Raw genomic sequence first — 288,358 nt, 5'->3', positions numbered from 1 at the left:
CGAGCTCATGGGCTACTAAAACCCTCAGCCATGCCTTTGTAACGTCTTTGGTCTTTGATCTCCTCTCCGGCCTCTCCACAAACTTAAGCTAATCCAAAACTCTGCTGTCCGTGTCCTATCCCGCACAATGTCCGTCACCAATCACCCAAGTCCTTATTGGATGAAATGGTTTCCTGTCTCCTGAGCCTGCAGTTTAATTTTTCTTTCGTCTATGGGAGCAGAAGAAATAGGAGCAGGAAGAGGCCATTCATCCTCTCGAGCCTGCTTCCGTATTCAATAATATCATGGCTTATCTTCGACCTTAAATACATAAGAGCCTCACGCCTCCCAATCTCTATAATCTCCTCCAGCTCTACAGCCCCTCCAACTGCTCTTCAAACTTTGGCCGCTTGTGCATCTGCAGTTCATTTGCCCTAATTTTGGCAGACGCGGCTTAAGCCATATCCACGCTCCAAAATACCCGCCCTAAGCCCCGCTACCTTTCAGACCTTGCAATAAACCAATTTCATGCTCCAAGCTTTTGACACGCCTCCTAATATCTCCTCCTTTGGCTGGGGGTCTATTTTTGCCTGATATATACTCCTGTGAAGCACCTAGTGATCTTTATCAATGTTAAAGGCGCTACAAGTTATTCTTGTAACATTTAACCGACTTCCACTCTCTCCGTCCCACCATTGGTGGCCATGCCTTCAGGCAGCTAAGTCTCCCACTCTTCCTTTTACATCCTCCTTAAACCTACTCTTTGACCAAGCTTTTCATTACTCCTCTCGGTATCTTCTTATTTCTGTTGTGACCGTGTTTTCTCATTTGTTGTTCACTATATGAGCAAATGTAGTTTCTGGGCGAAAATTCTTGTACCAGACAGAGATTTATACAACAGATGGGCTTGTTGAGATAAATTAACATTGTAAACTATTCGTCGACACAGCTTTGTTAGAACAACATAAATTGGTTTAAGTGCAGACATTGCATTGAAATAGATTTGTACAACTCTAAGGAAGCTTTTACTGATCTCTTGAACTGATGACTAGCATGACGCTTTATTAGGAACATAGGAACATCGGAACAGGAGTCGGCCATTCAGCCCCTCGTGCCTGCTCCGCCATTTGATAAGATCATGGCTGATCTGTGATCTCGCTCCATCTCCCTGCCTTTGGCCCATATCCCTAAATACATTTGGTTGCCAAAAACCTATCTATCTCACATTTGAATTCATCAATTGAGCTAGTATCAATTGCCGTTTGCGGAAGAGAGTTCCAAACTTCTACCACACTTTGTGTGTCGAAATTTTTTCTAATCTCGCTCCTGAAAGGTCTGGCTCTATTTTTTAGACTGTGCCCCCTACTCCGAGAATCCCCAACCAGCGGAAATAATTTGTCTATATCCATCCTATCCGTTCCCCTTAATATCTTATAAACATCGATCAGATCACCCCATAACCTTCGAAACTCTGGAGAATACAACCCCAATTTGTGTAATCTCTCCTCGTAACTTAACCCTTGAGGTCCGGGTATCATTCTAGTAAAACGACGCTGCATTCCCTCCAAGGCCAATATGTCCTTCCGAAGGTGCGGTGCCCAGAACTGCTCATCGTACGCCAGGTGCTGTGCAACAAGGGTTTTGTATACCTGCAGCATAACTTGTGCCTCATTGTACTCTAGTCCTCTAGATATAAAGGCCAGCATTCCATTCGCCTTCTTGATTATTTTCTGCACCCTTCAATGATCTATATACCTGAACCACTAAGTCCCTTTGGATATCCACATTTTTCAACTTTTTACCATTTAGAAAGTACCCTGTTCTATCCTTTTTTGACCAAAGTGGATGACATCACATTTGTCTACATTGAATTCCATTTACCACAGTTTTGCCCATTCACCTAATCTATCAATATCCCTTTGTCGTTTTATGTTTTCATCCACACTGCTTACAATGCCACCAATCTTTGTGTCATTGCAAACTCAGATACGAGACTTTCTATTCCTCATCTAAGTCTTCAATAAATATTGTGAATAATTGAGGCCCCAAGACAGATCCCTGCTGGACTCCACTAGTCACATCCTGCTAATGTGAGTACCTTCCCATTATCCCTACTCTCTGTCGCCTTTCGCTCAGTCAATTTCCGAACCAAGTCCGTACTTTTCCTTCGATTCCATGGGCTTCTAACTTAGTTAACAATCTCTTTCGTGGAACTTATCAAATGCCTTCTGGAAGTCCATATAAATAACATCCATTGACATTCCCATGTCCATTACTTTAGTCACCTCTTCAAAAAATTCAATCAGGTCAATCAGTGCGACAGGACGGTGTGCGGATAACACAGTGAACTGCTGAGAGTTTGGTAAGTGTGGGAGTTTTCGGGTTAATCTCGTTCAAATCTAGTGCATAATGCTTCCAACTGTTTAAGTTCAATTGCTATCAACTGTTTAAGTTCAATTTTGAAGTTAAATTTTTCTACTTTCTTTCAGGCTTCAGCAGAGAGAGCTGCTGTAGGAAGTTAATTGGTTAGCTAGATTAAACTGGTACCTGAAGGTGGGGCAGGCCTGACATCTGAGTCACAAACTGTAGAAATACAGGGGCCTGTCAGTGCGACAGGACGGTGTGCGGACAACATAGTGAACTGCTGAGAGTTTGGTATGTGTGGGAGTTTAACGGTTAATCTCTTTAAAATCTAGTGCATATTGCTTTCAACTTTTTAAGTTCAATTTTAAAGTTTACATTTTTAAGTTTTTGCCAGGCTTCAGCAGAGAGAGCTGCTGTCGGAAGGTAATTGGTTAGCTGGATTCAACTGGTACCTGAAGGTGGGGCAGGCCTGACTCATCTGAGTCACAAACTGTCGAAATACAGGGGCCAGTCAGTGCGACAGAACGGCATGCGGACAACACAGTGAACTGCTGAGAGTTTGGTAAGTGTGGGAGTTCGGTGAAGTGGGGGAAGGAGGTGCTGCTTTGCCTTGCTTTTCCTAACTTTTTCCACAGAGCGGCAGTGGACATCTGCGTTGAAGACTGAGATTGGGGAATAAAAGCAGCAGCAGACCTGCAATAAGAGAAAACTACCGTGCGACTTCACAGGTGAGGCAGGAGAGTCCGAGAGGTGAGCACAGTATAACAGGAGAGACCTACAGCGGGAGGAGAGTCTGAGAGTCTAAGGCAATCATGGCAGGACAGCTCACACACGTGATATGCTCCTCCTGTGGGAAGTCATGGACACTACCAGTGTCCCTGGCGACGATGTGTGCAGGAAGTGTGTCCAGCTGCAGCTACTGGCTAACCGTATTTCGGAGCTCGAGCTGCGGGTGGATTCACTATGGAGCATTCGCGATGCTGAGACAATCGAGGATAGCACGTTCAGTGAGGTGGTCACACCGCAGGTAACGATTACGCAGGCAGAAAGGAAATGGGTGACCGCCAGGCAGAGGACAAGGACCAGGCAGGTAGAGCAGGAGCCCTCTCGGGCCATCTCCCTCTCAAATAGATATTCTGCTTTGGATACTGTTGGGGGAGATGGCTTATCAGGGGAAAGCAGCAAGAGCCAGGTTCGGGCACCACGGGTGGCTCCGCTGCACAGGAGGGGAGGAAGAAGAGTGGCAGGGCTATCGTGATAGGGGATTCAATTGTAAGGGGAACAGATAGGCGATTCTGCGGCAGCAAACGTGACTCCAGAATGGTATGTTGCCTCCCTGGTGCTAGGGTCAAGGATGTCACGGAGCGGATGCAGGGCATTCTGGAGGGGGAGGGTGAACAGCCAGAAGTCGTGCTCCATATTGGTACCAACGACATAGGTAAAAAAGGGATGAGGTCCTGCAAGGTGAATTGAATGAGTTAGGAGATAAATTAAAAAGCAGGACTTCAAAGGTACTGATCTCAGGATTACTACCAGTGCCACGTGCTAGTGAGTATAGGAACAGGAGAATAGACAGGATGAATGCGTGACTGCAGGGATGGTGTAGGAAGGAGGGATTTAGATTCCTGGGGCATTGGGACCTGTTCTGGGGAAGGTGGGACCTGTACAAACTGGACGGGTTACACCCGAGCAGGACCAGGACAAATGTCCCCGCGTGGGTGTTTGCTAGTGCTGTTGGGAAAGGTTTAAATTAGAATGGCAGGGGGATGGGACCCTGAGCTGGGAGTCAGAAGGGTATAAAATTGAGAGCAGCAAGAGAGGGGAAGACCCAAGGGAAATTTACAATACAAATAGTAGAAAAGTTGTTCAAGAACAAGTGAAAGGGAAAAGCGTAGAGCAGCGGAAGGAAAGTGTAATTTCGGCACGACAGATAAAATAAAAAATAGAAGGCGTAAGGCGATTAACCCAGCATCAAAGCTGAAGGTCAGGCTTGGGTGTGTGGCCCAACTAAGATTTCTATATACAAATGCACGGAGTATAAGGAATAAATTAAATGAACTGCAGGTTCAAATTCAAATTGGAGGAGATGACATGATAGATATTACTGAGACTTGGCTGCAGGATGGCCAGGATTGGGAACTAATTATACCAGGTTATATAAGGTCTACAGGAGAGATAGGGTAAATGGAAGAGGGGGAGGAGTAGCCTTAATGATTAGAGATGAAATCACTTCAATGATAAAGGGGGATATAACGAGAGGTAAGTAGCCAACAGAGACCTTATGCGTTGAATTGAGAAATAGGAAAGGATCTAAGACTTTCGTGGCAGCTCTGAAGTGCGAGATTGTATAAATGCAGAGATTCGACAAGCTTGTAAGAAAGGCATTGTGGTCTTAATGGGGGACTTCAACCTTCACATAGATTGGGAAAAGCAGACTAGCAACTGTCAGAAAGGTAGTGAATTTCTTGAGTGTGTCCGGGATAGTTTTCTACAGCAGTATGTCCTAGAAGCAACAAGGGGGCAAGCCATACTAGATTTGGTAATGAGTAATGAACCAGATTTAGTTAACGGCTTAACAGTGCGTGAACATCTATCCAATAGTGATCATAACATGATCGAGTTCAATGCAGTGTTTGAAACGGAAAAAAGCGAATCAGCTGCTAAGATTCCAGACTCGGGCAAGGCCGACTTCAATGGGATGAGACAGAGACCGTCCACAGTAAACTGAGCAAATCTGTTAATGGGTAAAACGACTGATGATCAGTGGGAAATGTTTAAAGAAACATTTAACGTGATACAGAATCGGTTTATACCCCTGAGGGGCAAGAACTCTACATGGCAAAAAAAAACAACCATGGACAACTAAAGAGGTAAGGGACAGTAAAAGAAAAAAGGGAAGGGCATACAAAAAGACAAAAAATGGCACAGATCCTGGCGAATGAGAAAGATACAAAGATCAAGAAAGGGAACAATTCAAGGGAAAAATACAAGGCGATGGCGAAAGAGCAGGGGAATGGGACTAATTGGATAGTTCTTTCACAGAGCTGGCACTGGAACGAAACAGCTCTAACCTCTGCAACAATGTGCAACATCGGCCTGGAAATTTTCTAATATATTCAACAATCGGTAACATAGGGCTGAAACATCTCTGATGTAAGCAGAAATGTGTAACATAGGCCTGAAAAATTTCTAATGTAAACAATGTCTAACATAGGCCTGAATTATCACTAATATATACAACAATGGGTTACATAGGTCTGAAACATCTCGAATGTATACAACAATGTTATAACACAGGCCTGAAACTTCTCTAATGTAAACAAAAATGGGTAACGTAGGCCTGAAACATCTCTAATGTACACAACAATGTGTAACAGAGGCATGAATCATCTCTAATGTATACACCAATGTGTAACACAGGCCTGAATCATCCATAATATATCCGAAAATGTGTAACATACGCCTGAAACATCTCTAATGTATAAAACAATGTGTAATATCCGCCTAAATCATCTCTATTGGAAACAATAATGTGTAAATTGGGCCTGAAACATCTCTAATGTCTACAACATTGTGTAACATAGGCCTGAAGCAGCTCTAATTTAAACAACAATGTGTAACATAGGCCTGAATCATCTCTAATGTACACAACAACGTGTAAAATGGGCCTGAATCCTCTCTATTATATACAACAATGTGTAACATAGGCCTGAATCATCTCTAATGTATACAACAATGTGTAACACGGGCCTGAAACATCTCTCATGTATACAACAATGTGTAACATAGGCCTGAATCATCTCTAATGTATACAACAATGTGTAACACAGGCCTGAAACATCTCTAATGTATGAAACAATGTGTAACATCGAACTGAAACATTTCTAATAAATCCAAAAATGTGTAACATAGACCGGGAATATCTCTAATCTTTACATCAATGTATAAAAAAGGCCTAAAGCATCTCTATTCTCAATAACAATGTGTTGCGTAAGCCAGAAAAGTCTTTATTCCGTGCAACAACGCCAATCTCAACAATAATGTACAACATTGGCTGGAAACTTCTCTAATATCTGCACAATATATAAAATAGCCCTTAAACATTTCTTACCTGCAACAATTTGTAACATAAGCCTGAAAAATCTGTAATTGTTGCGAAAATGTGCAGCATAGATAGCTTTTTGCAACCAAAGATATTAAGGGATATGGGCCAAAGGCAGGTATATGGAGTTAGATCACAGATCAGTCATGATCTTATCAAATGGCGGAGCATGCACGAGGGGCTGAATGTCCTACACCTGTTCCTATGTTCCTATGAAACATCAATAATCTTTACGACAATGTTCAACATAGGCGTGAAACATCTGTAAGGACTACATAAATGTTTAACAGGGGACGGAAACATCTGCAGTTGCTCCAACGATGTCTAACATAGGACTGAAACATCTATAATCTCTAAAAAAAACGTGTAACATAGGCCTAAAACATTGCTCATCTCTGCAACAATTTATAACCTTGGGATGAAACATCACCAATCTGGACAACAAACTGTAACATTTGCCTGAAGTATCGGCAATCTTTGCAATAATGTATAACATGGACCTGAAACACCGGTAATCTAGACAACAATGTGTACGAATTGGCCTGTGATATCTGCAATCACCATAACAACGTGCAACATTGTCCTGAAACACCAATAAATACTGCAACAATGTATAAAATAGACCCGAAACACCTCTAATCTCGTCAACATTTCATAACATAGGGCTGGAACATCTCTAATCTCTGCAACAATGTGTAACATCAATCTGAAACATCGCTAATCTCTGCAACAATGTACAACTTCGGCTCGAAACATCTTTGATCTCCACAACAATCTGTAACATCGGCCTGAATCATCTGTAATCTTTGCAGCAATATGTAACACAGGTATTAAACCTCTCTAATCTTTGAATCAATGTGCAAGGTAGGTCTGAAACATTTGTAATCTTTGCATCAATATGTAACATAGGTTTGAAACATCTGTAAGCTTTGAATCAATGTGTAACGCAGGTCTGAAACCTCTAAAATCTTTGAATCAATGTGTAATGCAGGTCTGAAACATCTATAATCTTTGAATCAATGTGTAACATAGGCCTGAAATATTGCTATCAATTGCAAAAATTTGCACCACTGTCGGAAGAACGAGGAGAGGCAATATTATCGAAAGGTTACAATTGTAAATGGGGTGCAGCAATAGAGAGACCTGGGGGATTATGCGCACAGGTCGTTGAAGGTGGCAGGTCAGGCTGAGAAGGCGGTTAAAAAACGAAAGGGATCCTCAGTATTATAAATATGGGCATGGAGTACAAAAGCAAGGAGATTATGACCAACCTTTATGAAACACTGGTTCAGCCTCTACTGCTGTATTGTGTCCCGTTCTCGGCACTGCACATTCGGAAGGATGTGAAGGTCTTGGAGAGGATGTGGAAACTATTTACTGGAATTGTTCCAGGGATGAGGGACTTCAGTTGTGTGGATTGACTGAAGAAACTGGGATTGTTCTCCTTCGAGCACAGAAGATTGAGAGGAGATTTGATAGAGGTGTACAAAATCATGAGGGGGCGAGGCAGAGTGGATATCGAGAAACTCTTCCCAATGGCGAAAGGGTCGTGAACCAATGGACACAGATTTTCGGTGATTGGCAAAAGAACTATAGGCGAAATGAGGACATTTTTTTAGCGAGCGGTTATGATCTGAAATGCAATGCCTGAAAGGTTGGTGGAGGCAGATTCAATCTTGGCTTTGCAAAGGGTATTGGACAAGTGCTTGAAAGGAAACATCTGCAGGGCTACGCGGAAAGGGCGGGTAGTGGGGTTAACTGGATTGTGCTTCCAGAGAGCCGACACATGCTCAATGGCCTCCTTCTGAGCTGTAACCATTCTGTGAATATACGATTCTACGTGGGCCTGAAACATCTGTCATCGTTGCAACCATGTATAAAACAAGCTTGAAAAGAATGCAATCTTTACAACAACATGTAACACAGGCCTGGAACATCGCTTATCTCTACAAAAATATTTAACATACGTCTGAAACATCTGTAATCTCTACAACAACCTGGAGCATAGGCCTGAAACATCTGTGATCTTTTTAACAGTGTACAACTTGTCTATGTTGTAGGGCTTTGTTGTTGAGAATCGAGATGTTTCAGACCTGTGTTACACATTATTTTAATGATTAAAGTGGTTTCAGGACATTGTTACAAGTTGTACAGATTGCAAATGTTTAAGGCCTATGTCACACATTGTTGTAGAGATTAGAGATGCACCAGCCCCACGTTACACATTATTGTAGAGATTAAAGAAGCTCCAGGGCTAGGTTAAACATTGTGGTAGAGATTAGAGAAGCTCCAGCCCTATGTTACACATTGTTTTAGAGATTAGGGATGCTTCAGACCGATGTTAAACATTTTTTTAGCGATTTCAGAAGCTCCAGGCCTTTGTTACACATTGTTGTAGAGATTAGAGATGCTCCAGGTCTATGTTACACATTGTTTTAGAGATTAGGAATGCTTCAGGCCTATGTTAAACATTGTTTTAGCGATTTGAGAAGCTCCAGGCCTATGTTACACATTGTTGTGGAGATCAGAGATGCTCCAGGTCTATGTTGTACAATCTTTTAGAGATTAGAAATGTTTCAAGCCTATGTTACACGTTGTTGTAGAGATTAGAGATGCTCCGGGTCTATGATATGTATTATTATAGAGATTGGAACTGTTTCAAGCCTAGGTTGAAACAGTTTTTAATATAACGGGTCATTGACTGTCTTCCTTCTCTCTCTCTCTCTTTTTTTTTTTTGGGGGGTGGGGTTTGTATATTCGCTGGCCTTTTAGGTGACACCTCTCTGTATGCACACCGTGATTGCCTTGGCAACGGGCAGTAATCACCAGGCATTGTTCTGTGATTTTCAAATGCGAAGGATTCGAAAATTTCATTTCCACACGACTCACCTGAGGAAGGAGGAAGCCTCCGAAAGCTTGTGGAATTTAAAATAAATTTGTTGGACTGTAAATTGGTGTTGTAAAATTGTTTACAATTGTCAACTCCAGTCCATCACCGGCATCTCCACATCATGGCTACCATCGACACCACAAGCTGCCGGCTCACAGTGGAAAGGATATCCAAGAAGATCGCGCGTTTAGACACAGACATCAAGTTTTTACAGAGCTGCAAGAAAGCAGACAAGATCCCGAAAGGGCGACAGATCACGAACCCAATCAATTCCACATGCAGCTCGGATTACGCTGAGAGACTCTGCCGTCGTACCTCTCGCACACTCCGCAACCGTCTCGTACACCAACTCCACAGCAGACGCCGCAACCTCGAAACTAAGATGGAGTCCATACACTCAAACTGTACTCAGGACATAGCAGACCAGCTACGATATACCGCCAAACAGACGAGGCAACGGAACTACGCTGCCTACATGAAAACCAAGAGCAGGAAGCTTGAGAAACTCAGCATCACCACCAGCATCGACCAAGCTTCCCCTGGTACCACGGTTGCAACCACAGGGAAGTCCATCGTCAATTTGTCCGACCACACCCTTCAACCAGACGAAATTGAAGTTCTCAGCCGAGCGCTCAATTTCTACCCCACTACCAAAATGGACCCCACGAGTCTCGCGGCAGACACAGAGGAATTCATCAGGAGAATGAGGCTCCGGGAATTCTAACACAAACCCCAAGATTTCAGCAGCGAACCCAATGAGACAATCAACGATCCGGAACAGCAGACAGAGGGCTCCGCGGTACAGCAACCGAAGAGGAAAGAGTCACACTGGACTCCTCCAGAGGGTCGCTGCCCTCAGCTTGACATGTATGCTCAAGCTGTCAGGAAATGCGTCTATGCCAGATTCATCAGCCGCAGTCGGAAGACAGTCCAGAATGTCACCCGAGCACAACTCAACGCCATCAAACCTCTCAAGATCAACTGCAACATCGTCATCAAACCAGCGGACAAAGGAGGAGCCATCGTCATACAGAACAGAACGGACTATTGCAAAGAAGCATACCGACAACTGGACAACCAGGAACACTGCAGACGGTTAACCACAGACCCGACCAAAGAACACACCCATCAGCTGAACAAACTGATCAAGACCTTGGATCCAGACCTTCAAAACATCCTACGCACTCTCAACCCACGTACTCCCCGCGTGGGAGACTTCGACTGCCTCCCAAAGATGCACAAAGCCAACACACCCGGACGTCCTATCGTATCAGGCATCGGAACCCTGTGTGAGAACCCTTCTGGATACATCGAGGGCATCCTGAAACCCATCGTGCAGGGAACCCCCAGCTTCTGTCGCGACACTACAGACTTTCTACAAAAACTCAATACCCACGGACCTGTTGAACCAGGAACACTTCTCACCACGATGGACGTCTCGGCACTCTACACCAGTATCCCCCACGATGACGGCATCGCTGCGACAGCATCAATACACAACACCAACAACAGCAAATCTCCAGACGCCATCCTACAACTCATCCACTTCATCGTGGATCACACTGTCTTCACCTTCAATAACCAGTTCTTTCCCCAAACACACGGAACAGCCATGGGGACCAAATTCGCACCCCAATACGCCAACATTTTCATGCACAAGTTCGAGCACGACTTCTTCACTGCACACGACCTCCAACCAACACTGTACATCAGATACATCGACGACATTTTCTTTCTATGGACCCACGGTGAGGAATCACTAAAGAGACTACACGATAACATCAACAAGTTACATCACACCATCAAGCTCACCATGGACTACTCCTCAGAATCAGTTTCTTTCTTGGACACACGAATCTCCATCAAAGACGGGCACCTCAGCACCTCACTCGACCGCAAGCCCACGGACAACCTCACAATGCTCCACTTTTCCAGATTCAACCCTAACCACGTCAAAGAGGCCATCCCCTATGGACAGGCCCTGCGAACACACAGGGTCTGCTCAGACGTGGAGGAACGCGATGGACACCAACAGACGCTGAAAGACGCCCTAGTAAGAACAAGATATGATGCTCGACTCATCGATCGACAGTTCCGACGGGCCACAGCGAAAAATCGCGTAGACCTCCTCAGAAGACTAACACGGGACGCAACCAACAGAGTACCCTTCGTCGTCCAGTACTTCACCGGAGCGGAGAAACTACGCCATGTTCTCCGCAGCCTTCAACATGTCATCAATGAGGACAAACACCTCGCGATGGCCATCCCCACACCTCCACCACTCGCCTTTAAACAGCCACCCAACCTCAAACAAACCATCGTTCGCAGCAAATTACCCAGCTTTCAGGAGAACAGCGTCCACGACACCACACAACCCTGCCACGGTAACCTCTGCAAGACATGCCAGATCATCGACACAGATACCACCATCACACGAGAGGACACCACCCACCAGGTGCATGGTTCATACTCCTGTGACTCGGCCAACATTGTCTACCTCATACGTTGCAGGAAAGGATGCCCCAGAGCAGGTACATTGGCGAGACCATGCAGACACTGCGACAACGGATGAACGGACACCGCGCAACAATCGCCAAACTGGAGGGTTCTCTCCCTGTCGGGGAACACTTCAGCAGTCATGGACATTCAGCCACCGACCTTCGGGTAAGCGTTCTCCAAGGCGGCCTTCAAGACACACGACAACGCCAAATCGTCGAGCAGAAATTGATAGCCAAGTTCCGCACCCATGAGGACGGCCTCAACCGGGAACTTGGGTTCATGTCACACTACACGTAACCCCACCAGCGAACAAATGTTATCTGTTTTTAATATAACGGGTCATTGACTGTCTTCCTTCTCTCTCTCTCTCTTTTTTTTTTGAGGGGGTTTGTATATTCAGTGGGCTTTCAGATGACACCTTTCTGTCTGCTCACTGTGATTGCCATGGCAACGGGCAGTACTCACCAGGCATTGTTCTATGTTTTTCAAATGCGAAGGATTCGAACATATCATTTCCACCATCCACCCGACGAAGGAGGAAGCCTCCGAAAGCTTGTGGAATTTAATTTAAAATAAATTTGTTGGAATATAACTTGGTGTTGTAAAAATGTTTACAATTGTCAACCCCAGTCCATCACCGGCATCTCCATATCAAACTTTCCATAGACACGGAGGGATTGGAGGCTGCTATTACATAAATATCACAGTCAAATAAACACACTCACACTTTGGATGTACACACTTGAGGTTGTTAAATAGTGGGGGCGCACTTGTTAAGGTTCTTTAAATGAGGCGGCACTAGTTGCGGTTGTATCATTGAGTGGGGCAAGAGTTACCGTTGTGTTTTAGTGAGGTGGGAAATTTAACAAAGACTGCGCCAGATTCCTGGTGTCATAAGCACGGAACATTTTTAACCCAGTCCTAAAATGCCGTTTGTAAAATGAGCACGGAAGACAATTCAACACAGGCAAAACACAAAAACGTATTAAAGTTTTGACTGTCTCGGTAACCATGTTAGGATTTCCTTCAGTCTGAAACAGAAAGTCATCGGTTGATTGATGGTGATTGGAACAATTATTCATCTTTTTTTTACAGATTTTAACGTGTTTTGCGTAATTAACATGGTAAAATGTTTCGTAAAGATTAATTCCCTGATTGGGAATCGAATGCATTTCCCGCACTACAAGCATTTATAGACCCCAATTCTCTTCTTTGAGTTGTTCCTATAACAGTTCATAGAGCTGAGTTTCCGTAGCGGTTATAACATTTCGCCTCATATAAAGAAAGCTCCCGTTTCAATGTCGGGTGGAATCATTTTGAAGACATTCTTCATTAAAAATGAATAATTACAAACAATACAATATTTCATGTTGAGGGTAAAATAAAAATAATGCAATATCTCTCATCCCCGGTGTATTCTTTCTTTCTCTGTAGTTCTACACATGGTCAAACAGCACACAGATAACGGCAGTGTCTCTCCCTCACTCACGTTTCCTGCTCTGACGATGCAGAAAGCCCCTCTCAAAGCTGCACATTCCGAATGGTTTCAGTTGATTTGTGAGAGATCATTGAAGGATCCTGCAGCGCTGCCACCATTAATAACAATAGGTCGTAAACGCATTGCAGCCGTGGCAACAAAGCCATCAGTTTTTCGCTGCACCCCAGCTCCCGGAGTAAGTGAGGCCGCGACAAGCAGCAAAATTGAGGCCGCCTGTCTGGCCCCGCTTTTTCCATTCACCTGCTGCCGGTGGAAAGCAGTGAATACAGCCTCAGACATCGCATTACTGCTCCTCCCTGGGGAAAAAAGAGACCATGACCCGATCAAAGCTCCCCATACACCGAGCACATGGGTAGGAAATAGTGGGGAGATTGTATCCCAGTCACTCAGACCTCCTGAAACATTTAACGAAGTCCAGAATGAGTAAAAATGTCTTTGGCATTTAATCTGGAAATGAGAGAATGTACCACTGCACCCACGAGTCGGAAGTCTCGGGCACTGCGTTCAGCTCGCGTGGAGACGTGGGTTTGAATCTCAGTCCTGACATTCAGTCTTTTACAAAGACGGAACAATTTTTGGTGCCTTCGGCTGGAGGTGTTTTTTCGGCCTAGTTGATTTGCTTCTTCCAGAAAACCAACCTGACCTGCATTCGAATCCTAACCACCAGGGAACCAGCTGCAATTTTCCTGCAAGCAAGCCGACCAACGCTGCTTTTCCGACTTGTCCCCTTGAAATTCAGGTCACTTTGGCCCCAGACAAGCTGCTCGTACAAAATGAAATTTACTGGAAGAACACGAAAGACTTGTTCAGAGAATGAAAGCACCAAGTGCGGGTAGGCATGAACATGAAATGGACAGTGAGGGGAAATACTATCACAAGCTGCTGGTGTAACTGTTTCCATTTCCAAAACACACCTACCTGATCAACGCATCTCCTCGGAAAGGTGCAAGGCAACGCCGGCCTCTCAGGCCTCATTTGAAGCAAGTGACGCTCACATTTTCTGCCAGTTTCACCCGCCATCTCCGTCTGCTTCTGTCTGTTACTTTCCTCCAGCATCCTCTGCTCCACCAAATGTCGGGGGAATTAGATGTTGGAAGCAAATGAAACGACTGAAAAAAACACATTACCAGGAAAGCAAGGAGAGGGTAAGAAAGATGTTGGTCACTGAGAGACGATGGATTTTGCAGATGCCAGGATAACTGACATAAATATCTCATCTACCTGTCTCTTTCAGATATTGAATATCTTAATGCTCAAGAGGTGTTCTCACTGCCCCAGGCCAATTATCCCGAGTCGCACTGTCCCTCCGATCCTGCACACGGTGCTCAGCTTTCAAACTGGCCATCACCCCTGTGCTCGCTCACCGACTTTGGCTCCCGTTCCGCCAATGCCTCGATTTAAAAAATCTCATCCATGTGTTCCGATTCCTCCTTTGCCTCGCCTCTCCCTATCGCTGTAACCTCCCCCAGCCTCACAACCCCCCGAGATAACTGCGTTCCTCAAATTATGATCTCTTGTGCACTCTTGATTTTAATCGATCCACCATTGGCGGTCTTGGCTTCAGCTACCTGGGCCCAAATCTCTGGAATGCCCGACTTAAACCCCTCCTCCTCTTTCTCCTCCTGTATGACGCTCATTAAAACCGCCCTTTTTTCACTAAGTTTTCGTTCACCTGTCCGAATATCTCCTTTTGTGGATCTGTGTGAAATTTTATCTAATTGCGCTCCTGTGCAGTGTCTTGCGACATTTTAGTATGTTAAATGCGCTATGTAAATGTAAGTTGTTGTTAATTATAAAGTCTCCCACCATTTAAAGAAGTAAGGATATGACAGTAAGCTTAGTCACTCCGAAGCGTCTATTGCTGTACCTGAATCACCGTTTCCATCACCAGCCAGGTGCACCCTCTCGAGAGGATATATATCGTGAGACTGAGGGAATATCACAGGGTGAAGGACCGAGCGCCAGTGAGCAGGAGGAGCTGGAAATAATTATGATAATTACTATTACACAAACTTTGAAGAGCCGATACCTTAAACAATGACCCAATATAAAACTAATCGCCAGTCCCCGAGTCGATGTACCCGGGTCTGGATTTGCACACGTTTCTGACGCGCTCCAGTCAACAGTAAAGAGTTGGAGCCGGATCCAGAAGAGAGAAGAGTACCCAGAGTGTGGGAGCAGGAGCAGCCAGAGCGGTTTCTGAACCAGCCATTGATGCAGGAGTGAATCGAGTCCCATTCCGAGCTGGGTCTGCCAGCCGCCTGCCGGGCCGCTTCACACTGAAGGGGACCGATTCAGACCTAACTCCCACACGCAGATTTCAGTCAGGAAGGTGGTCTCCAGTGTCGGCTCTTGTGATCAGGCTGGTGAAGTGTTTAGTGTTACGATCGCTTCTGTAGACCGGGGTTCACTAACGGAGTTATTTCTGTGCATTCGGTTGAAGGTCCCTTTTCCTGCCAAGTGAGATTTGCCCCTTCCATAAAATCAACCCGTCCTCCATCCACGGGAGGTTTTGACGTCCATCGGTTCATCGTAAAACCGAGCTTTAAACAAACAACATAAATTACAAAAACTCACGGCGGGCCATTCAATATAAGCGGAGAGAAGAGATAATCGTAATTTAGGCTTGTAAATAGCAAAGGAAGTGGCAGAACTGGGGAAAAGTGACCTTGCTAACTGACCCTCCTACCTTCAAAATCTACTCAATAACTACTTCTTCGCCCATTTCATCAGTAACTCCCCTTCCTTTCGTCAGTCTGAGGCTGTGATGGACTTGGGGAACAAACAGGTCCCCTCGGCCATTTGGCCCTTTGCTCCCCGCACAAGCACAGTCTATCCAATAAACCTGGATGTACCAATGCGCTCCTCCCTCCAGCAGGATGTGATCAATAAATAAAAAGGGTTGAAAGTCTGTGTGAAAGTCCATTATCAAATGTATGTTAGAATGCGCACTATTAATGAATGTAGGGAAATCTTCAGCACATTTCTAAACATCTCCCGCTCTCTCGCAAAGAATCACAAGCTGACGGATTTATTCAGATGCAGCCCGGAGATGGAGATTGAAATGCGAGAATCTCCAATGACAGATGAGCATTTGGTTCAAATACCAGACGAGCGCCCTCTGTGTCACTATTTTCGTCCATTATCACCAGTTGGTTTCTCACATCGTTTCAGCGTTGAGGATGGCAGAATTGATTTTTAATGAGAGCATGTTTGAGAACCAAAAGACAGAATGCAAAGGGTTTGTCGACACAACATACGGGCAGAACAAAAAATGTCTCAGAATGGTGTGTAGAGAATCTGAATGTGAATTGATCCGAATTCAGGAAATCTCATGGGTGCACAATGCAAAAAGTTTCTGTAATGGCCGGGAATCGAATGCAACTAACTTGCAAAAGAAGCGAGATTTCTCCTGCTTAACCACCAATGCCATGAACGGCAACAAATTACATATTTCGCTTTGGACACCTGTCTGAAAGAATTTACAGTTTGCCAGATCGCCTGTGATAACCGTACGCATTCTAATGTACACTTGTACAGCAATGGCTGAATGGTTAAGCCGTGGGACTTGTTATCTAATCGGGTTTTCCTCGGGATTATCGCATTTTTCTTGCATCGCACCTGCTTGAGTTCAAACTAAATGATCAATTTTCCAACTCGAGGAGAGATACTCGGCGACATGGACAATTTGGATTGAGCGCCCGATGGTCTCTTGCAAGATTTCAAAATACATGAAGGAATTGTTCCCAGCTCCATCTTAAATTCTGCAAATTCACACAAGTTGACATTTATACTCTTTGTTCCTGTACTTTAATCTCTCTATCTCTCCCTGTCTCAGTCTCTTGACTGATGGACGTCACAGGCTGCCTTGAACGGCCAAGTTTGATCGAACCTGCAAAACCAACAGAAAAGGGCAAAGAAAGAAAGACTGAGACGGTTGGAAAAGCAAAGTTTCAACCCAGCTGATGAATTCGGAGCTAATGTCTCCAAACGTATCGCTCTTCGCCCTCACAGTGAAAAAATAGCATTTTTATTATACTTATGGTACAGTGTATAACCTGCGGATGGCGAGACAGATGACAATGTAGCTTTGGAGCAATAAATTCTGCAAAGGTTTACTTGATAATGCAAGTGGTAAATTCAAAACGAATGTGGTAAAGAGAGCTGGATATTGGTGACTTGAAATAGTTAGTGCGCAACTTGAACATTGCTGTACATCGCAATAGAAAACGCGATTGGTTGGTCAGAAGTCGTCTGCAAGGCTGGGTGGTCGGCTGTGGGTGGTTGCGAATTGTGCACTGGCTGCACAGCCCTATTCATGGCGGTTGGTATGTCGAGGGGAATAATTCTCACTGCAGTCGGTTTTGCTGATGATATATGCGACACGTCCCAGGTTCAAATCCCAACCGAGCAGTGTTCTGTCTCGACTTTTGCTGAAAATTCACTCATTTGTTTCTCACATCGTTTCAGCGATGCAGAAGGCAGGATTGACTTAATTCTCGACCTGTTTCAACTCTGGAGGACCGAATGCCGAGGTTTCGTCAACGCGACACAAATGGAGAAATGAACATATCTCAAGATGTTGTGCAGATTGAAGCTGGATATGAATTTATCCCAATTCACTCGGTGTCATGAAAGCAGAATGAAAATGCTCCTGCATTTGGCGGTAATCGAACCCCCGCTTCCTGTGTGGCAGGCAAGAATTTGACGACGAAAATATCAATGGCCGAACGGCAGTTGGCTGCATGTGTCCACTTGGAAAGAAACTGGAAGAACAGACAGTCTCACCGTCCGCAAATGCGGTTGTTGGCTGTGCGCTTTAAACACGTGCGGCTCTAGTGGCGCAATCGGTTAGCGCGCGGTACTTATATAACAGTATTCGGCTTGAGGAAATGCCGAGGTTGTGAGTTCGAGCCTCACCTGGAGCAGTTTAACCTTTTGCTTCTGAACATTTCCACCCGAGTTCAAGGTGCAGCGAGAATGTTCCATGAAGCATCTCCTTCTTCGTGTTTTCATGTGGGCATTTGAGGTCCTCTGGCCAGCATTATTGCAATAGCAGGTGTGAGTTTATTTGTTAATAGGCGGGAGAGGGGGCGATTGGCTACAGCATGAAATGGGAAAGCAGGCGGTACGAGATCTTTTAATCGAATGAACTGAACACACAATTTTTCTTTTCGTGAAACAGACATTCTTCGGTTTGAAATGTCGTGTAGGAAAATTCGGAAGGTAAATGTGTTTGCCGGAGTTACTGAGTAACGGATGGAATTATTCCGCTTTCAGTTGTTGATCCGCTGACAGGTCGAGAGACCTTTTCCAGCTCACGTGTGGTACAAGTCTGGATTTGAGCCACTGGGTAAAGTGATTGTTTTTAATTGCTGCTAACGAATAACAGGACATTTGGCACAAACAAGAAGAATTGTAAACTCACGAATTTCCTCTCCATGTTTCTTACATCAGATTCTCCTCAAAACGGTACTGAGAATTTTATAAATCGGATCCTCACCCGAGGTCGACGGCCACAAGGGATAATTCAGAGACCGATCATGAATTTAGCTGTATGTATTATAAGTTGATTATGTGCTTGCAGCTTCATTTATTATAAGGTTTAACATATTTCTTTGTGCAATAAATATCATAATTTGCACTAAATCTGATTTTGATTTTATATCATGTTCTTCAGTGCCAAGAAACAGATATATAATTGATATTATCAGATTAATAACAATTTTTTAAAAAATTAGTACATAAAGCAGATAAATTGAAAATATTTAGATCTTAGTAGACAGAACTTTTATCTTTATCTAAAAGTATAATAGAAATGAATTCTAAAATCTGAAGTTCTAGTGGACATATTCTATATCTCTTAGGTTGGAAATTCTTCATCCTTTTTTCAGAAGTGTATCTTTTGAATCAGATACATTCAATCTATAAACCAATGCAAACATATCTCAAAGCTGACCAAACTGTAAAAACATTACACATTAGAAGTCAAGAATGAATTTAAAGAGGGATGTTAATATAGGATGAAGCTCTTTAACTGTAATGTGCTTGCCCTCCCCAAAGTGTCCCATTGTGTTAATTGTGAGCAGCCTTTTTCTGTTGGAGAATAATCAATGGTTGAAGAGCTCCTTTGAAGAGCACTGCAGGTTGAATTTCATTGAAGTATATGAATTCTGCCATCAGCAGGCAATGGCCATCCTCAAGAATCACATTCTGTAGCTGGCATCGAGTCCCACGAAACCGATTGGAAACTCTTGCAGTCACTGACAAGTTTTATCTTGTTCTCTGCTGAATGAAAAATTTGGCCGGGAACTGCTTTAGGTGGCTTCTGATCCGTTTACAAAACAGACCAACTGTACAGTACATGGTCGTAGCCGGTGGACATGATCTATGTGAATTTCTTGGCACTGAAGAACATGATATAAAATCATGAGGGTCAATGAGGGTAGCGCGTTTGATGTAGTCGACATGGATTTTAGCAAGGCTTTTGACAACGTCCCACATGACAGACTGGTCAGAAAAGTAAGAGTCCATTGGATTCAAGGGCAAGTGGCAAGTTTTCTTTGAAGCAGAGGAGGCTGAGGGGAGATTTAAATGAGGTGTATAAAATAATAAGGGGCCAAGATAGATTGTATAGGAAGGACTTATTTCCCTTCGCAGAGAAGTCAATAACCAGGGGGCATAGATTTATGTAATTGGTAGGAGGATTCGAGGGGAGTTGAGGAGAATTTTTTTCACCCAGAGGGTGGTGGGGATTTGGAACTCACTGCCTGAAAGGGTGGTAGAGGCAGAAACTCTCATCACATTTAAAAAGCACTTTGATATGCACTTGAAGTGCCGTAACCTAAAAGGTTACGGACCAAGAGTTGGAAAGTGGGAACAGGTTGGATAGCTCTTTTTCGGCCGGCACAGACACGATGGGCCGAATAGCCTACTTATGTGCCGTAAATTTCGATGATTCTATTTCTATGAATCTGAATGATGGAAACAGCTATAACCACGAGCCTGGATAGCTCAGTCGGTAGAGCATCAGACCTTTAGGTGTTAGAAGTGATTTGAGTGTCCAGCGTTCAAAGTCCCTATTCATGCGAGCAATTTTAGAACAGCTGTCAAGTTTTCCCAGTCCACTGGAGCAACAACTGCTGAAGAGACGATGCCTGCGATGTGTTGTCAATATGTTTACCTTTGGTGAGCATTCTCAGAAAAGGGCTTTGATCTTCTCTGATCACCATTTTTAACAGAAACATTTGGACAGTTCTGTTAGAAAGACCACTGATTGCACGTTCCCACCACCTGTCCCTTGTTTGGACAGAGATTGCTTTGTGTCCAAACTGCTTCAAACTGAGTCTTTTCCATAGTTACGTGGAAATGTTTGGATTAGTGCAGTTATCTGCAGCTTGTCAATTGGATGGTTAACACGGAGTTTAGTTGGGCTAATCTGATTTCTTTGTTCGAATAAATTAGATAATTTTAACCTCCACCCGCTCCTTGCAGACACTTCCAGCATCATCCACGTGGGCGGTAGAATGTAAAGACATTCAGCGTCACAAATCAATCCGTGCTTCCTCTTACCGAAACTCGGGAACAATGTTAATCATTTCAGCTTCTCAGATGCCGATGTCGCCAATTTCAGCCTGTGCAGCCAGAACCCCTGGTGATTTTACAGTCATCGAAGTTCGCTGCACTTTCCCCAAAGTTCACTCTAAGAGAGAACAACGAAAAATAAAGGAAAAGTGCGCGTTTCTTCATTGGTGGCGAAGCAAAATCGCTGCTTTCATTCGTTCCACCGTTGATCTTCCTGCGGGCTCTGAACCTTCTGCACTCCGCTATTTTGATCACATGACTAGGAAGTGAAACAAGTTGAATGTGAAAGTTGGAGCAACAATTTGGATCAAGCGGATAGGCGGGTCGGGATATTGCAAAACAAACACCCAAGCAACGAGGAGCGGGTCAGCTTTTCCATCAGAAGATAAGAAATAGAAGCAGGAGTCGGCCTTACGGCCCCTCGAGCCTACTCCGCTGTTCAATAAGATCTTGGCTGATTTTCGACCTCGAATCTATTTCCCGCCCGATCCCCATATTCCTATACGACACTTCAAACAGAAGAATGCCTGTTTCACGAAAAGAAGAATTGTGTGTTCGGTTGTTTGGACTGAAAGATCTCGTGGCGCCTCCTTTCCCATTTCATGCTGTCGCCAATCGCCCACTCTCCCGCCGATAAACAACTAAACTCACAGCTGCTGTTGCAATACGGCCGGCCAGAGCACCTTAAGTTCCCACATAAGAACACTAAGAAGGAGATGGTTCATGGAACAGACCAGCTGCACCTTGAACTCCGGTGGAAATATTCAGATGCAAAAGGTTTAACTGTTCGATGTAAGGATCGAGCTCAGAACCTCGATATTGCTTGAGCCTGATATTGTTATATAAATACCGCGCGCTAACCGATTGCGCCACGAGAGCCACCAGATAGCAGCGCGTCATCAAACAGCTGCTTGGGCTTTTGTGTAAAATTCGTCGAGACACACGACAACGCAAAATCGTCGAGCAGAATCATCGTTCATCCATTGTCGCAGCTTCCTGCCACACAGGAAGTTGGAGTTCGATTACGGCACAATGCAGAAGCATTCTCATTCTGCATTCATGACATTGCGTGAATTGGGATAAATTCATATTCAGCTTCAATCTGCAAAACATCTTGAGACATTTTCTTTTCTCCAGGTGTGTTGCATCCACAAAACCTCGGCTTCTGCACGGAAAGTTTGGTTGACGTTTGGAACGCTCTTCTGCAGTCGGCAGTTGATGCGAGCTCACTTGTGAATGTTAAATCTGAGATTGACAGATTTCTGTGAACAAAGGTTATTTCTGGATATTTATGATGTGGAGATGCCGGTGATGGGCTGGGGTTGACAATTGTAAACAATTTCACAACACCAAGTTATCGTCCAGCAATTTTATTTTAATTTCACAAGCTTTCGGAGGCTTCCTCCATCCTCAGGTGAATTTTGTGGAAATGACATCCTCGAAATGAAATCGCATTTATAAATCATAGAACAATGCTTGGTGATTACAGACTGTCTTTTCAACTGCCCGTTGCCAAGTCAATCAGTGTGCAGACAGACAGGTGTTACCTACAAGGTCTCCGAATATACAAAAAAACATAGAGATAGAGAGGTAGAAACATAGAAAAGACAGCAACTGACCCTTTATATTAAAAACAGATAACATTTGTTCGCTGGTGGGGTAACGTGTAGGGTGACATGAACCCAAGATCCCGGTTGAGGCCGTCCTCATGGGTGCGGAGCTTGGCTATCAATTACTGCTCGACGAATTTGCGTTGTCGTGTGTCTCGAAGGCCGCCTTGGAGTATGCTTACCCGAAGGTCGGTGGCTGAATGTCCTTGACTGCTGAAGTGATCCCCGACTGGGAGGGAACCCTCCTATTTTGCGATTGTTGCGCGGTGTCCGTTCATCCATTGTCGCAGCTTCTGCATGGTCTCGCCAATGTACCATGCTCTGGGGCATCCTTTCCTGCAACGTATGAGGTAGACAACGTTGGCCGAGTCACAGGAGTATGAACCATGCACCTGGTGGGTGGTGTCCTCTCGTGTGATGGTGGTATCTGTGTCGATGATCTGGCATGTCTTGCAGCAGTTACCGTGGCAGGGTTGTGTGGTGTCGTGTACGCTATTCTCCTGAAAGCGAGGTAATTTGCTGAGAACGATGGTCTGTTTAAGGTTGGGTGGCTGTTTAAAGGCGGTAGTGGAGGTGTGGGGATGGCCATAGCGAGGTGTTCGTCGTCATTGATGACATGTTGAAGGCTGCGGAGAACATGGCGTAGTTTTTCCGCTCCGGGGAAGTACTGGACGAAAAAGGGTACTCTGTTGGTTGCGTCCCGTGTTAGTCTCCTGAGGAGATCGATGAGTCGAGCGTCATATCCCGTTCTTACAAGGGCGTCTTTCAGCATCTGCAGGTGTCCATCGCGTTCCTCCTCGTCTGAGCAGACCCTGTGCATTCGGAGGGCCTGTCCATAGGGGATGGCATCGTTGACGTGGTTAGGGTGGAAGCTGGAAAAGTGGAGCATCGTGAGGTTGTCCGTGGGCTTGTGGTAGAGTGAGGTGCTGAGGTGCCCGTCTTTGATGGAGATTCGTGTGTCCAAGAAAGAAACTGTTTCTGAGGAGTAATCCATGGTGAGCTTGATGGTGTGATGGAACTTGTTGAAGTTATCGTGTCGTCTCTTTAGTGATTCCTCGCCGTGGGTCCATAGGAAGAAAATGTCGTCGATGTATCTGGTGTATAGTGTTGGTTGGAGGTCCTGTGCAGTGAAGAAGTCCTGCTCGAACTTGTGCATGAAAATGTTGGCGTATTGGGGTGCGAATTTGGTCCCCATGTCTGTTCCGTGTGTTTGGGAAAATAATTGATTATCGAAGGTGAAGACATTGTGATCCAGGATGAAGCGGAGGAGTTGTAGGATGGCGTCTGGAGATTGGCTGTTGTTGGTGTTGAGTATTGATGCTGTCGCAGCGATGCCGTCATCGTGGGGGATACTGGTGTAGAGTGCCGAGACGTCCATCGTGGTGAGAAGTGTTCCTGGTTCAACAGGTCCGTGGGTACTGAGTTTTTGTAGAAAGTCTGTAGTGTCGCGACAGAAGCTGGGGGTTCCCTGTACGATGGGTTTCAGGATGCCCTCGATGTATCCAGAGAGGTTCTCACACAGGGTTCCGTTGCCTGATACGATAGGACGCCCGGGTGTGTTGGCTTTGTGTATCTTTGGGAGGCAGTTGAAGTCTCCCACGCGGGGAGTACGTGGGATGAGAGCGTGTAGGATGTTTTGAAGGTCTGGATCGAAGGTCTTGATCAGTTTATTGAGCTGATGGGTGTGTTCTTTGGTCGGATCTGTGGGTAACTGTCTGTAGTGTTCCTGGTTGTCCAGTTGTCGGTATGCTTCTTTGCAATAGTCCGTTCTGTTCTGTATGACGATGGCTCCTCCTTTGTCCGCTGGTTTGATGATGATGTTTCGGTTGGTCTTGAGAGCGTTGATGGCGTTGCGTTGTGCTCGGGTGACATTCTGGACTGTCTTCCGAGTGCGGCTGATGAATCTGGCATAGACGCATTTCCTGACAGCTTGAGCATACATGTCAAGCTGATGGCAGCGACCCTCTGGAGGAGTCCAGTGTGACTCTTTCCTCTTCGGTTGCTGTACCGCGGAGCCCTCTGTCTGCTGTTCCAGATCGTTGATTGTCTCATTGGGTTCGCTGCTGAAATCTTGGGATTTGTGTTAGAATTCCCGGAGCCTCATTCTCCTGATGAATTCCTCTGTGTCTGCCGCGAGACTAGTGGGGTCCATTTTGGTAGTGGGGCAGAAATTGAGCCCTCAGCTGAGAACTTCGATTTCGTCTGGTTGAAGGGTGTGTTCGGACAAATTGACTATAGACTTCCCTGTGGTTGCAACCGTTGTACCAGGGGAAGCTTGGTCGATGCTGGTGGTGATGCCGAGTTTCTCAAGCTTCCTGCTCTTGGTTTTCATGCAGGCAGCGTAGTTCCGTTGCCTCGTCTGTTTGGCGGTATATCGTAGCTGGTCTGCTGTGTCCTGAGTACAGGTTGAGAGTATGGACTCCATCTTAGTTTCGAGGTTGCGGCGTCTGCTGTGGAGTTGGTGTACGAGATGGTTGCAGAGTGTGCGAGAGGTACGACGGCAGAGTCTCTCAGCGTAATCCGAGTTGCATGTGGACTTGAGTGGGTTCGTGATCTGTAGCCCTTTCGGGATCTTGTCTGCTTTCTTGCAGCTCTGTAAAAACTTGATGTCTGTGTCTCAATGCGCGATCTTCTTGGATAACCTTTCCACTGTGAGCCGGCAGTTTGTCGTGTCGATGATAGCCATGATGTGGAGATGCCGGTGATGGACTGGAGTTGACAATTGTAAAGAATTTTACAACACCAATTTATAGTCCAACAAATTTATTTTAAATTCCACAAGCTTTCGGAGGCTTCCTCCTTCCTCAGGTGAGTGGTGTGGAAATGAAATTTTCGAATCCTTCGCATTTGAAAATCACAGAACAATGCCTGGTGATTACTGCCCGTTGCCAAGGCAATCACAGTGAGCAGACAGAGAGGTGTCACCTAAAAGGCCACCGAATATACAAACCCCGCCCAAAAAAAAAAGAGAGAGAGAGAGAAGGAAGACAGTCAATGACCCGTGAAATTAAAAACTTTTTCAACCTAGGCTTGAAACAGTTACAATCTCTATAATAATACATATCATAGAACTGGAGTATTTCTAATCTCTACAACAACGTGTAACATAGTCTTGAAACATTTCAATCTCTAAAAGATTGTACAACATAGACCTGGAGCATCTCTAATCTCTACAACAATGTGTAACATAGGCCTGGAGCTTCTCAAATCGCTAAAACAATGTTTAACATAGGCCTGAAGCATCCCTAATCTCTAAAACAATGTGTAACATAGACCTGGAGCATCTCTAATCTCTACAACAATGTGTAACATAGGCCTGGAGCTTCTCAAATCGCTAAAACAACGTTTAACATAGGCCTGAAGCATCCCTAATCTCTCAAACAATGTGTAACATAGGCCTGGAGCTTCTCTAATCTATACCACAATGTTTAACCCAGCACTGGAGCTTCTTTAATCTCTACAATAATGTGTAACGTGGGGCTGGTGCATCTCTAATCTCTACAACAATGTGTCGCATGGACCTGTGGCATCTCTAATCTCTACAACAATGTGTGACATAGGCCTTAAGCATTTGCAATCTGTAGAACTTGTAACAATGTCCTGAAACCACTTTAATCATTAAAATAATGTGTAACACAGGCCTGAAACATCTCTATTCCCAACAACAAAGCCCTACAACATAAAGAAGTTATAATCCCACGTTATACACTGTTAAAAAGATCACAGATGTTTCAGGCCTATGCTCCAGGTTGTTGTAGAGATTACAGATATTTCAGACATATGTTAAATATTTTTGTAGAGATAAGCGATGTTCCAGGCCTGTGTTACATGTTGTTGTAAAGATGGCATTCTTTTCAAGCTTGTTTTATACATGGTTGCAACGATGACAGATGTTTCAGGCCCACGGAGAATCGTATATTCACAGAATGGTTACAGCTCAGAAGGAGGCCATTGAGCATGTGTCGGCTCTCTGGAAGCACAATCCCGTTAACCCCACGTCCCACCCTTTCCGCGTAGCCCTGCAGATGTTTCCCTTCAAGCACTTGTCCAATACCCTTTGCAAAGCCAAGATTGAATCTGCCTCCACCAACCTTTCAGGCATTGCATTTCAGATCATAACCGCTCGCTAAAAAAATGTCCTCATTTCGCCTTTAGTTCTTTTGCCAATCACCAAAAATCTGTGTCCATTGGTTCTCGACCCTTTCGCCATTGGGAAGAGTTTCTCTATATCCACTCTGCCTAGCCCCCTCATGATTTTGTACACCTCTATCAAATCTCCTCTCAATCTTCTGTGCTCTATGGAGAACAATCCCAGTTTCTTCAGTCAATCCACATAACTGAAGTCCCTCATCCCTGGACCAATTCCAGTAAATATTTTCCACATCCTCTCCAAGACCTTCACATCTTCCTAATGTGCAGTGCCGAGAACGGGACACAATGCACCAGTAGTGGCTGAACCAGTGTTTCATAAAGGTTGGTCATAACCTCCTTGCTTTTGTACTCCATGCCCATATTTATAATACTGAGGATCCCTTTCGTTTTTTAACCGTCTTCTCAGCCTGACCTGCCAATTTCAACGACCTGTGCACATAATCCCCCAGGTCTCTCTATTGCTGCACCCCATTTACAAATGTAACCTTTCGATAATATTGCCTCTCCTCGTTCTTCCGACAGTGGTGCAAATTTTTCAATTGATATCAATATTTCAGGCCTATGTTACACATTGATTCAAAGATTATAGATGTTTCAGACCTGCATTACACATTGATTCAAAGATTATTGAGGTTTCAGACCTGCGTTACACATTGATTCAAAGATTACAGATGTTTCAAACCTATGTTACATATTGATCCAAAGATTACAGATGTTTCAGACCAACCTTACACATTGATTCAAAGATTAGAGAGGTTTAATACCTGTGTTACATATTGTTGCAAAGATTACAGATGATTCAGGCCTATGTTACAGATCGTTGTGGAGATCAAAGATGTTTCGAACCGAAGTTACACATTGTTGTGGAGATTAGCGATGTTTCAGATTGATGTTACACATTGTTGCAGAGATCAGAGACTTTCTAGGTCCCTGTGTCATACTTTTGTAGAGATTTGAGATGTTCCAGCCCTATGTGATGAACTGTTGACGAGATTAGAGGTGTTTCGGGTCTATTTTATACATTGTTGCAGTATTTATTGGTGTTTCAGGACAATGTTGCACGTTGTTATGGTGATTGCAGATATCACAGGCCTATTCGTACACATTGTTGTCGAGATGACAGGTGTTTCAGGTCCATGTTATACATTATTGCAAAGATTGCCGATACTTCAGGCAAATGTTACAGTTTGTTGTACAGATTGGTGATGTTTCATCCCTAGGTTATAAATTGTTGCAGAGATGAGCAATGTTTTAGGCCGATGTTACACGTTGTTTTAGAGATTAGAGATGTTTCAGTCCTATGTTAGACATCGTTGGAGCAACTGCAGATGTTTCCGTCCCTTGTTAAACATTTATGTAGTCCTTACAGATGTTTCACGCCTATGTTGAACATTGTCGTAAAGATTATTGATGTTTCATTGGAACATAGGAACAGGTGTAGGCCATTCAGCCCCTCGTGCATGCTCCGCCATTTGATAAGATCATGACTGATCTGTGATCTAACTCCATATACCTGCCTTTGGCCCATATCCCTTAATATCTTTGGTTGCAAAAAGCTATCTATGCTGCACATTTTCCCAACAATTACAGATTTTTCAGGCTTATGTTACAAATTGTTGCAGGTAAGAGATCTTTAAGGGCTATTTTATATATTGTGCAGATACTAGAGAAGATTCCAGCCAATGTTGTACATTATTGTTGAGATTGGCGTTGTTGCACGGAATAAAGACTTTTCTGGCTTACGCAACACATTGTTATTGAGAATAGAGATGCTTTAGGCCTTTTTTATACATTGATGTGAAGATTAGGGATGTTCCCGGTCTATGTTACACATTTTTGTATTTATTAGAAATGTTTCAGTTCGATGTTACACATTGTTTTATACATTAGAGATGATTCAGGCCTATGTTAAACATTGTTGTATACATTAGAGATGATTCAGGCCTGTGTTACACATTGTTGTATACATTAGAGATGAATCAGGCCTATGTTACACATTGTTGTATATAATAGAGAGGATTCAGGCCCATGTTACACATTGTTGTGTGCACCAGAGATGATTCAGGCCGAAGTTACACATTTTTGTATACATTAGAGATGATTCAGGCCGATGTTACACATTTTTGTTTACATTAGAGCTGATTCAGACCTATGTTACACATTGTTGTATACATTAGAGATGTTTCAGGACCAATTTACACATTATTGTTTACAATAGGGATGTTTTAGGCGGATATTACACATTGTTTTATATATTAGAGATGTTACAGGCGTATGTTACATATTGTTGTATATATTATAGATGATTCAGGCCTGTGTTACACATTGTTTTATACATTAGAGATGATTCAGGCCTCTGTGACACATTGTGGTGCACATTAGAGATGTTTCAGGCCTCAGTTACACGTTGTTGTATACATTAGAGATGATTCAGTCCTATGTTACACATCGTTGTATACATTAGAGATGATTCAGGCCTATGTTGCACATTGTTGTATACATTAGAGATGATTCAGGCCTATGTTACATATTGTTGTTAAAATAAGTGATGTTTCAGGCCGACGTTACCCATTTTAGTTCACATTAGAGATGTTTCAGGCCTGTGTTATAACATTGTTGTATACATTAGAGATGTTTCAGAACTATGTAACACATTGTTGTATATATTAGTGATAATTCAGGCCTATGTTACACATTGTTGTTTACATTAGAAATGTTTCAGGCCTATGTTACACATTGCTGCTTACATTAGAGATGTTTCAGCCCTATGTTACCGATTGTTGTATATATTAGAAAATTTCCAGGCCGATGTTGCACATTTTTGCAGAGGTTCGAGCTGTTTCGTTCCAGTGCCAGCTCTGTGAAAGACCTATCCAATTCGTCCCATTCCCCTGCTATTTCGCCATAGCCTTGTACTTTTCCCTTGAAGTGTTCCCTTTGTTGATCTTTGTATCTTTCTCATTCGCCAGGATCTGTGCCATTTTTTGTCTTTTTGTATGCCCTTTCCTTATGTCTTATACTGTCCCTTACCTCTTTCGTTTTCCATGGCTGTTTTTTTTTGCCAAGTCGAGTTCTTGCCCCTCAGGGGTATAAACCGATTCTGTATCACGTTAAATGTTTCTTTAAACATTTCCCACTGATCATCAGTCGTTTAACCGATTAACAGATTTGCTCAGTTTACTGTGGACAGTCTCTGTCTCATCCCATTGAAGTCGGCCTTGCCCGAGTCTAGAATCTGAGCAGCTGATTCGCTTTTTTCCGTTTCAAACACTGCATTGAACTCGATCATGTTATGATCACTATTGGATAGATGTTCACGCACAGTTAAGCTGTTAACTAAATCTGGTTCATTACTCATTACCAAATCTAGTATGGCTTGCCCCCTTGTTGCCTCTAGGACATACTGCTGTAGAAAACTATCCCGGACACACTCAAGAAATTCACTACGTTTCTGACAGTTGCTAGTCTGCTTTTCCCAATCTACGTGAAGGTTGAAGTCCCCCATTAAGACCACAATGCCTTTCTTACAAGCTTGTCGAATCTCTAAATTTATACAATCTATCACTTCAGAGCTGCTGCCAGGGCTCCTATATGCAACACCCACTATAGTCTTAGATCCTTTCCTATTTCTCAATTCAACCCATAAGGTCTCTGCTTACCTCTCGTTATATCCCCCTTTATCATTGAAGTGATTTCATCTCTAATCATTAATGCTACTCCTCCCCCTCTTCCATTTACCCGATCTCTCCTGTAGACCTTATAACCTGGTATAATTAGTTCCCAATCCTGGCCATCCTGCAGCCAAGTCTTAGTAATATCTATCATTTCATACCCTCCAATTTGAATTTGAACCTGTCGTTCATTTAATTTATTCCTTATACTCCGTGCATTTGTATATAGAAATCTTAGTTGGGCCACACACCCTAGCCTGACCTTCAGCTTTGATGCTGTGTTAATCGCCTTACGCCTTCTAGTTTTTATTTTATCTGTCGTGCCTAAAGTACACTTTCTTTCCGCTGCTCTACGCTTTTCCCTTTCACTTGTTCTTGAACAACTGTTTGTACTATTTGTATTGTAAATTACCCCTGGGTCTTCCCCTCTCTTGCTGCTCTCAACTTTATACCCTTCTGACTCCCCGTTCAGGTTCCCATCCCCCTGCCACTCTAATTTAAACATTTCCCAACAGCACTAGCAAACACCCACGCGGGGACATTGTTCCCGGTCCTGCTCGGGTGTAACCCGTCCAGTTTGTACAGGTCCCACCTTCCCCAGAACCGGTCCCAATGCCCCAGGAATCTAAATCCCTCCTTCCTACACCATCCCTGCAGCCACGCATTCATTCATCCTGTCTATTCTCCTGTTCCTATACTCACTAGCACGTGGCACCGGTAGTAATCCTGAGATCAGTACCTTTGAAGTCCTGCTTTTTAATTTATCTCCTAACTCATTAAATTCACCTTGCAGGACCTCATCCCTTTTTTACCTATGTCGTTGGTACCAATATGGAGCACGACTACTGGCTGTTCACCCTCCCCCTCCAGAATGCCCTGCATCCGCTCCGTGACATCCTTGAGCCTAGCACCAGGGAGGCAACATACCATTCGGGAGTCACGTTTGCGGCAGCAGAATCGTCTGTCTGTTCCCCTTACAATTGAATCCCCTATCACTATAGCCCTGCCACTCTTCTTCCTCCCCTCCTGTGCAGCGGAGCTACCCGTGGTGCCCCGAACTTGGCTCTTGCTGCTTTCCCCTGATAAGCCATCTCCCCCAACAGTATCCAAAGCAAAATATCTATTTGAGAGGGAGATGGCCCGAGAGGACTCCTGCTCTACCTGCCTAGTCCTTTTACTCTGCCTGGCGGTCACCCGTTTCATTTCTGCCTGCATCATCTTTACCTGCGGTGTGACCACCTCACTGAACGTGCTATCCTCGATAGACTCAGCATCGCGGATGCTCCACAGTGAATCCACCCGCAGCTCAAGCTCCGAAATACGGTTAGCCAGTAGCTGCAGCTGGACACACTTCCTGCACACATAGTCGCCAGGGACACTGGGAGTGTTCATGACTTCCCACACAGTGCAGGAGGAGCATATCACGTGTGTGAGCTGTCCTGCCATGATTGCCTTAGACTCTCAGACTCTCGTCCCGCTGTAGGTCTCTCCTGTTATACTGTGCTCACCTTTCGGACTCTCCTGCCTCATCTGTGACGTCGCACAGTAGTTTTCTCTTATTGCAGGTCTGCTGCTGCTTTTATTCCCCAATCTCAGTCTTCAACGCTGAGGTCCACTGCCGCTCTGTGGAAAAAGTTAGGAAAAGCAAGGCAAAGCAGCACCTCCTTCCCCCACTGCACCGAACTCCCACACTTACCAAACTCTCAGCAGTTCACTGTGTTGTCCGCATACCGTTCTGTCGCACTGACAGGCCCCTGTATTTCTACAGTTTGTGACTCAGATGAGTCAGGCCTGCCCCACCTTCAGTTACTAGTTTAATCCAGCTAACCAATTAACTTCCGACAGCAGCTCTCTCTGCTGAAGCCTGGCAAAAACTTAAAAATGTAAACTTTAAAATTGAACTTAAACAGTTTAAAGCAATGTACATTAGATTTTAAAGAGATTAACCCTTAAACTCCCACACATACCAAACTCTCAGCAGTTCACTATGTTGTCCGCACACCGTCCTGTCGCACTAATAGGCCCCAGTATTTCTACAGTTTGTGACTCAGATGAGTCAGGCCTGCCCCACCTTCAGGTACCAGTTTAATCTAGCTTACCAATTAACTTCCTACTGCAGCTCTCTCTGCTGAAGCCTGAAACAAAGGAGAAAATATTAACTTCAAAATTGAACTTAAACAGTTGATAGCAATTGAACTTGATCAGTTGAAAGCATTATGCACTAGATTTTAACGAGATTAACCCGAAAACTCCCACACTTACCAAACTCTCAGCAGTTCACTGTGTTGTCCGCACACCGTCCTGTCGCACTGATTGACCTGATTGAATTTTTTGAAGAGGTGACTCAAGTAATGGACATGGGAATGTCACTGGATGTTATTTATATGGACTTCCAGAAGGCATTTGATAAGTTCCACGAAAGAGATTGTTAGCTAAGTTAGAAGCCCATGGAATCGAAGGAAAAGTACGGACTTGGTTAGGAAATTGGCTGAGCGAAAGGCGACAGAGAGTTGGGATAATGGGAAGGTACTCATATTAGCAGGATGTGACTAGTGGAGTCCAGCAGGGATCTGTCTTGGGGCCTCAATTATTCACAATATTTATTAACGACTTAGATGAAGGCATAGAAAGTCTCGTATCTCAGTTTGTAATGACACATAGATTGGTGGCATTGTAAGCAGTGTAGATGAAAACATAAAATTACAAAGGGATATTGATAGATTAGGTGAATGGGCAAAACTGTGGCAAATGGAATTCAATGTAGACAAATGTGAGGTCATCCACTTTGCTCAAAAAAGTATAGAACAGGGTACTTTCTAAATGGTAAAAAGTTGAAAAATGTGGATATCCAAAGGGACTTATTGGTTCAGCTATATAGATCATTGAAGTGTCATGAACGGGTGCAGAAAATAATCAAGAAGGCGAATGGAATGCTGGCCTTTATATCTAGAGGACTAGAGTACAAAGAGGCACAAGTTATGCTGCAGGTATACAAAACCCTTGTTAGACCGCACCTGGCGTACTATGAGCAGTTCTGGGCACCGCACCTTCGGAAGGACATATTGGCCTTGGAGGTAATGCATCGTAGGTTTACTAGAATGATACCCGGACTTCAAGGGTGAAGTTACGATGAGAGATTACACAAATTGGGGTTGTATTCTCCAGAGTTTCGAAGGTTAAGGGGTGATCTGATCGAAGTTTATAAGATATTAAGGGGAACGGATAGGGTGGATAGAGACAAATTATTTCCGCTTGTTGGGGATTCTAGGAGCAGGGGGCACAGTCTAAAAAATAGAGCCAGACCATTCAGGAGCGAGATTAGAAAAAATTTCTACACACAAAGTGTGGTAGAAGTTTGGAACTCTCTTCCGCAAACGGTAATTGATACTAGCTCAATTGCTGAATTTAAATGTGAGATCGATAGGTTTTTGGCAACCAAAGGTATGAAGGGATATGGGCCAAAGGCAGGTATATGGAGCTAGATCACAGATCAGCCATGATCTTATCAAATGGCGGAGCAGGCATGAGGGGCTGAATGGCCTCCTCCTGTTCCTATGTTCCTATGTTCCAAATAAAGCGTCATGCTCGTCATCAGTTCAAGAGATCAGTAAAAGCTTCCTTAGAGTTGTACAAATCTATTTCAATGCAATGTCTGCACATAAACCAATTTATGTTGTTCTAACAAAGCTGTGTCGACGAATAGTTTTCAATGTTAATTTATCTCAACAAGCCCATCTGTTGTATAAATCTCTGTCTGGTACAAGAATTTTAGCCCAGAAACTACATTTGCTCATATAGTGAACAACAAATGAGAAAACACGGTCACAACAGAAATAAGAAGATACCGAGAGGAGTAATGAAAAGCTTGGTCAAAGAGTAGGTTTAAGGAGGATGTAAAAGGAAGAGTGGGAGACTTAGCTGACTGAAGGCATGGCCACCAATGGTGGGACGGAGAGAGTGGAGGTCGGTTAAATGTTACAAGAATAACTTGTAGCGCCTTTAACATTGATAAAGATCACTAGGTGCTTCACAGGAGTATGTATCAGACAAAAATAGATCCCCAGCCAAATGAGGAGATATTAGGAGGCGTGTCAAAAGCTTGGAGCATGAGATTGGTTTCTTGCAAGGTCTGAAAGGGGGAGGCGGAGATGAAAGGTAGCGGGGCTTAGGGCGGGTATTTTGGAGCGTGGATATGGCTTAAGCCGCGTCTGCCAAAATTAGGGCAAATGAACTGCAGATGCACAAGCGGCCAAAGTTTGAAGAGCAGTGGGAGGGGCTGTCGAGCTGGTGGAGATTATAGAGATTGGGAGGCGTGAGGCTCTTACGTATTTAAGGTCGAAGATAAGCCATGATATTATTGAATACGGAAGCAGGCTCGAGACGATGAATGGCATCTTCCTGCTCCTATTTCTTCTGTTCCCATAGACGAAAGAAAACTTAAACTGCATCCAATAAGGACTTGGGTGATTGGTGACGGACATTGTGCGGGATAGGACACGGACAGCAGAGTTTTGGATGAGCTTAAGTTTGTGGAGAGGCCGGAGAGGAGATCAAAGACCAAAGACGTTACAAAGGAATGGCTGAGGGTTTTAGTAGCACATGAGCTCGACGGGTGGGATGTTATTACGGATGTAGAAGTAGGCTGTCTTTGGGATGGAGAGGATATGGAGTCAGAAGTTTCGCTTGTGGTCGAATAGGACGCTACAGTTATGAACAGTCAAGATCAGCCTCAGACTAAGGCCAGGCATGGGGTTGGAATCAATGACAACGATGTGGAGGTTGTGGGACCAAAGAGCATGATTCTCCAATTGTAACAGGAGGAAATCGTGGCTCATCTAAAACACGATGTCGGTCTGAAAAACACAAAGACATTGGAAGCGTCCAGAGAAGCCGATGTTTTATAAGCGTACATCTGAAAACCAGTTTGTGACTGCGGACTATGTCACCAAATGGCAGCCTGTAGATGAGGAAAAGAAGGGAGCCATGGATTCAACCTTTTGAAACATCAGAGATAATCCGTGATTGGTTGTGAAGAGGAGCTTCTCCTGGCTGTGATCAGATAGATGAGTGGAACCAAGCGAGGGTAGTCCCAACAAAGGAGGACAGTGTCCATTCAATAAGGGGGTCAGGGGTAGGTTTGTTGTTGGTGTATGGGGAAATTTACAAGGCTCTGCGCTAAGTGTAGACAGCTCTTTCAAAGAGCCGGCATGAGGGATCGAATGGCCTTCTTCTCTGCTGTGGGCTATATGCTTCTATGATATTATGTGTGGAGGAGGGGAGGGGGATAGGGAGTGGTGTGCCATGGAGGGATTTAACCCAACAATGAGAATTTTAAATTTAAGGCGATGGGGATCTCGGAGCCAAGGAAGATAATGTGAGAACAAGCAGGTCCTGGTGCGCGTCGGAAGCTTGAGTTATGGTGTCTACAGGAGGGCATTGGAGGAATGGAGTCTGGATGGTACAGTGGCATGGATGGGGGTTTCTATGGCAATGGGTAGAAGAAGGAATGGAGGCTGGTGAGGGCATCACGGGGCCTTTGTGATGGAGGTCAAATCTGGTCATGAGCTCAGCTCGGTATTACACGGGGCCAATTTTCTTGCAGTGGTTAACCAATGATGCATAAACAGGTAAATCTGCACTAAAATAGCGGAGAGAGGGATGCCAATGGGGTACGTTCAGTGTCTGTCCCCTAATATCACCCAAAGTCATTTCGAGGCTGCAGTCCTCAACCTACCCTTTAATGACCTTGTGTCTGACATTCAAAGTTCATATTTTAACTGGCAAACTGCAGGAACAGGGTGAAACCGGTATTCTTGTGTCCCTGGATTCAGTTTACACTGCAGAGAAATCGGTAACATTTATAAACGAATCGCCAGGAGTGAACATGATCAATAAAATTTCAACTATTGAAAAACTGTAAATGAAGCCGCTCATTATTCTTGGATCAGTCCTGTATGAGTACAGTTTTTAACTTTATTCCTGAGAGAGGTCTGATTGAGATAATATCCTGGACTTTAAGATGTTTGTGTTTTATCCATCACATTATTCTTTTTTTTTATTCGTTCATCGGATTTGGGCGTCGCTGGCGAGGCCGGCATTTATTGCCCATCCCTAATTGCCCTTGAGAAGGTGCTGCTGATCTAATGTGTTTGATCAATTGACTGTATCTAATGGAAATGATCAGGAGTATAACCATGTCACTGGAGACTTATCCCCTGTATAAATCAGGGCTTTTTGGAACGGACCAGCTCAGAGTGCCTACCGGAGCGAAGGTTTCCAGGCCAACATAAGTCAGTGCTTCTCGCAGAAATGCATTATCCAGTAATATATCAGGTACAGGACATTTACTATCCTGTTCTTGCAGCCATTGGTGTTCCAGGTAAGCCGTTGTTGGTGTTAACTCTGCTGCTATACTTGGCAAATTATTTTTTCTCCCTGCATGTTTTACACAGTGGCCTGTTCTGCTCCACTGGCTGAATGATGGAATGTGTTAAGTCTCTGCTCTTTCTATCCTGTAGCAAATGCATTATAGCTGTAATTAAGTTTTTATGTCCAACCCTGGCCTTGCTTACGGGATTATTCCCTGTACTTACTCTATGTTGAGTAATGGAATGTCCTTAAATTCTAAACGTTCTCAATTGTCAAGTTACATTATATCCGTGATTATATTTTTATATCCAGCCTCGGCATTGTTATTGGATTGTTCTCAGTACTTCATATATTGTCGAATGATGGTATGTCCTTAACACCGATATGTTCGATCATATAATAATTACCTGATATCTTTAATGACCTTCTTTATGTCCTTGGTGCATCACTGGATTAGTCTATGTACTTAATGTATTGTTGGATAATGGGATGCCCTTAGCTTCTAACCGTTCGGTCTTGTAGCAGTTACATCTATTGTGTATCGAAACCTAGCATTGTTACTGGATTATTCTCTGTACTGAATGTTCTAGAACCAGGTGTCTTTGTTATGAGCTGATATCAGACCACCAGGAGCTGTTAACCGTTTCATGACGGGTAACTACCCTGTCCTGGAATATTTTTTCATCAATCTGTTTTCGGTGATTGATAATGAGACAGCCCAGGGTCTCAGTGTTACAAGGAGGCAGCGCAAAGTCCTCCTGCCCCTAAAATATGCTTCGGTTTAACTAGCATTTCAATGTATTTAGAATCACTGTTATGTAATATTATTTCATCATGTGTGTATCTGACGCCACTTTGGATGCCTGGCAACTGAACTGAGTTTGCTTCTGATTCTTTCACCTCTCCTTCTCTGCTGCACTGTGGATGAATTTACTGACAGTCATTGTAAAATGCAATGTTTGTAGTTATGTTGTGTCAGTTTGCATTGTTGGAATCAGGAGGCCATTTATCTGTGGATTATTAGTATAATGTTGCCGTTTTGTTAATTGAACAATCGCGCCATCTATCGCTTTTCTTCATAATTGCAGGAGAAGGAATCTCAATTATTTTGAGACCTGCCTGGAAGAGGTGTTCGATTTTGCTTATTCTATGATTTGCAGATGAAGTTAACTGTTTAGGTGAAATAAGCAGACGTTCCTGAAAGTATGAGCAGATCAGACAGCATCTGTCGAGAAAGAGACAGAGTTAACCCTTCGGGTTGATGATCGTTCCTCGGAAAGGGAAGTTTAAAATGTAACAGTTTTTAAGCAAGTACAGAGCCCGACAAAGTTGGGATGAAGGCGGGTGGGGGTTGGTTAGGTTGTGGGGGGGGGGGGGGGCGGGAGAACAAAGGGGAAGATCTGTGATAAGGTGGAAGGTGGGAGTGATTAAATGACAAAATGATGCAAGATAAGTAGGGTGGCAATGGGACAAATAAATAAATAAATAAAAGATTGGTCTATGGGAACTGTAAATGGCAAAATCAGAACCATTACCAGCACCTACAGTCCGAAAAAATGAGAGCAGTGTTTATGATCTGAAGTAATTGAAATCACTGTTGAGTCCGGAAGTTTGTAAAGTAACTGATGGAAAGATGAGCTGCTTTTAATGGAGCTTCCGCTGAGTTTCGTTGGAACAGTGTAAGGGTCCGAGGGCACAGTGGAGAGAGTGGCAGTGGGATAGAGAATTAAAATGGCAAGCGACCAGAAGGTTACAGTCAGTCAAAGCGGTTACCCAATCTGTGTTTAGTCTCCCCAATGTCGAGGTGCGAAGACTTGGCAGTGTATGTGAACAGGTGGAGAGGTGAATGATCTGTCGATACAGTGAACTGTGCCTTGGCAGCTTTAGCATTTAACAAACTGACACTGAGAATAGGATCGGTGGAACACGTGGATGATGAAAAGAATGATGGTGTACGATGATAGGATTTAATCGGGAACGAAAATGCACTTGAGAAAGAGATGAGATCGAATGTTAGAGAAGGTGACTGAGAGAGAAAGCGATAGGCTGTGTTGTGAATAATTCATCAGAATGAACTGCTGAAACTTCCAGAACAATTAATCATAGAAAAGCACGGCTGAATTCAATAAAGAACGAGGCTGGTTTAATTAAAATTTTGAGTTTAACTTCAATTGAATGTACAAAGTAAATTTGATGATCACATTTTATCCCCTGACACCAATGACCACAGAAAAGAACTGTTGAATTTATGAGTTGGATTGTGTTTGTGAGACATATAGATTAGATTTCCTCTAACACTCTGCTCCAGTCTCTTTCCCTATGAATCCCAGCCTCTCCTCCCAATGCATTGAATCATCTGTCTCCTCATTGATTGCTTCAGTTGATCCGCTTTCTCAAACTATCTGTTCAGGACTCCCCTTCAGCTCCTCATGTCCATTTCCTTATCTCCCTCCCAATGTCACTCACTGGCTCCGTCTCCACCTGATTTTCCCGTTTCGTGCCAGCCCCTGTCGACTCTCTTAACCCTGGGCAACAAATCAACAGCATCGCCCCCTGTCCCCTCGCCTTCCCGACCCTTCGCTCCCTTTCCCCGTCCGTTCGGAGCCCAAATCCGGCTTTCATCCGCTGGATTCCAGATCGGTGACGCCACGTCTCCTTTCCAAACCGGAACTGTGCCCTCACTCAGCCATTCCAATGGATCAGATGCTCATTTTACTCACTTTCTTTATCGATCTCCCAATTCATTATTGATCATTGTTTTTAAAAACAATTCTCTGCCCGAAAGCGCTGACCAGGTCAATGAATCACTTTCCACCGTTAGATGCAGCAACAAAGCTGGAAATTTCACCCCAGATCCTCTCAAACTGCTGGTTTGGCTCCAGATCTGATCAGTAATTTGTCTGCTTCCTTTTCTACCTTTTGCAGTTACCTCGGTAGCGATTGTGATCCTGTCCCGAGGAAAGTGCGGTCTCTCCAAATGTATCAGTCGCTGCCTGGTGGGAATGGCAGTGGCCGATCTCCTGGTCGTTATCACTGATCCGATATTGAGATGGATTGGTCAGATTTATCTCCCACGGTCATTCCTGGACATTACTCCCGTGTGTAGTTTCATTATCTTCTTGAGTTATGCAACCGCTGTGGTTTCAGTCTGGCTCACAGTCGCTTTCACCTTTGATCGATTTGTGGCCATTTGTTGCGAGAAGCTGAAAACAAAATATTGCACCGAGAAAACAGCGGCTGTGTTTCTGGGAACAGTGAGTGCGTTGGGCTGTTGAGAGAGTCTCCCCTGGTACTTTACACTTAAACCTGACTATATAATTGATAATGTTCCCTGGTTTTGTGTGATAACACGGAGCTTCTGTACATCCCCCGCATGGTCCGCATTTGACTTGTTTCACCTCATTTTAACCCCTTGTGTCCCGTTCTGTCTGATTTTGCTGCTCAATGTTCTGACGGTCAGACGTATTTTGGTGGCCAGTCGAGCCCGCAGTGGACTCCGGGGCCACAGCAATGGAGAGAATCACAAGGATCCAGAGATGGAGAACCGAAAGAAATCCATCATTATACTCTTCAGCGTATCGGGCAGTTTTATATTGTTATGGGTAACACAGGTTATATTTTAAATTTTTGCGCGAATTATAAACATTCAGTCTTATAACTCTGCCACTGACCCTGTTTATATCGCAGAACACACAGCAAAGATGCTGCAGCTTTTCAGTTCCTGCACAAACACGTGTATTTGTGTCCTGACCCAAACTAAATTCAGAGAGGAGCTGAAGAACGCGGTGAAATACCCATTCCATCTAATTGTCAAATTAGTGAGATCATAGAAGGAGCTGATGGGTTTCAAGCATTGGAACCAATTCCCATTTTATAATCCACCCCCTACACTTCTCAGGGGACGAAAAGTGCATTTTATATCAGCAGCACAGAGCCATGACATGATCTTAAATCGGATTCTGATATTATATTTCATTGATAATCTGATTTATTGAGGCGGGGCTTGCTTTACAGACAACACTTGAATGGTTGGTCAAAATGGCCGGACTAAAGATCTCAGCTGGACTTCAACTAAATGGCTGCCCCGCAAAATGGGCAAACCTGGCAATCAAAATAGCTCCCTTAGGCCTGATCAGAATGGGTGCAGTCCACATAAATGGAGAGAGAGAGAGACAGACAGACAGACAGGCAGAAGAAAAGACAGGTATAGAGAGAGACGGACGCACAGACCAAGGGAGAGAGAGGTCGAGATTGATGGTCAGACAGAGGGAGAGAGAGAGAAAGAGACAGCGAGAGAGACACAGGCAGAGGGCGAGATGGAGAGAGACAGAAAGATAGTTGGAGATAGAGATCAAGACAAAGAGAGACCACATCAATGAAGTCCCTCCTCCCTTATTCCATTTTAGTAAATATCCTCTGCACCATCTCCAGGGCTTTGACATCCTTCCTGGAGTGTCGGGCCCAGAATTAGACGCAATACTCCAGCTGACACGTCATCACTGATTTACAACGGTTTAGCTTAAATTCCTTGCTTTTATGCATTATGACTCCATTTGTCAAGCCAATGAACCGGTATGCTTTTTGTGACACTTATCAATCTGTCCTGCCACGTTCAAAGATTTGTGCACTTAAACCCGCAGTCCTTTCTGTTCCTGCATACCATTTAAAATTGTACCATTTAGTTTATGTTGCACCTCCTCACCCTTTCATCCAATCTGCATCACTTCACAATTCCCTGCGTTAAATTTCTCTGCCATGTGCCTGCCCATTACACCAGTCTGTCTATGTCTTGCTGAAATCTGCTACTATACTGTAACTACATTGTTTGGAACTATCCCTGTAAGATATTCAATGCTGCTTCCGGAGAGCGAGTGTGTGTCTGGTGTGTGTGCGTATGTGTGTGTTTGTGTTTGTGTGTTTGTGTGTGAGAGAGAGATAGAATATGGAAAGAGAGGGAGGTGTGGAAAGGATGAGGCACAGTTGCACAGGAAGATAAACATACTAATGAAGGCAGACAGAAATGGAGATTGAGAGAATGGCAGACTCAAACTCAGAAACAGATATAGAGTTCAGGACAGAAAGAGATCAGGGGAGAGAAAGATAGAAAGGAAACGGTAGGAAAGGGGAAATATGAGGAGGAGAAAAGAAAAGATAAAGAAAAAAACACATGAGAGGCGATTGGAAAGACATGAAGACGGATAGAGATATAGTCGGAGAAATAAACAGAGATCGTCAAACAAAAGACAGAAAGGGAAAAGAAAGTAGGAAAGAGACAGGGAGAAGGCAAGAAATGGGCCAAAGGAAAGAAGTGATAAGGACAGGGACAAAAATAAAAATCGGAACTAGGACACGGATAGAGAATACAAGGACAAAAAAAAGTAATGATAAAAAAACAACGACAAAAATGAAGACAGGTTCACATAAAGGGGTGGGAGTGTGTGTGAGGGAGATATATAGAAATAAAGAGGGGCAGAGACACGGTTGGGCAGAGATGGAGATAAATAAATAGAGAGTTATTCAGACAGAAGGGAAAAATAAAGGGAGAAAGAAAGCAGGTAAATATATATATGTAGAAAGAGAGAGAGAGAATGCAAACATGGATGGAACGAGAGAGAGAGACACTGATAAAGAATTATAAAGTGATAGCAGCAGGGTGGTTAATAGACAGAAGAAGTCAAACCAAATCAATTAAAGACTGAGGGATAGACAGAGTACGAGAGTTTCAGACATAATAAGACGGTAAGAGGAAGAGAAAAAGAGGAATTGAAAACAAGAAGAATAGAAAACAGGAGAGAGGAGGAGAAATACAGAGATTAAAGCCGAGATAGAAAGAAATGGAAGAAAATACAGAAACAAATGCAAAGGAAAGAGTGAGAAACAAACAGATTGAAACAAAGACATGCGAAAATGGGAGCGGGAAGAAACAAATAGAGAGAAAGAAACAGTCAAAGTAGATACACAGAGAGAAATAAAGAGTGAGATAGACAGGGGCAAACAAAAAGGGACAGGAGGAAGCGGAGACAGAGGTGAAAGAGTAAATGACAGATGAAGTCAGAGAGAGAGAGACAAAGAGCGAGAGGGACAGGGAGGCGGTCGTAAAAAAAAGACATAGGAGGCAGAGAGAGAAGACAGACAGCGTCGTACAGACACAGAGAGAGGCAAATAGCAAAAAAAAAAAGCCAAGAGCATAGATAGGAAAAGATAGAGAAAAAAACAGCGGCAGAGAATTAGAAATTAAAGTAGAAATAACAAGATAGGAAAACACACAGAAAATAAATGGAGATGAACGATATGCACAGAAAACAGACACAATGAAAGACAGACCAGTATATGAAATACAGGAGGTTCGAGTCAGGAGTGAGAATAAAACATAGAAAGCATTAAATATACAAACAAACTGTGTAATCAGCCTGGAGTGTGAGTGCTGACTCGCAGGACAGCAGCAGATGAAGCCAGTGAGACAATTAATGTTTCCTTTTTTCTGGGTTAAACTCTTTTCGATTTAATTTTGACAGTTCTAAAGATGATGCCTGGAGGCTGCACAATAACGTCACTCAGCCTTGTGTAACTTACCCGGCCCATTATTTATTGCGGGAGTTTCCCAGATGCGCTGTGCAGTAAAAAAAAAATCATCTGTTAAACGAAATCCTGATACTAAATCGGCTTCAGCATGTCTGGAGGAAAGGGTCTCTTAAAAGGTGGACGGGCTTTTAAAATGATTGTTAATGGCCCATTGTAAAATACACACAGCAAAGGATAACAACAAGAAGAACAATCCCAGGAGGGTTGGAGGTAGTTTGAACACCTGCCGACTGAACTTGGTTACATTGTGGACCCTCAGAGAAAACAAGTGAAGTGCCAATCAATCGTGGCTCTATTAGTACGAACCTATTGTTGACAAATCACCGCCCCAGTGGTTTGAATCTGTGTTAAAAAGGTCTTTAAAATCTGACCAGAAAGTGAGTGCGGAGAGGCACAGATCCACCAAGACTGCCCCGACTTCACCTTTCGCTTCCTGCCCGCACCACCACAGTTGTACTATTCATGACTGTTCGCTACCACACAGCTTGGTGCCTCGATGCAGGTTCACAGATTGTCTGTGAAGCAGATGACCTGGCGACAAGAGAAAGACATGCGACTCTACAACGGTATCCCTCAAAATACCCAGAATCTTCCCGGCAAGCTTGAGCCAACCATCAGGATATAACTTTCGTCCTGGGATTAATCTAAGATCGACATTTGATTTCCAAACGGTTATGCATTTTGGGAATTCAGAATGTATCGTTTTATTTTTGTTGAAGCGATTCTCAATCAGGCATAAACCCCATGCAACATGTTGTTAACATTCGAATATCAATTTTCCCAATGTATTAATAATAAATTATTGTTTTTTTTGAAAGCCTTTGTTTGTGCCTGAAGCTCTTTCGGGGAAAAAGCCCATTAAATTCAAAATAAAAATAAACCACGTGGAGATAAAAAATCATTGCCCCAAATTAAAGTGTAAAATCACATTGCAGCTTTTTGCTCCTCCCTAGTTTTGGTGGAGAATGCGGTCATCCTAATTTTTCACATCATAATGTTTTTGATTCTTAACTAGAAATCTTAATTTTGATATCCTGAGATATCTTATTTTGTAATTAAGGATCAGGAGATGTAGAATACAATTTTCAGGCATTCTGTGATTTTTAGAAAAGCAATCGAACTGATTTGACTTCAAGTGGCAGCTAAGACACTGCTAATTGAAGCTGAAATTAAAGCTTTAATGTACAGATATGGCGACTTTAAAGAGGAATTTGAGACTTGGAAAGACTCTTCCCACAAATTGACAACAGAAGCGAAACATGGGCCCAACTCCAACGTAGAAAATGTTGAGGTTCCAGTCGAAATTTTGACTAACAAAAAAAAGGCTCTGGTCGAATGAATTGCTAAATCGGTAGCGCTTTGAGATTTTATGAAGCGGTTATTAATATACCAGACAATAGACCACGAATCGTTACCAGATGAAAAGGAGAAATTGGAAAAGGGAAATTGCTGGTTTAACAGTAGAAGTGTTTTCTCCCCTACCATAGCAACACCTGCTGATCAGAGTAATAATGAATCTTTAACGTTCATTGTATTAAGAGTATTGGGACCTGTCTAGGAGATATAGACAAATCAAGAACATATTAGGTTCCAAATGAAAAGTTATATGAATCCAGGACAAAGGGCGAGAAACATTTGTCCGAGTGCTGCAAGTTGAATAATTAAATACAATAGTTCGAAATACGGTTATACTCTGAATCATTTATGGGGCAAACAGTCCGTATTTCAGAAGCAGAGAATAGTGACTCAGAGGAAAAAAGCGTTTGTTCTTCTGGAAGCTCCAGTGATAGATCTCTGCCCATATCTTCTTCTCGTTTCCGGGATCAGAAAATAAATGAGCGCACAGAATCAGTTGTGGTAATCCATGGGGTTAAGCATAGGAAGAGTGTAAGCACATTAACAGTAATGAATAACATAATGGCACTAATGAGTGACAAGTCCCAGAGGACCAGGAGGTTCCCATCCCCGGGACTTAAAGGAAGTAATTGAGAATATTGCAGATGCCTTAAATATAATCTTGCAAAGTTCTCTCGATTCAGGAACCGTTTCTTCAGATTGGAAAATTGCACATTGCACTCCGCTGTTTAAGAAAGGTGAGCGAGGGAAACCTGGGAATGATAGACCAGTTAGCCTAACATCTGTTGTCAGGAAATGACTAGATACTCTAATTAAGGATGGAGCTACTAAATATCTTTAAAATTTCCAGCTGATCCGAGAGAGACTGCAGAGAATTGTAAAGGATATGTCATGCCTGACGAACCTGATTGAATTTTTGAAAATGTGACTAAAGTGTTGAACAGGGGAATGTCGATGGATGGTGTTTATATAGTCTTCGAGAAGGCATTCGATAAAGTCCCTCATAAGAGATTGTTGGCTAAAGTTAAAGCCCATGGAATTGAGGGCAAATTATTGACCTTGTTAGGGAATTGGCTGAGCGGCAGGAGACAGCGAGTAGGGATAACGGATAGTTTATCAAACTGGCAGGATGTGAGGAGTGGTTTCCCGCGGGGACCTTTGTTGGGACCTCAACTGCTCACTGTATTTATTAACGAATTAGATGACGGGATAGAGAGCCACATATCCAAGTTTGCTGATGACACAAAGCATTGTAAGCAACGTAAATGGAAGTATCAAGTAATAAAGATATTAGTAGATTAAATGAATGTGCAAAACTGTTGCAAATTGGTTTCAATGTAAGCAAACGTCAGGTCATCCACTTTGGAACAAAACAGGATAGATCAGAATATTTTATAAATGATAAAAAGCTCGAAACAGTGGAGGTCCAAATATACTTCGGGATCCATGTACATCGATCATTAAAATGTCATGGTCAGGTACAGAAAATAATCGATTAGGCGAATGAAATGCTGGCCTTTATATCTAGAGGACCAGAATACAAGGGGGTAGAAGTTATACTGCAGCTATACAAAGGCTTGGTTAGACCACACCTGGAGTTCTGTCTTCAGTCCTGGACACTGCACCTTAGGATGGATATATTGACGTTGGAGGAAGTGCAGTGTAGATTTAAAAAATGATAGCTGGACTACAAGGGTTAAATTTCGAGGAGAGATTACACAAACTGGAGTTGTATTCCCTGGAATTTAAAAGATTAAGTGGTGATTTGATCGTAGATTTCAAGACATCATGGGGAACTGATAGGTTAGATAGAGAGAACCTATTTCTGATGGTTGTTGAGTCTGGGAAGAGGGGACACAGCCTAAAAATAGAGAAAGAACTTTCAGGAGTGAAGTTCAGAAGCATTTCTACTCGCAAAGGGTGATCGAAGTTTGGAACTCTCTTCCACAAACTGCAGTTGATGCGAGCTCTGTTGTTCATTTTAAATCTGAGATTGGTAGATTTTTGTGAACCAAAGGTATTAAGGGATATTGGGCTGAGGGGGCTATTTGGATTTAGGTCACAGATCAGCCACGATCTCATTGAATGGCCATGATGTGGAGATGCCTGTGATGGACTGGGGTTGACAATTGTAAACAATTTTACAACAACAAGTTATAGTCCAACAATTTTATTTGAAATTCACAAGCTTTCGGAGGCTTCCTCCTTCCTCAGGTGAATGTTGTGGAAATGAAATCCTCGAACCCTTCGCATTTATAAATCACAGAACAATACCTGGTGATTACAGACAGTCTTTCCAACTGCCCGTTGCAAAGGCAATCACAGTGTGCAGACAGAGAGGTGTTATCTACAAGGCCACCGAATATACAAACAATCAAAAAAAAACAGAGAGAGAGATGCAGAAACATAGAGACTTCCGGAAGGAAGAGAAAGACAGCAAATGTCCCGTTACATTTAAAACAGATAACATTTGTTCCCTGATGGGGGTCCGTGTAGCGTGACATGAACCCAAGATCCCGGTTGAGGCCGTCCTCATGGGTGCGGAACTTGGCGATCAATTTCTGCTCGAAGATTTTGCGTTGTCGTGTGTCTCGAAGGCCGCCTTTGAGGTTACCCGAAGGTCGGTGGCTGAATGTCCTTGACTGCTGAAGTGTTCCCCGACTTTGAATGGCGGAAGAGGCTCGAAGGTCTAATTGGCCCACTTCTGTCCCGATGTTTCTATTGGCACTTTAACCAACTGCACCACGCAGCGAAATGACGCTTTCAATCTCGTTGAGCTGCAGTCTGTGATTCTCCACCTGTTGTTTCTGAATGAATGAATTCGTCAGTTTGTATTTCTTTGTTTGTGAGCGGGAGAATTTTCGAAATGTTTTGAAGATTTCCCAGTAAATCATTCACACAGAGTTCTCCCGAACTTTGTACGAGTGCATTAATGTGAGGATCACATACATCGTTCCCCAAACTCGTCCGCTAAAGTTTTAAACGCGACTGTGTTTATTGTGAGGCGGTTCGATTTATCCAGACACACATCTGGTATAAAGGTAACTGTGACCCCGACGTGATTTTAACTTGCAGCCTCCAGATCTGAATGTGCTACCTTATTGCCTCGAGGTCGTTGATGGTCAGTTCGCCCTTCTTGGCTATGGAGATATTTGAGGCACCGTTTCATAAATACTAGCTTTGTGATATATAAAGACTTTCAAATCTCCACCAGCTCCTGCAGGGTGTGATCCAGCCTTGGGAAGTAGAATTCCTTCTCAGCGCCCATATCGTGCTCGTTTCAGCCGCCTTCTGTAGTGAATAGGAGTAAAAGAATGCAATGGAGAAAATAACGAGACGAAAGACACAAAAATCTCCATCTGGTTTCCAACCCAGGGTATTAAAAAAAACAGACGAGGGCATTGCAGATGCTTTAATCATGAACTTCTACATCTCTCTTGATTCAGGAAGTTTCGTCTTGGATTGGAAAATTGCCAATGTCACTCCATTATTTCGGAATGGTGAGAGAGATAAACTAGGAAATTATATTCTATTTGTCTACCACCTGATTTGGGGAAGTTAATTTAATCTGTTAATAGAGACAGAGTGACTGAACATTTGGACGAACATGAACTGATCAGAGACAGCAAGCATGACTTTTTAAAGGGTATTTCATGTTTAACGAATCGAGTTGAATCGTTTGAGTATGTAACCAACGTGGTAAATAAGGGAGTGTCTGTTGATGTTATTTATATGGCATTCCAGAAGGCATTCGTTAGAGTTCCTCAAAAGAGACTGTTAACAAAAATGAGAGTGCATGTAATTGGAAGGAAACTATTGACAGGGATAGCGAATTGGTTAAGATGTAGATGATATAGAGTAAGGATAATGAGTGTGCTTCAATTGGCAGGATGTGACTAGAGGTGGCACCCACAGATTTGAGAGGGGGCCGCAGCTTTTCACTATATTTATAAATAACTTGGATGAAGGAATGGAGAGCTGGACATCCAAGTTTGCTGACGATGCCAAGTCAGGAGGTACAGTAAATAGTGTAGATACGAGCAGAAATGTGCAAAAGGATATTGGTCGATAATTACGTGGAAAAAAACTGTTTTGGATGGAGTTCAACGTGGAGAAGTATGAGGTCATCCACTTCGGAACTAAGATTGATAGATCGGAATATTTTCTAAATGGCGAGAAGCTAGGAACTGTGGATGAGCAGAGGGAATTGGGGGTCCGAGTACAGAAATCATTAAAACCTGGTAGACAGGTACAAAAGATAATAAAAAAGACTAATGGAATGTTGGCCTCTTTCTCAAGGGGTTAAAAGATAAAGGGGTGTAAGTGATGTTAAAGTTATATAAAACTCTGGATAGACCAGATCTCGAGTACTGTGTTCAGTTCTGGACACCGCAAATCAGGAAGGACATATTGACCTTCGAAGGGGTGCAGAGCAGTTTCACCAAAATATTACTGGGGCCAATAGGGTTAAATTTTGAGGACAGAATCCACATACGATGCTTGCATTCCCTTAAATATTGTGGTGTTTAAGATGATTAAAGGAGTTGATCGTGTAGATAGAGAGAAAATATTTCCTCTGGTGGGAGAGTCAAGAACAAGGGGGCATAACCTTTAAATTCGAGCCAGGCAGTTCAGGGTTCATGTCAAGAAATAGTTCTTCACACAGAGAGGACTAGAAATCTGAAACACTCTGCCCCAAAAAGCTGTTGAGGCTGGGCCAATTGAAAATTTCACGACTGAGATTGAGAGATTTTTGTTTGGCAAGCCTACGACGGGTTCGGGAACCAAGGTTGTAGATTGAGTTAAGACACAGGCCAGCCATGATCCAATAAAATGATGGAACAGGCTCGAGGGGCTGAATCACCTACTTCTGCTCCTACATTGCTATAAACCTTAAAGTTAGGGTTTGCGTTAGGGTGACCCTAACCCATTCACACACACCCATTCTTCAATATAAATCTCACACTCATTCATACCCATACTTCATTTTTAAACGTCATACTCAAATGTATACTCCGATATTTTATAAAGCAAAAGCGCAGTCATATCCACATACCCAGTTTAAAACTTCCGCTGGTCCTGTTTGGAGCTCTCACGAAAGTCTGCACACTGAACGGTTGACTGTTTTCCAGACGCTGTCCGCATTGCTTTGTTTTGGATTTGCTGCCTTCTGCTGACGGCAGGCGATTAATTCGAGCGCGATATCGCCCCGAGCGGCGAAAGCTGCTTCTGACGGATGTCTCCGTCTCCAGGAGCTGGACGGGATTGGAAAGCTCTTGTGTCACACGAAGTGCCTGAAGAGCCCATATAAACTTGAAGGTCATCAGTGCGCTGACTACAGCCTGAGGTTCAATAATAGCGTGTCTGGCATCAACTTAAAGGCGCTGTGTTGGAAATAGGTTGGGGGTCACAGTTTGTTTTTGGAGGAAACTGAACAGAAATCATTCAAGATGGCAGATTTTCTTTGCTGCATCATAATAAACAATATCTTGCTATAAATTTGTCTCATTAGTTCCCCAGTGTCAGAAGGAGAATTCTCTGATCTCCTCATTTATTTCGTATAAGAAACAAACACAAGCAGGCGTCTTAAATTAGAATCAACTCACACATTGACACAGATAAACAGAGCGAGAGACACTGGCAGTATCGGGAAACCTGCGGGAAATAGGCAAGAGAAGCGATGAGGATACTCCTCAAACCAACCTTCTCTGCTGTGCGGTAGCTGATCGATCTCGGTGATTTGGCGCCGTGGTTTAGCTGGTCAAAGCACTTGTTTAATAAATAGGACATCCTGGGTTCGCTTTATCGCGGGGCCTTTCTATTACCTCAGTGATATTTATTCATTGTGAGTTTAAGGAAAAAATATCCGAGGGCGCGATTTGTAATAGTTCGGGAGCCAACAAGGTAAGGATTCTGGAATTACTGTGTGTAAGCGCCCCTTCATTGTTCAACAGGCATCTCATAGAATGTGTCCAGAACACATTTCACCGATACTGCTCTGAAGGGCTGATTTTACAAACTTCCTTCCTTACAACCAGCAACCCATCTCCTACTCAAGGGTGCGAAGCGAAACTGGTTTCAAAGTCGTTTTCGATGTTCAGCTTTTATCCGCAACGTGCAATTGGTAGAAACTCTTTCACAACACATCTTAGTATCAATGAGAATGTCAGGCACAGGACGTTAGGGATGGAACCGCCTCTTACAATAAATACAAAGTATAATCGATTACAAAGTGAAAAAGCCAATCCAATCTCTCAGTCTCTCTCTATGAGTGGACATAAACCAGCAGAAGATGACAGAACAGTTTAGTTTGTTTCATTTTCCTTCTGGTGAGTACAGTTGAAGAGAATGATCGCTGTGTTCTGCTGGACAAATAACAGGAATGAGCAGTGTATCTGGTTCCGACGGTACCCAGTGAACCATCCACGTGCATATCTGATATTTACACTGATAGCTTCCTCCCGCACTAATTACAGGAAACTTTTGTCTCACGGTTCAACCACACTTCAGAAGTCCAGAAACACAAAGAATGGTAAACGCCTCCTGATGATGTCAAATAGAGATGAAAGAAGTTTGCAGGTTTAGAGAATCATAGAATGATACTTTCTGACAGAACAGAACGAGGCCCTTCGTCCCGTCGGGCCCGTGCCGGTTCTTTGAAAGAACTGTCCAATTCAATCCCACTTCCCAGCTTTTTCCACATTGTCCTGCAAATTTGTCCTGTTCAAGTACATGTCCAATTGCCTTTTGAAAGGTCCTATCGAGCCTGATAGGCACTTTCAGGTAATGCGTTCCAGATCTTCATAACCCTCCGTGTGAAAAAATCTCTTCATTTCCCCTCTCGTTCGTTGGCCAATTATTTTAAATCTATTACCTCTGGTTACCGACCCACTTGCCAAAGTGAACACTTTCTCCCTACTTGCTCTATCAAAACCCCTCATTATTTTGAATACCTCCATAGGTATCCCATAACCTTCTCTGCTCTAATGAGAACAATCCTAGCTTCTCCAATCTCTCCACATAACTGAAGTCCAACTTCGCTGGTATCATCCTGGAAAACCTCGACTGTGCCCTCTCCAAGACCTTGACATCCTTCCTAATGAGTGGTGTCCAGAATTGTACGCAATACTCCAGCTGAGGCCTAACCGGTGTATAATAAATGTTTCGCAAAACTTTATTGCATTCATACTCTATGCCTCCATTCATAAAGCCCAGGATCCCATATGTTTTTTACAGCCTTCTCAACTTGTCTTGCCACCTTCAAAGATGTGTGCACATGTCCCCCCAGATCTTTCTGTTCCTGCTCGCCCTTTAAAATTGTACGATTTCATTTATATTGCCTCTCCTCATTCTTCCAGCAAATGTATCACTGCACTTCTCTGCGTTAAATTACATCTGCCATGGGTCTACCCATTTTACTAGTCTCTCTGTGTCCTCCTGAAGACTGTTACTATTCGCCACATTGTTTACCACGTTTCTGAGTTTCGTGTCTGCTGAAAACTTTAAATTATATACTGTTTACCTAAGTTCAGGTCATTTATATGCACCAGTCCTAGATCATACTGTGTCACTGTCTGTTTAATCGTGGTGTCCTGTCGTTCCGGATCATTCTGTATCTGTTGAGAATGGGTCTGCCGTCAGTGCCGGATCATTCTGTGTCTATGTCTGTTTAAAATGGGTCTGCCGTCAGTGCCGGATCATTCTGTGTCTATGTCTGTTTAAATGGGATGTGCACTCAATCCCGCATCATTCTGTGTCGATGTCTATTTAAAAGGAGTGTGCAGTCAATACCGGATCATTTTGTGTCGATGTCTTTTACAAAGGTGCGTTCTCAGTCCCAGATCATTTTATGTTTGTATCCATTTGAAAGGGATGTGCAGTCAGTCCCGAATCATTCTGTGCCTGTTTAACGGTGGAAGAGCGATCAGGCTGGAAAATACTCTAGGGCACAGGGAGCAAGCAGGAGCGAGGGGTTAGATACAGGCTTCATGTGGGGAGAATACTTTAGTTGGAGTTGATGGGTTAAATGCTCTGCTCGTCTACCTGGCACATCCTGTCAGCGGAACTCACATGTTAAGCCTTTAAGTTGGGTCCAATTTCACAATCTTGTGATCTGAAAGATCAAGAACTGACAGCTTAGTCCACCTGTCAACTGATCAGCAGTCATACAGGACGGAAGCAACTTTTCCCAGGATATTTTCAGAGACCGGTCAGTCCCCGTGTGTGTGATGATAAAATGCAGCAAACTCTTTGCCAAAACTGATGAAATCGCTGCTCTCGGTCCTTGGAGTCCTGGTGTTGAATTAGTCCATCACTGCTTGAAGTGGGCTCGGTGGAAGAGAGATCAATTTAAGTGTTATATTAAAGGGCACGAGGAGGGAACAGAGCTCCTGTGGAAGCAATAGTGGGGGTGGAGTTAACCATTAAATGTCCAGCTTTTGCACCTGGCACAATCTGTCAGATGAGCTCATGTTTCAAACCCTGAAGTTGGGCCAAAAACACAACCTTGTGATCTGAAAGATAGAGAACTGCCAACTGAGGCAAGCTGCCAACTGATCCAACGTCACACGGAAGGGAAAGTCCTGTTCCCAGGATATTTTCAGAAAGTCACTCCCCTTTTATGTGATTATAAATACAGCAAACTCTCTAAGTCCAGATACAAAATTTGTGATCTCCAGCCGTCTGATCCTGACTCTGAGGTACTCAGCGGAAGATGGCGAAAGTTCTAATTTTGGTATTTGTATTCCTGGTGCTGACTCAGTCCATCACTGCTCGAATGCGGTTCGGTGGAGGTGTTGGAGGTGGCGGAATATCATTCTTTGCAAGAAGTAAGTTTCTTTGATCTCTCAACACCAATTTTTGTTTAAACTATTTTATTCTCAGACTGAAGCTCACGGTTCGATTGCTTAAATGAACATTATTGTAATATTGTAAGAATGAATGAAGAATATTAATCTGAACCAGTTCCACAGGAAAATCGTCCGATTGTTTATCGGTACCTGAGCGGGGAGTGGGAATGGTGGGTGTTGTGTGAGGATCCAAACAGACCAAGAATTAAAGCACAAATTACTGGCCAGTGCCGAGTTACCGGATCTCAGCCGGAGAATTGACCTGTTTGGGAAAGTCTGAAATTGGCTTCAGTACCCAGGTACTGTGGAGGGGGAAACTCACAGTTCCTGCTCCCGATCGGTGTTACCTGCTGTAAAATGTGAGTGTGCGGACGGTAGCTCCTTCAGTCCCTTTCCCCCACACTCGCTGCTCAGACCCACAGACAAAGAATAGTGAATTGGGATCGATACTGGAGGCGTCTGAGGAACCGATCCCCAGAGATGAGTCAGATTTTCATAACATAAGGGGAGGGGATTGGATCAAAAGGGTTTCAAAATAGGTTTCTGAATTCGAATAATTCTGCAGCCTTCATAGAGATCAGGATATGAGGACACTAAATAAGTGGAGGAGTCAAGCGGTGAAACTATCAATTTTCAGGAGCCGGGTGTCAGTTTACCTCAGTTGGGAGTTGAGTGAACAAGTTAAGGGTTGATGTCCCACTCCGGTACATACAGCCCAGCACTGGGGGAGTGCAGCAATGTTGGAGGTGTCATCTTTTGAATGAATCGTTAAACGGAGACCTTGTCTACCTGTTCATGGGGCAGGAAACACTTGGTCGCATTATTTGAAGAGCTGGGAGTTCTCCTGGTATCTTGGACCAACATCACTCTCTCAACTAACATCACCAGAAACTCCCCACACTGTCAAATCTCATTTGCTGTTTGTGGGACTTTGCTTTGAGCAATTTGGTTACAAAACAGTGTCGGTACTTCAGAAATAATCCTTTGTCTGTGAAACTCTTCGGGCCCTTCTGTTAACGGGAAAGGCTCCATATAAATGTGAGATCATTCTTTTCTTTGTCTCTAGTCTCAGAAAGCGCGAACGGTGGGCTCCATTCTGTGCAAAAACTATTGGGCTGCCCTTGAGAACAAAGAGTCAGTCTCTACCGGTTGGGGAGGGGTCAGGGTGAGGTTTAATGAAGTACAAATGAGCTGAGGTTCATGTGTGGTCCAGAGTCAGTCCCAGTAACACGGACAGACTCAGCTTCATGTTTTCTCATTGTTCTCCCTCCCTCTATGTCCAGAACGGTCAATTAATTAAACTCTTCATTTTGGATTTTAGATGGCAACGATATATGCCGCCCTCTTGTAGGAATGTGTCGTTTCGGATCCTGTCACACAAACGAGGAGACTCTGCCGAAATTCTGCGGCGATGGGTTACAATGTTGTAGACCGAAAGAGTGAAAGATCCAGTGATGGATTCTCACAAGCCCGAGCTCTCCAAGTTCTCACTGATTGAAACCTTCGTTCACGGGGAGCAGGCTCTGTTTGATTGTGTAAATCCCACAACCCCTGACCCTGTATTACTGCTGTCTGAATAATGGGCTGTACTCAGAAATAAATCTCACTGCATTGATCACAGCTTCATATCCGTGTCTTGTTTCTCTTTTGGATCATTGTGTCCGAGGTGTTCAGGGGTCTTATGAGGCTGCGGGAAGATGTGGGAATTGTAGGTAATGGGAAGAGGAGACCACAGCAGGGAATCTCTGAAAGTGCCTAATCACACATTCAGAAAGTTACTGAGATAAGACAGGTGTCCCAGAGTGTCAGCTCTCTGACCGTTCAAGGTTCAAGATTGGAAGGAGACGCGCATTGCATCAGGCCCATCAGATTGTTTGATCGGACATTGAAGCGGGAGCTTTACTCTGAATCTAACCCGTGCTGTACCTGCCCTGGGAATGTTTGATGGGACAGTGTAGAGGGAGCTTTATTCTGTATCTAATCCGTGCTGTTCCTGCCCTGGGAGTATTTGATTGCGGCAGTGTAAATGGAGCTTTACTCTCCTTCTCACCCTTGCTGTACCTGCCCTGGGAGAGTTTGATGTGTCAACGCAGAGGGCGATTGACCAGAGACCCATGTGTCGCTGGCAGTATAACTCGATGCTGCTGGATGAACCTGCTCTGACATCAGTAACTGTCTCAAAATTAATACTTATTGAGCAAAATTTTATGGGTTCAAAATCTGTGACATTAATCCAACAGCGCTCTTATCATAGAAGAATAAAACATATAAGAAATATTTAACTGTGCACGGAAGCAGGGACAAAATCTGTTCCACCTTCTGTCTCTCTCTCCCTGCCTTACCAAATCCCTCGGTCTCGTTTTATCTCACTCTTTCCCTCTTTGACTTATTTTATTTCTCTCTATGCTTTTCTTTCTCTGCCTCTGATTTCTCTGCCTCTGTTTATTTATCTCTCGCCCTGTCACTCCCTGCCTCGTTCTCCCTCTTTCATTCACCTTTACGGGGATTCTTTTTTCTTTCTCTCAATTCCTCTCTCTCTACCTCTCGCTTATTTCACTCTGCCTCGTCTCTCTTACACTTCCTGCCTTCCTCTCTTCTCTATCTCACGTTCCCTCTTCTTGCCTCGCACTAATTCCCCCTCACTGCATCTGTATCGTCCCTCTTTCTTCTCTCTGCCTCGTTGTTTCTCGCCACTTCTGTCGATTTCCTGTCTCTCTCTCCTCTTTCTATCTCTGCCTCATTCTCTTCCTTTCCATCTCTGCTGCTGTATCTTCCCTCCCTCCTTTCTATCTCTCTGCCTCATTCTCTCTCTCATACCCTCTCTTCTCTCTCTCGCTCTCTCTAAGTCTCTCTCTCTCTTATTTCCACCTGACACTGTTTCCTAGCTGCCTTTCACTTACTCACTTTCTCTCTCTGTCCTTGTCTTCTTTCTAAGTTAAGAAGTTGCCTGAAAGGAGGTAAAACGAAGGTTCACAAGGTTAATTCCGGCTCCCTAGATTCATCTTTGTTTGTGGAAATACGCTTGGCAGAATAGCAGGTATTGCTTGCCAGCTATTCAAACATTTCAGATCAAATTAGAAAATGAACAAACAGATTCAGTTACAGAGACGTACTGTCAAAAATGATGAAAAACAAGGTCCAGAAGATTTACAGAGAGAAGCAAATCAGAGGCATGTATAATTCCTGGATAAAGAAGAGGGTGTATATGTCACTTGAAGATGGAAGGTAATAAAATTTGTTCAGGAATCGAGGTTGGATGAGAAGTGGGGGCAGAGGTGCGGCACAACTTAGAACCAAAAGCAGGCTTCCCTCTCGAGCAATGGCAAAGTCTTCCAGGACCACAGGCCACTGGTGGGCCTTGCACATCCTCAGCAGCTCATTTGCGAACTAGGGGTGCAACAGGAATATCCAAACACAAACAATTTCACACTGATGCAACAGGACTATCCAAACACAAACAATGTCACACTGACCCCAGCCTGTACTCTGAACACATTGAATGAGCTGATCACAGCTTCTGCACCCCTAGTTCGCAAATGAGAGAGAGAAGGTGAGCACAAGAAGAGAAACAGAGACAGAGGGGAAGACAGAGAAAGACATTGGGGAGAGGGAGAGAAACTGACAGAGGGCCAGACAGAGAGAGAAACAGAGAGAGAGAGAAACATGGGAGACAAACAGAGAGAGGGTGAGACGGCGACAAAACGAATGATAAAAACATGACAGAGAGAGAGAGTGGAATGAGAGAGAGAGAGAGTCCGAGAGAGAATAAGAATCAGAGCATCACAGGGAGGGGAAATCACCACATTACCGGAAAGGTGTGATTGCACAAGAGGGGAGGCAGGTGAAATTGACGAGGATATCGCCAGTGCTGGATAATTTTAGCTGTGGGACAGAATTGGTTTTCTTCGGAACAAAGGAGGCTGAGACGAGATTTAATTGAGGTGCATGAAATTATGACGGGAGCAGATAGAGTGGATTGAGGTGACTGGATGATTGACAGCTGCAGACTGCAGACTGCAGTCAGTCTCCCTGGGGAAGACAGGGGATTGATTGACAGCTGCAGACTGTCGACTGCAGGCAGTCTCCCTGGGCAAGACAGGGGATTGATTGACAGCTGCAGACTGCAGACTGCAGGCAGTCTCCCTCGCGAAATGTGGGTTGATTGACAGCTGCAGACTGCTTGTGGTTGGTTGCATGCAGGAAGTTCCCTCCAACGGTTTGTTTGATTGGCAGCTGCAGAGGATTTGTTTCCCGGGAACGCCATCAATGCAAAGTAAAATGAAAGCACAACAACCACCGTTCGGCCATGGTCGATTAGCTCCGTTATTTAAAGCGTGCTATTGATATTACAAAGATGGCGGGTTCGATACCTGTTAAGGTAGTGAACCTTCCTATTATTAAGAGCGCAGTTTCTGCTCTTTGTTTTTGAGCGAATTATAAATGCAAAGTTTGGAAGGAAATTCACTCAGAACAGAGCATCGGAGAAGCATTTTCACGTTGGTGCTGTCAGTCCCGGATCATTCTGTCCCTGTTTAAAAGGGGTGCGCTGTCAGTCCCGGATCAATCCGCCCCAGTTTAAAAGGGGTGTTCTGTCAGTCCCGGGTCATTCTTCGCCTGTTTAAAAAGAGTGTCCTGTCAGTCCTGGGTCGAAGACTCAATTTACTGTTCAGAGCCTAAACCCGTAGACGGCTCGTTCACACTGGAGATCACAACCCACTGAGGGGAACTGGGGCATGAAAAGCTTTCAATTAATGAAACAAATACTTCAAACAGGAAGTATTGACCCTACACAGAAATACGGAGATCAGAGGAGAGAACAAGCTGGATGTCTTTTCTCTGGAAATGAGAAGACTGAGGAGTGACGTCATAGAAGTCTTTAAGTTTAATGAAGGGTTTGATAGGGTAGACGGAGAGAAGATGATTCCACCCGCGGAAGGGAGCAGAACTAGGGGTTATAAATCTAAGATAGTCACTAATATATCCAATATTAATTCAGGAGACATTCCTTTCCCCAGGGAGTGGAGAGAGTGAGCAACTGGCTACCACAAACGAGTTGAGGCGACGAGCAAAGATGCTTTTAAGGGGAAGCTAGATAAATACACGAGGGAAAAGGGAATCGAAGGATATGTTGATTGGGTTCGATGAACAAGGGTGAAAGGAGGATCATGTGCAGCATAAACAACGGCATGGACTCTTTGGGACGAGTGGCTTGTTTCTGTGCTGTACAGTCTATGTAGTAGTAAGAGAAAGAGAGAGAGTAAAGGGAGAAACAGAGAGTAGAGGGAGAGAGAGAGAGCACGAGAGAGACAGACAGAGAAAGAGATTGAGTTTTAGGAACAGAATATCGAGAAAGAGAGGAGGGATAAGTAAATAGAGGCAGAAGGAGATGTTTTGGAAATGCCTGTGGGCTGTTGGCAGCTGGACAATAGCCACTTGTTGCTGCTTCAATGGATTTGTTCCAGGAAGAATGTCGACCATAACAGCAAATTGTATCTTAACATCAATCGGACTGAAAGACTGGAGCAGAGCATCGATGGAAGGGAGAATGAGCGAGAATGGGGGAAGGCATTGATCTCAGGGAAAGGCACAGGCTCCATCCCGGTCTCCGTCAGTAGATATCACCCGGTGTGGGATTGAGACCCACACACAGAGCATGGGAGAGTGCAGAGGGAGTTTTACCCTGTATCTCACCTATGTTGTAACAGCCCTGGGAGTGTTTGATGGGACAGTGTGAAGGGAGCTTAACTCTGTATCTAACCTGTGTTGTACCTGCTCTTGGATTGTTTGATGGAACAGCGTAGAGGGTGCTTTACTCTATATATAACCCCTACTTCACCTGCGCTAGGAGTGTTTGATGGGAGAGTGTAGAGGGAGCTTTACTCTGTTTCTAACCCTGTTACTGCCCTGGGAGTGTTTGACGGGACAGTGTAGAGGGAGCTTTACTCTATATCTAACCCCTACTTCACCTGCGCTGGGAGTGTTTGATGTGACAGTGATCCATTTATATCTGACCCATTTTATACCTGTCCTGGGAACAGTTTAAACGAAGGTGGTTGATATTTGCCATGCCTCATATTCCAAAGCATTAAGTTCGTGACAGTGTTTATGTTGGTGAGCGCTGTTATTACAAAAATCTTTCTGTTCACAACGGAAGGTTCTGTCTCTCACTGGTGTTCAGTTACTCGAGCAGTTCCTTCACATGTCAGTGCTCAGTGTGGCAATTGTATCATTGGGGGCATCAATCCCAGTGCCCACCATCGTGCAGACACAGAGAGAGTAGATCGTAGTCCAGACAATGAGAGATGAAAACACAGTCCAGACACTGAGAGAAAAGATCAGACCGGGCATTGAGAGAGGAGATCACAGTCCATACACTGAGAGAGGAGAATAGAGTCCAGACGCTGAGAGAGGAGATTACAGTCCAGACACTGGGAGTGGTGATCACAGTCCAGAATCTGAGAGAGGTGATCACAGTCCAAATACGAAAACGATATCACAGTCTAGTCACTGAGAGAGGAGGTCACGGTCTAGACACTGAGAGAGAGGATCACAGTCCAGACACTGAGAGAGGAGATCACAGACCAGACACTGAGAGAGGAGATCACAGTCCAGACACTGAGAGAGGAGATCACAGCCCGCACACAGAGAGAGGTGATCACAGCCCAGAATCTGAGAGAGGTGATCACAGTCCAAACACTAAAAGGATATCACATTCCAGTCACTGAGCGAGGAGGTCACGGTCTAGACACTGAGAGAGAGGATCACAGTCCAGACAGTGAGAGAGGAGATCACAGCCCGGACACAGAGAGTGGTGATCACAGCCCAGAATCTGAGAGAGGTGATCACAGACCAAACACTAAAAGGATATCACATTCCAGTCACTGAGAGAGGAGGTCACGGTCTAGACACTGAGAGAGAGGATCACAGTCCAGACAGTGAGAGAGGAGATCACAGCCCGGACACAGAGAGTGGTGATCACAGCCCAGAATCTGAGAGAGGTGATCACAGTCCAAACACTAAAAGGATATCACATTCCAGTCACTGAGAGAGGAGGTCACGGTCTAGACACTGAGAGAGAGCATCACAGTCCATACACTGAAAAAGGAGATCACAGTCCAGAAACTGATAGAGGAGATCACAGACCAGGCATTGAATGAGGAGATCGCAGTCCATACACTGAGAGATGAGATCACAGTCCAGACACTGATAGAGGAAATCACAGACCAGGCATTGAATGAGGAGATCACAGTCCAGACACTGAGAGAGGACATCACAGACCAGACAGTGAGAGTGGTGATTACAGTCCAGAATCTGAGCGAGATGATCACAGTTCTAACACTAAAAGGATATCACAGTCCAGTCACTGAGAGAGGAGGTTACGGTCTAGACACTGAGAGAGAGGATCACAGTCCAGACACTGAGAGAGGAGGTTACGGTCTAGACACTGAGAAAGGAGAGCACAGTCCAGACACTGAGAGAGGTGATCACAGTCCAGACACTGAGAGTATCAGGAGCAATTTTTTTTTAAAAACAGGCACTCAAGGGTTATAATCTCTGGATTATTACCTGAGCCACGTGCAAATAGTCGTTGGGATTAGCAGATTAGAGAGGTGAACACATTGATGAAGGAGTGGTGTGGGAAGGAGAGGTTCCATTTCGTGGGACACTTGCACCTGTACTGGGACAGGAAGGAATTGTACCGTTGGGACCGGCTCCACCTGATCTCGGTGGGAACAGGGTCACAGCGCCATGGATAAATAAGGCCATAAACTAGTAAATGGGGGTAGGGCTCATTGGAAAAGTAATATAAATAAAAAATCCAGAATATAAAGGAAGAGAGTAGAGTGATAGTCAGAAATTATGCTTTAGGTACTACAGGTAAATGAAAAACTGAAAGATGTAAAGTAATTAAATCTGGAGATAGAAATAAGGAAAGTGTGAGAAATACAACATTACAATATGGGTAGGGTGTGTGGCCCAAATAAGCGTTCTTTATACAAACGCATGGAGTATAAGTAACAAATTGAATGAAATTCGGGCACAATTTCAACCGACAGGGCACGACATGTTGGCCATTACTGAGGCATGGCTGCTCAACAGTCAGGAATGGGAACTGAATATATCAGGTTATAAGGTCATAGGAATGATAGAAAAAATGGGTAAAGGGGGAGGACTATCCTAAGTGATTAAGGATGTAATTACTTCATGATAAGAGAGGACATAACGAGAGGGAGGCAGGCAGTGGAAACTTTATGGGTCGAATTAGGAAATAGAAAAGGATTTAAGACCAAAGTGGGGGTTGTGTATCGACCCCCTTGTAGTAGCTGTGAAGCGGCACAATGTATAAATGCGGAGAATAGACACGCATGTAGCAAATGCAGTGTGGTTTTAATGGGGATAGATTTTAACCTTCATATGGAATGGGATGAACAGACGAGCTCATATCAGAAAGGTAACGAATTTCTTGAGTAGGTTCAGGAAAGCTTTCTGCAACAAGATGTCCTGGGACCAACAAGGGTGCAGGCTTTACTCGAATTAATAATGAGTAATGAGGCAGATTTAATTAACAGCCTAACGGTGCATGAACATTTATCTAAATTGGAAAACTGCACATGTCACTCCACTATTTAAGAAAGGTGCCAGTAGCAAACCTGGGAATTATAGACCAGTTCGCCAAACATCCGTTTTCGAGAAATTACTCGAGTCTCTCATTAAGGATAGTGACTGAACACCTTGAACATTTTCAGCTGATCAGTAAGAGCCAGCATGGATTTTGTTTTGAAGAGGTGACTAAAGTAGTGGACAGCGGAATGTCTATAGATGTTGTTCATATGGACTTCCAAAAGGCATTCGATAAAGTCCCTCAGAAGAGACTGTTCGCTAAAGTTGAAGCTGATGGAATTGAGGGGAAATGATTGACCTGGTTAGGAAATTGGCAGAGCGGCAGGAGACATTGGGCCAGAAATCGCTGCGAGCGGCGAGGCAACACTCACTGCAGCTCTTGCGAATTAAATTAACAAAAATACTGACTGTAGGCTCTGTGGCGATGAATTCCTTGATTTCGAACTTCACAAAAATTTTGCATCATCAACCCAGCCTCTGAGCAGCGTGATTTGCTGCGCAGCTGGAAATGTGTGTGAGGAGAAGACACGCCCACAAAATTCGTGAGGACGAGAAGTCCCGCCCACAGAATCAGGCTGCATTGCTCAAACAATCAAGCAGAATTCATTCCTTTCAAGTTGGCATTCTGTATGGCATTGTAAATTTAAAAAATCAAAAACCAATGAAATAATTGAATTAAGTTAAAGAGACAGAAGGGAAAAGTTTAAAAAATAATATTGTAATTTTAATTCTTCTTCAATAACCAAAAACTAATAAAATAAGTAGTGATATGAGAGCCCTCGTTTTTAAAAGATAATCTTTACTTGTTTGGCAGTCATTAAAACTTACCGAGCTGTTAAAACTCTGTTTGTCTTTATTTACTAGAATGCTACCTGGACATCAAGGGTTAAATTTTGAAGAGAGATTACACAAACTAGGGATGCATTCTCTGGAATTTAGAAGATTAAGGGGTGATTTGTTTTAATTTTTCAAGATATTAAGGGGAACTGATAGGGTAGATAGAGAGAAACTATATCCGCTGGTTGGGGAATCGAGGACCAGGAGACATCGCCTAAAAATTAGAGCCAGAACTTCGAGGAGTGAAGTTATGAAACATTTCTACCCGCAAAGGCATTCGACAAGGTGCCACATAAAAGATTATTACTTAAGATAAAGAATCACGGGATTGGGGGTAATATTCTGGCATGGGTGGAGGATTGGTTATCGAACAGGAAGCAGAGAGTTGGGATAAATGGTTCATTTTCGGACTGGCAACCAGTAACCAGTGGTGTTCCACAGGGGTCGGTGCTGGGTCCCCAACTCTTTACAATCTATATTAACGATTTGGAGGAGGGGACCGAGTGCAACATATCAAAATTTGCAGATGATACAAAGATGGGAGGGAAAGTAGAGAGTGAGGAGGACATAAAAAACCTGCAAGTGGATATAGACAGGCTGGTTGAGTGGGCGGAGATTTGGCAGATGCAATATAATATTGGAAAATGTGAGGTTATGCACTTTGGCAGGAAAAATCAGAGAGCAAGTTATTTTCTTAATGGCGAGAGACTGGAAAGTACTGCAGTACAAAGGGATCTGGGGGTCCTAGTGCAAGAAAATCAAAAAGTTGGTATGCAGGTGCAGCAGGTGATCAAGAAAGCCAACGGAATGTTGGCTTTTATTGCTAGGGGGATAGAATATAAAAACAAGGAGGTATTGCTGCAGTTATATAAGGTATTGGTGAGACCGCACCTGGAATACTGCATACAGTTTTGGTCTCCATACTTAAGAAAAGACATACTTGCTCTCGAGGCAGTACAAAGAAGGTTCACTCGGTTAATCCCGGGGATGAGGGGGCGGACATATGAGGAGAGGTTGAGTAGATTGGGACTCTACTCATTGGAGTTCAGAAGAATGAGAGGCGATCTTATTGAAACATATAAGATTGTGAAGGGTCTTGATCGGGTGGATGCAGTAAGGATGTTCCCAAAGATGGGTGAAACTAGAACTAGGGGGCATAATCTTAGAATAAGGGGCTGCTCTTTCAAAACTGAGATGAGGAGCAACTTCTTCACTCAGAGGGTGGTAGGTCTGTGGAATTTGCTGCCCCAGGAAGCTGTGGAAGCTACATCATTAGATAAATTTAAAACAGAAATAGACAGTTTCCTAGAAGTAAAGGGAATTAGGGGTTATGGGGAGCGGGCAGGAAATTGGACATGAAGCTGAGTTCGGATCGGTCAATGCCCTGTGGGTGGCGGAGAGGGCCCAGGGGCTATGTGGCCGGGTCCTGCTCCGACTTCTTGTGCTCTTTAGATTTGTGGTTGGGATCAGATCAGCCATGATCTTATTGAATGGCGGAGCAGGCTCGAGGGGCCGATTGGCCTACTCCTGCTCCAATTTCTTATGTTCTTATGTTCTTAAAGGGTGGTAGATGTTTGAACTCTCTTCTGCAAACGGAAGTTGATGTTAGCTCAGTTGTTAATTTTATAGATAGATTTTTGTTAACCATGTGTTCAGGGACTATGGGATTAAGGCGGGTAAATGAAGTTCGGTCAGAGATCCGCCATGATCCCATTGAATGGCGTAACAGTCTAAAAGGGCGAAATGGCCAACTCCTGTTCCGACGTTCCTGGTCAATGTCACCACAGACCACAACCTCAAGCAGGCGGCGCTGCTGATCAGCCGTGACGGAGCAGAGAGACAGAGAAATGGGCAAGAGAAAGAGAGACATACGCAAAACGAGTGAGAAATGGGGAGTGGGAGGGAGAGAGAAAAATAAAGACATAGACAGATAGTTGGGGAGAGTGAACAAGAGAAACAGACAGCGGACAAAGAGAAAGAGAAACAGAGAGGAGAGAGCAAGAGAATGAGAGAAACTGGGGAGACAGAAACAGAGACAGACGGAGAGGGAGAGACGCGGGTAAAGGGGGAGATTGATGAGGGGAAGAGAGAGAGACAGAGAGAGAGACGCAGAGGGGGGGGGGTGGGGAGAGAGCGATGGAGTGGGTGACAGAGAGATAGCATAGAGAGGCAGAGAATCAGAAGAGAGAGAGAGACAGAGAGAGAGACATAATTATAGAGACAGAGAGATGGTGGGGGAGCAAGAATGAAAGACAGAAACAGAGGAACAAACAGACAGACAGAGAGGGCGGAGGGAGGAAGAGAGAAAGGGAGAGACGGGCATAGGTTGGAGAAGAAGAGTGGAGACGGAGAGTGGAGATGGAGAGTTGAGACGGAGAGTGGAGAATGAGAGACAGATTGGAGGGAGAGAGACCGGGAGACAGAAACAGAGAGAGGGAGAATGACGACATTGAGAGTGGCAGAGAGACAGGCAGATTGTAAGGGTAAGCATAATCGAGACAGAGAAATAGGACGGGTGAGGGAGAAGAAAGGGACAGACAGAGGGAGAAACAGACAGACAGAGAGAGAGAAACAGGGGAGGCAGAGAAAAAAGGAAGACAGAGAGTGAGAGACGGGGATGGATCAGAGAGTGTAGATTGAGGGAGACAGAGAGAGAGACAGCGATTAGAGACAGAGATAGAAGTGTAGACGCAGAGAGACTCGGACAGAAAGAGAGAGAGAAAGAGAGTGGAGGGTAAGTACCGGGAAAGAAAGAGAATCAGAGGGAAATAGTTAGAGGGAGAGAGAAAGAGACAGAGTTAAAGAGTATAGGGAGAGTGACAGAGGGAGGGACAGATAGAGAGAGGATGAGACGGGGATGGTCAGAGGGTGAGAGATAGGGAGAAAGAGAGACAGAGAGATGGGGCTGGGTCAGAGAGTGTATTCGCACAGAGTGTAGTCGCACAGAGTAAAGTGGCAGAGGCAACGAGAAAGAGTAAAGGGGAAGCGTGAAATTGAAGGTGAGATATAGAGAAAGGGAGAGAGTTCGTGATTGAGAGAGGTGGAGAGGGAGAGAGTTGGAGAGTAGATGGTGAGAGTGAGGGGAAAGAGTGAAGAACGAAAGATGGAGTCACAGTGGAGAGGCAGAGAGACACCGAGAGGGAATATGAGGATATGCGTGTGGGTGAGGGGGGGCGGACAGACTGTGAGAGTCTGAATAATACAGACAGAGAGATGGTGGTGGTGAGGGAGAAAGAAAGAGACAGACAGATAAAGAAACAGAGAGAAACAGGGGAGACAGAGAAACGGAAGACAAAGAGTAATGGATGGGGATGTGTCAAAGAGTGAACAGAGAGAGAGAGAGGAAGGAAGTGGGAGAGACATGGAGTAGAGGGTGAGAGCGAGTAGAGAGTGAGGAGAGTGTGACAGACAGAGAGAGAGAGGCCGAGAGAGAGAGAGGGTCGGGAGAGCGAGTAGAGAGAGAACACGAGTAGAAAGCGAGAAGAGTGAGACACACAAATGGAGAGAGGGGTAGAGGGAGGGGGACAGGGAAAGTGGTAGAGACTCCCAGCTACCGATCTTCTCCTCATATCAGTCAACACAACAACCGAAACCTTCTCAAAATATCCCTCAACAAAACTTACCACCTTCTCACCATATCCAGCAACCCCACCGACCGAATTTCTCCCCATATCACTCAACCCCACCGACACACATTCAAACAATATCCATCAATCCCCACTTAAACACATTCTCCACATTTCACTCAAACTCCACATAATCACTTTCTCCACATATCCCCCACAAACGGCTACCAAAGTTCACTTCCATACCTCTCACTACCTTCGCCTCACCTTCTACCAAGATCAGTCAACCCCACCTAACCACCTTCTCACAATATCTCTCAATCACAACCTACCCACCTTATTAACATTTCCCACAATCACACTTACACAACTCCTCACCATATCCGTCGACCCCACCTACCCACCATCTCCCCATTTCACTCAATTACACCTACCCATCTTCATACAAAATCCCTCAATTCCAAACTACCCATCATCCCCCGTATCCCTCAATCGCAACCGACCGATCTTACCCCCAAATACCTCAATCCCCACCTACCAACATTATCACCTTATTCCTCAATCCCACAGACACAACTTCCCACCATATCTCTCAATACCACCTAAACACCTCGCATATCCCTCAAACCAGAGCTACACACCTTCTCCCCATAACACTCAACCCGACCTACTCACATTCTCATTAGACCCCTCAATCCCAACCAACACACATTCCCACCATATCCCTCAAACCCAAACTAACCAGCTTCTCCTCATATCCCTCACTCACACCTACCTATCTTCTCCCCATATTCCTCAATCCACACCTACCATCTTCAGACCAGATTCCTCCGACACTCCTATCCACATCCCCAAAGACCACAATCCTCACCCACCCAACCTCTCGCCATATCCCTCAATCGCACCTACCCACCTACACACCTTCTCTCCACATGCCTCAACCCCACCTACCCACCTTCTCACAATATCCCACAATCCCCACCACCCACCATCCCATCATTTCACTAAATCCCTACTTAAGCACCTCCTACACATATCCCTCAACACCACCTACTCACATTCTCATCTCATCCGTCAATCCACACCGACCCACCTTCCCCACTTATCCCTCAATCCCCAACTACCGAACTTCACAACAATTCCTTCAATCCCCACCAACCCATATTAGCTCCTTATACCTCAATCCCACTAATCAACTTCTCACCATATCCCTCAATCCACAACCACCCAACTTCTCACCATATCCCTCAATCGGGCCGACACAGCTACCCATATCCCTCAATTCACAGCTGCACGCCTTCTCCCCATAACACTCAACCCCACCTACCCACATTCTCAAAACATCTCTCAATCACCACCGAAACTTCTGTGCACCATAACGCTCAATCCCCACCGAACCGCCTTCTCAATAATGTCCCTCACTCATGCTTACCCATCTTCTCCAAATATTCCTCAATCTACACATATCCATCGACTCACCAAATGACGAAACTCACCTACGCACCTTTTCAACAAATCTCTAAACCCCACCTTCCAAGCTTCGACCCATAACCCTCCTAACTACCTTCACGCCATATCATTCAATCCCCAACTACTCACGTTGTCCCAATCCCTCAAAACCATCTACCCAACTTCTCATCATGTCAGTCAATCCCAACTAACCACATCACAATATACCTCAATCAACACCTCCGCACCTTCGCCTCATATCTCTCAATCCCACCTCCGCAACTTCTCAGCATTGCCCACAATCCCCAGGTAACTACCTTCCCTCAGTATCCCACAAACTCATCGACGCACCATCTCCACAGATCACTCAAACACACCAAACCGCCTTCTCACGATATCCATTATTACCACTTACCCACCCTCTCAACATATCCGTCAACACCACCTACCCACATTATCCTCATATCCCTCAATCCCGACCTGTAAAACTTCTCCCCGTATCACACAACCCCAACTACCAACATTAAAAAATAACCTCTATCCACAACTACCTCCCACATCCCTCAATCACCTGTACACATCTTTCCGCCATATCCCTCAATCCCCACTTAATCATGGGTGACTTTCATCTGCATATATACTGGCCAAACCAAATTAGCAATAATACTGTGGAGCATTATTTCCTGGAGTGTGCACGAGATGGTTTTTCAAACCAATATGTTGAGAAGCCAATTCGGGAACAGGCTATTCTAGATTGGGTATGGTGCATTGAGAAGGGGTTAATTAATTAAATTGTTGTGCGGGGTCCTTTAGAGGAGAGTGACCGTAACATGATACAATTCTTCATTAAGATCGAAAGTGAAGGAGTGCAATCCGAAACTAGGGTACTAAATCGAAGGTATGAGGAGTGAGTTGGCTATGATAGATTTGAGACCTTCATTAAAAGACATGACGGTGAATAGGCAATGTCTAACATTTGAGGAACGAATGCATGAATTGCAACAGTTATATGTTCCATTCTGGCACAAAAAGACAAAAGGACAAGAGGCCCAACCATGGCTAACAGAAGAAGTAAAGGCTAGGATGCGATGCAAAGTGGAATCATAACATTTTGCCAGAAAATGCAGCAAGCAAGAGGATTGGGAACAGTTTAGAACGGAGCAAAAAAGGGTCAAGAGATTGATTAAGAGGGAAAATAGAGAATGAGAGTGAACTTGCAAGGAACATAAAAGCGGACTGTTAAATCTTCGACAAACGGGAATATTGTATTGAGATACACGATCAGCCATGATCATATTGAATGGTGGAGCAGGCTCGAAGGGCCGAATGGCTCACTCCTGCTCATCTTTTCTATGTTTCTATGACTCGGTGGACTAGATTTCCACCTTCAGCAGGTGGTGTCAGATCGACCGTCCATTCCACACCCTGTCACATTTTCACTTCCATTTACTTCGATACCATTAAAAGTAATTGACAGAATATTATGGGCTGATTGCATGCAATTTCCTAAAGTGCTCTGCCGGGGAGTGACGCTCCACCGCAAGTTCCACTGCCCGGATTGTGAGTCCGCTGAAGGTCGAATTAACCCCCGGTGATGAATGGGGGAGAACAAAACCAGGCACGGCCTCGGTTTCGCACTCTCCACTATTTGTTTGATTAGTTTCCGTGTTCGGTCTTAGAAATTTTAACCGTTTTAATATTTTTGTTCTTGAAATGTCTCTCATTTACTCCGCAGACATTTTTGTCATCTCTCAATTCCTCAATATCCTGAAATAGATTCCAGGTCAGTCAACGCATGAAATTTCCTCTAACTCCTGTTTGTCGCATCCGTTCTGTCCTTTTCCCAGTTCCACTAAAACTGTTTCACTTTGTTTTCAGTCCACACTAGAGTTATTCCTGAACCGTTACCCTGTCCTTTGTCCAGATACTGACCGATCCGCTGGGTATTTTCACCTCTTCCTTTCATTGTTTCAGATTCACTATAATTGCAGTTTGACCCATTTTTTTCCAGTTTGGTCTGTTTCTCTTCTGTTACATTCTCTGATTCTAAGATCTGATTTCTTGTTGGTTTTGTGATGTTTAAATAATCCAAACTCATCCTGTTCCCCTCCCACTTACCCGATGTTCTTGTCCACAGAAATGCTTCTCGTATGTTGTCAACGAACTGACTCCGTCCACCCCTTCTTCAACTGCCGGTTCTAGTCTGTCCCGGTAGAATTTCGTCAACTGGATAAGTTGGTAACCGGCAGACTTTGTCCAGAACTCAGTGATCGCAGTGTTCGGTCTGTGAACAACAATGGAGAAAAATACACATTATCGACATTCCATCCGGGTGGCTATATTTGCTCTTACACCAAACGGCTGACGCCTCCTGTGAGCCACGTTTTCAAATTCCTTCTGAAAACCCATATATGCCGCATGTGTTACAATACATTGACCTATATAGTCACGTCTCAACAAGGCTGTCTCAAATTTGTCAAATACAATGTCAAATGTCTGCAGTTAATCCGTTCTCACCTTCGCCGAATTTGATATGCTCACTAATTACGTGTCTGTTTAAAAGGGATGTGCTTTCTGTCCCTGATCATTCTGTGTCTGTTTATAAGGGCTGTGCTGTCAGTCCCGGATCATTCTGTGCCTGTTTGAAATGGGTGTGCTGTCAGTCCCGGATCATTCTGTGCTTGATTAAAATGGGTGTGCTGTCAGTCCCAGATCAGATAATCAAGTTGCTGTGCAGAGCCTGAACCCATAGACGGCTCGATCACACTGGAGGTCACAGCCAACTGAGATAAACTGGGGCATAAAAAGCTTTCAATTAATGAAAAAAGTACTTCAAACAGGAAGTATTGACCCAATACAGAAATACGGAGATCAGAGGAGCCCGTAGGTAAGGCAAAGCAGTTATGAACGGAGATTTTACTTTTCACATAGACTGGGACACGTTGGCAATACATTTCTAGAATGCATCTTGGACAGTTCTCTGAAACAATATCATGGAACTGAGAGGTTACACATGTCAGGAAATAGAGAACAAGCTGGGGCTCTTTTCTCTCAAAAAGAGAAGACTGAGGAGTGACGTGACAGAGGTTTTTAAGATTAATGATGTGTTTGTTCAGGTGGATCTGGAGAAGATGTTTCCACTTGAAGGGGAGACCAGCCCAAGGGTCATTATTATAAGATAGTCACTGATTAATCGAATTGAATCGAAAAATGAATTCAGTGAAAACGTCTTTACCCAGAGACTGGTGAGAATGTGAAACTCGCTACCACAAAGGGTAGTTGAGAAGAATCGCACAGATGCATTTAAGGGGAATATGGATAAACACATGAGAGAGAAAGAACATATGAACATAAAATATGGGAGCACGAGTAGGCCATCCGGTCCCTCGATCCTTCTCCACCATTCAATCAGATCATGCTTGATCTTCTACCTCAACTCCACTTTCCCGCCCGACCCACAAATCGCTTGATTCACCGAGAGCCCAAAATTCTATCAATTCCAGCCTTGAATATCCTCAACGACTGAGCATCCCCAGACCTCTGGGTGGAGAATTCCAAAGATTCACATCCCTCTGAGTGAATAAATTCCTCCTCATCTCAGTCTTACATGGCCCACCCCTTATCTGAAGACTATTTCTTCTTTTTCTAGACTCGACAGCCAGGGGAACAATCTCTCCGGATCCATCCTGTCAAGTCCCCTCAGAATCTTATATTCTATTTTAGATGTTTCAAAGAGATGTCAGAGGAATAGATGGACATGTTGATGGTGTTAGATGAAGATGGATAGGCGTGGGGTGTTTTATAGAATAAGCACCGGCATGGACCTTGTGGGGTGAATGGCCTGTTTCTGAGCTGTGCAGTCCACATAATTCTGGAACCTTAGCCTATATTCGGCCCGTCATGCCCGCGCTAGCTTTTTGAAAGAACTGCCCAATTTAGTCTTACATCCCAGCGATTTCCCCATCACCCTGCAAATTATTCCTCTTCAATGAGATGTCCAATTGCCTTTTGAAAGTGCATATGGAATGTGGTTTCACCGTTCTTTTAGGTATTGCACTCCATCTCATAACAAACCTCGGTGAAAAAATGTTTCTTCATTTCCCATCGAGATGTATTGCCAATTATTTTTTATCTCACAGAGGAGCGGTGGGGAGAGAGAGAGAGAGAGAGAGAGAGAGAGTAGAGGGCGTGAGAAAGACAGAGTAGAAGGAGATAGAGAGGGTACAGACAGAGAGAGTAGGAGAAAGAGGAGAGTAAGGTGAGGAAGAGAGATCGAGAGAGGTTGGAAGGAGACAGAGAGAGTACAGAGAGATCACGAGAGACAGAGATAGAGAGAGAGTAGGGTGAGAAAGAGAGAAACAGAGAGAATAGAAGAAGACAGAGAGGGTAGAAGGGTATAGAAGAAGAGAGGATGAGACAGAGACAAGCGGAAGATAAGGAGAACACAAAATGAGAAATAGAGTCAAAGGGGACGACAGTGAAAGACCACGGAGAGAGTGACAGAGAACGACAGAGGGACAGAGAGAGGGAGAGAAACAGACAGAAAGAGAAACAGGGAGAGACGGACGGAGAGAGGGAGAGACAGGGACAGAGCGAGTGATTGAGACTGGTCAGAGAGAGAGGGAGTCGAGTGTGAGAGCGAGAGAGAGAGACAACAAGGATCACAGCATCACAGGGCGTTGGAATCACTGAGAATGGGGGAAAGCAGTGATCTCTGGAGAAGGCCCAGGCTTCATCCCAGTCTCTGTTGGCAGATCTCACCCGGTGTGCGACTGACACCCACACAGAGAGAATGGGAGAGAGAAGAGGGAGCTTTACTCTGTATCTAAACTCTGTTGTTCCTGCCCTGAGAGTGTTTGATGGGATAGTGTAGAGGGAGCTTAACTCTCCATCTCACGCGTGCGGTACCTGTCTTGGGAGTGTTTAACGGGACACTCTGGAGGGGCTTTCACTCCATATCTAATCCGTGCTGTACCTGTCCTGCGAATTTTTGATGGGACAGTGTCTTGGGGCCTTTACTCTGTATCTAACCGGTGCTGCACCTGCACTGGGAGTACTTGACGGGACACTCTGGAAGGGCTTTCACTCCGTATCTAATCCGTGCTGTACCTATCCTGGCTGTGTTTAATGGGACAGTGTAGAGGGGGGGTTTCTCTGTATCTAACCTGTGCTGTACCTGCCCTGGGAGTGTTTGATGGGACAGTGTGGAGGGGGTTATACTGTGTATCTAACTCGTGTTGTACCTGACCTGGGAGTGTTTGATGAGACAGTGCAGTGGGGGATTTACTCTGTATCTAAACTGTGTTGAGCCTGCCATGGGAGTGTATGATTGGACAGTGTCGAGGGGGCTGCACTCGGTATCTAACCCGTTCTCTTTCTCACGTGTGAACAGTTCAGACTGAAGTGGTTGATATTCCTCATGCCTCACATTCCGAAGCATTAAACACTGTGACAGTGTTTTATTTTGCTCCGCCCTGTTATTATAAAACTCTCTCTGTTCACCTCAGAATGTTTTGCCTCACGCATGGATCCGTGTTCCACCGGCAGATGCCCCACGGGTCAGTGCTGAGTCTGGTTATTGTACCATGGGGTCTATCACTGCCAGTCAACATCATGTGCTCGCGAAAAAGGCCCAAACCACCGACTCCATCCCTCTCCCTGGCGAACGTCTGGTGCAGGAACAGACCATTCACAACCCTCGACGTCTGATTTGAACCTGAGCTGAAACTCGGACCACATATTCTTTCCATCACCAAGTCCGCCTACTTCCATCTATGTATCTCGACCGTCTCCGCTCCCGCCTCTTCTCACCGATTGCTGACACCCTTGTCCGTGCCTTTGTTACCTCGAGACTGGACTATTCCTATGCTCTTCTGGCCAAACTCCCATCTTCCACCCTTCATTAACTTCAGCTCATCCAAAATTCAGCTGCCCGTAACCTAATTCGCACAAATTCCTGTTCAATCATCACCCCCTGTGTTCGCATTGGCTCCCGGTCCGGCAAAGCCTCGATTTTAAAATTCTCATCGTTGTGTTCAAATCCATCCACGGCCATCTCTGCAACCTCCCCCAAGACGACGACCCCATCCTCCCCCACTGAGGTCTCTACGCTCCTCCCATTCTGGCCTCTCGCGCATGCCCGAATTCCTGCACTGCACCATTGGTGGCCGTGCCTTCAGCTGAATGGTCCCTAAACTCTGGAATTTCCTGCCTCTGATTCACTCTCCTCCTTTATGACGCTACTTAAAATGCACCTTCTCACGATATCCCTCAATCCACAACTGCCCACCTTCTCCCCATATCACTAAGCCCCACCTACCCGCCTCCCCCCCTTATCCCTTAATCCCCAACTGCAAGCCTTCTCTCCCAATCGCTAATCCCGACCGACCACCGTCTCAACATATCCTTCAATCCCTATCTACCCACCTTCCCACCTTCCAACCATATCCCTCAATCCCCAACTAGCAAACCTTCTCCCCACATCCCTAAATCCAACCTACCCACTTTCGACACATATTCCTTAATCTCACCAATCCATCTTCTCCCCATATTGCTCACTCTCAACTACCAACCTTCGCCTCTTATCCCTCATTCCCACCTACCCACCTTCTCAAGAGTTCAGAATATACTCCTTTCATTAAGGTGAGTTTGGAGATTGAGAATCACTCCTAGGAGTATTCCAGTTTCTGAAGGGGTATAAAGAGCTATTTTGTTCCTGATACTCAAACTTTCCTTCAAACTCTGAATCAACTCCCAGACTAACCTGGTTGACTTAACTGCCCTCTGAAATATGGCCTCGGTATCAGACAGGCGCACCGAGCCCAGACGGGCCTGCAAAGTCCTTCTCACTAACGACTGTGAACATGTGCCAAAGTTGGGAGATCTGTCCCACAGACTCGTCAAGCAATAACCTGACATCGTCATTATGAGCCGGGGCTCAGGAGGTAGCGTCTGTCCTCAGAGTCAGAAGGTCGTTCTCTCGGACCCCACACACACCAGAGACTTGAGCATCTTAATCCAGGCCGACAATTTCCTGTGCCAGTACTGTGGGAGCGCTGCACGCTCAGAGGGTCAGTACTGAGTTAATGCTGCATTGTCAGAGGAGCAGTACTGAGGAAGCGCCGCACGGTCGGAGGCTCAGTACTGAGGGAGTGCTGCACTGTCGGATGGTCAGTACTGAGGGAGTGCTGCACTGTCGGAAGGTCACTACTGAGAGAGCGCTGCAGTTTTGGAAGGTCAGTACTGAGGGAGGGCTGAACTGTTTGAAGTGTCGTCATTTGGATGAGATGTTAAACCGAGTGCGCTCATCTCGGTCTGAAATGGCCGACCCCTTATCTGGGGAATGGGGAATGACTATTCCCCATTGTTCCAGATTCGCCAGTCAGTGCATCTATCCTGTCAAGTCCATCAATCCTGTCAAGTCCCCTCAGAATACTATGTGTTTCTATGAGATGAGAAAGGAATAGGATATGTTGATGGGGTTAGATGAAGTAGGGTGGTGGGAGGCTCGTGTGGAACATAAACCCCGACATGTATCTATTGTACCGAATGGCCTGTTTCTCAACTGTACAGTCCAAGTATTTCTGGAATCTTAGCATACATTGGGCCCATCATGACTGTGCTGGTTCTTTGAAAGAACTCCCCAATTTAGTCCTGCACCCCAGATTTTGCCCCATAACCCTGCAAACTAGTCCTCTTCAATGATATGCCCACTTGCCTTTTGAAAGAGCCTGGGGAATGTGGTTCCACCGCTCTTTCAGGAAATGCATTCCAAATCATAACACACGTCAGTGAAAAAATGTGTTCAAATTTCCCCGAGGTCTTTTGACAATTATTTTATTATCACAGAGAGGAGAAATAGAGAGTGAGACAATATTGGGCTGAAGAAAGAGAGAGAGTGTAGACAGAGACAGAACGAGTATAGTGAGAGAGAGAGCAGGAGAGAGAGAAAGACATAGAGAGAATTAGGTGAGAAAGAGAGAGAGAGAGTAGAGGCAGAGGCAGAGGACAGGATGAGACAGGGTAAGAGAGAGAGAAGGTGAGCACAAGAAGAGAAACAGAGACAGAGGGGAAGACAGAGAAAGATAAGGGTGATAAGGAGAGAGAACGACACAGGGCCAGAGAGAGAAAATAAAAGTCAGGGAGACATGAAATTCACAGGGGAGACAAACAGAGAGAGTGACATTTAGCTCAGGTGGTTCGAGCGTGATATTAATGCCACAAAGGGCGCAGGTTTCATCCCTGCAAGGACCACGAACGTTCTTTTTATTGAGGGCGCAGTTTGCTCTCTTTATTTTAGACTGTGAGCGAATTATAAATGCAAAGTTTGGAAGGAAATTCACTCAGAACAGAGCATCGGAGAAGCATTTTCATGTTGGTGCTGTCAGTCCCGGATCATTCTGTGTCTGTTTAAAAGGGGTGTGCTGTAAGTCCTGGATCATTCCGTGCCTGTTTAAAAGGGGTGTGCTGTCAATCCAGGATCATCCTGTGCCTGTTTTAAAGGGGTGTGCTGTCAGTCCCGGATCATTCTGCGTCTGTTTATAAGTGGTGTGCTGCCAGTCCAGGATTATCCTGTGTCTGTTTTAAAGGGGTGTGCTGTCAGTCCAGGATCATACTGTGTCTGTTTTAAAGGGGTGTGCTGCCAGTCCTGGATCACAGACTCAAGTTGCTGTTCTGAGCCTGAAACCGTAGACGGCTCGATCACACTGGAGATCACAACCCACTGAGGGGAAATGGGGCATGAAAAGCTTTCAATTAATGAAACAAATACTTAAAACAGGAAGATTTGAGACCCCATAGAAATACGGAGATCACAGGAGCCTGTCGCTAAGGCAAAGCAGTTATGAACGGAGATTTCAATTTTCCCATTGTCTGCGTTATAGTGCACCTCGGACAGTTTACTGAAACAATATCACAGAACGCGGAGGATATAACTATCACGAAAGAGAGAACAAGCTTGAAAAGAAAAGACTGAGGAGTGACCTGATAGAAGTCTTAAAGTTTAATGACAGGTTTGATAGTGTAGACGGAGAGAAGATGACTTCACCCGCGAGTGAGAGCAGACCTCGGGGTTATAAATCGAAGCTGGTCACTGATAAATCCAATATTAATTCAGGAGAAACTCCTTTATCCAGGGAGTGGTTAGTGTGAGCAACTCGCTACCACAAGTGAGTTGAGGCGACGAGCAAAGATGCTGTTAAGATTAAGCTAGACAAACACACGAAGGAAAAGGGAATAGAAGGATATGTTGATTGGGTTCGATGAACAAGCGTGAAAGGAGGATCATCTGCAGCATAAGCAAAGGCATGGACTCTTCGGGACGAATGGCTTGTTTCTGTGCTGTACAGTGTATGCAGGGGGTAAGAGAAAGAGAGAGAGTAAAGGGAGAAAGAGAGAGTAGAGGGAGAGAGAGAGAACACGAGAGAGACAGGCAGAGACAGACAGAGAAAGAGATAAAGTTAGAGGAACAGTATATCGAGAAAGAGAGGAGCGATAAGTAAATAGAGACAGAAGAAGATGTTTTGGAAATGCCTGTGAGCTGTTGGCAGCTGAACAATAGCCACTTGTTGCTGCTTCAATGGATTTGAGACGGAAAGTGGAGAAGGAGAGACAGATTAGAGGGAGAGAGACCGGGAGACAGAAACAGAGAGAGGGAGAATGACGACTTTGAGAGTGGCAGAGAGACAGGCAGATTGTAAGGGTAAGCATAATCGAGACAGATAAATTGTACGGGTGAGATGAAGAAAGGGACAGACAGGGGGAGAAACAGACAGACAGAGAGAGAGAAACAGGGGAGGCAGAGAAACAAGATAGACATAGAGTGAGAGACGGGGATGGATCAGAGAGTGTAGATTGAGGGAGACAGAGAGAGAGAGAGCGATGAGAGACAGAGATAGAAGTGTAGGTGCAGATATACTCGGACAGAAAGGGAGAGATAAAGGGAGTGGTGGGTAAGTGACGGAAAAGAGAGAGAACCAAAGGGAAAGAGTCAGAGGGAGAGAGAAAGGGACAGAGTTAGAGAGTATAGGGAGAGAGACAGAGGGAGGGACAGATAGAGAGAGGATTAGACGGGGATGGTCAGAGGGCGAGAGATAGGGAGAAAGAGAGACAGAGAGATGGGGCTGGGTCAGAGTTTGTAGTCGCACAGAGTGCAGTCGCACAGAGTAAAGTGGCAGAGGCAAAGAGGAAGAGTAAAGGGGAAGCTTGAAATTGAAGGTGAGATATAGAGAAAGGGAGAGAGTTCGTGATTGAGAGAGGTGGAGAGTAGACGTGGAGAGGGAGAGAGTTGGAGAGTAGGGGGAGAGAGTGAGGGGAAAGAGTGAAGAACGAATGATGGAGGCACAGTGGAGAGGCAGAGAGACACCGAGAGGGATTATGAGGATGTGGGGGGGTGATTGACAGAGAGAGAGGCGGACAGACTGTGAGAGTCTGAATAATACAGAGAGAGAGAGATGGTGGTGGTGAGGGAGAAAGAAAGAGACAGACAGATAAAGAAAGAGAGAGAAACAGGGGAGACAGAGAAGCGGAAGACAAAGAGTAATAGATGGGGATGAGACAAGGAGCGTACAGAGAGAGGCAGAGAGAGAGAGAGAGAGGAAGTGGGAGAGACATGGAGTCGAGCGTGAGAGCGTGCAGAGAGTGAGGAGAGTGTGACAGACAGAGAGAGAGGCCGAGAGAGAGAGGGGGGAGAGAGAGAGGGTCTGGAGAGCGAGTAGAGGGAGAGCACGAGTAGAGAGCGAGAAGAGTGAGACACAGAGATGGAGAGAGGGGTAGAGGGAGGGGGACAGGGAAAGTGGGAGGGACTCCCACCTACCGATCTGCTCCTCATATCACTCAACACAACCACCCAAACCTTCTCACAATATCCCTCAACTAAACTTACCACCTTCTCACCATATCCATCAACCCCACCGACCGAATTACTCCCCATATCACTCAACCCCACCTACACACATTCACACAATATCCATCAATCCCCACTTAAACACATTCTCCACATGTACCTCACAAACGGATAACCAACTTCTCCTCCATATCTCTCACTACCTCCGACCCACCTTCTACCAAGATCACTCAACCCCACATAACCACCATCTCACAATATCTCTCAATCATAACCTACCCGCCTTATTAACATTTCCCACAATCACACTTACCCAACTCCTCACCATATCGGTCGACCGCACCGACACACCTTCTGTCCATTTCACTCAACTACACCTACCCATCTTCATACAAAATCCCTCAACTCCAAACTACCCATCATCCCCCGTGTCCCTCAATCCCCACCTACCTATCTTACCCCCAAATACCTCAATCCCCACCTACCAACATTATGACCTTATTCCTCAATCCCACGGACACAACATCCCACCTTATCTCTCAATACCACGTAAACACCTCCCATATCCCTCAAACCAGAACTACACACCTTCTCCCCATAACACTCAACCCCAGCTACCCACATTCTCATAAGACCCCTCAATCCCGACCAACACACATTCCCACCATATCCTTCAATCCCAAACTAACCACCTTCTCCTCATATCCCTCACTCACACCTACCTATCTTCTCCCCATATTCCTCAATCCACACCTGCCATCTTCAGACCAGATTCCTCCGACACTCCTATCCACATCCCCAAAGACCACAATCCTCACCCACCCAACCTCTCGCCATATCCCTCAATCGCACCTACAAACCTACACACCTTCTCTCCACATGCCTCAACCCCACCCACCCAACCTCTCGCCATATCCCTCAATCGCACCTACCCACCTACACACCTTCTCTCCACATGCCTCAACCCCACCTACCCACCTTCTCACAATATCCCACAACCCCCACTTACCCACCATCCCTTCATTTCACTAAATCCCCACTGAAGCACCTTCTACACATATCCCTCAACCCCACCTACTCACATTCTCATCTCATCCGTCAATGCCCACATACCCACCTTCCCCACTTATCCCTCAATCCCCACCTACCGACCTTCACAACAATTCCTTCAATCCCCACCAACCCATATTAGCTCCTTATACCTCAATTCCACCTAATCAACTTCTCACCATATCCCTCAATCCACAACCACCCAACTTCTCACCATATCCCTCAATCGGGCCAACACACCTACCCATATCCCTCAATTCACATCTACACACCTTCTCCCAATAACACTCAAACCCACCTACCCGCATTCTCAAAACATCTCTCAATCACCACCTACACTTCTTCGCACCATATCCCTCAATCCCCACCGAACCGCTTTCTCTTCATGTCCCTCACTCATACTTACCCATCTTCTCCAAATATTCCTCAATCTGCACATATCCATCGACTCACCAAATGCCTAAACTCACCTACGCAGTTTTTCAACAAATCTCTCAACCCCACCTTCCAACCTTCGACCATATCCCTCATAACCACCTTCACGCCATATCATTCAATCCCCAACTACTCACGTTGTCCCAATCCCTCAAACCCATCTACCCAACTTCTCACCATGTCAGTCAATCCCATCTAACCACATCCCCATATACCTCAATCAACACATATGCACCTTAGCCTCCTATCCCTCAATCCCACCTCCGCAAACTTCTCAGCAATGCCCTCAATCCCCACCAAACTACCTTCCCTCCGTATCCCACAAATTCACCGACGCACCATCTCCACAGATCACTCAAACACACCCAACCACCTTCTCACTCTATCCAGTATTACCACTTACCCACCCTCTCACCATATCCGTCAACACCACCTACCCACATTATCTTCATATCCCTCAATCCCGACCGAGACACCTTTTCCCCGTATCACTCAACCCCAACTTCCCACATTAAAAAAAAAATTCTCTATCCACAACTACCTCCCATATCCCTCAATCACCTGAAGACATCTTTCCGCCATATCCCTCAATCCCCACTTCATCATGGGTGACTTTCATCTGCATATATACTGGCCAAACCAAATTAGCAATAATACTGTGGAGCATTTTTTCCTGGAGTGTGCAGGAGATGGTTTTTCAAACCAATATGTTGAGCAGCCAATTCGGGAACAGGCTATCCTAGATTGGGTATGGTGCATCGAGAAGCGCTTAATTCATTAAATTGTTCTGCAGGGTCCTTTAGAGGAGAGTGACCGGAACATGATATAATTCTTCATTAAGATAGAAAGTGAAGGAGTGCAATCCGAAACCAGGGTACTAAATCGAAGGTATGAGGAGTGAGTTGGCTGTGATAGATTTGAGACCTTCATTAAAAGGCATGACGGTGGATAGGCAATGTCTAACATTTGAGGAACGAATGCATGAATTGCAACAGTTATACGTTCCATACTGGCACTAAAAGACAAAAGGACAAAAGGCCCAACCATGGCTAACAGAAGAAGTTAAGGCTAGGATGCGATGCAAAGTGGAATCATAACATTTTGCCAGAAAATGCAGCAAGCCAGAGGATTGGGAACAGTTTAGAACGGAGAAAAAAATGGTCAAGAGATTGATTAAGAGGGAAAATAGAGAATGAGAGTGAACTAGCTGGGAACATAAAAGCGGACTGTAAAAACTTCGACAAACGGGAATATTGTATTGAGATAGACGATCAGCCATGATCATATTGAATGGTGGAGCAGGCTCGAAGGGCCGAATGGCTTACTCCTGCTCATCTTTTCTATGTTTCTATGACTCGGAGGCCGAGATTTCCACCTTCAGCAGGTGGTGTCAGATCGACCGTCCATTACACACCCTGTCACATTTTCACTTCCATTTACTTCGATACCATTGAAAGTAATTGACAGAATATTATGGGCTGATTGCATGCAATTTCCAAAAGGGCTCTCCCGGGGAGTGACGCTCCACCGCAAGCTCCACTGCCCGGATTGTGAGTCCGCTGAAGGCAGAATTAACCCCCGGTGATGAATGGGGGAGAACAAAACCAGGCACGGCCTCGGTTTCGCGCTCCCCACTTTGTTTGATTCGTTTCCATGTTCGGTCTGAGGCATTTTAACCATTTTAACATTTTTGTTCTTGAAATGTCTCTCATTTACTCCGCAGAAATTTTTGTCATCTCTCAATTCCTCAATATCCTGAAATAGATTCCAGGTCAGTGAAAGCATGAAATTCCCTCAAACTCCTGTTTGTCGCCTCCGTTCTGTCCTTTTCCCAGTTCCACTAAAACTGTTTCACTTTGTTTTCAGTCCACACTAGAGTTATACCTGAACCGTCACCCTGTCCTTTGTCCAGATACTGACCGATCCGCTGGGTGTTTCACCTCTTCCTTTCATTGTTTCAGATTCACAATAACTGCAGTTTGACCCATTTCCTTCCAGTTTGGTCTGTTTCTCTTCTGTTCCCTTCTCTGATTCTAAGATCTGATATCTTGTTAGTTTTGTGATGTTTAAATAATCCAAACTCATCCTATCCCCTCCCACTTACCCGATGTTCTTGTCCACTGAAATGCCTGTCGTATGTTGTCAACGAACTGACTCCGTCCACCCCTTCGTCAACTTCCTGTTCTAGTGTGTCCCGGTAGAATTTCTTAAACTGGATCAGTTGGTAACCGGCAGACTTTCTCCAGAACTCAGTGATCGCAGTGTTCGGTCTGTGAACAACAATGGAGAAAAATACACATTATCGACCTTCCATCCGCGCGGCTACATTTGCCCTTAAACGAAACGACTGACGCCTCCTGTGAGCCACGTTATCAAATACCTTCTGAAAAACCATATATGCCGCATGTGTTACAATACATTGACCTATATAGTCACGTCTCAACAAGGCTGTCTCAAATTTGTCAAATACAATGTCAAATGTCTACAGTTAATCCGTTCTCACCTTCTCCGAATTTGAAATGCTCACTAATTACGTGTCTGTTTCAAAGGGATGTGCTTTCATTCCCTGATCATTCTGTGTTTGTTTGAAAGGGGTCTGCTGTCAGTCCCGGATCTTTCTGTGTCTGTTTAAAAGGGCTGTGCTGTCAGTCTCGGATCACTCTGTGCCTGTTTGAAATGGGTGTGCTGTCAGTCCCGGATCATTCTGTGCCTGATTAAAATGGGTGTGCTGTGAGTCCCAGATCAGAGAATCAAGTTGTTGTGCAGAGCCTGAACCCATAGACGTCTCGATCACACTGGAGATCACAACCAACTGAGATGAACTGGGGCATAAAAAGGTTTCAATTAATGAAAAAAAATACTTCAAACAGGAAGTATTGACCCTACACAGAAATACGGAGATCAGAGGAGCCTGTAGCTAAGGCAAAACAGTTATGAAGGGAGATTTTAATTTTCATATAGACTGGGACACGGAGGCAATACATTTCTAGAATGCATCTTGGACAGTTTTCTGAAACAATGTCATGGAACTGAGAGGTTACACATGTCAGGAAAGAGAGAACAAGCTGAGGCTCTTTTCTCTCGAAAAGGGAAGACTGAGGAGTGACGTGATAGAGGTTTTTAAGATTAATGATGTGTTTGTTAGGGTAGATCTGGAGAAGATGTTTCCACTTTAAGGGGAGACCAGAACCACGGGTCATTATTATAAGATAGTCACTGATAAATCGAATTGAATCGAATAATGAATTCAGTGAAAACGTCTTTACCCAGAGACTGGTGAGAATGTGAAACTCGCTACCACAAAGGGTAGTTGAGAAGAATCGCACAGATGCATTTAAGGGGAATCTGGATAAACACATGAGAGAGAAAGAACATCAGAACATAAAAAATGGGAGCAGGAGGAGGCCATCCGGCCCCTCGATCCGGCTCCAGCATTCAATCAGATCTTGGCTGACCTTCGACCTCAACTCCACATTCCCGCCCGACCCACAAATCCCTTGATTCCCCTAAGCCCAAAAATCTATCAATTCCAGCCTTGAATATGCTCAACGACTGAGCATCCACAGACCTCTGGATGGAGAATTCCAAAGATTCACATCCATCTGAGTGAATATATTCCTCCTCATCTCAGTCTTACATGGCCCACCCCTTATCTGAAGACTATTTCCTCTTGTTCTAGACTCGACAGCCAGGGGAAACAATCTCTCCGGATCTATCCTGTCAAGCCCCCTCAGAATCTTATATTCTGTTTTATATGTTTCAATGAGATGGCAGAGGAATAGAAGGACATGTTGATGGTGTTGGAGGAAGATGGATAGGCGAGGGGTGTTTTATAGAATAAGCACCGGCATGGACCTTGTGGTGTGAATGGCCTGTTTCTGAGCTGTGCAGTCCACGGAATTCTGGAACCTTAGCCTACATTCGGCCCGTCATGTCTGTGCTAGCTTTTTGAAAGAACTGCCCAATTTAGTCCTACATCCCAGCGATTTCCTCATCACCCTGCAAATTATTCCTCTTCAATGACATGTCCAATTGCCTTTTGAAAGTTCATATGGAATGTGGTTTCACCGTTCTTTTAGGTATTGCACTCAATCTCATAATAAACCTCGGTGAAAAAATGTTTCTTCATTTCCCATCGAGATATGTTGCCAATTATTTTTTATCTCACAGAGGAGCGGTAGGGAGAGAGAGAGAGAGAGAGAGTAGAGGGCGTGAGAAAGACAGGGTAGAAGGAGACAGAGAGGGTACAGACAGAGAAAGTAGGAGAAAGAGGAGAGTAACTTGAGGAAGAGAGATAGAGCGAGAGTGGAAGGAGACAGAGAGAGTACAGAGAGAGCACGAGAGATAGAGATAGAGAGAGAGGAGAGTAGGGTGAGAAAGAGAGAAACAGAGAGAATAGAAGAAGACAGAGAGGGTAGAGGGGTAGAGAGGAAGAGAGGATGAGACAGAGACAAGAGGAAGATAAGGAGAACACAAAAAGAGAAATAGAGTCAAAGGGGAAGACAGTGAATGACCACGGAGAGAGTGAGAGAGAACGACAGAGGGACAGAGAGAGGGAGAGAAACATACAGAAAGAGAAACAGGGTAGAGACGGACGGAGAGAGGGAGAGACAGGGACAGAGCGAGTGATAGAGACTGGTCAGAGAGAGAGAGAGTCGAGTGTGTGTGTGTGTGTGAGAGAGAGAGAGAGAGAGAACAAGGATCACAGCATCACAGGGCGTTGGAATCACTGAGAATGGGGGAAGGCAGTGATCTCTGGAGAAGGCACAGGCTTCATCCCAGTCTCTGTTGGTAGATCTCACCCGGTGTGCGACTGACACCCACTCACAGAGAATGGGAGAGAGAAGAGGGAGCTTTACTCTGTATCTAAACTCTGTTGTTCCTGCCCTGAGAGTGTTTGATGGGATAGTGTAGAGGGAGCTTAACTCTCCATCTCACGCGTGCGGTACCTGCCTTGGGAGTGTTTAACGGGACACTCTGGAGGGGCTTTCACTCCATATCTAATCCGTGCTGTACCTGTCCTGCGAGTTTTTGATGGGACAGTGTCTTGGGGCCTTGACTCTGTATCTAACCTTTGCTGCACCTCCACTGGGAGTAGTTGATGGGACACTCTGGAAGGGTTTTCACTCCGTATCTAATCCGTGCTGTACCTGTGCTGGGCGTGTTTAATGGGACAGTGTAGAGAGGGAATTTCTCTGTATCTAAACTGTGCTGTGCCTGCCATGGGAGTGTTTGATGGGTCAGTGCAGAGGGTATTATACTCTGTATCTAACTCGAGCTGTACCTGCCCTGGGAGTGTTTGATGGGACAGTGGAGAGGGGATTATACTCCGTATCTAACTCGAGCTGTACCTGCCCTGGGAGTGTTTGATGGGACAGTGTGGTGGGGGATTTACTCTGTATCTAACCTGTGCTGTGCCTGCCAGGGGAGTGTTTGATGGGAGAATGTAGAGCGGGTTGCACTCTGTATCTAACCCGTGCTCTTTCTAACTTGTGAACAGTTCAGACTGAAGTGGTTGATATTCCTCATGCCTCACATTCCGAAGCATTAAACACTGTGACAGTGTTTTATTTTGCTCCGCCCTGTTATTATAAAACTCTCTCTGTTCACCTCAGAAGGTTCTGCCTCTCGCATGGATCCGTGTTCCACCGGCAGATGCCCCACGGGTCAGCGCTGAGTGTGGTTATTGTACCATGGGGTGTATCACTGCCAGTCCACATCATGTGCTCATAATGTGGACTGGCAGTGATACACCCAACGACTCCATCCCTCTCCCTGGCGAACGTCTGGTGCAGAAACAGACCATTCACAACCCTCGACTTCCGATTTGACCCTGAGCTGAAATTCCGACCACATATTCTATCCATCACCAAGTCCGCCTACTTCCATCTCTGTATCTCGACCGTCTCGCTCACGTCTCTTCTCACCTATTGCTGAAACCCTTGTCCGTGCCTTTGTTACCTCGAGACTGGACTATTCCAATGCTCTTCTGGCCAAACTCCCATCTTCCACCCTTCAGTAACATCAGCTCATCCAAAATTCAGCTGCCCGTATCCAAATTCGCACAAAGTCCTGTTCAATCATCACCCCCTGTGTTCGCATTGGCTCCCGGTCCGGCAACGCCTCGATTTTAAAATTCTCATCGTTGTGTTCAAATCCTTCCACGGCCACCGATCCGCCTATCTCTGTAATCTCCCCCAAGACTGCAACCCCATCCTCCCCCACTGAGGTTTCTGCACTCCTCCCATTCTGGCCTCTCGCGCATTCCCGAATTCCTGCACTGCACCATTGGTGGCTGTTACTTCAGCTGCCTGGTCCATAAGCTCTGGAATTTCCTGCCTCTGATTCACTCTCCTCCTTTGTGACGCTATTTAAATGCAGCTTCTCACGATATCCCTCAATCCACAACTGCCAACCTTCTCCCCATATCACTCAACCCCAGCTACTCGCATTCTCCCCATTACATTAATCCCCAACTGCGAACCTTCTCTCCCAATCGCTGAACCCGACCTACCCACCGTCTCAACATATCCCTCAATCCCTACCGACCCAGCTTCCCACCTTCCAACCATATCCCTCAATCCCCAACTAGCAACCTTCTCCCTACATTTCCTAATTCCAACCTACCCACTTTCTGCCCATATTCCTTAATCTCACCGATCCATCTTCTCCCCATATTGCTCACTCTCACCTACCAACCTTCTCCCCTTATCCCTCATTCCCACCTACACACCTTCTCAAGTGTTCAGAACATACTCCTTTCATTAAGGTGAGTTTGGAGACTGAGAATCACTCCCAGGAGTATTCCAGTTTCTGAAGGGGTACAAAGAGCTGATTTGTTCATGATACTCAAACTTTCATTCAAACTTTGAATCAACTCCCACACTCACCTGGTTGACTGAAATGCGCTCTGAAATATGGCCTCGGTATCAGACAGGCGCACCCAGCCCAGACGGGCCTGCAAAGTACTTCTCACTAACGTCTGTGAACTGGTGCCAAAGTTGGGAGATCTGCCCCACAGACTCGTCAAGCAGTAACCTGACATAATCATTATGAGCCGAGGCTCAGTCGGTAGCATCTCTCCTCAGAGTCAGAAGGTCGTGCGCTCGGACCCCACACACACCAGAGACTTGTGCATCTTAATCCAGGCCGACAATTTCCTGTGCCAGTACTGTGGGAGCGCTGCACGCTCAGAGGGTCAGTGCTGAGGGAATGATGCACTGTCAGTGGAGCAGTACTGAAGAAGCGCCGCAAGGTCGGTGGGTCAGTATTGAGGGAGTGTTGCACTTTCGGAAGGTCACTACTGAGAGAGCGCTGCAGTTTTGGAAGGTCAGTACTGAGGGAGGGCTGAACTCTTTGAAGTTTCGTCATTTGGATGAGATGTTAAACCGAGTGCGCTCATCTCAGTCTTAAATGGCCGACCCCTTATCTGGGGAATGGGGAATGCCTATTCCCCATTGGACGAGATTCGCCAGTCAGTGGTGTCACCATCTATCCTGTCAAGTCCCCTCAGAATACTATATGTTTCTATGAGATGAGAAAGAAATAGGATATGTTGATGGGGTTAGATGAAGAAGGGTGGTGGGTGGCTCGTGTGGAACATAAACCCCGCCATGTATCTATTGTGCCGAATGGCCCGTTTCTCAGCTGTACAGTCTAAGTATTTCTGGAATCTTAGCATACATTGGGCCCGTCTTTCCCTTGCTGGTTCTTTGAAAGAACTCCCCAATTTAGTCCTACACCCCAGATTTTGCCCCATAACCCTGCAAATTAGTCCTCTTCAATGATATGCCCACTTGCCTTTTGAAAGTGCCTGTGGAATGTGGTTCCACCGCTCTTTCAGGAAATGCATTCCAAATCATAACAAACCTCAGTGAAAAAAATGTGTCCAAATTTCCCCGAGATCTTTTGCCAATTATTTTATTATCACAGAGGAGAAATAGAGAGAGAGAATATTGGGCTGAAGAAAGAGAGAATGCAGAGATAGACAGAACGAGTATAAGTGAGAGAGAAAGCAGGAGAGAGAGAGAGAGAGAGAGATCGTGAAAATAAGGTGAGAAAGAGAGAGAGAGAGTAGAGAGGCAGAGGCAGAGGACAGGATGAGACAGGGTAAGAGAGAGAGAAGGTGAGCACAAGAAGAGAAACTGAGATAGAGGGGAAGACAGAGAACGATAAGGGGGATAAGGAGAGAGACCGACACTGGGCCAGAGAAATAAACAAAAGTCAGAGTGAGTGAAAAAAAACAGGGGAGACAAACAGAGAGAGTGAAAATTAGCTCAGTTGGTTTGAGCGTGATATTAATACCACAAAGGGCGCAGGTTTGATCCATGTAAGGGCCACGAACGTTTTTATATTGAGGCGCAGTATCTTCTCTTTATTTTAGACTGTGAGCGAATTTTAAATGCAAAGTTCGGAAGGAAATTCACTCAGAACAGAGCATCGGAGAAGCATTTTAATGTTGGTGCTGTCAGTCCTGGATCATTCCGTGCCTGTTTAAAATGAGTATGCTGTCAATCCAGGATCATCCTGTGTCTGTTTTAAAGGGGTGTGCTGTCAGTCCTGGATCATTCTGTGCCTGTTTAAAAGGGATGTGCTGTCAGTCCAGCATCATCCTGTGCCAGTTTTAAAGGGGTGTTCTGTCTGTCCTGGATCATAGACTCAAGTTACTGTTCAGAGAATGAAACCGTAGACGGCTCGATCACACTGGAGATCACAACCCACTGAGGGGAACTGGGGCATGAAAAGCTTTCAATTAATGAAACAAATACTTCAAACAGGAAGAATTGAGCCCCCACAGCAATACGGAGATCAGAGGAGCCTGTAGCTAAGGCAAAGCAGTCATAATCGGAGATTTGAATTTTCCCATTGTCTGCGTTATAGTGCATCTCGGACAGTTTACTGAAACAATATCATAGAACGGGGAGCATATAACTATCACGAAAGAGAGAACAAGCTTGAAAAGAAAAGACTGAGGAGTGACCTGATAGAAGTCTTTAAGTGTAATGACAGGTTTGATAGGGCAAACGGAGAGAAGATGATTTCACCAGCGAGTGAGAGCAGACCTCGGGGTTATAAATCGAAGCTGGTCACTGATAAATCCAATATTAATTCAGGAGAAACTTCTTTACCCAGGGAGTGGTGAGAGTGAGAAACTGGCTAACACAAGTGAGCTGAGGCGACGAGCAAAGATGCTGTTAAGATTAAGCGAGATAAACACACGAGGGAAAAAGGGAATAGAAGGATATGTTGATTGGGTTCGATGAAGAAGGATGAAAGGAGGATCATCTGCAGCATAAGCAACGGCATGGACTCTTTGGGACGAATGGCTTGTTTCAGTGCTCTACAGTGTATGTAGGGGGTAAGAGAAAGAGAGAGAGTAAAGGGAGAAAGAGAGAGTAGAGGGAGAGAGAGAGAACACGAGAGAGACAGGCAGAGACAGACAGAGAAAGAGATAGAGTTTGAGGAACAGAATATCGAGAAAGAGAGGAGGGATAAGTAAATAGAGACAGAAGAAGATGTTTTGGAAATGCCTGTGAGCTCTTGGCAGCTGAACAATAGCCACTTGTTGCTGCTTCAATGGATTTGCTCCAAGAAGAATTTCGACAAAAACAGCAATTTGTATCTTAACATCAATCGGACTGAGAGACTGGAACAGACATCGAAGGAATGGAGAATGAGCGAGAATGGGTGAAGACATTGATCTCTGGGAAAGGCCCAGCCTCCATCCCGGTCTCCTTTCGTTGATAACACCCGGTGTGGGATTGAGACCCACACACAGAGCATGGGAGAGTGCAGTGGGACTTTAACTCTGTATCTAACCTGTGTTGTAACTGCCCCGGGAGTGTTTGATGGCACAGTGTAAAGGGAGCTTTACTCTGTATCTCACCGTTGTTGGACCTGCCCTGGGACGGTTTGATGGAAAAGTGCAGAGGGAGATTGAATCTGTTACTAACCCCAACTTCACCTGCCCTTGGGGTGCTTGATGTGACATTGTAGATGGAGCTTTACTCAATATCTGACCCATTTTATACCTGTCCTGGGAACACTTTAAACTAAGGTGGTTGGCATTTCCCATGCCTCATTTTCCAAAGCATTAATTCCGTGACAGTGTCTCTGTTGGTGAGCCCTGTTATTACAAAAATCCTTCTGATCACACCGGAAGGTTCTGTCTCTCACTGGTGTTCGGTTACTTGAGCAGTTCCTTCACAGGTCAGTGCTGAATGTGGCAATTGGATCATGGTGGGGGGACGGGGGCATCATTCCCATGGCCCACTATTGTGCAGACACAGAGAAAGTAGATCATAGTCCAGACACTGAGAATGCAGATCAGAACAGATATTGAAAGAGGCGATCAGAGTCTAGACACTGAGAGAGGTGATCACAGTCCAAATACTGCGAGGGTATTACAGTCCAGACACTGAGAGAGATCAAAGTCCCGACACTGAGAGAGTGGATCACAGTCCAGCCATGAGAGAGGAGATCACAGTACAGACACTGAGAATATCAGGAGCAATTTTTTTAAAAAAATGCACTCAAGGGTTATAATCTCTGGATTATTACCTGAGCCAGGTGCAAATAGTCGGAGGGATAAGCAGATTTGGGAGGAGAACACATGGATGAAGGAGTGGTTCCATTTCGTGGGACACATTCACCTGTACGAGGACAGGATGGAACTGTACTGTTGGGAGCGGCACCACCTGACCCGGGCGGGGGCCAGGATCCCAGCGCCAAGGATAACTCGGGCTTTAAACGAGTAAATGGGGGTTAGGGCTCAGTTGGAAAGTAATAGAAATAACAATTCTAGAAAAAAAGGGAAGAGACTATCGTCAGAAATTATGCTTTAGGCACTGCAGGTAAAGGAAAAATTGAAATATGTAAAGTAATTAAATCGGGAGGGAGAAACAAGGAAAGTGCGAGAAATAAAATATTACAATATGGGTTCGGGTGTGTGGCCCAAATAAGCGTTCATTATAGAAACGCTTGGAGTATAAGCAACAAATTGAATGAAATGCGGGCACAAATTCAACCGACAGGGTACGAAATGGTCGCCATTGCTGAGGCATGGCTGCACAACAGTCAGGAATGGGAACTGAATATACCAGGTTTTAATGTCTAGAGGAAGGATAGGAGAACTGGTAGAGGGGGAGGAGTATCCTGAGTGATTAAGTATGAATTTACTTCATTGATAAGAGAGGATGTAACGAGAGGTAAGCAGGCAGTGGAGCTTTATTGGATGAATTAGGAAATAGAAAAGGAATTAAGACCAAAGTGGGAGTTGTGTATGGACCCTCCTGTAGCAGCTGTGAAGCGGCAGAATGTATAAATGCGGAGATTAGACAAGCAGTGTGTTTGCAAAGGGGACAGATTTTAACTTTCTTATTGATTGGGATAAACAGACGAGCTCATGTCAGAAAGGTAACGAATTTCTTGAGTCGGTTCAGGAAAGATTTCTGCAACAATATATCCGAGGACCAACAAGGGGGCGGGCCATACTGGAATTATCAATGAGTAATGGGGCAGATTAGTTAATAGCCTAAAGGTGCATGAACATTTATCTAAATTGGAAAACTGCACATGTCACTCCACTGTTTAAGAAAGGTGACAGAAGGAAACCAGGGAATTATGGACCAGTTCGCCAAACATCTGTTTCGAGAAATTACTCGAGTATCTAATTAAGGATAGTGACTGAACACCTTGAACATTTTCAGCTGATCGAAAGAGCCAGCATGGATTTTGTTTTGAAGAGGTGACTAAAGTAGTGGACAGGGGAATGCCTATGGAGTTAGTTTCAATGGACTTCCAAAAGTCATTCGATCAAATGCCTCAGAAGAGACTGTTGGCTAAAGTTGAAGCTGGTCGAATTGAGGTGAAATGATTGACCTGGATAGGAAATTGGCAGAGCGGCAGGAGACATTGGGACAGAAATCGCAACGAGCGGCGAGGCAACGCTCAGTGCAGCTGCTGCGAATTAAATTAACAAAACTACTGACTGTAGGCTCTGTGGCGATCAATTGCTAGAATTCGAACTTCACAAAAATTGTGCACGATCAACCCAGCCTCTGAGCAGCGTGATTTGCTGCGCAGCTGGAATGGTGTGTGAGGAGAAGACACGCCCACAAAATCGGTAAGGACGAGCAGTCCCGCCAACAGAATCAGGCTGCATTGCTGAAACAATCAAGCAGACTTCATTCCTTCAAAGTTAGCATTCTGTGTGGCATTGTAAATTTTAAAGGAATCAAAAAACAAAGAAATAATCGAATTAAATTAAAGAGACAGAAGGGAAAAGTTTTAAAAAATAATATTGTAGTTTTAATTGTTATTCAATAACCAAAAACTAATAAAATAAAGAGTAACATGAGAGTCCACGTTTTTAAAAGTTAATCTTCACTTGTTTCGCAGTCATTAAAACTTACCGAGCTGTTAAAACTCAGTTTGGACATTGTATTTACCAGAATGATACCTGGACATCAAGGGTTAGACAATGAAGTGAGATTACACAAACTAGGTTTGCATTCTCTGGAATTTAGAAGATTAAGGGGAGATTTGTTCGAAGTTTTCAAGACATTAAGGGGAACTGATAGGGTAGATAGAGATAAACTATGTCCGCTGGTTGGGGAGTCCAGCACTCGTGGTCTCAGCCTGAAAATTAGAGCCAGAACTTTCAGGAGTGAAGTTATGAAACACTTCTACACGCAAAGGGTGGGAGATGTTTGGAACTCTCTTCTGCAAACGGAAGTCGATGTTCGCTCAGTTGTTAATTTTAAATCTGAGGTTGTTAGATTTTTGTTAACTCTGTTAATATTGTGTTTAAGGCGGGCGAATGACGTTCAGTCAGACATCCGCCATGATGCCAATGAATGGCGTAACAGGTTCGCGGGATCAAATGACCGACTCCTGTTCCGACGTACCTGGTCAATGTCATCACCCACCACAATCTTCAACAGTCGGCGCTGCTGACCAGCAGTGACAGAGCAATGAGAGACAGAGAAAGCGGCAAGAGAAAGAGAGACATTAGCAAAACGGTTGATAAATGGGGAGAGGGAGGGAGAGAAAAAATGACGACATCGACATATAGTTCGGGAGAGTGAACGAGAGATACAGACAGGTGACAAAGAGAGATAGAAACAGAGAGCAGAGAGCAAGAGATAGAGAGAAATAGGAGAGCCCGAAAGAGAGACAGACAGAGAGGTAGCGACGAGGATAGAGGGAGAGACGAGGACAAAGGGAGAGATAGCTGAGGGAAAGAGAGAGAGAGACGCAGAGGGAGACGGAGAGAGAGAGAGAGACGAATGGCGGGGGGAGAGCGATGGAGAGGGAGACAGAGAGATAGTGATAGAAAGGCAGAGAATCAGCAGAGAGAGAGAGAGACATAGAGAGAGAGACAGAATTATAGAGACAGAGAGATGGTGGGGGAGAAAGAATGAAAGATACAGACAGAGGGAGAAACGGTCAGAGAGAGAGGGCGGAGGGAGGAAGAAAGAGAGGGAGAGACGGAGATGGATCAATGAGTGTAAATGGAGGGAGACAGAGAGAGAGAGAGAGTAGAGACAGAGAGAGGACGGTGCTTGTAGAGAGACGGGGAATGAAAGAAAGTGGAGGCTGAGTGACTGGGAAAGAGAGAACCTGAGGGAAAGAGTCAGAGGGATGGGGATGGGATAGAGGGTGCAGTGGCAGAAAGTGTAGTGGCACAGACTGTAGTGCACAGAGTGTAGTGGCACAGAGTGTCGTGGCAGAGACAAAGAGAACGAGTAAAAGAGAAGCTTGAAATTGAAGTTGAGATATATAGAAAGGGAGAGAGTTAGTGACTGAGAGAGGTGGAGACTAGAGGTGGAGAGGGAGAGAGATGGAGAGTAGAGGCAGAGAGTGGGGGGAGAGTGAATAACGAAAGAGGATGACACAGTGCAGAGGCAGAGAGACACCGAGAGAGACAATGAGGAGGTGGCGGAGTCACAGAGAGACAGGCAGACAGACTGTGAGAATCTGAATAAGACAGACATAGAGATAGTGGGGGCGAGGGAGAAAGAAAGAGACAGGCAGATGGAGAAACAGACAGGAAGAGAAAGAAAAAGTGGAGACAGAGAAACGGAAGAGAAATAGTGAGAGATGGGGATGAGTCAGAGACAGAGAGAGTGAGTGAGAGAGACAGAGAGAGAGAGAGAGGAATGGGGAGAGACATGGAGTAGAGGGTGAGAGCGAGTACAGAGCGAGGAGAGTGCGACATACAGAGAGAGAGAGGCCGTGAGAGAGAGAGGGAGAGAGGAAGGGGTGAGATAGCGAGCAGAGGGAGAGTACGAGCAGAGAGCGAGGAGGGTGAGACACAGAGAGAGAGTGAGGTGTCTAGGGAGAGGGACAGGGAAAGAGAGAGAGACTCCCACCGACCGATCTTCTCCCCATTTCACTCAACACAACCACCCAAACCTTCTCACAATATTCCTCAACAAAACGTATCACCTTCTCACCATATCCATCAACCCCACCTACCGAATTTCTGCCCACATCACTCAACCCGACCAACACACATTCACACAATATCCATCAATACCCACCAACTCACATTCTCCACATTTCCCTCAAACTCCACCTAATCACCTTCTCCACATACACCTGACACACGGCTACCCAAATTCTCTCCATATCCCGCATTCTTTCCTACATCCTTCTCCCAAGATCACTCTAAACCACCTAACCAGTTTCTCACAATATCTCTCAATCATAACCTACCCCCTTTATTCATATTTCCCACAATCACACTTAACCATCTCCTCACCATATCCGTCCACCACACCGACCACTTTCTCCCCATATTTCTCAATCCCCACCTACACACCTTCTCCACATATCACTCAACCACACCGACCCACCGTCATACAAAATCTCACAATTCCCAACGACCAATCTTCCCCCCATATCCCTCATTTCCCACCGACCTATCTTACTCCCATATCCCTAAATCCCAACCTACCCACATTCTCTCCTTATTCCTCAATCCCACCTACACACCTTCACACCCTATCCCTCAAACCCCAGATACCCAAATACTCACCATATCCCTCAGGACAACCTAACCAACTCCCAATAACACTCAAATCACAGCTACACAACTCTCCCCGTAACACTCAACCGCAACTGCCCACATTCTCACAACATCACTCAATCCCCACCAACACACCATCCCAACATATCCCTCAATCCCATCTACACAACTTCTCACCATGTCATTCAATCCCAACTAACCACATTCCGAGATGCCTCAATCAACATCCATGCACCTTAACCCCATAACCCTCAATCCCACCAATCCAACTTCTCAGCTGAGTCCTCAATCCCCACCTAACCACGTTCCTTCCGTATCCCACAAACGCACCATCTCAGCAGATCACTCAAACACACCCAACCACCTTCTCACCATATCCATTAATTACCACTTAACCACCTTCTCACCATATCCGTCAATCGCACCGACAAACATTCTACCCATATCCCTCAATCCCCACCGACACATCTTCTCCCCATATCACTGAATCCCACCGACCCGCATTCACAAAAATCCCTCAATCCACAACTACCTCTCTTATCCATGAACACCCCATTGACGTATTTCCGCCATATCCTTCAATTCCCACTTCATCATGGGTGACTTTAATTTAAAGATATACTGGCCAAACCAAATTAGCAATATTACTTTGGAGCATTAAATTATGGAGTGTGTACGAGATGATATTTTAGACCAGTATGTTGACGAGCTAATTTGGGAACAGGCTATCCAAGATTGGGTGTTGTGCATTGAGAAGCGATTAATTAATAACCTTGTCGTGCGGGATGCTTACGGGAAGAGTGACCGTAACATGATAAAATTATTCATTAAGATCGAAAGTGAAGTCGTGCAATCCGAAACTAGGGTACTAAATCTAAACAAAGGAAACTAGGAAGTTATGAGGAGTGAGTTGGCTATGATAGATTGGGAACCTTCATTAAAAGGTATGACGGTGAATAGGCAATGGCTGACATTTAAAGAACGAATGCATGAATTGCAACAGTTATACATTCCAATCTGGCACAAAAAGACAAAAGGAAACGAGGTCCAAACACGGCAAACAAAAGAAATTATGGATAGGATGAAACCCAAAGAGGAGTCATAAAAATTTGCAAGAAAATGTAGCAAGCCTGAGGATTGGGAGCTGTTTAGAATTGAGCAAAAACGAGCCAAGAGATTGATTAAGAGGGAAAAAATAGAGTATGAGTGTGAACTTGGAAGGAACATAAAAGCGGGTTGTAAGAACTTCACAAGAGGGAACATGATATTGAGATAGAGGATCAGCCATGATCATATTGAATGGTGGAGCAGGCTCGAAGGGCCGAATGGCCTACTCCTGCTCCGATTATCTATGATTCGGTGACTCGGTTGCCTCGATTTCCACCTTCAGCAGGTGGTGTCAGATCGACCGTCCATTGCACACCCTGCCACATTTTCACTTCGATTCCATTAAAAATAATTGACAGAATATTATGGGCTGATTGCCTGCAATTTCCTAAAGTGCTCTCCCGGGGAGTGACGCTCCACCGCAAGTTCCACTGCCGGATTGTGAGTCCGCTGAAGGTCGAATAAACCCCCGGTGTTTCATGGGGGAGAACAAAACCCTGCACGGCCTCGGTTTCGCGCTCTCCACAGTTTGTTTGATTAGTTTCCCTGTTCGGGTCTTACACATTTTGACCATTTTAAAATTTTTGTTCTTGAAATGTCTTTCATTTACTCCGCAGATATTTTTGTCATCTCTCAATTTCTTAATATCCTGAAGTAGATTCCAGGTCAGTCAACTCATGAAATTCCATCTAACTCCCGTTTGTCGCCTCCGTTCTGTCCTTTTCCCAATTCCACTAAAACTGTTACACTTTGTTTTCAGTCCACACTCGAGTTAAACCTGAACCGTTACCCTGTCCTTTGTCCAGACACTGACCGATCCGCTGGGTATTGTCACCTCTTCCTTTCATTGTTTCAGATTCACAATAATTGCAGTTTGAAACATTTCTTTCCAGTTTGGTCTGCTTCTCTTCTGTTACCTTCTCTGATCCTAAGATCTGATACCCTGTTAGTTTTGTGATGTTTAAATAATCCAAACTCATCCTGTTCCCCTCCCACTTACCTGATGTTCTTGTCCACTGAAATGCCTCTCGTATGTTGACAACAAGCTGACTCCGTCCACCACTTCTTCAACTTCCTGTTCCAATCTGTCCCGGTAGAATTTCGTGAACTGGACCAGTTGGTTACCGTCAGACTTGATCAAGAACTCAGTGATCGCGGTGTTCGGTCTGTGAACAACAATGGAGAAAACTAAACACATTATCGACCTTCCATCCAGGCGGCTGCAATTCCTCTGACACCAAACGGCTGAAGCCTCCTGTGAGCCACGTTATCAAATAACTTCTGAAAACCCATATATGCCGCATGTGTCAAAATCCATTGACCGATATAGTCACGTCTCAACAAAAGCTGAGTCAAATTTGTCAAATACAATGTCAAATGTCTACAGTTAATCCGTTCTCACCTTCCCCGAATCTGAAATGCGAACGAATTACGTGTCTTTTTAAAAGGGGTGTGCTGTCAGTCCCGGATCATTAAGTGTCTGTTTAAAAGGGGTGTACTGTCAGTCCCGGATCATTCTGTGTCTGTTTGAAAGGCGTGTGCTGTCAGTCCCGGATCAGAGAATCAAGTTGCTGTTCAGAGCTGAACCCAGAGACGGCTCGATCACACTGGAGATCACAACCAACTGAAACGAACTGGGGCATGAAAAGCTTTCAATTAATGAAAAATTTCTTCAAACAGGAAGTATTGACCGGACACATAAATACGGAGATCAGAGGAGCATGTTGCTAAGGCAAAGCAGTTATGATGGGAGATTTCAATTTTCACATGGACTGAGACACAAAGGCAATACATTTCTAGAATGCATCCAGGAAAGTTTTCTGAAACAATATCATAGAACTGAGAGGTTACACATATCAGGAAAGAGAGAAAAAGCTGGGCCTCTTTTCTCTGGAAAAGAGAAGACTGAGGAGTTACGTGATAGAGGTTTTAAGATTAATGATCTGTTTGATAGTTTAGACCTGGAGAAGATGTTTCCACTTGAAGGGGAGACCAGAACCAAGGGCCATTATTATAAGTTAATCACTAATAAATCGAATTGAATCGAATAATGAATTCAGTAAAAACTTCTTAACCCAGTGACTGGTGAGAATGTAAAACTCGCTTCCACGAAGTGCAGTTGAGAAGGATCGCAAAGATGCGTTTAAGGGGAATCTGGATAAACAAATGAGAGAGAAAGAACATAAGAACATAAAAAGTGGGAGCAGGTGTACGCCATCCAGCCCCTCGATCCTGCTCCACCATTCAATCAGATCATGCTTGATCTTCTACCTCAACTCCAATTTCCCGCCCGATCCCCAAATCCCTTGAATCCCCTGGAGCCCAAAATTCTATCAATTCCAGCCTTGAATATATTCAATGACTCAGAATCCTCTGTCCTCTGGGTAGAGAATTCCAATGATTCACATCCCTCTGAGTGAATAAATTCCTCCTCATCTCAGTCTGACATGGCCGACCCCTAATCTGAAGTCTATTTCCCCTTGTTCTCGACTCGACAGCCAAGGGAAACAATCTCTCCGGATCTATCCTGTCAAGCCCCCTCAGAATCTTATGTTCTATTTTCGATTTTTCAATGAGATGGCAGAGGAACAGATGGACATATTGATGGGGTTAGATGGAGAAGGATAGGCCTGGGGTCGTTGAGAACTTCAGCACCGGCATGGACCTATTGGGCTGTATGGCCTGTTTCTGAGCTGTGCAGTCCACTTAATTCTGGAATCTTAGCCTACATTCGGCCCGTCGTGCCTGTGCTAGCTTTTTGAAAGAACTGCCCAATTTAGTCCTATACCCCAGCGATTTCCCCATCACCCTGCAAATTATTCCTCTTCAATGACATGTTCAATTGCCTTTTGAAAGTGCCCATGGAATGTGGTTCCACCGCTCTTTTAGGTATTGCATTCCATATCATATCTAATCACGCTGAAAAAATGTTTCTTCATTTCCCATCGAGATATATTGCCAATTAATTTTATCTCACAGAGGCGCGGGAGAGAGAGAGAGAGAGAGAGAGAGTAGATTGCGTGAGAAAGACAGAGTAGAAGGAGACAGAGAGGGTACAGACAGAGAGAGTGGGAGATACAGGAGAGTAAGGTGTGGAAGAGAGATCGAGAGAGAGAGAGTAGAAGGAGACAGAGACAGTACAGACAGAGAGTGTACGAGAGACAGAGATAGAGAGAGGAGAGTGGGGTGAGAAAGAGAGAAAAAGAGAGAATAGAAGAAGACAGAGAGGGTAGAGGGATAGAGGGGAAGAGAGGATGAGTCAGAGACAAGAAGAAGATCAGGAGAACATAAGCAGATAAAAGAGACAATGGGGAAGGCAGAGAACGACCACAGGAGAGTGAGAGAGACCGATAGAGGGACAGAGAGAGGGTGAGAAACAGACAGAGAGTGAAACAGGGGAGAGACGGACGGAGAGTGTGAGAGACAAGGACAGAGCGAGTGACAGAGACTGGTCAGGGAGAGAGAGAGCAGAGAGAGAGAGATCGAGAGAGAGAGAGAAACAATCAGGATCACAGCATCACAGGGCGTTGGAATCACCGAAAATGGGGGAAGACAATGATCTGTGGGGAAGGCCCAGGCTTCATCCCAGTCTCTGTTGGTAGATCTCACCCAGTGTGCGTCTCACACCCACACACAGAGAATGGGAGAGTGCAGAGGGAGCTTTACTCTGTATCCAAACTCTGTTATTCATGCCCTGAGAGTGTTTGAAGGGATAGTGTGGATGGAGCGTAAATCTCTGTCCAACTTGTGCTCTACCTGCCCTGGGAGTATTTGACGGGACACTCTGGAGGGGTTTTCACTCCTTATCTAATCCGTTCTGTACCTGTCTTGTGAGTTTTTGATGGGACAGTTTCGAGGGGGAGTTAATCTGTATCGAACCGGTGCTGCACCTATCCTGGAAGTAGTTGACGGGACACTCTGGAGGGGTTTTCACTCTGTATCTAACCCGTGCTGTACATGCCCTGGGAGTGTTTGATCGGACAGTGTAGAGGGAGTTTTACTCTGTATCTAACTCGTGCTGGACCTGCCCTGGGAGTGTTTGATGGGACATTGTAGTGGGGGTTTTACTCTGTATCTAACCTATGCTGTACCTGCCAGAAGGGTGTTTGATGGGACAGTGTAGAGGGAGCTTAACTCTGTATCTAAGCCGTGCTGTTTCCAACGTTTGAACAGTTTAGACTGAGGTGGTTGATATTCCTCATGCCTCACATTCCTAAGCATTAAACACCGTGACAGTGTTTTATTTTGCTCCGCCCTGTTATTGTAAAACTCTCTCTGATCACCTCAGAATGTTCTGCCTCCCGCATGGATCCGTGTTCCACCGGCAGATGCCCCACAGGTCAGTGCTGTGTCTGGTTATTGTACCATGGGGTTTATCACTGCCAGTCCACGTCCTGTCCTCCCGAAACAGGCCGAACCCACCGACTCCATCCCTCTCCCTGATGCTGAAACAGACCATTCACAATCCTTGACGTCCGATTTGACCCTGAGCTGAGATTCCGACCACATATTCTCTCCATCACCAAGTCAGCTGACTTCCATCTCTGTAATCCGCCCGTCTCCGCTCCTGCCTCTTCTCATCTATTGCTGAAACCCTTATCCGTGCCTTCGTTACTTCGAGACTGGACTATTCCAATGCTCTTCTGCCAACCTCCATCATCCACCCTTCATTAACTTCAGCTCATCCAAAACTCAGCTGCCCGTATCCTAATTCGCACAAAGTTTGGTTCAATCATCACCCCCTGTGTTCGCATTGGCTCACGGTCCGGCAACGCCTCGATTTGAAAATTCTCATCGTTGTGTTCAAAACCTTCCACGGCCATCGCTCCCCCTATCTCTGTGACCTCCAACAAGACTACAACCCCATCGTCCCCCACTGAGGTCTCGGCGCTCCTCCCATTCTGGTCCACCGCGCATCCCCGATTTCCTGCACTGCACCATTGGCAGCCGTGTCTTCAGCTGCCTGGTCCCTTAGCTCTGGAATTTCCTTCCTCTGATTCACTCTCCTCCTTTATGACGCTACTTAAAATTCACCTTCTCACGATATTCCTCAATCCACAACTGCCCACCTTCTCCTCATATCACTAAACACCACCGACCTGCCTTCTCCTCATATCCCTTAATCGCCAACTGCAAACCTTCTCTCCCAATCGCTAAACACGACCTACCCACCGTCTCAAAATAACCCTCAATCCCACCATCCAACCATATCCCTCAATCCCCAACTAGCAACCTTATCCCCATATCACTAATTCCAACCTACCCACTTTCTACCCATTTTCCTTAATCTCACCGATCCATCGTCTGCCCATATTCCTCCCTCTCACGTACCAACCTTCTCCCCTTATCCCTCAGTCCCACCTACCCACCTTCTCAAGAGTTCAGAATGTACTCCCCGAATTAAGGTGAGTTTGGAGACTCAGAATCACTCCCAGGAGTATTCCAGTTTCTGAATGGGTAAAAAGAGCTATTTTGTTCCTGATACTCAAACTTTCCCTCAAACTCTGAATCAGCTCCCACACTAACCTGGTTGACGTAACTGCCCTCTGAAATATGGCCTCGGTCTCAGACAGGTGCACCGAGCCCAGACGGGCCTGCAAAGTCCTTCTCACTCACGACTGAGAACTGGTGCCAAAGTTGGGAGATCTGTCCAACAGACTCGTCAAGCAATAACCTGACATAGTCATTATGAGCCGAGGCTCAGTAGGCAGCATCTGGCCTCATAGTAAGAAGGCCCTGCGCTCGGGCCCAACACACACCAGAGACTTAGTTATAGTCCAGCAATTTTATTTTAAATTCACAAGCTTTCGGAGGCTTCCTCCTTCGTCAGGTGAACGAAGTTCACATCGTTCACCTGACGAAGGAGGAAGCCTCCGAAAGCTTGTGAATTTAAAATAAAATTGCTGGACTATAACTTGGTGTTGTAAAATTGTTTACAATTGTCAACCCCAGTCCATCACCGGCATCTCCACACCAGAGACTTAAGCATCTTAATCCAGGTCGACAATTTCCTATGCCAGTACTGTGGGAGCGCCGCACGCTCAGAGGGTCAGTACTGAGGGAATGCTGCACTGTCAGAGGAGCAATACTGAGGAAGCGCCGCACGGTCGGAGAATCAGTAATGAGGGAGTGTTGCACTTTCGGAGGGTCAGTAAAGTGGGAGTGCTGCACTGTCGGAGGGTCAGTACTGAGGGAGTGCTGCACTTTCGGAAGGTCAGTAATGAGGGAGTGTTGCACTGTCGGAAGGTCAGTCCTGAGAGAGCGCTGCAGTGTTGGAAGGTCAGTACCGAGGGAGGGCTGTACTCTTTGAAGTTTCGTCATTTGGATGAGATGTTAAACCGAGTGCGCTCATCTCAGTCTTAAATGGCCGACCCCTTATCTGGGGAATGGGGAATGAATATTCCCCAATGTTCTAGATTCGCCAGTCAGTGGAGTCACCATCTATCCTGTCAAGTCCCCTCAGAATACTATATGTTTCTATGAGATGAGAAAGGAATAGGATATGTTGATGGGGTGAGATGAAGAAGGGTGGTGGGAGGCTCGAGTGGAACATAAACCCCGGCATGTATCTATTGTGCCGAATGGCCTGTTTCTCAGCTGTACAGTCTAAGTATTTCTGGAAACTTAGCATATATTGGGCCCGTCATGCCTGTGCTGGTTCTTTGAAAGAACTCCCCAATTTAGTCCAACACACCAGATTTTGCCCCATAACCCTGCAAACTAGTCCTCTTCAATGATATGCCCACTTGCCTTCAAAAAGAGCCTGTGGAATGTGGTTCCACCGCTCTTTCAGGAAATGCATTCCAAATCATAATGAACCTCAGTGAAAAAATGTTTTCAAATTTACCCGAGATCTTTGGCCAATTATTTTGTTATCACAGAGAGGAGAGCTGAAGAAAGAATATAGAGCTGAAGAAAGAGGGAGAGTGTATAGAGAGACAGAACGAGTATAGTCAGAGAGAGAGCAGGAGAGAGAGAGACACATCTGTAGATTAAGGTGAGAAGGAGAGACAGAGTGAGAGGGGATGAGACAGGGTAAGAGAGAGAGAAGGTGAGCACAATAAGAGAAACAGAGACAGCGGGGAAGACAGAGAAAGATAAGGGGGAGAAGGAGAGAGACCGACACAGGGCCAGAGAGAGAAAAAAATAAATCAGAGAGAGAAAAAAATACAGGGAAGACAAACAGAGAGAGTGACGATTAGCTCAGGTGGTGAGCGCGTGATATTAATGCCACAATGGGCTCAGGTTTGATCCCTGTAAGGACCATGAACGTTCTTTTTATGAAGAGCGCAGTTTCCACTCTTAATTTTAGACTGCGAGCGAATTATAAATGCAAAGTTTGGAAGGAAATTCACTCAGAACAGAACATCGGAGAAGCATTTTCATGTTGGTGCTGTCAGTCCCGTATTATTCTGTGTCCGTTTAAAAGGGGTGAGCTGTCAGTCCAGGATCATCCTGTGTCTGTTTTGAAGGGGTGTGCTGTCACTCCCGGATCATTCTGCGTCTGTTTTAAAGGGATGTGCTGTCAGTCCCGCATCATTATGTGACTGTTTATGAGGGGTGTGCTGTCAGTCCAGGATCATCCGGTGTCTGTTTTAAAGGGGTGTGCTGTCTGTCCTGGATCACAGACTCAAGTTACTGTTCAGAGCCTGAAACCGTCGACGGCTCGATCATACTGGAGATCACAACCCACTGAGCGGAACTGGAGCATGAAAAGCTTTCAATTAATGAAACAAATACTTCAAACAGGAAGAATTGAGCCCCCACAGAAATACGGAGATCAGAGGAGCCTGTCGCTAAGGCAAAGCAGTTATGAACGGAGATTTCAATTTTCCCATTGTCTGCGTTATAGTGCATTTCGGACAGTTTACTGAAACAATATCATAGAACGGGGAGGATATAACTATCACGAAACGGAGAACAAGCTTGAAAAGAAAAGACTGAGGAGTGACGTGATAGAAATCTTTAAGTTTAATGACAGGTTCGAAAGGGTCGACGGAGAGAAAATGATGTCATCCGCGAGTGAGAGCAGACCAAGGGGTTACAAATTGAAGCTGATCACTGATAAATCCAATATTAATTCAGGAGAAACTCCTTTACCCAGGGAGTGGTGAGAGTGAGCAACTCGCGACTACAAGTGAGTTGAGGCGACGAGCAAAGATGCTGCTAAGATTAAGCGAGATAAACACACGAGGGAAAAGGGAATAGAAGGATATGTTGATTGGGTTCGATGAAGAAGGATGAAAGGAGGATCATCTGCAGCATAAGCAACGGCATGGACTCGTTGGGACGAATGGCTTGTTTCTGTGCTGTACAGTGTATGTAGGGGGTAAGAGAAAGAGGGAGAGTGAAGGGAGAAAGAGAGAGTAGAGGGAGAGAGAGAGAACACGAGAGAGACAGGCAGAGACAGACAGAGAAAGAGATGGAGTTTGAGGAACAGAATATCGAGAACGAGAGGAGGGATAAGTAAATAGAGACAGAAGAAGATGTTTTGGAAATGCCTGTGAGCTGTTGACAGCTGAACAATAGCCACTTGTTGCTGCTTCAATGGATTTGTTCCAGGAAGAATTTCGACAAAAACAGCAATTTGTATCTTAACATCAATCGGACTGAGAGAGTGGAGCAGACAGAGAAGGAAGGGAGAATGACCGAGAATGGGGGAACGCATTGATCTCTGGGAAAGTCCCAGGCTCCATCCCGTTCTCCGTTCGAAGATATCACCCGGTGTGGGATTGAGACCCACACACAGAGTATGGGAGAGTGCAGAGGGACTTTTACTCTGTATCTAACCTGTGTTGTAACTGCCCCTGGAGTGTTTGATGGGACAGTGTAAAGGGAGCTTTACTCTGTATCTGACCGTTGTTGGACCTGCCCTGGGACGGTTTGATGGAAGAGAGCATTAAATTATAGAGTGTGTACGAGATGATAATTTAGACCAGTATGTTGAGGAGCTAATTTGGGAACAGGCTATCCAAGATTGGGTGTTGTGCATTGAGAAGCGGTTAATTAATAACCTTGTTGTGCTGGGTGCTTTCGAGAAGAGTGACCGCAACATGATAAAATTATTCATTCAGATACAAAGTGAAGTCGTGCAATCCGAAACTAGGGTACTAAATCTCAACAAAGGAAACTAGGAAGTTATGAGGAGTGAGTTGGCTATGATAGATTGGGAACCTTCATTAAAGGGTATGACGGTGAATAGGCAATGGCTGACATTTAAAGAACGAATGCATGAATTGCAACAGTTATACATTCCAATCTGGCACAAAAAGACAAAAGGAAACGAGGTCCAAACACGGCAAACAAAAGAAATTATGGATAGGATGAGACCCAAAGAGGAGTCATATAAATTTGCCAGAAAATGTAGCAAGCCTGAGGATTGGGAGCTGTTTAGAATTGAGCAAAAACGAGCCAAGAGATTGATTAAGAGGGAAAAATAGAGTATGAGTGTGAACTTGCAAGGAACATTAAAGCGGGTTGTCAGAACTTCACAAGACGGAATATGATATTGAGATAGAGGATCATCCATGATCATATTGAATGGTGGAGCAGGCTCGAAAAGCCGAATGGCCTACTCCTGCTCCGATTATCTATGATTCGATGACTCGGTTGCCGAGATTTCCACCTTCAGCAGGTGGTGTCAGATCGACCGTCCATTATACACCCTGCCACATTTTCACTTCAATTCCATTGAAAATAATTGACAGAATATTATGGGCTGATTGCCTGCAATTTCCTAAAGTGCTCTCCCGGGGAGTGACGCTCCACCGCAAGTTCCACTGCCCGGATTGTGAGTCCGCTGAAGGTCGAATTAACCCCCGGTGATGAATGGGGGAGAACAAAACCCTGCACGGCCTCGGTTTCGCGCTCTCCACAGTTTGTTTGATTAGCTTCCCTGTTCGGGTCTTACACATTTTGACCATTTTAAAATTTTTGTTCTTGAAATGTCTCTCATTTACTCCGCAGATATTTTTTGTCATCTCTCAATTTCTTAATATCCTGAAGTAGATTCCAGGTCAGTCAACTCATGAAATTCCCACTAACTCCTGTTTGTCGCCTCCGTTCTGTCCTTTTCCCAGTTCCACTAAAACTGTTTCACTTTTTTTTCAGTCCACACTAGAGTTAGACCTGAACCGTTACCCTGTCCTTTGTCCAGATACTGACCGATCCGTTGGGTATTTACACCTCTTCCTTTCATTGTTTCAGATTCACAATAAATGCAGTTTGAACCATTTCTTTCCAGTTTGGTCTGCTTCTCTTCTGTTACCTTCTATGATCCTAAGATCTGATATCCTGTTAGTTTTGTGATGTTTAAATAATCCAAACTCATCCTGTTCCCCTCCCACTTACCCGATGTTCTTGTCCACTGAAATGCCTCTCGTATGTTGACAACAAGCTGACTCCGTCCACCCCTTCTTCAACTTCCTGTTCCAGTCTGTCCCGGTAGAATTTCGTTTACTGACTGGATCAGTTGGTAACCGTCAGACTTGATCAAGAACTCAGTGATCGCGATGTTCGGTCTGTGAACAACAATGGAGAAAACGAAACACATTATCGACCTTCCATCCAGGCGGCTACAATTCCTCTGACACCAAACGGCTGAAGCCTCCTGTGAGCCACGTTATCAAATAACTTCTGAAAACCCATATATGCCGCATGTGTTAAAATTCATTGACCGATATAGTCACGTCTCAACAAAAGCTGTGTCAAATTTGTCAAATATAAAGTCAAATGTCCACAGTTAATCCGTTCTAAACTTCCCCGAATCTGAAATGCTCACTAATTACGTGTCTGTTCAAAAGGGGTGTGCTGTCAGTCCCTGATCATTCTGTGTCTGTTTGAAAGGCGTGTACTGTCAGTCCCGGATCATTCTGTGTCGTTTTTAAAGGGTTGTGCTATCAGTCCCGGATCATTCTGTGCCGGTTTGAAATGGGTGTGCTGTCCGTCCCGGATCAGAGAATCAAGTTGCTGTTCAGAGCTGAACCCAGAGACGGCTCGATCACACTGGAGATCACAACCAACTGAAACGAACTGGGGCATGAAAATCTTTCACTTAATGAAAAAATTCTTCAAACAGGAAGTATTGACCCGACACAGAAATACGGAGAACAGAGGAGCCTGTAGCTAAGGCAAAGCAGTTATGATGGGAGATTTTAATTTTCACATAGACTGAAACACAAAGGCAATACATTTCTAGAATGCATCCAGGCCAGTTTTCTGAAGCAATATCATAGAACTGAGAGGTTACACATGTCAGGAAAGAGAGAAAAAGCTGGGGCTCTTTTCTCTGGAAAAGAGAAGACTGAGGAGTTACGTGATAGAGTTTTTTAAGATTAATGATCTGTTTGATAGTTTAGACCTGGAGAAGATGTTTCCACTTGAAGGGGAGACCAGAACCACGGGTCATTATTATAAGATAGTCACTAATAAATCGAATTGAATCGAATAATGAATTCAGTAAAAACTTCTTAACCCAGTGACTGGTGAGAATGTAAAACTCGCTCCCACGAAGTGCAGTTGAGAAGGATCGCAAAGATGCATTCAAGGGGAATCTGGATAAACAGATGAGAGAGAAAGAACATAAGAACATAAAAAGTGGGAGCAGGAGTACGCCATCCAGCCCCTCGATCCTGCTCCACCATTCAATCAGATCATGCTTCATCTTCTACCTCAACTCCACTTTCCCGCCCGATCCCCAAATCCCTTGAATCCCCTCGAGCCCAAAATTCTATCAATTCCAGCCTTGAATATACTCAACGACTCAGTATCCACAGTCCTCTGGGTAGAGAATTCCAATGATTCACATCCCTCTGAGTGAATAAATTCCTCCTCATCTCAGTCTTACATGGCCGACCCCTTATTTGAAGACAATTTCCCCTTGTCCTAGACTCGACAGCCAAGGGAAACAATCTCTCCGGATCTATCCTGTCAAGCCCCCTCAGAATCTTATGTTCTATTTTATGTTTCAATGAGATGGCAGAGGAATAGATGGACATATTGATGGGGTTAGATGGAGAAGGATAGGCCTGGGGTCGTTGAGAGCTTCAGCACCGGCATGGACCTATTGGGCTGTATGGCCTTTTTCTGAGCTGTGCAGTCCACGTAATTCTGGAATCTTAGCCTACATTCGGCCCGTCATGCCTGTGCTAGCTTTTTGAAAGTACTGCCCAATTTAGTCTTACACCCCAGCGATTCCCCCATCACCCTGCAAATTATTCCTCTTCAATGACATGTTCAATTGCCTTTTGAAAGTGCCTATGGAATGTGGTTCCACCGCTCTTTTAGGTATTGCATTCCATATCATATCAAATCACGCTGAAAAAAATGTTTCTTCATTTCCCATCGAGATATATTGCCAATTAATTTTATCTCACAGAGGCGCGGGAGAGAGAGAGAGAGAGAGTCGAGTGCGTGAGAAAGACAGAGTAGAAGGAGACAGAGAGGGTACAGACAGAGAGAGTGGGAGATACAGGAGAGTAAGGTGTGGAAGAGAGATAGAGAGAGAGAGAGTGGAAGGAGACAGAGAGAGTACAGACAGAGAGTGTACGAGAGACAGAGATAGAGAGAGGAGAGTGGGGTGAGAAAGTGATAAAGAGAGAGAGTAGAAGAAGACAGAGAGGGTAGAGGGATAGAGGGGAAGAGAGGATGAGACAGAGACAAGAGGAAGATCAGGAGAACACAAGAAGATAAAGGAGACAATGGGGAAGGCAGAGAACGATCACACGAGAGTGAGAGAGACCGACAGAGGGACAGAGAGAGGGAGAGAAACAGACAGAGAGTGAAACAGGGGAGAGACGGACGGAGAGTGTGAGAGACAGGGACAGAGCGAGTGACAGAGACTGGTCACGGAGAGAGAGAGTAGAGAGAGAGAGATCGAGAGAGAGAGAGAAACAATCAGGATCACAGCATCACAGGGCGTTGGAATCACCGAGAATGGGGGAAGACAATGATCTGTGGGGAAGGCCCAGGCTTCATCCCAGTCTCTGTTGGTAGATCTCACCCGGTGTGTGACTGACACACACACACACAGAATGGGAGAGTGTAGAGGGAGCTTTACTCTGTATCCAAACTCTGTTATTCATGTCCTGAGAGTGTTTGAAGGGATAGTGTAGATGGAGCGTAACTCTCTATCTAACTTGTGCTCTACCTGCCCTGGGAGTATTTGACGGGACACTCTGGAGGGGTTTTCACTCCTTATCTAATCCGTGCTGTACATGTCTTGTGAGTTTTTGATGGGACAGTGTCTAGGGGGATTTACTCTGTATCTAACCGGTGCTGCACCTATCCTGGAAGTAGTTGACGGGACACTCTGGGGGGTTTTTCGCTCTGTATCTAACCCGTGCTGTACCTGCCCTGGGAGTGTTTGATGGGACAGTGTAGAGGGAGCTTTACTCTGTATGTAACTCGTGCTGGACCTGCCCTGGGAGTGTTTGATGGGACAGTGCAGTGGGGGCTTTACTCTGTATCTAACCTGTGCTGTACCTGCCAGGGGAGTGTTTGATGGGACAGTGTAGAGGGGCTGTACTCTGTATCTAACCCGTGCTGTTTCCAACGTTTGAACAGTTTAGACTGAGGTGGTTCATATTCCTCATGCCTCACATTCCTAAGCATTAAACACTGTGACAGTGTTTTAATTTGCTCCGCCCTGTTACTGTAAAATTCTCTCTGATCACCTCAGAATGTTCTGCCTCTCGCATGGATCCGTGTTCCACCTGCAGATGCCCCACAGGTCAGTGCTGAGTCTGGTTATTGTACCATGGGGTTTATCACTGCCAGTCCACGTCATGTCCTCCCGTCACAGGCCGAACCCACCGACTCCATCCCTCTCCCTGGACACCGTCTGATGCTGAAACAGACCATTATCAATCTTTGACGTCCGATTTGAACCTGAGCTGAGATTCCGACCACATATTCTCTCAATCACCAAGTCCGCTGAATTCCATCTCTGTAATTCGCCCGTCTCCGCTCCTGCCTCTTCTCATCTATTGCTGAAACCCTTATCCGTGCCTCAGTTACCTCGAGACTGGACTATACCAATGCTCTTCTGCCAACCTCCATCATACACCCTTCATTAACTTCAGCTCATCCAAAACTCAGCTGCCCGTATCCTAATTCGCACAAAGTTTGGTTCAATCATCACCCCCTGTGTTCGCATTGGCTCACGGTCCGGCAACGCCTCGATTTGAAAATTCTCATCGTTGTGTTCAAAACCTTCCACGGCCATCGCTCCCCCTATTTCTGTAACCTCCAACAAGACAACAACCCCATCGTCCCCCACTGAGGTCTCTGCGCTCCTCGCATTCAGGTCCATCGCGCATCCCCGATTTCCTGCACTGCACCATTTGCGGCCGTGTTTTCAGTTGCCTGGTCCATAAGCTCTGCTATTTCCTGCCTCTGATTCACTCTCCTCCTTTATGACGCTACTTAAAATGCACCTTCTCACGATATCCCTCAATCCACAACTGCCCACCTTCTCCTCATATCACTAAACACCACATACATGCCTTCTCCTCATATCCCTTAATCGCTAATTGCAAACCTTCTCTCCCAATCCCTAAACCCGACCTATCCACCGTCTCAAAATATCCCTCAATCCCTAACTACCCACCTTCCTACCTTCCAACCATATCCTTCAATCCCCAACGAGCAACCTTATCCCCATATCACTAATTCCAACCTACCCAATTTCTACCCATTTTCTTAAATCTCATCGATCCATCGTCTGACCATATTCCTCCCTCTCACCTACCAACCTTCTCCCCTTATCCCTCAGTCCCACCGACCCACCTTCTCAAGAGTTCAGAACGTTCTCCCCTGATAAAGGTGAGTTTGGAGACTCAGAATCACTCCCAGGAGTATTCCAGTTTCTGAATGGGTAAAAAGAGCTATTTTGTTCCTGATACTCAAACTTTCCCTCCAACTCTGAATCAGCTCCCACACGAACCTGGTTTCCGTAACTGCCCTCTGAACTATGGCCTCGGTATCAGACAGGCGCACCGAGCCCAGACGGGCCTGCAAAGTCCTTCTCACTGACGACTGGGAACTGGTGCCAAAGTTGGGAGATCTGTCCAACAGACTCGTCAAGCAATAAGCTGACATCGTCATTATGAGCCGAGGCTCAGTAGGCAGCATTTGGCCTCATAGTAAGAAGGCCCTGGGCTCGGACCCCACATACACTAGAGACTTGAGCATCTTAATCCAGGTCGACAATTTCCAATGCCAGTACTGTGGGAGCGCCGCATGCTCAGAGGGTCAGTACTGAGGGAATGCTGCACTGTCAGAGGAGCAATACTGAGGAAGCGCCGCACGGTCGGAGAATCAGTAATGAGGGAGTGTTGCACTTTCGGAGGGACAGTAAAGTGGGAGTGCTGCACTGTCGGATGGTCAGGACTGAGGGAGTGCTGCACTGTCGGAAGGTCAGTACTGAGGGAGTGTTGCACTGTCGGAAGGTCAGTACTGAGAGAGCGCTGCAGTGTTGGAAGGTCAGTACTGAGGGAGGGCTGTACTCTTTGAAGTGTCGTCATTTGGATGAGATGTTAAACCGAGTGCGCTCATCTCAGTCTTAAATGGCCGACCCCTTATCTGGGGAATGGGGAATGAATATTCCCCAATGTTCTAGATTCGCCAGTCAGTGGTGTCACCATCTATCCTGTCAAGTCCCCTCAGAATACTATATGTTTCTATGAGATGAGAAAGGAATATGATATATTGATGGGGTTAGATGAAGAAGGGTGGTGGGAGGCTCGTGTGGAACATAAACCCCGGCATGTATCTATTGTGCCGAATGGCCTGTTTCTCAGCTGTACAGTCTAAGTTTTTTCTGGAAACTTAGCATATATTGGGCCCATCATGCCTGTGCTCGTTCTTTGAAAGAACTCCCCAATTTAGTCCCAACACACCTGATTTTGCCCCATAACCCTGCAAACTAGTCCTCTTCAATGATATGCCCACTTGCCTTTAAAAAGAGCCTGTGGAATGTGATTCGACCGCTCTTTCAGGAAATGCATTCTAAATCATAATAAACCTCAGTGAAAAAATGTTTTCAAATTTACCCGAGCTCTTTGGCTAATTATTTTGTTATCACAGAGAGGAGAGCTGAAGAAAGAATATAGAGCTGAAGAAAGATGGAGAGTTTATCGAGAGACAGAACTAGTATAGTGAGAGAGAGAGCAGGAGAGAGAAAGAAACATCGGGAGAATCAGGTGAGAAAGAGAGAGAGAGTGAGAGGGGATGAGATGGGGTAAGAGAGAGAGAAGGTGAGCACAAGAAGAGAAACAGAGACAGAGGGGAAGACAGAGAAAGATTAGGGGGATAAGGAGAGAGACCGACACAGGGCCAGAGAGAGAAAAAATAAATCAGAGAGAAAAAAAATCAGGGAAGACAAACAGAGAGAGTGACGATGAGCTCAGGTGGTGAGAGCGTGATATTAATGCCACAATTGGCTGAGGTTTGATCCCTGTAAGGACCATGAACGTTCTTTTTATGAAGAGCGCAGTTTCCTCTCTTTATTTTAGACTGCGAGCGAATTATAAATGCAAAGTTTGGAAGGAAATTCACTCAGAACAGAGCATCGGAGAAGCATTTTCATGTTGGTGCTGTGAGTCCCGTATCATTCTGCGTCTGTTTAAAAGGGGTGAGCTGTCAGTCCAGGATCATTCTGTGTCTGTTTTACTGGGATGTGCTGTCAGTCCCGGATCATTCTGCGTCTGTTTTAAAGGGGTGAGCTGTCAGTCCAGGATCATCCTGTGTCTGTTTTAAAGTGGTGCGCTGTCAGTCCCGCATCATTATGTGACTGTTTATGAGGGGTGTGCTGTCAGTCCAGGATCATACTGTGTCTGTTTTAAAGGGGTGTGCTGTCAGTCCTGGATCACAGACTCAAGTTACTGTTGAGAGCCTGAAACCGTCGACGGCTCGATCACACTGGAGATCACAACTCACTGAGCGGAACTGGGGCATGAAAAGGTTTAATGAATGAAACAAATACTTCAAACAGGAAGAATTGAGCCCCCACAGAAATACGGAGATCAGAGGAGCCTGTCGCTAAGGCAAAGCAGTTATGAACGGAGATTTCAATTTTCCCATTGTTTGCGTTATCGTGCATTTCGGACAGTTTACCGAAACAATATCATAGAACGGGGAGGATATAACTATCACGAAACGGAGAACAAGCTTGAAAAGAAAAGACTGAGGAGTGACCTGATAGAAATCTTTAAGTTTAATGACAGGTTCGACAGGGTGGACGGAGAGAAAATTGTTTCATCCGCGAGTGAGAGCAGACCAAGGGGTTACAAATCGAAGCTGGTCACTGATAAATCTAACATTAATTCAGGAGACACTCCTTTACCCAAGGAGTGGTGAGAGTGAGCAACTCGCGACTACAAGTGAGTTGAGGCGACGAGCAAAGATGCTGCTAAGATTAAGCGAGATTAACACACGAGGGAAAAAGGGAATAGAAGGATATGTTGATTGGGTTCGATGAAGAAGGATGAAAGGAGGATCATCTGCAGCATGAGCAACGGCATGGACTCTTTGGGACGAATGGCTTGTTTCTGTGCCGTACAGTGTATGTAGGGGGTAAGAGAAAGAGGGAGAGTGAAGGGAGAAAGAGAGAGTAGAGGGAGAGAGAGAGAGAACACGAGAGAGACAGACAGAGACAGACAGAGAAAGAGATGGAGTTTGAGGAACAGAATATCGAGAAAGAGAGGAGGGATAAGTAAATTGATACGGAAGGAAATGTTTTGGAAATGCCTGTGGGCTATTGGCAGCTAAACAAAAGCCACTTGTTGCTGCTTCAATGGATTTGTTCCAGGAAGAATTTCGACAAAAACAGCAATTTGTATCTTAACATCAATCGGACTGAGAGAGTGGAGCAGACATAGAATGAAGGGAGAATGACCGAGAATGGGGGAAGGCATTGATCTCTGGGAAAGGCCCAGGCTCCATCCCGGTCTCCGTTCGTAGATATCGCCTGGTGTGGGATTGAGACCCACACACAGAGCATGGGAGAGTGCAGAGGGACTTTTACTCTGTATCTAACCTGTGTTGTAACTCCCCCGGGAGTGTTTGATGGGACAGTGTTAAAGGAGCTTTACTCTGTATCTATCCGTTGTTGGACCTGCCCTGGGACGGTTTGATGGAAGACTGCAGTCATCTGTTACGAACCCCAACTTCACCTGCCCTAGGAGTGCTTGATGTGACATTCTAGAGGGTGCTTTACTCTATATCTGACCCATTTTATACCTGTCCTGGGCACAGTTTAAACTAAGGTGGTTGGTATTTCCCATGCCTCATATTCCAAAGCATTAATTCATTGACAGTGTCTCGGTTGGTGAGCCCTGTTATTACAAGCATCTTTCTGTTCACACCGGAAGGTTCTGTCTCTCACTTGTGTTCTGTTACTCGAGCAGTTCATTCACAGGTCAGTGCTGAGTGTGGCAATTGTATCATGGTGGGGGGGCATCATTCCCAGGCCCACCATCGTGCAGACACAGAGAAAGTAGATCGTAGTCCAGACACTGAGAATTGAGATCAACCAGACATTCAGAGAGGAGATCACAGTCCAGACACTGAGGGAGGCGATCACTGACCAGACATTGAGAGAGGAGATCACAGTCCAGACAGTGAGAGAGGCGATCACAGTCCAGACAGTGAGAGAGGCGATCACAGTCCAGACACTGAGAGAGGAGATCAGAGTCCCGACACTGAGAGAGTGGATCACAGTCCAGCCATGAGAGAGGAGTTCACAGTACAGACACTGAGAATATCAGGAGCAAAATTTTAAAAAAATGCACTCAAGGGTTATAATCTCTGGATTATTACCTGAGCCAGGTGCAAATAGTCGGAGGGATAAGCAGATTTGGGAGGAGAACACATGGATGAAAGAGTGGTTCCATTTCGTGGGACACTGGCACCTATAATAAGACAGGATGGAACTGTACCGTTGGGAGCGGCTCCACCTGACCCGGGCGGGGGCCAGGATCCCAGCGCGAAGGATAAATCGGGCTTTAAACGAGTAAATGGGGTGTGGGGCTCAGTTGGAAAGTAATATAAATAACAATTGTAGAACAAAAGGGAAGAGACTATCGTCAGAAATTTTGCTTTGAGCACTGAAGGTAAAGGAAAAATTGAAAGATGTAAAGTAATTAAATCGGGAGGGAGAAACAAGGAAAGTGTGAGAAATACAATATTACAATATGGGTAGGGTGTGTGGCCCAAATAAGAGTTCTTTATACAAACGCATGGAGTATAAGCAACGAATTGAATGAAACGCGGGCACAAATTCAACCTGCAGGGTACGAAATGGTAGCCATGACTGAGGCATGGCTGCACAACAGTCAGGATTGGGAACTGAATATACCAGGTTATAATGTCTTTTGGAAGGATAGGAGAACTGGTGGAGGGGGAGGAGTATCCTGAGTGATTATGGATGAAAATTCTTCATTGATAAGAGAGGATACAACGATCGGTAAGCAGGCAGTGGAAAATTTATTGGAAGAATTAGGAAATAGAAAAGGAATTAAGAACAAAGTGGTGTTGTGTATATACCCTCTTGTAGCAGCTGTGAAGCGGCAGAATGTATAAATGCGGAGATTAGACAAGCAGTGTGTTTGTAAAGGGTATAGATTTTAACTTTCTTATAGATTGCGATAAACAGACGAGCTCATGTCAGAAAGGTAACGAATTTCTTGAGTAAGTTCAGGAAAGATTTCTGCAACAATATATCCGAGGACCAACAAGGGGGCGGGCCATACTGGAATTAATAATGAGTAATGGGGCAGATTAGTTAATAGCCTAACGGTGCCTGAACATTTATTAAATTTGAAAACTGCACATGTCACTCCACTAATTAAGAAAGGTGACAGAAGGAAAGCAGGGAATTATAGACCAGTTCGCCAAACACCTGTTTTCGAGAAATCACTCGAGTCTCTAATGAAGGATAGTGACTGAACACCTTGAACATTTTCAGCTGATCAGTAAGAACCTTTATGGATTTTGTTTTGAAGAGGTGACTAAAGTAGTGGACAGGGGATTGTCAATGGAGTTTGTTTAAATGGACTTCCAAAAGGCATTCGATAAAGTCCCTCAGAAGAGACTGTTCGCTAAAGTTGAAGCTGATGGAATTTAGGGGAAATGATTGACCTGGATAGGAAATTGGCAGAGCGGCAGGAGACATTGGGCCAGAAATCGCTACGAGCGGCGAGGCAACGCTCACTGCAGCTACTGCGAATTAAATTAACAAAAATACTGACTGTAGGCTCTGTGGCGATCAATTGCTTGAATTTGAACTTTACAAAAATTGTGCTCTATCAACCCAGCCTCTGAGCAGCGTGATTTGCTGCGCAGCTGGAAAGGTGTGTGAGGAGAAGACACGACCACAAAAATCGGTAAGGATGAGAATACCTGCCCACAGAATCAGGCTGCATTGCTCAAACAATCAAGCAGACTTAATTCCTTTAAAGTTAGCATGCTGTATGGCATTCTAAATTATTTTAAAAATCAAAAAACAAAGAAATAATTGAATTAAATTAAAGAGACAGAAGGGAAATGTTTAAAAAATAATGTTGTAATTTTCATTCTTCTTCAATAACCAAAAACTAATAAACTAAAGTGTAACATGAGAGTCCTCGTTTATAAAAGTTAATCTTTACTTGTTTGGCAGTCATTAAAACTTACCGAGCTGTTAAAATTCATTTTGGACTTTGTATTAACTAGAATGAGACGTGGACTTCAAGGGTTAAATAATGAAGTGAGATTTCACAAACTAGGGTTGCATTCTCTGGAATTTAGAAGATTAAGGGGTAATTTGTTCGAAGTTTTCAAGATATTTAGGTGAAATGATAGGGTGGATAGAGAGAAATTAGATCCGCTGGTTGGGGAGTCCAGCACTCGGGGTCTGAGAACAAAAATTGGAGCCAGAACTTTCAGGAGTGAAGTTATGAAACACTTCTCCACGCAAAGGGTGGGAGATGTTTGGAACTCTCTTCTGCAAACGGAAGTTGATGTTAGCTCAATTGATAATTTTAAATCTGAGGTTGTTAGATTTTTGTTAACTCTGTTAATATTGGGTTTAAGGCGGGTGAATGAAGTTCAGTCAGAGATCCGCCATGATTCCAGTGAATGGCGTAACAGGCTCGAGGGATCAAATGGCATACCCCTGTTCCGACGTTCCTGGTCAATGTCATCACCCACCCCAATCTTCAGCAGGCGGCGCTGGTGACCAGCAGTGACAGATCAAAGAGAGACAGAGAAAGCGGCAAGAGGAACAGAGACATAAGCAAAAAGGTTGAGAAATTGGGAGAGGGAGTGAGAGCGAAAAATGAAGACATCGACATATAGTTCGGGAGAGTGAACGAGAGAGACAGAGAGGTGACAAAGAGAGATTGAAAAAGAGAGGAGAGAGCAAGAAATAGAGAGAAGTCTGAGAGGCCGAAAGAGAGACAGACAGAGAGTGAGAGACGAGGATAGAGGGAGAGACGAGGATAGGGGGAGAGATAGCTGAGGGAAAGAGAGAGAGACGCAGAAGGAGACGGAGAAAGAGAGAGAGAGAGAGACGAATGGAGGTGGCGGGGGGAGAGTTATAACGATGGAGAGGGAGACAGAGAGATCGTGATAGAAAGGCAGAGAATCAGCAGAGAGAGAGAGACATAGAGAGACAGAATTATAGAGACAGAGAGATGGTGGGGGAGAAAGAATGAAAGACACAAACAGAGGGAGAAACAGACAGAGAGAGAGGGCGGAGGGAGGAAGAAAGAGAGGGAGAGACTGAGATGGATCAATGAGTGTAGATGGAGGGAGACAGAGAGAGAGAGTGCGAGTAGAGACAGAGAGAGGAGGGTAGATATAGAGAGACGGGGAAAGAAAGAGATGGTGAAAGAAAGTGGAGGGTGAGTGCCTGGAAAAGAGAGAATCAGAGGGAAATATTCAGAGGGAGAGAGTGAGAGGGAGATAAAGGGACAGAGTTACACAGTACAGGGCGAGAGACAGAGAGAGAGACAGAGAGATGGGGATGGGACAGAGAGTGTAGTGGCACAGACTGTAGTGCACAGACTGTAGTGGCAGAGTGTCGTGGCAGAGAGAAAGAGAACGAGTAAAAGGGAAGCTTGAAATTGAAGGTGAGATATATAGAAAGGGAGAGAGTTAGTGACTGAGAGAGGTGGAGACCAGAGGTGGAGAGGGAGAGAGATGCAGAGTAGAGGCAGAGAGTGAGGGGAGAGAGTGAAGAACGAAAGAGGATGACACAGTGCAGAGGCAGAGAGACACCAAGAGTGGCAATGACGAGGCGGGGGAGTGACAGAGAGACAGGCAGACAGACTGTGAGAATCTGAAAAATACGGACAGAGAGATAGTGGGGTTGAGGGAGAAAGAAAGAGACAGACAGATGGAGAAACAGACAGAAAGAGAAAGAAACATTGGAGACAGAGAAACGGAAGAGAAATAATGAGAGATGGGGATGAGTCAGAGACAGAGAGAGAGAGAGAGAGAAAGGGGGAGAGACATGGAGTAGAGGGTGATAGCTAGTAAAGAGCGAGGAGAGTGCGACAGACATAGAGATAGAGGCCGTGAGAGAGAGAGGGAGAGAGGAAGGGGTGAGATAGCGAGCAGAGGGAGAGCACGAGCAGAGAGCGATGAGGGTGAGACACAGAGAGAGAGTGAGGGGTATAGGGAGGGGGACAGGGAAAGAGAGAGAGATTCCCACCGACCGATCTTCTCCCATTTTCACTCAACACAATCACCCAACCTTCTCACAATATCCCTCAACAAAACTTACCACCTTCTCACCATATCCATCAACCCCACCAACCGAATTTCTCCCAACATCACTCAACCCCACCTACACACATTTACACAATATCCATCAATACCCACCTGCACACATTCTCCACATTTCACTCAAACTGCACCTAATCACCTTCTCCACATAGAACTGACACACGGCGACCCAACTTCTCCCCATTTCTCGCAATCCCTCTTACCATCCTTCTCCCAAGATCACTCTAACCCACCGAACCACCTTCTCACAATATCTCTCAATCACAACCAACCACCTTGACTAATATTTCCCACAATCACACCTAACCAACTCCTCACCATATCCATCCACCCCACCTACCACCTTCTCCACATATTCCTCAATCCCAACCGACACACCTTCTCCCCATGTCACTCAACCACACCATCCCACCTTCACACAAAATCCCTCAATTCCCAAATACAAATCATCCCCTCATATCCCTCGATCCCAACCTACCCACATTCTCTCCTTATTCCTCAAATCCACCGACACAACTTCTCAACCTATCCCTCAAACCCCAGAGACCCAAATTCTCACCATATCCCTCAGTGCAACCTAACCAACTCCCAATAACACTCAAATCACAGCTACACACCTTCTCCCCATAACACTCAACCCCACCTGCCCACATTCTTACAACATCACTCAATCCCCACCAACACACCTTCCCAACATATCCCTCAATCCCATCTACCAACTTCTAACCATGTCAGTCAATCCCAACTAACCACATTCCCAGATCTCTCAATCAACATCCATGCACCTTAACCCCATATACCTCAATCCCACCAACCCAACTTCTCAGCATAGTCCTCAATCCCCACCAAAATACCTTCCTTCCGTATCCCACAAAAGCACCATCTCAGCAGATCATTCAAACACACCCAACCACCTTCTCACTATAACCATTAATTACCACTTAACCACCCTCTCACCATATCCGTCAACCGCACCTACAAACATTCTACCCATATCCCTCAATCCCCACCTACACACCTTCTCCCCATATCACTGAATCCTACCGACCCGCATTCACAAAAATCCCTCAATCCACAACTACCTTTCTTATCCCTGAACCCCCGATTGACGTCTTTTCGCCATATCCTTCAATTCCCACTTCATCATGGGTGACTTTAATTTCCATATATACTGGCCGAACCAAATCAGCAACATTACTTTGGAGCATTAAATTATGTAGTGTGTACGAGATGATATTTTAGACCAGTCTGTTGAGGAGCTAATGTGGGAACAGTCTATCCAAGATTAGGTGTTGTGCATTGAGAAGCGGTTAATTAATAACCTTGTTGTGCGGGGTGCTTTCGGGAAGAGTGACCGTAACATGATAAAATTATTCATTCAGATAAAAAGTGAAGTCGTGCAATCCGAAACTAGGGTACTAAATCGAAACAAAGGAAACGAGGAAGTTATGAGGAGTGAGTTGGCTATGATAGATTGGGATCATTCTGTGTCTGTTTGAAAGGCGTGTACTGTCAGTCCCGGATCATTCTGTGTCGTTTTTAAAGGGTTGTGCTATCAATCCCAGATCATTAATTGTCTGTTTAAAAGGGGTGCACTGTCAGTCCCGGATCATTCTGTGTCTGTTTGAAAGGCGTGTACTGTCAGTCCCGGATCATTCTGTGTCGTTTTTAAAGGGTTGTGCTATCAATCCCAGATCATTAATTGTCTGTTTAAAAGGGGTGCACTGTCAGTCCCGGATCATTCTGTGTCTGTTTGAAAGGCGTGTACTGTCAGTCCCGGATCATTCTGTGTCGTTTTTAAAGGGTTGTGCTATCAGTCCCGGATCATTCTGTGCCGGTTTGAAATGGGTGTGCTGTCAGTCCCGGATCAGAGAATCAAGTTGCTGTTCAGAGCTGAACCCAGAGACGGCTCGATCACACTGGAGATCACAACCAACTGAAACGAACTGGGGCATGAAAAGCTTTCACTTAATGAAAAATTCTTCAAACAGGAAGTATTGACCCTGCACAGAAATACGGAGATCATAGGAGCAAAGCAGTTATGATGGGAGATTTTAATTTTCACATAGACTGAGACACAAAGGCAATACATTTCTAGAATGCATCCAGGACAGTTTTCTGAAACAATATCATAGAACTGAGAGGTTACACATGTCAGGAAAGAGAGAAAACCTGGGGCTCTTTTCTCTGGAAAAGAGAAGACTGAGGAGTTACGTGATAGAGTTTTTTAAGATTAATGATCTGTTTGATAGTTTAGACCTGGAGAAGATGTTTCCACTTGAAGGGGAGACCAGAACCAAGGGTCATTATTATAGGATAGTCACCAATAAATCGAATTGAATCGAATAATGAATTCAGTAAAAACTTCTTAACCCAGTGACTGGTGAGAATGTAAAACTCGCTCCCACGAAGTGCAGTTGAGAAGGATCGCAAAGATGCATTTAAGGGGAATCTGGATAAACAGATGAGAGAGAAAGAACATAAGAACATAAAAAGTGGGAGCAGGAGTACGGCATCCAGCCCCTCGATCCTGCTCCACCATTCAATCAGATCATGCTTGATCTTCTACCTCAACTCCACTTTCCCGCCCGGTCCCCAAATCCCTTGATCCCCTCGAGCCCAAGATTCTATCAATTCCAGCCTTGAATATACTCAACGACTCAGCATCCACAGTCCTCTGGGTAGAGAATTCCAATGATTCACATCCCTCTAAGTGAATAAATTCCTCCTCATCTCAGTCTTACATGGCCGACCCCTTATTTGAAGACAATTTCCCCTTGTCCTAGACTCGACAGCCAAGGGAAACAATCTCTCCGGATCTATCCTGTCAAGCCCCCACAGAATCTTATGTTCTATTTTATATGTCTCAATGTGATGGCAGAGGAACAGATGGACATGTTGATGGGGTTAGATGGAGAAGGATAGGCCTGGGGTCGTTGAGAGCTTCAGCACCGGCATGGACCTATTGGGCTGTATGGCCTTTTTCTGAGCTGTGCAGTCCACGTAATTCTGGAATCTTAGCCTACATTCGGCCCGTCATGCCTGTGCTAGCTTTTTGAAAGAACTGCCCAATTTAGTCCGACACCCCAGCGATTTCTCCATCACCCTGCAAATTATTCCTCTTCAATGACATGTTCAATTGCCTTTTGAAAGTGCCTATGGAATGTGGTTCCACCGCTCTTTTAGGTATTGCATTCCATATCATATCAAATCACGCTGAAAAAAATGTTTCTTCTTTTCCCATCGAGATATATTGCCAATTAATTTTATCTCACAGAGGCGCGGGAGAGAGAGAGAGAGAGAGGAGAGTGCGTGAGAAAGACAGAGTAGAAGGAGACAGAGAGGGTACAGACAGAGAGAGTGGGAGATGCAGGAGAGTAAGGTGTGGAAGAGAGATAGAGAGAGAGAGAGCAGAAGGAGACAGAGAGAGTACAGACAGAGAGTGTACGAGAGACAGAGATAGAGAGAGGAGAGTCGGGTGAGAAAGACAGAAAGAGAGAGAGTAGAAGAAGACAGAGAGGGTAGAGGGATAGAGGGGAAGAGAGGATGAGACAGAGACAAGAGGAAGATCAGGAGAACACGAGAAGATAAAAGAGACAATGGGGAAGGCAGAGAACGACCACAGGAGAGTGAGGGAGACCGACAGAGGGACAGATAGAGGGTGAGAAACAGACAGAGTGAAACAGGGGAGAGACGGACGGAGAGTGTGAGAGACAAGGACAGAGCGAGTGACAGAGACTGGTCGGGGAGAGAGAGAGTAGAGAGAGAGAGATCGAGAGAGAGAGAGAAACAATCAGGATCACAGCATCACAGGGCGTTGGAATAACCGAAAATGGGGGAAGACAATGATCTGTGTGGAAGGCCCAGGCTTCATCCCAGTCTCTGTTGGTAGATCTCACCCAGTGTGCGGCTCACACCCACACACAGAGAATGGGAGAGTGTAGAGGGAGCTTTACTCTGTATCCAAACTCTGTTATTCATGCCCTGAGAGTGTTTGAAGGGATAGTGTAGATGGAGCGTAACTCTCTGTCTAACTTGTGCTCTACCTGCCCTGGGAGTATTTGACGGGACACTCTGGAGGGGTTTTCACACCTTATCTAATCCGTTCTGTACCTGTCTTGTGAGTTTTTGATGGGACAGTTTCGAGGGGGAGTTAATCTGTATCGAACCGTTGCTGCACCTATCCTGGAAGTAGTTGACGGGACACTCTGGAGGGGTTTTCACTCTGTATCTAACCCGTGCTGTACATGCCCTGGGAGTGTTTGATGGGACAGTGTAGAGGGAGTTTTACTCTGTATCTAACTCGTGCTGGACCTGCCCTGGGAGTGTTTGATGGGACATTGTAGTGGGGGTTTTACTCTGTATCTAACCTATGCTGTACCTGCCAGGGGAGTGTTTGATGGGACAGTGTAGAGGGAGCTTTACTCTGTATCGAAGCCGTGCTGTTTCCAACGTTTGAACAGTTTAGACTGAGGTGGTTGATATTCCTCATGCCTCACATTCCTAAGCATTAAACACAGTGACAGTGTTTTATTTTGCTCCGCCCTGTTATTGTAAAACTCTCTCTGATCACCTCAGAATGTTCTGCCTCCCGCATGGATCCGTGTTCCACCGGCAGATGCCCCACAGGTCAGTGCTGTGTCTGGTTATTGTACCATGGGGTTTATCACTGCCAGTCCACGTCATGTCCTCCCGAAACAGGCCGAACCCACCGACTCCATCCCTCTCCCTGATGCTGAAACAGACCATTCACAATCCTTGACGTCCGATTTGACCCTGAGCTGAGATTCCGACCACATATTCTCTCCATCACCAAGTCAGCTGACTTCCATCTCTGTAATTCGCCCGTCTCCGCTCCTGCCTCTTCTCATCCATTGCTGAAACCCTTATCCGTGCCTTCGTTACTTCGAGACTGGACTATTCCAATGCTCTTCTGCCAACCTCCATCATCCACCCTTCATTAACTTCAGCTCATCCAAAACTCAGCTGCCCGTATCCTAATTCGCACAAAGTTTGGTTCAATCATCACCCCCTGTGTTCGCATTGGCTCACGGTCCGGCAACGCCTCGATTTGAAAATTCTCATCGTTGTGTTCAAAACCTTCCACGGCCATCGCTCCCCCTATCTCTGTGACCTCCAACAAGACTACAACCCCATCGTCCCCCACTGAGGTCTCGGCGCTCCTCCCATTCTGGTCCACCGCGCATCCCCGATTTCCTGCACTGCACCATTGGCAGCGTGTCTTCAGCTGCCTGGTCCCTTAGCTCTGGAATTTCCTTCCTCTGATTCACTCTCCTCCTTTATGACGCTACTTAAAATTCACCTTCTCACGATATCCCTCAATCCACAACAGCCCACCTTCTCCTCATATCACTAAACACCACCTACCTGCCTTCTCCTCATATACCTTAATCGCCAACTGCAAACCTTCTCTCCAAATCGCTAAACACGACCTACCCACCGTCTCAAAATAACCCTCAATCCCACCATCCAACCAAATCCCTCAATCCCCAACTAGCAACCTTATCCCCATATCACTAATTCCAACCTACCCACTTTCTACCCATTTTCCTTAATCTCAACTGTCCATCGTCTGCCCATATTCCTCCCTCTCACGTACCAACCTTCTCCCCTTATCCCTCAGTCCCACCGACCCACCTTCTCAAGAGTTCAGAACGTACTCCCCTAATTAAGGTGAGTTTGGAGACTCAGAATCACTCCCAGGAGTATTCCAGTTTCTGAATGGGTAAAAAGAGCTATTTTGTTCCTGATACTCAAACTTTCCCTCCAACTCTGAATCAGCTCCAACACGAACCTGGTTTCCGTAACTGCCCTCTGAACTATGGCCTCGGTATCAGACAGGCGCACCGAGCCCAGACGGGCCTGCAAAGTCCTTCTCACTCACGACTGGGAACTGGTGCCAAAGTTGGGAGATCTGCACAACAGACTCGTCAAGCAATAAGCTGACATCGTCATTATGAGCCGAGGCTCAGTAGGCAGCATCTGGCCTCATCGTAAGAAGGCCCTGCGCTCGGACCCCACACACACCAGAGACTTGAGCATCTTAATCCAGGTCGACAATTTCCTATGCCAGTACTGTGGGAGCGCCGCATGCTCAGAGGGTCAGTACTGAGGGAATGCTGCACTGTCAGAGGAGCAATACTGAGGAAGCGCCGCACGGCCGGAGAATCAGTAATGCGGGAGTGTTGCACCTTCGGAGGGTCAGTAAAGTGGGAGTGCTGCACTGTCGGATGGTCAGGACTGAGGGAGTGTTGCACTGTCGGAAGGTCAGTACTGTGAGAGCGGTGCACTGTCGGAAGGTCACTACTGAGAGAGCGCTGCAGTGTTGGAAGGTCAGTACTGAGGGAGGGCTGTACTCTTTGAAGTGTCGTCATTTGGATGAGATGTTAAACCGAGTGCACTCGTCTCAGTCTTAAATGGCCGATCCCTTATCTGGGGAATGGGGAATGAATATTCCCCAAAGTTCCAGATTCGCCAGTCAGTGGTGTCACCATCTGTCCTGTCAAGTCCCCTCAGAATACTATATGTTTCTATGAGATGAGAAAGAAATATGATATGTTGATGGGGTTAGATGAAGAAGAGTGGTGGGAGGCTCGTGTGGAACATAAACCCCGGCATGTATCTATTGTGCCGAATGGCCTGTTTCTCAGCTGTACAGTCTAAGTTTTTCTGGAAACTTAGCATATATTGGGCCCGTCATGCCTGTGCTCGTTCTTTGAAAGAACTCCCCAATTTAGTCCAGATTTTGCTCCATAACCCTGCAAACTAGTCCTCTTCAATGATATGCCCACTTGCCTTTAAAAAGAGCCTGTGGAATGTGGTTCCACCGCTCTTTCAGGAAATGCATTCCAAATCATAATGAACCTCAGTGAAAAAATGTTTTCAAATTTACCCGAGATCTTTGGCCAATTATTTTGTTATCACAGAGAGGAGAGCTGAAGAAAGAATATAGAGCTGAAGAAAGAGGGAGAGTGTATAGAGAGACAGAACGAGTATAGTCAGAGAGAGAGCAGGAGAGAGAGAGAAACATCTGGAGATTAAGGTGAGAAGGAGAGACAGAGTGAGAGGGGATGAGACAGGGTAAGAGAGAGAGAAGGTGAGCACAAGAAGAGAAACAGAGACAGCGGGGAAGACAGAGAAAGATAAGGGGGATAAGGAGAGAGACCGACACAGGGCCAGAGAGAGAAAAAATAAATCAGAGAGAGAAAAAAAAACAGGGAAGACAAACAGAGAGAGTGACGACGAGCTCAGGTGGTGAGAGCGTGATATTAATGCCACAATGGGCTCAGGTTTGATCCCTGTAAGGACCATGAACGTTCTTTTTATTAAGAGCGCAGTTTCCTCTCTTTATTTTAGACTGCGAGCGAAATATAAATGCAAAGTTTGGAAGGAAATTCACTCAGAACAGAGCATCGGAGAAGCATTTTCATGTTGGTGCTGTCAGTCCCGGATCATTCTGTGTCTGTTTAAAAGGGGTGAGCTGTCAAGTCCAGGATCATCCTGTGTCTGTTTTAAAGGGGTGAGCTGTCAGTCCAGGATCATCCTGTGTCTGTTTTAAAGGGGTGAGCTGTCAGTCCAGAATCATTCTGTGTCTGTATTACTGGGATGTGCTGTCAGTACCGGATCATCCTGTGTCTGCTTTAAAGGGGTGTGCTGTCAGTCCTGGATCACAGACTCAAGTTACTGTTCAGAGCCTGAAACCGTCGACGGCTCGATCACACTGGAGATCACAACCCACTGAGGGGAACTGGGGCATGAAAAGCTTTCAATTAATGAAACAAATACTTCAAACAGGAAGAATTGAGCCCCCACAGAAATACGGAGATCAGAGGAGCCTGCAGCGAAGGCAAAGCAGTTATGAACGGAGATTTCAATTTTCCCATTGTCTGCGGTATAGTGCATTTCGGACTGTTTACTGAAACAATATCATAGAACGGGGAGGATATAACTATCACGAAACGGAGCACAAGCTTGAAAGGAAAAGACTGAGGAGTGACCTGATAGAAAACTTTAAGTTTAATGATAGGTTCGATAGGGTAGACGGAGAGAAAATGATGTCATCCGCGAGTGAGAGCAGACCAAGGGGTTACAAATCGAAGCTGATCACTGATAAATCCAATATTAATTCAGGAGACACTCCTTTGCCCAAGGAGTGGTGAGCGTGAGCAACTCGCTACCACAAGTGAGTTGAGGCGACGAGCAAAGATGCTGCTAAGATTAAGCTAGATAAACACACGAGGGAAAAGGGAATAGAAGGATATGTTGATTGGGTTCGATGAAGAAGGGTGAAAGGAGGATCATCTGCAGCATAAGCAACGGCATGGACTCTTTGGGACGAATGGCTTGTTTCTGTGCTGTACAGTGTATGTAGGGGGTAAGAGAAAGAGGGAGAGTGAAGGGAGAAAGAGAGATTAGAGGGAGAGAGAGAGAACACGAGAGAGACAGACAGAGACAGACAGAGAAAGAGATGGAGTTTGAGGAACAGAATATCGAGAAAGATAGGAGGGATAAGTAAATAGAGACAGAAGAAGATGTTTTGGAAATGCCTGTGAGCTGTTGGCAGCTGAACAATAGCCACTTGTTGCTGCTTCAATGGATTTGTTCCAGGAAGAATTTCGACAAAAACAGCAATTTGTATCTTAACATCAATCGGATTGAGAGAGTGGAGCAGACATAGAAGGAAGGGAGAATGACCGATAATGGGGGAAGGCATTGATCTCTGGGAAAGGCCCAGGCTCCATCCCGGTCTCCGTTCGTAGATATCACCTGGTGTGGGATTGAGACCCACACACAGAGCATGGGAGAGTGCAGAGGGACTTTTACTCTGTATCTAACCTGTGTTGTAACTCCCCCGGGAGTGTTTGATGGGACAGTGTTAAAGGAGCTTTACTCTGTATCTATCCGTTGTTGGACCTGCCCTGGGACGGTTTGATGGAAGACTGCAGTCATCTGTTACGAACCCCAACTTCACCTGCCCTAGGAGTGCTTGATGTGACATTGTAGAGGGTGCTTTACTCTATATCTGACCCATTTTATACCTGTCCTGGGCACAGTTTAAACTAAGGTGGTTGGTATTTCCCATGCCTCATATTCCAAAGCATTAATTCCGTGACAGTGTCTCTGTTGGTGAGCCCTGTTATTACAAGAATCTTTCTGTTCACACCGGAAGGTTCTGTCTCTTACTTGTGTTCTGTTACTCGAGCAGTTCATTCACAGGTCAGTGCTGAGTGTGGCAATTGTATCATGGTGGTGGGGGCATCATTCCCAGGCCCACCATCGTGCAGACGCAGAGAAAGTAGATCGCAGTCCAGACACTGAGAATTGAGATCAAACCAGACATTGAAAGAGGAGTAAACAGTCCAGACAGTGAGAGGAGATCACAGTCCATACAGTGAGAGAGGCGATCACAGTCCAGACACTGAGAGAGGCGATCAGAGTCCAGACACTGAGAGAGGTGATCACAGTCCAAATACTGCGAGGGTATTACAGTCCAGACACTGAGAGAGTGGATCACAGTCCAGCCATGAGAGAGGAGTTCACAGTACAGACACTGAGAATATCAGGAGCAAAATTTTAAAAAAATGCACTCGGGGTTATAATCTCTGGATTATTACCTGAGCCAGGTGCAAATAGTCGGAGGGATAAGCAGATTTGGGAGGAGAACACATGGATGAAGGAGTGGTTCCATTTCGTGGGACACTGGCACCTATACTAAGACAGGATGGAACTGTACCGTTGGGAGCGGCTCCACCTGACCCGGGCGGGGACCAGGATCCCAGCGCTAAGGATAAATCGGGCTTTAAGCGAGTAAATGGGGTGTAGGGCTCAGTTGGAAAGGAATATAAATAACAATTCTAGAACAAAAGGGAAGAGACTATCGTCAGAAATTTTGCTTTAAGCACTGAAGGCAAAGGAAAAATTGAAAGATGTAAAGTAATTAAATCGGGAGGGAGAAACAAGGAAAGTGTGAGAAATACAATATTACAATATGGGTAGGGTGTGTGGCCCAAATAAGAGTTCTTTATCCAAACGCATGAAGCAAAAGCAACGAATTGAATGAAATGCGGGCACAAATTCAACCGACAGGGTACGAAATGGTAGCCATTACTGAGGCATGGCTGCACAACAGTCAGGAATGGGAACTGAATATCGCAGGTTATAATGTCTATCGGAAGGATAGGAGAACTGGGAGAGGGGGAGGAGTATCCTGAGTGATTAAGGATGAAAATACTTCATTGATTAGAGAGGATACAACGATAGGTAAGCAGGCAGTGGAAACTTTATTGGAAGAATTAGGAAATAGAAAAGTAATTAAGAACAAAGTGGGTGTTGTGTATGGACCCTCTTGCAGCAGCTGCAGAATGTATAAATGCGGAGATTAGACAAGCAGTGTGTTTGTAAAGGGGATATATTTTATCTTTCTTATAGATTGGGATAAACAGACGAGCTCATGTCAGAAAGGTAACGAATTTCTGGAGGAGGTTCAGGAAAGATTTCTGCAACAATATATCCGAGGACCAACAAGGGGGCGGGCCATACTAGAATTAATAATGAGTAATGGGGCTGATTAGTTAATAGCCTAACGGTGCACGAACATTGATCTGAATTGGAAAACTGTACATGTCACTCCACTAATTAAGAAAGGTGACAGACGGAAACCAGGGAATTTTGGACCAGTTCGCCAAACACCTGTTTTCGAGAAATTACTCGAGTCTCAAATTAAGGATAGTGACTGAACACCTTGAACATTTTCAGCTGATCAGTGAGAACCAGCATGGATTTTGTTTTGAAGAGGTGACTGAAGTCGTGGACAGGGGAATGTCTATGGAGTTTGATTCTATGGACTTCCAAAAGGCATTCGATAAAGTCCCTCAGAAGAGGCTGTTTGCTAAAGTTGAAGCTGATGGAATTGAGGGAAAATGATTGACCTGGTTAGGAAATTGGCAGAGCGGCAGGAGACATTGGGCCAGAAATCGCTACGAGCGGCGAGGCAACGCTCACTGCAGCTATTGCGAATTAAATTAACAAAAATACTGACTGTAGGCTCTGTGGCGATGAATTGCTTGAATTTGAACTTTACAAAAATTGTGCTCTATCAACCCAGCCTCTGAGCAGCGTGATTTGCCGCGCAGCTGGAAAGGTGTGTGAGGAGAAGACACGACCACAAAAATCGGTAAGGATGAGAATACCTGCCCACAGAATCAGGCTGCATTGCTCAAACAATCAAGCAGACTTAATTCCTTTAAAGTTAGCATGCTGTATGGCATTCTAAATTATTTTAAAAATCAAAAAACAAAGAAATAATTGAATTAAATTAAAGAGACAGAAGGGAAATGTTTAAAAAATAATGTTGTAATTTTCATTCTTCTTCAATAACCAAAAACTAATAAACTAAAGTGTAACATGAGAGTCCTCGTTTATAAAAGTTAATCTTTACTTGTTTGGCAGTCATTAAAACTTACCGAACAGTTAAAATTCAGTTTGGACTTTGTATTAACTAGAATGAGAAGTGGACTTCAAGGGTTAAATAATGAAGTGAGATTTCACAAACTAGGGTTGCATTCTCTGGAATTTAGAAGATTAAGGGGTAATTTTTTCGAAGTTTTCAAGATATTAAGGTGAAATGATAGGGTAGATAGAGAGAAACTAGATCCGCTGGTTGGGGAGTCCAGCACTCGGGGTCTGAGAACATAAAATAGAGCCAGAACTTTCAGGAGTGAAGTTATGAAACACTTCTACACGCAAAGGGTGGGAGATGTTTGGAACTCTCTTCTGCAAACGGAAGTTGATGTTAGCTCAATTGATAATTTTAAATCTGAGGTTGTTAGATTTTTGTTAACTCTGTTAATATTGGATTTAAGGCGGGTGAATGAAGTTCAGTCAGAGATCTGCCATGATCCCAATGAATGGCGTAACAGGCTCGAGGGATCAAATGGCATACCCCTGTTCCGACGTTCCTGGTCAATGTCATCACCCACCCCAATCTTCAGCAGGCGGCGCTGGTGACCAGCAGTGACAGATCAAAGAGAGACAGAGAAAGCGGCAAGAGGAACAGAGACAGAAGCAAAAAGGTTGAGAAATGGGGAGAGGAAGTGAGAGAGAAAAATGAAGACATCGACATAGAGTTCGGGAGAGTGAACGAGAGAGACAGAGAGGTGACAAAGAGAGATTGAAAAAGAGAGGAGAGAGCAAGAAATAGAGAGAAGTAGGAGAGGCCGAAAGAGAGACAGACAGAGAGTGAGAGACGAGGATAGAGGGAGAGACGAGGATAGGGGGAGAGATAGCTGAGGTAAAGAGAGAGAGACGCAGAAGGAAACGGAGAAAGGGAGAGAGAGAGAGAGACGAATGGAGGTGGGGTGGGGGGAGAGTGATAACGATGGAGAGGGAGACAGAGAGATCGTGATTGAACGGCAGAGAATCAGCAGAGAGAGAGAGACATGGAGAGAGAGACAGAATTATAGAGACAGAGATATGGTGGGGGAGAAAGAATCAAAGACACAAACAGAGGGAGAAACAGACAGAGAGAGAGGGCGGAGGGAGGAAGAAAGAGAGGGAGAGACTGAGATGGATCAATGAGTGTAGATGGAGGGAGACAGAGAGAGAGAGTGCGAGTCGAGACAGATAGACGAGGGTAGATATGGAGAGACGGGGAAAGAAAGAGATAGAGAAAGAAAGTGGAGGGTGAGTGCCTGGAAAAGAGAGAATTAGAGGGAAATATTCAGAGGGAGAGAGTGAGAGGGAGATAAAGGGACAGAGTTACACAGTACAGGGCGAGAGACAGAGAGAGAGACAGAGAGATGGGGATGGGACATAGAGTGTAGTGGCACAGACTGTAGTGCACAGAGTGTAGTGGCACAGAGTGTCGTGGCAGAGAGAAAGAGACCGTATAAAAGGGAAGCTTGAAATTGAAGGTGAGATATATAGAAAGGGAGAGAGTTAGTGACTGAGAGAGGTGGAGACGAGAGGTGGAGAGGGAGAGAGATGGAGAGTGGAGGGAGAGAGTGAGGGGAGAGAGTGAAGAACGAAAGACGATGACACAGTGCAGAGGCAGAGAGACACCGAGAGAGGCAATGACGAGGCGGGGCAGTGACAGAGAGACAGGCAGACAGACTTTGAGAATCTGAAAAATACGGACAGAGAGATAGTGGGGTTGAGGGAGAAAGAAAGAGACAGACAGATGGAGAAACAGACAGAAAGAGAAAGAAACATTGGAGACAGAGAAACGGAAGAGAATTAATGAGAGATGGGGATGAGTCAGAGACAGAGAGAGAGAGAGAGAGAGAAAGGGGGAGAGACATGGAGGAGAGGGTGAGAGCTCGTAAAGAGCGAGGAGAGTGCGACAGAAACAGAGATAGAGGACGTGAGAGAGAAAGGGAGAGAGGAAGGGGTGAGATAGCGAGCAGAGGGAGAGCACGAGCAGAGAGCGATGAGGGTGAGACACAGAGAGAGAGTGAGGGGTTTCGGGAGGGGGACAGGGAAAGAGAGAGAGATTCCCACCGACCGATCTTCTACCAATTTCACTCAACACAATCACCCAACCTTCTCACAATATCCCTCAACAAAACTTACCACCTTCTCACCATATCCATCAACCCCACCGACCGAATTTCTCCCAACATCACTCAACCCCACCTACACACATTTACACAATATCCATCAATACCCACCTGCACACATTCTCCACATTTCACTCAAACTGCATCTAATCACCTTCTCCACATATAACTGACACACGGCTACCCAACTTCTCCCCATATCTCGCACTCCCTCTTACCATCCATCTCCCAAGATCACTCTAACCCACCGAACCACCTTCTCACAATATCTCTCAATCATAACCTACCCCCTTTATTAATATTTCCCACAATCACGCCTAACCAACTCCTCACCATATCCGTCCACCCCACCTACCACCTTCTCCACATATTCCTCAATCCCAACCGACACACCTTCTCCCCATGTCACTCAACCACACCATCCCACCTTCACACAAAATCCCTCAATTCCCAACTACAAATCACCCCCTCATATCCCTCGATCCCAACCTACCCACATTCTCTCCTTATTCCTCAAATCCACCGACACAACTTCTCAACCTATCCCTCAAACCCCAGAGACCCAAATTCTCACCATATCCCTCAGTACAACCTAACCAACTCCCAATAACACTCAAATCACAGCCAGAAACCTTCTCCCCATAACAATCAACCCCACCTGCCCATATTCTCACAACATCCCTCATTCCCCACCAACACACCTTCCCAACATATACCTCAATCCCATCTACCAACTTCTAACCATGTCAGTCAATCCCAACTAACCACATTCCCAGATCCCTCAATCAACATCCATGCACCTTAACCCCATATCCCTCAATCCCACCAACCCAACTTCTCAGCATAGTCCTCAATCCCCACCAAAATACTTTCCTTCCGTATCCCACAAAAGCACCATCTCAGCAGATCATTCAAACACACCCAACCACCTTCTCACTATATCCATTAATTACCACTTAACCACCATCTCACCATATCCGTCTACCGCACCAACAAACATTCTACCCATATCCCTCAATCCTCACCTACATACCTTCTCCCCATAATCACTGAACCCCACCGACCCGCATTCACAAAAATCCCGCAATCCACAACTACCTCTCATATCCCTGAACCCCCTATTGACGTATTTCCGCCATATCCTTCAATTCCCACTTCATCATGGGTGACTTAGCATTAAATTGTGGAGTGTGTCCGAGATGATATTTTAGACCAGTATGTTGAGGAGCTAATTTGGGAACAGGCTATCCTAGATTGGGTATTGAGCATTGAGAAGCGGTTAATTCATAACCTTGTTGTGCGGGGTGCTTTCGGGAAGAGTGACCGTAACATGCTAGAATTCTTCATTAAGATAGAAAGTGAAGTCGTACAATCCGAAAGTAGGATACTAAATCTAAACAAAGGAAACGAGGAAGGTATGAGGAGTGAGTTGGCTATGATAGATTTGGAACCTTCATTAAAAGGCATGACGGTGGATAGGCAATGGCTGACATTTAAAGAAAAATGCATGAATTGCAACAGTTATACATTCCAATCTGGCACAAAAAGACAAAACGAAACGAGTCCCAAACATGGCAAACAAAAGAAATTATGGATAGGATGAGATCCAAAGAGGAGTCATAGAAATTTGCCAGAAAATGTAGCAAGCCTGAGGATTGGGAGCTGTTTAGAATTGTGCAAAAAAAGAGCCAAGAGATTGATTGAGAGGGAAAAATAGAGTATGAGTGTGAACTTGCAAGGAACATAAAAGCGGATTGCCAGAACTTCACAAGAGGGAATATGATATTGAGATAGAGGATCAGCCATGATCATATTTAATGGTAAGGCAGGCTCGAAGGGCCGAATGGCCTACTCCTGCTCCTATTTTCTATGATTCGATGACTCGGTTGCCTAGATTTCCACTTTCAGCAGGTGGTGTCAGATCGACCGTCCATTACACACCATGCCACATTTTCACATCGATTCCATTAAAAGTAATTGACAGAATATTATGGGCTGATTGCCTGCAATTTCCGAAAGTGCTCTCCCGGGGAGTGACGCTCCACCGCAAGTTGCACTGCCCGGATTGTGAGTCCGCTGAAGGTCGAATTAACCCCCGGTGATAACTGGGGGAGAACAAAACCCTGCACGGCCTCGGTTTCGCGCTCTCCACAGTTTGTTTGATTAGTTTCCCTTTTCGGGTCTTGCACATTTTAACCATTTTAACATTTTTGTTCTTGAAATGTCTCTCATTTACTCCGCAGATATGTTTTGTCATCTCTCAATTCCTTAATATCCTGAAGTAGATTCCAGGTCAGTCAACGCATGAAATTCCATCTAACTCCCGTTTGTCGCCTCCGTTCTGTCCTTTTTCCCAGTTCCACTAAAATTGTTTCACTTTGTTTTCAGTCCACACTAGAGTTAGACCTGAACCGTTACCCTGTCCTTTGTCCAGATACTGACCGATCCGCTGAGTATTTTCACCTCTTCCTTTCATTGTTTCAGATTCACAATAAATGCAGTTTGATCCATTTCTTTCCAGTTTGGTCTGTTTCTCTTCTGTTACTTTCTCTGATTCTACGCTCTGATATCTTGTTAGTTTTGTGAGTTTAAATAATCCAAACTCATCCTGTTCCCCTCCCACTTACCCGATGTTCTTGTCCACTGAAATGCCTCTCGTATGTTGACAACAAGCTGACTCCGTCCACCCCTTCTTCAACTTCCTGTTCCAGTCTGCCCCGGTAGAATTTCGTGAACTGGACCAGTTGGTAACCGTCAGACTTGATCAAGAACTCAGTGATCGCAGTGTTCGGTCTGTGAACAACAATGGAGAAAACCAAACACATTATCGACCTTCCATCGGGGCGGCGACATTTCCTCTGACACCAAACGGCTGACTCCTCCTCTGAGCCATGTTATCAAATACCTTCCGAAAACCCATATATGCCGCATGTGTTACAATCCATTGACCTATATAGTCACGTCTCAAAAAGGCTGTGTACAATTTGTCAAATACGATGTCAAATGTCCACAGTTAATCCGTTCGAACCTTCCCCGAATCTGAAATGCTCACTAATTACATGTCTTTTTAAAAGGCATATGCTGTCAGTCCCGGATCATTCTGTGTCTGTTTAAAATGGGTGTACAGTCAGTCCCGCATCATTCTGTGTCTGTTTCAAATGGGTGTGCTGTCAGTCCCGGATCAGAGAATCAAGTTGCTGTTCAGAGCCTGAACCCATAGACGGCTCGATCAAACTGGAGATCACAACCAAATGAGATGAACTGGGGCATGAAAAGCTTTCAATTAATGAAACAAATACTTCAAACAGGATGTATTGACCCTACACAGAAATACGGAGATCAGAGGAGCATGTAGCTCAGGCAAAGGAGTTATGAAGGGAGATTTTAATTTTCACATAGACTGAGACACAAAGGCAATACATTTCCAGAATGCATCCAGGACAATTTTCTGAAACAATATCATAGAACTGAGAGGTTACACGTGTCAGGAAAGAGAGAACAAGCTGGGGCTTTTTTCTCCAGAAAAGAGAAGACTTAGGAGTGACGTGATAGAGGTTTATAAGATTAATGATGTGTTTGATAGTTTATACCTGAAGAAGATGTTTCCAATTGAAGGGAAGACTCGAACCAAGGGCCATTATTATCAGATCGTCACTAATAAATCGAATTGAATCGAATAATGAATTCAGTAAAAACGTCTTAACCCAGAGACTGGTGAGAATGTGAAACTCGCGCCCACGAAGTGTAGTTGAGAAGAATCGCAAAGATGCATTTAAGGGGAATTTTGATAAACAGATGAGAGAGAAAGAACATAAGAACATAACAAATGTGAGCAGGAGTAGGCCATCCGGGCCCTCGAGCCTGCTCCACCATTCAATCAGATCATGCTTGATCTTCCACCTCAACTCCACCTTCCCGCCCGATCCCCAAATCCCTTGATTCCCCTCGAGCCCAAAATTCTATGAATTCCAGCCTTGAATATAGTCAACGACTCAGCATCCACAGCCCTCTGGGTAGAGAATTCCATTGATTCACATCCCTCTGAATGAATAAATTCCTCCTCATCTCAGTCTTTCATGGCCGACCCCTTATCTGAAGACAATTTCCCCTTGTTCTCGACTCGACAGCCAAGGGAAGCAATCTCTCCGGATCTATCCTGACAAGTCCCCTCAGAATCTTATGTTCTATTTTAGATGTTTCAATGAGATGGCAGAGGAATAGATGCACATATTGATGGGGTTAGATGGAGAAGGATAGGTGTGGGGTGGTTTATAGCATAAGCACCGGCATGGACCTATTGGGCTGTATGGCCTGTTTCTGAGCTGAGCAGTCCACGAAATTCTGTAATCTTAGCCTACATTCGGCCCGCCATGCTTGTGCTAGCTTTTTGAAAGAACTGCCCAATTTAGTCCTACAACCCAGCGATTTCCTCATCACCCTGCAAATTATTCCTCTTCAATGACATGTCCAATTGCCGTTTGAAAGTGCCGATGGAATGTGGTTCCACCGCTCTTTTAGGTATTGCATTCCACATAATAACAAACCTCGATGAAAAAATATTTCTTCATTTCCCATTGAGATATATTGCCAAGTATTTTTTATCTCAGAGGGGAGCGGTGGAGAGAGAGAGAGAGAGAAAGTGGAGTGCGCGAGAAAGACAGAGTAGAAGGTGACAGAGAGGGTACAGACAAATAGAGTAGGAGAAAGAGGAGAGTAATGTGAGGAAGAGAGATAGAGAGAAAGTAGAAGGAGACAGAGAGAGTACATACAGAGAGAGAACGAGAGACAGAGATAGAGAGAGAGGAGATTCGGGTGAGAAAGAGAGAATGAGAGAGAGTAGAAGAAGACAGAGAGGGTAAAAGGATAGAGGGTAGAGAGGATGAGACAGAGACAAGAGGGAGATAAGGAGAGCACAAGAAGAGAAAAAGAGACAAAAAGGGGAAGACAGATAAAGACCACGAGGAGAGTGATAGAGAACGACAGAGGGACAGAGAGAGGAAGAGAAACAGACAGAGAGAGTAACAGGGGAGTGACGGACCGAGAGAGGGAGAGACAGGGACAGAGCGAGTGATTGAGACTGGTCAGAGAGAGAGAGTAGAGTGAGAGAGAGAGAGAGCGAGAGATAGAGAGAAACAATCAGGATCAAAGCATCAGAGGGCGTTGGAATCACCGAGAAGGGGGGAAGTTATTGATCTTTGGGGAAGGAGCAGGCTTCATCCCAGTCTCTATTGGTAGATCTCACACGGTGTGCGGCTGACGCCCACATACAGAGCATGGGAGAATGTAGAGGGAGCTTTACTCTGTATCTAAACAGTGATGTTCCTGCCCTGAGAGTGTTTGAATGGATAGTGTACAGGGAGCTTGACTCTCTATCTAACTCGTGCTCTACCTGCCCTGGAAATATTCAATGGGACACTGTAGAGGGATCTGTACTCTCTATCTAACCCATGCTGTACATGCATGGGAGTGTTTGATGGGACTGTGTAGAGGGGGCTTTACTCTCTATCTAACCCGTTCTCTTTCGAACTTGTGAACAGTTCAGAATGAGGTGGTTGATATTCCTCATGCCTCACATTCCTAAGCATTAAACACTGTGACAATGTTTTATTTTGCTCCACCCTGTTATTATAAAACTCTTTCTGTTCACCTCCGATGGTTCTGCCTCTCGCATGGATCCGTGTTCCACCGGCAGTTGCCGCACGGGTCAGCGCTGAGGGTGGTTATTGTACCATGGGGTGTATCACTGCCAGTCCACGTCGTGTGCTCCCGTAACAAGCCCAACCCACCGACTCCATCCCTCTCCCTTGACACCGTCTGATGCTGAAACAGACCATTCACAACCATTGACGTCCAATTTGACCCTGAGCTGAGATTCCGACCACATATTCTCTCCATCACCAAGTCCGCCTACTTCCATCTCTGTTACTCGCCCGTCTCTGCTTCTGTCTCATCTCATCTGTTGCTGAAACTCTTGTCCGTGCCTTTGTTACCGCGAAACTGGATTATTCCAATGCTCTTCTGGCCAACCTCCCATCTTCCACCCTTCATTAAATTCAGCTCATCCAAAACTCAGCTGCCCGTATCCGAATTCGCACAAAGTCCGTTTCAATCATCACGTAAATTGGCTCCCTGTTGGGCGACGCCTCGATTTTAAAATTCTCATCGTTGTGTTCAAATCCTTCCACGGCCATCGATCCCCCTATCTCTGTAACCTCCCCCAAGAATTCAACCCCATCCTCCCCCACTGAGGTCTCTGCGCTCCTCATTCTGGCCTCTTGCGCATCCCCGATTTCTTGCACTCCACCATTGGCGGCCGTGCCTTCAACTGCCTGGTCACCAGCCTCTGGAATTCCCTCCGTTAACTCTCGAGTTTACTCTCCTCCTTTATGAAGCTCCTTGAAATGCACCTTCTCACAATAACCCTCAATCCACACCTGCCCACCTTCTCCCCACATCACCAAAGCCTACCTACTCGCCTTCTCCACATATCCCTTAATCCCCAACTGAAAACCTTCTCTCCCTAACGCTCAACGCGACCTACCCACCTTCCCACCATATCCCTCAATCCCCACCTACACGTCTTCCCACGATATCCCTCAATCCCCACCTACCCGTCTTCCCACGATATCCATCAATCCCCACCTACCCGTCTTCCCACGATATCCCTCAATCCCCACCTACCCACCTTCCCACCATATCCCTCAATCCCCACCTACCCGTCTTCCCACGATATCCCTCAATCCCCACCTACCCGTCTTCCCACGATATCCCTCAATCCCCACCTACCCGTCTTCCCACGATATCCCTCAATCCCCACCTACCCGTCTTCCCACGATATCCCTCAATCCCCACCTACCCGTCTTCCCACGATATCCCTCAATCCCCACCTACCCGTCTTCCCACGATATCCCTCAATCCCCACCTACCCACCTTCCCACCATATCCCTCAATCCCCACCTACCTGCTCATTCTCACCAAGCAACCTTCTCCCCTTATCCGTAATTCACAACTACCCACCTTCTCAAGAGTTCAGAACATACTCCTCTCATTAAGGTGAGTTTGGACTCAGAATCACTCCCAGGAGTATTCCAGTTTCTGAAGGGGTATAAAGAGCTATTTTGTTCCTGATACTCAATCTTTCCCTCCAACTCTGAATCAACTCTCACACTAACCTGGTTGACTTAACTGCCCTCTGAAATATGGCCTCGGTATCAGACAGGCGCACCCAGCCCAGACGGGCCTGCAAAGTGCTTCTCACTAACGTCTGTGAACTGGTGCCAAAGTTGGGAGATCTGTCCCAAGGACTCGTCAAGCAATAACCTGACATCGTCATTATGAGCCGGGGCTCAGTGGGTAGCATCTGGCCTCAGAGTCAGAAGGTCGTGCGCTCGAACCCCACACACACCAGAGACTTGAGCATCTTAATCCTGGCCGACAATTTCCTGTGCCAGTACTGTGGGAGCGCTGCACGCTCAGAGGATCAGGACTGAGGGAATGCTGCACTGTCAGAGGAGCAGTACTGAGGAAGCGCCGCACGGTCGGAGGGTCAGTATTGAGAGAGTGTTGCACTTTCGGAGGGACAGTAAAAAAGGAGTGCTGCACTGTCGGAGGTTCAGTACTGAGGGAGTGCTGCACTGTCGGAAGGTCAGTCCTGAGGGAGTGCTGCACTGTCGGAAGGTCAGTACTGAGGGAGTGCTGCACTGTCGGAAGGTCAGTACTGTGGGAGGGCTGTACCCTTTGAAGTGTCGTCATTTGGATGAGATGTTCAACCGAGTGCGCTCATATCAGTCTTTAATGGCCGAGCCCTTATCTGGGGAATGGGGAATGACTGTTCCCCATTGGTCTAGATTCACCAGTCAGTGCAATCACCATCTATCCTGTCAAGTCCCTCAGAATACCATATGTTTCTATGAGATGAGAAAGGAATAGGATATGTTGATGGGGTTAGATGAAGAAGGGTGGTCTTTTGCTCGTGTGGAACATAAACCCCGGCATGTATCTATTGTGCCGAATGGCCTGTTTCTCAGCTGTGCAAATCTAAGTATTTCTGGAATCTTAGCATACATTGGGCCCGTCATGCCTGTGCTGGCTCTTTGAAAGAACACACTGGAGATCACAACCCACTGAGGGGAACTGGGACATGAAAAGCTTTCAATTAATGAAACAAATACTTCAAGCAGGAAGTATTGAGCCCACACAGAAATACGGAGATCAGAGGAGCCTGTAGCTAAGGCAAAGCAGTTATGAACGGAGATTTTAATTTTCCCATTGACTGCCTTATAATGGCAATACTTTTCCCGAGTGCATCACGGACAGTTTACTGAAACAATATCATAGAACGGGGAGGATATAACTATCACGAAAGAGAGAACAAGCTGGATGTCTTTTCTCTGTAAAAGAGAAGACTGAGGAGTGACCTTATAGAAGTCTTTAAGTTTAATGACGGGTTTGATACGGTAGACGGAGAGAAGATGATTCCACCCGCGGGTGAGAGCAGAACTAGGGGTTAAAAATCGAAGCTAGTCAATGATAAATCCAATATTAACTCAGGAGAAACTCCTTTACCCAGAGAGTGGTGAGAGTGAGCAACTCGCTACCACAAGTGAGTTGAGGCGACGAGCAAAGATGCTGTTAAGATTAAGCTCGATAAGCACACGAGGGATGAGGGAATAGAAGGATACCTTGATTTGGTCATGATGAAGCAGGGTGAAAGGAGGACCATGTGGAGCAGAAGACAACGGCATGGACTCTTTGGGACGAATGTCTGAACGGTGTATGTTGGGGGTAAGATAAAGAGAGACGGAGAGAGTAAAGGGAGAAAGAGAGAGTAGAGGGAGAAAGAGAGCACGATCGAGACAGAGAGAGACATACAGAGAAAGACAAAGAGTTTGAGGAACTGAAAATCGAGAAACAGAGGAGGGATAAGTAAATAGAGACCGGAGGAGATGTTTTGGAAATGCCTGTCAGCTGTTGGCAGCAAAACAATAGCCACTTGTTGCTGCTTCAATGGATTTTTTTCCAGGAAGAATGTTGACAAAAACAGCAATTTGTATTTTAACACCAATCGGACTGAGAGACTGGAGCAGAGCATCGAAGAAAGGGAGAATGAACGAGAATGGAGGAAGGCAGTGATCTCAGGAAAAGCCCACGCTCCATCCCGGTGTCCGTTAGTAGATATCAACCGGAGTGGGATTGAGACCCACACACAGAGCATGGGAGAGTGCAGAGGGACTTTTACTCTGTATCTCACCAGTGTTGTAACTGGCCTCGGAGTGTTTGATGGGACAGTGTAGAGGGAGCTTTACTCTGTTTCTAACCCTGTACCTGAACTGGGACTGTTTGACGGGACAGTGCAGATGCAGCTTTACTCTGTTTCTAACCCCTATTTCACCTGCCCTGGGAGTGTTTGTTGTGACATTTTAGAGGGAGCTTTACTCTATATCTGACCCATTTTATTCCTATCCATGGAACAGTTTAAACGACGGTGGTTGGTATTTCCCATGCCTCATGTTGCAAAGCATTAAGTCCGTGACTGTGTTTCTGTTGGTGAGCCCTGTTATTACAAAAATCTTGCTGTTCACACCGGAAGGTTCTGTTTTTCACTGGTTTTCGGTTCCTCGAGCAATTCCTTCACAGGTCAGTGTTGAGTGTGGCAATTGTATCATGGTCGGGGGTGGGGGGGGGGGGGCATCATTCCCAGGGCCCACCATCGTGCAGACACAGAGAGAGTAGATCGTTGTCCATTCAATGAGAGATCAAAACACAGTCCAGACACTGAGAGAGGAGATCAGTCCAGACATTGAGAGAGGAGATCACAGTCCAGACACTGAGAGAGGAGATCACAGTCCAGACACTGATAGTGGTGATCACAGTCCAGACACTGAGAGAGGAGATCACAGTCCAGACACTGAAAGTGGTGATCACAGTCCAGACACTGAGAGAGGAGATCACAGCCCAGAATCTGAGAGATGTGTTCACAATCCAAGCACTGAGAGAGGAGATCACAGTCCAGAATCTGAGAGATGTGTTCACAATCCAAGCACTGAGAGAGGAGATCACAGTCCAGAATCTGAGAGATGTGCTCACAATCCAAGCACTGAGAGAGGAGATCACAGTCCAGACACGGAGAGAGGCGATCTCAGTCCGGTCAGTGAGAGAGGAGATCAGAGTCCCAACACTGAGAGAGGTGATCACAGTCCAATTGCTGAGAGGGTATTGCAGTCCAGACACTGAGAGATCAAAGTCCAGACACTGAGAGAGGAGATCACATTCCAGCCATGAGAGAGGTGATGACAGTCCATAAAGTGAGCGTTTCAAGAGCAAAATATTAAAAAGAACAGACACACAAGGGTTATAATCTCTGGATTATTACCTAAGCCACGTGCAAATAGTCGTAGGGATAAGCAGATTAGGGAGGAGAACACATGGATGAAGGAGTGGTGTAGGAAGGAGAGGTTCCATTTCGTGGGACACTGGCACCTGTACTCGGACACGATGGAATTGTACCGTTGGGACCGGCTCCACGTGACCCGGGCTGGCACCAGGGTTCCAGCGTTAAGAATAAATACGGCTTTAAATTTGTAATTGGGTCTAGAGCTCAGTTGGAAAAGTAATATAAATAACAATTCTGGAACAAAAAGGAAGAGCGTAGAATGATAGTCAGAAATTATGCTTTCAGCACTACATGTAAAGGAAAAACTGAAAGATGAAAAGTAATTAAATCTGGAGAGAGAAATAAGGAATGTGTGTGTTACAATACTGATTGATGAAAAGTAATTCAATCTGGAGAGAGAAATAAGGAATGTGTGAGAAATACAATATTACAATATGGGCAGGGTGTGTGGCCCAAATAAGCGTTCTTTATACAAACGCATGAAGTATAAGCAACAAATTGAATGAAATGTGGGCACAAATTCAACCTACAGGGTACGAAATGGTAGCCATTAGTGAGGCATGGCTGTACAACAGTCAGAAATGGGAACTGAATATACCAGGTTATAAGGTCTATAGGAAGGATAGGAGAACTGGTAGAGGGGGAGGAGTATAGTGAGTGATTAAGGATGAAATTTATTCATTGATAAGAGATGATATAACGAGAGGTAGGCAGTCAGTGGGAACTTTATGCGTAGAATTAGGAAATAGAAAACGATTTAATCCCAAAGTGGGAGTTGTGTATAGAACCCCTGTAGCAGCTGTGAAGCGGCAGAATGTATAAATGGGGAGATTAGACAAGCATGTAGCAAAGGCAGAGTGGTTTATATGGGGATCGATTTTAACTTTCATATAGATTGGGATAAACAGACGAGCTCATGTCAGAAATGTAACGAATTTCTTGAGTATGTACAGGAAAACTTTCTGCAACAATATGACCGAGGAGAAACAAGGAGGCAGGCCACAGTAGAATTAATAATGAGCAATGGGCCAGATTTAATGAACAGCCTAACGGTGTACGAACATTGATCTAAATTGGAAAACTGTACATGTCACTCCACTATTTAAGAAAGGTGATAGAAGGAAACCAGGGAATTATAGACCAGTTCGCCAAACATCTGTTTTCGAGAAATTACTCGAGTCTCTAATTAAGGATAGTGACTGAACACATTGAAAATTTTCAGCTGATCGAAAGAGCCAGCATAGATTTTGTTTCAAAGAGGTGACTAAAGTAGTGGACAGGGGAATGTCTATGGAATTTGTTTCTATGGACTTCCAAAAGGCATTCGATAAAGTCCCTCAGAAGAGACTGTTAGCTAAAGTTGAAGCTGATGGAATTGAGGGAAAATGATTGACCTGGTTAGGAAATTGGCAGAGCGGCAGGAGACATTGGGCCTGAAGTCGCTGCGAGCGGCGAGGCAACACTCACTGCAGCTCATGCGAATTAAATTAACAAAAATACTGACTCTAGGCTCTGTGGCGATGAATTGCTTGAATTTGAACTTTACAAAAATTGTGCTCTATCAACCCAGCCTCTGAGCAGCGTGATTTGCCGCGTAGCTGGAAAGGTGTGTGAGGAGAAGACACGAACACAAATTCGGTAAGGACGAGACGTCCCGCCCACAGAATTAGGCTGCATTGCTCAAACAATCAAGCAGACTTCATTCCTTTAAAGTTTGCATTCTGTATGGTATTGTAATTTTTTTCTAAAATCAAAAACCAACGAAATAATTGATTTAAAAATTAATATTGTAATTTTCATTCTTCTTCAACCACCAAAAAACTAATACAATAAGGAGTGATATGAGAGTCCTCGTTTATAAAAGTTCATCTTTACTTGATTGGCAGTAATTAAAACTTACCGAGCTGTTAAAACTCATTTTGGACTTTGTATTTGCTGGAATGATACCTGGACATCAAGGGTTAAATAATGATGATAGATTACACAAACTAGGGTTGCATTCTCTGGAATTTGCAAGATTAAGGGTTGATTTGTTCGAATTTTTCAAGCTATTAAGGGGAACTGATAGGGAAGGCAGCGAGAAACTATGTCCGCTGGTTGGGGAGTCCAGGACTATGGGTCTCAGCCTAAAAATTAGAGCCAGAACTTTCAGGAGTGAAGTTATGAAACACTTCTACACGCAAAGGGTGGGAGATATTTGGAACTCTCTTCTGCAAACGGAAGTTGGTGTTAGCTCAATTGTTAATTATAATTCTGAGGTTGATAGATTTTTCTTAACTCTGTTAATATTGGGGTTAAGGCGGGTAAATTAAGTTCGGTCAGAGATCCGCCATGATGCCATTGAATGGCGCAACAGGCTCCAGGGATCAAAATGCCGACTCCTGTTCCGACGTTCCTGGTCAATGTCATCACCAACCACAATCTTCAGCAGGCGACACTGCTGACCAGCAGTGTCAGAGCAAAGAGAGACAGAGAAAGGGGCAAGAGAAAGGGTGACATAAGCAAAAAGGTAGAGGGAGGGAGAGAGAAAAATGAAGACATAGAGATATAGTTCGTGAGAGAGAACGAGAGAGACAGACATGTGACAAAGAGAGATAGAAACAGAGAGAAGAGACCAATAAATAGAGATAAATAGGAGAGGCCGAAAGGGAGACAGACAGAGAGGGAGAGACGAGGATAGAGGGAGAGAGGAGTATAGAGGGAGAGATAGCTGAGGAAAGAGAGTGAGACTCAGAGGGAGATGGAGAGAGAGAAAGAGAGAGACGAATTGTGGGAGAGAGAGAGAGCGATGGAGAGGGAGACAGAGAGATAGTGATAGAAAGGCAGAGAATCAGCAGAGAGAGAGACACATGGAGAGAGAGAGAGAGAGAATTATAGAGACAGAGAGATGGTGGGGGCGAAAGAATGAAAGACACAAACAGAGGGAGAAACAGACAAACAGAGAGGGCGGAGGGAGGAATAAAGAGAGGGAGAGACGGGGATGGATCAGAGAGTGTAGATGGAGGGAGACAGAGAGAGAGCGAGTAGAGACAGAGAGAGTAGGGTAGATGTAGAGAGACGGAGAAAGAAAGAGAGTGAGAAAGAGAGTGGAGGTTGAGTGACTGGGAAAGAGAGAGCATCAGACGGAAAGATTCAGAGTGAGAGAGTCAGAGGGAGAGAAAGGGACAGAGTTAGAGAGTTTAGGGAAAGAGACAGAGAGAGAGACAGAGAGATGTGGATGGGTCAGAGAGTGTAGTGGCAGAGAGTGTCGTGGCACAGAGTGTCGTGGCAGTAGCAAAGAGAACGAGTACAAGGGAAGCTTGAAATTGAAGGTGAGATATATAGAAAGGGAGAGAGTTACTGACTGAGAGAGGTGGAGATTAGAGGTGGAGAGGGAGAGATATGGAGAGTAGAGCGAGAGAATGAGAGGAGAGAGTGAAGAACGAAAGAGGGAGACACAGTGCAGAGGCAGAGAGACACCGAGAGGGAGAATGAGGAGGGGGTGGGGAGTGTGACAGAGAGACAGGCAGACAGACTGTGAGAATCTGAATAATAAGGACAGAGAGATAGTGGGGGTGAGGGAGAAAGAAAGAGACAGACAGATGGAGAAAAAGACAGAAAGCGAGAGAAACAATGGAGACAGAAAAACGGAAGTGAAATATTGAGAAATGGGGAAGAGAGAGAAAGAGAGAGAGAGGGAGGAGAAGGGGGAGAGATATGGAGTAAAGGGTGAGAGCGAGGAGAGTGCGACAGACACAGAGAGAGAGAGGCCGAGAGAGAGAGGGAGAGAGGAAGGGGTGAGATAGAGAGCAGAGGGAGAGCACGAGCAGAGAGCGAGGAGGGTGACAGAGAGAGAGAGAGTGAGGGGTATAGGGAGAGGGACAGGGAAAGAGAGAGAGACTCCCACCTACCAATTATCTACCCTTTTCATTCAACACAACCACCCAAAACCTTCTCACGATATCCCTCAACAAAACTTACCACCTTCTCACCATATCCATCAACCCCACCTACCGAAATTCTCCCCATATCACTCAACCCCACCGACACACATTCACACAATATCCATCAATCCCCACTTAAACACATTCTCCACATTTCATTCAAACTCCACCTAATCACCATCTCCACATCTCCCTGTCACACGGCTACCCATCTTCTCCCCATATCTCTCACTCCCTCCTACCATCCATTTCCCAAGATCACTCTAACCCACCGAACCACCTTCTCACAATATCTCTCAATCATAACCTACCCCCTTCATTAATATTTCCCAAAATCACACTTAACCAACTCCTCACCATATCCGTCCACCCCACCTATCCATCTTCTCCCCATTTCACTCAACTACACCTACCCACCTTCAGTCAAAATCCCTCAATTCCCAACTACCAATCATCCCCCATATCCCTCAATCCCCACCTACCTTTCTTACCCCCAAATACCTCAATCCCCACCGACCCACATTATCACCTTATTCCTCAACCCCACCTAAACAACTTCCCACCATATCTCTCAATACCACCTAAAAACCTCCCCATGTTCATCAAACCAGAGCTACACAACTTATCCCCATAACACTCAACCCCACCTACCCACATTCTCACAACATCCCTCAATCACCACCTACAATTCTTCGCACCATATACCTCAATCCCCACCTAACCGCCTTCTCTTCATATTCCTCACTCATACTTACCCATCTTCTCCAAATATTCCTCAATCCACACATATCCATCGACTCACCATATGCCTAAACTCACCTACCCACCTTTTCAAAAAATCTCTCAACCCCACATTCCAACCTTCGACCCATGTCCCACATAACCACCTTCACGCCATATCATTCAATCCCCAACTACTAACCCAACTTCTCCCTATATCCCTCAATTCCACCTACGCAACTTCTCAGCATAGCCCTCAAAGCCAAACTAACTACCTTCTCTCCGTATCCCACAAACTCACCGACGCACCATCTCCACAGATCACTCAAACACACCCAACCACCTTCTCACTATATCCATTATTACCACTTACCCACCCCCTCACCATATCCGTCAACCCCACCTACCCACATTATCGTCATATCCCTCAATCGCACCTATACACCTTCTCCCCTTATCACTCAACCCCAACTACACACATCAAAAAAAAATTCCTCAATCCACAACGACCTCCCATATCCCTCAATCACCTGAAGACATCTTTACGCCATATCCCTGAATCCCAACTTAATCATGGCTGACTTTCACCTAAATATATACTGGCCAATCCAAATTAGCAATAATACTGCGGGGCATTAATTACTGGAGTGTGTACGAGATGGTTTTTCAAACCAATATGTTGAGCAGGCAATTCGGGAACAGGCTATTCTAGATTGGGTATGGTGCATTGAGAAGCGGTTAATTGAAAACATTGTTGTGCGGGGTCCTTTAAAGGAGAGTAACTGTAACATGATAGTATTCTTCATTAAGATAGAAAGTGAAGGAGTGCAATCCGAAACTCGGGTACTAAATCGAAGGTATGAGGAGTGAGTTGGCTATGATAGATTTGGGACCTTCATTAAAAGGCATGACGGTGGATAGGCAATGGCTAACATTTTAGGAACGAATGCATGAATCGCAACAGTTTTCCATTCCATTCTGGCACAAAAACACAGAAGGACAAGAGCCGCAACCATGGCTAACAAAATAAGTTAAGGCTAGGATGCGATGCAAAGTGGAGTCATATCAATTTGCCAGAAAATGCAGCAAGCATGAGGATTGGGAGCAGTTTTGAACGGATCAAAAAAGGGACAAGAGATTGATTAAGAGGGAAAAATAGAGAATGAGAGAGAACATGCAAGGAACATAAAAGCGGACTGTAAAAACTTCTACAAACGGGAATATGATATTGAGATAGACGATCAGCCATGATCATATTGAAAGGCAGAGCAGGCTCGAAGGGCCGAATGGCCTACTCCTGCTCCTCTTTTCTATGATTCGATGACTCGGTTGCCAAGATTTCCACCTTCAGCAGGTGGTGTCAGATCGACCGTCCATTACACACCGTCCTCCATTTTCACTTCCATTTACTTCGATACTATTAAAAGTAATTGACAGAATATTATGGGCTGATTGCCTGCAATTTCCGAAAGTGCTCTGCCGGGGAGTGACGCTCCACCGCAAGTTCCACTGCCCGGATTGTGAGTCCGCTGAAGGCAGAATTAACCCCCGGTGATGAATGGGGCAGAACAAAACCCCGCACGGCCTCGGTTTCGCGCTCTCCACAGTTTGTTTGATCAGTTTCCGTGTTCGGGTTTGATACATTCAATCATTTTAACATTTTTGTTCTTGAAATGTCTCTCCTTAACTCCGCAGATATTTTTTGTCATCTCTCAATTCCTTGATATCCTGAAATAGATTCCAGGTCAGTGAAAGAATGACATTCCCACTAACTCCTGTTTGTCGCCTCTGTTCTGTCCTTTTCCCAGTTCCACTAAAACTGTTTCACTTTGTTTTCAGTCCACACTAGAGTTATAACTGAACCGTCACCCTGTCCTTTGTCCAGATACTGACCAATCCGTTGGGTATTTTCACCTCTTTCTTTCATTTTTCAGATTCACAATAATTGCAGTTTGAACCATTTATTTCCAGTTTGGTCTGTTTCTCTTCTGTTACCTTCTATGATTCTAAGATCTGATCGTCTATTCGTTTTGTGATGTTTAAATCATCCAAATTGATCCCATGTCCCTCCCACTTACCTGATGTTCTTGTCCACTGAAATGCCTCTCGTATGTTGACAACGAACTGACTCCGTCCACCCCTGCTTCAGCTGCCTGTTCCAGTCTGTCCCGGTAGAATTTCGTCAACTGGATCAGTTGGTAACCTTCAGACTTTGTCAAGAACTCAGTGATCGCAGTGTTCGGTCTGTGAACAACAATGGAGAAAATTATCACATTATCGACTTTCCATCCGGGCGGCGTCATTTCCTCTGATACCAAACGGCTGACGCCTCCTGTGAGCCACGTTATCAAATACCTTCTGAAAACCCATATATGCCGCATGTGTTACAATCCATTGACCGATATATTTTCGTCTCAACACGGCTGTATCAAATTTGTCAAATACAATGTCAAATGCTACAGTTAGCCGTTGCAGCCTTCACTGAATCTTAAATGCTAAATAATTCGACGTGAAATTTCAGATTCGAGGGGTTTGTCCACAAATGACGTGGACTAATTAGTCTCGAGTTATCTTTTTTTAAATTCCTTCTTGGGACGTGGACGTCGCTGGCGAGCCGGCATTTATTGCCCATCCCTAATTGCCCTTGAGAAGGTGGTAGTGAGACGCCATCTTTAACCGCTGCAGTCCGTGTGGTGAAGGTTCTCTCACAGTGCTGTTAGGAAGGGAGTTCCAGGATTTTGACCCAGCGACGATGAAGGAAAGGCGAAATATTTCCAAGTCGGGATGGTGTATGACTTGGAGGGGAACGTGCAGGTGGTGTTGTTCCCATGTACCTGCGGCTCTTGTCCTTCTAGGTGGTAGAGGTCTCGGGTTTGGGAGGTGCTGTCGAAGAAGCCTTGGCGAGTTGCTGCAGTGCATCCTGTGAATGGAGCCACTGCAGCCACTGTGCGCCGGTTGTGAAGGGAGTGAATGTTTCGGGTGGTGGATGGGGTGCCAATCAAGCGGGCTGCTTTGTGCTGGATGGTGTCGAGCTTCTTGAGTGTTGTTGGAGCTGCAGTCATCCAGGCAAGTGTGGAGTATTCCATCACACTCCTGACTTGTGCCTTGTAGATGGCGGAAAGGCTTTGGGGAGTCAGGAGGTGAGTCACTCGCCGCAGAATACCCAGCCTCTGACCTGCTCTTGCAGCCACATTATTTATATGGCTGGTCCAGTTAAGTTTCTGGTCAATAGTGACCCCCAGGATGTTGATGGTGGGGGATTCGGCGATGGTAATGCCGTTGAATGTCAACGGGAGGTGGTTAGACGGTCTCTTGTTGGAGATGGTCATTGCCTGGCACTTGTCTGGCGCGAATGTTACTTGCCACTTGTCAGCCCAAGCCTGGATGTTGTCCAGGTCATGCTGCATACGGGCTCGGACTGCTTCATTATTTGAAGGGTTGCGAATGGAACTGAACACTGTGCAATCATCAGCGAACATCCACATTTCTGACCTTATAATGGAGGGAAGTTTATTGATGAAGCCGCTGAAGATGCTTGGCCCAGGACACTGCTCCGAGGAACTCCTGCAGCAATGTCCTGGGGCTGAGATGATTGGCCACCAACAACCACTGCTATCTGATTGACACATTCTCCTTATTTTAACACAGACATTACTTGGTCTCTTTCAGTCCACCTGGACATTTTCGTCAACAATTGTGTTATCAAAATTTGTGAGTTTTGAAAAATTGTGGTCATAGTCCCTCCTATCTGCTCTCTGAATTCCTTTAAAAGCCTCGGTTGCGTTATCTCTGAGCTCAGTGGCATATCCAGCTCGGCAATTAAATTCACAACCAAATCCTTCCCTAAAATTGTCTCGAAATATGGCTCGCTGAAGATGCTGTATCGACGCCTTTGTATTGAATAATTTTACTGTAGACAGTTTGATACTGTGATACTTTGATGCTTTGAAACCAACATTTGCACATCTGCCATCATTTTTAGAAACTGACTGAAATATTTTGTATCTCCCCAAAAGTTCATCAACTCCAGCCCTGTCTTTGCGACACGAGAACACATCTCTCATGATTCTGACTTTCCAAACGTGCTTGGAATGATTTGTAGATTCACAGACATAACACACAATCTGAACTCCAATTCATTGGACTGTTGACCAGTTCTCGTTTTTTTTTTCTTTTTTTAATATCAAGTTACTTCTTCTGTCACTACTTCAAAAACCTCCTTCCTTTTTTCCTGCGAATAACTTTTCACTATTTCATCAATCTTCTGTTCCTGCTCCAACAGTTTTATTATTTCCACTCTCTAGTCTCAGATCCGGATATTTCACACGCTCCAGTCCTATCAGGTGAAACCCTCCCACTGCTCCCTATACCCATTCTGTCAATCCGTTTTGGCTGGTTGGTTCAGATCGTAACCGTCCCTACCCTTCGTCCTGAACTCACCCTAGTGTCATAAGAACATAAGAACATAAGAAATTGGAGCAGGAGTAGGCCAATCGGCCCCTCGAGCCTGCTCCGCCATTCAATAAGATCATGGCTGATCTGATCCCAACCACAAATCTAAAGAACACAAGAAGTCGGAGCAGGACCCGGCCACACAGCCCCTGGGCCCTCTCCGCCACCCACAGGGCATTGACCGATCCGAACTCAGCTTCATGTCCAATTTCCTGCCTGCTCCCCATAACCCCTAATTCCCTTTACTTCTAGGAAACTGTCTATTTCTGTTTTAAATTTATCTAATGATGTAGCTTCCACAGCTTCCTGGGGCAGCAAATTCCACAGACCAACCACCCTCTGAGTGAAGAAGTTTCTCCTCATCTCAGTTTTGAAAGAGCAGCCCCTTATTCTAAGATTATGCCCCCTAGTTCTAGTTTCACCCATCTTTGGGAACATCCTTACTGCATCCACCCGATCAAGACCCTTCACAATCTTATATGTTTCAATAAGATCGCCTCTCATTCTTCTGAACTCCAATGAGTAGAGTCCCAATCTACTCAACCTCTCCTCATATGTCCGCCCCCTCATCCCCGGGATTAACCAAGTGAACCTTCTTTGTACTGCCTCGAGAGCAAGTATGCCTTTTCTTAAGTATGGAGACCAAAACTGTATGCAGTATTCCAGGTGCGGTCTCACCAATACCTTATATAACTGCAGCAATACCTCCTTGTTTTTATATTCTATCCCCCTAGCAATAAAAGCCAACATTCCGTTGGCTTTCTTGATCACCTGCTGCACCTGCATACCAACTTTTTGATTTTCTTGCACTAGGACCCCCAGATCCCTTTGTACTGCAGTACTTTCCAGTCTCTCGCCATTAATAAAATAACTTGCTCTCTGATTTTTCCTGCCAAAGTGCATAACCTCACATTTTCCAATATTATATTGCATCTGCCAAATCTCCGCCCACTCACCCAGCCTGTCTATATCCCCTTGCAGGTTTTTTATGTCCTCCTCACTCTCTACTTTCCCTCCCATCTTTGTATCATCTGCAAATTTTGATATGTTGCACTCGGTCCCCTCCTCCAAATCGTTAATATAGATTGTAAAGAGTTGGGGACCCAGCACCGACCCCTGTGGAACACCACTGGTTACTGGTTGCCAGTCCGAAAATGAACCATTTATCCCAACTCTCTGCTTCCTGTTCGATAACCAATCCTCCACCCATGCCAGAATATTACCCCCAATCCCGTGATTTTTTATCTTAAGTAATAATCTTTTATGTGGCACCTTGTCGAATGCCTTCTGGAAGTCTAAATACACTATGTCCACTGGTTCCCCTTTATCCACCCTATACGTTATATCCTCGAAGAACTCAAGCAAATTTGTCAGACATGACTTCCCCTTCATAAAGCCATGCTGACTTTGTCCTATTAAATTATGCTTATCTAAATGTTCCGTTACTGTCTCCTTAATAATAGACTCCAAAATTTTACCCACCACAGATGTTAAGCTAACTGGCCTATAATTTCCAGCCTTCTGCCTACTACCCTTTTTAAATAACGGTGTTACATTAGCAGTTTTCCAATCTGCCGGGACCTCTCCTGAGTCCAGGGAATTTTGGAAAACTATCACCAAAGCATCCACAATCCCTACTGCCACTTCCCTCAAGACCCTAGGATGGAAGCCATCAGGTCCAGGGGATTTATCCGCCTTGAGTCCCATTATTTTACTGAGTACCATCTCCTGAGTGATTTTAATCGTATTTAGCTCCTCCCCCCCGAGAGTCCCCTCTTTGTCCAGTGTTGGGATATTCTTAGTGTCCTCTACTGTAAAGACTGAAACAAAATATTTGTTCAGCATTTTTGCCATCTCCATGTTTCCCACCATTAATTTCCCGGTCTCATCCTCTAAGGGACCTATGTTTGCCTTAGCCACCCTTTTTCTTTTTATATAACTATAGAAACTCTTGCTATCTGTTTTTATATTTTTTGCTAATTTCTTTTCATAATCTAACTTCCCTTTCTTAATCAATCCTTTAGTTACTTTTTGCTGTCTTTTGAAGAATTCCCAATCTTCTATCCTCCCACTAAGTTTGGCTACCTTATATGTCCTTGTTTTTAGTCGGATACTATCCTTGATTTCTTTACTTAGCCACGGGTGGCTGTCATTTCTTTTACACCCTTTTTTCCTCAGTGGAATATATTTATTTTGAAAGTTGTAAAATAACTCCCTAAATGAACACCACTGCTCATGTACCGTCTTACCCTTTAATCTATTTTCCCAGTCCACTTTAACCAATTCCGCTCTCATACCATCATAGTCTCCTTTATTCAAGCTCAGTACGCTTGTTTGAGAATCAACCTTCTCACCCTCTAATTGGATATGGAATTCAACCATGTTGTGGTCGCTCGTTCCAAGGGGATCCTTAACTAGGACATTATTAATTAATCCTGACTCATTACACAGGACCAGGTCCGAGGTTGCCTGCCCCCTTGTAGGATCATTTACATACTGCTCAAGAAATCCATTCCTGATGCACTCAATGAACTCGTCCTCAAGGCTGCTCTGCCCAATTTGATTTGTCCAGTTAATATGATAATTAAAATCCCCCATAATTATGGCTGTTCCCTTATTACATGCCCCGACTATCTCCTGATTAATAGTTCTTCCAGCAGAGTTGCAACCATTAGGAGGCCTATATACTACGCCCACTAATGTTTTTTTTCCCTTATTATTCCTTATCTCCACCCAAACTGTTTCATTATCTTGATGCTTTGTCCCAATATCATTTCTCTGTATTACAGTGATTCCTTCCTTTATTAACATAGCCACCCCACCTCCCCTTCCTTCCTGCCTGTCCTTCCTGATTGTTAAATACCCTGGCATATTTAATTCCCAGTCGTTGTCACCCTGCAGCCATGTTTCTGTAATGGCCACAAGATCATACCCATACGTAGTTATTTGTGCCGTTAACTCGTCCATTTTATTACGAATGCTACGTGCATTCAGATAAAGAACTTTCAAATCTGTTTTGTGACGCTTAGTTCCTGCTTTTTCCTTTTTTAACACTTTACCTATTACTCCATACCTTCTGTCCCTTCCTGTTACGCTTTCCTCTCTCACCCTGCTCAGGTTCCCAACCCCCTGCCACTTTAGTTTAAACCCTCCCCAACAGCACTAGCAAACACTCCTCCTAGGACAGCGGTCCCGGCCCTGCCCAGGTGCAGACCATCCGGTTTGTACTGGTCCCACCTCCCCCAGAACCGTTTCCAGTGTCCCAGGAATTTGAATCCCTCCCCCTTGCACCATTCCTCTAGCCTCGTATTCATTTGAAATATCCTCCTATTTCTACTCTGACTAGCACGTGGCACTGGCAGCAATCCTGAGATTACTACCTTTGAGGTCCTATTTTTTAATTTACCTCCTAACTCCCTATATTCTGCTTTTAGGACCTCATCCCCTTTTTTACCTATATCGTTGGTGCCTATGTGCACCACGACAGCTGGCTGTTTGCCCTCCCCCTCCAAAATGTTCTGTAGCCGCTCCGAGACATCCTTGATCCTTGCACCAGGGAGGCAACACACCATCCTGGAGTCTCGGTTGCGGCCGCAGAAACGCCTGTCTATTCCCCTTAAAATTGAGTCCCCTATCACTAAAGCTCTGCCACTCTTTTTCCTCCCAGCCTGTGCAGCAGAGCTACCCGTGGTGCCAGGAAGTTGGCTGCTGCTGCCTTCCCCTGATAAGTCATCCCCCCCCAACAGCATCCAAAGTGGCATATCTGTTTGAGAGGGGGATGGCCACAGGGGACCCCTGCACTACCTGCCTGCAACTCTTACTCTTCCTGGTGGTCACCCATTCACTTCCTGCCTGTATACCCTTTACCTGCGGTGTGATCAACTCGCTAAACGTGCTATCCACGAGTTTCTCTGCATCGCGGATGCTCCACAGTGAGTCCACCCGCAGCTCCAGCTCCGAGATACGATCGGTCAGTACCTGCAGGTGGACACACTTCCCGCACACATGGTCGGCAGGGACACTGGTAGTGTCCATGACTTCCCACATCTTGCAGGAGGAGCATATCACGGGTGCGAGGTCTGCTGCCATGACTTGCCTTAGCTTAGTTACCCCTTTTAAATTACGTTGAAATTAGAAAATGTTAACTATACTAGGGACCTAGGTTCACTATATAAAAAAAAACACTATCTGCTATAAAACCTGCAGATCTTCCCTTTCTTATTACTTTGCTTACAGTAAAATGGTAGAAATACTCACCTGAACCTACTCACCAATCAGCTGCCTCCCCTGTGCCTCGTCACTTTCTGACTGGTGACGTCACCCCGAACTGCCGCTGGTCTCAGAGTCTCGCTCTCAGAGTAAGCTCTGGTCTCGCTCTCTCCGCGCTGTTTATATCCCCGCTCTGGTCTCGCTCTCTCCCGCCGCTCACCGACTGAACTCTCGCTCTCTCCGCGCTTTTTATATCTCCGCTCTGGTCTCGCTCTCTCCCGCCGCTCACCGACTGGACTCTCGCTCTCTCCGCGCTGTTTATATCTCCGCTCTGGTCTCGCTCTCTCCCGCCGCTCACCGTCCCAAGAGCATGAACCATTCCCTCCTGCTCCAGCCCTGCAGCCGCACATTGACCTGCCTCATATTGTCCTGAGTAAGCGGCCCAGTGCAAAACAATTCGGAGATCACCAACTTGAGGCCTTGTTTTTCAGTCTCGTGCTCAAATTCTAATATTCTCTGTATAAACGTATTTCTAACCGTGTTATTGGCTCCGACTAAGAATATTTACCGCTCTCCTTTCCTTCCCAGAGATGGTCACACCTCTTGCAGGAAGTACTTCCTTGTGGCACCATGGAGGCAACTTACAATTTGGACCTGCTCAGGGCTGCAGAAGAGTCTGTCTATTCCCCTGACCATAGAATCTCCCACCACTCTCGCTCTCCTGTTCCTGTGCCTTACCTGCCTCTCACCCCTCCCCCAATGATCCCTGGTTTCACATTGTTACTCAGGAAGACCAATCTGATTCACTGTTTCTATCCACCTTACATTCCATAATATCAGGTGTCTATTGCCAGTTCCACTACTGAGATCCCTCCACCTGTGACTGCACTGCCCCACGAGATGGTCACTCACTTTCTTCTATCGACACACCATATGCTCGGTTTCTTCTTCCTGTGTGAGCAACAGGATCTTGTTCGTGATCTTGACCCTTTATCAGGACACATTTGATATTTTAAAGATTGTTCTGAACCTACCGGTGTCTATTCCCTTTCTTGTTGATGATGTTGGATCTTCTCCCCTGTTTGGACCTTCAGCCATGGTGGTAAGAGGCGTTCCAAGATTCTGACGCTCTGTAATAAATATATTAATAGGAAGGTTAGACTGAAATATTATAATGAGAATGATAAAACGGCGTCTTGTTGAATGTGATATCAAGTCCCTTCTCCCCCATCAGGACAACAGCTGTTAGATCTGGGATCGAGCATTTCCCGACTTTTACGATCAGCTCTCCACACGAGGTGCGGCACAGACAGCTGCCCAGTGAAACCCAATGAGTCCCTCTGATCTTCACAACCCAGTGAGAGTCGGCCGAGATTCTGCACTGGGAGCACCAATTGGTAAGATTTAGTCACAGTGCAGGCCAGCACCAGACTTATTCCTGAGGTAGTGAATATTCTGGAGGGCAATATGGAATGAGGTGATGAATTCAATGTTCCTTCACTCGTTGTTACCCAGTCTGGTGCTGTTGTATTATTTTATTCACAGATTTGTTCTTAATATTTTTGATTTGTTAAGTTTTGATATTAAATTCTGATGTTTATGAGCCTGATATCTATCCACATACACAATATGGAGCTGGGTGTGATTTCTCTGCTCTCTTTGGTAATGACATTGTTCGTGTGTTCATGGAGATGTGTTTTGGTTGGTGCTTCTATTTGAATATATTTACCTTATCCCTCATAGTATCAGCACCTGACTAATGAGCACTGTTCAATAATATTAACACTCATGTTAATATTATGAATTGCATAACTTTAAACAGGTGCTGCACATTTATTTTTGGATTATTTTTACGTGTCTCACAATCTCAGAAAACACCACAAATATATAAGTTGAAGATTTGACGGCTGTTTTACAATCATAATTCCCCATTGTGTGTGTGTCTCGCTCTGTGTGTGCACGCACAGGCAAGAGCAAATAATCAAACTATCAGTCACCGTCCTTTCCTTTCCACACTGTGGAAATGTAAAAGAGATTAGTCTCGGTCCGTAATTTCTTCAATCAATAGTTGAAGTCATTTGCTGTCAATTGTGTAATAAACGGACAAGAGCAATAAAAAAAATATATTTACACCTACACTAATTGCATTCGTGCAATCAAACACAAGATTAACTTGTGTCGTTACTTTTTATATAAAGATTAGTGATAGGTCCTCCTGCCTATTTTTAATTTCAGTTATTACGTTTTATATAAAGATTAGTGATTGATACTCGTACTTGGCGGTAAATTCAGCAGTTATTTTTATGCAAATATTAGTGATGAGACCTCCTGCCGGTTGTTAATTTCAATAGTTACTTTTTTATGTGATGGACCCTCCTACCTGCTGGTAATTTCAGTGGTTTCTTTTTATATAAAGATGAGTGATGGATCCTCCTCCCTGTTGGTAATTTCAGTAGTTCATTCTTTTACTAATATTAGAGATGGACCCGCCTACCAGTGGGTGATTCCAGGAGTTACTTTGTTTAAACAGATTACTGATGGACCTTCCTACCTGTTATAATTTTAATCGTTGCTTTTTATTGAAAGATGAGTGATGGACCCTCCTGCCTTTTGATAATTTCTGTAGTTTCTTTTTTAATAATGATTCGTGATGGACCCGACGACCTGTTGCAGATTTCAGTAGTTACTTCGGTTATCTAAAGATTCGTGATGGACCCGACTGCCTGTTGGTAATTTCAGTAGTTACTTTTTATAAAAGGATTAGTGCTGGACTCTCCTACCTGCTGGTAATTTCAGTCGTTACTTTTTTTATCTAAACATTAGTGATGGGCCCTGCTGCCTGTTGATAATTTCAGTATTTACTTTTAATATCAAGATTAATGATAGACCCACATACCTGTTGGTAATTTCATTTGTTACTTTTTATATAAAGATTAGTGACGGACACTCCTACTTATCATAGAATCATAGAAGTTACAACATAGAAACAGGCCCTTCGGCCCAACATGTCCATGTCGCCCAGTTTATACCACTAAGCTAGTCCCAATTGCCTGCACTTGGCCCATATCCCTCTCTACCCATCTTACCCATGTCACTGTCCAAATGCTTTTTAAAAGACAAAATTGTACCCGCCTCGACGACTGCCTCTGGCAGCTCGTTCCAGACACTCACCACACTTTGAGTGAAAAGATTGCCCCTCTGGACCCTTTTGTATCTCTCCCCTCTCACCTTAAATCTATGCCCCCTCGTTATAGACTCCCCCACCTTTGGGAAAAGATTTTGACTATCTACCTTATCTATGCCCCTCATTTTTTATAGACTTCTATAAGATCACCCCTTAACCTCCTACTCTCCAGGGAAAAAAGTCCCAGTCTATCTAACCTCTCCCTATCAGTCAAACCATCAAGTCCCGGTAGCATCCTAGTAAATCTTTTCTGCACACTTTCTAGTTTAATAATATCCTTTCTATAATAGGGTGAACAGAACTGTACACAGTATTCCAAATGTGGCCTTACTAATGTCCTGTGCAACTTCAACAAGACATCCCAACTCCTGTATTCAATGTTCTGACCAATGAAACCAAGCATGTCGAATGCCTTCTTCACCACCCTATCCACCTGTGACTTCACTTTCAAGGAGCTATGAACCTTTACTCCTAGATCTCTTTGTTCTATAACTCTCCCCAACGCCCTACCAAAAACGGAATAGGTCCTGGCCCGATTCGATCTACCAAAATGGTTATTTCAGTTGATAATTTTTATATAAAGATTATTGATGTACACTGCTACCTGGTGGTAGTTTCAGTAGTTATTTTTGAGGTAAAGATTAGTGATGGGACGTCCTGCTTGTTGGTAATTTCAGTAGTTTATTTTTTATAACGATTACTGATGGACCCTCCTACCTGGTGGTAATCTCAGTTCTTACTTTTGATATAAAGATCAGTGATGGGCCCTCCTACCTGTTGTAATTTCAGCAGTTACTTTCTATATAAAGATTAGTGATGTACACTGCAACCTGGTTGTCGTTTCAGTCGTTTTTTTTAGGTAATGATTAGTGATGGGTCCGCCTGCTTGTTGTTAATTTCAGTGGTTACTTTTTTATGCAAAGGTTAGTGATGGACCCTCCTACTTGTTGGTAATTTCAGCATTTACTTTTTTATAAATATTAGTGATGTGACATCCTGCCTGTTTGGTAATTTCGGTAGTTCCATTTTTTATATGAAGATTAGTGATGCACACCACTGCCAATTTTTAATTTCAGCATTTACTTTTTACATAACGATTTGTGATGGACAATACTCCCTGGTGGTAAATTCAGTTCTTACTTTTTTATCTAAAGATTCGTGATGGACCCTCCTGCGTGTTGGTAATTTGAGAAGTTATGTTTGTATTCGAAAGATTCGTGATCTCCTACCTGTTGCTAATTTAAGTTGTTACTTTTTATATAAATATTAGTCATGGACCCTCCAACCTGGTGGTAATATGTGTAGTTACTTTTTATGTAAAGATTAGTAATGGACCCGACTACCTGGTGGTCATCTCAGTAGTTTTTTTTGTCAAAGATTATTGTTGTTAATTTCAGTGGTTACTTTTTTACGCAAAGGTTAGTGATGGAGCCTCCTCACTGTTGGTAATTTCAGTAGTTTATTATTTTACAAATATTAGAGATGGACCCGCCTACCAGTGGGTAATTCCAGGAGTTACTTTGTTTAAACAGATTACTGATGGACCTTCCTACCTGTTATAATTTCAGTCGTTGCTTTTTATTTAAAGATTAGTGATGGACCATCCTGCCTTTTGGTAATTTCTGTAGTTTCTTTTTTAAGCATGATTCGTGATGGACCCGACTCCCTGTTGCAGATTTAAGTAGTTACTTCGGTTATCTAAAGATTCGTGATGGACCCTCCTGCCTGTTGGTAATTTCAGTAGTTACTTTTTATAAAAAAATTAGTGACGGACACTCTAACTTGTTGGTGATTTCAGTTGTTAATTTTTATATAAAGATTATTGATGTACACTGTTACCTGGTGGTAGTTGCAGTAGTTATTTTTGAGGTAAAGATTAGTGATGGGACGTCCTGCTTGTTGGTAATTTCAGTAGTTTATTTTTTATAACGATTACTGATGCACCCTCCCTCCTGGTGGTAATTTCAGTTCTTACTTTTGATGTAATGATCAGTGATGGGCCCTCCTACCTGTTGTAATTTCAGCAGTTACTTTCTATGTAAAGGTTAGTGGTGTACACTGCTACCTGGTGGTAGTTTCAGTATTTTTTTTTTAGGTAATTATTAGTGATGGGTCCGCCTGCTTGTTGTTAATTTCAGTGGTTACTTTTTTACGCAAACGTTAGTGATGGACCCTCCTACCTGTTGGTAATTTCAGCATTTACTTTTTAAAAAATATGAGTGATGTGACATCCTGCCTGTTGGTAATTTCTGTAGTTCATTGTTTTTAATCTGAAGATTAGTGATGCACACCACTGCCTATTTTTAATTTCAGTATTTACTTTTTATATAACGATTTGTGATGTAACAATACTCCCTGGTGGTAAATTCTTTGCTTACTTTTTTATCTAAAGATTAATGATGGACCTTCCTGCCTGTTGGTAATTTCAGTAGTTACTTTTCATATAAAGATTACTGATGGACACTCCTACCTGTTGGTAATGTCAGCATTACTATTGTTATCTAAATATTCGTGATGGACCCTCCTGCGTGTTGGTAATTTGAGATTTATTTTAGTATTCGAAAAATTAGTGATGAACTCTCCTGCCTGTTGGTAATTTCAATAGTTACTTCCTATACAAAGATTAGTGAGGGACACTCCTACCTGTTGCTAATTTAAGTTGTTACTTTTTATATAAAGAATAGTGATGGACCCGACTACCTGGTGGTAATAAGTGTAGTTACTTTTTTTATGTAAAGATTAGTGATGGACCCGACGACCTGGTGGTCATCTCAGTCGTTATTATTTTATCTAAAGATTATTCACGGACCCTTCTGCCTGTTGTATTTTCAGTAGTTACTTTTTCTATAAAGGTTAGTGATGGACCCTCCCACCTGGTGGTAATTTCTGACGTTATTTTTTTAATCTAAAGATTAGTGATGGCCCCTCCTGCCAGTTGGCAATTTCAGTAGTTACTTTACATATAAAGATTAGTGATGGACACTCCTCCCTGTTGATAATGTCAGTAGTTACTTTTGTTATCTAAAGATTAGTGATGGACCGTCCAGCTTGTTGGTAATTCGAGTCATGACTATTTATATAAAGATTACTGATGGACACTCCTCCCTGTTGGTAATTTCAAGGGTTACTTTTTATAGAAAGATTAGTGATGGGCCCTCATGTCTCTTGGTAATTTCAGTCGTTACTTGTTATATAAAGATTACTAATGGGACCTTCATCCCTGGTGGTATTTTCAGTAGTTTCTTTTTACATAAAGATTAGTGATGGGCCCTCCTACCTGTTGGTAATTTGAGTTGTTACTTTTTGTATAAACATTAGTGATGAACCCCTCTACCCGTTGTTAATTTCAGTGGTTACTTTTTATACAAAAATAATTGATGGACACTCCTCCCTGTTGTTAATTTGACTTGTCACTTTTTATATAAAGATGAGCGATGGATCCTCCAGCCTGTTTGTAATTTCAGTAGTTACTTTTTATATAAAGATTAGTGATAGACACTCCTACCTGGTGGTAATTTCAGTGGTTACTTTTTATATAAAGATAAGTGATGGATCCTCCTCCCTGGTGGTAATTTCAGTAGTTTATTCTTTTACAAGTATTGGAGATGGACCCGCCCACCAGTGGGTAATTCCAGGAGTTACTTTGTTTAAACAGATTACTGTTGGCCCTTCCTACCTGTTATAATTTCAGTCGTTGCTTTTTATTTAAAGATTAGTGATGGACCCTCCTGCCTTTTGGTAATTTCTATAGTTTCTTTTTTAATAATGATTCGTGATGGACCCGACCAACTGTTGCAGATTTCAGTGGTTACTTCGGTTATCTAAAGATTCGTGATGGACCCTCCTGCCTGTTGGTAATTTCAGTAGCTACTTTTTATAAAAAGATTAGTGATGGACTCTCCTACCTGCTGGTAATTTCAGTTGTTATTAGTGATGGGAACTCCTGCTTTTTTGTAATTTCAGTAGTTAGTTTTAAAAAAGGTTTGTGATGTGACCTCCTGCCTGTTGGTAATTTCAGTAGTTACTATTTTATGTAAAGATTCGTGATGCACCCTCCTCCGTGGTGTAATTTCAGTTGTTACTTTCATTATAAAGATTAGTGATTTTCCCTCCTGCCTGGTGGTAATTTCAGTAGTTACTTTTTATATAAAAGTATTAGTGATGGACAATCCTACCTGGTGGAAATTTCAGTCCTTACTCTTTTATCTAAAGATAAGTGATGGACCCTCCAGCCTCTTGGTAATTTCAGTAGTTACTTTTTAAATAAAGATTAGTGATGGACGCTCCTACCTGTTGGTAATTTTAGTAGTTACTTTTTAAATAAAGATTAGTGATGGACACTCATTCCTGTTGGTAATTTCAGTAGTTTCTTTTTGATGAAGATTAATGATGGACCCTACTGCCTGTTTGTAATTTCATTAGTTTTTTTTAATGTAAAGATTAGTGAGGAAACTCCTCCCTGTTGGGAATTTCAGTGTTTTTTTTTAAGATTAGTGATGGACACTAGTACCTGTTGTTAATTTCAGTAGTTACTTTTTATATAAAGATTAATGATGGACCTTCCTACCTTTTAGAATTTCAGTAGTTGCTTTTTATATAAAGATTAGTGATGGACCCTCCAGCATTTTAGTAATTTCTGTAGTTTCTTTTATCATAATGATTCTTGATAGACCTCCCTACCTGATGGAAAATTGACTTGTTACTGCCTTTTTGTAATTTCAGTCGTTAGTTTTTTAAAAAAAAATAGGTTAGTGATGGGACCTCCTGCCTGTTGGTAATTTCAGTAGTTATTTTGTATGCAAAGATTAGTGATGGAAACTCCTTCCTGTTGGTAATTTCAGTGGTTACTTTTTATACAAAGATTAGTGATCGGTACTCCTACCTGTTGGTAATTTCAGTAGTTACTGTTTTTATCTGAACATTAGTGATGGACCCTTCTGCCTGTTGGTGATGTCACTAGTTGCTTTTGTTATCCAACGATTCGTGATGGACCCTCCAACCTGTTGGAAAATTGACTTGTTACTTTTAATATAAAGATTTGTGCTGGACCCTCTTTCCTGTCGATAATTACAGTAGTTGCTTTTTATATAAAGATTAGTGATGGAATCTCCTACCTGCTGGTAATTTCAATAGTTACTTTTGTATGTAAAGTTTAGTGATGGACCCACCTACCCGTTGGTAATTTGAGTAGTTACTTTTTTATAAAGATTAGTGATGGGATCTCATGGCTATTCGTAATTTCTGTTGTTACTTTTAGTATAAATATTAGTGATTCATCCTCCTGCCTTTTTGTAATTTCAGTAGTCAGTTTTTTAAAAATTGGTTGGTGATGGAATCTTCAATCTCTTGGTAATTTCAGTAATTACTTTTTATATAAAGATGAGTGATGGACCCTCCGACATGTTGGTAATTTCAGTAGTATATTTTTCTATAAAATTTAATGTTGGACACTCCTACCTGGTGGTAATTTCAGTCGTTATTTTTTATGTAAATTTAGTGATGGACCCTCCTACCTGTTGGTAATTTGAGTAGTTACTTTTTTAATAAAGATTAGTGATGGGACCTCCTGCCTATTTGTAATTTATGTTGTTACTTTTAGTATAAATATTACCGATTGATCCTCCTGCCTTTTTGTAAATTCAGTAGTTAGTTTTTTTAAAAAGGTTGGTGATGGAACCTCCAATCTGTTGGTAATTTCAGTTATTACTTTTTACATAAAGATGAGTGATGGACCCTCCTACCTGTTGTTAATTTCTTTCGTTACTTTTTATAAAAAGGTTACCTGTTGGTAATTTGACTTGTTACTTATTATATAACATTAGAGAAATAGCCTGCTAGATGGTGGTAATTTGACTTGTTATTTTTTATATAAAGATTAGTAATGGACCCTCCTACCTGGTGGTAATTTGTGTCGTTAATCTTTTCTATTATTAGTGATGGACCCTCCTGCCCGTTTGTAATTTCAGTAGTTACTTCTTCTTTAACGATTAGTGATTGACCCTCCTCCCTGTCGATAAATTCAGGAGTTACTTTTTACATAAAGATTAGTGATGGACCCTCCTACCTGGTGGTAATTTCAGTAGTTACTTTTTAAAATAAAGTTTAGTGATGGACGCTCCTACCTGTTAGTAATTTCAGTCGTTTCTTTTTTATAAAGATTAGTGATTGACCCACCTCCCTTTTCGTAATTTGAGTTGTAACTTTTTATATCAACATTAATGGACCCTCATACCTATTTGGTAATTTCAGTAGTTTATTTTTTATATAAAAAGTAACAACTCAAATTACGAACAGTTAGGAGGGCCCATCACTAATTTTATAGTGATGGGCCCTCCTAACTGTTCGTAATTTGAGTTGTTACTTTTTATATAAAGATTACTGATGGGCCCTCCAACCTGTTGGTAATTTCAGGAGTTACGTTTTACATAAAGATTAGTAATGGCCCCTTCTCTCTGTTGGTAATTTTTGTAGTTAATTTTCATGAAAAGATTAGTGATGTACACTCCTACCTGGTGGTATTTTCAGTAGTTATTTGTTCAGGTAAAGATGAGTGATCGGACTTCCTACCTGTTGGTAATTTCAGTAGTTACGTTTGTATGTGGAGATGAGTGATGGACCCTCCAACCTGGTTGTAAATTCAATAGTTACTTTCATATAAAGATTAGTGCTGGGACCCTCATACCTGCTGGTAAATTGACTTGTTACTTTTTTATATAAAGATTAATGATGGACCCTCCTACCTGGTGGTAATTTCAGGAGTTACTTTTTGTATAAAAAATAGTGATGGACCCTCCGACCTGGTGGTAATTTCAGTAGTTATTTTTATATGAAGATTAGTGATGAACCCTCCTACCTGTTGGTAATTTCAGTTGTTACTTTTTTTTTACAAAGATTTGTGATGGGACCTCCAACCTGGTGGTAATTTCAGTAGTTACTTTTTATATAAAGATAAGTGATGGACACTCCTCCTTGTTGGTAATTTCAGTAGTCACTTTTCATGCAAAGGTTAGTGATTAACCTTCCTACCTGTTGATTATTTCAGCAGTTACCTTTTATATAAATATTCGTGATGGACCCTCCTACCTGTTGCTAATTTAAGTTGTTATTTTTTGAAAAAAGATCTGTGATGCGCCCTCCTAACTGTAGGTAATTTGAGTTGTTACTTTTTATATAAAGTGTATTGATGGACTCTCCTCCCTGCTGATAATTTCAGTATTTACTTTTTCTATAAAGGTTAGTGATTGACCGTCCTACAGGTTGGTAATTTCAGTCGTTAATTTTTATATAAAGATTAGTGCTGGGGCCCTGCAAGTTTATTGACGTTTTTCCAGCTCTCGCACAGAACCATTTATTCATACTGATGTCCTCTCTCCTCAATATGTTGTAATCAGGAACATTTATCTATGTTCTGTGAAAACCCAGGCCCTGTTTTAAAGATACCTGATCACATTTCTCATGATTCTGACTTTCCAAACGTGTTTGGAATGATTTCGAGATTGACAGACATAACACACAATCTGAACGTCAATTCAATGGAATGTTGACCCGTTCTCGTTTTACTTTTTAAGATCAAGTTACTTCTTCAAAACCTCCTTCCATTTTCCTGCTAATAACTTTTCACTGTTTCATAAATCTTCTGTTCCTGCTCCAACAGTTTTATTAATTCCACTCAGTGCTGTGGCCCTCCTACCTGTTGATATTAAAAGTAACTACTCAAATTACCAAGATTAACGGTCAGGAACGACCTATCTGTGTGAAAGATGGTTTCGGCTGAACCGGTTTCCCTTTAAAACATTCTGGAAGTTTGTTTCTCTCCAAAGGGAGCGGCCTCTCTTTATTTAGTTGAGCCAGTTCAACACCGTCACGAACATATTTCAGCAAAACAGAAGTCCCTGCTCCATTCTCCCACCTAATTCGCATTAAACTAATCAATTATAATTGATCAGGAACAAGTTTTGGCTCCGATTTTGCTCCTGTCCTGTGATTGGATGGCGTTCAGTCCAGCCTCGTGTAACCATAGGCTGATTTTCCAGGTGCCCGGCAGAGAGCGATGATCGGCCATTGCGAATCTGTTAACCCTTCACTGAGCTGAACTTTGTGTTCGATCAGTCTTTGATCAGTGTACCGGGAACCAAACGGTTCAGTAATTAAAAAGAGCCAGTGTCATAGTTTAAAAAATGCAAATAGAGTGAGAAAAGCCAGTTCCCCACCCCTGTTTACTGAATATCAAATTCTAACATGAGGAGGAGGCACATCTGGACTAAGATGGTGCAAATCTCCAGAGTTCGTGTTCCTGCTTTCTGTCCCGTAATCGCTTTAAAATGTGCCTGTGGGGAGATTGGTGGGGTCCATGAAGGGATAAGCACTGAAATTCCCAGTGTAAAATACCCGGCCTTCAGTCAGTGTCTGAGCGAACAATTAGTGAATTGTTCCATCCGCGAGGAATGGAGAGCTCCCTCCGCCGGAGAACATATCTGACAGCGGGAAATCGGCATTAGAAAAGAGGAAGGGGCAGAAAAAGTTAATTTAAATCAAATTGACACGACATGAACCTTACCTTGTTCCCGCAAGTATTTTCCGCCTCGCAATGTCCGTGTAGATTTGACAAATTATATCCTTGTTATTTCAATGTAATCAATCGACTGCAAGTTCTTTGCATTATTTTAGCAGTTCACAACTTGAGAATTTGATCTAATCCTTGTTATGTGAGATTCAGAGCTCCGCCCCGTGTGAAAGCTGCTGCCAGACATCAGGATGGATTTCAACACAAACATTCCTCATGTGTTTCAGAACAGGGAGCGGCCTTTCTGGTGGAATCAAATCGAACCGGGTTGACAATTCGCTGCCACGTCAATTGTGAACAAAGATGGTGATACATTTTACTTTTTCTCTTCTTGTTAAAGAGAAGTTCGGTAAAACAGATATTTGGTGAGAAATAAATAGTTACATTTGCATCAGGGACATTGTTCACTGAAGTCCCATCGATTTTCTGATGTTGGCGCTTTCAATCCTGTGGCCAAGAGCCAGTGTTTCGTCAGTGAGCAGAGGAGAGGCGATTTCTGCAAGTGAGGATATTAACCATTAAACCGCCGAATTAAACTATTGTGAAGCATCAATCAGATCAATCACTGGGGGAATGGACAGTATGGGTAAATGCTGGGTTTATATATCATTAAATACATAGTTACATGAACAGCGTGGTTAAATGGTGGGTTTATATATCATTAAATACACTGCCAAATGGACAGTGTGGGTAAATGCTGAGTTTATATATCATTAAATACACTGTTAAATGGACAGTGTTGGTAAATGGTGGGTTTATATATCATTAAATACAATGTTAAATGAAGTGTGGGTAAATGGTGGGTTTATATATCATTAAATCCTCTGTTAAATGGGCAGTGTGGTAAGTGGTGGATTTATATATTGTTAAATACGCTGCTAAATGGACATTTTCTTAAATGGTGGGTTTATATATCATTTAATACAATGTTAAATGGAGAGTGTGGGTAAATGTTGGGTTTATATATCATTAAATACACTGTTAAATGGACAGTGTGTGTAAATGGTTGTCTTATGTATCATTAAATACACTGTTAAATGGACAGTGTGGGTAAATGGTGGGTTTATATATCATTAAATACAATGTAAAATGAAGTGTGGTTAAATGGTGGGTTTATATATCATTAAATACAATGTAAAATGAAGTGTGGTTAAATGGTGGGTTTATATATCATTAAATACAATGTTAAATGGACAGTGTGGGTAAATGATGGTTTTATATATCATTAAATAAACAGTTAAATGGACATTGTGGGTAAATGGTGGGTTTATATATCATTAAATCCACTGTTTAATACACATTGTGGGTAAATGGTGTGTTTATATCATATTAAATACACTCTTAAATGGACAGTGTGGGTAAATGGTGGGATTATTTATCATTAAATGCAGTGTTAAATGGGCAGTTTAGGTCAATGCTGTGAATTTTCACATTAAATACACTATTAAATGGACAGTGTGGGTAAATGTTAGGTTGATAAAGCATTAAATACACTGTTAAATGGACGGGTTTGGTAAATGGTGGGTTTGCGTGTAGTCAGGGTGTGTTAATTGAAATTTCTAAAATGATAAAAGGATTCAATAGAGAATTACATCGAATTACATAGAACATATGGCATTGTAACAGGCCATTCGGCCCAACATGTCCATACGACACACGAGACTCCACCCCCTACTTCTTCTATCCCTACGACCATATCCTTGTATTCCTTTATCCGTCGCTTGTTTATCTAAGTTTCGTAAATGCATCTATGCTCGTCGCTTCAACCATTCTCTGGGTGAAAAATTTCTGCTGAATTCCCTATTGGATTTACCCCCAGAACCCTCTGCTCCTCTACCCGATTTAGACACTTATTATCCAAGCAGTTTGTGGCCCCCTTATTTTTCCTACTAAAATGTAATACCTCACACTCATTAGGTACAGATAATGCATTTCGTCTGATGGAGGAGTCCAGAACAAGGGGACACAATATTAAAATTAGCACTCGGCCGTTCAGGAGTGAAATCTGGACGCACTTTTTTCACACAAAGTTTACTGGAAATGTGGAATTCCCTCCTCCAAAAGGTTGTGGATTCTGGGTCAACTGAAATTTTCACGGTTGATAGCGGCAGATTTCTTTTGTTCACGGTGTGAAACGAAATCGATCAAGGGCAGGTAAATAGAATTCAGGTTGCAGAGCGGTCATGATCTAATTAAATGGGAGAACAGATTCGAGGGGCTGAATGGCCTACTCCTGTTCCTCTGTTCTTATATTTAAACATGTGCTGGATTCCGGAATTTGGCGAATGTGAAATTTAATTAGAGTTTCTGTACAATGACTTCAGCAACTGGAGTGTTTACACGATCCCTTTACATGGTTGTATCGTAGTATCATAATAGGTACATCACAGGAGTCCTTTCGGCCCATGATGACTGTGCTGGCTCTTTGAAAGAGTTTTCCAATTAGTCCCTTTTCCATGCTCTTTCCCCAACGCCCTGTAAATTTTTCCTTCAAATTTTTATCCAATTCCCCTTTGAAATTTACTGTTGAATCTCTCTTTTTGCCCCTCTTATTTCCACTTTTTTTTTAGATCTCCTCTGTTCCTTCTGTATTCAGCCTGGTTCACTCCTGTATTATAAACCTTACATTCGTCATAAGCCTCAGTTTTCTGTTTCATTTTAATATCTCTCTCTTTAGTCATCCAGGGAGCTCCAGCTTTGGATTCCCTTCCTTTCCCCCTCGTTAGGATGTGTCTGCACTGTGCCCGAACCAAGTAGGCTCTGACTGGCTGTTTTTATTCAAGGCAGAGCTCCATCGGTTCTGAACTTCGCAGAATTCCAGGGGATTAAAGATCAGATAATCGGTGCAAGAGAATCGAAGGTAAACTTTGTTAAAAATAGTTTTGTAAACACTCCCATTGTTCCACCCTGTGTCCAGTCAGAATTAAACAGTGAAACCCCAAAACCAACCTGCGATTTTATTACGTGGCCGGTAAAATTTCAGTCCAAGAGATTCTGTATCTGTAGATTTTAAATACTAAGTTCCTGAAATTGATGCTTTTTGTATCTGCCGAGATGCTGAACTGATGTGTCGAGGATTCTGGATCACAATTCACCTCCCCTCACCCCCCAAACCCACGTTATCATAAGAATCTTGTGCAGTCGATAAACAAGGAGACAGGTCAGGACATCGCACTCTCTGGCGCCGTTTCGGAGTCTCCGCCTCTGTCGGGCGAGTCCCAGCAGTTCTCCCGCACCCACCTGGCAGAACAAGGCAATACTTGCACAGAAGGTTGTTTTTTAATATGTGTGTTTGACAGTGCAGTCCTTCTAACTCATCTGCTTTAACCGCAGCAATGCACAAACACAGCCTGCCGGCTCCGGGCATTTTATTGGTGCATTTTGAAGTACCCCTTCTACCGTGTTCTGGATTGTGCCGAGATTGCCTGAATTTACCCGCTACTCGGGGAGAAGATTATGTACTGGGTTGTTCCTGTCCGTCATTACTTTCCTTTAATTCCTGTCGTCACTTGTTCAATGCATTATTTACCAACATTATCAGGAAAGATTTAAGAGGCTGTGGCTCTGTTCTCTTTTAAGTTGAAGACGGAGAGGTGACCTGATTGAGGTCTTTAATATTCGGAAGGAGTTCCATAGGTCCGACCTAGAGAGGATGCTACCAATTGAGGGCGGTCCAAAACTAGAGGCCATGAATATAAGATAGTTACTAATGACACCAAGATATAATTCAGGAGAGACATCTTATAGAATAGCGAGAATGTGCAATTCGCTTCCACGTGGAATGGTTGAGGCGAAAAGTGCAGATGCATTTAAGGGGAAGGTAGATAAATACACGAGGGGGCTAGAAATAGAAAGATAAGTTGATAGGGTGCGATGCAATAGTGTGGGACAACGCTAGTGTTGAGCATAAATCCAGGCAAAGACCTGTTGGGACAAATGGGCTGTTCCTGAGCTGTAAAATGCTATGTAATTCAATTAATATTTTTATTACACCAGCTCTTTCATCAACACAGTTGCAGTCAGTAATAAAAACCCTATATTGAGCAGGGATACTGTCAGAATTATCAGCCCTATAATGAGCAGGGATACTGTCAGTAAAAACAGGCCTATAATGTGCAGGGATACTGTCAGAATTATCAGCCCTATAATGAGCAGGGATACTCTCAGTAATAACTGCCCTATAATGAGTAGGGATACTGTCAGTAATAACAGCCCTATATTGAGCAGGGATACTCTCAGTAATAACAGCGCTATATTGAGCACAGGTACAGTCAGTAATATCAGAGCTATATTGAGCAAAGGTACAGTCAGTAATATCAGCTCTATGATCAATACAGGTAATCTCAGAAGTATAAGCTGTATACTGTCAGTTGTATCATCTCTATAATCAACACAGATACTGTCAGTAGAATCAGCTCTATAATCAATACAGATCCTGTCAGTAAAATCAGCTCTATAATCAATACAGATCCTGTCAGTATATCAGCTCTATAATCAATATAGATACTCTCAGTAATATCAGCTCTATAATCAGTACAGACACTGTCAGTAATATCATCTCTTTAATCAGTACAGATACTGTCATCAATATCATCTCTATAATCAGTACAAATACCGTCATTAATATCAGCCCTGTAATCAGTACATACACTGTCAGCAATATCATCCTTACTGTCATTAAGAGCAGTTCTAAAATGAGTACAGATACTGTCAGTAATATCATCGTTGTAATCAATACCGATACTCTCATTAATATCAGCTCTATAATCAGTAGAGATACTGACATTAATATCAGATCTGTAATCAACACATGTCCGTAATATCGGCTCTATAATTAATACCGATACTGTCAGTAACATCAGCACTTTTTAGTTTCACAATTGCTATGCTGAGATATGAACTCACGATCCGAGCGCTGTTCTATTACCAATAGGCTTGCACTTTGAAACAGTCTCGAATCGCCAACATGCCACATTCATTCGCCACATTATATCAGGGACTCTGAGTTCGCTCTGATGCTCAGACTCGGGATAACAACACCTCCCCCCACACCCCGGTTTTCGTGCCATTCGGTGGTTTCTTTCCCACATAAACCGGGTAAGAAGAATCCAATCCCTTTGAACCCCAGATCCCCACTCCTCATAAAGGGTAGAGTGGATTAAACCTCCTCCCGCACTGAGGGGCCAATCAGAGATTTATGAATCCATTCTCATCCCACACTGAGAGGCCAATCAGAGACCCGCACTTTCCAGCAGCCACCGGGAACCCTGGGTGTTGTCACTCCCCCAAACGCAGAAGCAGAGGAGACAGAGGGGCATTCTGCGAGAAGTCAGCTCAGTCACCTCCACTGAACAGTGGGTAGCAGAAGAAGCCCTTCAGTGACTACCAGGAGGAAAAGCATCCAGCAAAGGAGACAGAGGGGCATTCTGGGAGAAGTGGTCTCAGTCACCTCCACTGAACAGTGGGGAGCAGAAGAACTGGTATCGAGGAGCAGTTAAACCCGAAACACAACACTTGTGTTTCCCTCCCTCCTCCTCCAACCAAAAAAAAGTGGCACTGTGAGGAGGGCAAGCAAGTTGACTAGGAGGAGGATCGAGCTACTGCAGCTGCTGGAGGCACGAAGTCACAGCCAACAGGTAAGTAATTGGCTGGTGGCTGGTAAGCTGTTTTTCTTTCCTTTTTTATTTGACATTGTAGTTGTTGTTAACTTAATTTAAGGGTTAAGTCATGGCACGAGATCCCAGAGCCGTGTCATGTTCCTCTTGTGGGATGTGGGAATTCAGGAATCCTTCCTGTGTCCCTGGTTCCTTCACCTGCGGGAAGTGTGTCCAGCTGCAGCTACTGTTTGACCACTTGACGGCTCTGGAGCTGCGGATGGACTCACTTTGGGGCGTCCGCGAAGCTGAGGAAGTCGTGGACAGCACGTTAAGTGAGTTGGTCACACCACAGATAAAAATTACTGAGGGAGATAGTGAATGGTTGACGAACAGACAGAGGAAGAGTAGGAAGGCAGTGCAGGGGTCCCCTGCGGTCATCTCCCTCCAAAACAGGTATAATGTTTTGGATACTGTTGGGAGAGATGGCTCACCAGGAGAAGGTGACAGCGGCCAGGTTCATGGCACTGTGGCTGGCTCTGCTGCACAGGAGGGCAGGAAAAAGAGTGGCAGAGCTATAGTGATAGGGGACTCGATTTTAAGGGGAATAGACAGGCGTTTCTGCGGACGCAACCGAGACTCCTGGATGGTATGTTGCCTCCCTGGAGCAAGGGTCAGGGATGTCTCGGAGCGGCGGCAGGACATTCTGGAGGGGGAGGGTGAACAGCCAGTTGTCGTGGTGCATATAGTTACCAACGATATAGGTAAAACACGGGATGAGGTCCTACAAGGTGTCCTTGTATAAGAAACTCAAAAATGTAGTATGCAGCGAGAGCAGGTAATTCGGAAAGCAAATGGCATGTTGGCCTTTATTGCAAGGGGGTTCGAGTACAAGAGGAGGGAATAATTACTACAGCTGTACACGGCTTTAGTGAGACCTCACCTGAAGTATTGGGTCCAGTTTTGGTCTGCTTATCTAAGGATGGGTATGCTTGCCTTGGAGGCGGTGCAACGAGGGTTCACTAGATTAATTCCTGGGATGAGAGGGTTGTCCTATGAGAAGAGATTGAGCAGATTGGGCCTGTACTCTCTGGAGTTTAGAAGAATGATAGTGATCTAATTGAAACATGTAAGATTATGATGGGGCTTGACAGGTTAGATGCTGAGAGATTGATTCCCCTAAATGGAGATTCTAAAACTAGGTTGCATAGTCTCAGGATAAGGGGTCGGCCATTCAAGACTGAGTTGAGGATGAATTTCTTCACGCAGAGTGTTTTGAATCTTTGGACCTCTCTACCCCAGAGGGCTGTGGATGATGAGTCATTGAATATATTCAAGGCTGAGATCGATAGATTTTTTGAATTGTGATCAAATTCCCTCCTATCTCCTCTCTGACTTCATTTAACAGCCTCGGGTGCGTTATTTCTCAGTTCAGTGACTTATCCACCTCGGCTATTAAATTCAGATCCAAATCCTTTTCTACAGTTATCTCGAAATATGGTCCCACACTGTTACAACAACATTTTCACATCTGCCATCACTTTTAGAAACTAAAGGAAATGTGTTGTTTCTCCCCAAAACCTCATCCATCACAGCCCAATCTTATAGATACTAGATCACATCTCTCATCAATCTAACTTTCCAAATGTGTTTGTAATGTTTTGTAGATTCACAGACATAACACACAATTAGAACACCAATTAATTGGACTGTTGACCTGTTCTCGTTTTTCTTTGCTTTTAATATTCAGTTACGTCTTCTTTCACGACTTCAAAACCTCCTTCCTTTTTCCTGCTCATAAATTTTCACTATTTCACAAATCTTCTGTTCCTGCTCCAACAGTTTTATTATTTCCACTCTCTAGTCTCAGATCCGGATATTTCACACGATCCAGTCCTATCAGGTGAAACCCTCCCACTGCTCTATATACCCAGTCTGTTAAACCGTTGTTGTTTGTCGGTTCAGTTCGTAACCGTCCCTCCACTTCGTCCTGAACTAACCCTGTGGTCCCAAAAACATGAACCCTTCCCTCCAGTTCCATCCCTGCAGCCGGACATTGACCTGCCTCATATTGTCCTCCTTAAGCAGCCCAGCGCAAAACAATCCAGAGATCACCACGTTAAGGCCTAGTTTTTCAGTCTAGAGCTCAAATGTTAATATTCCCTCTCTCAACGGAGCTCTTTCCTTGTTATTGGTTCCGGCCATGACTATTTTCCGCTCTGCTTTCCTTCCCAGAGAGTGTCCCACCTGTTCCAGGAAGTTCTTCGCTCTGACACCAGGAAGGTAACTTACTAATTGGGACTGCATAGAGCTGCCGAAGAATTTGTTTATTCGCCTGACAATCGCTCTCCTATTCATGTGCCCAACTTGCCTCTCACACATGCCCCTACTCCCTGGTTTCACACTATTATTCAGAAGGAGCATCCTGCGTCGCTGTCGCTATCCACCTTACAGTCGAAACACCAGATATCTATTGGACAGTTCCAGCACTGAGATCCCTCCACCTATGACTGCACTGGCCCACTAGATGTTCACTCACTTCCCCGTATCTACACAGTATCTGCTCGGTTTCCTCTTCCTGAGTGAGCTGTAGGTTCTTGCTCGTGATCAGTACCCTTTATCAGGATATAATTGATATTGTAAAGATTGATCTGTACCTACCGGTGACTATTCTCATTTTTGTTGATGAAGTTGGATCTTCTCCCCTGTTTGGACCTTCAGCCATGGTGGTGACAGGCGTTCCAAGATTCTGCTGCTCTGTAATAAATATATTAATAGGAGGGTTAGACGGAAATATTAAGATGAGAAGGATAAAACGTCGCCTTGTCGCGATATCAAGTCCCTACTCCCCCATCAGCACAACAATTGTTAGCTCTGGGATCGAGCATTTCCCGACCGTTACCAACAATTCTCCACATCAGGTGCGGCACAGACAGCTGCCCAGGGAAAACCAATGAGTCCCGCAGATCTCCACAACCAGTTCTAGACGGCCGAGATTCTGCACTGGGAGCACCCATTGGTAAGATTTAGTCTCCGTGCAGGACAGCACCAGACTTATCCCTGAGCTGGTGAATATTCTGAAGAGCAATATGGAGCGAGGTGATGAGTTCAATGATTCTTCACTCGGTGTTACCCAGTCTGGCGCTATTGTATTATTTTATTCACAGATTTGTTGCAATTTTTTTATTTGTTGAGTTTTGATATTAAATTCTGGCATTTTATGAACCTGATATCTACCTGCATACACAATACGGAGCTGGGTGTGATTTCTCTGCTCTCTATGGGTAGTGACGTTGTCCGTGTGTTCATGGAGATGTGTTTTGGTTGGTGCTTCCATTTGAATATATTTACCATATCTCTCACGGTATCAGCACCTGACTAACGTTTGCCGATGACACAAAGATTGGTTGCATTGTAAGCAATGTAGATGAAAACATGAAATTACAAAGCGATATTGATAGAATAGGTGAATGGGCAAAACTGTGGCAAATGGAATTCAATGTAGACAAATGTGAGATCATTCACTTTGGATCAAGAATGGATAGAAGAGGGTACTTTCTCAATGGTAAAATGTTAAAAACAGTGGATGTCCAAAGGGACCTCGGGGTTCAGGTGCATAGATCATTGCAGTGTCATGAACAGTTGCAGAAAATAATCAATAAGGCTAATGGAATGCTGGCCTTTATATCTAGAGGACTGGAGTACAAGGGGGCAGAGGTCATGCTGCAGCGATACAAAACTCTGGTGAGACCGCACCTGGAGTACTGTGAACAGTTCTGGGCACCGCACCTTCGGAAGGGCATGTTGGCTTTGGAGGGAGTGCAGCGTCGGTTTACTGGAATGATACCCAGACTTCAAGGGTTAAGTTACGAGGAGAGATTACACAAATTGGGGTTGTATTCTCTCGAGTTTCGAAGATTAAGGGGTGATCAGTTCGAAGTATATCAGATATTAAGGGGAACGGATGGGGTGGATGGAGAGAATCTATTTCTGCTGGTTGGGGAATCTTGGAGGTGGGGGCACAGTCTAAAAATTAGAGCCAGACATTTCAGGAGCGAGATTAGAAAACGTTTCTACACACAAAGGGTGGTAGAAGATTGGAACTCTCTTCTGCAAACGGCAATTGACACTAGCTCAATTGCTAAATTTAAATGTGAGATATATAGCTTTTTGGCAATCAAAGGTATTAAGGGATATGGGCCAAAGGCGGTTATATGGAGATCGATCAAAGATCAGCCATGGTATTATCAAATGGCGGAGCAGGCACGAGGGGCTGAATGGCCGACTCCTGTTCCTGTTTTTCCTATGTTTCCGAATTTTACACCGTTCAATAAAATTAACACTAATGTATAATGTTATCAATCGTGTAATCTTAAACTGGTGCTGCACAGTTATCTTTGGATTATCTTTAGGGGTCTTACAATCTCAAAAACCACCACAAATATATAAGTTGTCGATTTGAGGGCTGTTTTACAATCATAATTCTCCATTGTGTGTGTGTCTCTCTGTGTGTGCGCAAAGGCAAGAGCAACAAATTAAACTAACAGTCCCGGTGCTTGCCTTTCCACACTGTCGGAATGTAAAAGCGATTCATCTCGGTCAGTAAATTTCTATAAACTATAGTTGAAGTTTTCTCGAGCATAAATGTGCAGCCAAGATTGAGACCTTGTAAGATGCAGTTATCTGTTGTTTCAGTCACGCTCACACTAGTGTAATAAACGGACAACAGCAACAAAAACTTACATTTACACCTACACTAATTACATTAGTTTAATCAAATACAAGATTCATTTGAGCAGTTACTTCCTTTTTTATATAAAGCCTAGAGATCGGGCCCTAAAACCTGTTGGTAATTTGAATGGTTACTTTTTATGTAAAGATTAGTGATGGACCCTCCGACCTGTTGGGAATTTCAGTAGCTACTTTTTCTAAAGATTAGTGATGGGCCCACCTACCTGTTGGTAATTTGAGTTGTTAGTTTTATTTAAAGATTAGTGTTGGACACTCCCACCTGTTGGTAATTTCAGTGGTTAATTTCGTTACAAAGACTTGAGATGGACCCTCCTTCCTGATTGTAATTGGAATTGTTACCTTTTCGATAAAAAATTAGTGGTGAGGCCCTGCTACCTGTTTGAAATTTATGTCGTTACTTTTTATACAAAAAATACTGATGGACCCTCCTACCTGTTGGTAATTTAGATTGTTACTTTTTATATAAAGATTAGTGATGGATCCTCGTGCCTGTTGCTAATTACAGTAGTGACTTTTTATTTAAAGATTAGTGATGGATCCTCGTGCCTGTTGCTAATTACAGTAGTGACTTTTTATATAAAGATGAGTGATGGACACTCCTGCCTTTTGGTAAGTTTCTTTTATGAGGACGAGTGATGAGGCCTCCAATCTATATATATTGGAAGTAACTACTCAAATTATCAAAATTAACGATCAGGATCCTCCTTTCTCTGTGAAAGATGGTTTCAGCCCTGAGGCTGTTTCTCTTTAAAACAGTCCTGCAGTTTACTTCTGCCTGAAGGGAGAGGCCTCTTTTTCTTCAGTTGAGCAAATCTAACAACCAACATCCTCAATAACTTATTTTTCGAAAAAAGGTGAAGTCCTTGCTCCATTCTCCCACCTAATTCGCATTAAACTAATTAATTATAATTAATCAGGAGCAAGTTTTGTCTCCGATTTTGTTCCTATCCTGTGATTGGATGGCGTTCAGTCCGGCCTCGGGTCAGCTGCGGCTGATTTCCCATGTGTGCGGCAGAGAGCGATAATCGGCCATTGCGAATGTGTTAACCCTTTACTGAGCTGAACTGTGTGTTCGATCAGTCTTTGATCAGTTAAATAAAAGTGTACCGGGCACATAACGGTTCAGTGAGTAAGAAGAGCAAGTTTCACAGTTACAAATAAATGCACATGAAGTGAGAAAGGCCAGTTTCCCTTTCCTGTTTACTGAATATCAAATTCTAACATGGGGAGGAAACACCGCTGGACTAAGATGATGCAAATCTCCAGAGTTCGTGTTACTGCTTTCTGTCCTGTAACCGCTTTAAAATGTGTCTGAGCGGAGATTGGTGGGGTCCAAGAAGGTATAAGCCCTGAATTTCTAGGTGTAAAGTAGCCACCCTTCAGTCAGTGTTTGAACGAACAATTAGTGAATTGTTCAATCCGCGAGGAATGGAGAGCTCCCGACGCCGGGGAACATATCTGACCGCGGGAAATCGACTTTAGAAAAGAGGAAGGGGCAGAAGAACTTAATTAAAATGCAAATTGACATTACATTAACATTACCTTGATCCCGTCTTTCAATGTCCGTGTAGATTTTACAAATTATTCCTTGTTATTTCATTACACCCAATCGAGTACAAGTTCCCTGCTTTATTTTAGCAATTCACAACTTGGGAATTTGATCTGATCCTTGGTATGTGAGATTCAGAGCTCCACACTCTGTGAAAGCTGCTGCCAGACATCAGGATGGATTTCAACACAAACATTCCTCATTTGTTTCAGAACAGGGAGCGGCCTTTCTGGTGGAATCAAATCGAAGCGGGTTAACAATTCGCTGCCACGTCAATTGTGAACAAAGTCAGTTATAAATTTTACTTTTTCAAATTTGGTTCCTGGGAAGTTCAGTAAAGCAGATACATGGTTCGAAATAAATTGTTACATTTGCATCAGGGACATTGTTTGCTGAAAATCCCATCGATTTTCGGATGTTTGCGCTTTCAACCCTGGGGCCCAGAGCCAGTGTTTCGTCAGTGAGCTGAGGACAGGCTGTTTCTGCAAGTGAGGACATTAACCGTTTAATCTCCGAATTAAACTCTTGTTGAGCATCAATCACCTCAATCACTGGGGGAACGAGTACTGACATTCCACAGTTATATTTATCAGAGTAAATATTCAGCAGATACACCAGTTACATTGTTAATTCCGGAAAGGACCATTCCTGGACTGTGATTGGTATAAGGATTGGATTTCCCCCATTTTCAGAGGGTTCACAGACAGAATACAAAAACAACTCCACGGGTTGGAAGTGTCCAAAGAGAGAAAGTATTTGAGCACAGACTGTGGTGATAATTCCGAGGGACGGATTGTTGTGATCAATCCCAGGGACAGATTGTGGTGATAATTCCGAGGGACGGATTGTTGTGATCAATCCCAGGGACAGATTGTGGTGATAATTCCGAGGGATGGATTGTTGTGATCAATCCCAGGGACAGATTGTTGTGATAATCCCGAGGGACGGATTGTTGTGATCAATCCTAGGGACAGATTGTGGTGATAATTCCGAGGGACGGATTGTTGTGATCAATCCAAGGGACAGATTGTGGTGATAATTAAACACTCTGTTAAGTGGACAGTTTGGGTAAATGGTGGGTTTATATATCATTAAGTACACTGCTAAATGGACAGTGTGGGTAAATGTTCAGTTAATATATCATCAATTACAATTTTCAATAGACAGTACTGGTAAATGGTGGGATTATATATCATTAAATACACTGTGAAATGGACAGTGTGGGTAAATAATGGGTTTTTATATCATTAAATACACTGTTAAATGGACATTGTTTGTAAATGGTGGGTTTATATATCATTAAATACACTGTTAAATGGACAGTGTGGGTAAATGGTGGGTTTAATTATCATTAAATACACTGTTCAATGGACAGTGTGTGTAAATGGTGGGTTTATATATCATTAAATACAGTGTTAAATGGACAGTATGGATAAATGGTGGTTTTATATATCATTAAATACACTGTTAAATGGACATTGTTTGTAAATGGTGGGTTTATATATCATTAAATACACTGTTAAATGGACAGTGTTGGTAAATGGTGGGTTTAATTATCATTAAATACACTGTTCAATGGACAGTGTGTGTAAATGGTGGGTTTATATATCATTAAATACACTGTTAAATAGACAGTGTGGGTAAATGGTGGGTTTCAATACAATTAAATACAATGTTAAATGGACTGACAGTCCCTGTACTGATTATCGAGCTGATACTGCTGACAGTATAAGTTTTGCTGAAAGAGCTTATGCGTCTGAGATTACCTGTATTGATCATAGAGCTGATATTACTGACAGTATCTGTATTAATTGTAGAGCTGATATTATGAACAGTATCTAATCTGAATATAGAGCTGGTATTACTGGCCTTATCTCTGCTGATTTTACATGTGATATTACTGAACGTACCTGTACTGATTATAGAGCCGATATTACTGACAGTAGTTGTATTTATTATCGAGATGATATTACTGATTATATCTGCACTGATTATAGAACTGATATTAATGACAGTACTTTTATTGATTGTCGAGCTGATATTACTGAAAGTATCTGTCCTGATTTTTTAGAGCTTAATAGTGAGAGTATTTTGACGCTTATAGGGTTGTTCTACTGAAAATGTCTGTTTTGATTATGGAACTGATATTACTGACTGTATCTGTGCTAATATGACGCTGTTATTACTGACTGTATCTCTGCTCAATATAGCGCTGATATTACTGACAGTATCTGCGCTAATATGTCGCGGTTACTAACTGTATCTCGGCTCAATATCGCACTGATATTACTGAATGTATCTGTGCTCAAAATAGCCCTGCTTTACTGACTGTATCCCTGTTCAATATAGGGCTGATTATTCTGACAGTATCCCTGCTCAATATTGAGCTGTTACTACTGACTGTATCTGTGTTGATAAAAGAGCTGGTGTAATAAAAACATTCATTGAATGACTTAGAATTGTCTTGCTCAAGAACAGCCCATTTTTCCCACATGTCTTTGCCTGGATTTATGCTCCACACGAGCGTCCTCCCGCACGATTTCATCGCACCCTATCAATTTATCTTTCTATTTCTAGCACCCTCGTGTATTTATCTACCTTCCCCTTAAATGCATCTTAACTTTTCGCCTCAACCATTCCATGTGCTAGAGAATTGCACATTCTCACCACTCTCTGAGTAAGATGTCTCTCCTGAATTACATCTTGGTTTCATTAGTAACTTTCTTATATTCATGGCCTCTATTTCTGGACTGCCCTTAAAGGGAAACATGCTCTCCAGTTCGAGCCTATGGAACCCCTTCCGAATATGAAAGACCTCTATCAGTTCACCTCTCCGTCTTCAACTGAATAGAGAAAAGAGACAGAGCCTGTTAAATCTTTCCTGATATTGTTGGTAAATAATGCATTGAACAAGTGGCGCCAGGAATTAAAAGAAAGAAATGCCAGTAAGGAACACCCAGGCCACAATCTTCTCCCATGGGAGCGGGTAAATTCAGGCAATCTCGGCACAATCCAGAGCACGGTAGAAGGGGTACTTAAAACTGCACCAATAAAATACCCGGAGCCGGCAGGCTGTGTTTGTGCATTGCTGTGGTTAAAGCAGATCAGTTAGAAGGACTGCACTGTCAAACTCACATATTAAAAAAACAACCTTTGGTGCAAGTGTTGTCTTGTCCTGCCAGGTGGGTGCGGGAGAACTGCTGCGACTCGCCCGGCAGAGGCGGAGACTCCAAAACGGCGCCAGAGAGTGCGATGTTCTGACCTGTCTCACTGTTCATCGACTGAACAACAAGATTCTTATGATAACGTGCGTTTGGTTGGGGGGTGAATTCCGATCCAGAATCCTGGACACATCAGGTCAGTATCTCGGCAGATACAAAAAGCATCAATTTCAGGGCCATAGTATTTAAAATCTACAGATACAGAATCTCTTGTACTGAACTTTTAACCGTCCCCGAAATAAAATCGCAGGTTGGTTTCAGGGTTTCACTGCTTATTTCTGACTGGACACAGGGTGGAACAATGGGTGTGTTTACTAAAGTATATTTAACAAAGTTTACCTTCGATTCCCTTGCACCGATTATCTGATCTTTACTCCCCTGGAATTCTGCGAATTGCAGAAGCGATGGAGCTCAACCTGAAATACAAACAGCCAGTCAGAGCCCATTTGGTTCGGGTACGGTGTAGACATATCCCTACGAGGGGGAAAGGAAAGGCATCCAAAACTATATCACCCTAAATGACTAAAGAGATGGAGATATTTAGAACAATGAAAATGGAGGCTAATGACGAATGTAAGGTTTATAATACAGGAGTGAACCAGGCTGAATACAGAAAGAACAGAGGAGATCGAAAAAAAAAGGTGGAAATAAGAGGGGCAAAAAAACAGAACCAATTGTAAATTTCAAAAGGGAATTTGAAGGGAATTAAAAAACTTGAAGGAAAAATTTACAGGGCTTTGGGGAAAGAGCATGGAAGAGGGAATAATTGGAAAGGTCATTAAAAGAGCCAGCACATGCGTCATGGGCTGAATGGACTCCTGTGCTGTACCTGCTATGATACTACGTTGCAACCATTTAAAGGGAACAGTCAATCCTTCCGTTGCTGAAGTCATTGTACAGAAACTCGAATTAAACTTCACATTCGCCAAATGCCGGAATCCAGCACATGTTTAAATATAAGAACGTAGGACCAGGAGGAGGCCATTCAGGCCCTCGAATCTGTTCTCCCATTTAATTAGATCATGGCCGCTCTGTACCTGGACTCTATTTACCTGCCCTTGACCCATTTCGCTCATACCCTGAACTAAAAAAAACTGCCGCTGTCAACCGTGAAAATTTCAGTTGACCCAGAATCCACAACCTTTTGGAGGAGGGAATTCCACATTTCCAGTAAACTTTGTGTGAAAACGTGCGTCCAGATTTCACTCCTGAACGGCCTCGAGCTAATTTTAAGATTGTGTCCCCTTGTTCTGGATTCCTCCAACAGAGGAAATGCCTCCTCTGTACCGAATGAATGTGAGGTATTAGATTTTAGTAAGAAAAATAAGGGGGTCACATACTGCTTGGATAATAAGTGTCTAAGTAGGGTAGATGAGCAGAGGGTTCTGGGGGCAAATCCAATGGGGCATTGAGCAGAAATTTCTTTACCCAGAGAGTGGTTGGAATGTGGAACTCAGTACCACAAGGCAGAATTGAGGTGACTCGCATCGACGCATTTAAGGGAAGCTAAATAAACACACGACGGATAAAGGAATAGAAGGATATTAGCGCAGATACTGTCAGTAATATCAGCGCTATATTAGCAGAGATACAGTCAGTAATAACAGCTTCATATTAGCACAGATACAGTCAGTAATATCAGCTCCATAATCAAAACAGACATTTTCAGTATAACAACTCTATAAGCGTCAAAATAATCTCACTATTAAGCTCTATAAAATCAGCACAGATACTTTCAGTAATATCAGCTCGAAAATCAATAAAAGTACTGTCATTAATATCCGTTCTATAATCAGTGCAGATATGATCAGTAATATCAGCTCTATAATAAATACAAGTACTGTCAGTAATATCGGCTCTATAATCAGTGCAGATATGATCAGTAATATCAGCTCAATAATAAATACAAGTACTGTCAGTAATATCGGCTCTATAATCAGTACAGGTACGTTCAGTAATATCACATGTAAAATCAGCACAGATAAAGCCAGTAATACCAGCTCTTTATTCAGAGCAGACACTGTTCATAATATCAGCTCTACAATTAATACAGATACTGTCAGTAATATCAGCTCGATGATCAATACAGTTAATCTCAGAAGCATACGCTCTATAAGCAAAACTTATACTGTCAGCAGTATCAGCTCGATAATCAGTACAGGGACTGTCAGTCCACTTAACATTGTATTTAATTATATTGAAACCCACCATTTGCCCACACTGTCCATTTAACAGTGTATTTAATGATATATAAACACACCATTTACCCACACTGTCCATTTAACAGTGTATTTAATGATATATAAACCCACCATTTACACACACTGTCCATTTAACAGTTCATTTAATAATATATAAACCCACCATTTATCCGCACTGTCCATTTAACAGTGTATTAAATGATATGTAAACCAACCATTTACACACACTGTCCATTTAACAGTGTATTTAATAATATATAAACCCACCATTTACCCACACTGTCCATTTAACTACTTGTTTAACGATAATTAATCGACCATTTTCCCACAATGTCCAATTAACTGAGTTTTTAGCAATATATAAATCCACCATTTACCCACACTATCCATTTAACAACTTGTTTAATGATAATTAATCGACCATTTTCCCACATTGTCCAATTAACTGAGTTTTTAGCAATATATAAACCCACCATTTACCCACACTGTCCATTTAACAGTGTATTTAATGATATATAACCCCACCATTTACCCACACTGTCCATTCAACAGTGTATTTAATGATATATAACCCCACCATTTACTAACTATCAATTTAACAGTGCATTTTATTGTATATATACCCAGCAATTACCCACTCTGTCCATTTAACAGTGCATTTAATGATATATAAACCCACCATATACCCACACTGTTCATTTAACAGTACATTTAATGATATATAATCCCACCATTTACCCACACTGTCCATTGCCCCAGTGCTTGAGCTGATTGATGCTCAGCCATAGTTTCATTCGGCGGTTGAATGATTAATGTCCTCACTTGCAGAAACAGCCTCTCCTCTGCTCACTGACGAAACACTGGCTCCTGGTCGCAGGGTTGAAAGCGCAAACATCAGAAAATCGATGGGACTTTCGTAAACAACGTCCCTGATGCAAATGTGACAATTTATTTCTGAACAAGTATCTATTTGACTGAAATTTCCAGAAATAAGATTAGAAAAAGAACATTTAGAACCAACTTTGTTCACAATTGACTTAGCAGCGAATTGTGAACGCGGCTCGATAACATTCCACCAGAAAGACCGCTCCCTGTTCTGAAAGAAATGAGGAATGTTTGTGTTGAAATCCATCCTCATGTCTGGCAGCAGCTTTCACAGTGGGCGGAACTCTGAATCTCACAACAAGGATCAGATCAAATTCCCAAGTTGTGAACTGCTAAAATGAAGCAAAGAACTTGCACTCGATTGATTACAATGAAATAAGCAGGATATAATTTGCAAAATCTGCAGGGACATTGAGAGACGGAAAATACTTGCGGGATCAAGGTAATGTTAACGTAGTGTCAATTTGTTTTTTGATTAACTTTTCCTGCTCCTTTCTCTTTTCTAAAGCCGATTTCCCGCGGTCGGATATGTTCCCCAGCGTAGGGAGCTCTCTATTCATCGGGGATTGAACAATTCACTAATTGTTCGCTCAGACACTGACTGAAGGCCGGCGATTTTACACCGGGAATTTCAGGGCTTATCCCTTCACTGGACCCCACCAATCTCCCCACAGACACGTTTTAAAGCGGTTACTGGACAGAAAGCAGGAACATGAACTCTGGAGATTTGCACTATCCTCGTCCAGCGGTGCCTCCTCCCAATGTTAGAATTTGATAGTTATTAAACAGGGTTGGGAAACTGTCCTTTCTCACTCTATATGCATTTATTTTTAACTGTAACACTGGCTCGTTTTACTCAATCAACCGTTTTGTGCCCGGTACACTTTTATTGAACTGATCAAAGACTGATCGAACACTCAGTTCAGCTCAGTAAAGGGTTAACTCTTTCGCAATGGCCGATTATCGCTCTCTGCCGGGCACCTGGAAAATCAGCCTATGGTTACACGAGGCCGGACTGAGCGCCATCCAATTACAGGACAGGAGCAAAATCGGAGACAAAGCTTATTCCTGATTAATTATATTTAATTAGTTTAATTCGAATTAGATGGGAGAATGGAGCAGGGACTTCGGTTTTTGCTAAATTATGTTATTGAGGGTGTTATTTGTTAAATTGGCTCAACTGAAGAAAGAGAGGCCGCTTCCTTCGGACAGAAACACATTTCAGGAATGTTTCAAAAGGGAAACCGGTTCAGGGCTGAAACTATCTTTCAAAGAGAACGGAGGTTCCTGATCGTTAAATTTGGTAATTTGAGTAGTTACTTCTAATATCAACTGGTCGGACGGTCCATTACTTATCTTTATATCAAAAGTCACTGCTGAAATTACCGACAGGCTCGAGGGTCCATCACTAATCTTTATATAAAAAGTCAACACTGAAATTACCAACAGGCAGGAGGGCCAATCACTATTCCTTATATGAAAAGTCACTACTGAAATTACCATCAGTGAGGAGGGTCTATCACTAAACTTTACATGAAGAAAACCCACTGAAAATACCAAAAGCCAGGCGAGTCCATCAATAATATTTTTTTAAAAAAGAAACTACTGTATTTACCAACAGGTAGGAGTGTCCATCACTCAACTTTATATGAAAATTATCTACACAAATTAACATCAGTTGGAGGGTCCATCACTAATCTTCATACAAAAAGTAACCACATAAAAATTACCACCAGGTAGGAAGAGCCATCACTAATCTTGACATAAAAAGTAACTACTGAAATCACCAACAGGTATGAGGGTCCATCACTAATCTTGATATAAAAAGCAACCACGGAAATTACCAACAGGAAGAAGAATGCACACTGAACTTTTTTTTTTAAATAACAAATCAAATTACAAACAGGTCGGATGGTCCATCAGTATTTTTTGTATAAAAATTAACGACATAAACTACAAACAGGTAGCAGGGCCCCACCACTAATTTTAACTAAAAAGTAACAACTTCAATTGCAATCAGGAAGGAGGGTGCATCTCAAGTCTTTATAAATAAATTAACCACTGAAATTACCAACAGGTGGAAGTGTTCAACACTAATTTTTACAAAAAAGTAACAACTCAAATTACCAACAGATAGGAGGGTCCATCACTAATCTTTAGAAAAAGTAACTACTGAAATCACCAACAGGTAGGAGGGTCCATCACTAATCTTTATCTAAAAAAGTAACTATTCAAATTACCAACAGGTTTTAGGGCCCGATCTGTAGGCTTTATATAAAAAAGGAAGTACCTGCTCAAATGAATCTTGTGTTTGATTACACTAATGTAATTAGTGTAGGTGTAAATGTAAGTTTTTGTTGCTGTTGTCCGTTTATTGCACTGGTTGTGAGCGTCACTGAAACAACAGATAACTGCATCTTACAAGGTCTCAAACTTGGTTGTACATTTATGCTGGAGAATAACTTCAACTATAGTTTGCAGAAATTTACTGACCAAGATCAATCGCTTTTACATTCCCACAGTGTGGAAAGGTAAGCACCAGGACTGATAGTTTGAGCAGTCGCTATTGCCTTTGCGCACAACACAGCGTGGCACACACACAATGGAGAATTATAATTGTAAAACACCGTCAAATCTTCAACTTATATATTTGTCGTGTGTTCTGAGATTGTAAGACCCCTAAAGATAATCCAAAGATAAATGTGCAGCACCAGTTTAAAGTTACACGATTGATAACATTATACATTAGTGTTAATATTATTGAACGGTGTAAAACTCCTCACCTCATAAAATGCTCATTAGGAAACATAGGAAACATAGGAACAGGAGTAGGCCATTCAGCCCCTCGTGCCTGTTCCGCCATTTGATAAGATCATGGCTTATCTGTGATCTATCTCCATCGACCCGCCTTTGCCAATATCCCTTGATACCTTTGGTTGCTAATAAGCTATCTATCACAGATTTAAATTTAGCAATTGAGCTAGTATCAACTGCCATTTTCGGAAGAAAGTTCAAAAATTCGACCACCATTTGTGTGTAGAAATGTTTTCTCATCTCGCTCCTGAAAGGTCTGGCTCTAATTTTTACACTGTGGACCCGACTCCTGGAATCCCCAACCAGCGGAAATATTTTCTCTCTACCCACCCTATCCGTTCCTCTGAATATCTTATAAACTTCGATCAGATCACTCCTTAACATTCGAAACTCCAGAGAATACAACCCCAATTTATGTAATCTCTCCTCGTAGCTTAATCCTTGAAGTCCGGGTATCATTCGAGTAAACCTGCGCTGCATCACTCCAAAGCCAATATGTCCTTCCGAAGGTGCGGTGCACAAAACTGCTCACAGTTTTGGTACAGCTGCAGAATAACTTCTGCCCCCTTGTACTCTAGTCCACTTGATATAAAGGCCAGCATTCCATTCGCCTTATTGAATATTTTCCGTACCTGTTAATGACACTTTAATGATCTACGTCCCTTTGGATATCAATTGTTTTAAACTTTTTAACATTTAGAACGTACGCTGTTCAATTCTTTTTTGACCAAAGTGGATGACCTCACACTTGTCCACATTCAATTCCATTTGCCACGGTTTTGCCCATTCACCTAATCTATCAATATCGCTTAGAAATATAATTTTCAGCTACACTGCTTACAATGCCACCAATCTTTGTGTCATCGGCAAAATTAGATATGAGACTTTCTATGCCTTCATCTAAGTCGTTAATAAATATTGTGAATAATTCAGGCCCCAAGACAGATCCCTGCGGGACTCCAGGAGTCACATCCTGCCAAAGTGAGTACTTACCCTTTCTCCCTACTCTCTGTCGCCTTTCGTTCAGCCAATTTGCTAATCAAGTCCGTACTTTTACCTCAATTCCATGGGCTTCTATCTTAGCTAACAGTCTCTTATGTGGGCCCTTATCAAATGCCTTCTGGAAGTCCATATAAATAACCTCCATTGCCATTCCCCTGTCCAATACTTTAGTCACCTCTTCAAAAAATTCAATCTGATTTATCAGGCACGACCTACCTTTCACAAATCCATGCTGGCTCTCTCTGATCAACTGAAAATTCTCGAGGTGTTCAGTCACCCTATCCTTAATTATAGACTCCAGCATTTTCCCCACAACTGATGTTAGGCTAACTGATTGATAATACTCCGCTTTCCCTCTCTCTCTCCTTCTTATAAAGCGGAGTGACATGTGCAATTTTCCAATCTGGATGGACAGTTCCTGAATCTAGAGAACTTTGAAAGATTATAGTTAGGGTATCTGCAATGTGCTCACTTACTTCCTTTGAAACCTTGGGATGGAAACCATCCGGTCCTCGGGATTTCTCACTCTTTGGTGCTATTATTTTCTTCATTACTGTTGCTTTACTTATGTTAATTTTATTGAGTCCCTGTCCCCGATTCAATATTAGTTCTCATGGGATTCCCGGCATGCTATCTTCTTTTTCTACTGTAAATACTGACGCAAAGTAATTATTCAACATGTCCGCCATTTCCACATTGTCAATGACAATACCCCCACTTTCAGTTTTTAAGGGGCCAAAACTGCTCCTGACCATCCGCCTTTTCCTAATGTAACTATAAATGTACTTCGTATTGTTTTTGATATCCCTTGCAAGTTTATTTTTATACACTTTTTTGTAGCTCTTACGATCTGTTTTGTGACCCTTTGTTGATCTTTGTATCTTTCCCATTCGACAGGATCTGTGCCATTCTTTGCCTTTTTAAATTCCCTTTCCTTATGTCTTATACTGTCCCTTACGTCTTTAGTTGTCCATGGCTGTTTTTTTTTTATTGCAAGTAGAGTTCCTGCCCCTCAGGGGTATAAACCGGTTCTGTATCTCGTTAAATGTTTGTTTAAACATTTCCCACTGATCATCAGTAGTTCTAACCATTAACAAATTTGCCCAGTTCATGTGGACAGTCTCTTTTGTTCAGCCTGGGCTGCAGTGGAACACTGGGTAAATGTACAGACAGGAAGGGCCCAGGGCCGTGGTCAGTCTGGGCTGCAGTGCGACACTGGGTAAATGCATAGACAGGAAACGCTCAGTGTGGTGCTCAGTCTGGGTTGCGGTGAGCCGCTGATAATCGGACTCAGTATTCGTGGGTTTAGGGAGTGACAACACCCAGGGAATTCGGTGACTGCTGGAAAGTGCACCTATATGGGTCTCCGATTGTCCTCTCAGTGTGGGATGAGAATGCATTCTTAAATCTCTGATTGGCCCCTCAGTGAGGGAGGAGGTTCAACCCACTCTACTCTTTATGAGGAGTGGGGATCTGGGGTTCAAAGGGATTGGATTCTTCATACCCGGTTTATGTGGGAAATAAACCACCCGAATGGCACGAAAACCGGGGTGCGGGGGGTGGTGTTGTTTTCCCGAGTCAGAGCATCAGAGCGACCACAGAGTCCCTGATATAATTTGGCGAGTGAATGTGGCAAGGTATTGGCGATTCGAGACTGTTTCAAAGTGCAAGCCTCGTGGTTATAAAACAGCGCTCGGATCGTGAGTTCAATTCTCAGCCTGTGAAACTAAAAAGTGCTATAATTACTGACAGTATCTGTACTGATTGTGGAACTGACAGTGCTTGTATTGATTGTAGAACTGACATTATCTGTGCTGATTTTGCAGAGCTTAACAGAGAGGATATTTGTGATGCTTAAAGAGTTGTTATGCTGACGGTGTCCTTTTGATTATAGCGCTGATGTTACTGACAGTATCTCTGCTAATCTGACGCGGTTATTACTGACTGTATATCTGCTCAATATTGGGCTGATAGTACTGATAGTATCTATGTTAAATGTAGCCCTGTTATTACTGACTTATCCCTGCTCATTATAGGGCTGATATCACTGACTGTATCCCTGTTCAATATAGCCCTGTTACTACTGACTATCCCTGCTCAATATGGGGCTGATATTTCTGACATTATCTGTATTGATGAAAGAGCTGGTGTAATAAAAATATTCATTGAATTACATGGAATTTGACAGTGTTGCCTTGTTCTGCCAGGTGAGTGCAGGAGAACTGCTGGGACTCGCCCGGCAGAGGCGGAGACTCCGAAACTGCGCCAGAGAGTGCGATGTTGTAACCTGTCCCACTGTTCATCGACTGAACAACAAGATTCTTATGATAGCGTGGGTTTGGGTGGGGGGTGAATTGCAATCCAGAATCCTGGACACATCAGGTTAGCATCTCGGAAGATACAAAAAGCATCAATTTCAGGACCTGAGTATTTAAAATCTACAGATACAGAATCTCTTCTACTGAACTTTTAACCGTCCACGAAATAAAATCGCCGGTTGGTTTCAGGGTTTAACTGTTTAATTCTGACTGGACACAGGGTGGAACAATGGGTGTGTTTACTAAACTATATTTAACAAAGTTTCCCTTCGATTCCCTTGCACCGATTATCTGATCTTTACTCCCCTGGAATTCTCCGAAGTGCAGAATCGATGGAGCCAAGCCTGAAATATAAACAGCCAGTCAAAGCGCATTTGGTTCGGGGACAGTGTAGAACATCCCTACGAGGGGGAAAGGAAGGGCACCCAAAGCTAGAGCTCACTGGATGAATAAAGAGATAGAGATTAAAATGAAACAGAAAACGGAGGCTTATGACGAATGTATGGTTCATAACACAGTAGAGAATCAGGCTGAATACAGAAAGAACAGAGGAGATCGAAAAAAAGGGAATAAGAGGGGCAAAAAGAGAGATTCAATTGTAACTTTCAAAGGGGAATTGGATAAAAACTTGAAGGGAGAAATTTGGAGGGCTATGGGGAAAGAGCAGGGGAAAGGGACTAATTGGACAGCCCTTTCTAAGAGCCAGCACAGGCGTCATGGGCCGAATGGCCACCTCCTGTGCTGTACCTACGATGATACTATGTTGCATCCATATAAAGGGAACGTACAAACCATCCAGTGCTGAAGTCATTTTACAGAAACTCTGGTTAACCTTCACATTCACCAAATGCCGGAATTGATAATCCAGCACATGTTTAAATACAGGAACATAGGAAGAGGAGTAGGCCATTCAGCCCCTCGAATCTGTTCTCTCTTTTAATTAGATCATAGTTGTTCTGTACCTCAATTCCATTTACCTGTCCTTGATCCATTTCGCTTGATAGCCTTACCACAAAAAATCTGCCGCTATCAGTCTTCAAAGTTTCAGTTGACCCAGAATCCACAACCTTTTGGAGGAGCGAATTCCACATTTCCAGTAAACTTTGTGCGAAAAGGTGCGTCCAGATTTCACTCCTGAAGGGCCGAGCGCGAATTTTAATGTTGTGCCCCCTTGTTCTGGATTCCTCCATCAAAGATAATGTCTACTCTGTATTTAATGAGTGTGAGGTATTACATTTTGGTTGTAAAAATAGCGGGGCCACAAACTGCCTCGATAATAATTGTCAAAAAAGGGTAGAGGAGCGGGGGGTTCGGGGGGTACAGATATAGAAAGCACTAAATGTAGCGAAGCAGGTTAATAAGGCCATAAAAAAGCAAATCAAGCAATGCGGTTCTTTCCAGAATGCTAGAACTGTAAAGCAGAGAAGTGAAGTTAAATTTGTATAGAACCTTGGTTAGGCCACACTTGGATTACTATGAATAGTTCTGGTCTCCACATTATAAAAAGGATATAGAAGCACTGGAGAAGGTACAAAAAGATTTACTAGGATGATACCAGAACAAAGAAGTTATACCTATCAATGAAGATTGAGCAACATGGGGCTCTATTCCCTGGCAATAGGAAGACGGACGGGTGTCCTGATAGATGTCTTTAAGATTATGTAAGGGTTTGATAGGGTGGACGTAGAGAAGATGTTTCCACTTGCGGGAGAAACCAGAACGAGGGACCATAAATATCAGATAGTCACTAATAAATCCAATAGGGAATTCAGCAGGAACTTCTTTACCCAGAGATTGGTTGGAAAGTGGAACTCACTACCACAAGGAGTAGTAGAGGCGAGTAGCATTTAATTGAAGCAAATTAAACACATGAAGGAGAAAGGAATTGAGGGAATTGCTAATAGGGGTAGATTAAGGGAGGAGGTTAGTGTGGAGAATGGACCATTTGGGCCGAATGGTCTGTTTCTGTGCTGTACGTTCTATGAAATTATCTATCGAATCTTATTATCATTTTAGAAATGTCATTTAAAGCACCCTGACTACATGCAAACCCACCATTTACAAACGGTCCATTTAACAGTGTATTTAATGATATATAAACAAATCATTTGCTCACACTATCCATTCAACTGTGTATTTAATGATATATAAACCTGACGATCCGGATTCTTTCCCCTCAGTCTGGTTCAGTAATAACTGAAGTCGAATACATTTTAAAGTTCAACACATCTTTAATAGCAGGGTTCTTAGTCTGCAGCATTGATTTGGACTCCTGATAGAGTCCCTCTATGCTGGCAGAGCAAGAACAAAAACATACAGAAATCCACACGTTTTTATACAGATGAATAGGGTTGGAACATACTTAACGAGGGTCAACACCAATCATAAGCCGGGCATAGGTTGCCATGCGAGGTTACATTATTTCCGACCAATCATAAATCGTCCATGTGCTGATCATGCTGCTGTTAGACATCAAAGGGGATAACTTCCTCACTTTCCAACTTGGAATGTTCTTCCCTGTTCCTTCTGTTCCTTATCTCCCAACCTGGAATGTCTTTCAACTTTGGCTAAGCTCGTTACCTATATTGATCTGCCATAAACATGGAGACATTCAGACCAGTCCTTGACTCACATCAAAGACCTATCATTGATAAGACAATGCAGGCCTGCTGACTAAGCAAACATATGGCCCAGCAGGAGGGCCAGGCCACTTGTATCAATCTCAGTTACTAACTAATTAACCCTTTCTAACCATTTTGCATTCTGCTTCTTTGCCACGTAGACATCTTAATATTTTACCGAAAACTGACCACGTAGGGATTCTCAAACCCACCATTTACTCCTACTATACATTTAACAGTGTATTTAATGACATACAAAGCAACCATTTACTCCTACTGTACATTGAACAGTGGATTTAATGATATTTAAACCCACCATTTACCCACACTGTCCATTTAACAGTGTATTTAATGAGATATAAACCCATCATTTACACGCACTGTCCATTTAACAGTGCATTTGATGACAGAAAACCCACCATTTACCCACACTGTCCATTTAACAGTGTATTTAATTATATGAATTGTTCGTTTGAATATTTTTACAAAATGAATAAAACTCCGTTTAACTCAGCGATAGATTGAAAGAAGTAAGAAAGAGAAGGTCTGTCGAGGGAGAATTCACAGGAAGACTAATATTCTGGAATGTTTCGTTCCGCCAATTTAGGTTGTGTCTCCGGCCCGAATGAATCCTCAATCCTGGTCAAAAAACAAGGGGGAAATTGGAGAGAAAAGGGGAAATATCGCAATCTGTCCCTGGGATTGATCACAACAATCCATCCCTCGGGATTATCACTCCAATCTGTCCCTGGGATTGATCACAACAATCTGTCCCTCGGAATTATCATCACAATCTGTCCCTGGGATTGATCACAACAATCCGTCCCTCGGGATTATCATCACAATCTGTCCCTGGGATTGATCACAACAATCCGTTCCTCGGGATTATCATCAGAATCTATCCCTGGGATTGATCACAACAATCCGTCCCTCGGGATTATCATCACAATCTGTCCCTGGGATTGATCACAACAATCCGTCCCTCGGGATTATCATCACAATCTGTCCCTGGGATTGATCACAACAATCCGTCCCTCGGGATTATCATCACATTCTTTCCCTGGGATTGATCACAACAATCCGTCCCTCGGGATTATCACCACAATCTATCCTTGTCATTGACCACAACAATCCGTCCCTCGGGATTATCACCACAATCTGTCCCTGGGGTTGATCACAACAATCCCTCCCTCGGAATTATCACCACAATCTGTCGTCAAACACTTTCTCTCTTCGGACACTTCCAACCCGGGAATGGGCTATTTATAACTGTCTGTGAACCCCCTCAAAATGAGGGCAATCCAATCTTTATACCAAGCACAGACCAGGAATGGTCCTTTCCCGATTTAGCAATGCAACTGGTGTATCTGCTGAATATTTACTTTGATAAATGTAACTGTGGAAAGTCAGTACTCATTCGCACAGTGATTGAGGCGATTGATGCTCAGCGATAGTTTCATTTGGCGGTTAAATGGTTAATGTCCTCACTTACAGAAACAGCCCGTCCTCAGCTCTCTGACGAAACACTGGCTCTTTGCAACCGGGTTGAAAGCGCAAACATCAGAAAATCGATGGGACTTTCAGCAAACAATGTCCCTGATGCAAATGTAACAATTTATTTCGAACCAAGTATGTGTTTTACTGAACCTCCCTGGAACAAGATGATAAAAAGTAAAATTTATAACTGACTTTGTTCACAATTGACGTGGCAGCGAATTGTCAACCCGGTTCGATTCGATTCCACCAGAAAGGCCGCTCCCTGTTCTGAAAGAAATGAGGAATGTTTGTGTTGAAATCCATCCTGATGTCTGGCAGCAGCTTTCACAGAGGGCGGAGCTCTGAATCTCACATAAGAAGGATCGGATTAAATTCACAAGTTGTGAACTGCTGAAATAAAGCAAGGAACTTCTTCTCGATTTATTGTAATGAAATAACAAGGATATCATTTGTAAAATCCACACGGACATTGAGAGACGGAAATTCCTTGCGGGATCAAGGTAAGATTAATGTCGTTGAAATTTGTTTTTAAATTAACATTTTCAGCCCCTTCCTCTTTTCCAAAGCCGATTTCCCGCGGTCAGATATGTTCCCCGGCGTACGGAGCTGTCTATTCCTCGCGGATGGAACAATTCACTAATTGTTCGCTCAGACACTGACTGAAGGCCGGTTACTTTCCACCGGGTATTTCAGGGCTTATCCCTTCATGGACCCCACCAATCTCCCCACAGACACATTTTGAAGCGGTTACAGGACAGAAAGCAGGAACACGAACTCTGGAGATTTACACCATCCGAGTCCAGCGGTGCCTCCTCCCCATGTTAGAATTTGACATTCAGTAAACAGGGGTGGGAAACTGTCCTTTCTCACTCTACATGCTTTTATTTTTAACTGTAACACTGGCTCTTTTTACTCACTGAACCGTTTTGTTCCTGGTACTTATCAAAGACTGATCGAACACACAGTTCAGCTCAGTAAAGGGTTAACACATTCGCAATGGCCGATTCTCCCCATCTGCCGGGCACCTGAGAAATCAGCCTCTGGAAACCTGAGGCCGGACTGAAAGCGATCCAATCAAAGGATTGGAGCAAAATCGGAGACAAAACTTGTTCCTGATTAATTATAATTAATTAGTTTAATGCGAATTAGGTGGGAGAATGGAACAGTGGCTTCTGTATTGCTGAAGTATGTAATTGCGGCCTTTCGAGAAAAACAAACTTCAGGAATGTTTTAAGGGGAAACCCGTTCAGGGCGGAAACCATCTTTCGCACGATAGGTGGTTCCTGACCGTTAATCATGGTAATTTGAGTTGTTACTTTTAATATCAACAGGTCGGAGGGTCCCAGCACTGAGTGGAATTAATAAAACTGTTGCAGCAGGAACAGAAGATTTATGAAATAGTGAAAAGTTATTAGCAGGAAAAAGGAAGGAGGTTTTGAAGAAGTAACTTAATATTAAAAATGGAAAACGAGAACGGGTCAACATTCCAATGAATTGGAGTTCAGATTGTGTGTTATATCTGTGAATCTACAAATCATTCCAAACACGTTTGGAAAGTGAGAATCATGAGAGATGTGATCGAGTATCTATAAGACTGGGATGTGATGGATGAGGTTTTGGGCAGAAACTAAATATTTCCTTTAGTTTCTAAAAGTGACGGCAGATGTGAAAATGTTGTTTTACCAGAGGAGGATGTGGGACCATATTTCGAGAAACTGTTGAGAAGGATTTGGATCTGAATTTAGTAAACATTTGGAAAGTCAGAATCATGAGAGATGTGATCTACTCTCTAGAAAACAGGGCTTGGGTTTTCACAGAACAGAGTGAAATGATCCTGGTGATAAAATTTTGAGGAGAGAGGACGCCAGTATAAATAAATGGTTATATGACAGAGGTGGAGAAACATCAACAAACTGGCAGGGCCCCAGCACTAATCTTTATATAAAAAGTAACTACTGAAATTACCAACAGGTATGAGGGTCAATCACTAATTTTTATATAAAAAGTAAATACTGAAATTACCACCAGGAAGGAGGGCCCATCATTAATCTTTATATTAGAAGTTACTATTGAAATTACAAACAGGGAGGAGGGTCCATCACTAATCTTTACATAAAAAAGTAACAACTCAAATTACCAACAGGCAGGAGGCCCCATCGCTAATGTTTACATCAAAGTGTAACTACTGAAATTTCCAAAAGGCAGGAGGGTCCATCAATGATATTTATACAAAAAGTAACAATACAAATTACCTGCAGGTTTGAGGGTCCAAGCACTAATCTTTACATAAAAAGTTGGAGCTCAAATTACCAACAGGGAGGAGGGTCCATCACTAATCTTTATATAAAAAAAGAAACTACTGAAATTACAAACAGTTAGTGGGGTCCATTAATAATCTTTAACAAAAACGTAACTAATGAAATAATCAACAGGTAGGAGCGATCATCACTAATCTTTACATAAAAATAACGACTGAAATTACCAACAGGTATGATATTCCATCACTAATCTTTATATAAAAAGTAACCACTGAAATTACAAACAGGCAGGAGACCCCATCACCAATTTTATATAAAAAAGCAACGAATGAAGTTAGCAACAGGTATGAGGGTCCATCACTAATCTTTATATAAAAAATAACGACTGAAATTACCACCAGGTAGGAGGATCCATCACTAATCATTATATAAAAAGTAAATACTGGAATTACCAAAAGGCAGGAGGTTCCATCACTAATCTTTATATATTAAAAATAACTACTGAAATTACCACCAGGTAAGAGAGTCCATCACTAATCTTTAAATATAAAAAATAACTACTGAAATTACCACCAGGTAGGAGGGTCCATCACTAATCTTTATGTAAAAAGTAACCACTGAAATTACCAACGGTCAGGACACCCCATCACTAATATTTTATCAAAAGGTTACAACTCAAATTACCAGCAGGTAGGAGGGTACATCACTAATCTTTATATGAAAAGTATCTCCTGAAATTACCAAATGGGTGGAGGATCCGTCGTTAATCTTGATATAATGAGTAATAATTCAAATTACCACCAGGTCAGAGTGCCCATCACTAATCTGTATAAAAAAAGAAAGTACTGAACTTACCAACAGGTGGGAGGGTCCATTACCAATCTCTGTATAACAAGTAATTACTGAAATTATCAACAGGGAGTAGTGTCAATAACTAATCTCTTTAGAAAAAGTAACAACCCAAATTACCAATAGGTAGGAGGGTCCATTACCAATCTTTGCATAAAAGGTAATTCCTGAAATTACCAACAGGGAGGAGTGTCAATCACTAATCTCTTTAGAAAAAGTAACAACCCAAATTACCAATAGGTAGGAGGGTCCATTAACAATCTTTGTACAAAAAGTAATTTCTGAAATACCAACAGGGAGGAGGGTCAATCACGAATCATTTTATTAAAAAAGTAACAACCCAAATTACCAACAGGTAGGAGGGTCCATCACTAATCTTTACATAAAAATTAACTACTGAAATCACCACCAGGAAGTAATGTCCATCACTCATTTTTATAAAAGATAAAAATATACTCCTGAAATTATCAACAGGCAAGAGGTCCGATCCCTTATCCTAACCTAAAATATAACTGAAACTACCACCAGATGGCAGTGTCCATCATAAATCCTGACATGAAAGGTCACGACTGAAATTACCATCAGGTGGGAGTGTCCATCATTAATCTTTATATCAAAAGTAATTACTGAAATTAACACCAGGGAGTCCGGTCCATCACTAATTTGTAAATAAAAAAACAGCTACTGAAATTACCAACCGGCAGGAGGGTCCATCACTAATCTTCAGATAACAAAAGTATCTACTGAAATCACCACCAGGTGGTAATGTCCATCATTATTTTTATAAGGAAAGAAATTACTGAAATTACCAACAGGTAGTAGGGTCCACCACTAATATTTATATAAAAAGCTACTACTGAATTTACAACAGGTAGCAAGGTCCATCACTAATCTTTTAAATTAAGTAATTATTGGAATTACCAACAGGTGAGTGGGTCCATCACTTATTTTTAAATAAAACGAAACCACTGAAATTACCACCAGGCCGGAGTGTCCATCACTAATCTTTATATAAAAAGCAACGACTGAATTTACAACAGGTAGCAAGATCCATCACTAATCTTATTAAATAAAATAACTACTGGAATTACCAACAGCTAGGCGGCTCCATCACTAATCTTTGTCGAAGAAAAAACTACTGAAATTACCAACAGAGAGGAGGATCCATCACTTATATTCATATAAAAAGCAACCACTGAAATTACCACCAGGTAGGACTATCCATCGCGAATCTTTATATAAAATGTAACTACTGAAAATAACACCAGGCAGGATTATCCATCACCAATCTTTATATGAAAAGTAACTACGAAATTACCACTAGGCAGGAGGGTCCATCACTAATCTTCATATAAAAATTAACTACTGAAATCACCACTAGGAAGTAATGTCCATCACTCATCTTTATAAAAGAAAAAAATAAACTCCTGAAATTATCAACAGGCAAGACGTCCGATCCCTTATCCTGACCTAAAAATTAACTGAAACTACCACAAGCTGGCAGTGTCCATCATCAATCCTCACATCAAAGGTAACGACTGAAATTACCACGAGGCAGGAGTGTTCATCATTAATCTTTATATCAAAAGGAGTTATTGAAATTAACACCAGGGAGTCCGGTCCATCACTAATTTGTATATCAAAAAAACAGCTACTGAAATTACCAACAGGCAGGAGGGTCCATCACGAATCTTGAGATAACAAAAGTATCTCCTGAATTCACCACCAGGTGGTAGGGTCCATCATTATTTTTTATAAGGAAAGAAATTACTGAAATTACCAACAGGTAGGAGGGTCTATCACTAATCTTTATGTAAAAAGTAACCACTGAAATTACCAACCGTCAGGACACCCCATCACGAATATTTTATCAAAAAGTTACAATTCAAATTACCAGCAGGTAGGAGGGTCCATCACTAATCTTTATATAAAAAGTAACTCCTGAAATTACCAAATGGGTGGAGGGGCCGTCATTAATCTTGATATAATGAGTAATAACTCAAATTACCACCAGGTCAGAGTGCCCATCACTAATCTGTATAAAAAAGAAAGTACTGAACTTACCAACAGGTAGGAGGGTCAATTACCAATCATTGCATAAAAAGTAATTACTGAAATTACCAATAGGGAGGAGTGTCAATCACTAATCTCTTTGGAAAAAGTAACAACCCAAATTAACAACAGGGAGGAGGGTCCATTAACAATCTTTGTACAAACAGTAATTACTGAAATACCAACAGGGAGGAGGGTCAATCGCGAATCATTTTATAAGAAAAGTAACAACCCAAATTACCAACAGGTAGGAGGGTCGTTCACTAATCTTTACATAAAAATTAACTACTGAAATCACCACCAGGAAGTAATGTCCATCACTCATCTTTATAAATGAAAAAAATAAACTCCTGAAATTATCAACAGGCAAGAGGTCCGATCCCTTATCCTCACCGAAAAAATAACTGAAACTACCACCAGATGGCAGTGTCCATCATAAATCCTGACATGAAAGGCAACGACTGAAATTACCTTCATGTGGGAGTGTCCATCATTAATCTTTACATCAAAAGTAATTTCTGAAATTAACACCAGGGAGTCCGGTCCATCACTAATTTGTTTATACAAAAACAGCTACTGAAATTACCAACAGGCAGGAGGGTCCATCACTAATCTTCAGATAACAAAAGTATCTACTGAAATCACCACCAGGTGGTCGGGTCCATCATTATTTTTTATAAGGAAAGAAATTACTGAAATTACCAACAGGTAGGAGGGTCTATCACTAATCTTTATACAAAAATTAACTACTGAAATTACCAACAGGCATGAGGGTCAATCACAAATCTTCATATAAAAAGCTGCTACTGAATTTTCAACAGGTAGCAAGGTCCATCACTAATCTTTTTAAATAAAGTAATTATTGGAATTACCAACAGGTGGGTGGGTCCATCACTTATTTTTAAATAAAACGAAACCACTGAAATTACCACCAGGCCGGAGTGTCCATCACTAATCTTTATATGAAAGCAACGACTGAATTTACAACAGGTAGCAAGATCCATCACTAATCTTTTCAAATAAAGTAACTACTGGAATTACCAACAGCTAGGCGGCTCCATCACTAATCTTTGTCGAAGAAAAAACTACTAAAATTACAACAGAGATGAGGGTCCATCACTTATCTTTATATAAAAAGCAACCACTGAAATTACCACCAGGTAGGACTATCCATCGCGAATCTTTATATAAAAATAACTACTGAAAATAACACCAGGCAGGAGGTTCCATCACTAATCTTAATATAAAAATCAACTACTGAACTTATAGCGGTAGGAAGGTCCATCACTAATCTTTTCAAATAATGTAACGACTGAAATTACCATTAGCCAGGAGGTCCCATCAGTAGTCTTTACATGAAAAGTAACTGCAGAAATTATCAACATGGAAGATAGTCCATCTGTATTCTATATGTAAAAAGTAACTACTGAAATTACCACCAGGCAGGAGTGTCCATCACTAATCTTTATATAAAAAGTAACTACTGAATTAATAACTGGATATAAAACTTACCAGGGACACCGAGAGCAGCTGGGCAGGCACAGTAAATGACTGGAACAGTAATACAGTAAATCATGGTTTATGGAACTAATAGCTAGATGTAGAGAATTACCACGGACACCGATAGCAGCTCGGTGGGCACAGTAAATGACGAGAACGGTAATAAAGTGACTCATGGTTTATAGAACTAATAGCTGGATATGGAGAATTACCAGGGTCATCAAGAGCAGCTAGGTGGGCACAGAAAATGACTAGCGCAGTAATAAAGTGACTCATAGTTCATGGAACTAATAGCTGGATATAGAGAATTACCAGGGACACCAAGTGCAGCTCGGTGGGCACAGCAAATGCTCGAAAAGTAATAAAGTGACTCATGGTTTATAGAACTAATAGCTGGATATAGAGAATTTCCAGGGACATCGAGAGCAGCTAGGTGGGCACAGTAAATGTCTAGAACAGTAATAAAATGACTCATGGTTTATCGAACTAATAACTAGATATATAGACTTACCAGGGACACCAAGAGCAGCTAGGTGGGCACAGTAAATGAATAAAATAGTAATAAAGTGACTCATGGTTTAGAGAACTAATAGCTAGATATAGAGAATTACCAGGGACACCAAGAGCAGCTAGGTGGGCACATTAAATGCTAGAAAAGTAATAAAGTGACTCATGGTTTATAGAACTAATAGTTGGATATAGAGAATTACCAGGGACACCAAGAGCAGCTAGGTGGGCACAGTAAATGACTAGAACAGTAATAAAGTGACTCATGATTTATAGAACTAAAAGCTGAATATAGAGAATTATCAGGGACACCAATAGCAGGGAGGAGGGAATGGTAAATGATAAGAACAGTAATTTTGAAACACGCGTTATACAATTAATAGCTGGATATAGAGACGGATCAGAAGCACCAACAGCAGTGATGAGGGGATGGTACATTACGAGAACAGTAATACAGTGAAACATGGTGTATGGAACCATTCTAGTAAGTCTCTTCTGCATCCTCTCAAAGGCCTTTGCATCTTTACTAAAGTGCTGTGCCCAGAAGTGGACACAATACTCCAGTTGTGGCCGAACCAGTGTTTTATAAAGGTACATCATGACTTCCATACTTTGTACTCTATGTCTCTATTGATAAATCCCAGGATCCCGTATGCTTATGAAACCGCAAGCTCAACCTTCCCTGCCACCTTCAACGATTTGTGCACATATACTCCCATATCTCTCTGTTCCTGAACGCATTTTAGAATTGTGCCCTTTCGTTCATACTGCCTCTCTTCGTTCTTTCTACCAAAATGTATGACTTCGCACTTTTCTGCGTTAAATTTCTTCAGTCACGTGTCCGCCCGTTCCACCACGCTGCCTATATCCTCTTGAAGTATATTACTATCCTCCACGCTGTTCACTACACCTCCTAGTGTTGTTTCATCTGCAAATTTTGAAATTGTGCCCTGTACACCCCAGTCCACGTCATTAATATATATCAAAAAAGCTGTGATCCCAGTAGCGACCACTGGGGCACATCACTTTACAGCCCTCCAGTCCGAAAAAAAATCGTTCACCATTATTCTCTGTCTTCTGTTACTTAATGAATCCCTGCTGCCGCTTTTATCCCATGGGGCTTCAACATTGATGACAAGCCTATTATGCAGCACTTTATCAAACGCCTTTTGAAAGTCCATATACACAACATCAACCGCATTGCCCTCATCGAACGTCTCGGTTACCTCATCAAATAACTCAATCAAGTTATTAAACACGATCGGCCTTTCACAATTCCGTGCTGGCTTTCCTTAATTAATCCCCAATTGATCAAGTGACGGTTAATATCGTCCCGGATTAACGTTTCTAAAAGTTTCTCCACCACCGAGGTTAAACTGACTGGCCTTTAATTGCTGAGCTTATCCTTACTCCATTTTCTGAACAATGGTGTAACATTTCCAATTCTCCAGTCCTCTGGTACCATTCACGTATGCAGGAAAGATTGGAAGATTTTGGCCAGTATCTGCAAAATTTCCTTCCTGTATTCCCTCAGCATCCCATCCAGACCGAGTGATTTATCTACTTTAAGCACAGCTAACCTTCCTAGTACCAAATATTTATCAATTTTAACCCATCCAGTATCTCAACTACATCTTCCGTTACTGTGACTTTGGCAGCATCTTCTTCCTCGGTAAAGACTGGAGCGAAGTACCCACTTAGAACCTAAGCCTCCATGTGCATGATCACCTTTATGGTCCCGAATCAGTCAGATCTCTCCCTTTACTACCCGTTTGCTGTTTATATGCCGATCGAAGACTTTTGGATTCCTTTTTATTTGTTCGCTGCCAGTCTATTCTCATCGTCTCTCTTTGCCCCTCTCATTTCCTTTTTCACTTCCACTCTGATCTTCTTACATTCAGCTTGATTCTCACTTGTATTATCAACCTGACATCTGTCATACGCCCCCTTTTTCTCCTGCTTCATTTACCTCACTATTTCTTCGTCATCCAGGGAGTTCTGGCCTTAGTTGCCCTAACTTTCGCCCTCGTGGGACTGTATCTAGACTGTAGCTGATTCATCCCCACTTTAAAGGCTACCCATTATTCAATTACAGTTTTGGCTGCCAATCTTTGATTCCAATTTAACGAGGCAGAACAGTTCTCATCCCATGGAAATTCGCCATCCACCAATTGAGCATTTTTCTCCAGAGTCGTCCTCTGAGTTATCCATGTATAAACAGGGCCGCACTCTGAACAAGGGCCGCACTCTGAATATGGGCCGCACTCTCAACACACAACCCCCACTCTCAACAGGGCCGTACCATGAACATGGAGCCCTCTCTCAACACGGACCCCACTCTCAACACACAGAGACCACTCTCAACGGGGCCGCACCCTCAAAACGGACCCCACTCTCAACACGGACCCCACTCTCAACAGGGCCGTACCCTGAACACGGAGCCCTCTCTCAACACGGACCACACTCTCAACACGGACCCCACTCTCAAAGCGGACCCCACTCTTAACACGGGCCGCACTCTCAACACGAACCCCACTCTGAGCACGGAACCCACTCTGAACACAGACCCCACTGTGAACGAAGCTCCTACTCATAAGACGGACCTCACTCTGAAAAGGGACCCCAATCTGAGCACGGACCCCAATCTGAGCACGGACCCCAATATGAACACGGACCCCACTCTGAGCACGGACCCCACTCTGAGCACGGGCCCCACTCTGAGCACGGCCCCCACTCTAAAAACGGAACCCCTCCCCCAGCACAAAACCCACTCTGAGCACAGACTTCACTCTGAAGAATGAACCCACGGTAAACACAGACCTCACTCCGAACAAAGACCCCAATCTGAAGATTTCTGTGTTAGCCTTGATGGAGCTTTATTGTACATCTGGACGATGTTGTTCCTCTCTCCTCACTTCTCCTTCACCCCCCTGGTTCCACCCACCTTTGGAACATTACGAATGTCATTTACATTCCCCCCTCCTCTTCATTCCCGAATTCTCCTCTCCTCCTCTTCACGTCTTTCTGTAAATCTTCTTTAAATCTGCTTTTTATTTCCCCATTTAACCTGCCTGTCCCAGTAACTGAAACATCTTGGTCATTTTCCATCAGAATTCCTTACTTTGCATACCAAGCAACAAAGCCACCTCATCGACAGAACATTCAGTCCTGGGACTAAAGGTTTCAGAAATAATTGATATGTGGAGCTCAGACCCGTATATATTTCGTTCCAGGAATGAGAGATATCCTTAATCGTCCCTGAACTGATAACGTTGCTCTAAGGTGCCTTTCGAGTGCCTTCAAAAACCTGCTTAAAACCTGTTTAAAACCTGTTGATTGAAATTTATTTTCTCCGCCTATCTCCTTACCACGCACTGCCTCTGCATCATATTTTGCGAGATGTTGAATTCTTTGTAAAGTAATCTCCGATATCTATTTACAAACAAAGCCTGACACTGAACACAGACCGAAACTGAACATTGTCCCCACTCTGAAAACTGTCCCCACTCTGGGACCACAGAGCCCACGGGAAGCGGGGTGGGAGGCGGTGGTATCAATGTAGCTGTGAGAGCCGGTGTTCTTAACAAGTCCCTGAATTGACAGCGTTGCTCTGAGGTGCCGATCATGTGCACGCAAAAAGAAGCCTATTTCTTCAAAAGGCTTCTCCTCCATTTTCTGTTAAACCTGCATTCTCTCTCTCTCTCTCTCTCTGCCACATTCTGCGTACAATCGAATTCTTTGTAAAGTAATCTGATGTATCTATTTATAAACAAAGCCTGACACTGAATACCGACCACCACTGCATTAGGGCAATAATCTGAACACAGACCCCTCTCTGAACACAGACTCCATTCTGAAGATGTCTTTGTTAGTGTACAGGAAACTCTATTGTACATCTGGACGATGCTGTTCCTCTCCCCTCATTGCTCCTTCATCCCCCGTGGCCGTGATGAGGGCGAAGGAGGAATTCTGTTTAGTTTAAGGCGTAATTCTCATAAAATTGTATCGAGAACAAATTATGAGACACCGCCCTGTGTCACAGGAGGGGAACACTCTTAACATTCACCCCTGGGAACTAAATACCTGAGATAAAATTACAGTGCGGAGTTCAGGCCTTAAAATATTTCGTGCCAGTAATGTAAAGATGCCCAAAATATGTCCTTAATTGTAAAGAGGGTCGAAGGTATCTGCAAGTGCCATCAAAAGCTGTTTTAAAACCCATTTCTTCACAGAGCTTTGCCTCCATCTATCTCTTTAAGCCGCTCTTTTTCTCACATTCTGCAAGCAGTTGAATCCTTTTTAAATTAGTCTGAGGTATCTATTTATAAACAAAGCCTGACACTGAACACAGATCCGACACGGAACACAGACTCCTCTCAAAACAAAGACACCACTCTCCACACAGACTAAATTCGGAACACAGGCCCCACTCTGAATACATACTCCCCACTCTGAAAACAGGCCCCACTCCGAACATAGACTTTACTCCAAACATAGTCATCACACTGAATGCAAATCCCAGTCTGAACACAGAAACCCACTCTGAACACAGACCCCACTGAAGATTCCTGTGTTCGTGTAGACAGAGCTTTATTTTACATCTGGACGATACTTTCATCTCTCCCCACTTCTTCTTCAAACCCCGTGTCTCCACCCACCTTTGGAACATTACTTATGTCATTTACATTCCCCCTTCCTCTTCATGCCCGAGTCATCCTCTCCTCCACTTTAATTCTTTCTGCAAAACTTCTATAAATCTGCTTTTTAGTTCCCCCATTTTACCTGCCTGACTCAGTAACCGAAAAATGTTGGTCATTTTCCAAATGAATTGCTTACTTTGCATAAAAAGCAACAAAGCCACCACATCGACAGAGTATATTTTCATACGGGACAGAGATTGCTCAGGGGGAAGGAGGGATTCTGTTTGGTTAAAGGCTTAATTCTCACAAATTTGTATCCAGAACAAACTATAATAAACCGTCCTGTGTCAAATGAGGGGAACACCGTGAACATTCACCCCTTCGGAACTAAATAGCCGAGGTAAAATTACTGTGCGGAGTTCAGGCCTTGAAATATTTAGTGGCAGGAATGAAAAGATGCCCTTAATATATCCTGAATTGTAAAGAGGCTGTAAGGTGTCTGCAAGTGCCTTCAAAAGCTGCTTTAAAACCAATTTGTTCCGAGAGCTTTGCCTGCATCTGTCTGTTTAAGCTGCACTCTCTCACACATTATGCACGCAGTTGAATCCTTTATAAATTATACTGAGTTATCGATTGATAAACAAAGCCTGACACTGAACACAGATCCCACACGGAACACAGACTCCTCTCAGAATACAGACAACACTCCGAACACAGACCCCACTCTGAAAACAGAACCCACTCTGAAAAAAGATACCACTCTGAACACAGACCCCACTCTGAACACAGACATCACTCTGAACAAAAACCCCACTCTGAACACATCCCTCACTCTGAACACATACACCCCACTCTGAACACAGTGCTCACTCGGAGCAGAGGCCTCACTTTGAATACAGACCTCACTCTGAACACATACACCCGACTCTGAACACAAACACCCCATTCTGAACACAGGCACCAAAATCTGAACAAAGACAATCTGAACGAAGACTTCACTCTGAAAAAGACAGCACTCTGAACCCGACACCACTCTGAACACATATACCACACTCTGAACACATAGACCCCACTCTGAACACATGCACCACAATCTGAACAAAGGCACCACTCTGAAAACAGGCCCCACTCTGAATACAGGCCCTCTCTGAACACAGGCCCCACTCTGAACACAGGCCCCACTCTGAAAACAGACCCCACTCTGAAGATTTGTGTGTCAGTGTTGACAGAGCTTTATTGTACATCTGGACGATGCTGTTCCTCTCTGCTCATTTCTCCTTCACCCCCGTGGCTCCACCCACCTTTGGAACATTACAGATCTCATTTACATTCTCCTCTCCTTTTCATCCCCGAATTCTCCTCTCCTCCACTTTAGTTCATTCTGTAAATCTTCATTAAATCTGCTTTTCATTTTCCCCGTTTCACCAGCCTGACACAGCAACTGAAATATTTTGGTCATTTTCCAAATGAATTGCTTACTTTGCATTCAAAGGAACAAAGCCACGTCATCAACAGAATACGTTTTCATGGGAGACAGAGATTGCTCAGGGGCAAAGGAGGTATCTGTTTTGTTGAAGTTCGAATTCAAACAATATTCTATCCAAAACAAACTGTGAGACAGGACTTTGTGTCACATGAGGAGAAACGCTCCGATCATTGTTATGTTATGCACAGACCCGAAAATATTTCGTGCCAATAACAAAATAAATTCTAAATAGTCCCTGAACTGATAAAGTTGTTCTAAGGTGCCATTCAAGTGCCATCATAAACCTATTTAAATCCTGTTTCTTCAAACTTATTTTCTCCACCTATCTCCTTACCCCGCACATTTTGACCCTCACATTCAACACGCTGCTGAATTCTTTGTAAAGCAATCTCCGATATCTATTAACAAACAAAGCCTGGCACTGAATACAGACCGAAACTGCATAAGGGCCATATTCTGAACACAGGCCCCAGTCTGAAGATGTTTTTTGTTAGTGTACAGGAAACTTTATTGCACATCTGGACGATGCTGTTCCTCTCCCCTCACTTCTCCTTCACCCCGCCCCACCGCCTTGGCTCGACCCATCTTTGTAACATTAGTTGTGTCATTTACATTTCCCCTTCCTCTTCGTCAGCGAATCTTCCTCTCCTCCACTTTACTTCTTTCTCTAAGTATGCTGTAAATCTGCTTTTATTTTCCCCATTTAGTTGCTTTCCTCTGTAAACATAACACTTTGGTCAGTTTTCAACTTGATTCCATAGTTTGGATTCGAAGCAACAAAGCTAACTCATGGACAGAATATATTTTCATCAGGGACAGAGATTGCTCACGGGGAAGGAAGAATTCTGCTAAGTTTCAGGCGTAAATCTCAAAACATTGTATCGACGACAAATTATGAGACTCGGGCCTGTGTCACAGGAGGGGAACACAATTAACATTCACCCCTGGCAACTAAATACCAGAGATCAAATTACAGTGCGGAGTTCAGGACTTAAAATAAATCTCTTTAAGCCGCTCTTTTTCTCACATTCTGCTATCAGTTGAATCGTTTATAAATTAGTCTGAGGTATCTATTTATAAACAAAGCCTGGCACTGAACACAGATCCGACACGGAACACAGACTCCTCTCAGAACAAAGGCACCACTCCCAACACAGACAGAATTCGGAACACAGACCCCACTCTGAGCAAAGACACCAATCTGAACACAGGCCCCACTCTTAATACACACTCCCCACTCTGAACACAGACCCCACTCTGAACTTAGACCCCAATCTGAACATAGAGTCTAATCAACACATCGTCATCAGACAGAACGCAAATCCCAGTCTGAACACAGACCCCACTCTGAAGATTCCTGTGTTCGTGTAGACAGAGCTTTATTTTACATCTGGACGATACTTTCATCTCTCCCCACTTCTCCTTCAACCCCGTGGTTCCACCCACGTTTGGAACATTACTTATGTCATTAACATTCCCCAGACCTCTTCATTCCGAATTCTCCTCTCCTCCACTTTAATTCTTTCTGCAAAGCTTCATTAAATCTGCTTTTTATTTTCCCCATTTTACCTGCCTGACTCAGCAACTAACATTTTGGTCATTTTGGAACTGAATTAATTACTTTGCATACCAAGGAACAAAGCCACGTCATCGACAGAAGATATTTTCATGCGTGACATGGATTGTTCAGGGGGAAGGGAGCTATCTGTCTTCTTGAATTTCGAATTCAATCAATATTCTGTCCTAAACTGTGAGGCAGGAACTTGTGTCACATGTGGGGAAACACTCTGAACATTCACCCCTGAGACCTACAGATCTCAGGTAGAATTGTTCTGTTTTGCTCAGACCCGAACATGTCTCGTGCCAGTAATGAAAGACATCCTCAATAGTCCCTGAACTGAAAAGTTGTTCAAAGGTGCCATTCAAGTGCCGTCAAAAACCTATTTAAAACCTGTTTCTTCAATGTTATGTTTTCCACCTATCTCCTTAACACGCACTATCCCTGCCACACACTCTGCGCGCTGTTGAATTATTTCAAAGCAATCTCCGATATCTATTTAAAAACAAATTCTGACACTGAATACAGATCAAAACTATACATTGTCCGCCCTCTGATAACTGTCCCCGCTATACGAACACAAAGCCCACAGGAAGCGGTGTGGGAGACGGTGTAATCAATGTAGCTGTGAGAGCCGGTATTCTTTATAAGTCCATGAATTGGCAGCTTTGCTCTGTGGTGCCGATCACGTGCACGCAATAGAAAACCTATTTCTTCAAAAGGCTTTTCCTCCATTTTCTCTTTAACCCGCAATCTCTCCCACATTCTGCGCGCAGTCGAATACTTTGTAAAGTAACCTGAGGTATCTATTCATAAACAAATTCTGACACTGTATACCGACCACCACTGCATAAGGGCCATGCTCTGAATCGAGGCCCTTCTCTGAACACAGACTCCATTCTGAAGATGTCTTTGTTAGTGTACAGGATACTTTATTGTAAATCTGGACAGTGCTGTTCCTCTCCCCTCACTTCTCCTTCACCCCGCACCACCCCCTTGGCTCGACCCATCTTTGTATCATTACTTATGTCATTTACATTTCCCCCTCCTCTTCGTCAATGAATCTTCCTCTCCTCCAGTTTACTTCTTTCTCCAAGTATGCGGTAAACCTGCTTTTTATTTTTTTTTCCATTTTAGTTGCTTTTCTCTGTAAATATAACACTTTGGTCAGTTTTCAACTTAATTCTTGACATTGAATTACGAGCAACAAAGCCACCTCATCGACTGAATACATTTCCATACGGGACAACGCTTGCTCAGGGGGAGGGAGGATTTCTGTTCAGTTGAAGGCGTAATTCTCACAAAATTTAATCGAGAACAAACTGTGAGACACCGTCCTGTGTCAGAGGAGGGGAACACCATGAACATTCACCCCTGGGAACTAAATACCCGAGATAAAATTACTGTGCAGATTTCGGACCTTGAACTATTTCGTGCCATTAATGTAAAGATGTATTTAATACATCCTGATTTTTTAAAGAGGCTGTAAGGTGTCTGCAAGTGCCTTCAAAAGCGGCTTTAATACCAATTTGTTCAGAGAGCTTGGCCTCCATCTATCTCTTTGAACTGCACTCTCTCACACAATATGCACGCAGTTGAATCCTACATAAATTATTCTGAGTTATTGATTGATAAACAAAACCTGAGAGTGAACACAGATCCCACACGGAACAGAGACTCCTCTCAGAACACAGACTCCACTCTGAACACAGACCAAAGTCGGAACACAGCCCAACTCTGAACACCGACCCCACTCCAAACACAGACCCCACTCTGAGCACAGACCTCACTCTGAACACAGACCCCACTCTGAGCACAGACCTCACTCTGAACACAGACCCCACTCTGAACACAGATCTCACTCTGAACACAGAACCCACTCTGAAGACAGACACCATTCTGAACACAGGACCCACTGTTCACATGGACCCCACTCTGAACACATACACCTCACTGTGGACACTGACCACACTGTGAACACAGACCCCACTCTGAACACAGGCCCCACTTTGAACACAGACCCCACTTTGAACACAGACCCCACTCTGAAAACAGGCACCACTTTGAACACAGACACCACTCTGAACACAGACCTCACTCTGAACAAAAACCCCACTCTGAACACAGACCTCACACTGAACACAGACAACCCACTCTGAACACAGAGATCACTCTGAAAAATAGACCCCACTCTGAACACAGGAGCCACTCAGAACACAGGCCCCACTTTGAACACAGACCACACTCTGAACACAAGCACCCCACTGTGAACACAGACCACACTGTGATCACAGACCACACTGTGAACACAGAAACCACTGTGAACACAGACTCCACTCTGAACACAGACACAACTCTGAAGGAAGACAGAACTCTGAACACAGGCCCAACTCTGAACACAGGCCCAACTCTGAACACAGTCCACACACTGAACGCAGACACCACTCAGAAACCATAAACCCCACTCTGAACACTGTCGCCACTCAGAACACATTCCCCAGAATGAGCATGGACCCCACTCTGGACACGAACACCACTCTGAGCAAGAACCCCACTCTGAGCACGGGCCCCACTCTGAGCACAAACTCCACTCTGAGCACGGGGCCCACTCTGAGCACGGGGCCCACTCTGATCACGGAGTGAACTCTGAAGACAGATCCAACATGTGAACACAGTCCCCGCTCTCAACACAGAACCCACTCTGAGCATGGACCCCAATCTAAACACAGAACCCACGGCGAACACAGTCCCCACTCCGAACACAGAGCCACTCTGAAGCAGAACCCTCTCTGAATGCAGTCCCCACACTGAACACAAACCCATTCTGAACACAGATCCCACACAGAACACAGATCCCACTCTGAACACAGACCACATTCAGAACAGAGACCACACTCTGAACACAGACCCCACTCTGAGCACAGAATCCACACTGAACACAGACCCAATTCTGAACACAGATCCACTCCGAACACATACCCGACTCTGAAGATTTCTGTGTTCGTATCGAAAGAGCTTTATTTTACATCTGGACGACGCTGTTCCTCTCTCCTCATTTCTCCTTCATCCCCTTGGCTCCACCCACCTTTCGAACGTGACATTTGTGAGTTACATTCCCCCTTCCTCTTCATCCCCGAATTCACCTCTCCTCCACTTTAGTTCTTTCTGTAAATCTTCTTTAAATCTGCTTTTGTTCCACCCATTTAACCAGCCTGACTCAGTAACCAAAGAAAATTGGTCAGTTTGCAAAATGAATTGCTTACTTTGCATACAAAGCAACAAAGCCACCTCATGGACAGAATGTATTTTCATAAGGGACAGAGATTGCTCAGGGAATGGAGGAATTCTGTTCAGTTAAAAGCTTAGTTCTCACAAAATTGTATCAAGAACAAACTATAATACACCACCCTGTTTCACATGGGGGGAACACTGTGAACATTCACACTTGGGAACTGAATACTGGAGATAAAATTACTGTGCGGAGTTCAGGCCTTGAAATATTTAGTGCCAGTAATGAAAAGATGCCCTCAATATATCCTGAATTGTAAAGAGGCTGGAAGGTGTCTTCAAGTGCCTTCAAAAGATGCTTTAAAACCAATTTGTTCAGAGAGCTTTGAGTCCATCTATTTCTTTAAGCTGCACTCTCTCACACAGTACGCACGCAGTTCAATCCTTTATAAATTATACTGAGTTATCGATTGATAAACAAAGCCTGACACTGAACACAGATCCGACACGGAACACAGACTCCTCTCAGAACACAGACTCCACTCTGAACACAGACCCCACTCTGAACGCAGACCCCACTCTGAACACATTTCCAACTCTGAACACAGACCTCACTCCACATGCAGGCATCACTCTGAACGCAGACACCACTCTGAACATCGACTTCGCTATGGAAAAAGACACCACTCTGAACACAGACCTCGCTCTGAACACAGACATCACTCTAAAAAAAGACAGCACTCTGAACACATGCCCAAGTCTGAACACAGACCCCACTCTGAACACAGACCTTACTCCACATGCAGGCATCAGACTGAACGCAAACACCACTCTGAACGCAGACACCACTCTGAACATCGACTTCGCTCCGGACAAAGACACCACTCTGAACAAAGACAGCACTCAGATCACAGACACCACTCTGAAAACACATCTCACCCACTCTAAAAACATGCACCCCAATCTGAACAAAGACACCACTCTGAACACAGGCCCCACTCTGGACACAGACCCCACTCTTACGATTTCTGTGTTAGTGTGGACAGAGCTTTATTGTACATCTGGACGATGCTGTTCCTCTCTCCTCACTTCTCCTTCACCCCAGTGGCTCCACCCACCTTTGGAACATTACATATTTCATTTACATTCCCCTCTCCTTTTCATCCCCGAATTCTCCTCTCCTCCACTTTAGTTCTTTCTGTAAATCTTCTTTAAATCTGCTTTCAATTTTCCACATGTTACCAGCCTGACCCAGTAACTGAAATATTTGGTCATTTTCCATATGAATTGATTGCTTTGCATACAATGGGACAATGCCACCTTATCAACAGGATGCGTTTTCATAAGGGACACAGATTGCTGAGGGGAAACGGAGGTATCTGTTTTTTTGAAGTTCGAATTCAAACAATATTGTGTCCAAAACAAACTGTGAGACAGGACTTTGTGTCACACGAGGACAAACGCTCCTCACATTCAACCGTGGGATCAACATATCTCAGGTAGAATTGTTATGTTTTGCTCAGACCCGAACATATTTCGTGCCAGTAATGAAATACATCCTCATAGTCACTGAACTGATAAAGTTGCACTCGGGTGCCATTCAAGAGCCATCAAAAACCTATTTAAATCCTGATTCTTCAAACCTATTTTCTCCACCTATCTCCATGCCCCGCACTGTTTGTCCCTCACATTCTGCACGCTGCTGAATTCTTTTTAAAGTAATCTCCGATATCTATTAACAAACAAAGCCTGGCACTAAATTCAGACCGAAATTGCATAAGGGCCATATTCTAAACAGAGTCCCCAGTCTGAAGATGTTTTTTGTTAGTGTACAGGAAACTTTATTGCACATCTGGTCGATGCTGTTCCTCTCCCCTCACTTCTCCTTCACCCCGCCCCACCCCCTTGGCTCGACCCATCTTTGTAACATTAGTTATGTCATTTATATTTCCCCTTCCTCCTCCTCATCGAATCTTCCTCTCATCCACTTTACTTCTTTCTCTAAGTATGCTGTAAATCTGCTTTTATGTTCCCCATTTTAGTTGCTTTCCTCTGTAAACATAACACTTTGGTCAGTTTTCAACTTAATTCCATACTTCGGATTACCGAGCAACAAAGCCACCTCATGGACAGAATATATTTTCATACGGGACAGAGATTGCTCAGGGGGAAGGAGGAATTCTGTTCAGTTAAAGGCTTAATTCTCATAAAATTGTATTGACAACAAATTATGAGACTCGGGCCTGTGTCACAGGAGGGGAACAATATTAACATTCACCCCTGGGAACTAAATAAATAGATCAAATTGCAGTGCGGAGTTCAGGCCTTTACATATTTAGTGCCAGGAATGTAAATATGCTGTTAATATGTCCTTAATTGTAAAGAGGGTCTAAGGTGTCTGCAAGTGCCTTTAAAACCCATTTCTTCAAAGAGCTTTGCCTCCATCTATCTCTTTAAGCAGCACTTTTGATCACATTCTGCAAGCAGCCGAATCCTTTTCAAATTAGACTGAGGTATCTATTTATAAACAAAGCCTGACACTGAACACAGATCCGACACAGAACACAGACTCCTCCCAGAACAAAGACACCACTCTCTACTCAGACCAAAGTCGGAGCACAGACCCCACTCTGAACAAAGCTACCAATCTGAACACAGGCCCCACTCTGAACATAGAGTCTGATCAACACATCGTCATTACACTGAACGCAAATCCCAGTCTGAACAGAGAAACCCACTCTGAACACAGACCCCGCTCTGAAGATTCCTGTGTTCGTGTAGACAGAGCTTTATTTTACATCTGGACGATACTTTCATCTCTCCCCACTTCTCCTTCAACCCCCGTGGCTCCACCCACGTTTGGAACATTACTTATGTCATTTCCATTCCCCAGACCTCTTCATTCCGAATTATCCTCTCCTTCACTTTAATTCTTTCGGCCAAACTTCTTTAAATCTGCTTTTTATTTCCCCCATTTTACCTGCCTGACTCAGTAACTGTAAAATTTTGGTCATTTTCTAACTGAATTCTTTACTTTGCATACCAAGGAACAAAGCCACGTCATCGACAGAATATATTTTCATGCGGGACAGAGATTGCTCATGGGGAACGGAGCTATCTGTCTTGTTCAATTTCGAATTCAATCAATATTCTGTCCGAAACTGTGAGGCAGGACCTTGTGTCACATGAGGGGAAACACTCTGAACATTCACCCCTGAGACCTACAGATCTCAGGTAGAATTGTTATGTTCTGCTCAGACCCGAACATGTCTCGTGCCAGGAATGAAAGACATCCTCAATAGTCCCTGAAATGATAAATTTGTTCTAAGGTGCCATTCAAGTGCCCTCATAAACATATTTAAAACATGTTTTTTCAATGTTATTTTCTCCACCTGTCTCCTTAACACGCACTATACCTGCCACACATTCTGCGCGCTGTTGAATTGTTTGTAAAGCAATCTCCGATATCTATTTGCAAACAAAGCCTGACACTGAATACAGATCGAAACTAAACATTGTCCCCACTCTGATAAATATCCCCGCTTTGGGAACACGAAGCCCACAGGAAGCGGGGTGGGAGTCGGTGTAATCAATGTGGCTGTGAGAGCCGGTGTTCTTTATCTGTCCCTGAATTAGCAGCGTTCCTCTGTGTTGCCGATCATGTGGACGCAAATGAAAACCAATTTCTTCAAAACGCTTTTCCTCCATTTTCTCTTGAACCCGCAATCTCTCCGACATTCTGCGTGCAGTCGAATTCTTTGTAAAGTAATCTGAGGTATCTATTCATAAACAAATTCTGACACTGTATACCGATCACCACTGCATAAGGGCCATGCTCTGAATAGAGGCCCTTCTCTGAACACAGACTCCATTCTGAAGATGTCTTTGTTAGTGTACAGGATATTTTATTGTAAATCTGGACGATGCTGTTCCTCTCCCCCCACTTCTCCTTCACCCCGCACCACCCCCTTGGCTCGACCCATCTTTCTTTCATTACTTATGTCATTTACATTTCCCACTCCTCTTCGTCATTGAATCTTCCTGTCCTCCACTTAACTTCTTTCTCTAAGTATGTGGTAAACCTGCTTTTTATTTTTTTTCCATTTTAGTTGCTTTTCTCTGTAAATATAACACTTTGGTAAGTTTTCAACTTAATTCCTTACTTTGGATTCCAAGCAACAAAGCCACCTCATCGACAGAATATATTTCCATACGGGACAAAGCTTGCTCAGGAGGAGGGAGTAATTCTGTTTCGTTAAAGGCGTAATTCTCACAAAATTGTATCGAGAACAAACTGTGAGACACCGCCCTGTGTCACAGAAGGGGAAAACTATGAACATTCACCCCTGAGAACTAAATACCCGATATAAAATTACTGTGCGGAGTTCAGGCGTGGAACAATTTAGTGCCATTAATGTAAAGATGCACTTAATGTATCCTGAATTGGTAAATAGGTTGTAAGGTGTCTGAAAGTGCCTTCAAAAGCTGCTTTAAAACCAATTTGTTCAGAGAGCTTTGCCTCCATCTATCTCTTTAAAATGCACTCTCTCATACATTATGCACGCAGTTGAATCCTTTATGAATTATTCTGAGTTATTGACTGATAAACAAAGCCTGACACTGAACACAGATCCCACACGGAAAACAGGCTCCTCTCAGAACACAGACTCCACTCTGAACACAGACCAAAGTCGGAACACAGACCCCACTCGGAACACAGACCCAATTCTGAACACAGACCGACTCTGAACACAGACCCAGCTCTGAAGATTTCGGTGCTCGTATCGAAAGAGCATTATTGCACATCTGGAAGACGCTGTTCCTCTCTCCTCATTTCCCCGTCACCCCCGTGGCTCCAGCCATCTTTGGAACTTTCCATATGTCAGTTACATTCGCCCTTCCTCTTCATCCCCGAATTCTCCTCTCCTCCACTTTAGTTCTTTCTGCGATTCTTCTTTAAATCTGCTTTTTATTTTCCACATTTTACCAGCCTCACTCAGCAACCAAAATATTTTGGTCATTTTCCAAATGAATTGCTTACTTTGCATACAAAGCAACAAAGCCACCTCATGGACAAAATATATTTTCATACGGGACATAGATTGCTCAGGGGATGGCGGAATTCTGTTAAGTTCAAGGCTTAATTCTCACAAAATTGTTTCCAGAACAAACTATAAAACACCGCCCAGTTTCACATGGGGGAACAGTGTGAACATTCACCTGTGGGAACGAAATAGCCGAGATAAAATTAATGTGCGGAGTTCAGGCCTTGAAATATTTAGAGCCAGTAATGAAAAGATGCCCTTACTATATCCTGAATTGTAAAGAGGCTGGAAGGTGTCTGCAAGTGCCTTCAAAAGCTGCTTGAAAACCAATTTGCTCAGAGAACTTTGCCTCCATCTATCTCTTTAAGCTGCACTCTCTCATACAGTATGCACGCAGTTGAATCCACTCTGAACACAGACCCAATTCTGAACACAGTCCCACTCTGAACACAGACCCTGCTCTGAAGATTTCTGTGTTCGTATAGAAAGAGCTTTATTGTACATCTCGACGACGCTGTTCCTCTCTCCTCATTTCTCCTTCACCCCGGTGGCTCCACCCACCTTTGGAACATTACATGTGTCAGTTACATTCCCCCTTCCTCTTCATCCCCGAATTCTCCTCTCCTCCACTTTAGTTCTTTCTGTAAATCTTCTTTAAATCTGCTTTTTATTTTCCCCATTTTACCTGCCTGACTCAGCAACCGAAAAAAGTTGGTCATTTTCCAAATGAATTGCTTACTTTGCATACAAAACAACAAAGCCACCTCATCGACAGAATATATTTTCATACGGCACAGAGATTGCTCAGGGGGAAGGAGGAATTCTATTTAGTTCAATGCTTAATTCTCACAAAATTGTATCCAGAACAAACTACAATAAACCGCCCTGTGTCAAATGAGGGGAACACCGTGAACATTCACCCCTGGGAACTAAATAACCGAGATAAAATTACTGTGTGGAGTTCAGGCCTTGAAATATTTAGTGGCAGCAATGAAAATATACCCTTAATATATCCTGAATTGTAAAGAGGCTGTAAGGTGTCTGCAAGTGCCTTCAAAAGCTGCTTTAAAACCAATTTGTTCCGAGAGCTTTGCCTCCATCCATCTCTTTAAGCTGCACTCTCTAACACGGTATGCACGCAGTTGAATCCTTTATAAATTATTCTGAGTTATTGACTGATAAACAAAACCTGAGAGTGAAGAAAGATCCCACTCGGAAAACAGGCTCCTCTCAGAACACAGACTCCACTCTGAACACAGACCAAAGTCGGTACACAGGCCCAACTCTGAACACAGACCTCACTCTGAACACAGACACCACTCTGAACACAGCCCCCACTCTGCACACAGACGACACTCTGAACACAGACCCCACTCTGAACACAGACCCCACTCTGAACACAGGCCCCACTTTGAACACAGACCCCACTTTGAACACAGGCACCACTCTGAACACAGACACCACGCTGAACACAGGCCACACTGTTTACATGGACCTCACACTGAACACATACACCCCACTGTGAACACAGAAACCACTGTAAACACTGACATCACCCTGAACACAGAAAGACAGCACTCTGAACACAAATCCCACTCAGAACACAGTCCCCACTCTGAAAACAGACACCGCTCTGAACACATAAACCCCACTCTGAACACTCTCGCCACTCAGAACACAGACCTCAATCTGAGCACGGGCCCCACTCTGAGCACGGACCCCACTCTGGACACGAACCACACACTGAGTACGGAGCACAGTCTGAACACAGATGCCACTGTGAACACAGTCCCCCCTCTCAACACAGAACTCACTCTGAACAGGGACCCCAACCTAAACACAGAACCCACGGTGAACACAGTCCCCACTCTGAACACAGAGCCACTCGGAAGCTGAACCCACTCTGAATGCAGTCCCCACACTGAACACAAACCCCATTCTGAACACAGACCCGCCACTGATCGCGGATCCCACTCTCAACACAGACCCCACTCTGAGCACAGACTCCACTCTGAACACAGAATCCACTCTGAACACAGATCCAATTCTGAACACAGACCCACTTTGAACACAGACCCCACTCTGAACACAGACCCCATTCTGAACACAGACCCACTCCGAACACATACCCCACTCTGAAGATTTCGGTGTTCGTTTCGAAAGAGCTTTATTTTACATCTGGACGACGCTGTTCCTCTCTCCTCATTTCTCCTTCACCCCCGTGGCTCCACCCACCTTTGGAACATTACATATGTCAGTTACATTCCCCCTTCCTCTTCATCCCCGAATTCTCCTCTCCTCCACTTTCGTTCTTTCTGTAAATCTTCTTTAAATCTGCTTTTTATTTTCCCCATTTTACCAGCCTCACTCACCAACCAAAAAAAATTGGTCATTTTCCAAATGAATTGCTGACATTGCATACAAAGCAACAAAGCCACCTCATGGACAGAATATATTTTCATAAGGGACAGAGATTGCTCAGGGGATGGAGGAATTCTGTTTAGTTGAAGGCTTAATTCTCAGAAAATTATATCCAGAACAAACTATAATACTCCGCCCTGTTTCACATGGGGGAACACTGTGAACATTCACCTGTGGCAACTAAATACTGGAGATAAAATAAATGTGCGGCGTTCAGGCCTTGAAATATTTAGAGCCAGTAATGAAAAGATGCCCTTACTATATCCTGAATTGTAAAGAGGCTGGAAGGTGTCTGCAAGTGCCTTCAAAAGATGCTTCAAAACCAATTTGTTCAGAGAGCTTTGCCTCCATCGATCTCTCTCTAAGCTGCACTCTCTCACACATTATGCACGCAATTGAATCCTTTATAAATTATTCTGAGTTATCGATTGATAAACAAAGCCTGACACTGAACACAGATCCCAACGGAACACAGACTCCTCTCAGAACACAGACTAAACTCTGAACGCAGACCCCACTCTGAACACAGAACCCACTCTGAACACAGACCCCACTCTGAACACAGACCCCACTCCACATGCAGGCATCACACTGAACGCAAACACCACTCTGAACATAGACACCACTCTGAACGTAGACCTGACTCTGAACAAAAACCCCACTCTGAGTACAGACCTCAATCTGAACACCGACACCTCACCCTGAACACATACACCCCTTTCTGAACACATGCACCCGTCTGATCACAGACACCACTCTGAAAACACATCTAACCCACCCTGAAAACATGCACCCCAATCTGAACAAAGGCCCCACTCTGAACACAGGCCCCACTCTGAAGATTTCTGTGTTAGTGTCGACAGAGCTTTATTGTACATCTGGACGATGCTGTTCCTCTCTCCTCACTTCTCCTTCACCCCCGTGGCTCCACCCACCTTTGGAACATTACAGATCTCATTTACATTCTCCTCTCCTTTTCATCCCCGAATTCTCCTCTCCTCCACTTTAGTTCTTTCTGTAAATCTTCTTTAAATCTGCTTTTCATTTTCCCCATGTTACCAGCCTGACCAAGTAACTGAAATATTTTGGTCTTTTTCCAAATGAATTCCTTGCTTTGCATACAATGGAACAAAGCCACGTCATCAACAGAATACGTTTTCATAAGGGACACAGATTGCTCAGGGGCAACGGAGGTATCTGTTTTTTTGAAGTTCCAATTCAAACAATATTCTGTCCATAACAAACTGTGAGACAGGACTTTGTGTCACATGAGGAGTCTGTGTTCCGTGTCGGATCTGTGTTCAATGTCACGCTTTGTTTATAAATAGATACCTCAGACTAATTTAAAAAGGACTCAACTGCTTGCATGAGGTGAGAAAAGGTGCGGCTTAAAGAGATAGATGGAGGCAAAGCTCTTTGAAGTAATTGTTTTTAAAACAGCTTTTGAAGGCGTTGCAGACACCTGAGACCATCTTTACAATTAAGGATATATTAAGGGCATCTTTACATTAATGGCACTAAACATTTCAAGGCCTGAACTCCGCACTGTAATTTTATCTCAGGTATTTAGTTCCCAGTGGTGAATATTAATAGTGTTCCCCTCCTCTGTCACAGGGCGGTGTCTCATAATTTGTTCTCGATAATATTTTATGAGAATTACGCCTCAAACTAAACAGATTTCCTCCTTCCCCCTCATCAATCTCAGTCCCTTATGAAAATATATTCTGTCTATGAGGTGGCTTTGTTGCTAGGAATCCAAAGTATGGAATTAAGTTGAAAACAAAGTGGTGTCTTTGTTCAGACGGGTGCCTGTGTTGAGAAAGGGGTCTATGTGTTCCTCCAAACATTCAACCCTGGGATCGACAGATCTCAGGTTGAATTGATATGTTTTGCTCAGACCCGATCAAATTTCGTGCCAGTAATACAAATAAATCCTCAATAGTCCCTGAACTGATAAATTTGCACTAAGGTGCCATTCAAGTGCAATCAAAAACCTTTTTTAAATCCTGTTTCTTCAAACTTATTTTCTCCCCCTATCTCCTTACCCCGCACTGTTTGTCCCTCACATTCTGCACGCTGCTGAATTCATTGTAAAGCAATCTCCGATATCTATTTGCAAACAAAGCCTGGGAATGAAAACAGACCGAAACTGCATCAGGGCCATATTCTGAACACAGGCCCAAGTCTGAAGATGTTTATTGTTAGTGTACAGGAAACTTTATTGCACATCTGGACGATGCTGTCCCTCTCCCCTCACTTCTCCTTCACCCCGCCCCACCCCCTTGGCTCGACCCATCTTTGTAACATTAGTTATGTCATTGACATTTGCCCTCCTCTTCGGAATCGAATCTTCCTCTCCTCCACTTTACATCTTTCTCTAAGTATGCTGTAAATCTGCTTTTATTTTCCTCATTAATTTGCTTTCCTCTGTAAACATAACACTTTGGTCAGTTTTCAACTTAATTCCATACTTTGGATTCCTAGCAACAAAGCCACCTCATGGACAGAATATATTTTCATATGGGACATAGATTGATGAGGGGGAAGGAGGAAATCTGTTTAGTTTGAGGCGTAATTCTCAGAAAATTTTATCGAGAACAAATTATGAGACACCGCCCTGTGACACAGGAGGGGACACTATTAACATTCACCCCTGGGAACTAAATACCTGAGATAAAGTTACAGTGCGGAGTTCAGGCCTTGAAATATTTAGTGCCATTAATGTAAAGATGCGCTTAATATGTCCTTAATTGTTAAGAGGGTCTAAGGTGTCTGCAACGCCTTCAAAAGCTGTTTTAAAACCCATTTCTTCAAAGAGCTTTGCCTCCATCTATCTCTTTAAGCCGCACTTTTTCTCACCTTATGCAAGCAGTTGAGTCCTTTATAAATGAGTCTGAGGTATCTATTTATAAACAAAGCGGGACACTGAACACAGATCCGACACGGAAGACAGACTCCTCTCAGAACAAAGACACCACTCTCTACACAGACCAAAGTCGGAACACAGACCCCACTCTGAACAAAGACAACAATCTGAACACAGGCCCCACTCTGAATACATACTGCCACTCTGAACACAGGCCACACTCTGAATACATACTGCCCACTCTGAACACAGGCCCCACTCTGAACTTCGACCCCCCTCTGAACATAGATTCTGCTCCACACCTAGTCATCAGACTGAACGCAAATCCCAGTCTGAAGACAGAAACCCACTCTGAACACAGACCCCACTCAGAAGATTCATGTGTTCGTGTAGACAGAGCTTTATTTTACATCTGGACGGTACTTTCATCTCTCCCCACTTCTCCTTCAACCCCCGTGGCTCCACCCACGATTCGAACATTACTTTTGTCATTTACATTCCCCAGACCTCTTCATTCCGAATTCTCCTCTCCTCCACTTTAATTCATTCTGCAAAACTTCTTTAAATGTGCTTTTTATTGTCCCCATTGTACCTGCCTGACTCAGCAACTGAAACATTTTGGTCATTTTCGAACTGAATTCCGTACTTTGCATGCCAAGGAACAAAGCCACGTCATCGAAAGAATATATTTTCATGCGTGACAGGGATTGCTCAGGGGGGACGGAGCTATCTGTTTTGTTGAATTTCGTATTCAATCAATATTCTGTCCGAAACTGTGAGACAGGACTTGTGTCACATGAGGAGAAACACTCTGAACATTCAACCCTGAGACTTAAAGATCTCAGTAAAAATTGCTATTTGGAGTTCAGAGCGTAACACATTTCGTGCCAGTAAGAAATATGCCCTTTTTCGTCCCGGAAATGGTAAAGTTGCTCTAAAGTGCCAATTAAGTGCCTTCAAAAAACTGTTTCAAACCTCCAAGGTATTCCCTCCATCTATCTCTTTAAGCCGCACTCTCTCTCTTTCTCTCTCTCTCACCTTCTGCACGCAGTTGAATTCTTTGTAAAGCAATCAGAGATATAAATTCACAAACAAAGCCTGACAGGGAACACAGATCTCACTCTGAACACAGGCCCCACTATGATCACAGACACCACTCCGATCACTGTCCCCACTCTGAACCCAGACCCCACTCTGAACACTGTTCCCACTCTGAACACTGTCCACACTCTGAACACAGACCCAGTATAAGCACGGACCCCACTGTGGACACGTCCCCACTCTGTGCACGAACTCAACTCTCAGCACGGAACCCACTCTGAGCACGGACACCACTCTGAGCACGGACCACACTCTGAGCACGAACCCCACTCTGAGCAAGACCCCCACTCTGAGCACGGACACCATTCTAAGCACGACCCCCACACTTAGTACGAACCCCACTCTGAGCACGGACCCCACTCTGAGCACGGACCCCACTCTGAGCAGGGACACCACTCTGAGAACGACGCCCACATTGAGTGCGAACCCAACACTGAGCACGGACCCAATTCTGAGAAGGAACCCCACTCTGAGCACGGACCCCAATCTGAGCAAGACCCCCACTCTGAGCACAGACCCCACTCTGAACACATACACCCCACTCTGAACACATACACCCCAATGTGAACACAGACCCCACTGTGAACACAGACACCACTCTGAACACAGACCCCACTCTGAACACAGACCCCACTCTGAACACACACCCCACGATGAAGAAAGACACCACTCTAAACAAAGAACCCACACTGAAAAAAGACCCCATTCTGAACACAGACCCCACTCTGGAAACAGACCCCACTCTGGACACAGACCCCACTCTTAAGACTCCTGTTTTAATGTTGACGATGTTGTTCCTCTTTTTCACTTCTCCTTCACCCCCGTGGCTCCACCCACCTTTGGAACATTATGTATTTCAATTAAATTCCCCCATCTCTTCATCCCGAATTCTCCCCTCCTCCACTTTCGTTGTTTCTGCAAATCTTCTTTAAATCTGCTTGTTATTTTCCCCATTTTACCAGCCTGACTCAGTAACTGAAACAGTTTGGTTCTTTTCCAACTGAATTGCTTACAATGCATACCAAGGAACAAAGCCACCTCGTCAACAGAAAAAGTTTTCGTGAGGGACACAGATTTCTCAGGGGCAACGGAGGTATCTGTTTTGTTGAATTTCGAATTCAACCAATATTCTGTTCGAAAAAAACTGTGTGGCAGTACCTTGTGTCACATGAGGAGAAACACTCTGAACATTCACCCCTGAGACTGAAAGATCTCAGGTTAAATTGCTATTTGAAGTTCAGAGCCTAACATGTTTCGTGCCAGTAATGAAAGATGTCCTGATTAGTCCCGGAAATGGTAAAGTTGCTCTCAGGTGCCACTCAAGTGCCTTCAAAAAACGGTTCAAACCATTTTCTTCCAAGGTATTCCCTCCATCAATCTCTTTCACCCGCACTCTCTCTCTCTCACCTTCTGCACCTAGTTGAATTCTTTGAAAAGCAATCTGAGATATATATTTACAAAAAAAAGCCTGACACTGAACACAGACCCCACTCTGAACACAATCCCCGCAAAAATCACAGACACCACTCTGAATACTGCCCCTCCTCTGAACCCTGCCCCCACTCTGAACACTGACCCCACTCTGAACGCGGACCCCACTGTGGACTCGGACCCCACTCTGGACACGGACCCCACTCTGGACACGGACCCCACTCTGAGCACGAACGCCACACTGTGCACGGACCCCACACTGAACACGGACCCCACTAAGAACATGGACACCACTCTGAGCACAGACGCCACTCTGAGCATGGAGCCTAATCTGAACACAGATGCCACTGTGAACACAGTCCCCGCTCTCAAAACAGAACCCAATCTGAGCACGGACTCCACTCCGAACACCGACTCCAGATTGAACACAGTCCCCACTTTGAACACGGACATACTCTGGCACAGACCCCACTGTGAACACAGTCCCCACTTTGAACACAGACCCACTCTGACATAGAACCCACACTGAGACAGAACCTACTCTGACACAGAACCCAATCTGAACACAGACCCACTCTGACATAAAACCCAGTCTGATACAGAACCAATCTGACACACTCTGAACAAAGACCCCACTCTGAAGATTCGTGTTTTAGTGTAGACAGAGCTTTATGGTACATCTGGACGATGCTGTTCCTCTCTCCGCATTCCTCCTTCATACCCGTGGCTCCACCCACCTTTGGAACATTAAATGTTTCATTTACATTCTCCTCTCCTTTTCATCCCCGAATTCCCCTCTCCTCCACTTTAGTTCTTTCTGTAAATCTTCTTTAAATCAGCTTTTTATTTTCCCCATTTTACCAGCCAGACCCAGGAACTGAAATATTTTGGTCATTTTCCAAATGAATCGCTTACTTTGCATACAAAGGAACAATGTGACCTCATCAACAGAATAAGTTTTCAAAAGGGACACAGATTGCTCAGGGGCAACGGAGATATCTGTTTTTTTGAAGTTCGACTTCAACCAATATTCTGTCCGAAACATATTGTGAGGCAGGACCTTGTGTCACATGAGGAGAAACACTCTGAACACTCACCCCTGGGACCTACAGATCTCATTTGGAATTGTTATGTTTTGCTCACACCCGAACATATTTCGTGCCAGTAGCAAAATAAATCCTCAAAAGTGCCTGAACTGATAAAGTGGTGCTAAGATGCCATTCAAGTGCCGTCAAAAACCAATTTAAAACCTCTTTCTTCAATGTTATTTTCTCCACCTATCGCCTTACCGCGCACTGTCTCTCCCTCACATTCTGCGCGCTGTTGAATTCCTTGTAAAGCAATCTCCGATATCTGGTTGCAAACAAAGCCTGACACTGAATTCAGATCTAAACTGAACATTGTCCCCACTCTGATAACTGTCCCCACTCTGGGAACACACAGCCCACAGGAAGCGGGGTGGGCGGCGGTGTTATCAATGTAGCTTTGAGAGCCGGTGTTCTTTATAAGTCCGTGAATTCGCAGCGTTGCTGTGTGGTGCCGATCATGTGGACGCAAAAGAAAACCTATTTCTTCAAATGGCTTTTCCTCCATTTCCTCTTTAACCTGCACTCTCTCACACAATCTGCGTGCATTCGAATTCTTTGTAAAGTAAACTGAGGTCTCTATTTACAAACAAAGCCTGACACTGAATACCAACCACCACTGCATAAGGACCACATTCTGAACACAGACCCCTCACTGAACACAGACCTCAATCTGATTACAGGCTCCACTCTGAGCACAGATCCCACTTTCGACACGGACCCGACACTGAGCACAGACTCCATTCTGAAGATGTCTTTGTTAGTGTACAGGAAACTTTATTGTACATCTGGACGATGCTGTTCCTCTCCCCTCACTTCTCCTTCACCCTCCATGGCTTCACGCACTATTGTAATATTACATATTTCATTTACATTTCCCGTCACCTTCGTCATCGAATCTTCCTCTCCTCCAATTTATTTATTTCTCTAAGTTTGTTGCAAACCATGTTGATATTTTCTCTATTTCAGTTGCTTTTCTCTGTAAATATAAGACTTTGGTCAGTTTTTAACTCAATTCCTTACTTTGGATTCCGAGCAACAAAGCCACCTCATCGACAGAATATATTTTCATACGGGACAGAGATTGCTCAGGGGGAAGGAGGAATTCTGTTTTGTTGAAGGCACAATTCTCAAAGTTGTATCAAGAACAAACTATGAGACACCGCCCTGTGTCACATGAGGGGAACACTATGAACATTCACACCTGGGACCGAAATACCTCAAATAAAAATACAGTGCAGAGTTCATGCCTTAACATATTTAGTGCCATTAATGTAAAGATACCCTTAATAATTCATTAATTGGTCAAGAGTCTGTAAGTCCTGAATTGGTTAGGAGACCACACTCTGAACACAGACCCCACTCTGAAGATTTCTATGTGAGTGTTGACGGAGCTTTATTGTACATCTGTTCGATGCTGTTCCTCTCTCCTCACTTCTCCTTCACGCCCGTGGCTCCACCCACCTTTGTTACATTACATATGTCATTTCTGTTCCCCCTCCCTCTTCATTCCCCAAACTTCCTCTTCTCTACTTCAGTTCTTTCTGCAAATCATCTTCAAATCAACTTTTTTATTTTTCCCATTTTACCTGCCTGACTCAGTAACTGAAACATTTTGGTCTTTCGCCCCACTCTGGACACAGACACCACTCTGGACACAGACCCCACTATGGACACAGACCCCACTCTGGACACAGACCTCACTGTGAAGATTCCTGTGTTAATGTTGACGGAGCTTTATTGTACATCTGGAAAATGCTGTTCTTCTCTCCTCATTTCTCCTTCAACCCCCGTGCTTCACCCACCTTTGTTACAATACTTATGTCATTTACATTCCCCCCTCCTCTTCAGTCCGACTTCTCCTCTCCTCCACTTTTGTTCTTTCTGCAAATCTTCTTTAAATCTGCGTTTTATTTTTTCCCATTTTACCTGCCTGACTCAGTGACTGAAACATATTGGTCATTCTCCAACTGCATTCATTACTTTGCATACCAAGGAACAAAGCCACCGAATCGACAGAATATATTTTCATTTGGGAAAGAGATTGCTCAGGGGGAACGGAGCTATCGGTTTTGTTGAATTTCGAATTCAACCAATATACTGTCCGAATCAAACTGTGAGGCAGAACTCTGAACATTCACCCCTGAGAATTAAAGATCTCAGGTAAAATTGCTATTTGGAGTTCAGAGCCCAACGTATTTCGTGCTAGTAATGAAAGATGTCCTTATTAGTCCCGGAAATGGTAAAGTTGCTCTGAGGTGCCAATCAAGTGCCTTCAAAAAACTGTTTAAAATCTTTTTTCTTCCAAGGTGTTTCATCCATCTTTCTCTTTAACCCGCACTCTCTCTCACTGTCTGCACGCAGTTGAATTCTTTCCAAAGCAATCTGATAGATCTATTCACAAACAAAGCCTGACACTGAACAAAGACCGACAATGAACACAGACCCAACTCTGAAAACATTCCCCACTCTGAACACAGAGCCAATTATGAACACAGGCCCCATCATGAACACAGGCCCCACTTTGAACACATGCACCCCACTCTGAACACTGTCACCACACAGAACACAGACCCCACAATGAACACGAACCCCACTATGAGCACGAACCCCACTCTGAGCACGAACCCCACTCTGAGCACGAACCCCACTCTGAGCACGAACCCCACTCTGAGCACGAACCCAACTCTGAGCACGAACCCAACTCTGAGCACGGACCCAACTCTGAGCACGGACCCAACTCTGAGCCCGGACCTCACTCTGAACACAGATCCAACTGTGAACACAGTCCCTCCTCTCAACACAGAATCCACTATGAGCACGGACCACAATCTAAACACAGTTCCCAAGGCGAACACAGTCCCCACTATGAACACAGCGCCACTCTGAAGCAGAACCAACTCTGAATACAGTCCCCACACTGAACACAAAGCCCATTCTGAACACAGACCCACACTGAACACAGACCCTGCTCTGAAGATTTCTGTGTTCGTATCGAAAGAGCTTTATTGTACATCTCGACGACGCTGTTCCTCTCTCCTCATTTCTTCTTCACCCCCGTGGCTACTCCCACCTTTGGAACATTACATATGTCATTTACATTCTCCTCTCCTCTTCATCCCCGAATTCTCCTCTCCTCCACTTAAATTCCTTCTGTAAATCTTCTTTAAATCTGCTTTTTATTTTCCCCATTTTACCAACCTGACTCAGTAACCGAAACATTTTGGTCATTTTCCAAATGAATTGCTTACTTTGCATAAAAAGCAACAAAGCCACCTCATCGACAGAATATATTTTCATACGGGACAGAGATTGCTCAGGGGGAAGGTGGAACTCTGTTTAGTTAAATGCTTAATTCTCACAAAATTGTATCCAGAACAAACTATAATAAACCGCACTTTGTCAAATGAGGGGAACACCGTGAACATTCACCTCTGGGAACTAAATAGCCGAGATAAAATTACTGTGCGGAGTTCATGCCTTGAAATATTTAGTGGCAGGAATGAAAAGATGCCCTCAATATATCCTGAATTGTAAAGAGGCTGTAAGGTGTCTGCAAGAGCCTTCAAAGGCTGCTTTAAAACCAATTTGTTCAGAGAGCTTTGCCTCCATCTATCTCTTTAAGCTGCACTCTCTCACACAGTATGAACGCAGTTGAATCCTTTATAAATTATTCTGTGTTATCGATTGATAAACAAAGCCTGACACTGAACACAGATCCCATACGGAACAGAGACACCTCTCAGAATACAGACTACACTCTGAACACAGACCCCACTCTGAACACAGACCCCACTCCACATGCAGGCATCACACTGAACGCAAACGCCACTCTGAACACAGACCTCACTCTGAACACATACACCCCACTCTGAACACAGTGCTCACTCGGAGCAGAGGCCTCACTTTGATTACAGACCTCACTCTGAACACATACACCCGACTCTGAACACATACACCCCATTCTGAACACAGGCACCACAATCTGAACGAAGAAAAACTGAACAAAGACTTCACTCTGAACAAAGACAGCACTCTGAACAAAGACACCACTCTGAACACAGGCCCAACTCTGAACACAGGCCCCACTCTGGACACAGACCCCACTCTGAAGATTTGTGTGTTAGTGTAGACAGAGCTTTATTGTACATCTGGACGATGCTGTTCCTCTCTCCTCACTTCTCCTTCACCCCCGTGGCTCCACCCACCTTTGGAACATTACAGATCTCATTTACATTCTCCTCTCCTTTTCATCCCCGAATTCTCCTCTCCTCCACTTTAGCTCTTTCTGTAAATCTTCATTATATCTGCATTTCATTTTCCCCGTTTCACCAGCCTGACACTGCAACTGAAATATTTTGGTCATTTTCCAAATGAATTGCTTACATTCAAAGGAACAAAGCCACGTCATCAACAGAATACGTTTTCGTGAGGGACAGAGATTACTCAGGGGCAACGGGGGTATCTGTTTTGTTGAAGTTCGAATTCAAACAATATTCTATCCAAAACAAACTGTGAGACAGGACTTTGTGTCACATGAGGAGAAACGCTCCGATCATTGTTATGATATGCTCAGATCCGAACATATTTCGTGCCAATAACAAAATAAATCCTCAATAGTACCTGAACTGATAAAGTTGTTCCAAGGTGCCATTCAAGTGCCATCAAAAACTATTTAAATCCTGTTTCTTCAAACTTATTTTCTCCACCTATCTCCTTACCCCGCACTGTTTGTCCCTCACATTCTGCACGCTGCTGAATTCATTGCAAAGCAATCTCCGATATCTATTTACAAACAAAGCCTGGCACTGAATAGAGATCGAAACTGCACAGGGGCTCTATTCTGAACACATGCCCCAGTCTGAAGATGTTTTTTGTTAGTGTACAGGAAACTTTAATGCACATCTGGACGATGCTGTTCCTCTCCCCTCACTTCTCCTTCACCCCGCCCCACCCCCTTGGCTCGACCCATCTTTGTAACATTAGTTATGTCATTTAAATTTCCCCTTCCTCTTCGTCATCGAATCTACGTCTCCTCCACTTTACTTCTTTCTCCAAGTATGCTGTAAATCTGCTTTTATTTTCCCCATTTAGTTGCTTTCCTCTGCAAACAGAACACTTTGGTCAGTTTTCAACTTTATTCCATAGTTTGGATTCCTAGCAACAAAGCCAACTCATGGACAGAATATATTTTCATCAGGGACAGAGATTGCTCAGGGGGAAGGAGGAATTCTGTTCAGTTATAGGCTCAATGCTCATGAAATTGTATTGACATCAAATTATGAGACTCGGGCCTGTGACACAGGAGGGGAACACTATTAACATTCAACCCTGGGAACTAAATAACTGAGATAAAATTACAGTGCGGAGTTCAGGCCTTAACATATTTAGTGCCAGGAATGTAAAGATGCCCGTAATATGTCCTTAATTGTAAAGGTGTCTGCAAGTGCCTTCAAAAGCTGTTTTAAAACCCTTTTTTCAAGAGCTTTGCCTCCATCTATCTCTTTAAGCAGCACTTTTTCTCACATTCTGCAAGCAGTCGAATCCTTTTTAAATTAGTCTGAGGTATCTATTTATAAACAAAGCCTGACACTAAAGACAGATCCGACACGGAACACAGACTCCTCCCAGAACAAAGACACCACTCTCTACTCAGACCAAAGTCGGAGCACAGACCCCACTCTGAACAAGCTACCAATCTGAACACAGGCCCCACTCTGAATACATACTGCCCACTCTGAACACAGGCCCCACTCTGAACATAGAGTCTAATCAACACATCGTCATCTGACTGAACGCAAATCCCAGTCTGAACACAGAAACCCACTCTGAGCACAGACCCCACTCTGAAGATTCCTGTGTTCGTGTAGACAGAGCTTTATTTTACATCTGGACGATACTTTCATCTCTACTCATTTCTCCTTCAACCCCCGTGGCTCCACCCATGTTTGGAACATTACTTATGTCATTTACGTTCCCCAGACCTCTTCATTCCGAATTCTCCTCTCCTTCACTAATTCTTTCGGCAAAACGTCTTTAAATCTGCTTTTTAGTACCACTATTTTACCTGCCTGACTCAGTACCTGTAACATTTTGGTCATTTACTAACTGAATTCTTTACTTTGCATACCAAGGAACAAAGCCACGTCATCGACAGAATATATTTTCATGCGGGACAGAGATTGCTCAGTGGGAACGGAGCTATCTGTCTTGTTGAATTAGGAATTCAATCAATATTCTGTCCGAACCTGTGAGGCAGGACCTTGTGTCACATGAGGGGAAACACTCTGAACATTCACGCCTGAGACCTACAGATCTCAGGTTGAATTGTTACGTTTTGCTCAGACCCGAACATGTCTCGTGCCAGTAATGAAAGACATCCTCAATGGTCCTTGAACTGATAAAGTTGTTCTAAGGTTCCATTCAAGTGCCGTCAAAAACCTATTTAAAACCTGTTTCTTCAATGTTATTTTCTCCACCTATCTCCTTAACACGCACTATCCCTGCCACACACTCTGCGCGCTGCTGAATTCTTTGTAAAGCAATCTCTGATATCTATTTGCAAACAAAGCCTGACACTGAATACAGATCGAAACTAAACATTGTCCCCACTCTGATAAATGTTCCCGCTTTGGGAACACAAAGCCCACAGGAAGCGGGGTGGGAGGCGGTGTAATCAATGTCGCTGTGAGAGCCGGTATTCTTGAAAAGTCCCTGAATTAGCAGCGTTGCTCTGTGGTGCCGATCATGTGGACGCAAAAGAAAACCAATTTCTTCAAAACGCTTTTCCTCCATTTTCTATTTCACCCGCAATCTCTCCCACATTCTGCGTGCAGTCGAATTCTTTGTAAAGTAATCTGAGGTATCTATTCATAAACAAATTCTGACACTGTATACCGACAACCACTGCATAAGGGCCATGCTCTGAATAGAGACACTTCTCTGAACACAGACTCCATTCTGAAGATGTCTTTGTTCGTGTACAGGATACTTTATTGTAAATCTGGACGGTGCTGTTCCTCTCCCCTCACTTCTCCTTCACCCCGCACCACCCCCTTGGCTCGACCCATCTTTGTATCATTACTTGTGTCATTTACATTTCCCCCTCCTCTTCGTCATTGAATCTTCCTGTCCTCCACTTTACTTCTTTCTCCAAGTATGCGGTAAACCTGCTTTATATTTTTTTCCCATTTTAGTTGCTTTTCTCTGTAAAGATAACACTTTGGTAAGTTTTCAAATTAATTCCTTACTTTGGATTCCTATCAACAAAGCCACCTCATCGACAGAATATATTTCCATACAGGACAAAGCTTGCTCAGGAGGATGGAGGAATTCTGTTTCGGTAAAGGCTTAATTCTCACAAAATTGTATCGAGAACAAACTGTGAGACACCGCCCTGTATCACAGAAGGGAAAAATTATGAACATTCACCCCTGGGAAATAAATACCCGAGATAAAATTAGTGTGCGGAGTTCAGGCCTTGAAATATTTAGTGCCATTAATCTAAAGATGCCCTTAATATATCCTGAATTGTTAAATAGTTTGTAAGGTGTCTGAAAGTGCCTTCAAAAGCTGCTTTAAAACCAATTTGTTCAGAGAGCTTTGCCTCCATCCATCTCTTTAAACTGCACTCTCTCACACAGTATGCACGCAGTTGAATCCTTCATAAATTATTCTGAGTTATTGACTGATAAACAAAACCTGAGAGTGAAGACAGATCCCACACGGAAAACAGGCTCCTCTCAGAACACAGACTCCACTCTGAACACAGACCAAAGTCGGTACACAGACCCACTCTGAACACAGACCTCACTGGGACAACAGCCCAATTCTGAACACAGACCCACTCTGTGCACAGAACCCACTCTGAAGATTACGGTGTTCGTATCGAAAGAGCTTTATTGTACATCTGGACGACGCTGTTCCTCTCTCCTCATTTCCCCGTAACGCCCGTGGCTCCACCCATCTTTGGAACATTCCATATGTCAGTTACATTCCCCCTTCCTCTTCATCCCAGAATTCTCCTCTCCTCCACTTCAGTTCTTTCTGTGAATCTTCTTTAAATCTTCTTTTTATTTTCCCCATTTTACCAGCCTCACTCAGCAACCACAATATTTTGGTTAGTTTCCAAATGAATTGCTTACTTTGCATACAAAGCAACAAAGCCACATCATGGATAGAATATATTTTCATACGGGACAGAGATTGCTCAGGGGATGGCGGAATTCTGTTTCCTTAAAGGCTTAATTCTCACAAAATTGTTTCCAAAACAAACTATAAAACACCGCCCAGTTTCACATGGGGGAACACTGTGAACATTCACACCTGGGAACTAAATAGCCGAGATAAAATTACTGAGCGGAGTTCAGGCCTTGAAATATTTAGAGCCAGTAATGAAAAGATGCCCTTACTATATCCTGAATTGTATCGAGGCTGTAAGATGTCTGCAAGTGCCTTCAAAAGGTGCTTCAAAATCAATTTGTTCAGAGAGCTTTGCCTCCATCTATCTCGCTAAGCTGCACTCTCTCACACAGTATGCACGCAGTTGAATCCTTTATAAATTATTCTGAGTTATCGATTGATAAACAAACACAGACACTGAACACAGATCCCACACCGAACACAGACTCCTCTCAGAACACAGAACCAATTCTGAACACAGACCCACTCTGAACACAGACCCAGCTCTGAAGATTTCTGTGTTAGTATCGAAAGAGCTTTATTGTACATCTCGACGACGCTGTTCCTCTCTCCTCAATTCTCCTTCACCCCCGTGGCTCCACCCATCTTTGGAACTTTCCATATCTCAGTTACATTCCCCCTTCCTCTTCATCCCCGAATTCTCCTCTCCTCCACTTTAGTTCTTTCTGTAAATCTTCTTTAAATCTGCTTTTTATTTTCCCCATTTTACCAGCCTGACTCAGCAACCGAAAAATGTTGGTCATTTTCCAAATGAATTGCTTACTTTGCATACAAAGCAACAAAGCCACCTCATCGACAGAACATATTTTCATACGGGACAGAGATTGCTCAGGGGGAAGGAGGAATTCTGTTTAGTTAAACGCTTAATTCTCACAAAATTGTATCCAGAACAAACTATAATAAACAGCACTGTGTCAAATGAGGGGAACACCGTGAACATTCACCACTGGGAACTAAATAACCGAGATAAAATTACTAAGCGGAGTTCAGGCCTTGAAATATTTAGTGGCATTAATGAAAAGATGCACTCAATATATCCTGAATTGTAAAGAGGCTTTAAGGTGTCTCCACGTGCCTTCAAAAGCTGATTTACAACCAATTTGTTCAGAGAGCTTTGCCTCCATCTATCTCTTTAAGCTGCACTCTCTCACACATATGCACGCAGTTGAATCCTTTCTAAATTATTCTGAGTTATAACTGATAAACAAAACCTGAGAGTGAAGACAGATCCCACTCGGAAAACAGGCTCCTCTCAGAACACAGACTCCACTCTGAACACAGACCAAAGTCGGTGCACAGTCCCAACTCTGAACACAGACCTCCCTCTGAATACATACCCCACTCTGAACACAGGCACCACTCTGAACACAGTCCCCACTCTGAACACAGACACCACAATGAACACAGACCCCACTCTGAACGCAACCCCCACTCTGAACACGACCCCATTCTGAACACATTCACCCCACTCTGCACACAGACGCCACTCTGAACACAGAGTCTGAGGTATCTATTTATAAACAAAGCGTGACACTGAACACAGATCCGAGACGGAACACAGACTCCTCTCAGAACAAAGACACAACTCTCGAAACAGACCAAAGTCGGAACACAGACCCTACTCTGAACAAAGACAACAATCTGAACACAGGCCCCACTCTGAATACATACTGCCAGTCTGAACACAGGCCCCACTCTGAATACATACTCCCCACTCTGAACACAGGCCCCACTCTGAAATTAGACCCCACTCTGAACATAGATTCTAATCAACACCTCGTCATCAGACTGAACGCAAATCCCAGTCTGAACACAAAAACCCACTCTGAACACAGACCCCACTCTGAAGATTCATGTGTTCGTGTAGACATAGCTTTATATACATCTGGACGATACTTTCATCTCTCCCCACTTCTCCTTTAACCCCCGTGGCTCCACCCACGATTGGAACATTACTTTCGTCATTTACATTCCCCAGACCTCTTCATTCCGAATTATCCTCTCCTCCACTTTAATTCTTTCTGCAAAACTTCTTTAAATCTGCTTTTTATTTTCCCCATTGTACCTGCCTGACTCAGCAACTGAAACAATTTGGTAATTTTCTAACTGAATTCCGTACTTTGCATGCCAAGGAACAAAGCCACGTCATCGAAAGAATATATTTTCATGCGTGACAGGGATTGTTCAGGGGGAACGGAGCTATCTGTTTTGTTGAATTTCGTATTCAATCAATATTCTGTCCGAAACTGTGAGGCAGGACTTGTGTCACATGAGGAGAAACACTCTGAACATTCACCCCTGAGACTTAAAGATCTCAGGAAAAATTGCTATTTGGAGTTCAGAGCGTAACACATTTCGTGCCAGTAAGACATATGTCCTTTTTAGTACCGGAAATGGTAAAGTTGCTCTAAAGTGCCAATTAAGTGCCTTCAAAAAACTGTTTCAAACCTCCAAGGTATTCCCTCCATCTATCTCTTTAACCCGCACTCTCTCTCTCTCTCTCTCTCCTTCTGAACGCAGTTGAATTCTTTGTGAAGCAATCAGAGATATCAATTCACAAACAAAGCCTGACACGGAACACAGACCCCACTCTGAACATTGTCCCCACTCTGAACCCAGACCGCACTCTGAACACAGGTCCCACTATGATCACAGACACCACTCCGATCACTGTCCCCACTCTGAACCCAGACCCCATTCTGAACCCACACCCAACCCTGAACACAGGTCCTACTATGATCACAGACACCACTCCGATCACTGTCCCCACTCTGAACCCAGACCCCACTCTGAACACTGTCCACACTCTGAACACTGTCCACACTCTGAACACAGACCCAGTATAACCACGGACCCCACTGTGGACACGTCCCCACTCTGTGCACGAACACAACTCTCATCACGGAACCCACTCGGAGCACGGACACCACTCTGAGCACGGACCACACTCTGAGCACGAACCCCACTCTGAGCAAGACCCCCACTCTGAGCACGGACACCATTCTGAGCACGACCCCCACACTTAGTACGAACCCCACTCTGAGCACGGACCACACTCTGAGCACGGATCCCACTCTGTGCACGGATCCCACTCTGTGCACGGACCCCACTAGAGCACGGACCCCACTCTGAGCACGGACACCACTCTGTGCACGGATCCCACTCTGTGCACGGATCCCACTCTGAGCACGTACCCCACTCTGAGCACGGACACCACTCTGAGCACGGATCCCACTCTGAGCACGACCCCCACACTGAGCACCGGCCCCACTCTGAGCACGAACCCCACTCTCAGCACGACACCACTATGTGCACGAGGCCAACACTGAGCACGGACCCCATTCTGAGCAGGAACCCCACTCTGAGCACGGGCCCCACTCTGAGCACGGAGCGCACCCTGCACACAGATCCCACTGTGAACACAGTTCCCCCTCTCAAACCTTTGAGCACGGACCCCAATCTGAACACAGACCCCACGGCAAACACAGTCCCCACTGTGAACACAGATACACTACGATAAAGACCCCACAGTGAACACAGTCCCCACTGTGAACACAGATACACTCAGACACAGACCCCCACAGTGAACACAGACCCCACAGTGAACACAGACCCCACAGTGAACACAGACGCCACAGTGCACACAGACCCCACAGTGAACACAGTCCCTCCTCTCAACACAGATCCACTCAGACAAAGAACCCACTCTGAGCATAGTGCACATTCTAAACACTGACACAACTCTGAACACGGACACTTCTCTGAGCGCTGATCCCACTCTGAACACAGACCCCACTCTGAAAACAGACCCCACTCTGAACACAGACCCCACTCTGGACACAGACCCCTATCTGAACACAGACCCCACTCTGAATACAGACCCCACTCTGGTCACAGACCCCACTCTGAACACAGACCCCACTCTGAACACAGACCCCACTCTGGACACAGACCCCACTCTGGTCACAGACCCCACTCTGAACAGAGACCCCACTCTGGACACAGACCCCACTCTGAAGATTTCTTTGTCAGTGTGGAGGAATCTTTATTTTACATCTGGACGATGCTGTTCCTCTCTCCTCACTTCTCCTTCACCCCCGTGGCTCCACCCACCTTTGGAACATTACATATTTCATTTACATTCTCCTCTCCTTTTCATGCCCGAATTATCCTCTCCTCCACTTTAGCTCTTTCTGTAAATCTTCTTTAAATCTGCTTTTTATTTTCCCCATTTTACCAGCCAGACTCAGGAACCGAAACATTTTGGTCATTTTCCAAATGAATTGCTTGCTATTCATACAAAGCAACAAAGCCACCTCATTAACAGAATTTTCGTAGGGGACACAGATTGCTCAGGGGAAACGAATGTATTGGTTTTGTTGAAGTTAGAATTTAAACAATAGTCTGTCCAAAACAAACTGTGAGACAGGACCTTGTGTCACATGAGGAGAAACACTCCGAACATTCACCCCTGAGACCGACAGATCTCAGGTAGAATTGTTATGTTTTGCTCAGACCCGAACATGTCTCGTGCCAGTAAGGAAAGACATCCTCAATAGTCCCTGAACTGAAAACGTTGTGCTAAGGTACCATTCAAGTGCCCTCCAAAAACGATTGAAAAGCTGTTTCTTCAAAGTTATTTTCTCCACTCTGGACACAGAACCCACCCTGAACACAGACCCCACTCTGAACACAGGCCCCACTTTGAATACAGACCTCACTCGGAACACAAACACCCCACTCTGAACACAGGCACCACTCGAAACAAAGACACCACTCTGAAGACAGACCCCAGTCAGAACATGGACCCCACTCTCAACACAGACACCACTCTGAACACATACACCCCACTGTGAACACAGACCCCACTGTGAAGAAAGACACCACTCTGAACACAGACACCACTCTGAACACAGACCCCACTATGAACACAAACAACACTCTGAAGACAGACCCCACACTGAACACACGCACCCCAATCTGAACACAGACCCCACTCTGAACACAGTCCCCACTCATGAACAGACACCACTCTGAACACAGACCCCACTCTGAACACACACCCCACTATGAAGAAAGACTCCACTCTAAACAAACAACCCACACTGAAAAATGACCCCACTCTGAACATAAACCCCACTCTGGACACAGACCCCACTCTGAACACAGACCCCACTCTGGACACAGACCCCACTCTGGACACAGACCCCACTCTTAAGACTCCTGTTTTAATGTTGACGATGTTGTTCCTCTTTTTCACTTCTCCTTCACCCCCGTGGCTACACCAACCTTTGGAACATTATGTATTTCAATTAAATTCCCCCTTCTCTTCATTCCGAATTCTCCCCTCCTCCACTTTCGTTGCTTCTGCAAATCTTCTTTAAATCTGCTTTTTATTTTCCCCAATTTACCAGCCTGACTCAGCAACTGAAACAGTTTGGTTCTTTTCCAACTGAATTGCTTACATTGCATACCAAGGAACAAAGCCACCTCGTCAACAGAATAAGTTTTCGTGAGGGACACAGATTTCTCAGGGGCAACGGAGGGATCTGTTTTTTTGAAGTTCGAATTCAACCAATATTCTGTCCGAAACAAACTGTGAGACAGGGTTTGTGTCACACGAGGACAAACGCTCCTAACATTCAACCCTGGAATCTACAGATCTCAGGTAGAATTGTTATGTTTTGCTCAAACCCGAACATATTTCGTGCCAGTAATAAAAATAAATCCTCAATAGTCCCTGAACAAATAAAGTTGCACTAAGATGCCATTCAAGTGCCATCAAAAACCTATTTAAATCCTGTTTCTTCAAACTTATTTTCTCCACGTATCTCCTTACCCCGCACTGTTTGTCCATCACATTCTGCACGCTGCTGAATTCTTTTTAAAGCAATCTCCGATATCTATTTACAAACAAAGCCTGGCACTAAATACAGACCGAAACTGCATAAGGGCCATATTCTGAACACAGGCCCCAGTCTGAAGATGTTTTTTGTTAGTGTACAGGAAACTTTATTGCACATCTGGACGATGCTGTTCCTCTCCCCTCACTTCTACATCACCCCGCCCCACCCCCTTGGCTCGACCCATCTTTGTAACATTAGTTATGTCATTTACATTTCCGCTTCCTCTTCCTCATCGAATCTTCCTCTCCTCCACTTTACTTCTTTCTCTCAGTATGCTGTAAATCCGCTTTTATTTTCCCCATTTTAGTTGCTTTCCTCTGTAAACATAACACTTTGGTCAGTTTTCAACTTAATTCCATACTTCGGATTACCTCGCAAGAAAGCCACCGAATGGACAGAATATATTTTCATACGGGACAGAGATTGCTCATGGGGAAGGAGGAATTCTGTTCAGTTAAAGGATTAATTCTCATGAAATTGTATTGACAACAAATTATGAGACTCGTGCCTGTGTCACAGGAGGGGAACAATATTAACATTCACCCCTGGGAACTAAATAAAGAGATCAAATTACAGTGCGGAGTTCAGGACTTAAAATATTTAGTGCCAGGAATGTAAATATGCCCTTAATATGTCCTTAAATGTAAAGAGGGTCTAAGGTGTCTGCAAGTGCCTTCAAAAGCAGTCGAATCCTTTTTACATTAGTCTGAGGTATCTATTTATAAACAAAGCCTGACACTGAACACAGATCCGACACGGAACAGAGACTCCTCTCAGAACAAAGACACCAATCTGAACACAGGCCCCACTCTGAATAGATACTGCCCACTCTGAACACAGGCCCCACTCTGAACACAGGCCCCACTCTGAACAGAGAGTCCAATCAACACATCGTCATCAGACTGAACGCAAATCCCAGTCTGAACACAGAAACCCACTCTGAACACAGAACCCACTCTGAAGATTCCTGTGTTCGTGTGGACAGAGCTTTATTTTACATCTGGACGATACTTTCATCTCTCCCAACTTCTCCTTCAACCCCCGTGGCTCCACCACGTTTGGAACATTACTTATGTCATTTACATTCCCCAGACCTCTTCATTCCGAATTCTCCTCTCCTTCACTTTAATTCTTTCTGCAAAACTTCTTTAAATCTGCTTTTTATTTTCCCCGTTTTACCTGCCTGACTCAGTAACTGTAACATTTTGGTCATTTTGGAACTGAATTAATTAATTTGCATACCAAGGAACAAACCCACGTCATCGACAGAATATATTTTCATGCGTGACAGGGATTGCTCAGGGGGAACGGAGCTATCTGTCTTGTTGAATTTCGAATTCAATCAAAATTCTGTCCGAAACTGTGAGGCAGGACCTTGTGTTACATGAGGGGAAACACTCTGAACATTCACCCCTGAGACCTACAGATCTCAGGTAGAATTGTTATGTTTTGCTCAGACCCGAACATGTCTCGTGCCAGTAATGAAAGACATCCTCAATAGTCCTTGAACTGATAAAGTTGTTCGAAGGTGCCATTCAAGTGCCGTCAAAAACCTATTTAAAACCAGTTTCTTCAATGTTATTTTCTCCACCTATCTCCTTAACACGCACTATCCCTGCCACACACTCTGCGCGCTGTTGAATTCTTTTTAATGCAATCTCCGAAATCTATTTAAAAACAAATTCTGACACTGAATACAGATCGAAACTAAACATTGTCCCCACTCTGATAACTGTCCCCGCAAGAGGAACACAAAGCCCACAGGAAGCGGGGTGGGAAGCGGTGTAATCAATGTAGCTGTGAGAGCCGGTGTTCTTTGTCAGTCCCTGAATTGGCAGCTTTGCTCTGTGTTGCCGATCACGTGCACGCAATAGAAAACCTATTTCTTCAAAAGGCTTTTCCTCCATTTTCTCTTTAACACGCAAACTCTCCCACATTCTGCGTGCAGTCGAATTCTTTGTAAAGTAATCTGAGGTATCTATTCATAAACAAATTCTGACACTGCATACCGACCACCACTGCATAAGGGCCATGCTCTGAATGGAGGTCCCTCTCTGAACACAGACTCCATTCTGAAGATGTCTTCGTTAGTGTACAGGAAACTTTATTGTACATCTGGACGGTGCTGTTCCTCTCCCCTCACTTCTCCTTCACCCCGCACCACCCTCTTGGCTCGACCCATCTTTGTAACATTAGTTATGTCATTTACATTTCCCCCTCCTCATCGTCATTGAATCTTCCTGTCCTCCACTTTACTTCTTTCTCCAAGTATGCGGTAAACCTGCTTTTTTTTTATTTTTTTTCCATTTTAGATGCTTTTCTCTGTAAATATAACACTTTGGTCAGTTTTCAACTTAATTCTTGACATTGGATTACGAGCAACAAAGCCACCTCATCGACAGAATACATTTCCGCACGGGACAAAGCTTGCTCAGGGGGAGGCAGTAATTCTGTTCAGTTAAAGGCGTAATTCTCACAAAATTTTATCGAGATCAAACTATGAGACACCGCCCTGTGTCAGAGGAGGGGAACACTATGAACATTCACCCCTGGGAACTAAATACCCGAGATAAAATTACTGTTCAGATTTCGGCGCTTGAACTATTTCGTGCCATTAATGTAAAGACGTCTTTAATATATCCTGAATTTGTAAAGAGGCTGTAAGGTGTCTGCAAGTGCCTTCAAAAGCGGCTTTAATACCAATTTGTTCAGAGAGCTTTGCCTCCATCTACGTCTTTAAACTGCACTCTCTCACACAGTATGCACGCAGTTGAATCCTTTATAAATTATTCTGAGTTATTGATTGATAAACAAAGACTGACACTGAACACAGATCCCACACGGAACAGAGACTCCTCTCAGAACACAGACTCCACTCTGAACACAGACTAATGTCGGAACACAGGCCCAACTCTGAACACAGACCCCACTCCAAACACAGACCCCACTCTGAGCACAGACCTCACTCTGAACACAGACCCCACTCTGAACACAGATCTCACTCTGAACACAGACCCCACTCTGAACACAGACACCATTCTGAACACAGGCCCCACTGTTCACATGGACCCCACTCTGAACACATACACCTCACTGTGAACAATGACCACACTGTGAACACAGACCCCACTCTGAACACAGGCCCCACTTTGAACACAGACCCCACTCTGAACACAGACCTCACTCTGAACACAGACACCACTCTGAACACAGACGCCACTCCGAACAAAAACCCCACTCTGAACACAGAGCTCACACTGAACACAGACAACCCACTCTGATCACAGAGATCACTCTGAAAAATAGACCCCACTCTGAACACAGGAGCCACTCAAAACACAGGCCCCAATTTGAACACAGACCACACTCTGCGCAAAGGCACCACTCTGGACACAGACACAACTCTGGAGACAGGCCCCACTTTTCATATGGACCCCACTGTGAACACATACACCTCACTGTGAACACAGACTCCAATGTGAACACAGACTCCCCTCTGAACACAGATACAACTCTGAAGAAAGACAGCACTCTGAACACAGTCCCCACTCTGAACACAGACACCACTCAGAGCCCATAAACCCCACTCTGAACACTGTCGCCACTCAGAACACATTCCCCACAATGAGCATGGACCCCACTCTGGACACGAACACCACTCTGAGCACGAACTCCACTCTGAGCACGGGCCCCACTCTGAGCACAAACTCCACTTTGAGCACGGGGCCCACTCTGAGCACGGGGCCCACTCTGATCACGGAGCGAACTCTGAACACAGATCCAACTGTGAACACAGTCCCCGCTCTCAACACAGAAGCCACTCAGAGCATGGACCCCAATCTAAACACAGAACCCACGGCGAACACAGTCCCCACTCTGAACACAGAGCCACTCTGAAGCAGAACCCACTCTGAATGCAGTCCCCACACTGAACACAAACCCATTCTGAACACAGATCCCACACAGAACACCGATCCCACTCTGAACACAGACCACATTCAGAACAGAGACTCCACTCTGAACACAGAATCCACTCTGAACACAGAATCCACACTGAACACAGACCCAATTCTGACCTCAGATCCACTCCGAACACACAACCGACTCTGAAGATTTCTGTGTTCGTATCGAAAGAGCTTTGTTTTACATCTGGACGTTGCTGTTCCTCTCTCCTCATTTCTCCTTCATCCCCTTGGCTCCACCAACCTTTAGAACGTGACCTATGTGAATTACATTCCCCCTTCCTCTTCATCCCCGAATTCTCTTCTCCTCCACTTTCGTTCTTTCTGTAAATCTTCTTTAAATCTGCTTTTTTTCCCACCATTTTACCAGCCTGACTCAGGAACCAAAGAAAATTGTTCATTTTGCAAAATGAATTGCTTACTTTGCATACAAAGCAACAAAGCCACCTCATGGACAGAATATATTTTCATAAGGGACAGAGATTGCTCAGGGGATGGAGGAATTCTGTTCAGTTAAAGGTTTAGTTCTCACAAAATTGTATCAAGAACAATCTATAATACAGCGCCCTGTTTCACATGGGGGGAACACAGTGAACATTCACCCCTGGGAACTAAATACTGGAGATATAATTACTGTGCGGAGTTCAGGCCTTGGAATATTTAGTGCCAGTAATGAAAAGATGCCCTTAATATATCCTGAATTGTAAAGAGGGTGTAAGGTGTCTGCAAGTGCCTTCAAAAGCTGCTTTAAAACCAATTTGTTCAGAGAGCTTTGAGTCCATCTATCTCTTTAAGCTGCACAATCTCACACAGTACGCACGCCGTTCAATCCTTTACAAATTATACTGAGTTATCGATTGATAAACAAAGCCCGACACTGAACACAGACTCCTCTCAGAACACAGACACCACTCTGAACACAGACCCCACTCTGAACACAGACCCCACTCTGAACAAAGACAGCACTCTGAACACATGCCCAACTCTGAACGCAGACCCCACTCCACATGCAGGCATCACACTGAACGCAAACAACACTCTGAACTCAGACACCACTCTGAACATCGACTTCGCTCTGGAAAAAGACACCACTCTGAAAACAGACCCCGCTCTGAACAACGACCTCACTCTAAACAAAAACCCCACTGTGAACAAAGACCTCATTCTGAACACATACACCCCACTCTGAACACAGAGATCACTCTGAAAAAAGACAGCACTCTGAACACATGCCCAACTCTGAACACAGACCCCACTCTGAACACAGACCCCACTCCACATGCAGGCATCACACTGCACGCAAACACCACTCTGAACGCAGACACCACTCTGAACATCGACTTCGCTCTGAACAAAGACACCACTCTGAACAAATACAGCACTCAGATCACAGGCACCACTCTGAAAACACATCTACCCCACTCTAAAAACATGCACCCCGATCTGAACAAAGACACCACTCTGAACACAGGCCCCACTCTGGACACAGACCCCACTCTTAAGATTTCTGTGTTAGTGTGGACAGAGCTTTATTGTACATCTGGACGATGCTGTTCCTCTCTCCTCACTTCTCCTTCACCCCAGTGGCTCCACCCACCTTTGGAACATCACATATTTCATTTACATTCCCCTCTCCTTTTCATCCCCGAATTCTCCACTCCTCCACTTTAGTTCTTTCTGTAAATCTTCTTTAATCTGCTTTCTATTTTCCACATGTTACCAGCCTGACCCAGTAACTGAAATATTTGGTCATTTTCCATGTGAATTGATTGCTTTGCATACAATGGAACAATGCCACCTCATCAACAGGATGCGTTTTCATAAGGGACACAGATTGCTGAGGGGAAACGGAGGTATCTGTTTTTTTGAAGTTCGAATTCAAACAATATTGTGTCCAAAACAAACTGTGAGACAGGACTTTGTGTCACACGAGGACAAACGCTCCTCACATTCAACCCTGGGATCAACATATCTCAGGTAGAATTGTTATGTTTTGCTCAGACCCGAACATATTTCGTGCCAGTAATGAAATACATCCTCATAGTCACTGAACTGATAAAGTTGCTCTCGGGTGCCATTCAAGAGCCATCAAAAACCTATTTAAATCCTGATTCTTCAAACCTATTTTCTCCACCTATCTCCTTACCCCGCACTGTTTTTACCTCACATTCTGCACGCTGCTGAATTCTTTTTAAAGTAATCTCCGATATCTATTAACAAACAAAGCCTGGCACTAAATTCAGACCGAAATTGCATAAGGGCCATATTCTAAACAGAGTCCCCAGTCTGAAGATGTTTTTTGTTAGTGTACAGGAAACTTCATTGCACATCTGGACGATGCTGTTCCTCTCCCCTCACTTCTCCTTCACCCCGCCCCACCGCCTTGGCTCAACCCATCTTTGTAACATTAGTTATGTCATTTACATTTCCCCTTCCTCTTCCTCATCGAATCTTCCTCTCCTCCACTTTACTTCTTTCTCTAAGTATGCTGTAAATCTGCTTTTATTTCCCCCATTTTAGTTGCTTTCCTCTGTAAACATAACACTTTGGTCAGTTTTCAACTTAATTCCATACTTCGGATTACCGAGCAACAAAGCCACCTCATGGACAGAATATATTTTCATAAGGGACAGAGATTGCTCAGGGGGAAGGAGGAATTCTGTTCAGTTAAATACTTAATTCTCATGAAATTGTATTGACAACAAATTATGAGACTCCGACATGTGTCACAGGAGGGGAACAATATTAACATTCACCCCTGGGAACGAAATAACTGAGATGAAATTACAGTGCGGAGTTCAGGCCTTAACATATTTAGTGCCATGAAGGTAAAGATGCCCTTAATATGGCCTTAATTGTAAAGAGGGTCGAAGGTGTCTGCAAGTGCCTTTAAAAGCTGTTTCAAAACCCATTTCTTCAAAGAGCTTTGCCTCCATCTATCTCTTCAAGCAGCACTTTTTCTCACATTCTGCAAGCAGCCGAATCCTTTTTAAATTAGACTGAGGTATCTATTTATAAACAAAGCCTGACACTGAACACAGATCCGACACGGAACACAGACTCCTCCCAGAACAAAGACACCACTCTCTACTCCCACCAAAGTCGGAGCACAGACCCCACTCTGAACAAAGCTACCAATCTGAACACGGACCCCACTCTGAATACATACTGCCCACTCTGAACACAGGCCCCACTCTGAACATAGAGTCTAATCAACACATCGTCATCAGACTGAACGCAAATCCCAGTCTGAACACAGAAACCCACTCTGAACACAGACCCCACTCTGAAGATTCCTGTGTTCGTGTAGACAGAGCTTTATTTTACATCTGGACGATACTTTCATCTCTCCCCACTTCTCCTTCAACCCCCGTGGCTCCACCCAGGTTTGGAACATTACTTATGTCATTTACATTCCCCAGACCTCTTCATTCCGAATTCTCCTCTCCTTCACTTTAATTCTTTCTGCAAAACTTCTTTAAATCTGCATTTTATTTCCCCCATTTTACCTGCCTGACTCAGTAACTGTAACATTTTGGTCATTTTCTAACTGAATTCTTTACTTTGCATCCCAAGGAACAAAGCCGCGTCATCGACAGAATATATTTTCATGCGGGACAGAGATTGCTCAGGGGGAACGGAGCTATCTGTCTTGTTCAATTTCGAATTCAATCAATATTCTGTCCGAAACTGTGAGGCAGGACCTTGTGTCACATAAGGAGAAAAACTCTGAACTTTCACACCTGTGACCAACAGATCTCAGTTAGAATTGTTATGTTTTGCTCAGACACGAACATGTCTCGTGCCAGTAATGAAATACATCCTCAATGGTCCTTGAACTGATAAAGTTGTTCTATGGTTCCATTCAAGTGCCGTCAAAAACCTATTTAAAACCTGTTTCTTCAATGTTATTTTCTCCACCTATCTCCTTAACACGCACTATCCCTGCCACACACTCTGCGCGCTGCTGAATTCTTTGCAAACCAATCTCCGATATCTATTTAAAAACAAATTCTGGTCCTGAATACAGATCGAAACTAAACATTGTCCCCACTCTGATAACTTTCCCCGCTCTGGGAACACAAAGCCCACAGGAAGCGTGGTGGGAGGCGGTGTAATCAATGTAGCTGTGAGAGCCGGTATTCTTTATCAGTCCGTGAATTGGCAGCGTTGCTCTGTGGTGCCGATCACGTGCACGCAAAAGAAAACCTATTTCTTCAAAAGGCTTTTCCTCCATTTTCTCTTTAACCCGCAATCTCTCCCACATTCTGCGTGCAGTCGAATTCTTTGTAAAGTAATCTGAGGTATCTATTTATAAACAAAGTCTGACACTGAATTACAACCACCACTGCATAAGGGCCATGGTCTGAATTGAGGCCCTTCTCTGAACATAGACTTCATTCTGAAGATGTCTTTGTTAGTGTACAGGATACTTTATTGTAAATCTGGACGGTGCTGTTCCTCTCCCCTCACTTCTCGTTTACCCCGCACCACCCCCTTGGCTCGACCCATCTTTGTATCATTACTTATGTCATTTACATTTCCCCCTCCTCTTCGTCATTGAATCTTCATCTCCTCCACTTTACTTCTATCTCGAAAGATGCGGTAAAGCTGCTTTTTGTTATTTCCATTTTAGTTGCTTTTCTCTATAAATATAACACTGGTCAGTTTTCAACATAATTCCTTACTTTGGATTCTTCGCAACAAAGCCACCTCATCGACAGAATATATTTTCATACGGGACAAAGCTTGCTCAGGGGGAGAGGAACAGCATCGTCCAGATGTACAATAAAGCTCTGCCCACACTAACACAGAAATCATCAGAATGGGGTCTGTGTCCAGAGTTGGGCCTCTGTTCATTGTGGTGTCTTTGTTCAGATTGGGGTACATGTTTTCAGAGTGGGGTAGATGTGTTTTCAGAGTGGTGTCTGTGATCAGAGTGCTGTCTTTGTTCAGAGTGGTGTCTTTGTTCAGAAGGGTGCCTGTGTTCAGAATTGGGAGCATGTGTTCAGAGTGGGGTGTCGGTGTTAAGAGTGAGGTCTGTATTCAAAGTGGGGTCTGTGTTCAGAGTGGCACCTGTGTTCAGAGTGGTGTCTTTTTTCAGAGGGAAAGGCGTAATTCTCACAAAATTTTATCGAGAACAAACTATGAGACACCGCCCTGTGTCACAGGAGGGGAACACTATGAACATTCACCCCTGGGAACTAAATACACGAGATAAAATTACTGTGCGGAGTTCAGGCCTTGAACTAATTAGTGCCATTAATGTAAAGATGCCCTTAATATATCCTGAATTGTAAAGAGGCTGCAAGGTGTCTGCAAGTGCCTTCAAAAGCTGCTTTAAAACAAATTTGTTCAGAGAGCTTTGCCTCCATCTATCTCTTTAAGCTGCACTCTCTCACAGTATGCACGCAGTTGAATCCTTTATAAATTATGTTGAGTTATTGATTGATAAACAAAACCTGACACTGAACACAGATCCCACAGTGAACAGAGACCAATGACGGTACACAGACCCCACTTTGAACAAAGACACCACTCTGAACACAGGCCCAACACTGAACACAGGCCATCTCTGAACACAGAGCACACTCAGAACACAGACACGACTCTGAACACAGACCTCACTCTGAACACAGACACCGCTCTGAACACAGACCCCACTCTAAACGCAATCCCCATTCTGAACACCAACCCCATTCTGAACACATTCACCCCACTCTGCACACAGGCTCTATGAACACAGGCCCCACTCTGAACACAGACCCCACTCTGAACACAGGCCCCACTTTGAACACTGACCTCACTCTGAACACATACACCCCACTCTGAACACAGGCACCACTCTGAAGACAGACCCCTCTCTGAACATGGACCCCACTCTGAACACAGACTCCACTCTGAACACAGACACCATTCTGAAGACAGACCTCACTCTGAACACAGGCACCACTCTGAACACAGTCCCCACTCTGAACAAAGACACCACTCTAAACAAAGAACCCACTCTGAACAAAGACCCAACTCTGAACACAAACCCCACTGTGTACACAGACCCCACTCTGAAGACCTGTTTTAATGTTGACGGAACTTTATTGTACATCTGGACGATGCTGTTCCTCTCTTCTCACTTCTCCTTCACCCCCGTGGCTCTACCCACCTTTCCAACATTGTATATATCAATTAAATTCCCCCTCCCCTTCATTTCGAATTCTCCTCTCCTCCACTTTCGTTGTTTCTGCAAATCTTCTTTAAATCTGCTTGTTATTTTCCCCATTTTACCAGCCTGACTCAGTAGCTGAAACAGTTTGGTCCTTTTCCAACTGAATTGCTTACATTGCATACCAAGGAACAAAGCCACCTCGTCAACTGAATACGTTTTCGTAAGGGACACAGATTGCTCATGGGAACGGAAGGATCTGTTTTGTTGAATTTCGAATTGAACCAATATTCTGTCCGAAACAAACTGTGAGGCAGGACCTTGTGTCACATGAGGAGAAACACTCTGAACATTCACCCCTGAGACTTAAAGATCTCAGGTAAAAATTGCTTTTTGTAGTTCAGAGCCTAACATTTTTCGTGCCAGTACTGAAAGATGTCCTTATTCGCCCCGGAAATGGTAACGTTGCTCTCAGGTGCCACTCAAGTGTCTTCAAAAAACGGTTCAAACCATTTTCTTTCAAGTTATTCCCTCCATCTATCTCTTTAACCCGCACTCTCTCTCTCTCTCAGCTTCTGCACGCATTTGAATTCTTTGTAAAGCAATCTGAGTAATCTATTTACAAACAAAGCCTGACACTGAACACAGTCCCCACTCTGAACACAGACCCACTCTGACATAGCACCCACTCTGACACAGAACACACTCTGAAAACAGACCCACTCTGAGACAGAACCCACTCTGAACAAAGACCTCACTCTGACACAGTTCACACTCTGAGACATAACCTACTCTGAGACAGACCCCACTCTGACACAGAACACACTCTGAAAACAGACCCACTCTGACACAGAACCCACTCTGACACAGAACCCACTCTGACACAGAACCCACTCTGAGACATAACACACTCTGAGACATAACCCACTCCGACACAGAACACACTCTGAGACAGAACCCACTCTGACATCGAACCCACTCTGAAAACAGACCCACTCTGACTCAGAACCCACTCTGACATCGAACCCACTCTGACACAAAACCCACTCTGACATCGAACCCACTCTGACACAGAACCCACTCTGACACAAAAGCCACTCTGAAAACAGACACACTCTGACATAGAACACACTCTGACACAGAACACACTCAGACACAAAAGCCACTCTGAAAACAGACACACTCTGACACAGAACACACTCTGACACAGAACACACTCTGAAACAGAATCCACTCTGACACAGAACACACTCTGACACAGAATCCACTCTGACACAGAACACACTCTGACACAGAACACACTCTGACACAGAACACACTTTGACACAGAATCCACTCTGACACAGAACAAATTCTGAAAACAAACTCACTCTGACACAGAACCCACTCTGAGACAGAAGCCACTCTGAAAAAAGACCCACTCTGAAACACAACACACTTTGACACAGAAGCCACTCTGAACAAAGACCCCACTCTGAAGATTTCCGTGTTAGTGTAGACAGAGCTTTATTGGACGTGTGGACGATGCTGTTCCTCTCTCCTCACGTCTCCTTCACCCCCGTCGCTCCACCCACTTTGGAAAATTAAATATTTCATTTACATTCCCCTCTCCTTTTCATCCCCGAATTCTCCTCTCCTCCACTGTAGTTCTTTCTGTAAATCTTCTTTAAATCTGATTTTTTTCCCCCCCATTTTACCAGCCTGACCCAGTAACTGAAATCGTTTCGTCTTTTTCCAAATGAATTGCTTACAAAGGAATTGCATACAAAGGAATTGCATACAAAGGAACAAAGTCACCTCATCAACAGAATACGTTTTCATAAAGGACACAGATTGCTCAGGGGCAACGGAGGTATCTGTTTTGTTGAAGTTCGAATTCAACCACTATTCTGTCCAAAACAAACTGTGAGACAGGACTTTTTGTCGCATGAGGAGAAACACTCCGAACACTCACCCCTGGGACCAACAGATCTCAGGTAGAATTGTTGTGTTTTGCTCAGACCCGAACATATTTCGTGCCAGTAATGAAATACATCCTCAATAGTCCCTGAACTGATAAAGTTGTTATAAGGTGCCATTCAAGTGCCGTCAAAAACCTATTTAAAATCTATTTCTTCAATGTTATTTTCTCCACCTATCTCCTTACCCCGCACTGTCTGTCCCTTATATACTGCGCTCTGTTGAATTCTTTGTAAAGCAATCTCCGATATCTATTTACAAACTAAACCTGACACTGAATACAGTTCGAAACTGAACATTGTCCCCACTCTGAACACTGTCCCCACCCTGAGTACACAGAGCTCACAGGAAGCGAGGTGGGAGGCGGTGTTATCAATGTAGCTGTGAGAGCCGGTATTTTTTAGATGTCCCTGAATTAGCAGCGTTGCTCTGTGGTGTCGATCATGTGGACGCAAAAGAAAACCTATTTCTTCAAAAGGCTTTTCCTCCATTTTCTCTTTAACCCGCACTCTCTCACACAATCTGCGAGCAGTCGAATCCTTTGTAAAGTAATCTGAGGTATCTATTTATAAACAAAGTTTGACACTGAATACCGACCACCAATGCATAAGGACCATACTCTGAATAGAGGCCCCTCTCTGAACACAGACCACAATCTGAATACAGGCTCCAGTCTGAGCACAGACCCCACTCTCTACATGTACCCGACTCTGAGCACAGACTCCATTCCGAAGATGTCTTTGTTAGTGTGCAGGAAACTTTATTGTCCATCTGGACGATGCTGTTCCTCTCCCCTCACTTCTCCTTCACCCTCCATGGCTTCACACACGATTGTAATATTACATATTTCATTTACATTTCTCCCTCATCTCCGTCATCGAATCTTCCTCTCCTCCACTTCATTTCTTTCTCTAAGTATGCTGTAAATCTGATTGTTATTTTCCCCATTTTACTTGCTTTTCTCTGTAAATATAACACTTTGGTCAGTTTTCAACTTAAGTCCTTACTTTGGATTCCTACCACAAAGCCACCTCATCGACAGAATATATTTTTCATCAGGGACAGAGATTGCTGAGGGGGAAGGAGGAATTGTGTTTTGTTGAAGGCGTAATTCTCACAAAATTGTGTCCAGAAGAAAAAGAGACACTACCCTTTGTCACATGAGGGGAACACTATGAACATTCAACCCTGGGACCTAAATACCTGAGATAAAAGTACTGTGCGGAGTTCAGGGTTTAAAATATTTCGTGCCACTAACCCGCACTCTCTCTGTCTCATATGCTGCACGCAGTTGAATTCTTTGTAAAGCAATCTGAGATATCTATTTACAAACAAAGCCTGAGACTGAACACATTCCCCACTCTGAACACATTCCCCAATCTGAACACTGTCCCCACTCTGAACACTGTCCCCACGCTCAACAAAGACCCCACCCTGAACACAGACCCCACCCTGAACACAGACCCCATTCTGAACACAGAATCCACTCCGAACACAGAGCCAACTATGAACACAGACTCCACTCCGAAAACAGACTCCACTCTGAACACAGACCCCACTCTGAACACAGAGCAAACTATGAACACTGACCCCACTCTGAACACAGAGCCAAATATGAACACAAACCTCACTATGAACACAGACCCCACTCTCAACACAGACCCCACTCTGAACAGTGTCCCTATTCTGGAAACAGAACCCACAGGAAGCGGGGTGGGAGGAATTGTAATCAAGTTCGCTGTTTGAACCGTTGTCCTTTATAATTCCCTGAATTGGCGGAGTTGCTCTGAGCTGCCGATCATGTGCCCTCAAAGGAATGTTTAAAAACTATTTCTTCAAAGGGCATTTCCTCAAACTTCTCTTTATTCCGCACTCTCTCACACTTTTTGCGTGCAGTCTTTGTAAAGTATCCTGAGGTATCGATTTATAAACAAAACCTAACATTGAATACCGACTCCCACTGCATAAGGACCATACTCTGCACACAAACCCCTCTCTGAACACAAACCCCAATCTGAATACAGGATCCACTCTGAACACAGACACCATTCTGAAGATGTCTTTGTTAGTGTACAGGAGGCTTTATAGTACATCTGGACGATGCTGTTCCTCTCCCCTCACTTCGCCTTCACCCTCCATGGCTCCACTTACCTTTGTTACATTACATTTGTCATTTACATTTCCCACTTTCTCTTCGCCATCGAATCTTCCACTCCTCCACGTTATTTCTTTCTCTAACTATGCTGTAAATCTGCTTTTTACTTTCCCCATTTTAGTTACTTTTATCTGTAAGTATATCACTTTGGTCAGTTTTCAACTTAATTCCTTAATTCGGATTTCTAGCAACAAAGCCACCTCATCGACTGAATATATCTTCATACGGAACAGAGATTGTTCAGGGCGAAGGAAAAATTCTGTTTTGTTGAAGGCGCAATTCTCACAAAATTGTGTCCAGAACAAACTGTGAGACAGGGACCTGTTTCACATGAGGGAAACCGCTGAGAACTAAATATCTCTGATAATATTGCTGTGCAGAATTCAGACCCTCAAATATTTAGAGCCATTAATGAAAATATATCCTTAATAAGCCCTAAATTGGTAAAGTGATTCTAAGGTGACGATCAAATGCCTTCAAAAGCTGCTTTAAAACCAATTTCTTCAGAGAGCTTTGCCTCCATCTATCTTTTTAAGCCGCACTCTCACCCATTCTGCAAGCAGTTGAATCCTTTATAAATTCGTCTGAGGTATCGATTTATAAACAAAGCCTGACACTGAACACAGATCCGACACGGAACACAGACCCCATTCTGATCAAAGACCCCACTCTGAACACTGTCCAAACTCGGAACACTCCATTGAAAGGCAAACAAGGCAAGGCAGTACAAAATAAATGGGGGGATACTGAGAGGAGAAGAGGAACCAACGGACCTTGGTGTGCTTGTCCACAGATCCCTGAAGGTAGCAGGACAGGTAGATCAGATGGTTCAAAAGGCATACGGGATACTTTCCTTTATCACTCTGAGCACCGATCCACTCTGAACACAGACACCACTCTGAACACAGACAAACATTTAACGCAAACCTCATTCTGAACACAGACTCCACTCTGAACATAGATCCCAATCTGAACAAAGACCCCATTCTGAACAGAGACCCCACTCTGAACACAGACCCCAATCTGATCAAAGACCCCATTCTGAACAAACACCACTCTGAACATTGACCCCATTCTGAACACAGACCACACTCTGAACACAGACCCCACTCTGAAGATGTCTGTGTTAGTGTTCACGGAGCTTTATTGTACATCTGTTCCAAAGAAAAAAAAATAGCATTTTCTATCTTTACTAATAGCTAAAATTCTCCAGCTCTGGCAACATCCTCGCAATTCTCTTCTGTCCCCTCTCCAGTGCAATCACATCTTTACTGTAATGTGGTGACCAGAACTGTAGCAAGTACTCAAGCTGTGGCCTAACCAAAGTTTTATGCGGTTCTCGCATAACCTCCCTGCTCTTGTATTCTATGCCTCCGCTGATAAAGGAAAGTATCCCGTGTGCCTTTTGAACCATCTAATCTACCTGTCCTGCTACCTTCAGGGATCTGTGGACATGCACGCCAATGTCCGTTGGTTCCTCGACTCCTCTCAGTATCCCCCCATTTATTGTGCACTCCCTTGTCTTGTTTGCCTTTCACAAATGCATCCCCTCACTCTTCTCTGCATTGAATTCCATTCGCCACTTTTCTGCCCAACTGACCAGTCCATTGATATCGTTCTGAATTCCACAGCGTTCCACCTCACGATCAACCACACGACCAATTTTTGTATCATCTGCAAACTTCATGGTCAAGCTCCCCACATTCAAGGCCAAATCAATAATATATACCACTTAAAGCAAGACACCTACTATCGAGCCCTGTTGGACCCGAAAGGAAACAGCCTCCCAGTCGCAAAAACAACCGTCAACCACGGAAGGAACAACTCGGGTTAGATACAGAGTAAAGCTCCTCCTACACCGCCCCTTCAACACTCCCAGGGCAGGTACAACAGAGGTTAGAGACAGAGTAAAGCTCCATCAACACTCCCATGAACTGTGTGTGGGTGTCAGTCCCACACCCGATGAGATCTACCAACAGAGGCCGGGATGCAGCCTGCGCCTTCCGCAGAGATCACAGATGTGATGCTGTGATCCTGATTCTCTCTCTCTCTCTCTCTCTGTGTCATTCTACTCTCTCTCTGACCAGTCTCTATCACTCGTTCTGTCATCGTCTATCGCTCTCTCTGTCTATCTCTCCCCTGTTTCTCTATCTGTGCCTGTATCTCTCTCTCTTTTCTCTCTGTCGGTCTCTCTCACTCTCCCCCTTGTCTTTCTCTTTCTTCCCCTCTGTCTCTTTTTATATTTCTGTGCTCTCCTTCTCTTCCTCTACTCTATGTCTCATCCTATTTTCTCTCTCTCTCTCTCTCTCTCTCTACTATCTCTCTTTCTCACCCTACTCTATGTCTGTCTGTCTGTCTCTCTCTCCTAATCGCTCTACCTCGACTCTGTCTGTCTGTCTCCACTCTCCCTATTTCTCTTGCCCTCTAGTCTCTCTCTCTGTACCTCACCTCTCTGTGATAATAAATTAATTGGCAAAAGATCTAGATGCAAAATGAGGACACACTTTGCACTGAGGTTTATTAAGATCTGGAATGCAACATCTGAAAGAGCGGTGGAACCACATTCCAACGGCACTTTCAAAAGGCAATTTGCAGGGTGGTGGGGAAATAGCTGGGGTTTTGGGAATAAATTGGGCCGTTCTTTCAAGGAGCCAGCACAGGTATGAAGGGCCGAATGTATGTTAACATTCCAGGATTTCGCAGACTATACAGCTTAGAAACAGGCCAATCGGCCCAACAGGTCCATTCCAGTGTTGATGCTCCAAACGAGCCCCCTCCCCTCCTTCTTCATCTAACCCTATCAACATGTCCTTCTATTCATTTCTCAACTCACTGAAACATATAAAATAGAATATAAGATCCTGAGAGGGCTAGACAGGATAGATGCTGAGAGATTGTTTCCCCTGGCTGGCGAGTGTAGATCAAGGGGGAATAGTCTTCGGATAAGAGGTCAGCCATTTACGACTGAGATGAGGAGGAATTTCTTCACTCAAAGGTTTGAGAATCTTTGGAATTCTCTATCCTAGAGGGCTGTGGATGCTCAGTCGTTGAGAATATTCAAGGCTGGGACTGATCGATTTTTGGACTTTAGGTGAATCAAGGGATTTGGGGATCGGGCGGGAAAGTGGAGTTGAGTCAGAAGATCAGCCAAGATCTGATTAAATGGCGGAGCCGGCTCAAGGGTCCATACGACCTAATCCTGCTCCCATTTCTTATGTTCTTATGATATTACTCTCTCATGTGTTTATCTTGCTTCCCCTTAAATCCATCTTTGCTATTCCTCTCTACTACTCTTTGTGGGAGCGAGTTTGACATTCTCAGCACAATCTGGGAAAAGAAATTTCTCCTGCATTTATTATTCGAATCAATTCGATTTATTAGTGACTATCTTATAATAATGACCCTTGGTTCTGGTCTCCCCTTCAGGTGGAAACATCTCTACGTCTACCCTATCAAACACGTCATTAATCTTAAAGACCTCTATCACGTCACTCCTCAGTCTTCTCTTTTCTGGAGAAAAGAGGCCCAGCTTGTTCTCTCTTTCCTGACATGTGTCATCTCTCAGTTCTATGATATTGTTTCATAAAACTGTCCTAGATGTACTCTAGAAATGTATTGCCCTTATGTCCCAGTCTATGTGAAAATTAAAATCTCCCTTTATAACTGCTTTGCCTTAGCGACAGGATCTTCTGACCTCCGTATTTCTGTTCAGGATCAATACTTCCTGTTTAATGTATTTGTTTCAGTAATTGAATGTTTTTCATGCCCCAATTCACCTCAGTTGATTGTGATTTCCAGTGTGATAGAGCCGTCCACGGGTTCGGGCTCTGAACAGCAATTTGATTCTCTGATCCGCGACTGACAACACACCCATTTTACACAGGCACAGAATGATCCGGGAGTGACAACGCACCTCTTTTAAACATGGACAAAATGATGCGGGAGTGACAACACACCCCTTTCAAACAGGCACAGAATGATCCGGGAGTGACAACGCACCTCTTTTAAACAGGGACAAAATGATCCGGGGCTGACTGTACACCCATTTTAAACAGAAACAGAATGATCCGGGACTGACAGCCCCAACCTTTTAAACAGTCATAGAATGATCCGGGACTCACAGCACCAACGTGAAAATGATTTTTCAGTGCTGTAAGCAACTGAGCTAACCGGCCACTTCCGAGAAGAGCTGCTGGCACTTTCAGATCAATTTGCAAAGTTGGCGTCCACGGGAACCGAATCTCTGCAGCTGCCTCTCAAAGAAACTGCTGGAGGGTAGAAATTTATGAAGATGTGCAACATAGGCCTGAAACATCTGTAATCTCTGCAACAACGTATAGCACAGACCTGAAAAATCTGTAATCTCTCTAACATTGTGTAACATAGGCCTGAAACATCTCTAAACTCTGTAAAATTGTATAACATAGGCCTGAAACATCTCTCAACTCTGTAACATTGTACAACATAGGCCTGAAACATCTCTAAACTCTGAAACATTATATAATTCAATTTCTTATGTTCTTATAATTAGGTGTTACAGGGAGCGGGCAGGAAATTGGACATGAATTTAGATTTGAGGTTAGGATCAGATCAGCCATGATCTTATTAAATGGCGGAGCAGGCTCGAAGGGCCGATTGGCCGACTCCTGCTCCTAATTCATATGTTCTTATGTTCTAATAACATAGGCCTGAAACATCTCTGATCTTGATGCAGCAATAAATCTGACCTCTCTCTCCTGCTCGCTGCTCAATTCTTTAATATCTCACCTAGTCTGGTCTCTCTTCCACCCGCCCCTCTCAAGCAGTCAGCAGCATGATTCTAAGTACCGAGAGCAGCACTTTTATCATACACAAACATATACAGTCACATGCACACAAATACGAACACATACAGGCACATACATACACATAAAGGCACATACACACACATAAAGTCACAGACGCACATACACATACATACAGGCGCATACACACATATACACGCATATACGTACATATAAAGGCACAGACACACATACGGCACAAACACAAACATACACATACAGACATAAACGCACATACAAATACACTCATACAGACACACACAAACAAATAAAGGCACATACACACACATACGGGAACATACAGACAAATATGGGCGTCACACATAATGCCACATACAAACATACACATACACACACATAAAGGCACATGCACACAAATACTCACACATACACAAACAGGCAAATGCACACAAATAAAGGCACATGCACACACATACACACATAGAGGCACATGCACATATATCAAGGCACATACACAGACATACACAAACACAAATATAAAGGTATGGAATCATACAAAGTTAAAGCACAGAAGGAGTTCATTTGGCCCATTGTGCCGGTGCCGGCCGATAATGAGCTATCCAGCTTAATCCCACTTTCCTGCACTTGGTCCATAGCCCTGTAGGTTACGGCACTTCAAGCGCTCATCCAAGTGCTTTTTAAATGAGTTGAGAGTTTCTGCCTCCACCACCCTTTCAGGCAGTGAGTTCCAGACCCCCACCACCCTCCAGGTGCAATCTTTTGTCCTCAACTCCCCTATAATCCTTCTACCAATTACTTTAAATCTATGTCCCCTGGCACTGACATCTCTGCTAAGAGAAATAGGTAATGTCTATCCAATCTATCTAGTCCCATCATTATATTATATACCTCAATTAAAACTCCCCTCAGCCTCCTTTGTTCCAAAGAAAACAACCCCAGCCTATCCAATCTTTTCTCACAGCTAAAATTCTCCAGCCCTGGCAATATCCTTGTAAATCTTCTCTGTATCCTCTCTTGTGCAATCACATCTTTCCTGTAATGTGTGACCAGAAATGTACGCGGTATTCAAGCTGCGGCCTAACCAATGATTTATACAGTTCGAGTAAAACCTCCCTACTCTTATATTCTATGCCTTGGCTAATGAAGGAATGTATTCCATATGCCTTCTTAACCATCTAATCTACCTGTCCTGCTCCCTTCCGGGATCTGTGGATATGCACTCCAAGGTCCCTCACTTCCTCTACATCTCTCAATATCCTCCCATTTATTATTTATTCCATTGCCTTTTTTGCCTTTCCCAAATGCATTATCTCAAATTTCTCTGCATGGAATTCCATTTGCCACTTTTTTTGCCCACCTGACGAGTCCATTAATATCTTCCTGCCGTCTACAGCTTTCCTCCTCACTGACAACGACACGGCCAAGTTTTCTATCACCTGCAAAATTCTTGTTCAAGCCCTCCAAATTCAAGTTCAAACCATTAATATATACCACAAAAAGCAACAAACCGAGCACTGAGCCTTCTAGTCGCAAAAACACCCGTCGACCATTGCACTTTACTTCCTGCAACTGAGCCAATTTTGGATCCAATCAATCACTCTCCCTTGGATCACATGTGCTTGTACTTTTTGACCAATCTGCCATGTGGGACCTTGTCAAAAGCCTTGCTAAATCAATATACACGAGATCAAACGCTTTACCCTCATCGACCCTCCTTCTTACCTGCTCAAAAAATGCAATCAAGTTAATCAGACACGACCTTCCCTTAACAAATCCATGCTGACTCTCCTTGATTAACCCGTGCCTTTCTAAATGACGGTTCATTTTATCCCTCAGAATCGATTCCAATAATTTGCCCACCACCGAGCTGAGACTGACTGGATGTATTACTCTATCTATCTCTTTCTCCATTTTCAAACAAATGGTAGAACGTTAGCAGTCCTCCAATCCTCTGGCACACACCTGTAGCCAGGGAGGATTGCAAAATGATGGTCAGAAACTCCGCTATTGCCTCCCTTGTTTCTCTTAACAGCCTGGCATACATTTCATCCGGGTCTAGTGATTTATCTACTTTCAGAAATGCAGAACTCCTTAATATTTCCTATGTCGCCAAGTTTATCCCATCCAATATTTCACACTCCTCCTCCTTAACTTCAATTCCTGCATCATTCCTCTCCTTTGTGAAGACAGAAGCCAAGTATTCATTAAGAAACATACCCACATTTTCCACCTCCACACATAGGTTACCTTTTTGATCTCTAATAGGCCGTATTTTTCCTAAGTTGCCCTCTTGCTCTTGAAGTATTTATAAAACATTTTTAGGTTTTCCTTAATTTTAGTTGCCGGTATTTTTCTTTTCTTTCCTAATTTCCTTTTTAATTTCAGCTATTTAATTTAATTTCACTTTCTATACCCGTCAAGGCTTTCTGCAGTATTGAGCTCTTGGTGTCTGACATAAGCTTCCGTTTTTTGCTTTATCTTTCCCTGTATCCTTCTTGTCATCCAGGAGGCTCCAGATTTGGCAGTCCCATCCTTTATCTTTGTGGCAACACGTTTACTCTGAAACCCTTGAATCTCCCCTTTTAATGGCTCCGAATGCTCGAAACGGACTTACCTTCAAGCAGCTGTTTTGATTCCACTTTTGCTAAATCACTTCACAGCTTAGTAAAATTGGCCTTAACCCAATTTTGAACTTTAATTCCTGCCCTCTCTCTCCTCCAAACTACTTCATCTAACCCTATCAGCATCCCCTTCGATTCATTTCTCCCTCGTGTGCTTATATAGGGATTTAAAAGGGATGTGGGTGTCCTTGTAGATGGATCATAGAAAGTTAGCATGCAGGTATGACATTGAATTGGGAAGGCAAATGGTATGTTAGCCTTCATTGCAAGGGGGTTGGGTTAAAATAGTAAGGAGGACTTGCTGCAATTGTACAGGGCACTGGTGAGATCACACCTGGAGTACTATGTACAGTTTTGTTCTCCTTACCTAAGGAAAGACATACTTGTCTTAGAGGAGGTGCAGCGAAGGTTCACAAGGTTGATTCCGGCTCCCTTGATTCATCTCTGTTTGTGGAAATACGCTTCGCAGAATAGCAGGTATTGCTTGCCAGCTATTCAAAAATTTCTGATCAAAATTAGAAAATGCACAAACAGATTCAGTTGCAGAGACGGACTGTCAAAAATAAGGAAAAACAAGGTCCAGAAGATTTAGAGAGAAGCAAATCAGAGGCATCGATATATCCTGGATAAAGAAGAGTGTGTATATGTCAATTGAAGATGGAAGGTAATAAAATTAGTTCAGGAATCGAGGCTGGATGAGATGTGGAGGCAGAGGTGCAGCAGAAGTTAGAACCAAAAGCAGGCTTCCCTCTCGAGCAATGGCAAAATCTTGCAGGACCCCAGGCCACTGGTGGGCCTTGCACATCCTGAGCAGCTCATTTGCGAACTCGGGGTGCAGAAGATGTGATCAGCTCATGCAATGTGTTCAGACTACAGGCTGGGATCAGTGTGAAATTGCTTGTGTTGGGATAGTCCTGATGCATTAGGGATCTTAACTGAGAAATAAGACACGGAGAGAGAGAGAAAGTGAGTAAGTGAAAGACAGATAGGAAACAGTGACAGGTGAAAATAAGCGAGAGAGGGAGAGAGAGATAGGAGAGGGTAGGAGAGAGAGAATGAGGCAGAGTGATAGAAAGGAGGGGCGAAGGTATAGCAGCAAAGATGGAAAGGAAGGGAATGAGGCAGAGAGAGAAAGAGGAGTGAGAGACAGGAAAGCGACAGAAGTGGCGAGAAACAATGAGGCAGAGAGAAGAAAGAGGGACGATACAGATGGAGTGAGGGGGAATGAGAGCGAGGCAAGAAGAGGGAACGTGAGATGGAGAAGAGAGGAAGGCAGGAAGTGTAAGAGAGACGAGGCAGAGTGAAATAAGCGAGAGGGAGAGAGTGAGGGATTGAGAGAAAAAAAAGAGAATCCCCGTAAAGGTGAATGAAAGAGGGAGAACGAGGCAGGGAGTGACAGAGCCAGAGATAAATAAACAGAGGCAGAGAAATCAGAGGCAGAGAAAGAAAAGCATAGAGAGAAATAAAATAAGTCCAAGAGGGAAAGAGTGAGATAAAACGAGACCGAGGGATTTGGCAGAGGCAGAGAGAGAGAGAGACAGAAGGTGGAACAGATTTTATCCCTGCTTCCGCACACAGTTAAATATTTCTTATATTTTTACTCTTCTATAATGAGAGCGCTGTTGGATTATAATCACAGATTTTGAACCCATAAAATTTTGCTCAATAAGTATTGATTTTGAGACAGTTACTGATGTCAGAGCAGGTTCATCCAGCAGCATCGAGTTATACTGCCAGCTATACATGGGTCTCTGGTCAATCGCCCTCTGCATTGACATATCAAACTCTCCCAGGGCAGGTAAAGCAAGGGTTAGAAGGAGATTAAAACTCCATTTACCACTGCCCCCATCAAATACTCCCAGGGCAGGAACAGCACGGATTAGATACAGAATAAAGCTCCCTCTACACTGTCCCATCAAACATTCCCAGGGCATGCACAGCACGGGTCAGATTCAGAGTAAAGCTCCCGCTTCAATGTCCGATCAAACAATCTGATGGGCCTGATGCAATGCGCGTCTCCTTCCAATCTTGAACCTTGAACGGTCAGAGTGCTGACACTCTGGGACACCTGTCTTATCTCAGTAACTTACTGAATGTGTGATTAGGCACTTTCAGAGATTCCCTGCTGTGGTCTCCTCTTCCCATTACCTACAATTCCCACATCTTCCCGCAGCCTCATAAGACCCCTGAACACCCCATCCTCGGACACAATGATCCTAAAGAGAATCAAGACACGGATATGAAGCTGTGATCAATGCAGTGAGATTTATTTCTGAGTACAGCTCATTATTCAGACAGCAGTAATACAGTGTCAGGGGTTGTGGGATCTGCACAATCAAATAGAGCCTGCTCCCCGTGAAGGAAGGTTTCATTCAGTGAGAACTTGGAGAGATCGGGCTGGTGAGAATCCATCACTGGATCTTTCACTCGTTCGGTCCACAACATTGTAACCCATCGCGGCAGAATATCGGCAGAGTCTCCTCGTTTGCGTTACAGGAGCCCTGACGACACATTGCTCCAAACAAGCTGCAGCCGCCGTCTTGATCTAAAATCCAAAATGAAGAGTTAATTAATTGACCGTTCTGGACATAGAGAGAGGGAGAACAATGAGAAAACATGAAGCTGTGTCTGTCCGAGTTACTGAGACTGACTCTGGACCACACATGAACCTCAGCTCATTTGTACTTCATTAAACCTCACACTGACCCCTCCCCGACCGGTAGAGACTCACTCTTTGTTCTCAAGGGCAGCCCAATAGTTTTTCCACAGAATGGAGCCCACCGTTCGCGCTTTCTGAGACTAGAGACAAAGAAAAGAATGATCTCACATTTATATGGAGCCTTTCCCGTTGTCAGAAGGGCCCAAAGAATTTCACAGACAAAGGATTATTTCTGAAGTACCGACACTGTTTTGTAACCAAATTGCTCACAGCAAAGTCCCACAAACAGCAAATGAGATTTGACAGTGTGGGGAGTTTCTGGTGATGTTAGTTGAGAGAGTGATGTTGGTCCAAGAAACCAGGAGAACTTCCAACTCTTCAAATAATGCGACCAAGTGTTTCCTGCCCCATGAACAGGTAAACAAGGTCTCCGTTTAACGATTCATTCAAAAGATGACACCTCCAACAGTGCTGCACTCCCCCAGTGCTGGGCTGTATGTACCGGAGTGGGACATCAACCCTTAACTTGTTCACTCAACTCCCAACTGAGGTGAACTGACACCCGGCTCCTGAAAATTGATAGTTTCACCGCTTGACTCCTCCACTTATTCCGTGTTCTCATATCCTGATCTCTATGAAGGCTGCAGAATTATTAGAATTCAGAAACCTATTTTGAAACCCTTTTGATCCAATCCCCTCTCCTCATGTTATGAAAATCTGAATCATCTCTGGGGATCGGTTCCTCAGACGCCTCCAGTATCGATCCCAATTCACTATTCTTTGTCTGTGGGTCTGAGCAGCGAGTGTGGGGGAAAAGGACTGAAGGAGCTCCCGTCCGCACACTCACATTTTAGAGCAGGTAACACTGATCGGGAGCAGGAACTGTGAGTTTCCCCCTCCACAGTACCTGGGTACTGAAGCCAATTTCAGACTTTCCCAAACAGGTCAATTCTCCGGCTGAGATCCGGTAACTCGGCACTGGCCAGTAATTTGTGCTTTAATTCTTGGTCTGTTTGGATCCTCACACAACACCCACCATTCCCACTCCCCGCTCAGGTACCGACTAAACAATCGGACGATTTTCCTGTGGAACTGGTTCAGGTTAAATTCTTCATTCATTCTCACAATATTACAATAATGTTCATTTAAGCAAACAAGCCGTGAGCTTCAGTCAGAGAATAAAATAGTATAAACAAAAATTGGTGTTGAGAGATCAAAGAAACTTACTTCTTGCAAAGGAAACAGATCCGCCACCTCCAAAACCTCCACCGAACCGCATTCGAGCAGTGATGGACTGAGTCAGCACCTGGAATACAAATACCAAAATTAGAACTTTCGCCATCTTCCGCTGAGTACCTCAGAGTCAGGATCAGACGGCTGGAGTTCACAAATTTTGTATCTGGACTTAGAGAGTTTGCTTTATTTGTAATCACATAAAAGGGGAGTGACTCTCTGAAAATATCCTGGGAAAAGGATTTTCCCTTCTGTGTGACGGTGGATCAGTTGGCAGCTTGCCTCAGTTGGCAGTTCTCTATCTTTCAGATCACAAGTTTGTGTTTTTGGCCCCACTTCAGGGTTTGAAACATGAGCTCATCTGACAGATTGTGCCAGGTACAGAAGCAGGACATTTAATGGTGAACTCCACCCCCACTATTGCTTCCACAGGAGCTCTAAATCTGCCCCCTCTCTCCTGTTCCCTCCTCGTGCCCTTTAATATACCACTTAAATTGATCTCTCTTCCACCGATCCCACTTCAAGCAGTGATGGACTAATTCAACACCAGGACTCCAAGGACCGAGAGCAGCGATTTCATCAGTTTTGGCAAAGAGTTTGCTGCATTTTATCATCACACACACGGGGACTGACCGGTCTCTGAAAATATCCTGGGAAAAGTTGCTTCCGTCCTGTATGACTGCTGATCAGTTGACAGGTGGACTAAGCTGTCAGTTCTTTATCTTTCAGATCACAAGATTGTGAAATTGGACCCAACTTAAAGGCTTAACATGTGAGTTCCGCTGACAGGATGTGCCAGGTAGGCGAACAGAGCATTTAACCCATCAACTCCAACTACAGTATTCTCCCCACATGAAGCCTGTATCGAACCCCTCGCTCCTGCTTGCTCCCTGTGCCCTAGAGTATTTTCCAGCCTGATCGCTCTTCCAACGTTAAACAGACACTGAATGATTCGGGACTGACTGCACATCCCTTTCAAATGGATACAAACATAAAATGATCTGGGACTGAGAACGCACCTTTTTAAAAGACATCGACACAAAATGATCCGGTATTGACTGCACACTCCTTTTAAATAGACATCGACACAGAATGATGCGGGATTGAGTGCACATCCCATTTAAACAGACATAGACACAGAATGATCCGGCATTGACGGCAGACCCATTTTAAACAGACATAGACACAGAATGATTCGGCACTGACGGCAGACCCATTTTCAACAGATACAGAATGATCCGGAACGACAGGACACCACGATTAAACAGACAGTGACACAGTATGATCTAGGACTGGTGTGTGTTAATGACCTGAACTTAGGTAAACAGTATATAATTTAAAGCTTTCAGCAGACACGAAACTCAGAAACGTGGTAAACAATGTGGCGAATAGTAACAGTCTTCAGGGGGACACAGAGAGACTAGTGACATGGTTAGACCCATGGCAGATGTAATTTAACGCAGAGAAGTGCAGTGATACATTTGCTGGAAGTATGAGGAGAGGCAATATAAATGAAATCGTACAATTTTAAAGGGCGAGCAGGAACAGAAAGATCTGGGGGTATATGTGCACACATCTTTGAAGGTGGCAAGACAAGTTGAGAAGGCTGTAAAAACATATGGGATCCTGGGCTTTATTAATGGAGGCATAGAGTATGAATGCAAGAAAGTTTTGCTAAACATTTATTATACACCGGTTAGGCCTCAGCTGGAGTATTGCGTGCAATTCTGGACACCACTCTTTAGGAAGGATGTCAAGGTCTTGGAGAGGGCACAGTCGAGGTTTTCCAGGATGATACCAGCGATGAGGGACTTCAGTTATGTGGAGAGCTTGGAGAAGCTAGGATTGTTCTCATTAGAGCAGAGAATGTTATGGGATACCTATAGAGGTATTCAAAATAATGAGGGGTTTTGATAGAGCAAGTAGGGAGAAAGTGTTCACTTTGGCAAGTGGGTCGGTAACCAGAGGTAATAGATGTAAAATAATTGGCCAACGAACTAGAGGGGAAATGAAGAGATTTTTTCACACGGAGGGTTATGAAGATCTGGAACGCATTACCTGAAAGTTCCTATCAGGCTCGATAGGACCTTTCAAAAGGCAATTGGACATGTACTTGAACAGGACTAATTTGCAGGACAATGTGGAAAAAGCTGGGAAGTGGGATTAAATTGGACAGTTCTTTCAAAGAACCGGCACGGGCCCGACTGGACGAAGGGCCTTGTTCTGTTCTGTAAGAACGTATCATTCTATGATTCTCTAAACCTGCAAACTTCTTTCATCTCTATTTGACATGATCAGGAGGCGTTTACCATTCTTTGTGTTTCTGGACTTCATCAGTGTGGTTGAACCGTGACACAAAAGCTTCCGGTAATTAGTGCGGGAGGAAGCTATCAGTGTAAATATCAGATATACACGTGGATGGTTCACTGGGTACCGTCGGAACCAGATACACTGCTCATTCCGGTTATTTGTCCAGCAGAACACAGCGATCATTCTCTTCAACTGTACTCACCAGAAGGAAAATGAAACAAACTAAACTGTTCTGTCATCTTCTGCTGGTTTATGTCCACTCATAGAGAACGTGACCTAGAGAGAGAGACTGAGAGATTGGATTGGCTTTTTCACTTTGTAATCGATTATCCTTTGTATTTATTGTGAGAGGCGGTTCCATGCCAAACGTCATGTGCCTGACATTCTCATTGATACTAAGATGTGTTGTAAAAGAGTTTCTACCAATTGCACGTTGCGGATAAAAGCTGAACATCGAAAACGGCTTTGAAACCAGTTTCGCTTCGCACCCTTGAGTAGGAGATGGGTTGCTGGTTGTAAGGAAAGAAGTTTGTAAAATCAGCCCTTCAGAGCAGTATCGGTGAAATGTGTTCTGGACACATTCTATGAGATGCCTGTTGTACAATGAAGGGGCGCTTACACACAGTAATTCCAGAATCTTTACCTTGTTGGCTCCCGAACTAATACAAATCGCGCCCTTGGATATTTTTTCCTTAAATTCCCAATGAGTCAATATCACTGAGGTAATAAAAAGGCCCCGCGATAAAGCGAATCCAGGATGTCCTATTTATTAAACAAGGGCTTTGACCAGCTAAACCACGGCGCCAAATCACTGAGATCGATGAGCTACCGCAGAGCAGAGAACGTTGGTTTGAGGAGTATCCTCATCGCTTCTCTTGCCTATTTCCCGCAGGTTTCCCGATACTGCCAGTGTCTCTCGCTCTGTTGATCTGCGTCAATGTGTGAGTTGATTCTGATTTAAGACGTCTGTTTGTGTTTGTTTCTTATACGAAATAAATGAGGAGATCAGAGAATTCTCCTTCTGACACTGGGGAACTAATGAGACAAATTTATAGCAAGATATTGTTTATTATGATGCAGCAAAGAAAATCTGCCATCTTGAATGATTTCTGTTCAGTTTCCTCCAAAAACAAACTGTGACCCCCAACCTATTTCGAACACAGCGCCTTTCAGTTGATGCCAGACACGCTATTATTGAACCTCAGGCTGCAGGCAGCGCACTGATGACGTTCAAGTTTCTATGGGCTCTTCAGGCACTTCGTGCGACACAAGAGCTTTCCAATCCCGTCCAGCTCCTGGAGACGGAGACATCCGTCAGAAGAAACATTCGCCGCTAGGGGCGATATCGCGCTCGAATTAATCGCCTGCCGTCAGCGGAAGGCAGCAAATCCAAAACAAAGCAATGCGGACAGCGTCTGGAAAACAGTGAACCGTTCAGTGTGCAGACTTTCGTGAGAGCTCCAAACAGGACCTGGGGAAGTTTTAAACTGGGTATGTGGATATGACTGTGCTTTTGCTTTATAAAATATCGGAGTATACATTTGAGTATGACGTTTATAAATGAAGTATGGGTATGAATGAGTGTGAGGTTTATATTGAAGAATGGGTGTGTGTGAATGGGTTAGGGTCACCCTAACGCAAACCCTAACTCTAATGTTTACAGCAACGTAGGAGCGGAAGGAGGTGATTCAGCCCCTCGAGCCTGTTCCATCATTTTATTGGATCATGGCTGGCCTGTGTCTTAACTCAATCTACAACCTTGGTTCCCGAACCCTTCGTACGCTTGCCTAACAAAAATCTCTCAATCTCAGTCTTGAAATGTTCAATTGGCCCAGCCTCAATAGCTTTTTGGGGCAGAGTTTTTCAGATTTCTAGTCCTCTCTGTGTGAAGAACAATTTCTTGACATGAACCCTGAAATGCCTGGCTCTAATTTAAAGGTTATGCCCCCTTGTTCTTGACTCTCCCACCAGAGGAAATATTTTCTCTCTGTCTACACGATCAACTCCTTTAATCATCTTAAACACCACAATATTTAAGGGAATGCAAGCATCGTATGTGGATTCTGTCCTCAAAATTTAACCCTATTAGCCCCAGTAATATTTTGGTGAAACTGCTCTGCACCCCTTCGAAGGTCAGTATGTCCATCCTGATTTGCGGTGTCCAGAACTGAACACAGTACTCGAGATGTGGTCTATCCAGAGTTTTATATAACTTTAACATCACTTACACCCCTTTATCTTTTAACCCCTTGAGAAAGAGGCCAACATTCCATTAGTCTTTTTTATTATCTTTTGTACCTGTCCTCCAGGTTTTAATGATTTCTGTACTCGGACCCCCAATTCCCTCTGCTCATCCACAGTACCTAGCTTCTCGTCATTTAGAAAATATTCCGATCTATCAATCTTAGTTCCGAAGTGGATGACCTCATACTTCTCCACGTTGAACTCCATCCAAAACAGTTTTTTCCACGTAATTATCTACCAATATCCTTTTGCAGATTTCTGCTCCTATCTACACTATTTACTGTACCACCTGATTTGGCATCGTCAGCAAACTTGGATGTCTAGCTCTCCATTCCTTCATCTAAGTTATTTATAAATATAGTGAAAAGCTGTGGCCCCCTCTCAAATCTGTGGGTGCCACCTCTAGTCACATCCTGCCAATTGAAGCACACTCATTATCCTTACTCTATATCATGTACACCTTAACCAATTCGCTATCCCTGTCAATAGTTTCCTTCCAATTACATGCACTCTCATTTTTGTTAACAGTCTCTTTTGAGGAACTCTAACGAATGCCTTCTGGAATGCGATATAAATAACATCAACAGACACTCCCTTATTTACCACGTTGGTTATATACTCAAACGATTCAACTAGATTCGTTAAACATGACATACCCTTTAAAACGTCATGCTTACTGTCTCTGATCAGTTCATGTTCGTCCAAATGTTCAGTCAATCTGTCTCTACTAACAGATTCAATTAACTTCCCCATAACAGGTGGTAGACAAATAGACTATAATTTCCTAGTTTATCTCTCTCACCATTCCTAAATAATGGAGTGACATTGGCAATTTTCCAATCCAAGACGAAACTTCCTGAATCAAGAGAGATGTAGAAGTTCATGATTAAAGCATCTACAATGCGCTCGTCTGTTTCTTTTAATACCCTGGGTTGGAAACCACATGGAGATTTGTGTGTCTTTAGTCTCGTTATTTTCTCCATTGCATTCTTTTATTCCTATTCACTACAGAAGGCGGCTGAAACGAGCACGATATGGGCGCTGAGAAGGAATTCTACTTCCCAAGGCTGGATCACACCCTGCAGGAGCTGGTGGAGATTTGAAAGTCTTTATATATCACAAAGCTAGTATTTATGAAACGGTGCCTCAAATATCTCCATAGCCAGGAAGGGAGAACTGACCATCAACGACCTCGAGGCAATAAGGTAGCACATTCAGATCTGGAGGCTGCACGTTAAAATCACGTCGGGGGCACCGTTACCTTTATACCAGATGTGTGTCTGGATAAATCGAACCGCCTCACAATAAACACAGTCGCCTTTAAAACTTTAGCGGACGAGTTTGGGGAACGATGTATGTGATCCTCACATTAATGCACTCGTACAAAGTTCGGGAGAACTCTGTGTGAATGATTTACTGGGAAATCTTCAAAACATTTCGAAAATTCTCCCGCTCACTAACAAAGAAACACAAACTGACGAATTCATTCATTCAGAAACAACAGGTGGAGAATCACAGATAAACACAACCAGAGAGACCTGTAAAGACTGCAGCTCAACGAGATTGTGAGAGCGTCAGTTCGATGCGTGGTGTAGTTGGTTGAAGTGCCAATAGAAACATAGGGACAGAAGTGGGCCAATTAGACCTTCGAGCCTCTTCCGCCATTCAAAGTCGGGGAACACTTCAGCAGTCAAGGACATTCAGCAACCGACCTTCGGGTAAGCATACTCCAAGGCGGCCTTCGAGGCACACGACAACGCAAAATCGTCGAGCAGAAATTGATAGCCCAGTTCCGCACCCATGAGGACGGCCTCAACCGGGATCTTGGGTTCATGTCACGCTACACGTATCCCCACCAGCGAACAAATGTTATCTGTTTTTAATGTAACGGGACATTTGCTGTCTTTCTCTTCCTTCTGGATGTCTCTATGTTTCAGCCTCTCTCTCTGTTTTTTTTTTGGTTGTTTGTATATTTGGTGGCCTTGTATGTAACACCTCTCTGTCTTCACACTGTGATTGCCTTGGCAACGGGCAGTTGGAAAGACTGTCTGTCATCACCAGGTATTGTTCTGTGATTTATAAATGCGAAGGATTCGAGGATTTCATTTCCACAACATTCCTGAGGAAGGAGGAAGCCTCCGAAAGCTTGTGAATTTCAAATAAAATTGTTGGACTATAACTTGTTGTTGCAAAATTGTTTAGAATTGTCAACCCCAGTCCATCACAGGCATCTCCACATCATGGCCATTAAATGAGATCGTGGCTGATCTGTGACCGAAATCCAAATAGCCCCGTTAGCCCAATATCCCTTAATTCCTTTGGTTCACAAAAATCGACCAATCTCAGATTTAAAATGAACAATAGAGATCGCATCAACTGCAGTTTGTGGAAGAGAGTTCCAAACTTCTATCACCCTTTGCGAGTAGAAATGCTTCTGAACTTCACTCCTGAAAGTTCTTTCTCTATTTTTAGGCTGTGTCCCCTATTCCCAGACTCAACAACCATCAGAAATAGGTTCTCTCTATCTAACCTATCAGTTCCCCATGATGTCTTGAAATCTACGATCAAATCACCACTTAATCTTTTAAATTCCAGGGAATACAACTCTAGTTTGTGTAATCTCTCCTCGAAATGTAACCCTTGTAGTCCAGCTATCATTTTTTAAATCTACACTGCACTTCATCCAACGTCAATATATCCATCCTAAGGTGCAGTGTCCAGGACTGAAGACAGAACTCCAGGTGTGGTCGAACCAAGCCTTTGTATAGCTGCAGTATAACTTCTACCCCCTTGTATTCTGGTCCTCTAGATATAAAGGCCAACATTTCATTCGCCTATTCGATTATTTTCTGTACCTGACCATGACATTTTAATGATCGATGTACAAGGATCCCGAAGTATATTTGTACCTCCACTGTTTCGAGCTTTTTATCATTTATAAAATATTCTGATCTATCCTGTTTCGTTCCAAAGTGGATGACCTGACGTTTGCCTACATTGAAACCCATTTGCAACTGTTTTGCCCAATCATTTAATCTACTAATATCTTTATTACTTTATACTTCCATTTACGTTGCTTACAATGCTTTGTGTCATCAGCAAACTTGGATATGTGGCTCTCTATCCCGTCATCTAATTCGTTAATAAATACAGTGAGCAGTTGAGGTCCCAACAAAGGTCCCCGCGGGAAACCACTCCTCACATCCTGCGAATTTGATAAACTATCCGTTATCCCTACTCGCTGTCTCCTGCCGCTCAGCCAATTCCCTAACAGGGTCAATAATTTGCCCTCAATTCCATGGGCTTTAACTTTAGCCAACAGTCTCTTATGAGGGACTTTATCGAATGCCTTCTCGAAGACTATATAAACAACATCCATCGACATTCCCCTGTTCAACACTTTAGTCACAATTTCAAAAATTCAATCAGGTTCGTCAGGCATGACCTATCCTTTACAAATCTCTGCTGTCTCTCTCGGATCAGCTGGAAATTTTAAAGATATTTAGTAGCTCCATCCTTAATTAGAGACTCTAGTCATTTCCTGACAACAGATGTTAGGCTAACTGGTCTATCATTCCCAGGTTTCCCTCGCTCACCTTTCTTAAACAGCGGAGTGCAATGTGCAATTTTCCAATCTAAAGGAACGGTTCCTGAATGGAGAGAACTTTGCAAGATCACAGTTAAGGCATCTGCAATATTCTCAATTACTTCCTTTCAGTCCCGGGGATGGCCATCATCTGGTCCTCTCGGACTTGTCACTTATTAGTGCCATTATTTTATTCATTACTGTTAATGTGCTTACACTCTTCCTATGCTTAACCCCATGGATTACCACAACTTATTCTGTACGCTTATTTCTTTTCTGATCCCGGAAACGAGAAGGAGATATGGGCAGAGATCTATCACTATGGCTTCCAGAAGAACAAATGCTTTTTTTCTCTGAGTCACTATTCTCTGCTTCTGAAATACGGACTGTTTGCCCCATAAATGATTCAGAGCATAACCGTATTTCTAACTATTGTATTTAATTATTCAACTTGCAGCACTCGGACAAATGTTTCTCGCCCTTTGTCCTGGATTCATGTAACTTTTCATTTGGAACCTAATGTGTTCTTGATTTGTCTATATCTCCTAGACAGGTCCCAATACTCTTAATACAGTGAACGTTAAAGATTCATTATTACTCTGATCAGCAGGTGTTGCTATGGTAGTGGAGAAAACACTTCTACTGTTAAACCAGCAATTTCCCTTTTCCAATTTCTCCTTTTCATCTGGTAACGATTCGTGGTCTATTCTCTGGGATATTAATAACCGCTTCATAAAATCTCAAAGCGCTCCCCATTTAGCAATTCCTTCGACCAGAGCCTTTTTTTTGTTAGTCAAAATTTCTACTGGAGCCTCAACATATTCTACGTTGGAGTTGGGCCCATGTTTCGCTTCTGTTGTCAATTTGTGGAAAGAGTCTTTCCAAGTCTCAAATTCCTCTTTAAAGTCGCCATATCTGTACATTAAAGCTTTACTTTCAGCTTCAATTAGCAGTGTCTTAGCTGCCATTTGAAGTCAAATCAGTTCGATTGCTTTTCTAAAAATCACAGAATGCCTGAAAATTGTATTCTCCATCTCCTGATCCTTAATTACAAAATAAGATATCTCAGGATATCAAAATTAAGATTTCTTGTTAAGAATCAAAAACATTATGATGTGAAAAATTGGGATGACTCATTCTCCACCAAAACGAGGGAGGAGCAAAAAGCTGCAATGTGATTTTACACTTTAATTTGGGGCAATGATTTTTTATCTCCACGTGTTTTTTTTTTATTTTTAATTTAATGGGCTTTTTTCCGTAAAGAGCTTCAGGCACAAACAACGGCTTTCAGAGAAAACAATAATTTATTATTAATACATTGGGAAAATTGACATTCGAATGTTAACATCATCTTGGGTTTATGCCTGATTGAGAATCGCTTCAACAATAATAAAACGATACATTCTGAATTCCCAAAATGCATAACCGTTTGGAAATCAAATGTCGATCTTAGATTAATCCCAGAACGAAAGTGAAAATACTGATGGTTGCCTCTCTCTGTGTCTGTACGACGCTGCCTGTCTTCTCTCTCTGCCTCCTATGTCTTTTTATTACGACCGCCTCCCTGTCCCTCTCGCTCGTTGTCTCTCTCTCTCTGACTTCATCTGTCATTTACTCTTTCACCTCTGTCTCCGCTTCCTCCTGTCCCTTTCTATTTGCCCCTGTCTATCTCACTCTTTATTTCTCCCTGTGTATCTACTTTGACATTTTCTTTCTCTCTATTTGTTTCTTCCCGCTCCCATTTTCACATGTCTTTGTTTCAATCTGTTTGTTTCTCACTCTTTCCTTTGCATTTGTTTCTGTATTTTCTTCCATGTCTTTCTATCTCGGCTTTAATCTTTGTATTTCTCCTCCTCTCTCCTGTTTTCTGTTCTTCTTGCTTCCCATTCCTCTTTTTCTCTTCCTCTTACCGTCTTATTATGTCTGAAACTCTCGTGCTCTGCCTATCCCTCAGTCTGTAATTGATTTGGTTTGACTTCTTCTGTCTATTAACCACCCTGCTGCTGTCACTTTATAATTCTTCGTCAGTGTCTCTCTCTCTCGTTCCATCCATGTTTGCACTCTCTCTCTCTCTCTCTCTCCCTCTCTCTCTCTTTCGACATATGTTGATTTACCTGCTTTCTTTCTCCCTTTATTTTTCTCTTCTGTCTGAATAACTCTCTATTTATTTCTCTCCATCTCTGCCCAACCGTGTCTCTGCCCCTCTTTATTTCTATATGTCTCCCTCACACACACTCCCACCCCTTTATGTGCACCTGTCTTCATTTTCGGTGTCTTTTTATCATTACGTTTCTATTGTCCTTGTATTCTCCATCCGTGTCCTACTTCCGATTTTTATTTTTGTCCCTGTCCATATCACTTCTTACCTTTGGCCCATTTCTTGCCTTCTCCCTGTTTCTTTCCTACTTTCTTTTCCTTTTCTGTCTTTTGTTTGACTATCTCTGTTTATTTCTCTGACTATATCTCTATCCGTCTTCATGTCTTTCTAATCGCCTCTCATGTGTTTTTTTCTTCATCTTTTCTTTTCTCCTCCTCAATCACTGTCTTATTATTTTCCTTTTCCTACCGTTTCATTTCTATCTTTCTCTCCCCTGATCTCTTTCTGTCTTTAACTCTATATCTGTTTCTGACTTTGAGTCTGCCATTCTTTCAATCTCCATTTCTGTCTGCCTTCATTTGTATCTTCCTGTGCAACTGTACCTCCTCCTTTCCACACCTCCCTCTCTTTCTATGTTCTCTCTCTCACACACACAAACACATGCACAAACACACACACACGCACACACACCACAGACACACACTCGCTCTCCGGAAGCAGCATTGCAAATCTTACAGGGATAGTTCTACACAATGTAGTTACAGTATAGTAGCAGATCTCAGCAAGACATAGACAGACGGGTGTAATGGGCAGGGAATTGTGAAGTGATGCAGTTTGGATGAAAGGGTGAGGAGGTGCAACATAAACTAAATGGCACAATTTTAAATGATATGCAGGAATAGAATGGACTGCGGGTTTAAGTGCACAAATCTTTGAACGTGGCAGGACAGATTAATAAGTGTGACAAAAAGCATACCGGTTCATTGCCTTGACAAATGGAGTCATAATGCATAAAAGCAAGGAATATATGCTGAACCGTTGTAAATCAGTGATTACGTGTCAGCTGGAGTATTGCGTCCAATTCTGGGCACTGCACTTCAGGAAGGATGTCAAAGCCCTGGAGATGGTGCAGAGGATATTTACTGAAATGGTACAAAGGAGGAGGGACTTCATTGATGTGGTCCCTCTTTGCCTTGATCTCTATCTCCAACTATCTTTCTGTCTCTCTCCCTCTCGCCCTCTGCCTGTGTCTCTCTCGCTGTCTCTTTCTCTCTCTCTCCCTCTGTCTGACCATCTTTCTCGACCTCTCTCTCCCTCGATCTGTATGTCCGCCTCTCTCTATCCCTGTCTTTTCTTCTGCCTGTCTTTCTGTCCCTCTCTCTCTCTCTCCATTTATGTGGACGGCATCCATTCTGATCAGGCCCAAGGGAGCTATTTTGATTGCCAGGTTTGCCAATTTTGCGGGGCAGCCATTTCGTTGAAGTCCAGCTGAGATCTTTAGTGCGGCCATTTTGACCAACCATTCAAGTGTTGTTTGTAAAGCAAGCCCCGCCTCAATAAAATATAATCTCAGAATCCGATTTAAGATCATGTCATGGCTCTGTGCTGCTGATATAAAATGCACTTTCCGTCCCCTGAGAAGTGTTGGGGTGGATTATAAAATGGGAATTGGTTCCAATGCTTGAAACCCATCAGCTCCTTCTATGATCTCACTAATGTGACAATTAGATGGAATGGATATTTCACCGCGTTCTTCAGCTCCTCTCTGAATTTAGTCTGGGTCAGGACATAAATACACGTGTTTGTGCAGGAACTGAAAAGCTGCAGCATCTTTGCTGTGTGTTCTGCGATATAAACAGGGTCAGTGGCAGAGTTATAAGACTGAATGTTTATAATTCGCGCAAAAATGTAAAATATAACCTGTGTTACCCATAACAATATAAAACTGCCCGATATGCTGAAGAGTATAATGATGGATTTCTTTCGGTTCTCCATCTCTGCATCCTTGTGATTCTCCCCATTGCTGTGGCCCCGGAGTCCACTGCGGGCTCGACTGGCCACTGAAATACGTCTGACCGTCAGAACATTGAGCAGCAAAATCAGACAGAACGGGACACACGGGGTTAATATAAGGTGAAGCAAGTCAAATGCGGACCATGCGGGGGATGTACGGAAGCTCCGTGTTATCACACAAAAATAGGGAACATTATCAATGATATAGTAAGGTTTAAGTGTACAGTACCAGGGGAGACTCTCCAAACAGCCCAGCACACTCACTGTTCCCAGAACCACAGTCGCTGTTTTCTCGGTGCAATATTTAGTTTTCAGCTCCTCGCAACAAATGGCCACAAATCGATCAAAGGTGAAAGCGACTGTGAGCCAGACTGAAACAACAGCGGTTGCATAACGCAAGAAGATAATAAAACTACACACGGGAGTAATGTCCAAGAATCACCGTGGGAGATAAATCTGACCGATCCATCTCAATATCGGATCAGTGATAACGACCAGGAGATCGGCCACTGCCATTCCCATCAGGTAGCGACTGATGCATTTGGATAGACCGCACTTTCCTCCGGACAGGACCACAATCGCCACCAAGTTAACTGTAAGAGAGAGAAAAGGAAGCAGAGAAATTACTGATCAGACCTGGAGCCACAGCAGCACTTTGAGAGGATCTGGCGTGAAATTTCCAGCTTTGTTGCTGCATCGAACGGTGGAAAGTGATTCATTGACCTGGGCAGCGGTTTCGGACAGAGAATTGTTTTTCAACACAATGATCAATAATGAATTGGGAGATCGATAAAGAAAGTGAGTAAAATGAGCATCTGATGCATTGGAATGGCTGAGTGAGGGCGCAGTTCCGGTTTGGAAAGGAGACGTGGCGTTACCGAGCTGGAATCCAGCGGATTAAAGCCGGATTTGGGCTCCTGACAAACGGGGAAAGAGAGCGAAGCGTCGGGAAGGCGAGGGGACAGGGGGAGATGCTGTTGATTTGTTGCCCAGTGTTAAGAGAGTCGACAGGGGCTGGCACTAAACGGGTAAATCAGGTGGAGACGGAGCCAGTGAGTGACATTCGGAGGGAGATAAGGAAATGGACATGAGTAGCTGAAGGGGAGTCCGGAGCAGATAGTTTGAGAAAGCGGATCAACTGAAGCAATCAATGAGGAGACAGATGATTCAATACAGTGGGAGGAGAGGCTGGGATTCACAGGGAGAGACTGGAGCAGAGTGTTAGAGGAAATCTAATCTATATGTCCCACTAACACAATCCAACTCATAAATTCAACAGTTCTTTTCTGTGGTTATTGGTGTCAGGCGATAAAATGTGATCATCAAATTTACTTTGTACATTCTATAAAAATTAAACTGAAAATGTGAATTAAACCAGCCTCGTTCTTTATTGAATTCAGCCGAGCTTTAAAGATAGAATATTCAAATCATTTCTAACGATCGAGAAATGACTGATTCTACTGTTTAAGTAAGGTTTAATTTTGTTTAGATTTAATTTGGGAAACAAGGAGAATTCACAAAACAGATTGAGGACCTGACAGGGATATAAAAGAGCAGCGAATCCCTCAATAAAAGCTCACTCAATCTGACCACATCATATTAATAACTTCAATCAAATTTTCTATGATTAATTGTAGTGGACGTTTCAGCAATTCATTCTGATGAATTATTCACACCACAGCCTATCGCCTTCTATCTCAGTCACCCTCTCTAACATTCAATCTCATCTCTTTCTCAAGTGGATTTTCATTCCCGATTAAATCCTATCATCGGAAACAGCATTCATTTCACCATCCACGTGTTCCACCGATCCTATTCTCAGTGTCAGTTTGTTAAATGCTAAAGTCTCCAAGGCACAGTTCACTGTATCTACATATCATTCACCTCTCCACCTGTTCACATACACTGACAAGACTTCGCACCTCGACGTCGGGGAGACTAAACACAGATTGGGTAACCGCTTTGCCTGACCGTCATCTTCTGGTCGCTTGCCATTTTAATTCTCCATCCCACTGCCTATCTGTCCCCGGTGCCCTCGGCCCCTTACACTGTTCCAATGAAACTCAGCGGAAGCTCGATGAACAGCAGCTCATCTTTCCATTAGTTACTTTACAACCTTCCGGACTCAACAGTGATTTCAATTACTTCAGATCATAAACACTGCTCTCATTTTTTCGGACTGTAGGTGCTGGTAATGGTTCTGCTTTTGCCATTTACAGTTCCTCGAGACCAATCTTTTATTTATTTATTTGTCCCATTGCCACCCTATTTATCTTGCATCATTTTGTCATTTAATCACTCCCACCTTCCACCCCATCACAGATCTTCCCCTTTGTTCTTCCCCCCCCCCCCAACCCACCCAACCCCCACCTGCCTTCCTCCCCACTTTGTCGGGCTCTGTACTTGCTTAAAAACTGTTACATTTTAAACTTCCCGTTCTGAGGAAAGATCATCAACCCGAAGGGTTAACTCTGTCTCTTTCTCGTCAGATGCTGCCTGATCTGCTGATACTTTCAGCAACGTCTGCTTATTTCACCTAACAGTTTACTTCATCTGCAAATCATAGAATAAGCAAAATCGAATACCTCTTCCAGACAGGTCTCAAAATAATTGAGATTCCTTCACCTGCAATTATGAAGAAAAGCGATAGATGGCGCGATTGTTCAATTAACAAAACGGCAACATTATACTAATAATCCACAGATAAATGGCCTCCTGATTCTAACAATGCAAACCGACACAACATAACAACAAACATTGCATTTTACAATGACTGTCAGTAAATTCATCCACAGTGCAGCAGAGAAGGAGAGGTGAAAGAATCAGAAGCAAACTCAGTTCAGTTGCCAGACATCGAAAGTGGCATCAGATGCACACATGATGAAATAATATTACATAAGAACATAAGAACATAAGAAATTGGAGCAGGAGTAGGCCAATCGGCCCCTCGAGCCTGCTCCGCCATTCAATAAGATCATGGCTGATCTGATCCCAACCACAAATCTAAAGAACACAAGAAGTCGGAGCAGGACCCGGCCACATAGCCCCTGGGCCCTCTCCGCCACCCACAGGGCATTGACCGATCCGAACTCAGCTTCATGTCCAATTTCCTGCCCGCTCCCCATAACCCCTAATTCCCTTTACTTCTAGGAAACTGTCTATTTCTGTTTTAAATTTATCTAATGATGTAGCTTTCACAGCTTCCTGGGGCAGCAAATTCCACAGACCTACCACCCTCTGAGTGAAGAAGTTTCTCCTCATCTCAGTTTTGAAAGAGCAGCCCCTTATTCTAAGATTATGCCCCCTAGTTCTAGTTTCACCCATCTTTGGGAACATCCTTACTGCATCCACCCGATCAAGACCCTTCACAATCTTATATGTTTCAATAAGATCGCCTCTCATTCTTCTGAACTCCAATGAGTAGAGTCCCAATCTACTCAACCTCTCCTCATATGTCCGCCCCCTCATCCCCGGGATTAACCGAGTGAACCTTCTTTGTACTGCCTCGAGAGCAAGTATGTATTTTCTTAAGTATGGAGACCAAAACTGTATGCAGTATTCCAGGTGCGGTCTCACCAATACCTTATATAACTGCAGCAATACCTCCTTGTTTTTATATTCTATCCCCCTAGCAATAAAAGCCAACATTCCGTTGGCTTTCTTGATCACCTGCTGCACCTGCATACCAACTTTTTGATTTTCTTGCACTAGGACCCCCAGATCCCTTTGTACTGCAGTAATTTCCAGTCTCTCGCCATTAAGAAAATAACTTGCTCTCTGATTTTTCCTGCCAAAGTGCATAACCTCACATTTTCCAATATTATATTGCATCTGCCAAATCTCCGCCCACTCACCCAGCCTGTCTATATCCCCTTGCAGGTTTTTTATGTCCTCCTCACTCTCTACTTTCCCTCCCATCTTTGTATCATAACAGTGATTCTAAATACATTGAAATGCTAGTTAAACCGTAGCATGTTTTAGGGGCAGGAGGACTTTGTGCTGCCTCCTTGTAACACTGAGACCCTGGGCTGTCTCATTATCAATCACCGAAAACAGATTGATGAAAAAATATTCCAGGACAGGGTGGTTCCCCGTCATGAAACGGTTAACAGCTCCTGGTGGTCTGATATCAGCTCTGAACAAAGACAGCTGGTTCCAGTACATTTAGTACAGAGAATAATCCAGTAACAATACTAGGTTTCGATACACAATATATGTAACTTCTACAAGACCGAACGGTTAGAAGCTAAGGGCATCCCTTTATCCAACAATACATTCAGTACATAGACTAATCCAATGATAATCCAAGGACATAAAAAAGGTCATTAAAGATATCAGGTAATTGTTATATGATCGAACATATCGGTGTTAAGGACATACCATCATTCGACAATATATGAAGTACTGAGAACAATCCAATAACAATGCCAGGGCTGGATATAAAAATATCATCACGGATATAATGTAAATTGACAATTGAGAACGTTTAGAATTTAAGGACATTCCATTACTCAACATAGAGTAAGTACAGAGAATAATCCCGTAAGCAAGGCCAGGGTTGGACATAAAAACTTAATTACAGCTATAATGCATTTGCTACAGGATAGAAAGAGCAGAGACTTAATACATTCCATCATTCAGCCAGTGGAGCAGAACAGGCCACTGTGTAAAACATGCAGGGAGAAAAAATAATTTGCCAAGTATAGCAGCAGAGTTAACACCAATAACGGCTTACCTGGAACAACAACGACTGCAAGAACAGGATAGTAAATGTCCTGTACCTGATATGTTACTGGATAATGCATTTCTGCGAGAAGCACTGACTTCTGTTGGCCTGGAAACCTTAGCTCCGGTAGGCACTCTGAGCTGGTCCGTTCCAAAAAGCCCTGATTTATACAGGGGATAAGTCTCCAGTGACATGGTTATACTCCTGATCATTTCCATTAGTTACAGTCAATTGATCAAACACATTAGATCAGCAGCACCTTCTCAAGGGCAATTAGGGATGGGCAATAAATGCCGGCCTCGCCAGCGACGCCCAAATCCGATGAACGAATCAAAAAAAAGAATAATGTGGTGGATCGAACACAAACATCTCAAAGTCCAGGATATTATCTCAATCAGACCTCTCTCAGGAATAAAGTTAAAAACTGTACTCATACAGGACTGATCCAAGAATAATGAGCGGCTTCATTTACAGTTTTTCTATAGTTGAAATTTTATTGAACATGTTCACTCCTGGCGATTCATTTATAAATGTTACCGATTACTCTGCAGTTTAAACTGAATCCAGGGACACAAGAATACCGGTTTCACCCTGTTCCTGCAGTTTCCCAGTTAAAATATGAACTTTGAATGTCAGACACAAGGTCATTAAAGGGTAGGTTGAGGACCACAGCCTAGAAATGACTGTGGGTGATATTAGGGGACAGACACTGAACGTACCCCATTGGCATCCCTCTCTCCGCTATTTTAGTGCAGATTTACCTGTTTATGCTTCATTGGTTAACAACTGCAAGAAAATTGGCCCTGTTTAATACCGAGCTGAGCACATGACCAGATTTGACCTCCATCACAAAGGCCCCGTGATGCCCTCACCAGCCTCCATTCCTTCTTCTACCCATTGCCATAGAAACCCCCCATCCATGCCACTGTCCCCTCCAGACACCATTCCTCCAATGCCCTCCTGCAGACACCATAACTCTAGCTTCCGACGCGCACCAGGACCTGCTTGTTCTCACATTATCTTCCTTGGCTCCGAGATCCCCATCGCCTTAAATTTAAAATTCTCATTGTTGGGTTAAATCCCTCCATGGCCCACCACTCCCTATCCCCCTCCCCTCCTCCACACATGATATCAAAGAAGCATATAGCCCACAGCAGAGAAGAAGGCCATTCGATCCCTCATGCCGGCTTTTTGAAAGAGCTGTCTACACTTAGCGCAGAGCCTTGTAAATTTCCCCATACACCAACAACAAACCTACCCCTGACCCCCTTATTGAATGGACACTGTCCTCCTTTGTCGGGACTACCCTCGCTTGGTTCCACTCATCTATCTGATCACAGCCAGGAGAAGCTCCTCTTCACAACCTATCACGGATTATCTCTGATGTTTCAAAAGGTTGAATCCATGGCTCCCTTCTTTTCCTCATCTACAGGCTGCCATTTGGTGACATAGTCCGCAGTCACAAACTGGTTTTCAGATGTACGCTTATAAAACCTCGGCTTCTCTGGGCGCTTCCAATGTCTTTGTGTTTTTCAGACCGACATCGTGTTTTAGATGAGCCACGATTTCCTCCAGTTACAATTGGAGAATCATGCTCTTTGGTCCCACAACCTCCACATCGTTGTCATTGATTCCAACCCCATGCCTGGCCTTAGTCTGAGGCTGATCTTGACTGTTCATAACTGCAGCGTCCTATTCGATCACAAGCGAAACTTCTGACTCCATATCCTCTCAATCCCAAAGACAGCCTACTTCGACATCCGTAATAACATCCCACCCGTCGAGCTCATGTGCTACTAAAACCCTCAGCCATGCCTTTGTCACGTCTTTGGTCTTTGATCTCCTCTCCGGCCTCTCCACAAACTTAAGCTCATCCAAAACTCTGCTGTCCGTGTCCTATCCCGCACAATGTCCGTCACCAATCATCCAAGTCCTTATTGGATGCAATGGTTTCCTGTCTCCTGAGCCTGCAGTTTAATTTTTCTTTCGTCTATGGGAACAGAAGAAATAGGAGCAGGAAGAGGCCATTCATCGTCTCGAGCCTGCTTCCGTATTCAATAATATCATGGCTTATCTTCGACCTTAAATACATAAGAGCCTCACGCCTCCCAATCTCTGTAATCTCCTCCAGCTCTCCAGCCCCTCCGATTGCTCTTCAAACTTTGGCCGCTTGTGCATCTGCAGTTCATTTGCCCTAATTTTGGCAGACGCGGCTTAAGCCATATCAACGCTCCAAAATACCCGCCCGAAGCCCCGCTACCTTTCATCTCCGTCTCCCCCTTTCAGACCTTGCAAGAAACCAATCTCATGCTTCAAGCTTTTGACACGCCTCCGAATATCTCCTCCATTGGCTGGGGGTCCATTTTTGTCCGATATATACTCCTGTGAAGCACTTAGTGATCTTTATCAATGTTAAAGGCGCTACAAGTTATTCTTGTTACATTTAACCGACCTCCACTCTCTCCGTCCCACCATTGGTGGCCATGCCTTCAGTCAGCTTCGTCTCCCACTCTTCCTTTTACATCCTCCTTAAACCTACTCTTTGACCAAGCTTTTCATTACTCCTCTCGGTATCTTCTTATTTCTGTTGTGACCGTGTTTTCTCATTAGTTGTTCACTATCTGAGCAAATGTAGTTTCTGGGCTAAAATTCTTGTACCAGACAGAGATTTATACAACAGATGGGTTTGTTGAGATAAATTACCATTGAAAACTATTCGTCGACACAGCTTTGTTAGAACAGCATAAATTGGTTTATGTGCAGACATTGCATTGAAATAGATTTGTACAACTCTAAGGAAGCTTTTACTGATCTCTTGAACTGATGACTAGCATGACGCTTAATTAGGAACATCGGAACATCGGAACAAGAGTAGGCATTCAGCCCCTCGTGCCTGCTCCGCCATTTGATAAGATCATGGTTGACCTGTGATCTAGCTCCATTTACCTGCCTTTGGCCCATATCCCTTAATACCTTTGGTTTACAAAAAGCTATCTATC

General features: G+C 43.9%; 3 long non-coding RNA genes and 1 other non-coding gene across 17 annotated transcripts; 2 read left to right on the top strand and 2 right to left on the bottom strand.

Annotated features, from left to right (window-relative positions):
- The first annotated feature begins 18,164 nt into the window (after positions 1–18,164).
- On the top strand, positions 18,165–18,260 carry trnai-uau (transfer RNA isoleucine (anticodon UAU)). Its single transcript has 2 exons — positions 18,165–18,202; positions 18,225–18,260. It is a non-coding gene; the product is annotated as a tRNA-Ile (tRNA).
- A 28,550-nt stretch (positions 18,261–46,810) lies between these two features.
- Positions 46,811–193,660, bottom strand: LOC137312934 (uncharacterized). Of its 12 annotated transcripts, none has more exons than XR_010960918.1 (15): positions 186,379–186,691; positions 183,695–183,771; positions 180,128–180,363; positions 176,495–176,590; positions 168,234–168,735; positions 164,559–164,676; positions 157,527–157,622; positions 149,910–150,075; positions 135,423–135,588; positions 106,799–106,968; positions 97,449–97,614; positions 82,412–82,577; positions 70,098–70,263; positions 49,713–51,199; positions 46,811–47,947 (listed from the first exon to the last, which is right to left on the bottom strand). It is a non-coding gene; the product is annotated as an uncharacterized lncRNA (long non-coding RNA). The 12 variants fall into 12 exon arrangements; XR_010960913.1 differs by lacking the exon at positions 164,559–164,676 and adding an exon at positions 110,122–110,294; XR_010960919.1 differs by lacking the exons at positions 164,559–164,676; positions 186,379–186,691 and adding an exon at positions 193,586–193,660.
- LOC137312935 (uncharacterized) lies at positions 186,661–261,803 on the top strand. 3 transcript variants are annotated; one of them, XR_010960925.1, is made up of 4 exons: positions 186,661–186,883; positions 196,691–197,193; positions 254,706–254,926; positions 260,863–261,803. It is a non-coding gene; the product is annotated as an uncharacterized lncRNA (long non-coding RNA). The 3 variants fall into 3 exon arrangements; XR_010960924.1 differs by having other exon boundaries at positions 254,651–254,926; XR_010960923.1 differs by lacking the exon at positions 254,706–254,926.
- A 4,937-nt stretch (positions 261,804–266,740) lies between these two features.
- On the bottom strand, positions 266,741–268,598 carry LOC137312932 (uncharacterized). Its single transcript, XR_010960910.1, has 2 exons — positions 268,377–268,598; positions 266,741–267,035 (listed from the first exon to the last, which is right to left on the bottom strand). It is a non-coding gene; the product is annotated as an uncharacterized lncRNA (long non-coding RNA).
- Between the last annotated feature and the right edge of the window lie 19,760 nt (positions 268,599–288,358).

This window comes from Heptranchias perlo, unplaced genomic scaffold, assembly GCF_035084215.1.
Source record: "Heptranchias perlo isolate sHepPer1 unplaced genomic scaffold, sHepPer1.hap1 HAP1_SCAFFOLD_44, whole genome shotgun sequence".
Classification (NCBI taxonomy): Eukaryota; Metazoa; Chordata; class Chondrichthyes; order Hexanchiformes; family Hexanchidae; genus Heptranchias; species Heptranchias perlo.
Note: the sequence above shows the minus strand (reverse complement) of the source record. Positions and strands in the feature narration are given on the sequence as shown.